We start from the raw sequence: 288,358 nt of genomic DNA, 5'->3' as shown, positions 1-288,358 counted from the left end.
GGAGGAGCCCGACTGTGTACCACCGCACCTTCAGCCGCCGCAGTGCGTTCAGTGGCCGCAGTGCGTTCAACGACCACTGTATGTTCAACGGCCGCGGTGCGTTCAACGACCACTGTATGTTCAACGGCTGCGGTGCGTTCAACGACCACTGTATGTTCAACGGCCGCGGTGCGTTCAACGACCACTGTATGTTCAACGGCCACGGTGCGTTCAATGACCACTGCACAACCTCACAGAACGGGAGCAGGTCACTGAACAAGCAGCGTTCCCTCGCTATGAGAGAATCTGACAATACGCCTCTGCCACGCTGTTTTCTATCTTTCCTGGTTTCACCGTTCAGATGCGAGGCAGTCAGAGGAAGGAGACGGCGACTGACGTCACCCTCCTGCACCGTTTGGAAATACGAACTCAGATTGAATATTGAGCCTTTTTTGCCTTTTTTGTGGCGATAAATAGCTAAAGAGGCTAAAATAACCAAGATGCTTAAAAATGGCTAAAGGGGGAAAATCCATAACAAAAATAATCATTACAAATGGCCACAAGGTAAAACTGTAATAAAATATTTCTGAGTTGTACTTGACTTTTGATGAATAAAACCTCAGTTTTTATCTGTAGACGTTGTTTTTTCTTTTCATGTCAGATAAACTCCAGACAGGTTTTATTTGGTGGAAAACGGCTGTTTTGGTCAAGAAGGTAGCAGACCTCTCGTCTTCTAGTTTCTAATGCAATGCCTCAGCAGTGGATGTGTTTACCTGAGGTGACGGAGATGGGAGTGCTGGCGGAGCTGTTGAACTGCTCTCCTGCCGCCTTCACCCAGACGCTGTACGTTGTGCCACACATCAGATGGGCCTCACAGAAGGTGTCTGTGCTTGTGCTCATGCAGGATGTGGAGTGTCCTTCCTGGTTGTTAAAGTCGGCGATGTAGCCCACAGCAAGGTAGCTGGGCTCCCAGGACACCGTGGAGGTCAGGTTCTCACACGCCATGCTGGCTTCAACATTGCCAGGCGGGCATGGTTCTGGATGAGGGGAAGACATTCAGAGACGTTGAAACTCAAGTCTTCGTCTTGGTTTTTGTGACTACTGCCTTCAGAGCGCTCACGTCTCAACCTGTCCTCCTCCACTTTGATCTCTCGACCTTTACAAATGAGCGAGACCAACCTGTCATGAGGCGGTGAGGCTCAGAGGTCCCGTGGTTGTTGCAGACTTGGTTCTGAGCCGTCACGGTCACGTTGTAGATCTGACTGCACTGCACACCGGTCAGGGTGCAGTGGGTGCTGGTGGTGTTACAGTCCACAGTCAGACCCTGATCTGTCAGCGCCTTCACAGAATATGAGCTGGCACCGTCTGCTGCCGCCCACCTCAATTGTGCAGCCGTCACATTGTAGAGGACAGAGAGGTTGGTGGGAGGACAAGGCTCTGCCGGGGAAAAGGAGGGAAACTTTCACTTGTTGCTGTTTGCTGGGAGATCTACTGGTGACACTTTACCTGACAAACACTCACGAGCACATGCAACACCGATAAACATGTTTTTAACTACAAGTCAGCATCATTGATTGCCTGATGTGCAAAACTCTTACCCGGTTGGACACATTTATAGATCTACTGTAATATACAGTATAAAGCAGTTTTCTGTTCAGTTTCAGAACAATCACTCCACATCAGTGGCACGTCTGCAGTAAACTGAGCAAATATCCACGGCCAGAGATAAACAAACATTATTTTGTTGACCTGTAAAAGAACCTGGATACAATCAATCACTAAACTGTTGAACAATCTGAGGGACGTGAATCAGAGCGGCAGCACATCATTTCTAGTTACTTACAAAGTACAAAGCAGTATGTGCAGGTAGATCAGGTGCAACCTGAATGATATCATATAAAATGTGGAGTACCTCAGGGGTCAGCCCTTGGACCAAAACTATTTATCTTATATATTCATGATTATGTTTGTATTGAAACTGTATTCTCCAGGCAGATGATACCACTGTAGTGTGTCCTGGGGAAGAGGTGTTGAATGTGGTCAAAAAGAATTAAAACAATAAAATCATGGTTATATTGTTAATAAATTATCACTGAATCTAGGAAAACAAATGTTCTGATATTTAATAACAGAAGGAAAGACACCAGGAAACACACACACACACACACACACACACACACACACACACACACACACACACACACACACACACACACACACACACACACACACACACATAAGGTTGATTGAAATAATTATAAAAGTAAGAATTACTGTATAAGAGTGATTTGCACTTTCAATACACTTAATTACCACTCACTACTCTTACTTTTTAATGGGTACTTCTGAGATTATTATTGCATCTTCATCAGTATTAGTATTTGATATTATTACGTGTTTCTGTTTTTTAAAGTAAATTACACGACAGCATTTGTTTTGTTAACAAAAAAGTAGGAATACACTGAACGGCTCCGAGAAGATCAGAAGATTTAAACAATAATCTAAATTGTTTAATTTCTAAATGAAAAGTAGTGAAACATGAGTAGAACCCAGAGCAGCGAGTGCTGGTGCGCTGGCGCTGTACCTGTGACCAGCAGTTCTGCCATTTGAGCAGTGGCGTTGCAGTGGGACCCCACCGCCTCCACCGACACCCTGTATCTCTGCCCACACTGCGGGGGGCCGGGCTCGCAGCTGCTCCTGTTGGTGGTGCAGATGGTGGAGTGGCCTGATGGCGCCGTCAGCTCAGCCACGTACCAGGAGGCTCCAGAGCCCAGCTTCCAGGACACGCTGGCAGAGCCGGCCTCACAGTCCACCAGGGCCCGGATGCTGGCGGGCCTGCAGGGTTCTGTGGGATCAGAACAGAGGACCGTTCAGCGTGCTGGCGGTCCTCCTCTGTGCTGCTCACTTCATCTTTTTGATTGTTGTCAGCCCTGAGCTTTCAGTCTGAACTCTATGTGGTCTAAGGTTTTAGCTGCCAGACTTTCATTCCAGCTTCCTGTCCTCCTCCTGCGGTTTCACTGTTTTTCTGCTGCCTGGTTGAACTGATCAACTGTGTTGGACTCTTTGGTCTTCCACTTGGAACCACCACAGCAACTAGGAAGGGAACTGATGCAATATGGGCTATTTTTTCTCAAATGCGATATTTTACATTATCAGAGCAACTTATTTTTAAAAGCATGTCATACATATATTTATATAGCAAATTATCCTAAAAAAAAACATAAAAACAACAAAAAATCCTCCGTAAATTACAAGTAGCGTTTGATGCTTTATGGTATAAACAGTATAATACTTTACTTCTTTATTTGGGCATCTGTTTTAATGTCAACATGCACAACACAAGTTGGATGATGATGACAATAAAGGCCATTCTATTCTATTCTATTCTATTCTATTCTATTCTATTCCATTCTATTCATGTGTGTACTTCAGAGCACCACCATTGTCATTCAGCACTTCATCTTCTAATCACCTGACATGAGGGAGACCAGCGAGCTGTTGGAGCTGTCGTACTGCTCTCCTAAAGCTTTCACCCAGATGCTGTACGTCGTCCCACACGTCAGTCCCAATGTGACACAACTTGTCTCTGCTTGTGTGGCATTGCAGGACAGTTGCTGTCCCTTGTGGTCGTGGACGAGGGCCACGTAACCCACCGCCAGCTCACTCTGCTGCCAGGACACGGTGGCCGCCAGCTGCCCGCACACCGGAGAGGCCTGGATGTTTGTGGGTGGGCAAGGCTCTAAAAAGAGTGAAGGCAAACAGACTCAAGTACAAATGAAATCCTTTCCCACTCACGCAGAGACATGAGATCATGTCCAGGACCAGACCTGTGAGGAAGTGGGAGGTTTCAGACGTCAGGCTGTCACAGGCCTGGTTCCTGGCCTTCACAGTCACATTGTATATCTGACCACACTGCAGATTGTTGAGGAAACAGCTGGTGCCGGTGGTGTTACAGGTGACCATCAGGCCCTCTGTCACGGCCTGAACGGAGTACGAGCTGGCTGTGTTCACCGCACTCCACAACACCCGGCCCGTGCTGGCATTGTACCTAACAGAGACGTTGGTGGGAGCACAGGGCTCTGGAGGGAGACGCAAGGTTCAGGCTTCACGTCACTCCGTCACATTTACACTCAACAGGAAGCAAAAGGTTTACCTGTGATGAACGAGGTGGGAGAACTGGCAGGACCAGGACAGCTGGTGTCCATGGCCTGCACAAGCACCCAGTACTGTTGTCCACACAGCAGGTGGCTCAGCGAGCAGGAGGAGCCCATGTCACTGCAGGAGGAGTTGTGTCCACTGGAGGAGGAGGCCTGGACGCTGTAACCCACCAGCGCAGCCGCCGGAGTCCAGCTGACCACCGCCTGCCGGGTCGCACAGTCCGGCCGAGCCCAGACGTCCGAGGGCGGACACGGCGCTGAAACATGAAGACACTGCTGAAAGGAAGGCTGCGGAGTGTCTCCTTCTCTTTCTCACTTTCTTTAATAATGCATTTTATTTGTATCGCACTTTACATTAGTAAAGTGCTAAAAACAATACGAGCTAAAGCAACAATAAATAAGACTTCAATTATCAGCAATAAAAATCAATAGAAGCAAATGTAAAACTCTTTTTGTTTCTCTCTTCCTTTCAGTTATAATAAAACAAATGTTTTTTCTTTTGCTATGAACGAAAATTTAATTTTTTTATCTGTTAAATCTTTTCTTATAATTAGTGTAAAAGTCTAAGTGGAAAATACATTTTTTTTAATACTTTAATTCTCAAATGTGAATGATCTCAAAATATATTTATAAGTGATGATAAGATAAGATAAACAAAATATACATAACATTAGTTTTTTTACTACAAATTTGCGGCTCATTAACTTGATATTTCAGTAAAGCTGGACAATGTTTTTAACTCTTTCGTAAAACTAAAAGTGTTTAATCATAAAACACAGTTGTTTATAATTGTAATGAAGCATGAAGGATCTGATGAGTAAAAAGAATAAAAGAAGCAGCCACGTTTTCTCACATTCTTGAGACGTGGCTTCCTCCAGGCCAGAGCACCTCATTATGCTTTTAACTTCAAAATGATTCATAAAGATAAGAGAAACATCTTTTAACATATGAAACTAATGCAAACATACACCAATATCGTCTAAGAGGTGGCTCAGTGTCTGGACAGTATTTTAGAGAAATAAAAATTATTTAAAAAAAAAATCCACATTTCTGATCCATTTTAGTGAGTTTAAGCTATTTAACTATCAATATTTATATGGTGTTAAATAAGGGTTTGAACCTGCGAATGAGAGTTAATTTAAGGAGTTAAAGGAATCTCAGTGACGTACCGGTCAGTTTCTCCACAGTGCTGCTCTCACTCATGCACACTTTGGTGTGTCCGGTGACAGTGAAGGTGTAGAGCTGACCACAGCTCAGGTTCAAGAAGGAGCAGCCAGCCTCGACAGAGCCACAGGTGACGTTCACACCCGAACTGGAAGAAGCTTTCACTGTGTAGTTCTGTGCTGTGCTTCCTCGGCTCCAGTTGACCGTCAGAGCGTTGGAGCTGCAGTTCTGATCTACTGTGACGTTTTCAGGTTTACAAGGAGCTGAAATAAAGAGGTACTCTGTGAGGATCACGTGATGAGACCTTCTTCATTTTCCATCACATTAGTGAGTTAGGAGCAGGAGAGCTGCACCCACCAGACTGAACCTTGTAGTCAGAGCCAGCCATGATGCTGCAGTGCATGGAGGAGGAGCTGACGGCCACCTCGTAGATCTTTCCACACTGCAGATCGTGGATGGAGCAGGAGTTGGATGTTGAGTTGCAGAAGGCTGTGTGACCGCCTGTGACGGCCCATGCAGTGTAGTCATCTGACCCCAGACGCTGAGTCCAGCTCACGTTCATGATGTTGGACTTGCACTCCAACTCTGCGATTACATCTTCAGGCAGACATGGAGCTACAGGAGAGTTTAAAGATAGATCAGAAGAACCTAATCTGCAGCATACCCAGTTATAAGAACCGCTGTAGAAACTTCCAGAATAATTAGGGTTAGGGTTGTGGCCACTTCTGCTTTATATCACATATGCACATTTTGTCTTATTGAAACATGAAAAAACATTTGAAAAATGATTAGTCAATGGTAATCTCAGGATAAACATGAACTTAAAAGCCTTCTACACTATACCATGTAAAAAGAACAGGACCAACCCCCGAGCCCTGTGGGACACCTTCTGTAATCCTTCATATTTCACAGATCCCATTTCTACACAATGATGTTTGTTATATAACTTCCAACTCTGTCGTTGAATTAATTACTTAACTCTTTAGCATTTCAGCCCTTTAATAACAGACAAAACCGGACAAAACTAAACCTAGACAGTAGAAACCACAGAAATAATTATAAAAACTGACTCAAAACTCTTTAAACCACAACAGGATTCTTTAAACAGACCCGATGTTGAAGAGTTAATTTAGAGTAATTTACTAATCTAAAAGCATGTCTTTGTCATGTCATGATCCTTTGTGGTTGTGGTGCCTGAGATATGGTGACATGTTTACTGTTATTGAAAAGTAGAAGACTAGTGAAAAGACTTAATATGATGATGTTTTTCTTGATTTATTTTATATTATTATTACTGTTATTCATTTATTTATTTATTTGAGAGGAAAACTTTGTTGTTAATTTTCTTTTCTTTTTTTCTTATTGTTTTTGTACCTTATTCGAAATAAACATTTCAATCAATCAAAAGCATGTCTTTGGACTGAGAGAAGAAATCTCAAGCAGGCACAGGGAGAACATGGAAACTCCAAACAGAAAGACTCTGATCATGATTTGACAGACAGTAGACGGAGGTGTGACGGGGACACGGTGCCTCCTCACGTCAAATATTCCTGATCAGAGCTCAGTTACTTCGTAGCTGCAGTGTACAGGTGGCTCCTTCGACCTACCAGAGTCGAAACGAATGTCAACGTGTTTGCTGCTGTTGCAGCTTTCTGTGGAGGCCACCAGTGTGGCGGAGTACGAGCGGCCACAGTGGAGCTTCACAGTGCAGGAGGAGTTGCTGGAGGAGCAGGAGGCCTCATGGCCGTGCTCTCCTGTCACCGCCACGGTGTAGAAACCTGCTCCGCTGCTTTCAGCCCAGGAGAAATCCCCTTTGTTGGTCCCACAGTCCAGATGAGCAGTTAAATTCTTGGGCTGACAGGGAGCTGAATGAAGAGGAGGATTAAACGAGTGCGTTGGTTCACAGGTCCTGGTCAAAATTAGTGAAAACTCTTACCTGTGCTGACTTGTTCTGGGGGGCTGAAGCTGCTGGGGCAGCCTCCCTCCACGGCGGCCACACGAAAAGTGTATCTGTGTCCACACAGCAGGTTGGACACCGTGTGAGAGGAGTTGGAGGTTGTGAGCTGTGTGGGGGTGGTGCTGCCCCCCATCCAGTCTGTTTGTAAAGCATAGGAGGCCCCGGACACAGGAGCCCAGCTGAGGGTCACTGCATTCGTGTCACAGTTGACCAGGCTTGTCAGGTTCACGGGAGGACAAAGAGCTGAAATGACAAGTTAAAAAGTGTCAACATCCTCACTCGTCCCTTTTTCCTCACAATTTCCAGAAAGTTTCCTTTCACCTGCTTTCAGCTGCTGTGCTGAGCTGGGTGGGCTCCTGCAGCCCCGGTCCACAGTGACAACGGTAACAGCATAGGTTTGCCCGCAGTGCAGGCGGCTGAAGCTGCAGAACTCAGAGGAGCTTGAGTTGCATGTGTCAGTGTGTCCGTCATCTGCTGTGGCCGTTGCTATGTACATATCAGCTCCTGTGACACCAGTCCAGGAGACGGTGCTGTGCTGACAGGCTGCAGCCACCGTGATGTTACTGGGAGCACAGCGACCTGAAGGGGAATCAGAGGGAGGAAGTCTAATGTGCTCTGTCTCAGCTGAGATGCTGGAAGGACCTGTGATCTCCAGTTGCTCTGTACCTGCTCTGAAGCTGTACGCTGCACTCGGGTTTCCGCTGCATGTCTCAGAATACGGAGACACTGTGACGTTGTAAGTTGCACCGCAGTGAATGTCAGAGATTTCACAGCCGGTGGAGTTGGTGTGGCAGACGTGTGTGTGTCCATTGTGGCCTGTTGCTGTGACATTGTACCCTGCAGCGCTGGGGCTGCCCACCCAGGCCACCACAGCTGTACGGGTGGAGCAGACCTCAGTGACAGTGATGTTTGACGGGGGACACGGGACTGAGGAACAACAAGAACAAAAGAATGGTTCAACTGAGAATTTGTGTAGCCTGCTTCCTCTTGGGGCCAGATGATCGTATGGTCAGCAGGTTTGATGTGCCACAGGTGGTTCTTCCCAATGGTGACCACCCCCCTGGGTTGGTAGATCAATCTACCTGGGCCATCAGTATTGGTGGAGGAATGTGACTGACCATGGAAAGCACTTTGAGATTGCTTAAAGAAACACAAATGTACCAGAAAGATACAAATTATTTCATCCATTAATCCATTAATCATCGCTGGTTCTCACGCTGAGGTAATAGGCCCAATGTGGGAGTTTGGATCAATTTCGCCAATAATCCTTTATAGGGAACTTATTGAAAAATCTGGTAATTGGAAAAATTGTACTATTGTACATTATTTAAAGACTTTAGTGACTTTTTAATGTAAGGGTAAAAACATGATTATATGCCATTCATATTTGATAAAAACTTGACTACAAACACACAGATTTCATGTCTCATATATTAAAAATGTCTCTCCATCAGAAAAAGTATTCCTGAACATCAGTAAAAGTTACATTCCTTTATTCACATTTGAGATACGACTGAGCACTGATGAGTTGACCTGAATAGGACTTTGTAAATGCATTGGGCATCCTTAAGAAATAACTCATACTGTAATTCTATATACATATCAACTAATATGGTTCTAAAAGGGCAAAATACAATGATATTTATATGAGAAGTGTGAAGCAGCAGTGTTCAAAGCATTAAAAGAAGTGTGTTTATGAGGTTCAAAAGGTTGAAAATAATGTGTTTTGCTTCAGTTTTTCACCTGTCTGGAGGTTTTCGCCCACGCTCCTGCTGCTGTTGCACTGTGGACCCTGGGCCTGAACAGTCACGTTGAATTCAACGCCACAGGGTAGATGGAGGAAGGTGCAGCTGGTGTTGGCAGTGTGGCAGCTGTCCTGATGCCCTCCTCCTGCTAACTGAGCATGAAAGCTGCTGCTCCCCATCGAGTCGGTCCAGGTGAGCACGGCTGAGCTGGAGTCGCAGGTGTACTGCTTCGATATGAGAGCTGGAGGACAGGGAGCTGAAAGGAAGCAGTTTGTTAGTTTTCAGGGGAGGAGAAATGAGACAAGCTCCTCTTGTGGAGGTACATGTGGGTGGGAGGAACCTGTGGTGATGTTGGTGCTGGATCCAGGTGCGCTGTCACACTGGCTCCCTCGTGCAGTGACTCTCACGCTGTAGGTCTCACTACAGTGGAGCTCTGTGAGAGAACACCAAGTGGAGGCCGAGCTACACCAAGCTCGGTGGCCGTTCATGGCCGTGGCATTGACTGTGTAACCTGTGGCCTCCACCACGGGCGGCCATGACACGAGAGAAGAGCTGGAGTCACAGAGGAAAGTGCTGCTGGTCACAGAGGGAGCGCAGGGCGCTGACAGGCACAGAATGAAGAGCTGGTCAAACAGTTGGCCATGTTCACTCACCACATACTCATTTTACACAGGTAATTGATCTTAGGGGATTTTGTCCAACTTTAGTACAGCTTTTTCCAGCTGGATCTGATCCCAGATGAATATGGACAAAAGTGTCACACATGTTCACACACAATTTCAGAGTTTTCAGTCACATGCTTCTTGATACAGCTGTTTACATCTCTTCAATATCTTTCAGCTAATGTTTTCATCTAAACTGACCTCTGAGAGAATCTCCTGAACTGCAGTGAAACAGACCTGCAAGCTGATAATCCCACACCTCACCTCTAATCCCACATGATTAGTTTTTAATTACACTAAATCCTTCCATCCATCACTTTTCTTAATGTTACAAAGAGCTCAACATGAATAAAACAGTCAATAGACGACATTAATCAGAAAAGGTACAATCATATAAAACACAAAGTGGAAATCTCACAGGCAATATCCTAATCATCTGTTAAAAACATATTCATTATTATAAATCTCATAATGTTAAGCTGCGTGTGTGTGTGTGCGTGCGTGCGTGCGTGCGTGCGTGCGTGCGTGCGTGTGTGTGTGTGTGTGTGTGTGTCTCACCTGTCCTCAGGACTGCCGTGGCTGCTCCAGTGCTGTTACAGGTGTCGTCCTCGGCCATCACGGTCAGGTTATAAACGCTTCCACACTGCAGCTGGCTCAGCTGGCAGGACGTCACGTTGCTCCTACATGAGGTGGAGTGGCTGGTCCAGCTCTCTTCAGCCAGCACGGTGTAGGCCAGGGCCCTGGCCGCCGCGGCCCAGGACACTGTGGCCGTGTCTGAGCCGCAGTGGAGGAGGCTGCTCACGTTGTCCGGGTCACACGGTCCTTTACAGACAGGCAGAATAAAGATGATGCTCATGCTTTCTGAGTCTTGAAACATTGATGGTGGCTGAGTGTGGATCAGAACACGAGCAGTGGGAATGACTGTCATTTGCTTTACCGGTCAGTACAGCAGCTCGGCCAGGGGAGCTGGTGCAGGAGCTGTTTGTGGACGTTACTGTGATGTTGTACTCGGTGGCGCACTGCAGGTTGGTAAATGAGCATGTAGGACTGGATGAGGAGCAGCTTTCAGAGAAGTTGTGGGGGGCCGTCACTGTGGTGGTGTAGGTGGCAGCACTGGAAGAGGAGCTCCAGGTCACCACAAGAGACTTGGAGCCACAGTCTGTATGTGCTGTCACACTGTTCGGGGGGCACGGGCCTGCAAACACCAGGGGAGTCACTCATACTATTTTACTGAAGTGATTCTGATGTTAGATTGATGAGGTGTATTACCTGTGGTAACCCTCTCCGTGGATGAATACAGTCCAGTGCAGCTGTCCGAGGAGGCCTCGACCTGCACACTGTAAGTCTGTCCACACTGGAGGCCGCTCAGTCTGCAGCCTGCACTGTTGGTGTAGCAGCTGACCGAGCTGTTTCCAGTCTCCGGCTGACCAGTGACCGAGTAGTTCAGGGCCAGAGATGAAGATATCCAGCTGACTATCAAGTCATTGGAGCCACATAACAGGTGGGCACTGAGGTTCCGTGGAGCACATGGGACTGGCAGGCACAGAGCGCAGAGGGATTAACACATCAAAACATGATATATCATCTGATGGTTTCATTTATGGTACGAGACACCAGAGGCAGGGACAATAGAAATACAAAACTATGTGTTTTCAGGTGATACATGAGACAGTAACCTGTGGGTCAACCAGAGGACAGCCAAGCTCTCCACAATAGTGGTAAGTGTGCCCAAATCCCTGGGGTAAGAAGAGGATGACTGAAATGTGTAGACGAGGGCAGATGTAGGATGGATTTCAGTCTCAGCAGGACAATGTCTCAGTTTGACCCGTTATTGTTATTTAGAGAATTGCACCCAACTTTGTTTTATTTTTCAGGGTTCCATGTTTCATTTTCATCAATGAAAGCCAAGAAAATGACGAATCATGGATGAAGTGTTGGTTTCATCTCAGTGGTCTGGTTTCATATCACAGTCTGAACTCGTGCATCTGGGGATGACTGGTTACTGGTTACTAAATGTGAGTGTGTGTGATCGTCCGTCTCCATGTGTCTGTCTTGTGTTTGTACCCTGGATAGAATTCAACAGTCTCAATGATCGTTGAAGCCCATTGTGTTTGCTCTTGTGGAATTGTTGGGTCTTTCTATATTTTATATTTGAATGTGAAGTTTTCTACATTGAAGCACTGCTGTAAGTGTAATAAAAGCAGTGGCGGTCCTCCCCTTAGTGACCTGCTGTCAGTCTCTCATACTCATATGGACAAAAGCATGATATTCAGCAGCTCCACAGACATTCTGGGCTACAGGTGTTTAGTGTAAAATAAAGGCACCTTGTGCAGCATGTGGATCCAATGGCTGCCTTACTATAGTTGTGTCAGATTAAAAGAAAACAAAACATTAGAATACATGTTGTAAGTAATTGCATATTGGCCGATTTTTTAAAATTCCCTAAAGAAATCAAAGGAAAGAATGAGAGAGAGAGAGAGATGAGTGGAAGTCACTACATACCATCCTGAATAAGATCAGATATACTTTTATTGTGCCTGTGGGGATTTTTATTTTCTAATCAGCCTGTACTGCAGAACATGTACTGGGTGTAATTTAAGCGTGTAATTGTGAAAAACAAGCTGCAGTGAATCCACTTGAAAATGGACACAGAGGAACCTGGGGGCATGTAGAACAGGAACCTGCTGCAGTTTGCTGAAAACTATTTGATCAGAATTTTTAGGAAATGTTCTGCCTGTACAGTAATATAACGTATTGCGTGATTTAAGTGTGTAATTGTAAAAAAAAAGGTTAATGTTGATGATCACGTCAATATGGGCCACAGACAGTACAGTGAACACTATTTACAGTGAGCACCCACCAAATTTACAAATGAAAAAACCCATTTGTACATATACAGTATAGGGAACACAGGTGTCCATGTTGTAACAGGACAGGAATTTCATTGCAGGATTGCATGTTTTTTCTTTTCTCTTTTCTTTTGTAAGAAAAAAGGAATTCGGTGGTGGAGCGATGGATCATGGGAGGGAGAAAGAGGGAGAAGGAGAGAGGGCAAGTGAATTACAGCAAAAATACACAGACACTGAGGGTTTTATGTCTGTTGATAAAGTGTTTGCTGATTGTGATTCTGAGGAGAGATTTTCCTCAGAGGAGGACGTTGGTCAGCTACGGAGGAAAGCAAGTCTGAGTTACGTGATGCACCTGAACGTATCACTCATTTATGATTTGCATGAAGCTCGTTTACCCCTCAAGATCCACAAAATAGCCTCATTTTTTAAGAGTGTGAAAAAAATAGCGGCTTATAGTCTGCAAAATTACGGAACCGTACCCTAGAAAAAAGTCCTGGTACCCTGAGGGGTAAAATTTAAAAGTGCCAGTACTGCATACTGGTGCATACCGGCCCACTTAAAAGCACTGAGTTGAAGTATTTCTAGACGTTCTTCTGGGGTTATTAGGCTATTTATGAAAAAATAGTTTCATATTTCATAGACTTTAGACTATGATGCTGTTGTGACCTCTATTATTACTAAAGATTAAGCTGCTGAATTAACAGACAACAATCGTTGTTACATAAAACTAAAGGCAGTTCGTATATACACGTTTAAGTTAATCAAACTTTACTTTCATTCATACTTTTCTATTTCACTAAACCTACAATATACAAATGACACTTTGACTTTTGTACGTTTGAACAATTTATAACGTGTAAAGATGTTGCGTCTGACTTTCCACTTTCAAGAGTTTTCTTTGCTCAAGTTTTTGTGCTTCTGTGAGTGTGTGTGTGTCAGAAACACTAAAAATAACATGCAAGAACATTGTAAGAGAGAGAAATGTTTAACTTTGGAGGACTTGTGATGTTTTATATGAGCTTTCATAACATGTGTGGTGAGGTTGAATAAAAGTGGCACAATGTTTCTCTGGATACCTGGAAATAGCCAGAAGGGACTGCTGGAGTTGCTCACACATGTCCCATCAGTGGCTGTCACCAGGACTTGGTATTGCTCATCACAGACCAGATGGGTCAGCGTGCAGTTTGGACCGGAGCTGCTGCACTGGAGGGTCTGTCCAGGCTTCGTGGCCACCACTGAGTAACTGGTGGCGGTCCTACTGGGGGTCCAGAAAACTACAGCGGCTTTGGCGTCACACATCAGCTGGCTGGACACATCAGAGGGAGCACACGGCTCTGCAGAGGGAAATGAAGCACGTTTAATGACCGTGGACTGTGTGGAAGCTGATCAGTGCTGATTTGCTGCAGTACCTGTGTCCAGAGACACAGTGTGGCTCAGCTGTCCTGTACAGTGGCCGTCAGCTCCTGAAACACCAACAGTGTAAGCTTGTCCACACTGCAGCCCGGACAGGCTGCAGGAGGTGGTGTTGGTGGTGCACTTATGGCTGTGACCTCCACGGCTCACAGCCACAGCAGTGTAGTATTTGGCAGAGTCACTGGCGATCCAGGACACAGGCACTGGATCCGGAGCACAGGCGTACATGGCTGTGATGTTGGTGGGAGGACAGGGAGCTGGAGGGAAAAAGAGACAATGTTTGGAGGAGGTGTTTAAGAAGCTCTCACTGGTGCACAGACACTTGATGGAGCCTGCAGGTCTCACATGTTTGCACAGTGACCTCTGGACTGGGCAGACTGTAGCACGAGCCGGTGACGGAGAAGACCACCACCATGTAAGAGCTTCCACACTGCAGCCCTCCCATGATGCACTGGGTCTGTGTGGAGTTGCAGTAGAGAGGCTGGCCCATGCCTCTGGAGATGATGGTTGTGTAGTTCTTCGACGGCATGGACATGTTCCAGGAGATGTTCAACTCACCGCTAAGGCATGATTCGCTGGCGCTCACATTCTCAGGACCACAGGGCACTGAAACAAGAAAGATCTCAGCTCTCATCATTGTTATCATTGTTCTACAAGACAAAAAATCCAAACTTTCTGCACATGTTCACAATCTGCCGAATTCCACTCATCTTTTATCTCAGCAGAGCTTTTAGTTCAATCTAAACCCTAAACCTCTCCAAGAGCCAGCACCTCCTGAAAATCTTCATAGCCTCCAACGCCAGCGAACCGCCACCAAAAGATCCAGCTGTGGCCCGCTCGACCAACCAAAGATCCAGTGGTCCCAATTGAAGAAGCAAGGAAGAGGGCATCCTTCATCAGCTCTAAAAGGACTGAGTCCTTACCTGCTGGAAGGAGACCACAACTAACCACCTCACTGCCACGTATAGTGACTCCAACAGAGGACAACTGCTGGGTCCATGCAAAGCTTATTGAACACCTCCAGTGCTCATGTCAGACTGCAACCTGAAGGGGGTGAGCCTGAGTGGGGTAGAGGAAGTGGCATGGAGAGCAAGACCAGGTGCAGCACCAGCCTCACTCAGCTCTGCACCTCCACCACATGGTCAATAGATGTCAGTGTTTCAGTGAATTCAAAGGGTTTTCTGCGGTCGCCAACGCCATCAAAACCCTCGTGCTTCCTAATATTCCTATCTCCTTTCCTACCTACTTCTCCTTAACCCCAGAAGTGTTTAAATGGCGGCCATGATAAGGAGCATTGGAATTCTCAATAAGCTAAGGAAAGGAACCACTGATGCTTCCTTTAGAACCTCCTTTAGCTTAGGAACCACTGATGCTTCCTTTAGAACCTCCATTAGCCTAGGAACCACTGATGCTTCCTTTAGAACCTCCTTTAGCCTAGGAACCACTGATGCTTCCTTTAGAACCTCCTTTAGCCTAGGAACCAGTGATGCTTCCTTTAGAACCTCCTTTAGCCTAGGAACCACTGATGCTTCCTTTAGAACCTCCTTTAGCTTAGGAACCACTGATGCTTCCTTTAGAACCTCCATTAGCCTAGGAACCACTGATGCTTCCTTTAGAACCTCCTTTAGCCTAGGAACCACTGATGCTTCCTTTAGAACCTCCTTTAGTTCCTTTAGAACCTCCTTTAGCATAGGAACCACTGATGGTTCCTTTAGAACCTCCTTTAGCATAGGAACCACTGATGCTTCCTTTAGAACCTCCTTTAGCCTAGGAACCACTGATGCTTCCTTTAGAACCTCCTTTAGCTTAGGAACCACTGATGCTTCCTTTAGAACCTCCATTAGCCTAGGAACCACTGATGCTTCCTTTAGAACCTCCTTTAGCCTAGGAACCACTGATGCTTCCTTTAGAACCTCCTTTAGTTCCTTTAGAACCTCCTTTAGCATAGGAACCACTGATGGTTCCTTTAGAACCTCCTTTAGCATAGGAACCACTGATGGTTCCTTTAGAACCTCCTTTAGCTTAGGAACCACTGATGCCTCCTAACACATTTCCTTAACTCCTTTAGGAAGCCTCCTAACACCTTTCACTAACTCCTTTAGGAAGCCTCCTAACACCTTTCACTAACTCCTTTAGGAAGCCTCCTAACACATTTCCTTAACTCCTTTAGGAAGCCTCCTAACACCTTTCCTATCTCGTTTAGGAAGCCTCCTAACACCTTTCACTAACTCCTTTAGGAAGCCTCCTAACACCTTTCATTAACTCCTTTAGGAAGCCTCCTAACACCTTTCCTATCTCCTTTAGGAAGCCTCCTAACACCTTTCACTATCTCCTTTAGGAAGCCTCCTAACTCGTTTCACTAACTCCTTTAGGAAGCCTCCTAACACCTTTCACTAACTCCTTTAGGAAGCCTCCTAACACCTTTCCTATCACCTTTAGGAAGCCTCCTAACACATTTCACTAACTCCTTTATGACGTCTCCCGTGATGTCATCCACAAGGTTAAGGAAAAGTGGATAGGAAAGGAGAAAGGCGGGACTATTCGGAAGCACCCCCTGATAGATCATAGCTGAAGTGCATGAAGGAGTTAAATCCGGCCCACCTGAGTCCAAGCTGATTGGAGTAGAGATGGACGGACAGTGTCCATCATTGTAGGAGACTGTGACGGTGTACGTCCTCCCACAGGGCAGAGCGGTGATCTTGCAGGTTCGCACTGTGCTGCTGGTGCAGTTGAGCTGAGAGCCGCTCTGGTCCTCCATGGTGGCTGTGTAGGTACCGGTGGGCTGGTGGTTCTGCCACACTATCACTGCATGGTTAGCATCACAGTCTCTGTGAGCCTCGATGTTGGTTGGAGGGCATGGTGCTGAGGAAGAGGGTGAAGAGGAGTCAGATCACATTGGTTTATCAGGGTGATGGTTTGTGATGGACCAGAGTTTCCAGCTCTGTACCTGTCATGAACGCAGCTTCCTGGCTGGTGCTGCTGTTGCACTTCAGGTTGGTCCCAATAACAGAAGCAGTGTAATTCTGCCCACATGTCAGGCCTTCAATCAAACAGCTGCTTCCCACAGAGTTACAGCTGTATGAATTCCCACTTGCATCCTGAGCGATGGCAATGTGGAAGACGGCCCCACGCCCCGACCTCCACTCCACTGAGGCTGAACTCTGACTGCACTCAGCTGACGCTGACACGTTGGTCGGTGTGCAAGGCACTGCAGAGAGGAGAAGAAAGGTTCAATCATCATACCGGGACAGAAACACCACACCAACCTTAAATCTACATATACAAGTTGGTTGGTTCATTTATTAAAGTACAACCTTTGAAACAGTCAATCACTTCATTTGAAATTTGGTTCAAAAAGGGTTCCATTAAACTGGTTATAAAAACACAAACAACAACTAGATCACTGCTTAGAGCGATGACAAGTGGTGTCCCACAAGGCTCAGCATTGGGACCCCAGTTATTTCTACAATTTTGAATGATATTTGTCCAGTATCAAATGTTTGCAGATGAGACTAGTGGATTTTGCTCAGGATGAGGGACAAAGGAGTTGATAAAGTAAAAATGTGGCTTCGCATGAGTAAAATGTCTCTAAACAAAGATATATAACAGTTTATGGCTTTCAGCAGGAATCAAAGTATTAGTGAAAGAGTCTATCTAGGTCTGGGAGGCATTATAAATTATAAACATATATATAGAGATTTTAATTTGACTGTGACAGTTTTTCACTGTTTAAATTTTTTCAGAAGAATGCATGTGAATAAAAGAAAAAAGGATAAACACTACAATAGATTATACAAAAATAAGACCTATCTGAATAAATAACACCACTACCCTTTTCCATACTACAGTATTTTCTTGAATTTACCAGTTTACTTCAGAAGAAAAAGCAAATAAAGGCACAAGATCTGAAATAGGGTCATTTATAATCTGATGTTAGAGGAAGAAAATGCTCTATAATCTGTATGTTAGAGGAGGAAGGTGCTCTATAATCTGATGTTAGAGGAAGAATATGCTCTATAATCTGTATGTTAGAGGAGGAAGGTGCTCTATAAACTGATGTTAGGGGACGGAGATGCTCTATAATCTGATGTTAGAGGAGGAAGGTGCTCTATAATCTGATGTTAGAGGAAGAATATGCTCTATAATCTGTATGTTAGAGGAGGACGATGCTCTATAGTCTGATGTTGGGTGAGGAAGATGCTCTATAATCTGATGTTAGAGGAAGAAGATGCTCTATAATCTGTATGTAAGAAGAGAAAGATGCTCTATAATCTGATGTTAGAGGAGGAAGATGCTCTATATTCCGGATGTTAGAGGATGAATATGCTCTATAATCTGATGTTAGAGGGGGGGATATGCTCTATAATCTGGATGTTTGAGGACAGCAAAGGCGCTATATTCTGGATGTTAGAAGAGGAGGATGCTCTATCATCTGGATGTTAGAGGAGGGATATGCTCTATAATCTGGACGTTGGAGGAGGAAGATAAAATGTATGTTACTGCCAAAGCAGTATTAGTTACTTTTATAATGAGTTCTTTACAAATATTTACAAATTTCCAATTCACAACGGTTCCTGACCTGTACTGCATTATAATAACTATGAGCAGGCTGTTTATTTGATGGTAGTTTTATTATTGCAGAGTAAAGTATACCCACCGGTCTCCGCCACTTCTCCCAACACCCTGGAAGTGGTGCAGTTGTCATTGGAGGCCACGATCCACACGCTCAGGTGTTCCCCACATGGCACACCTGTGACTGCGCAGCTGTTGGAGGAGGATGTGCAGTTGTAGTTCTCTCCGTTGTTTCCCTGAGCCTCCACAGTGTAGGACAGAGCTCCGGCAGCAGAGTCCCATTCAGTGATGAGCATGTCCGACTGACACTCGGCTTTGGTCCTCACCTTGGTTGGAAGACAAGGAGCTGGAGGAGGAAAATATAAAGTTTATTGAGTTGTGCTTGTTCACACATACTTTTTTATTTATTATAAAAGCATTAACGTCCTTTGAATCTCTGTGTGAGTAAAGCAAAGGGACTGACATGTGCGGACGAACTCGGGCCTGCTGACGTCACTGCTGCAGTCTGAGCTGACGGCCAGCACCTGGTACTTGTAGAACTGACCACAGCCTGCGTTGGTGAAGAAACAGCGGCTGTCCACCGTCCTGCACTCCGTCACTGCGCCGGTGTTGTCCTCAGATGTGGCAACATAGTAAAGCGTGTTGTTGGTGGGCTGCCAGCTGAAGACGATTACATTGCTGGAGCAGGTGTGGCTCACCTGAGGCTCAGCTGGAGCACAGGGCACTAGAGGCAATGCAGACAGTCACTCAAATGTTCACAAGCCACAAGTATTTCAAGCTTTTTGAACCATTTTCACGTAAATGTAAACACATTTAATCATGCTTAATACCATATCATGCTCCACATGTACAACTGAACAGAATCAAAAATATTTAATCATTTCAAGCTTAAATTGTTATTCCAATAACAGAGATTTGTCACTGAGTTTCTGTTTAATCTTGTTCCACATTCTGTTCCTCATTCACTCCCACAGTTTTAATACATTAAAGCAACATCACACATGATGAGAGAGATCCACAATACTGTGAGATCTACAAAGCAGGAATTATATGCTTGGAAAATACTTTTTAATGGTCTAGAACTGCAGTGGGCTGCATGGTGGAAAAGTGGTTAGCTCTCTCACTACACAGCGAGGAGGTCAAGGGGTCAAGTCTGTGTGGAATCGACTGTGAGAGTGTGGTTGTCTGTCTGTGTGTTTGCCCTGTGACAGACTGGTGACCTGTACCTCACCCCCAGTATGGTGGGCCCTGCTACCCTGAACGAGATAAATACATCTATCATTTATTCTGTGACTATCAGTAACTTCATATACATTATTGAATAAGTGCATAAGTTAGACCAAAGAAATATCTACAGTATTTGCAAGGAGACTGCTCTTGTATTAAAAGGCTGGTGTGTGGATTAATACTTGTGAACTCCTTGTTGGAGCAGACAAGGTGTGTAGCCTGTCCATCCCATTCCCCAGGTATTTTCTGAATGTATAGGACTATAGTTGACCTTTGAGATAACTGCCTGACTTCAATAGACTGTAAGGAGCTTGAGATGGCCTGGTGTTGGATGGCAGAGCTTCCCTGCTAATGTGAGGGTGTGTTTCTCCACCCGGCATAGAAACCAGCATAGGATACCTTGGGAAGAAGCTATACAGGCTCCCACTGGGAGGACCTTTGTACCGGGGGGCTTACAGTGTGTGTGTGTGTGTGTGTGTGTGTGTGTGTGTGTGTGTGTGTGTGTGTGTGTGTGTGTGTGTGTGTGTGTGTGTGTGTGTGTGTGTGTGATGACACTCAGACAATATGAGCATTACAAGGTGGGATGAGACACGTTTCTCTGCCTCACTTGTTTCGAAGGAGGAGGTGTTGGAGACGCTCTGACAGTCATCAGAGATGGCCGCGACGTGGACCCTGTACTTCTCACCACATGTCAGCATGGTGATCTGACAGCTGGTGGAAGCTGAGGTGCAGTTCAGGGACGAGCCGGTCCCATCCACAGCTGTGGCCCTGTACGAGGTGGCCCCAAACACAGAAACCCAGCTGACTGTCACCATGCCGCTGGAGCAGCTGTAGTCCAGAGAGACAGACGACGTCGCTTTAATGGCTGAGGGAAAAGACAAATGGGATTTAGAAAATGTCAGCTGATAAAAACATTTGTTTTCTACACATTTCAGAATAGTTTGCAGTCTTTATGTATTCAATATCAATGATTTTGGTGCAGTTAAAACAATCTGTCTTTCATAACTATGATTGTACGATATGTAACATCAACATCACTAAATGACATACTTCTACATGTTCCTGAGCTATTTGAGCAATTGAAGCATGTGACTTGTTATTTTTACAGATCTGCATACTCTACTTATAAACCCTGTCTTAGTTCACATTATGAATTCACGTGACTTTAAAGGAGCTGATTGATAATATCCCTGAACATTGGGTCATATCGTGGAGGTTTCTGCTTCTGTCCTGTTTCTAGTTACTGCAGCCGCCACAGAGGGTATAAGCAGACGTTTATTCAGAATCCTGAATAATGTGTGTCCATGTGTCCTGGTTTCTATCTGTGTTCTCCAGACAACATTTCCATGTATTTTAGAACCTCAACATAATGCTCAAACAAGCCTAAAAGCACATGGAGTTCAGATAAATCAAACCACAATCAAGATAATAGTTTGCACACTGCAAAACGTCCAAGTCTTTAGATACATGGAACTTTCTCATCTCGCTGAATATAAGACAAGGTTATGTGGCGGTGGTCTTGGATAAAGTGGTAAAGTGGTTCGTTCTCCAATCCCACCCTGTTCATGGGTCGAAGTTTCTTTTGCTTATTCACTGAACTGCACGCGTCACCTAATGTGTGCAATAAGCTCTTCTGGCATTAATTAATGTGTGTGAACGTGTACTTAGAAATAAAATGTAACAGCGCAAAACCCCCAAATAGAACATAAAACCTATTAAATCAATATAAGAAGGAAAAACTTGGTTATTGTTTCATGATTTCAATATGCAGTCTCACTGCAATTTGTGTGTGACTTTTTTTTCTTTTCTGCCTCAGAATATTCCAGAAACAAAACTTTCACTTCATTTGACATAAATAAAAGAATGTAATCATGATTGTTTTGTTCCAGGAGTCTTTGTTCACACATTTATATATAACTGCTTTGACTTAATGTGGCTTAACTCCTAACTTGACCTCAGTGTTTTGAGCGTGAGGTACTCACAAGAGGTGGTGTGTGTCACTTCACGTGGCTCTCCAGGAACCATGAAGATGTTGAGAGATGATACTCCCACTGTGTAGTTGGAGCAAGGCTCCAGATTACTGATATCCGTGCTGGTGGAGGGAGTGTCTGTGATGACGGGGGCCTTGCCGGGGTCGTCCACGTCGCTCACTGTCACCTGGTAGAGCAGCACTTTATCGACGGAGCTCCAGGTCAGGCGGGCCGTGCTCTTCCCAGTCGGTGTCAGCATCACTCCACTTGGTGGCTGCACCACTTCAAACAGGAAACGCAGGAGTTGATTTCAGAGCCGGGATTCATCTGCGCCAGAAGTGAAGAAAAGCAGTAGCATTGTGCACTTACATGTGATGATTGTCTTCACGCGACCTTTGGCACCCTTTCCAGCATGGTTGGAGGACAGAACGTAGCAGTTGTAGGTGGTGGATGGAGTCAGACCGTCCACTTGTCCAGCCAGTGTGGTAAAGGTCTGGTTGTATCTTTGGGGACCAAACAGCTCCTCCATAAATAAGATGTAGCTGTCAGCCCCGGTCACACTGGACCACTCAAACTTAATGGAGGTGCTGGATATAGCTTTGGAAAATGTGAGTTGAGATGTGGCAGGCACTGTGTGGAAGTTAAAGAAAGCCACATTATTCTTCACCTTAACCAACAGAAGAAACGGTCAGGTGGACCTCGGTGTCCTCACCTGTCATGGTGGTTTCAGTATCTGTGCATGCCACTGTATAAAAGGTGAAGACCTTCAGTGTGACCTGATAGGTGTGTCCAGGTCGTAGCCCCTGCAGCAGCCTCTGAGTGCTTTGTGAAGAAAGCAGAACCACCACCGGGGCTATCGTGGTGGAGTTCACCACCCTCAGGTCCAGGATGTATCGTGAAGCTCCTGCATAGCTGTCCCAGACCACCTTCATGGTGGATGCTGAGGGAGACGTCACTGACACAATATTACATCCTGAAAAGAACCGAAGGAGAAACGATTCTTCATCAGCCAGGAAAGTCTTCAACAGAGTTTTAATAGGAAACATGAACAACACTGTCAATAAATCAGCCACAAAGGATTTAATCAAAACAGAAGTTTACGATCAATGAAGCCGAGCCTCTGAACGAGACCTGCTGTCAGCAACAAAGTCATTCAATAAAACTGGGATTAAAAAGAAAATCACATCAAATAAGAATGTTATTTCATCCTTGGCCAGGAAGTTGCTTGAGACCAAATGATGTCTCCAGCAAGGTCCGGACAAAATGTGAGTAAGAGCTCCTCATCAATGAATATATCCACAGAAACTGTGTATCTGGTGAACTTTATCATCAGTACAGCTATTTGAATACATACATACATAGTTTTTTAATATGTATTTCTTATATTTAATTACTTGTCATAATAAAAGCACTATCCTCACCATACTTTAGTCCATCCTGATTCCACTGATTGAAGACACAAGCTCTAATTTCTTCAGAAAAATGAACAAGTTGCATGTATAACTAGGATATAATTATCTTTAATAGAAAACAACACTTACCTGTAGCCAGAACATATTGAACCTGAAATATTAAACATAAACAATTAAAACTCCTAACCAAAACAGATGACATATTCCAATAATCTTGTATAACTAGTTTAATTACCTGCATGACAGAAAATAAGGCAACTGATGAAAAAAAGGTCCACATCGTATCTGCTGTAAAAGTTGAGGTTACATCTGAAGGTGGCTCCTGAACTGAAAAACTCTTCTGAAGTCTTCTCAGGCGGAACACTGAAGATCTACTTCATGGGAGCCAATCAGGAGGTCCGAAATGAGGCCAGGTAAATGCCTGTGGGCTCCCTGCCATACTGAGAAGGAAACAGTGTTTGTGAAGGAGGGGAGATGCTTTCACCCTCCGACTCCATTACACTGAAACTCCCCTTCATCTGCATTCCACTGAGAAACCTCAAGACTCTGTGAAGCAGCTGAAGGACACAGGAGCTGAAGAACTCTAAACAGTATTTAAGTGCACATTGTTTTCCTATCAAAAGCATCGTAAAGTAATCTGATCACTTTTGTGAGAAGCACTAAGTGCCTGGAAGTCCCTCTGATATATCCTTCCTGGATTGATGTCATTTTTTCTTGGAAATACTCATTTGGCATCCTTATTCATGTGAAAACCTCCTGAAAAGAGCTTATGTGTCTCAGTCTCAGGGTTTCTGCTGAGTCGCATATCGACATCTTCACAATGGATATGATGTATCAGCAGTAAATGTGTAGTAGAAAACATCAAAGTAAAGAACAAACAAACACTGGAACATGTTACAACCACAGGAAATCAATTATTTCACACAATAAAAGACACAAAGTTGATGATGTGCTGGTTTATCAATGGACTTTTCGATCCTGTGGCTCTAGTTGAGGAAATGACTGAATAATATGTTGAGTGCTCGACCTTCAGAGGTTGAGGGCTGTGTGAGTATTTTGAGTACTGTGTGAGTAATTATTACTTCCTGGAGTTATTTGTTGTGGTTGCATCATGCTTCCTGAAACTCTTAAAAACTCTGAGTCAGAATTCGACTACTACAGTTAATTAAATACAAGTGTTAAAAAAACATATTCTATTTCATTCTGGTTCGTCATGTTGACGAGTGACAGATAAATAAAATGAATGATTCAGTGTGGGGTAAATTTATGTAAAAGCAAAATAAATGAAACTCTGGTGTTATCACGTGTAATGTTTATGAATATATTTTCAAACCAAAACAACATATCTGCCATTAAAATGTGTTATGTAACCACAGGAAAACTCTTTTTAAAATAAATTCCTTCACACTCCAACATTCATCCAACAACTGTTTCTGAATGTCTTATATAAATCACTTTTACTCGGGGGGATGAAGTCGTAACCACACGGTGGATACCCACAAGGGTTTGTTGGTTAATGTATGTTCAGTTTCCCGTTAGAAGTTCAGTGTATGTTTCTGAAGCTGTTACGTATAGTTATAGCGTATAGCTGTTATGTGATAGCCGCTGAACAAAAACAGCTCCTGACAAAAGCTGGACACCCCCTCCCTCGTCCCCGGAGTCTAATTCAGCAGCTTGTGTTAGTCTAGGAAGATAAACTCCCATTCAGATGAGCACACTGAAACCTATCTGGCTGCGTGTCGGCTGGTTCTGACACATGTATACATGTATCAGCTGTCGTTCATCAATACATCAGCCTGGTGATCGTTTCTAATGCTCCACCTCTGGGTTCTTCTTCTGTTTACAGGAAAGTACACATGTATACACTCAGTGGCATTACACACACACACACACACACACACACACACACACACACACACACACACACACACACACACACACACACGCAGATCAACATGTTAGATTAATACAAACGTCCAGATTATATCAAACATCTTTCTTCCTCTTATTAATGTTGGGAATCAACTTATGGGCAGTTTGGCTCTGAATAATGAATAATGATTAATAATTATGTTTATTATTATTATAATTTTGTTTAAATGGGAACTATATCCTGGAAGCAGCGTTGTTTGTTACGTTATACAGTAGTTTTATAGAGCAGATAAAACCACTGCACTGCCGTCCGCCATGAGGGAATATTCTGTAACTGGAAATGCTGAAGACATATAGTAGAGCGGAAGAACGGAGAAATGAAAATGGGCGGAACGGAATAAGGTTCAGTACTACGCAGGAATGTCTTACCTCATAAGGATCACGTTTGTGCCCACAGAGTATCGATAATGAATAATAATCATTAAAGACAGTTAATAATTATTTTATTGAAAATGTAATCTGATCTGTATCAGACACCCCGGAGCTCCACCTGTTTAACAGGAAATGATCGCCAGTTCACTTCTATCAGTCTCATAAAATATACTAAACAGTTAATTAGGAATTTGAATTAATAGTTACATTAATTACAATTACTAGAATTAATAGTAAAGCTTGAAGGATTTTGGAGTTCTTGACACAGACGACATTTCATTCACCTTTGTGCTCATTAATGAGCAGTGTTGTGCAAGTTACTGAAATACACTAACTAGTTGCAGTCACTAGTTACGTAATTCAAAAAGTAACTCAATTACTTTGTTGATTACTTTCACCAAAAAATATTGCAATACTGTTAATTGTAACTTTTTAGTAACTTTTTTTTTGAAGAAAATTATTTAATGCTCCTATTAATGCCCTTATAGCTCCACTTCAGTATTTTATGGAATATAATACACTCTTGATAAATGTGACAGTTTTTATGATTTTAATTCCCGCCAATAAACTCCGCTAAGTATTATGGTCTGTCGATAGAAACCCAAACCTTACTCAAACACAAAGTCATTTTTAAACTAATTTATTGAAGTCAGCCCAGCACAAATTGAAAATACCAAAAGGATTTCTCAACTAAATGACACAAAACAAATGAATTTATTATTCAGAATCAAAGAACAAAAGTAAAAGTGGCTTCAGCATCATAAAAGTTGATGTGTTTCGCCCTTAAAAATGTTACTTCACAGTTTAAGCATGAACACGAGCAATAATGTACAATGTAAACACAAAACATTCAGAAGACAATAAAAGCATTCGGAGTGATTATTCAGTCGATTTGGATGAACTTAATGCTTACTGCTCCAAAATGAACTCTATGAGCCATTTTCAACCTCCACACAAATTAGGAGTTCCATGTTGCGGCGGGTCTCTGGGCTTGTGGTCGTTCTCTGCGGTCCGTCAGGTGTCTGGACGTCGCGTCCTGTGGCCCGTGGCCTGGGGTGGTGTCGGTCTGAGGGGCTCCACTACGCCTGGAGCAGACCTCAGGACTCTTGGTAACCCCACCTGCATGGGTGAAAATCACTCCGACTCTTGACAAGACCCACGGACGAGTAGAATCCCCCCAGGACTCACAGGGCAGAGCTGGAAAGCACTGCTTCGTTATATCTGTCATCTTGGAAAAACTAAAGAATTGCATGTCAACAACTAATGGAAAATAATCTGTGTGTATTCAAAGTGCAAAATCTGTTGTTGTATATGTCAATAAAAACATATATATGAAAAGAATCACAGCATTTTTCTCAGCAATACAACACAATGCATTACATATAAAACGAGTGTTCAGAAACACAACAATTGTGTCCTTGTAGCTACAAAACCAACCAATGTCTGTGTTCAGCTGATTCATGTGTGCTTCTTTATTTCAAACAACAAAAAGTGCTTCCTAGCAAGGACCTGGATAAATGTTTGAGTTGAGTTTTATCCTTCAGACCAGTGGTTGAAAAGCATGAGAAGACAGCCTGTTCCTCCTGGAGACAGGACCAGACGTCCCAGGCTGAAATGTCTCGGCTGCTGCTCTGGATGGAGAAGCTGGAGACAATTTTCCTTTAATGTGGGAAACGGTTTGAGAATCTCCGTCACTGTTTCGCATGTTCTCAAGTAGGTCATAGCTTCAGTTTCCAGAGTGCTGAAGTTATCATCCTCCTCAAAACAGAAAAGCTCCTCCATGGCAGGAGTTTGAGTCTGGTGTAGTCGGAGACAGGGGCGTCTTGGCTGCTTGCTGCACCGGGCAGGACGAGGGCGGAGCTGCTGGTGACTCCTCCGTCAGCATTACCTTGACACAGTGGCGTCACACTAGATCGGAGCTTCGAGCCAGAAAGACACAGCTTACATTCGATTATAGTGTCTTTATGCTCAACTAAGTGAAATCATGAGCATATTTTCACTTTGAGAAACTGTCCTTGCTCTCGCCCGACTCTCCAGGACCCCAGCAGCGCTCACACTGAATAAACACACACACCCACAATGCCTCGCCGCTCTCAACAGGAAGAAGTACAGTGCAGCTTGCCTCAAATGAATTCATTTAGCAAATAACGGACAAAAGCACCATGCTGTAATGGTGACGGAGTTAACTTTATTAAAAAAGTAATGATTAGAGTATTAGTTACTGTCGAAAGTAAGGTGTGTCACGGCCCACGGCCCTGGTTCTCCAGCCCTGTTGTGTGCCTGGCTGCGAAAGTGGGGTTTGTCAGTCCCGGCAGTTGCTCCTCCCTCTCGTCCTGTGTGTATGATTTTATTTCATTGTTCTGTCTCAACCAACACAAATAGTATCACCACCAAAGCACAAATACTTTTTTTGCACTATGTCCACACTGAGATACAGTCGAGAACAGTTCTTTATACATATGTACAATCAGAGAAACACACTGGTGTTTTCAGGTTTCTGTAGTGAACAGACTTAGCTGCTGGAGTCACAGAGACATAAAAATAGTTGTGAGGTAAACGTTGCTGTTGAATATCAACACCCATAGAAAGCCTCATCCAATCAGATTCCTCAGTCAGAACGAAGTAACATCTTATTTGAGTTTAATATCCAGGTGTTTTGATGGGTGTCTATCTCTGGACTGTCCTGTTGCCCCTGTGGTGATTCCCTCGTGTAGTGAAAGGGAACTTGCTACAATACATTAGGAAGCATTTCAGTTCTTTGTTGGTGAACCTGTACTGTCAGCTCAGAGATATCTGACTCACTTATAAAAACATTTAATGTCAGTAAAAGTCAGCTCATACCTCCAGGTGAGCAGAGTTTCTCCATTTCACGTTCTGTTATCATTTCATCTGCTTCACACATGCAAGTTATAAAAGATGAAACAGTGTTGAGCAGGAAACCTTTTTTATTCTCATTTGTAAACTGGTAGTGAACAAATCCAGTGACAGCAGAGGAAACAGTGACTGCGTCTGCAGCAGTACCATGAGATGTATCATCCTCAGAGCTCACATGACTTCAGGCACATGAGACCGATACCTGCTGTCCCACTTTCACTCTGAGCTTTTTGAGAAATATCCCTCAGCAGCATTATGGAGGTCTCCGACCTGGAGAAGACATTATTTCAACGTGCTGCCTTTGAACGAGCCCTGCACCTTTTACTGTGAAGCTTCAAGTCTCTTACAGATGTCATTGCACACTGAGGATATGTCAAGTCTCAATGCTCTAGCATGAAAACACAACAAAAGGTAAAGGAATTATGTGTTGTTGGTTTTTTATAAAGTAGTGAAAATAAAAAGTGAATTAATTTTGATGAGTGAATAAATGACATACAGTATGTTCACATGGTACAATCGTTAATAAGTTTTTGTGCTTATTAATGATTTAATCAGACTCAACAAAACATTGGTGGTCTTTCTTCTGGGAGTGTTCAATGTTGACAGTTTCTTTTGGTGCCAGTGGTCCTCAGAGCAGGTCCTTCTACAGCCGGAAACAGACAGGAGAGAACACACACCTCTACTGATTCATCAGACGGAAGAAAGAAAATCTTTCTGCAAAAACTCTCTCATATCCACAGTGAACCTTTAAAAACTATAAATCAGGGATTTATAATGCCAATCCATTCGTCCTTCTCAAGAGACATTGTGCAGATAAAAGATGGAAAAGTAGAGAGAAGAGGGAAAATAGTGATATAATCATTTTACTGAAGCAGAAAACTTCATCATGTTTTAGTAGAAAATGTATATAACATCAAAATATTATAAGTGTGTTGTTACAGAAACTTATAAATATCTTTAACTTTCAAAACAGAAAATCTAACCACCCACACACACACACACACACACACACACACACACACACACACACACACACACACACACACACACACACACACACACACACACACACACACACACACACACACACACACACAGGAGAACCAGGGAAAAAGAGAAAGAGGAGAAATTAATATTTCATCAGTATTTCCTCCAGCTTTAGCAGTTTGGAGGCTCCTGGTCAGCCAACATGGCAACCTGCTGTTTCGCTGCAGAATTACTTCTGTGGTTGTTAAATTCAGCTTTACAAAGTAAAACTAATGACTTTTACTTTCTCAATCAGCCGTCAGGGAACTTTTAAAGTGAAACTTTCTGCCTTAATATTATTTCACTCGGTGTTGTACTGCTCTGTTGTCACAGTGCTGCTCCGGTAAGGGAGTAAAGAAAATAGAAATAAAAAACCCCGGAAGTAAACAAAACTGCATTAATTATGTTTTATATATATATATATATATATATATATATAGGCAGCTGCAGTAATGCAGTCACTGTACCGGACCGTTAAACGTTTATATAGTTTAGTCAGTCGTAAAGGTTCCACCTATGTTCGAGTACTAAACAGTTCATTTGTTTCTACTAATGTTTTAATAATTTGATGATTAAATTCATAGTTTTAGCATCAGCTTGTCTGTTCTTTAGCATTAATTAATAGTAATAAGAATAATAATCAAACTGGGCAAAGGCATCCCCGCGACCCCCAGATTATTCTGCCTGAAGCTCCCCCATCTACCTGTGTCACGTTCCTACAGCAGATCTCCATCTTCATCTACCTGTGTCACGTTCCTACAGCAGATCTCCATCTTCATCTACCTGTGTCACGTTCCTACAGCAGATCTCCATCTTCATCTACCTGTGTCACGTTCCTACAGCAGATCTCCATCTTCATCTACCTGTGTCACGTTCCTACAGCAGATCTCCATCTTCATCTACCTGTGTCACGTTCCTACAGCAGATCTCCATCTTCATCTACCTGTGTCACGTTCCTACAGCAGATCTCCATCTTCATCTACCTGTGTCACGTTCCTACAGCAGATCTCCATCTTCATCTACCTGTGTCACGTTCCTACAGCAGATCTCCATCTTCATCTACCTGTGTCACGTTCCTACAGCAGATCTCCATCTTCATCTACCTGTGTCACGTTCCTACAGCAGATCTCCATCTTCATCTACCTGTGTCACGTTCCTACAGCAGATCTCCATCTTCATCTACCTGTGTCACGTTCCTACAGCAGATCTCCATCTTCATCTACCTGTGTCACGTTCCCTCAGTCCTCCCTCCTACTTTTACCACAAAGGCCCCAGAGGTAATGGCAAACACAGATTTTCCTCACCTGTGCTGCTTGTATACCTGCTCCCTTTCTGATCCATAGTCACACCTTTTGTTCCACCCCTAGACCACATGTACAGCCCAGCTACTTGTGTTCTGTCACACGACACGCTTCAAACTGAGAGGACACACAATGCAAGTGTCCCTTCAAACCAGGTTTCACTTCTTCTCTTCTAATACCTTCATAGTCACAACACATGATAGAAGAAAACAAGCTGCAGTCAGGACATTACATAACATGCTCACCATGTGATAGAATAGAATAGAATAGAATAGAATAGAATAGAATAGAATAGAATAGAATAGAATAGAATAGAATGTTGGTTGAGAAAGTATGAATTTAATGCACAGCTAATTATTCAAAATATGAATTAAACTAATAAGAAACTAAAACATGCAGGCATTAATTTATGTGGTTGTGTTATTGCACATGACATTAAATGTGTGTGCGCTTGTGTACATGCATACATTTAATCTTACCATGTTTACTTCAGACTTCGTTTTCCACGAGAGATGACTTGAGAAACAGAGAGAAACAAGATTTTAATGGATTTAAGTACTGGAGCATATTGTTTCTCAATATGAAGAACCAGACAGTACATTGTCAGTACACAGACTAAACAGTCTGAGGCTATGTGGGAAATAAAATAAATGCAATAAAGAACAGCTGTTGTTACATCTCCTGCTTAGTATAAACCTCCTGAATTCTCTTTTATTAATGGTGAAATCCTGTTTGCTACCGTCTTAACGTTAGTGTAGGCTGTCAGGTTTGTGTGTGTCTTACACAAAAGATTGAATGTAAATGAGAGTTGGTTTGGCGGCAAGCTCTCACTGCTGCGTCTTGCTGCCATCACCAATTCAGTTCTCAGACTCAGTGAGTCTCAGTGTTGTGTATGATAAAACAGTGTGACGTGTCGTAGTCAGTCAGTTAAGTATTTATCGTGACTTTCATTAAAACATTGCAGTTGAAACCTTCTGTGTATTCTTTGTGCTTTGCATTGTCACCCTGTGGCTGGCTGGTTTTGGTCCACTGAGTTCTGGTCCTGGAAGGTGAGCCTGCAGAGTCCTGCCTGATGAATTTGTCAGGTCAGAACTGGGCAGAGACCCTGAAACTAAAGCCTCGCTTACACAACAATGAATATCTGCAAAACTTTCTTCACTTTTGGGGGTTTACCCGACACTGGTGGAAAGCTGGAAAGATGGAAAGATTCTTTCACGATCATGATTCCCTCCTGCAGAGACTGTTGGAGGCAACAAAGCGCTGCTACTTCTCATGTACCCCCCCCCCCCCCCCCCCCCCCCCCCCCCCCCATATCTGTTGTTTAGTAGTTGAGACTCCCCCCTGATAGCATCCGATTCCTCATCAGTCCACTACAATGTCGGCTTCTCTCCATTTTGTTCATGTTCATAGCGTTTTGTTCTCTGCACATGTCTGTGGTTTCATTACAAAAACAAGTGACAGCGCCCTCTCGTGGCCCAGCAGACTAACTACCTTATTGTCACATGAAACGTCATGTAAACGGGTCCTAAGAAACCCATTACAGTCGGGAGGTTTTTGTGTGTGTGTGTGTGTGTGTGTGTGTGTGTGTGTGTGTGTGTGTGTGTGTGTGTGTGTGTGTGTGTGTGTGTGTGTGTGTGTGTGTGTGTGTGTGTGTGTGTGTGTGTGTGTGTGTGTGTGTGTGTGTGGGTGTGTGTGGGTGTGTGTGGGTGTGGGTGTAGAACCGTGGCCTTCAGGACCTAATTCCAACAGGACCTGCTCTGATGATACTCACCAAAACCAGCATTACTTCCTGGAACTGGAAACAACATAAAAATGAAGAAGTTGTGACAAAATGTGAGACAGAGCATGGATCATGTGAGACTATTGGTCCTGAGACTCACCTGAGAAGGTCCTGGGCTGACAGAAAGTGACTTTGGCCCCATGTGGTCCCACTGGGACCACCATGGCTGTGTAGACATCCCCGCAGGTGATGTTTTGGATGTCACAGTACAGGCTGCCCGAAGCTGCCACACATGTGTAGTTAGCTTTGGTCCCGTAGAGGTCCACAATGTGTCGATGGACCTGAGGGCCCAGAGACCTCCAGCAGACCCTCAGGGTGCTGTTGGCCCGCGGATAGAGCTTGATGCCTGTGGGACAGCAGGGACCTACAACAGAGGGGAACAGGTTTGACTCTGTGGGGCTTGCATGCTCTCCCTGTCTGTACCTGGGTTTCTTTCCAAAAGTTATTTTGCATATCCATTCATCCATGCAGCTCCTTGAACATGAAAGTACAAGTCCATCCATCCATCCATCCATCCATCCATCTTCTCCCTCTTATCCGTTTCCAGGTGGTGGGGGTGTCAGTCTGAGCACCGTCACCCAGATCACATTGCACCATTAAGAACCTTCCTGCAGGTGGAGAGCCCACAGGAAGGTGGAGAGCCCACAGGAAGGTGGAGAGCCCACAGGAAGGTGGCGCCCGGCGTGGGACATGAACCCTCTACCTTGAGACTGAGAGTCTCATGCTCTACCTACTGAGCTAGTCGGGGACTGGAAGTACAAGTATACAGCTAAACCCACACACGCCAGGTAGAACATGTTAATATACATACAGAGAGGTCCTACACAGATTCATCCCCAGAACCTTTTGCTGTGTGGAAAGGCTAACCACTTCATCACTGTACCACTGTGATCTGCAACCTCTGATTTAAATGTTTTCTATTTTAAAGTTTGTTTACTATGGAACGTAAACCTGTTTTATCCATTTGACTGTTATTTATAATCCCTCGAGGGGAACAGATGATTTGTGCTGCTGATGCATCAAGAAAATATACTTTGGTCTTTGTTGTTTTTTGACAGAGCTGCAGATTGTAAATGGTAAAGGGTGAACCATCTTAGTGTTGTAATAAAAAAAAGAAATAGAGAGACCTCCCTTCAATCCAAGTGGCAGTAATGAGCCTGAAAGCTGCCATCAACTGTAATTACAGACAAGGAAGAAGCTAAGGCAGTGACAAAAACTGACAAAGAAGAAAAGTGAAGAAGGGCGTGGAGTTAGAGCCACCAAGCTGTCGACTGCGTTTAAATCAAGCATAAAGGAACTTTGACTTCTCAGTGCAACATATCGGCGTTGGCACACAAGTGGTGGACCGGACAAAGACCGTCTGCCGGCGATGTATGCAGGTGTGGCGGTATGTCACTTGAAAAACTTTCTTTCTTTTCTTCTATGTGAACAGAATGATTGAATGGTATGACAACCTCCTACTGCAGGAGTGTCAAACTGAGATCCTGGAGACCCGCAGCCCTGCATGTTTTCCATGTCTCCCTTCTTTATCCCCTGAATGTCCTGATGGTTCATCACTGAGTTCAACAGAAAGCCTGATAACGAGCTGCTCACTGCGATCAGCCTATTGAAGCACAGAACGTACACTGAACCGTGATCTCACACGAGGTACGTAATGAACCGTGTGATCATCATTGTATTGTGCGCTTCTTCACCACAATGTGATTACCTATCTACAGTATAGTTGTGTGTGTCGTGATGGTGAGGTGTGTGGAATGTGTGTGCGTTTGTGCTCACTGGATGAGAAGCCCTGATATTTGCACTCGGACTGGTGTCCTGTGCTGCTGATGGCCTCCAGGTGGACGCTGTAGTTGGTGCCACAGGTGATGCAGCCCATCACGCAGTGGGTGTCCAGCGTGTGGCATTTGGCGTGTCCTCGTGGTGACGTCAGCGTGGCGATGAAGGAGCGAGCGCCTTTACCTGGCGACCAGGTGACGCTGGTCATAGCCTGAGAGACCTGTGTGACGTTGATGGAGGCGGGGCAGCACGGACCTTAGAGAGGGAAACACAGCAGGACAAGAGCAGCAAATGGCAGTTTGTGTAGAAAAAGCTGACATTGTGGTTTTTATGTGTTTTCATCCCTTCATGTGTTCATGCCCTTCTCTGTGCTGCTCTCTGGATCTTCTTCATGGTTGTCAAGTGTTTGGTCCTTTTTAACCACTGTCAGTCTGGTCGCAGGATCCAGTGTGTCATGATCGTTTTGTGTTTCACGTCTGTTTTTGAACATGTCTTTTCCTCTCTGTTCCATCTGGGCTCCTGTTAGCATCTCTGCTTTTCTGGTTTCTGAATAAACTTTTAAAATCATCTTTGCCTCTCAGTCATGTGCTTCGATTCCCAACATTTCTTTCACTCTTTCATAAATGCTGCTTTGTTATCTTCCTGTGCTTGTTTTTCCAGTCACTCAATGTGTTTTCTCCTAAAATCTTTTGGCTTTCAAAATCAATCCATGCTGCCTCTTCCTCCTCATCTCCACCTCCACATCCTTTGAGAGTAGCCCCTAAACACTTCCTCCAACCAGGCTATCTTTTCGCTTTATTTGGGTTAAAGCTGGTTCTACTTCCTGCAGGATCTCATCATTGAACACGTGATGCCTTTCTTCTATTTCAGCTCTTCATCGAAGGAGTTTCTCTGAGCTCGATCAGGCTGAAGCAGTTAAAATGCAGACATGTTATAATGGAGTCTGATGTGAGCGGTAGAGGAGCTGGGTCAGATAATCTGCTGAGGAGATGAGTACATGTGGAACAAAGGCCGACTGATTGTAATAGTAGTTTTCGACTGTGGAGACCTTGACGTCTCTGTACAGGTGAAAAGTACCTCAGCTTGATATCAAACTGAAGTGCTGAAGTGATCCTGATGTTACCTGTTTCCAGGATTTTACTGTATGAAGGAAGACTCCTGCCCACAGTCGTGGTGGCCACTGCAGTGACCTGGAAGGTGGAGCCACAGCTCAGCCCAGTGAGCTGGCAGGAGGAGCTGTTGGAGCGGCAGCTGTGGCTGTCGAAGCGTCCAGTGGCAGTGATGGAGTAGTTTGCGTTGTGATGGTTGGGGCAGCTGATGTGGACCGTGTATGTGGAGCTGTTGGTCTGCGTGATGTTCAGGATCTCTGGAGCACATGGCGCTGCACACAGAATGGGGCACTCTTATATCTAAACATAAACACTGACTTTAATTTGTGCATTTAGTGTCAAACTCAAGGTTTGTTACATCTTACCTGCTGGATATTTCAAGTTTTCAGTGTTTTCAAATAACCTTATGGATACCTGTCTTGATGCTGTATGCTCTGCAGGTGTGGTTGCATCCTCGTAACTCGCTGCAAGGCATCACCGTCACATTGTACGCTGCGTTACACTCCAGATCTGAGAGCGCACACACTGGCGAAGTGTCGTTGCAGTGGATGACGTCTTTAGTCTGCGCTGCTGCAGTGGTCTCATACAGCTCGGCCCCTTTGACCGGAGACCACAGGATCTCCACCGTTTCTGTGGACAGCAGCTGTACGGACACGTTCTGAGGACAGCATGGGACTGCAGGGACGAGAGGGGACAGCGGCTGCTCATACAGGGACATCATGAGTGATCATCAAAACATCCTGACCAGTGGGTCCAGTACACTGCTGTTTCCTCTTTTATTTCCGTCATGCACATTTGTAAATTCAAACTAAGCTCTCCGTTCACTTTAGAATGCATTTTAAGCTCTTACTGTTAGTTCTGAAAACCAATCATGGTTGGCCCACCGTATTTATCTGAGCTTTAACTTTATGTGAAGAGAACAGGTGCTACAGTCATCAGGTCTGCTGATGCTGGCTGCTCAAGGTCCAGATATAAACTATAGAACTATAGAAATGTTATTTGGGGTCGTATTTAAACTCTAAAACATTTTTTTAAATAAGGGTTATTTGTATCAGATAAACAGTAGAACCTGTGAGAACCCGGTAAGAGTGACCCCCTGTACAGGACACATATTTACCTGTTAACACACCTTAATGAGGACAACCTGCCTGACAAGGACAACAGACAGGTTCTCCTGGGAAATTTCAAGCTGAACGACACTGAAACATTATGAAGAGGTGGATAATCAGAGACAGCATCTCAGTGTGAGCAGGTGGATGGTCACATGATCAGCGTGACCTGCTAATGACAGAAAAAAATCACAAATATGGCCGACTCTGTGAAACCAAAGGGAAATGTGCACCACACGATCCAACAGACAATCAAAAAAAACAAAAAAACATGCATAATATATAAGTTCATGTTATAAATATAAAGTCTAAGGACCTGTCTGAGAGACAACAGAACTATCATTTCAAAGAGAAAGCAATTTAGGAAAAAGGAGAGAAATCTAATTCACCATTCAAACCTGGGTACTCTGTAGCTTTCAATGTATAAATCCAAAATGACTCTCGTTGAAGGAGTGTTTTCAGTCTGTCTCCACCCCTGATTGAGTTTGCAATATGCGCTATATCTGATATCTTTAAATAATTACAACTGCCATGATTTGCATCTTTATAATGAACAGCCATGGGATATTGGAGATTGCCACTTCTTATTGCATACTTGTGCTCGGCCAATCGTGCCTTCATTTGCACTTTGTTCTCCCAATATAGAAACGACCACATGGACATGCAAGTCTGTAAACAACATGTGAGGGATCGCAATTGATAAATGAACTTATATTAAACTTACCACCAGATGTAATGTCAGTAAAGTAGTTAGCATTTATCATATTACTGCAGTGATTACAATGTCCACACTGGGTCTGTCATTATGAAGGGGGGAGATGACTTTTAACAAGTTTATCATTTAGGGTTGGAGCTTTTCTAAAGCTAAAGGAGCATCTGGGAGAGCTTCTCTGAGAGTACTATCACTTTTCAATATATCCCAATTTCTTTTGACAAGTTGTTTGATTTTATTTGCTTGATTACAACCGTATATTGTGTCACAAAGTATATTTGATCTGAATTTTGTGGATTTTTCTTTTTAGAAGCCAACAGTTCTCTCGGGAGACATTTTGCTTTATTGTAAGCTCTGGATATAGTTTTTTGTTGATATCCTCTTGTCTTAAATCTCTGGCTCATGTCCTGAGCATTTCTTGCAAAATCTTCTTCTGAGTCACATATACGTTTGAGCCTCTGGAACTGACCAAAAGGAATATTATATATTAAACTAGGTGGGTGGAAACTGTCCGCTCTGAGAATCGGATTGCGGTCAGTTGGTTTTCTAAAGATAAAGGTGCGTAGATCTCCATTGTCATCTTTAGAGATTTTCAAGTCTAGAAAGTTGATTTCAGATAGAGGAAAGTCAAGACTGAGCTTCAAATTCTTATTAGTATTATTCAAATATGCATGAAACTGAAGTAGTTCCGTTTCTGAACCTGACCACAGTAGGATAATATCGTCAATATATCTGCCCCACCATATAATTTTAGTCAAATAGATATTACAGTCAGAGTAAATAAATACTTCTTCCCATGTTCCCATAAACAGATTAGAATAACTAGATGCAAAGCAGGCTCCCATTCCTTCTGTTTGAAGAATTGACTCTGAAATAGAAACACATTGTTATGTAAAGTCCATTCAGCCAGTTTTAGAATAAAGGCAGAAGGGGGCATCTGTTCTGGATTTCTCTTTTGCAAATAATCTGATAGGGCATCTAGTCTATCCTTATGGTCAATGTTAGTATAGAGTGCTTCCACAGACTTTATATGTATAACATGAATGTATATATTGTGCTTTTTTTTTTCTTTTTTGATTGTCTGTTGGATCGTGTGGTGCAGATTTCCCTTTGGTTTCACAGAGTCGGCCATATTTGTGATTTTCTTCTGTCATTAGCAGGTCATGCTGATCATGTGACCATCCACCTGCTCACACTGAGCTGCTGTCTCTGATTATCCACCTCGTCATCAATAAGCAGAGTTGACTGACAAACATTTTGCCCTTGCCCTGAAGAAGGCTTTTCAGGCTGAAATGCGTAGGCATGTTTTTATTAGACTAGCCAAGTACCAATAAAGGCTTTTTTAATTTTCACCCTCTTGAGTGCCTCCGATTTTTCATTTTAAATTTCATAACATACACTGTGACCACAACAAAGAAAAACTTTCAAGTGTAAATTTAAAGGTTATTATAGTAATATTCTACCAGTCTGGTGTACTCAAGATGAAACTGGACTGTATGTGGTCCCTGAAGTAGATTAAATCTTATTTAATGATTATATTGTATACCTCTCAGTGGCGGGCCGTCAGGGCCTGCAAGGCTTCTCTGCAGGCCTCAGAAAAAGATCTGATTATATAAGTTGATTATATTTTGTCCATGAATACTGCTTCAATAATTCCAACCAGTCTGTCTACTTCCTCTCATAGTTTCTCCCTGACTGCTGCTTCCAGACTGAACTTCCATACTAAAGCTTTTAACCAATCACAGTCCAGCCATCACCTTTTGCCGGGTAAAGAAATCTGTCTGAGGCCTTCAGATTCAATTCTGCAGGCTTCTGCAGCTGCTGCTTCAACCAATCAGATTTTGATATTGACGACTCAGGACCTTCTGGAAGGCCGAGGGTGACGTCAGTGTGTTAAAGCCTTCTGATTGGATGGTCAGAGAGTTCACTCTCTAGCTAGCTGACTGCATCTGGAGCAGCTGCAGGAACAAAAATATAGTTGTGTTGATTTAATAGAGGTTTTTTATCAACCTACAATGACTAAAGGAGAAGATAAAGAGATTTGATTGCAGATTTATTGTCAAATCCATTTTCAAGACGGACTTTTCCAAGAGGTCTTTGAACGCACCGCAGCACTCCTGGCGCATGAGGAGGTCTGGTGCAATTTACTTGCGCTCACTCCAACTTCCTTGGCAGGATTCAGGATTATGTTATTTGGCATTATATTATTTCCAAGACCATGAAAAGCTGACGTTTGTCTCCCTCCTCAACCCCCAGAAGTTTTGGGAATAGCAGCCGCTTTTTTATGCAGCTGCAGCAGAAGGAGAGACGTGAACTCAGATTTTTTTCATTGTCATAAACAGTCTTCATCATAAACAGTCTTCGTCATAAACAGTCTTCGCCCCGGGATGGAAAACCAGTCAGGTCCCCCACTGGTCATAAAGGTATTTATTCTGGCTACACAAATATCTATCTGTAAGGCAACAGCTCTTTATACTGCATTCCTGCATGATAACTTGGTTTCTGTAGCCATAAAAAAGTTGTTGAAGGGTGGATTGACTCAGACCAGCACTAGTGAAGACGTGGGTCTGAAATGCAAGGCCCGCCACTGCATACATCTTATATACATATGTGTATATACTGTTTACATCTTATATTGGTTCAGTTTCATGAGCTTTTACAAAACCATAACATATTTAGTGTTTGGTTCCTTCAATATCAACTGGTCCTACAATTTGTCCTCGTGACCCGTCCCTCCGAAGAGAGGACACCTGTCTTCAGGGAACACTTGCCTTTGGATTTTAGTGCGTCCCTACATCAGAGGTTTTACTGTATCTGCTCTGTCTGTCTGTCTGTCTGTCTGTCTGTCTGTCTGTCTGTCTGTCTGTCTGTCTGTCTGTCTGTCTGTCTGTTATTTTGCTCTTCTAATTTCTATGTGTTTGTAGATTTTAGGAATTATTAGTAGAGGATTGCACAAGTTGTTAAAGTCTCTGTTGTGAAGTGAATTTTGCACAATATGAGACCTTTATGTCATCTGGTTCTCTGTAGCACATTGATTCTCAGTTTTAACTTGGCTTGTAAATAATCTAATCCCGTGGATGGAAAAGATTTGGATGTTTGTTGTGTGAAAACACTTTGTGAGCTTGTCCTTGAAGGTTGTGTGTGGATGAAGTGTGTGTGCGGCTCGTACTGGTGGTGTAGTTGCGGACGGGGGAGAAGAGGCTGGAGCCGGCCTGGTTGTAGGGGAACACGCTGGTGAAGTAGGTGTAGCCACACATGCAGAAAAATGAGCAGGTGGTCTCTGTGGTGTTGCACGACTTCTCCGTCCCGTCGTCCCTCTTGATGAAGGTCACGTAGTGATCCACCTGCGACACTTCATCCCAAATCACCGAGCAGTTTCCAGCTGAGGGCTCCTCCACCCAGATGTTCTCTGGAGGACAGGGGTCTGGCGGAGTGAAGGGGGGCAACATAGGGTCAACAGTTAGTCTCACATTCTTGAACCAATGACGTCCTCATTAGGAAGTCTTTGGCGCATGTGTGTGTTTTATTATTTCTTTCTTTCTTTCTTTCTTTGATCAGGACAACGCACATTAATTAACAATCATATACAAATTCTACTCAAATTGTAAATGTGCCAGATTATAGCAAAATTGATAATTTACATCTGTAGTCCCGAGGCAGGTCACACAAGAAATACAATGTATAAAGGAATACAAAACACAATATAAAAACTATACAATATACATTTATGTAAAATGAGTGCAGGCATCACAGGAGTTGTGAAGAAGAGAGCAATCAAATCCAGCATAGAGGCTGCAGAGAGAGCACCAAGGTGGATCTGGATCAAAAGGTCCGAGAAGTGGGCCAATGCTGCTGGGACACAAGTCGGGGTCTGATCAGCCCAGGCTGGGTCGCCTGAAGGAGGGTGTCTGATGTTGAGAGACCCGAAACACCCAATGATTTCCGGAAACATCACTGATGATGTATCCCAGAGCATCCACGGATGTATCTATACCTGTACAACTGTCAAATGGCTCATCCAGTGACTCCCAGGAACAGACTGGGTGACAACCAGGAAAGTACAGTGACAACTGGAAAGACAGTGGACAGCATGGAGAGACAGCAACCGGGGCAGGAAGGGTTGGCAGCCTGACCTGCATCTCTCGCAATGAAGAGCTGCAGCTCAATCGACAGAGAAACACCCCCAGGAGAGCCCGGGGGGTGGGGTGGGGGGTGATGACCCCCCGATTCGGACGGACCTAACAATGATGACCTTCAACAATGTACATTCAAACACGATGAGCAAATGCATCTGCGACAAGGTCTGCAAAAACAATCAAGGCCTTAAAGTCCATCAGGGCCGGATGAAATGCTTGGAGGAGAGGTCGGCACAACGCACAGGACCAGCGTCTGGCCAGACCCAGGAGGAACCCGGCCCGGAGGCAACCCACAGAGCCCAGCACCTCCAAGTGATCAACAATCCAACTCCCAGGAGAGTAATTCAAAACCATTGGATCAAGTGGCCTCAAGCAAATCAACACGGCCTGTGGCATCAGCTTGGTGAAGATACATCTTTTCCTTCCCCCTTGTCCTGTTCGGCAGCTTGAACAAACAATATGATGTGATCTAGAACCTTCTGGAGTCAGAACAGTTTTTGTTCTTGAACAGGAAGAGACCTGGAGTCTCCTCCTGTTGCTGCTTTATTAGAAGTTGGCATGGCTGCTGTACACGAACGGGGAGGAACGCTCAAAGAGAGAGAGAAGAGAAGAGATTTAGGGGGAGAGAGAGGGGGCATGGGGCAATGGGTCGGGGATAAACTATAATATCCTTGTTGGTGCGACATATATTATTTACAGTTATCACTGTATATAACTGTTATTAGATTAAACCAGCCTGAGCGGCTCTATCTAGACAGTCACACGATTTTCTAGATTAACCAGCCCGAGCGGCTCTATCTAGACAGTCACATGATTTTCTAGATTAACCAGCCAGAGCGGCTCTATCCAGACGGTAACACGATTTTCTAGATTAACCAGCCAGAGCGGCTCTATCTAGACGGTAACATGATTTTCTAGATTAAACCAGCCCGAGCGGCTCTATCCAGACAGTCACACGATTTTCTAGATTAAACAGCCTGAGCGGCTCTATCTAGACAGTCACACGATTTTCTAGATTAAACAGCCTGAGCGGCTCTATCTAGACAGTCACACGATTTTCTAGATTAAACAGCCTGAGCGGCTCTATCCAGACAGTAACATGATTTTCTAGATTAAACCAGCCCGAGCGGCTCTATCCAGACAGTCACACGATTTTCTAGATTAAACAGCCTGAGCGGCTCTATCTAGACAGTAACACGATTTTCTAGATTAAACCAGCCCGAGCAGCTCTATCTAGACAGTAACATGATTTTCTAGATTAAACCAGCCAGAGCAGCTCTATCTAGACAGTCACACGATTTTCTAGATTAACCAGCCCGAGCGGCTCTATCTAGACAGTCACACGATTTTCTAGATTAACCAGCCCGAGCGGCTCTATCTAGACAGTCACATGATTTTCTAGATTAACCAGCCAGAGCGGCTCTATCCAGACGGTAACACGATTTTCTAGATTAACCAGCCAGAGCGGCTCTATCTAGACGGTAACATGATTTTCTAGATTAAACCAGCCCGAGCGGCTCTATCCAGACAGTAACATGATTTTCTAGATTAACCAGTCCAAGCGGCTCTATCTAGACAGTCACATGATTTTCTAGATTAACCAGCCTGAGCAGCTCTATCTAGACAGTCCCATGATTTTCTAGATTAACCAGCCTGAGCAGCTCTATCTAGACAGTAACATGATTTTCTAGATAAACCTGCCTGAGCAGCTCTATCTAGACAGTAACATGATTTTCTAGATTAAACCAGCCCGAGCAGCTCTATCTAGACAGTAACATGATTTTCTAGATTAAACCAGCCGAAGCAGCTCTATCTAGACAGTAACATGATTTTCTAGATTAAACCAGCCCGAGCAGCTCTATCTAGACAGTAACATGATTTTCTAGATTAAACCAGCCCGAGTAGCTCTATCTAGACAGGAACATGATTTTCTAGATTAACCAGCCTGAGCAGCTCTATCTAAAAACAACAAAAGAAAAACATGATTTTGATAGTTGAACGAATGATAGCAGAAAACAAGTAACATATCTCATTGATGAGTGGAAATGTGTGTGTGTGTGTGTGTGTGTGTGTGTGTGTGTGTGTGTGTGTGTGTGTGTGTGTGTGTGTGTGTGTGTGTGTGTGTGTGTGTGTGTGTGTGTGTGTGTGTGTGTGGTTTGTTCACTGGGTGTGGTTGGAACTGTTGTGGGGAGGCCCGTAGGGGTGTGTCTTTGTGTTTTGAAGACGTGGATGCAATGTGTGTGTCTAAGGTGCGGTTTAAAATTGGGGGATAGCGGGACCCGGGCGTTCTACCGCTGCCCAGTGGCAGAACCCCAAAGGCCAGTTTTACCCCCTCAAGACCCTGCGTGACTAGGTGTGGTTAAAATTGTGGGCGGTGCAAAGTCGGCGGAATTCCCAGACCGCAGTTAAGTAGCATGGACCCCCCACCCTAAGGTAAGGGAGGGGGGTTGAGAGGGAGGGAGGTCCCCCTGTCGCTAGGACCAGCCGTAAGCATGGCCCAGCTGGACCCCCTGCGCTGCCCCACCCCACCACCGATTGGCCGGCTTAAAACACGGGAACCAACACCCACCCCGACAAGGCACCGCAAGAGCACCTTGCCAGGAAGCCCCCACCCAACCCAACGGACAGCAGAGTCGAAGACCTGCAGGGACCAGGACGAGCCCGGTTGGGGAACACCGACGGTAATTTTCTCTAAATCCACATTTTCATAGTGCAGCGAGTAGAAATTTCGAATTTACTCTATCAAAGGCTTTTTCTGCAGCTAAAGAGGTGATAATGGCCTTTTGTTTATTGTGGTGGCAGTAGTCTATAAGATTAATTAATCTACGTGTATTGTTAGTGGAGTTGTCCATAAGATTAATTAATCTTTGTGTATTGTTATTAGAGTGGTCCATAAGATTAATTAATCTTTGTGTATTGTTAGTAGAGTGGTCTATCAGATTAATTAATCTACGTGTATTGTTAGTGGAGTTGTCCATAAGATTAATTAATCTTTGGAGATTGTTAGTAGAGTGGTCTATAAGATTAATTAATCTACGTGTATTGTTAGTGGAGTGGTCCATAAGATTAATTAATCTCTGTGTATTGTTAGTAGAGTGGTCTATAAGATTAATTAATCTATGTGTATTGTTAGTGGAGTGGTCTATAAGATTAATTAATCTCTTTTTATTGTTAGTAGAGTGGTCTGTAAGATTAATTAATCTTTGGAGATTGTTAGTAGAGTGGTCTATAAGATTAATTAATCTACGTGTATTGTTAGTGGAGTTGTCCATAAGATTAATTAATCTTTGTGTATTGTTAGTAGAGTGGTCCATAAGATTAATTAATCTCTGTGTATTGTTAGTGGAGTGGTCTATAAGATTAATTAATCTACGTGTATTGTTAGTGGAGTGGTCTGTAAGATTAATTAATCTAAGTGTATTGTTAGTGGAGTAGTCCATAAGATTAATTAATCTATGTGTATTGTTAGTGGAGTTGTCCATAAGATTAATTAATCTTTGTGTATTGTTAGTAGAGTGGTCCATAAGATTAATTAATCTTTGGAGATTTTTGGTAGAGTGGTATATAAGATTAATTAATCTACGTGCATTGTTAGGGGAGTTGTCCATAAGATTAATTAATCTTTGTGTATTGTTAGTAGAGTGGTCTATAAGATTAATTAATCTATGTGTATTGTTAGTGGAGTGGTCTATAAGATTAATTAATCTCTGTGTATTGTTAGTAGAGTGGTCTGTAAGATTAATTAATCTAAGTGTATTGTTAGTAGAGTGGTCTATAAGATTAATTAATCTTTGTGTATTGTTAGTGGAGTGGTCTATAAGATTAATTAATCTCTGTGTATTGTTAGTAGAGTGGTCTGTAAGATTAATTAATCTAAGTGTATTGTTAGTGGAGTGGTCTATAAGATTAATTAATCTAAGTGTATTGTTAGTAGAGTGGTCTATAAGATTAATTAATCTATGTGTATTGTTAGTGGAATGAACCCAGTTTGATCAGGGTGTATGATGTGAGGTGTAATTCTTTCCAGTCTCAATGCTAATGTTTTACTAATTAGTGATATTGGCTGATAGCTAGATGGTAGTGTGAGATCTTTATCCGGTTTTAGAAGAAGACTGATATTTGCACAGTTCATATGTCGGGGGAGAGTTGAAGATTTTTTAATCTCTTCAATTATTCTAAAACAAAATGGTCCATAATTCTTTGTAAAATTCAGCGGGGAATCCATCAGGTCCTGGAGCCTTACCATCAGGTCCTGGAGCTTTACCATCAGGTCCTGGAGCTTTACCGTCAGGTCCTGGGGCTTTACCATCAGGTCCTGGGGCTTTACCATCAGATCCTGGAGCTTTACCATCAGGTCCTGGAGCTTTACCATCAGGTCCTGGAGCTTTACCATCAGATCCTGGAGCTTTACCATCAGGTACTGGAGCTTTACCATCAGGTCCTGGGGCTTTGCCATCAGGTCCTGGAGCTTTACCATCAGATCCTGGAGCTTTACCATCAGGTCCTGGGGCTTTACCATCAGGTTCTGGAGCTTTACCATCAGGTCCTTGAGCTTTACCATCAGGCATGTGCTAGAGAGCTTCATGCAGTTCTTCTACTGAGATGGAAGCTTCAAGGCCTTGGATCTGTTAGTCTTTTAATTTTGGGAGGTCAACTGTGCTCAGAAAGTCTATTTCAGATTGTGATGGTTTATCTGTGAAGAGTAAAGTCTTTTGTAAAATTCTCTGAAGGTATTGTTTATTTCTTGAGGGTTAAAAGTGATTTTACCATTTTGAGTTTGGACTGAGGGGACTGTACATTTTTCTTTATTTCATTTTAACTGATTGGCTCAGAGTTTGCTGGATTTATTACCATGTTCATAGTTCTCCCAGCGTAGTCTCTGCAGTTGAAATTGTGTTTTATGTTCAATTATTTCATTCAAGTCCATTTTTAATTTCCTAAACTCCATCAATAAGCGGTTGTCTTTGGAGGCAGAATTAGCCGTCTCCATGATTTTGATTTTATCGTCCAACTCTTTTTCCTTCATTTTTCCCTTTCTGATCTTGTATGATGATTAAGAAATGATTTTGTCTCCGATCACGACTCTAGATTCTCCCAGAGGACACAGGGAGAGACACCAGCCAGGTTGTTTGTTTCTAAAAATTTTGTTCTCTCGTTTTTAAAGAATGTGATGAAATCTGACTGCTTAAACAGTGATGTGTTAAATCTCCATTGTCTGATCGGAGGGTGATTGTTCTATTAGTGACAGATGCATGGTCTCTGACAGTAATGGGGTGAATCTGCATGCTGAGGTGTTCTTCATCACTGAGTTACTCACCAGAACGTAATCTAAGCGTGAATAAGACTGCTGCACATCTGAGTAGAAGGTGCACTCTTTAAGAGTGGAATGAGAGGTGCACCAAGCATCACAAAGACCAGAGTTACTCAGGTACTGCTGGACTATGTCTGTGGATTCCCAGTGACCGCTGTTTGGTGCTGTGCTAACTCTGTCTACTTGTGGATTGAGGACCTGGTTGAGGATGATGTTGAAGACCTTGTTGAGGACCTGGTTGAGGACCATGATGAAGACGTTGTTGAGGACCTGGTTGAGGACCATGTTGAGGACCATGTTGAGGACCATGTTGAAGACCTTGTTGAGGACCTGGTTGAGGACCATGTTGAGGACCTGGTTGAGGACAATGTTGAGGACCATGTTGAGGACCATGTTGAGGACCTGGTTGAGGACCATGTTGAGGACCATGTTGAGGACCATGTTGAGGACCTGTTTGAGGACCATGTTGAGGACCTGTTTGAGGACCTGGTTGAGGACCATGTTGAGGACCTGTTTGATGACCTGGTTGAGGATCATGTTGAGGACCTGGTTGAGGACCTGGTTGAGGACCTGGTTGAGGACCATGTTGAAGACCTTGTTGAGGACCATGTTGAGGACCTGGTTGAGGACCATGTTGAGGACCTGGTTGAGGACCATGTTGAGGACCTGTTTGAGGACCATGTTGAGGACCTGTTTGAGGATCATGTTGAGGACCTGGTTGAGGACCATGTTGAGGACCTGTTTGAGGACCTGGTTGAGGATCATGTTGAGGACCATGTTGAGGACCTTGTTGAGGACCATGTTGAGGACCATGTTGAGGACCTGGTTGAGGACCATGTTGAGGACCTGGTTGAGGATCATGTTGAGGACCATGTTGAGGACCTGTTTGAGGACCTGGTTGAGGTCTCCTCCCACTATCAGTGTTTGGTCAGAGTGTGTTGAGAGGCTGGTGAAGAAGTTATGATAGAAGGAGAGTCATCAACATTTGGGCCGTAGATGTTTGTGATACAAATTCTATGTTCTGAGGAGAAATGTGAACAGTGTTGTGCCTGAACTCGTTCAGTGAACGTTTGTTCATGAACTCGTTCATATTTTAGGTGAACGTGAACTGAACGTTCTGTATTTCTGCCTGATGACGTCACTGTGAGCGGCGCTCATTCTGGTTTTAGTGAATGGCGCTCTCAGTTCAACGTTGTTTTACAGAGTTGCCAGATTTCTGAGCCTTCCAGTGGAAACCCGGCTAAAGCTCACCGTCAACGGGCCTTAACATGTCAGAGGGAAAACAGCCAATCTGGCAACAGCAGACTACGTCATCAACATGTGAAGCATCACGGCAAAAACAAATAGAAGACAGCAGCTCTACCTCAGACTCTGCCTCCACCATTAATACTTCATCTTAGTATGGTGACTGTACTTTCCGGACAACAAGCCCCTACAGATTTTTTTCTTCCATGCTTTGAACCCTGCGGAGGACGACTCGGCTTTTTAAGGGTTAACAAGCTTCATGCTGCTGATACTGGGTGATGCGTTCAGGTGCATCACGTAACTCCGATATTTCTTTTTCTTATTTTCCTCTTTAAATTTGGTGGGTGCAGCTTAGATTCCGGTGCTCAATTATCCTGGTACTTAAAAGAATTTTATGAAAATGTCAGTGGTGATCCAGGTGGGACAAATCTTAGTATTTTGTATAAACTTTGCCCGCCGGGTTTCAAGAAGCAACTCAACAACATCAAACCTGAGAGGCTCATTGAACCCGGCTGGCCTTTCAAGGGATGTTCCAGGAACTAAAACATTCCTTGAGGGTTTTACTATTTTAAGCTGTAATTTGTTTGTAGAACCTGCCTGGTATATTTTCCTTTGCACCTTAAGAACTACTGTCCGTTTTGTTTTAGTTTGAATAATTCCTCATTCATAAAGTCCATTCAAGCAGCAGCTTTGTCCTCATGGTTATGAGAATATAGTGTCGGGGTGGGGGGCTGCAGCTGCTACTAGTGAGGACTGACTGGGGGGTAACAATGGAGAAATGACAGTATTCTGAATAGCTCACAGCAACATATTGAAAAAAAAGAACTATGATCTAGTTAATTTCTGGAACTATGAATTTAGAACTATGAACTGAACTAGTTCATTTTAAAATTTGTGAACTGAACTTTGAACTGGTTCATGTAGAAACTGAACTTTCCCAACACCGGATGTAAATAATTATAAATCTTCCCTCTGGGTCTGTGATTGTGTCTTTACAAGAGAATTATAGTTCATTGCTGATTAATGTAGCTCCGCCTCTCTGCTGGGAGTTCTACCAAGCTCAGTGTGTGTGAGGGAACTGTGGTGAAATCAGTTTGTGATGTCCTGTGGTCGGTGTGTGTGTCTCTTGTAATAAGACAATGTCTGCCTGTAGTTTGTTTAAGTGTTCAAAAACATTTTGTCTTTTTATTTGTGTGTCCATTCCTCGTACATCCCAGGTGAAAAACCTGAACGTGTTCCTAGTTACACTCGTCTTCTAGGTGGGTTTTCTGATGCAGTGTGTGTGTGTGTGTGTGTGTGTGTGTGTGTGTGTGTGTGTGTGTGTGTGTGTGTGTGTGTGTGTGTGTGTGTGTGTGTGTGTGTGTGTGTGTGTGTGTGTGTGTGTGTGTGTGTGTGTGTGTGTGTTTAAGATCCCTAAGTCAGACTGACTATTCAAAAAGGAGTGTGTGTCTGCCAATATATGAGTGTGTGATACGATGACAGCTGGATTGTGATGTGGAGGTTTTAATGTGGTGAAAACAGTGGAAATATTTGTTATTAAAACAAGGGAGGGGGTGTGGAAATAGGAAGTAAGAAACCAAAAACAGAAAAAAGACCATTTCAAACCCATAGGTGACATTTAGCAGTGACATTATGAGTGCTTTTTTTTTTTTTTTTACATATCCCAGCGTTTACAGTGCAAGTCCAGGATAATTATTACTATAGCAATATTACAAACATCGTGTACATTAATGATGTAGCCTAATATTAATTAGCTTCGCCTTATTATACTATTACTCATGATGTTTACTGATGTTACTGTTAAATACTTACCTGGACCTGAGTACACCTGTGATGTGTGTGTTAGAGTGGTTATACTCAGTGTGTGAGGACCATCAGTAGAGCCAGTGGGGGACGGCGGGGTCCTGGAACAACTGGCCGTTGACATACAGCCTGTCCACTGTGAGGACGGCTCGGGATCCCTCAGCGATGAGCGGCGGCGGTCCAGGATGTCCTTCAGGAACTGCTCGTTGACGCTGAAGTCCGTCCCTCGCAGTTCCCTGCAGCGACTTTTCACCTGCTCTTTCTGTTTGAAATGATCAAACATGGAGACGACGGGCCGCGGGCGCTGGTTGTCCTGTCGTCTTGCTCCCAGGAGGTGGAAGACGACGGGCTACGGGCGCTGGTTGACCTGTCGTCTTCCTCCCAGGCGGTTGACGCGGGCGAAGGTGATCTTGCTCACGGTGTTGGCGGGCAGCTTCAGCCTCACCTGCATGAAGTCCCGCAGCGATGTCTCGCCGTCCTCCTCCGCCCGCTCGGGCAGTCCCGCGAAGACGAGCTTTTCCACATGCTCTGACTCTGGAGATCAAGGATGGACTTCTTCATCTTCTTGTTCTCCTCCGACAGCCCGGTCAGTCCTTGGCTCAGTGACTTCACCTTGTCCCGTAGTCCCCTGTTCTCAACTGTGAGTTCCACCACCTGCTGTTGACTGAACTCCAGCGAGTCCCGGAGAGCCTGAAACTTGAGGTGGAGCAGCTGGGGGTCGAAGCTGGACAGCTTGGTGTTGATGCTGTCCAGGATCTTCTCGAACTGTTTGGTTGGGGATGAAGCCGCCAGTGGAGAGGGCTCTGGGCGGCTCTCTTGGAGGAAGAAGTCTGCAGAGTCTTGGACGGGACAAGACGGTCGTAGCAAGTAGATTTGAAGATCTTCTATTGTGTCCTCTTCCAGCGTTGAAAAAGAGCAACGGATGTTGGCAAAACAGTTCAGAGTCGTCGTTGGGGAGGAGAAGCCAATGATGGAAAAACTTCGACACGCCATCCAGAAGAAGCTCAAGACCCTGCGTAGAGCTGAATGGCACAGGAGATGGAGAATGGAGAGAGCCAAAAAGGGCAGTTCCTTCCTAGCCAACCCCTTTGATTTCACAAAGCGGCTGTTGGGACAGAAACACAGCGGGCGCCTTGATTGCTCCTGGGAGGAGGAGAACTCAACCAAGCTGGAGCAATTCCGAACCATCTCAATCCTCAGCGTGGAAGGAAAGATTTTCTTCAGTATTATGGCCAGAAGGATGACAAGCTTTCTACTGTACAACAAATACATCAACACATCAGTACAGATAGGTCGCATCCCTGGAGTCCCTGGCTGCCTCGAACACACCAGAGTGGTCACCCAGCTAATTATGGAGGCACCCACAAGCTGGTGGAGATTGCCCTGCAATGACACCACATACCCGGCAAGGCCAAAGACTCAATCCTGAATTACTACAGGAACTTCAGGATGAGAGTGACATCAGGGAGCACATCAGTCTGGCACCGGCTAGAGAAAGGGATCATAACTGGCTGCACAATCTCCATGAAGCTCTTGCCATGAATATGTTGGTAAAAGCAGCTGAAACAGAGTGCAGAGGCCTGGAATTAGACAGCCCCCCATTCGAGCCTTCATGGATAACCTGACCATCACCACTACATCAGTGCCTGGGTGCCGGTGGATCTTTCAGGGCCTGGAAAAGCTCATCCGTTGGGCTAGGATGAGTTTTAAACCAACACAATCCAGATCCATGGTCCTGAAGAGGGAAAGTGGTGGACAAGTTTCGCTTATGTGTGGACGGAGTGATGATACCATCTATCACAGAGAATTCAGTCAGAAGCTAAGGTAAGATATTTGACTGCAGCCTGAGAGACACCATGTCAGTCCAAGCTACCATCACGAAGCTGGAAGCGTGGTTGTCCACTGTAGCTAAATCTGGCCGACCTGGCAAGTTCAAGGCATGGTTATACCAGCATGGCATCCTACCCTGTATCCTCTGGCCACTGTTGGTATACGAGGTGACTATGTCAACTGTGGAGACACTGGAGAAAAAGGTAAATTCTTACCTCCTCACTGCAGCCTTGTATGGCAGGAGCAAAAAAATCCGGCTTCCCTTCAGCAGCCTGGAGGAGGACTTTGTATTTCCCACACAAGAGAGGCGTAAGCCTATCGAGACTCCAGTGACACCAGAGTTGCATCATCGGGCATCGTGGTGAGGACCGGCAGGTAGTTCAGAGCTCAAGAGTGTCTGGAGCTGGCCGAGTCCCAGCTAATACATAAGGCACTTTTGGGCACAGTATCTGTCGGGCGAGCAGGGTTGGGAGCCATCGCATAGCCATGGTACGACCTGGCCCAAGGCAAGGACAGAAACCATCTTGTCCTGGAGGAGGTGTGAGCAGATGTGGAAGAGGTGCGGACTAGCAGGATGGTGAGCTTGCAGCAGCAGGGTCTCTCATTGAGGTGGGAAAGAGCAATGGAGAGGAAGCTGACCTGGAATGACATCTGGTAGGCAGAGCCACAGCGGATGAAGTTCATCATCCGAGTGGTAGATTATGTGTTACCCAGTCCAGCCAACCTGCACATCTGGGGAAAGCGTGACCTTCCAACATGCTCTCTCTGTTGAGGAAGGGGCACACTGGAGCACATCCTGAGCAGCTGCCCAGCAGCCCTTGGTCAAGGCCGCTATCGCTGGCGCCATGACCAGGTGCTGAAGACAGTGGCCGAGACCATCTCCACTGCAGTGGCCAACAACAAACACATCCGCAGCCTCTGAATAATCCCTTTCCTGAAAGCTGGAGAGAAGCCCCGGCCACAACCAACATCAACAGCTGTTCTTTTCTCGTCGGCATTAGACTGGGAACTGCGAGTCGACTTGGGGAGGCAGCTCAAGTTCCCAGAGCACATGACATCAACTTCATCGAGACCAGACGTGGTGATGACCTCTGCCTCCTCTAAACAACTCCTCCTACTGGAATTAACAGGCCCCTGGGAGGACCGCATGGCAGAGGCCAATGAGCACAAATGGCTCAAATACCACTCTTATGAACAGCACAGTTTATCCAAATGTTGTTCTTCTGTGTCTCAACATCTTCTCTGAAGGAGGCTCTGGTGTTGAGACCCCTCACGGGTTTAGGTTTAATGGGGTTAGAGAGTGGGGGCAGGGCAAGACCATGAAGTGCTTTGTACACAACACAACAGTTTTGAACATTTTCAAAATTGAGCATTTTGTATTTTTCAAGAAAATATGACATATGAAAATATGTGATGATATGACCAAGGCTTTTGATCCATAATTTGTATGGACATTTTGAGACGGGTGTCTATGGGTATGCTATTTGTTTCTCCAGTCCGTGACCAGGATGTAATACAGTAATCTATGTGTGAAAATATCATGTCTTAAATGGCCTGATTTGTTTGAAGTTCTGTAAATTGAACTTGATTGTATTAGCAGTGAGTTTGATGTGTTTGTTAAAGTGTGTGTGTGTGTGTGTGTGTGTGTGTGTGTGTGTGTGTGTGTGTGTGTGTGTGTGTGTGTGTGTGTGTGTGTGTGTGTGTGTGTGTGTGTACCCACATGTTTTGTACTGTGCAGGTTGAGAAGGTCCGCTGGACCCAGCCTGGTTGTAGGCGTTGACCCTGACGGTGTGGTTCTGGCCACAATTGACAGGGTTGATGTAGCAGTAGCTGTAGTCGGTGGAACAGTTCAGGCCGTCAGAGGTGGAGGCGATGTAGTAGGAGGCCCCCTGCACAGGGAGCCAGTACACTGCCAGGCTGAGGGCCCGGCCCTGGGACACGGTCACCATGGTCAGGTCTGGAGGCTGAGGCCCTGCAAAGGAAACCTGAATCAAACAACTGCTGCAACCGAGGTGGGGTTCTCAAGGTGGACTGAACTTACTGAAGCAGAAAGGTTTTTATTGAAATGGAAATAAGTCAACATAAAAACAAATATTTCGCCCTCTGTTTTGTGTGTGTGTGTGTGTGTGTGTGTGCGTATGTGCGTGCATGTGCGCGAGAGAGAGAGAGAGAGAGAGAGAGAGAGAGAGAGAGAGAGAGAGAGAGAGAGAGAGAGAGAGAGAGAGAGAGAGAGAGAGAGAGAGAGAGAGAGAGAGAGAGAGAGAGAGAGAGAGAGAGAGAGAGAGAGAGAGAGAGAGAGAGAGAGAGAGAGAGAGAGAGAGAGAGAGAGAGAGAGAGCGAGCGATGTATGAAGACTCAACAGATTCTTTAAGAAGAGTTGTGATTTTTACTGCTTCTGGAGCGCAACAGCCATTCAACATATGGAAACTATTTGTGAATCAACCATAAATCACCACTGGAGGCAGAAGGTTGTGTATTTTTCAGTTTGCCCCACACTGCGAGTCTCTGCACTGCGATATGTGCAGGTTCGTCTTGCTTACGAGTGATCTGGCAGACAGTCAGATCATCCCCGGTGCGACCCTCCGAGTCCCACGCCGTGCCCTTGATGCAGTACGTGGTTCCTGCCTCTAGGTCATGGAAGGTCACCATGGTGCCGGTGGTGTTGAGCTTGTGCCGGGTGCTGGAGCCTTCTCGGATGATGCAGAGTGTGTAGAGGACGGCGTCCTCCACTGGTGGCCATGTCACCAAGATGGTGTTGTTGCTCGGGGAGGACGTGTTCATCTGGGGCGCCGTCACAACTGCAGGTGAGAGCCATTAGGAGCCATTCAGGAATGAAAACAGTCAGAAAAACACAAATATATCAGCTCTAACTTTCTATGTTTTTTTTTGTCTTGTGTATAATGTGTGAAAAGGGAACAATTTTCCTGTGATTAAATTACACCTGGCAAGAGAGACAACCCAGTTCTCATGGTTTCTCTTTACATCTTATAAAAAATAGTACAGTGCAGAGGGATGGATACAGTTTCAATCCATGAAGTGGAGAAGTGGTGACAAAGGACAAGTCGTTATGGCCGCCGGAGTGAGATAACAGGCCTTTCTTCCACTGGAACAACAGCACGGCTGCGTTTCACTTTTCAGTACTGAGACTACAATCTTGAGTAAACTTCTCCTTTTGTCTGATGTCTGGACAAGTGAAAGTGTGGGGGAGAGTTACTATTGTAACGTGATGTGCAAATGTACTTTGTGTAGGCGTCTTTGGAGCTGCAGAGCTGAGTCTGGGATGAGTGAGGAGAGGACCCTTACCTGTCCTGGCCTCGGTGGGGTACGAGTGCTGGCTCCGCCCCCCGGAATTGACCGACATGATGCTCAGGTGGTAGTCTGTGTAGGGACGGAGCTGCACAATGGTGGCTGGAGACGTGCTCACAGAGGTCTCCGAGAAGAAGTGGCCTGACTTCGACTCGGCTCTCAGGATGTAGCTGCTCGCTCCCAAAACCAGCGCGAACTCCACAGTGATGCTGTCACTGTTTTTTGAGTAAGCTTTGTCAATGCTGGGCACCTCTGGAGCTACAGTGCAGGAAATATGTTGAAATAAACAGAATGAAACTGCAGGAGAGCAGCAGAAACACTTTTACAAGGTGGAGAGGATCAATGAGTGTTACTAACATCCATCAACAGATATTTATTGTCAATAAATCTGCTGTTTTGAGCAAAATCTTTTACTCCACAATTACAGAAAAATCCAGGATTGCAGAGGAGAAACATTTTATCCTGGAAAGAATAAATTAGTAGATAGGCACATGTCTCACCCAGAGAGGGATATTTCCCCCTTTCAACCCTTACAGCAAAGTCCATGGTTCAGAAAAATATAATGTCATTAAAATTGACTTTAGGAACTGAGTAATTTCTCTGATTATCCATTAAAGTGCATTTTTAAGACCCGGTATCAGAGGTACAATGATAGGATGGTAGGTTGATTTACAGATAAGTAAAAGAAAGCTGATTTTATTGTGTGTGTGTGTGTGTGTGTGTGTGTGTGTGTGTGTGTGTGTGTGTGTGTGTGTGTGTGTGTGTGTGTGTGTGTACACACACCTCCTCCTCCCCCTCTTCCACCACCACCATCTCCTCATCCTCTTCCCCCTCCTCTCCGTTCCTCCTCCCCCTCCTCCTCCACCTCCTGTGTTTTCTGACCTGTAGTCTCCTCAGTCTCCGCCCTGCCGATGACATTGCTTGTGTCGCCGAAGGCCTCCAGCTGCATGGTGTACAGGGTGTTGGGGGACAGCGAGTTGACTGAGCCCATCACCGTGTTCCCGCTGAACTGGGTGGACACCGGCTGGTCCGGGGAGTTTTTGGGGGTGGCTGTGATCTTGTAAGAGCTGGCGCCGGTCTGGCCGCTCCACTGCACCGTCATGCTCTTCGATGTCACGGTGAACACTGAAAACAAGATGTCTGAGGGGGATGAAGAAAGGACACATTGAGGAAGGTGATCAGTGCTTGTTTTCTGGGTAAAAAGAGCACCAGCTTCAAGATTTCAAACACTTTTCAAGGTGATTCCTGTTTAAGATTTCATTTTCAGATAAGACCAGAGCATCTTCAGGTAAAAACAAAGAAACGTACCATTCTTAGCGGTGCACATCTGAAAATGACAAAAGACAAAAGGTTAAACACATCTTGATGAATGAAGATAAGGAAATACATTATTTTCAAAGACAAAGACATCATTCGAAGAGTAGCGTGCTCGTGGTATTTCACATTATATCCTGAGACAAATTATGCCCTGTATCATATTCTCTGAGCAAGAGGGGCAGCAGGTTGCACATTACCTTCACTCAACACAGATTTCAAGACTGGTCAGTGCAGGTATTTCTTTCAGGCCTGAATGAATTTGTCTATTGAGCTAAGGTTGGGCATGCCACACGCACTTGTTGAAAGCAGTGACACTCAAAAGAGCCTGTGTTCATACGTTCAAAAGTCAATCCTCTACACAAAAATATGCACATATTTAGAACAAGGAGCACCTCGACTGCAGAACATCGATGCTAAAATACACTTTTTATGTAATTTTTGTCAAAGATTAAACTTTGAGGAAATGACAGTTTCTTACCCCTGTGAAGGTCAATAAAAGCAGAAGTTTTGGCAACTTTAACTGTCTTGTCCCCATGTCTTCTGTGCTTTCTGCCAATGCCTGAAGGCTCAAAGTATCTTCAGGGAAATAAGCTCAGGCTTAAATTTTATGTTTCTCCTCTCTCTTACTTCCTATCTCTCTGTCTTTTCCCACTCTCACTCGGACGAAACGACAGGTGCTTTATTGTTAGAGCAAATACCAAAGACCCAAAGGCTGTAACTCCTCCCCTCGGGGCTGTTTAGGTGGCCTATCAGAGCCTCAGATGGGAGCTCAGTTTTCGTCGATGAAGATTGTGATTACCAAACTTTATTGCATGACAAGCTGTTGATGTTTTGGCACTTCTTGAATGAAGAGTCAACTTGATACAAGTGATGACCTATTTGTGTTTTTGTTCTTCTCCAACAAAACGGTTTAATACTGCTGGATATGGTTTCATTAATTCATCATATCTTATTTGATTTCTTACATGAGCTTTTGAGAGCTACAGCGAATACTTCACTTGTCTTTGATTTGGCTGCTTTTCCAAAGGAAACCAATGCCGTCAAGGTATTTCTATAGATATTGTACAGCAGAACGTCAGTACCAGGAAGGAGTTACTTATGCAACCTGTTTATGTTGACAGCAGAGTCAGCTGAGGCCGAACTTCACTGTCACCAACATACACGCTCATTTTGTAACAGAAACAGGCTTCCTGTTCCTTATAGAAAAAACCCTGATGGTTACATTTGAATTCACTCTACATGTAGTAACTTCATACTCCAACCAAAGTGAAGCTTTATATAATTACAGTTGGTGTGAGAAAGGCACAGGTTAGAATAACAGCTTTCTTCCTCCCCAGTGAGTCAGGTGAGCTTTATGAAATCAGCTGGGAGATGGAATGGACACACTCTTTTGTGTCTACAGGACAAAAGCTGATCAAATTCTGCTGCACAGAAATGACAGTAATCGCTTTAAAGGAGATTACGAAAACAGAGTCAGATTTCCTGAAATCAGTGGGTAAAATGTTTGTAGACAGTTTTTGTGAAAAGTGTTCTGTGATGATGCTTTGATGAGGCATTCTCATTCACTTCATCAACAAATAGAGCAGAGAAATAATGAATGAGGCTCCCAAGACACAAATGTGGTCATCATCACTTCCATCTTTGGTAAAGATGGATTAGATGCAGGGGTGGTGTTGCAGGTGTCACCTCCTCCTCAACAGGTCCAGGATGTGTTTGGTTCCCGTATCCTCCCAAACCCAGTCTAACTAGCATGGCACAATAAACCTGGCCTGATGGTGACAATACTGCATCAACAATCTTCTTCCTTCTGTCTCAAAATTCCCCTTACTGCATGTCTTTAAAATTGTTTCAGACGGTCTGATTTCAGAGGTTATTTTTATTCGCTCTTTTCACAAACACTGAAAACTGCTGTTATAAAACCCCAAAATACTCAATAGTTACAGACACGTTAAATCTTCCAGTCCAGGGTAAAATTGTTTTTAACAATGACATTTTTCTCCCTCGTATTGACTCGATCAATATCTTTTGGTTGTGTTTTCATCCACAGAGATGCTCTGGTGGAGGTCTTCAATGACATGAACATAGAGAGCAGGACTACCACAGTTCGGGTTTTGCTTGATCTTGAAGACACAGCACTAAACCAGTTTAAATCTTATGGTATCAACTACTTCATGTCAACTCATAATTTCAAGTCTGGGCTCAAGAAAATTACATGTGGAGTTCCTCAAGGCTCCCCTGTGGATCCACTAATGTGTGACTCCAGCGCCCCAGGGCCCTGCGCAGGATTAAGTGGTATAGAAGATGGGCGAATGTATGTATGTATATATGGATGGACGGATGGATGTATGTATATATGGATGGATGGATGAATGGATGGATGGATGGATGGATGGATGGATGGATGGATGGATGGATGGATGGATGGATGGATATTTTAGATAAAAACAAAATAGGCTATAATATCAATGTAGTTGACACATCGCCAGGACACTACAGTCCCATAAACACACAGGTATATCTGTTCTCACCTGATCATGTGTACCTGTCCTCCTCCTGTGATTGGCTCCAGCACTCCTAACCCCCTGAGCAGAATGATGTGGTATAGATGATGAGTACATGGATGGTTATGATGCAGGTCTTTCAGGAGCTTGTGAATTCATGTCAAGTGGACACGCTAAAGAAAATCTTCACCATGATCAGGTTGTGAACATACTTGTAATCTGCCTGCCTCACAGTGTTCTGGGACTTATGGGGTGTTACTGTCATTCAGTTGGGTTCTGTGGATTTTATTGAATAGATAAGAAAGATAAGCCTGTCTGGCACAAGTCCACATTAAGACTTACGAACAGTGGGGCAACTGTCCAAAACCAACAGCCCAAGTAACTAAAGTGCTTTTTGTTGTTATTGCTTATAGCTCTGCCCTCTTTATCTTCTCCACTCTGCTTCCATCCAAGACAACAGCACTGTCATCGCTCACTTCTTCCCTCAGGACAATCCAGCACAGTCCTTTCCTCCTCACCTCCTCGCTCATTGGGTCAACTCTTGCCAACTCCAACAATTTAGTTCGTCAGAAGCTGCTGCAACAACTGCAAAGAATTCTTCCAAGGAATTTAATGGGGAAGATGTCAAGCTTGATTTCCTCTTCCTTTGTCAGTTTAACATCCAGAGAGAAACATGTTAAACACAAGCAGCTTGAAAAGTGTGTTGCTCTCCAGATCCTTCCCAGCCTGTCTTTTCCTGCTCGTGGTCTCTCCTCAATGAAGCAAAGTTGAAGCAAGTCATCTGCATAGTCAATTTTCTTCCTTTGTTTTTTGGTTTATTTTTTGAGCAGCGAGAATGTTCTGGACTAGCTGGAACCAGCAGATCGCGATAGTGTAACCACACAGATGCCAACTGTCATTAAGCCCAAAAGAAGAAGAAGATGTTTTTAGTAGTGCCTTCTTCTGCCTGTCCTGTCTGTCCACTGTCTTCCCCCTCATCTAGACAGAAGTGGTTCGAGAACCCAAAACAGACTGAGGCAGATATGAAATTTTAACAGTGTTTATTTGGTATCAAGAGTCCAAAGGGCTAATCCAAGCTGAGGTTAACATCTAGAAGCAAGTCCAAAACCCAAACACAGGGGAAACAGATCCGGGCTTGGTCGGAGGAGTGGAAGGCCAGGCAGGATCCCAGGTCCCCTGTGTACCTCTTGGGAGTTGGAGCTGAGGGTTCTTGGAAGCTGCTCGCTGCTGGTAGAGCCTGGCTTCCAACAGGAGTCGAGGGGTCATGAGCCTGGGCGGCCTTCTTTCAGATGGGCCGGCAAAAGCAGCGGTTCCACCGAACTTTCTGTGCCGGGATGTTGCAGGGCGGGACGGGTTTTCGTCTGGTCCGCCTGAAATAGTTGTGGATGCTACGGAAATAAACTGCGACCACTGGCTACGATTTCCGCCACCCCTCCGTTGAGGTACCTAGCACTGAGGAACGGGTCTGTGAGGGGGTGCAACATCGCAGCCGTCTGCTGATTGGTCAGGGGTTTACATCTCTATCGACCACCCCGCCATTTTTAAATACCGTCTGAACACCACTTGGTAACGCACGCTTAACAGTTATTTTACGCACGACAATGGTTTCACTTTTTACCGTTACTCTTGAAGAAATGGCCAATGAGACTGTGCCGTGGACTATGGACGAGGTGCAGATGTTCCTCTCCATAATAGGAGAGGAAGAAATTCAGCGTGAGCTAGACGGTGCTGTCCGTAATGAGAGGACTTTCCGGCTAGTGGCGCAAAGAATGGCGGACAATGGATTTCAGAGAACGTCAGCTCAGTTAAAGATCATAGCAATCAAAGTGGGGTCCAGAGAAAACAATGGCAGTGGTTTGAAGTAATGGACGCCATCTACGGCCATAGAGCGGCGAGCCAGGGGAGAGAAGGTGGCCTGGACACGGCCACAGCCCTGCTGGACTCTCTGCTGGAGGGGAATGGTAAGTTTATGGTCCGAACTGCTTACAATGTGCTTACCACTGTGTTCATGGTACTACATACCACTGTAGCCATGCGATTACCCACTACTGTAATCGGAGAGTTTTTATAATATGTTGTCAGTGGCTCGCTATATCTGGCTAGAGCTGGGGTCGGCAACCTTCAACACTCAAAGACCCATTTGGACTCGTTTCCAACTGAACATTGTCTGGGCTTGGCGTCGTGTTAACGTGTGGTTGTGCTACATTTCAGAAGGAGGAAGCGTTTACCAACGAGTCCACTCCATCTGTCGCCTGGAGATCCAGTACCCCGGCACCCGCTACGCTAACAACGCGCCATCGCCGTCCCGCTCGACACCATCATTCTCCCGCTCGACGTCATCGACGTCCCCCTCGACACCATCACCATCCTCCTCGACGTCATCGACGTCCCCCTCGACACCATCACCATCCTCCTCGACGCCATCACCATCCTCCTCGACACCATCACCACTTCCTCCTCGACACCATCATCGCCACTTCCTCCTGAAACCCCCCCCCCCGTGCCGCCAGCCTTACCACAAGCATGTCTGTGTTCAGCGATGGTCAGCACGCAGTTGCGTTCAGGGACAGGTAAGAAATAACCTTGGCTGTACGCCAATGTTTTGTACAATTGCCAGTCCCTCCAGGATTTTGTGGGCCTTGTGATCATTGCTTGTCAAAATCCCTGATTTCACAGGTGCTTTTCCAGAAAGTAATAGTGTTTTTTCGATGATTGTTGTGATGAAATTCAATGAAACTTTATTTATATAGCACCTAACACAACACAGGGCAGTTATACCTAGCCCAAATTGAGTAGTTCACATCTAGGATGTATGAAATACTTTCACTAAAGAAGGAAAACACTGACATCCTTTATATCACCTGAACATGACAAACAACAGATTACTGGGACTAAATATGTAATAACTAGTGCTGTCAAAAATAACGTGTTAATTACATTAATTGATTCAAAATGTTTAACTCGTTAAAATGTTTTTAACATAATTAACACAGTTCCGTTTTTTTCTTTGTATTTTTTATTTTTATTTTTTTCTTTCCCTTGTCCTGTTCGGCAGCTTGGGCCAACAATATGATGTGATCTAGAACCTTCGGAGTCAGAACAGTTTTTTTCAGAAGTTGGCATGGCTGCCGTACACGACCGGGGGGAACGCACAAAGAGAGAGAGAAGAGAAGAGAGAGAAGAGAAGAGAAGAGAGGTTGGGGGAGGGGGGGGGGGGAGTGGGGGAGGGGATAACATACAATACCCTTGTTGTGCTACATATATTATTTGCAGTTATCACACTGAACCAAATACTTTAGAACTGTTATTGGATTAAACCACCTTGAGCAGCTCTATCTAGACAGTAAGATGATTTTCTAGATTAACCAGCCTGAGCAGCTCTATCTAGACAGTAACATGTTTTCTTAGATTAACCAGCCTGAGCAGGTCTATCTAGACAGTAACATGATTTCTTAGATTAACCAGCCTGAGCAGCTCTATCTAGACAGTAACATGATTTCTTAGATTAACCAGCCTGAGCAGCTCTATCTAGACAGTAACATGATTTTCTAGATCAACCAGCATGAGCAGCTCTATCTAGACAGTAACATGATTTTCTAGATTAACCAGCCTGAGCAGCTCTATCTAGACAGTAACATGATTTCTTAGATTAACCAGCCTGAGCAGCTCTATCTAGACAGTAACATGATTTTCTAGATTAACCAGCCTGAGCAGCTCTATCTAGACAGTAAGATGATTTCTTAGATTAACCAGCCTGAGCAGCTCTATCTAGACAGTAACATGATTTTCTAGATCAACCAGCCTGAGCAGCTCTATCTAGACAGTAAGATGAAGCAGGAACATGAATTAACAAAGAAGCAACAACAAAAGAGGAACATGATTTTTAACGTTTGAGCAAATGATGACAGAGAACAAGCAACTTCAACAACACATCTCATGAGGAGTGGAAATATGTGTGTGTGTGTGTGTGTGTGTGTGTGTGTGTGTGTGTGTGTGTGTGTGTGTGTGTGTGTGTGTGTGTGTGTGTGTGTGTGTGTGTGTGTGTGTGTGTGTGTGTGTGTGTGGTTTGTCCACTGGGTGTGGCCGGAACGGTTGTGGGGGGACCCGTAGCGACACCCCAGGGCCCGAGGCCATCGGGCCCGGACACCACCACCCCGGCAGACGGCAGCCCCCCCAGGCTCGGGGAGCTGCCAGCGAACCACCCCAGAGAGCCACGCCCCCGCCCAGAAAGCACCCGATGGAGAATGCAGAGAGGAATCCCCCCCAGGCAAGAGGAGCTCACAAGAGAAGGATAAAAGGCACAGGGCCCCAGGCCCCGACCTAAGCCACCAAGCCGAGAAAAGGCCGGAGCAGGGCCCCCGGGCCGAGCGGGCCGAGAGCCCCCCGAACTCCGGCGGCGAGGCCCGCCGCACCCCGGGGAGCCCCCCCCCCCCCCCCCTGTCTATGGTGCGGTTTAAAATTGGGGGGTAGCGGGGCCCGGGCGTTCTACTGCTGACAAGCGGCAGAACCCCGAAAGCGGCTTACACCCCTCAAGACCCTGCGTGACTAAGTGTGGTTGAAATTGTGGGTGGTGCAAAGTCGGGGGAGGACCCAGACCGCAGTTAAGTAGCCTGGACCCCCCACCCTAGGCACCGCCCCACTGTTCCCTATTGTGGAGTAATATAAGGTGAGGTAAGGCAGGGAGGGTTCTGAGGGAGGGGGTCCCCCCATCGCTAGGACCTTGGCCCAGCTGGACCCCCCGCGCTGCCCCACCCCACCCCCGAGCGGCCGGCCTAGGACCCGGGGAACCAACCCCGCAGGGCCCAGTGCGAGTCCGGCCGGAGGCCAGTGGTTAGGGCACCCCCCCCCTCATTCACTCACACACACGCACACAGACACACAGACACACAAACACACACACACACACACACACACACACACACACACACACACACACACACACACTAGGCTAGGAGCGTCTGTGCTGTAATATTTTTTACTCCCTTACCGGAGCAGCACTGTGACTACAGAGCAGCACAGTACCCAGTGGAATAATATTACAGAGGAAAGTTTCACTTTACAAAGTTCATTGATGGCTGATTGAGAAAGTAAAAGTCATTAGTTTTACTTTGTAAAGCTGAATTTGACGACCACAGAAGTGATTCTGCAGCAAAACAGCAGGTTGCCATGTTGGCTGACCAGGAGTCTCCAAACTGCTAAAGCTGGAGGAAATACTGATGAAATATTAATTTCTCCTCTTTCTCTCTTTCCCTGGCTCTCCTGTGTGTGTGTGTGTGTGTGTGTGTGTGTGTGTGTGTGTGTGTGTGTGTGTGTGTGTGTGTGTGTGTGTGTGTGTGTGTGTGTGTGTGTGTGTGTGTGTGTGTATATATTACAGTATATTATTGTCACTTTGTTCATGTAATAAGTTTACAACTGTGTTTCTAGAAATATTAATATTCTCAAAGTGGTGGACCTGCACTCTAACAAAACCCAGACTTATGTTAGATGTTTATTTATTTATGTTTTTATTATTTTGCTAATCTTGGAGAGAAACTGTTTCACGCAAAGCTAAAATGACGTTATAAAAATAGTCTTTGAATTTAAATATAGTGTCAGTTTGTTGAGTCGACATTAATTCTGTGGTTTTCCCTGAATAAATATCCATTATAAGTTTCAGTCTTAAGTAAAAAAAACCAATGTAAATAATCGCAATTAATTACAGAAAATTGTGCAATTAATTAATTAGACGTAGAAAATGATAGTTTCAGTGCCAGCTTTAAATCTACACTTGACTCTCTAGGTTTCTCTCAGGTAGTAGACGGGCCTACCCATAAACATCTACACACCTTAGACCTTATTCTAACTTATGGTTTGAATATAGAGCATCTGACCATCTCTCCTCACAATGATTTCCTGTCAGATCACTTCTTAATAACCTTTGACTTTGTTCTAAATAGTTATAAACCTCCGGCTAAAGCCGTGTTAACCAGGTCTCTCTCTGATAACATAGTAACTAAATTCAAGGAAAGAATTCCCTCTGCTATAGAATCAGTAGTGAATCTTCCTGACCCGTATACTGTTGCTAGCTCAGACATTGAATACCTAACAAACAGTCTGACAGATATGCTAAAAACAACGTTAGACGACATAGCTCCTCAAAAAATGAAAATGAAAAAACAGGAAAAGTCATCCCCATGGTTTAACGCATCAACCCGCGAGCTTAAACAACGCTCCCGTAGATTAGAAAGAACTTGGCGTTCAACAAAAACAGACCTAGATTATATAGCCTGGAAGGATAGCTTCAAAACTTATAAGAAAGCTCTGAGTAGAAGTAGAACTAATTACTACTCATCCTTAATAGAGGAAAACAAAAACAACCCTCGGTTTCTTTTCAGTACTGTAGCCAAACTGACCAAGAACCAAAATAGCGTCGAGCCCACCATTCCTAACAATATATGTAGTGAGGACTTCATGAAGTTCTTTCAAAATAAAATTACAACGCTTAGGGATAACATCCATCAAACCCTACCGTCCGTTAGCCCCATAACAGAGGAACTGGTTAAACCTAACAGTCATCTGGAATGCTTTCAGCAAATACAACTAGTCGAACTAAATTCCCTTATTTCTTCTGCTAAACCAACTACTAGCCTGTTGGACCCAATTCCTACTAGAATTCTGAAAGAGGCACTGCCACTAATTAATAATTCTATACTCGCAATTATTAACCAGTCTCTATCAATAGGCTATGTGCCCCAATCCTTTAAACTAGCAGTTATTAAACCTCTCATTAAGAAGCCAAACTTAAACACAAGCCTTCTCTCAAACTACAGGCCCATCTCCAACCTTCCTTTCCTGTCAAAGGTTCTGGAGAAAGTAGTCGCTAAACAACTCAATGATTATCTGCACGAGAATAATCTGTTAGAGGACCTTCAGTCCGGCTTCAGAATGAACCACAGTACAGAGACTGCACTGCTAAAAGTTACTAATGACCTTCTAACGGCCTCAGATAGAGGTCTTCTATCGGTTTTAGTTCTTCTGGACCTTAGTGCCGCATTTGATACTGTCGATCATAATATACTTTTAAGGAGATTAGAAGATGCCGTTGGCATTAAAAACTTAGCCTTAAACTGGTTTAAATCATATTTATCTGACCGGTTTCAATTTGTTCATGTAAATAACAAATCTTCAATGCATGAACGGGTCCGGTGTGGAGTACCACAAGGCTCCGTCCTCGGACCGATATTGTTTAATCTCTATATGTTGCCACTCGGAAATATAATTAGGAAACACAGCATTAACTTTCATTGTTATGCAGATGATACTCAGCTATATTTATCAATTAAAGCCAATCAGGCCGACCAACTTGTTAAACTAGAGTCCTGCCTCAGGGACGTTAAGTCCTGGATGTCTATCAACTTCTTAATGCTCAACACATCCAAGACTGAGGTTCTAATCCTAGGTCCTAAAAAGCTCAGGGATAACTTTTCAGACAGTCTGATTAGGTTAGATAATATTACCTTAACCTCTAACAGTGATATTAGGAACCGGGGTGTTATTTTTGATCAGGATCTGTCCTTTATTTCCCATGTTAAACATGTCTCCAGGACAGCCTTCTTCCATCTAAGGAATATTGCAAAAATGAGAAACTTCTTGTCCTTCAAAGATGCAGAAAAAATGCTTCCTGCCTTTGTGACTTCAAGATTAGATTATTGTAACTCCCTAATGTCAGGATGTCCAAACTCCTCTGTTAGGACCTTACAGCTAGTGCAGAACGCTGCTGCACGTTTACTAACCAGAACTGGAAGAAGAGAGCACAACTCCCCAGTCTTAGCATCCTTACACTGGCTTCCAATTAAATCTAGAATAGAATTCAAGATCCTTCTGATCACATATAAAACTCTTCATCAGAAGGCTCCGTCCTATATCGAGAAACTTCTAGAAGTTTATCACCCTCCACGAGCCCTTCGCTCTGAGGATGCAGGACTGTTGGTAATCCCTAAAGTCCATAAAAGTAAAACAGGAGGCAGGAGTTTCAGCCATATGGCTCCTTTACTCTGGAATCAACTACCAGCCTCGGTCCGAAAGGCCGACACCATTAGTTTATTTAAGAGTAGACTAAAAACATTCCTATTTGATAAAGCTTATCCTTAGGAATAAAATAGGAATAAAATAGGACCACTAAGTTGAGCTGCTATAGGCCTAGACTGCTGAGGGGATTTTTTCTCTCCCGTTAAAGGGAGGAACTCTACATTTGGAGGTTCTGTTTCTTGTCTGTCTTTCTTTCTCTCTGTGTAACAACATTACTGGAGCCACCAGACACTGCCGCCGTCTTTTTTATCCCTGACAGGAGGAGAGCAGGATCCAGGGGATCAGACCCAAGACTCACAGAGTGGAGTTACGACGGTCCTACTACCCGACCCCACCACAGCACCGGGACCCCACCGCAACGGCACGGCCCTTAAACTCCAGACTGAGATTGGCTCATCATCAGACCAACGCTCATCATAGACTTTTCTTAGTATTTGTACTTATCTGGCCTGTCTGCCACTCTCTCTCTCCCTCTTCTTTTCCTCTCTCTCCCTGTCCTATCCCATGTACTTCTCCCCCCAACCGGTCAAGGCGGATGGCCGTCCTTCCAGAGTCTAGGGTCCGCCCCACGGTTTCTTCCTGAAGAGGGAGTTCTTGAACTTCTCTCCATGCGAGGGAGTTTTTCCTGGCCACTGTTGCTTGTTCACCTGCTTGCTTTGGAAGGGTTTAGTTGGGTCCTGTTGTACTCTATCATTGTAAGAGCGCTTTGAGATGTTTGTTGATGTGATTTAGCGCTTTACAAATAAAATTGAATTGAATTGAATTAGTTAGTTTTTTTAATCGATTGACAGCACTAGTAATAACAAGGCTGACACACCTTATAAAGATTCATATATGCAGTGGTTTGGAAAAATTTACAAAAACTGCAACTTGTGTCGTATTTATGAGATTTCACTTACAACATATGATGTTAAACATTTAATTACATTTCCAACTTTTCTGTACCTTATTTTAGTAGTTTCATCATCCTTTTTCAGAATTTTTCAGACAATTTCGATAATGTATAATAGAATGAATTAGATTTGTGCACCACAATTGGTAAGAGTTGTTGAGCAGTTGCGGGGATCGGTTAAAGCTACAGGCTGCAATGAAATCCTGGGATCTATTGAATTTGCGTTTGTAGTGGCAACTGCAAAATCGTATATGCATCATTGCAAGAGTATATTCATCATCTATTCTTGAATGATTACTACCTGCTGCTGTGAATACAGCAAAAGTATGCTCTGGCAAATTGTCCTCTGAAGATATCTGGACATTACTTTTTGAATAAATACAGCGTATTATGGGTCCCAGTGCTTAACAGCTCCCTTCTGCTTTGCTGTTTCTCCAGCTGGAGGCGGGATCACAACACTGACATGCTGGGTGCCTGAGGGAGATGCAAGCCTTCGAGTACATGGCTGTGGAGAGGAGCTACGACCTGGAGCACCGCCGACTCCATATACAACACCATCACCTCGAGCTTCAACATCGTTCCCCACGGTTGATGGAGCTGGACTCCAATGCAGCAAGGCTGTACTATGAGAGACAGAATTAGGGAAGAAATTTCTGGAGGCCGTGGCTCTGCTGGTGCTGGCCCTCAGACCCCAGCGTGAGCTTGCCACTGATCCCACCCATTGAATGGCTTGTGTTGTAAATACAAACGTGTTGTACCTCGTGTGTGTATGTTCATTTAACAAAACATGCCGAACATCAGCACAGGAAAACTGTCCCAACCACAATAAGATAAGGTCGAACTCCCTTATTCCACATGGGGACATTTCAGTCAGTACAGCAGGGTAATATTTGCACAAATATTTAAAGACAATCTGGATTATTGCACCCAAAAGAAAAGACTGTACATGTAATACACAATTAAATAAATAAACAGGTACATCACAAAAAATGGAATATCTTGAAAAGGTTCAATATTTTTCATGTCATTCCAGATAGTGCAAATGTTCTTTTATATGGATTGATTACAGAGTGAAATATTTCAAGCTTTTTTTTCTTGTAATCTTGATAAAGGCTCAAAGATAATGCAAACCTGCTACGACGACCTTCATCACTTCTACAACGTAATCATCAAAGTTACAGGACAGTAAGGCTTGACATATTTAACACTGTAGTGATTCTAGATAGAGTAAAATGATTGACAGAAAATATTGAAGTTATTCACATTATTCCAATTTTTTGAGATGTGCATGTAGACACACGGGGATGCAAGGGGAAAATATAGTATTAACATTTACAGTCCTTAAAATTGTGCAAGTGCCAGGACAGTGGTATTTAAACTGTTAGTGACTCAGTTTCTGCAGAACACACAGCAGTAGGTACAAACGAGAAAATTCCAGAGGAAATCTTTTGTGCCTGCCTCCCGCCGTTGAAGGAAAAACAGTCATTAATGTGTTCATTGAATTGATGATGAAACAAGAGTGGAATTAATCACACAGTTTGACAGATAATTACCTTCAGCAGAATACATGGAATAAAACCAGATCTGGGGCTCAAGCAACAGTCTGTCCTGGAGGACCAGGCTTCAGATGGTCCAGAGCCCAGAGTCCAGGAAAACGTTGGTTGATAAGCATTTCTTTCACCCCTCCCTGCACATATGGTGTGGATATCACATGTTGTCTTTATCTAAACTGACTATATCTCGTGTTCTGTCCCGAGAAGTTTTAGACATCACCATCGTACTTTCTTCAGACCAGCAGGATGTCACCTTGACATATGTTACAAACTGGTGTGTTTGTAGTTGCATCCTCCCATATATGGTCGTGTTATTAACAGTTCTGAGCAGAGGTGAGACAAGCTGGTTATACTGGTATGTAAGCTAGTGCGTTGATAACTCATAACACCTACTGCCTCCCGCCGTCGACCAATACTGCCTACTATCTACTATAGTGGGCTTGGAGAGTGGTGGGGGTGTTTAGATAAAGCAAAGCAAGCCACTGTCAGCTGGGGTTGGTCCTGTAACCCTAACCCTCGGATGGGGTCAGAAGTGGGTGGGATCCAGCAAATTAGCGAGTGATCTGTAACCCGAGCCCCCCCTTTAGGCAACCCCCCAAATATCAGCTGAATTTAACAAACTTTGTTAGCATGCTAAATAGCATGCTCGCCTATTACCTGTTATCTACCTGAAAACCACACAGGTTACTCCCCAGGTGTCCCTGACCTGGAATCTGGTCTTATCTCATATGCTAATCTGCTAAGCTAACTAGCCTAGCATTAGCATTAAAAATTAAAAAGCATGCTACCTAGCAATACTAACGTGTGTGTGTTTGTGTATTCATGTTGTGTCTGTGCAATTTGTATGAGAGTGTAGAGCACTTCATGTTAAAGTATGGCATCACACCTTCTCCTGCTCCTTCGCTCCCCCTTCTGATGCTCCTCCTCCCCCTGCTTCCCCTGCTCTCTCTTCTCCTGCTTCTCCTGCTTCTCCTGCTTCTCCTCCTCCTCCTGCTTCACCTCCTCCTCTTCTTCCTCCTCTCGTCTCCTCCCTCCACCTCCTCCTCGCCCCTCTCTCCACCTACACCTCCTGCTCCTCCACATTCTCCTCTCCTCCCTTTAGAATATGACAGACTAGTTGAGCCGAGTAGTGTGTGTGTGTGTGTGTGTGTGTGTGTGTGTGTGTGTGTGTGTGTGTGTGTGTGTGTGTGTGTGTGTGTGTGTGTGTGTGTGTCTTCTCCCTGACCCCTCTCAGCAGGGAGCCTGCAGCAGTCTAACCCTAAGAAAGATCCGCACCTCCTGAACAAGTCATTGAGGTTTGAGAACCGTTATACTTATTTGGAAAATGTCTTCAAGGTCAGCATCAGAAGAAGTTCATGGACTCATAGTCCAATTCTCATGTCTCCACTGTGCTCTGTCTCCGACCACTGACTGGTTAGAAATGTCTCATTTTCTGGGTTTGGAGAGAAAAAGTCTCCACTATTTCTATAGGTGTCTCTGGTTACTTGCTGCGCCTTAAGACTGTTTTAGAGAGAACCATTGATTTAACAAACACAAGGAGCCCCTCATTAAAAGCACAAGACCTGTAGCTTCATTTGTATGTATGATTTGTTGACATTAAAGAGGAAATGTGGCCATGAAGACAAGTTAAAGACTTTTTTTTTTTTTGTGAAGTCGACAGCTGGTCACACTCAAAATGAATCTCCCACACTCTGGTTCACCACACACACACACCCATGTAAAACTGAAAAAACGGCTGAGACCTTTATCCAACTTAAAGGCTCACAAAATAAAATTGCTTTAAGATATGAAAAATATGTTTTCAAATCTGAATAGAGGACAGATGCAGCAATGTTTTGCAAACAAAATCAAGTCTCTGGCTGAAAGTTTGGCGACATGAGCTGGCATTGAAAAGTGAGGATTTTTATTGGTTTTTCCCTCGGCTCCCATCCGCTTTGAATAGAAAATTATTTGGAGGTTTTTGCTATTGTTTTTGGAAACGCTTAGCCGTAGCGCACCATTCCCGAATTTTCTGCACGTTTTCATGTGCTTTGTGTGTACGTGCTCCCAACGGTGCAGGACTAGTGATGCGCCAAAGTTCAGCGGCGGAAGAAGAAGAAGCAGAAAAATAAACGTAATGTTTGCGCCTCGCCTCATAGAGGCAGGCACAAGAATAACCTGTGGTAGTTCCCTTCTGGATGGTGGCTGCAGCAGTCTGATACTGAAGGCTTTGACAGGATCTTCCTCACCCATGTTCTCGATGATGTGCAGCAGAATCTAATACCATGTCACACTGTGCATGCACCAAAATACGTCAATTTGAAATGCTACTTTGCATGTTTAGCTTAAAAATTATTTTTATTTCTTGTTAATTTAAAGGGGACATATCATGCTAAATCCACTTTTTTAGCCCTTAAATGCATGTTGTTGTATATTTAGAGTGTTTAGAAGTACAGAAAAGTTCAAAGTAGTCTCTTCAGGTGCTCCGTTGATATCTTTATATTCTGTTTTGGTCATATTTTGCGATCCGTTTCGATTTTTCTATTCTCTATTACGTTTTTTGAACTATTACGTCACAGTATTCCCGGCGGAACTGCCAAATTAGGACATCGACACTTCGAGCAATCCGCCATTTTGGTTTCTCGCTGCGATTTTGTAGTCCAACCGAAGTTACGAGAGGATAAGTGGAAATGTTCGGTTGTTGGATGTAGTAACCCACAAGCTTCGTTACACCGTCTCCCAGCATCAGAACCTTTTCGAAGTGCCTGGTTGAGTTTTATTTTTCACAGAAATGTACCCACATCTGTGGGTAAGGTCATTTTTGTGTGCGCGAATCACTTCAAGAATGGCTGCTTCAGCAACCTCCGCCAGTATAAAGAAGGATTTGCCGAAAGACTTGGTCTGATTGAGCGGTCAGTTCCTTCTATCTATGGAGACGACGAACAGAGCACTTCGGTAAGCTGTATATAACGCTACAAGTGTGATAAGACGTCCCTGTCATTGTTTTCTTAGCATTAGCAGTTGCACCGTCTTCATATGTTAGCGCTGTGTGCTCGTTTTAGATTATAATGTAACTTCTGTGTTAAATAGTCGTTGTAATACAGGCAGTATTGTAGTAGTGGGCATGGATGGAGAAGTTAGTGTAAATATAGTAACACACCATTGCGTTACATCCATATGAAGACGTTGTTCTTCAGGTGCATCATCGTCATTTTCATCTCGCTCCGCCGGGTCCGACTCTGGCTCCAACATGTATGGCTGGATGGACAAATCTTCCGTTGTTGACATTTTGTAAATAATGAGTGAATATAAAGTTTCTGCGCCGCTAGATAATTGTATCTGTTCTATCAAACTACAAAGATGGCCGAACAGGGTGGCGTTGAACCGAGTGTCACCTCTGCAACCTGGAGAGGAGGCGGGGTATGAAGAGACCGCCCCAAAACGAGTTGCTCTCAGAAGCACATCAGAAAAGGGGCAGAAAAGGGGCCTGTGGAGCTCTAATAATGAGGAATTCAGACCCAAGCATTGCAGTTCCGCTTTGTATAGACCACAACTGTATGATTTATATGTAAAAAGGAAGGATTTAAAAGCATGATATGTCTCCTTTAATACTGCAGTTGGTGAAGAGACATAAGTGATGTGTCTTTATAGCAAGTGGGACTTGTGTTTTCACAAGCATAACGAGTTTTAATTCAGAAGGCCAATGAGGAGCCAAAAGTCTTGGTTGAACATTTATTTGAGTGTGAATATTAGAACATTTTTAAATGAACAGCACAAACAAACATTTATGTACCGAACCTCTGTTTGTTTGAGAAAAGCAAGAGACCCTCCCTCACATCTCTGCCTTCTTCGTCTGCACCTTGTGCCAGTGAACCACTGGTTCTGCTTCTGATGGCGTCTCCCATTGATCTCTCTACTTCCCCCCCATGAATCTCACAGAGATTGTGCAGAGCACAACAGGTCACCACCATGGACTTAACGAGGCTGAGGCCACTGTTGTGGTCCTTCAGTCAGGAACCCATTGTCTGCTCATGCTTCCCGGCATGCCTGCGTATACACTCCAGAACAGTTCCTTTCCATCCACGACTCCTTGGAGCAGGGATGTCAAAGTCAAATACACCGAGGGCCAAAGAAACTAATTTGCTACAAGCCGAGTGCCGGACTGGTTCAATGTTTATTAAAACATATTGAAATGATTGCCTATTGAACCAAGACCTAACACAGCGTATATTATTTAATGATTAAATGAATAAAGCAATATTTTCTTATGGATCTGTCAGAAATTTCAAGTGAAACTATTTTTCAACAGGCAAACAGACAAAAACGAACTTCCTTCAAAGAAAAATCTCATGTCCTGTACATTAAATGAATAAAGCAATATTTTGTTATGGCTCTGTCAGTAACTTCAAGGGAAACATTTTCAACAGGCAAACAGCAAAAAAGTAAATGTCCTTTAAAAACAAAATATGTTTTTTAATATTAAGATAAATGCATAAATAAAAGTGCATGCATTATAAACTGAAAATGCATTATTGTGCTATGATCCTACTGATCACTGCTTTCAAATAGTAAAATGAGAAAATAAAAAAATTAATCAAATCAGTTGTATTCTTCCTCATGGCTCTTATCTGCAATTTTCCCTGAGTCCATTCAACTGGAAAATAAATATAAATAAATAAAATACAATAAAATAAAATACAAAAATCTATGGCACACAGACAAAACAATACTTCCTTCAAAGAAAAAACACGTCTTGCAGAAACAAATGAAAAAATTTAACTGCATTAAAAAGTGAAAATACGTGACTGCTCTGTGATGCTCACTTGTCTGAGGCTGAGCCTGATACTTGGTGGTGTCTCATCTTTTGTACAAGTTCATCAATGTTGGGGGTTCGGCTCTGAGCTGAGGAAATCCTCAGGATTGAGTGGAGATGATTATCAGTCAGACGGCTCCTGTGTGATGTTTTGTTGAGCTTCATCAGAGAGAGCAGTTGTTCACACAGGTATGTGCTGCCAAACATAGAGAGCGTCCGAGCAGCTTGGATGCGCAACTGTGGCATTGTGTCGGGGATGAAACGTGCAAACTCCTCAGCACCCACTCTCTCATATTTTGCCTTCAGTGTGTCATTGCACTGGAGCTCAATCAACTCCATTTGCAGATTTGGTGGTGCGCTTTCTAAATCCACAGCAAAAGGATTGCTGAGCAGTTCAAACCTGCTTTTTTGGGCTTCAAAGTCAGCAAATCGGCGTCTTAAGTCGGCGGCAAGTATGCTGATTTTATCAGCAAACTGTGCACTCGGGAACACAGCAGTAGAGAGCTTCTCTTTCATGGTCTGGCAAGTGGAAAAGTTTTCTTTCCGCATCTGCGTCTCCCACAAACTCAGCTTGGTTCTAAAGGCCTTCACTGTACTGTACATATCAGAGATGACACGTCCCCGTCCCTGCAGCTGCAGATCCATCACATTCAGATGGCTCGTGATGTCACAGAGAAACGCCATTTCACACAGGAAAGTTTCATCTCGGAGCTCTGTTGTGTCTTTCCCCTTGCTTTCCATGAACAGACAGATCTCCTCACGCAGCTCCAAACATCTTTGCAGCACCTTTCCCTGGCTTAGCCACCACACCTCTGTGTGATACGGCAAGTCACCATACTCTGGATCTAACTCGCCCAGAAATGCCTTGAACTGGCGGTGATTTAAACCTTTGGCTCTGATGAAGTTAACTGCTCGCGTTATGGTGCTCATTACATGTTCCATTTTCAAGGCTTTGCCACACGACTCCTGGTGTATGATGCAGTGATAAGCTGTCAACTCATCTGTGACGTTTTCCTCCAGCATCCTCTCACGCATCCTTGCCACCATTTCAATCCTGTGCCCACACATTGCGGGTGCTCCGTCTGTGGTTAATCCCACAAGTTTTTCCCAAGGCAGCCCCATCTCATTTACACATCTGGATACCTCTTCATACAGATCTTGTCCTGTAGTTGTGCCATGCATAGGACGTAATGCCAAAAACTCTTCTGTTATGCTCAGGGTGGAGTCTACTCCACGGACGAAAATTGACAGCTGGGCAATGTCAGATGTGTCCGTGCTCTCATCCACAGCAAGAGAATATGCGATGAAATCTTTTCCCTTTCTCACAAGCTGTTCTTTTATGTTAGTGGAAAGCTGGTCTACACGTTCAGCAACGGTGTTTCTGCTCAGGCTCACGTTTGAGAAGAGTTGTCTTTTGTCTGGGCACACTGCGTCACGAACTTCAAGCATACAGTTTTTGATAAACTCTCCTTCTGTAAAGGGCCGGGCTGATTTTGCGACCTCTTTTTCCACAATAAAGCTAGCCTTGACAGCAGCCTCGCTTTGTGATTTGGCATATGTGAACATAGCCTGCCTGGACTCAAGGCCTCGCATTAATTCTTCCACCTTCTGTAGCCTTTGTTCCGTGTCCATATTCTTGTCTTTCCTTGTCTTGTGATCATATTCTTTCATTACAGCCAAACGTTCTCCACACAGAAGACACACAGGTTTGCCTTTTACCTCCGTGAACATGTACTCTGCCTCCCACCTGGCTTGAAACCCCCTGTTCTCAGCGTCCACCTTATGTTTGGCCATTTTTGAGGAGGGGGTAGCTGAAAGTTGATCTCTGCTCTGACTGCTGATGATTAATGAAGCCGCTTGTGCGCGCTGCAGCGACTTCGCGGGCTACCGTTGCATTGTGGGGAATGTAGTGTTGGTGCGTGCAAAACACTTGCGGGCGGCTGTGGCCTGCGGGCCGGTTCTAATAGTAATTAAATATCATCCAAGGGGCCATAGATAATTAATTCGCGGGCCGGATCTGGCCCGCGGGCCTTGACTTTGACATATGTGCCTTGGAGGATGAGGGAATGCCAGCCTTTGGTGGCTAAAGTAGTCGCAGTGGAACTCCTGCCACCCATCAATAGCACCGACACACTGCGGAAACCCCCACCTGTTCTGGAAAAAAGCTGCCATTTGTTTCAGCTTCGCCTGGTCCGGAAACTGAATATGTGCAGGAACCAACGATTGGCAAGCGGCATCGCAAAATTCCCGTACACATGGCCGCACAGTTGTTTTGCGGACACCACAGAGACGGCCGATGATTCTGTCATCAGCATTGGTTGCAAGCTTCCACAAAGCCATGGTGACTTTTCTTCAGAGGGACACACACACGGAAGTTTGTGTCCTGCCGCTCCATCGCTGGACGAACTGTGTCACAGATGTAATTAAACGTCTCAGCGAACAATCTGAAGTTTTCCACCCATTGTGCGTTGGTAAACCCAGGAACAATCATGTCCCACCACTCGCTGCTTCGGCTGAAACTCCACACGATAGGTCTGCCACGGCGATTTCAGAGACACAGCAGAATGAGCTGAAAAACATTCGGAGGACATATTTACATAAATAACCAGTGGGAAATTACCCAAATTTCGGGGTTTGATGTTTCTTTTGTTCCTACTTGATGCTCTCTATACCATCCTGAGGAAAGCAGAGACTTGTGTCTCCCTCGATGGTCAGATTGAGAAGCAGAGAGAGTTGGTAGGAATAGAGTCTCACCAAGTTGAGTTTTGGACCCCTGTGGTGTTTGGGTCGGGTTCGAACATCCTCATTGGCCACTTCCGGGGTCTGGCTCGCTTCCCTGCTGTTTTATGGCCTGTTCATTGTTGCTGGTGATTCTCCTTTGGGGGAGAATGCTTTGAGGAGTTCAATGGAATCTTCAGCCCTACAACGGAGTTGGGCTGAATATTCCATTGAACTCCTCCAAGCATTTTCTGTGACTGAGGAGAAACACCAGGACAATGAACAGGACATAAAACAGCAGGGAAGATTCCAAAGACCCCAGGAAGTTTCCAACCCCACAGGTTGGCAACCAATGGTAATGGTCAAACCCGACCCGAACACCACAGGGGTCCGAAATTCAAGCTTGGTGAAGCTTTTCCAACCAACTCTCTCTGCTTTTCAATCCGACCACCGAGAGAGACACACGTCTCTGCTACCTCGGGATGATAAAGAGAGCACCAAGTAGGTCCAAGGTACAGAAACAAACTCCAGCCCGTTGGACGAGCAGGACCCAGTTTGGACTACTTCCTCGCTTTCCTTTTTCTTTTTTGTGGGGGGATTCTGGAGACGAAGGCTTGCGTCTCCTCAACCCCACACTTTCAGCTGCACTGCTGCAGCTGAAGCCAGGCCTCTGAATTCAGGATGCTGAATCCAGACCCGGTAACAACCAGTTACCGCAGCCTCACAGAACCGCACAGCACCACGGATGGTGCTGTCCAGCACAGCAGAACCGGACGGTGAGAGAGCTTTTGTCTGGGCAGATATTGTTAGATTAGCGTGAAACTAACATGCAATGTGTTTCAATGTGCCGCTCATGAAGCCCTAGTGGCTCATATGTTTGTGTATGCGCGTTCACGCGCACCAACCAAGTCCGGGACTCGGGTTTTCCATCTCAGAACCAGAGGTCCAAGTGAGCTCTAGGCCCACTGGGAGCTCTGTGTGGAAGAACCAGGGTTCAGAACCGAGCCTCGCCAATATTCTCTGACTCCCCCCTCTCTCATTCCCCCCCTTTTTCACTAACCCGGGTCTGCTTCCCCTGCGCTCCTGTTATCTGATCAGATAAGCTCACAGACAAACAAAGCTACATGTAGCAACCAACTATTATTTGTTGCTGCAAGACCACATCTGCCTCGATCACCAGAGTTCTAACTGCAGGTCCCGACATACACTTAGAACTCTGGCACTCAGAACCGGGTCAACGGAACCGCCCGTTCGTTACGCCCTCGGTAGACTGCCTCGCTCCGAGACCGCCCTCACGCACGCGCGCTCGATGGACGTCTTGTTTATCTGGCCGCTAAGCAACCGCCAGAAAGAGCAAGTCAAACGCCTCTGGTGGTCACGTGGGTCACCGCAATCCCTCTTGACGTCCACCTGGTGGACGCATCAAGTCATTGCGTTCTCCCTCTGCGCGCCGCCACACGCCCCTAATGGTCGCCACGGTCGCCACACTGCCTCGTCAACGTCTGCCTCCACCTGGTGGACGTTCGAGGTCATCACACCCACTCACATTGACCCGCCAAAGTCTGCCTCCACCTGGTGGGCGTTCAGGGTTATTACGCCCATCACCCTCATCACTACAGACCCCCCCCCCACACACACACACACACACACACAACACATACACATCACCCTCATGTGTGTCTGGGGTCTGGAGTGATGAGGGTGATGGGCGTAACATACAGTGTTGGACTGATGTTGCATCAACTGTCTTCATGTAAAATAAGCAGAATATCTCAGAAATTATGAAACCCAGAAATGTCCTCCTGATGAAAAGATGTCGGAGGTACAAACAGTTTCAGAAAACCCACTTTGATCCACACCACAACAATGTGAGGGAAGTGTTCGATCTAACAAAACAAAGGTGCCATTAAAAGCTGGTTTCTGTACATAGTGTTGCTGTTTAATAGATTAGATCTCCGTGTTAGATGTCGTTTGCTATTTGAATGTGTTGATTTATGGAATGATTTCAGAATTATTTATGAATTAATACATTTTTGTTAATAAACGCCCGTTAACTGAATTGAACGCTTCTTGGTGATTATTGTGTATTTATTGTTGACAATTCACTGGTTTGTAACAGTCTGTGCTCGGATCTCACACCTTCCCTTTTATTTAAGATTGTTATATTTTACGCAGAAATATTAACTAACTTAAATAAACATTTTAGAAACGAGACTGATATTTTGGTATTAGCTATTTTCAGTTTATCTGGTGGTGCCCCCCCCCCCCTTTGTATTATTAATACGTAAATAACAAATTTATTAAAATTAATAATTTTTCATTAATAAATAATTTTTGATAGTTTATTAACTTTTAAGTAATTACTCAATTACTTTAGGAGTTGTTCATGAGTAAATGACCATTTACTCCCATTAATAATTACAATTTTTCATAATAAATTACTTCCAGTGATTTATTACTTTCAGTAATCTATTACCTACAGTAATTTAATGCTAATTACCAACCATAAATCCCAACAACGGTGCGACGCATCCTCCGCTCCCGGCGCCGTGGGCGGGGCCTCCAGTATCTGATTGACTGGGAGGGGTACGGTCCGGAAGAGAGGTCATGGGTCCCTGCCAGGTTCTTCCTCGATCCCCCCCCCATTGCTGACTTCCATCGACGGCACCCGGATCAACCCGCTAGGGGCCCTCGCTATGATGCCTCTGCCGATCCCGTGCCTCCTACTCCAGTGATGGGGAATCCCTCCTCCAGACCCCCCCCCCCGTTCAAGGCATGGACTTGTCTGGCTCCAAGGAATTCTAGGGGCCTCTCTGGGCCTTCCCTTCTGCCGGTTGTGGTGGCGTTGTGGCTGTGATTTTTTGTTAGGACATCAGGAGCCGTCCCTTAGGGGGCGGTTCTGTCACAGTTCAGCTACTCTGCTCACTCCACTTTGACTGCCAGCCACACACACCTCTGCTCCACTCTGCCAGCCAGCCTTCTCATCAACGCAACTCCCCTCACCTGCTTTCAATCAGACTGGTTCAGTATAAAGACTCCTGCTCTCCACTCACCCACTGCCAGATAGTTTTCTCCTGCTCGCACGCAAGACCTTCAAGCAATATTTTCTCAGACTGAAAGCCTGTTGCCAACTCTGCCTGCCTTTGACCAGCCAACCTTGCCTGAACCCTGCTTGTTATCTCAGCCTTCTGTCCCTGACCACGAGTATCCGGTAATACCCTTTTGAATAAGAGGCTCTTGCTTTTGCCAGACTGGTGGCTGCCCTGTCTGGACCTTTGCCTGCCGGACAATCCGTTTGTAATCGCCTTCAACTTCATTAAAGCCTTCGCCAACGTTATATGTGTCCGCTGTGGTGCTATTGGGTCGCAAGCACACCCGTTGCAATTGTATGGCAGAAGTGATACAACTGCTCTAGAAATGTAACTGCATAACCAAATTCATAATCCATTTGAGGACCTCTACCTGTTGCCAGCCGTGGCCCTGCATGTGTGATAGCTCACTCTTCACCAAAGAAATGGTAAACGGACTTAACTCATATAGCATGTTTCAACTGCATGAGCAGTCCCAAAGCGCTTCACATCATTATTCACATTCACACACACATTAAGGCACCAATGGAGGCTGCTGCCATGCCAGGCACTGTCCATCCATTTGGAGCAATTTGTGGTCCAGTGTCTTGGTCTAGAGCACTTGGGCATGTGAACAGGTGGAGACCTACAACCTTCCGATTATACCAACCGAGCCCCATGAAATGAGTCTGCAAGTCCTGTAGAAAACGACCCAGATATCTGTCTATCTGCTATGTCTCTAGGATTTTAGTTTTCTATGGTTTTATACATGCAAACATTTTATTTCTCCATTTCAGAAACACAATATCAACATAGTAAGTAATGCAAAAATTATAAATATGATAAAGATTGTATCTTTGACTGTGTACATGCATGTACACTCAAACATATACAGTATATGCAATGTTCGTGAATATTATTTCTTTGGCTGTTTTGTCAATCATTCATAAAGGACTGAGTCGTATTATGTTTTCTGGAAGGTGATTGAAATAATGCGTTGCATTTGACAATATGTCTGAAGTATTGTAAATACTGTTTTTAACTGAATATAATGATTAAACACATTAATAACTGTCTTGTTAACAAAGATAGGATGAAGCACAAGATAATCCACTGTAAGCGTGTTTACTTTATTACAGGAAGTCTCTTGCATTCAACCAGGTCCCTGTGGAAACAATCCCGCTCAGCTATTTTATTTCTTACAGAACAATAACAGTTTAATCAGCTGTTTTCTTCAGACATAAAGAATCAACAATATTTCTGAAAACACAGAAAAGACATGAGGATTTTTTAGTCTGACATCCTGAAATAATTAGCGTTGTTTTCTTTTTTTAAATAAAATCATAAGTTTTAACACGTGATCAGTGTCTCTGCTTTGGCTGAAGCCTCCACTTTCCTTCACTGGGACTCTTTTGCCCTTTTCATGGACTTCTGATGAAGGAAAAATTTTGCCTGCTCAAAAAACGAGGGGGGGGAGAACGTCGAGGAATGTTGTTTGGACATTTCTCCTGACTTGATACTGTTCCTTTGAACAAGACAGAAACTCAATACCCACAAACAATAGACAGGGCATGGCCTGGCACCGGCAGGCGCTGGCAGCCACAAAGGCATCCGACAGAAATTGTAAGTAGAGCTGGTGTCAGTAGCAGCCACAGGCCAGCAGGCCGACCGTCACAGGCGTCGGAAGAGCACATCAGCCAGAAGGACAGAAGCTGATATGCAGTCAAACCAAAAACTCGGGGGATTTTCCTGGAATGTAAAACCATCAATGTGACCCCGATGGAAACGATTTAATGGGCCTCTGGCCTGTGGCTGCTTGTGTGACTCAGACAACGAACAGTTAGGAAGCAGGTGGAAAAGTCAGGTGAAAACATAAAACTGAGTTGTTTGAAACTTTTGAGTGGGTTCTGCTGACCTTCCATACCTCACACCTTCTGTCCCCTCCACCCAGCCAGGACGGCAGAAAGTCTCCCCCTCTGAGTCGGGGGCCCAGTCCACACAAGCCACAACGACCCTTTTTCAGGCTCTAAAACGCCGCTCTGTGTGGATGATGAAACCAAAACGATGAGGTTACATTAAACGGCGTTGTCATGTGGACAGGCTCTGGTTCTGCAGGGTTCTCCCTGTTAAAAGGTAGTTTTTACTTTCCATCATCTCCTCTCCTTGCTCATTGTTAGTTTTTCTTTGTAAAGGCGTCTTGAAATGACTGAGTTGTATTTGGTGCGAAACAAAAATAATTGAACTGAATTATTCTGACAAATGCATTTTAGACAAATGCAATGATGACCCCACAACAAAACTATTTTACCCATAATGCATCTGGACTGGAAACAACAATACATGTTGACTCATAACTTTAAACATTTTAAATGAGCCACAAACATGAAAATCAACAACCTGTTTGCGCAAAGCAAAGCTATGTTTGAATTGTATTGATTTTAACAGTAAATTAGCAGTAACTGAAACAATGAATACAGTAACACACAGGAGCAGCTCAGAAAACTGTTTTCAGTTATTCTTTTAATCCGAGCATATTAATTAAAAAGCATCAAGCATTTCTCAAGTGTATCATGATAATTAGGAAAAAAACAATGCCTTGTCAGAATCAGAATGACTGTCTTAATCCATAGGGGAAATTCTTTGACACACACTACCGTTCAGAAGTTCGGGGTCACCCAGACAATTTTGTGTTTTCCATGAAAAGTCACACTTTTATTTACCACACCAGCTGTAAAATGAATAGAAACTATAATCCAGACATTAACAAGGTTAGAAATAATGAGAATTATTTTGAAATAATTTTTTCCTTCAAACTTTGCTTTGGCCAAAGAATCCTCCGTCTGCAGTAATCCCAGCATTGCAGTACTTTGGCATTCTAGCTGTTAATTTGTTGAGGTAATCTGGAGAAATGTCAGCCGACACTTCTAGAAGCTCCTCCCACAAGTTGGACTGGCTGGATGGACACTTCCTGCGTCCCATACAGTCAAGCTGCTCCCACAGCAGCTCAATGGGGTTTAGATGTGGTGACGGTGCTGGCCACTCCATTACATATAGAATACCAGCTGCCTGCTTCTCCTCTAAATACTTCTCCACCCTCTGGAGGTGCTTTGGCTCATTGTCCTGCTGGAGGATGAAACTGGCTCCAACCAAGCGCTGTCCTCAGTGCGTCTCACTAATGTGTGATCCAAACACCTCAAACTCCCATTCATCCGTCCAAAACACTTCTTTCCAGTCCTCCTCTGTCCAATGTCTCTGTTCTTTGTCCATATTAATCTTTTCTTTTATTATCCAGTCTCAGATTTGGCTTTTTCTTTGCCACTATGCCCTGAAGGCCGGCATCCCGGAGTGTCCTCTTCACTGGAGAAGTTGACTCTGGCGTTTAGCGGGTACTATTTAAACAAGCTGCCAGTTGAGGACCTGTGAGGCGTCTATTTCTCAAACTGGAGACTCTAATGTACTTCTCTTCTTGCTCCCACTTCTCTTCCTGCTCTGGTTAGAGCCTGTTTGTGCTGTTCTCTGAAGGGAGTAGGACACACCGCTGGAGGAAATCTTCACTTTCCTGGTGATGGAATAGCCTTCATTTCTAAGAACCAGAGCAGACTGTCGAGTTTCACATGAAAGTTCTTTTTCTGGCCATTTGGAGCCTGAATCCACCCCACACATGTGATGCTCCAGATCCTCCAGCTGCTCAAAGGAAGCTCAGTTTTATAGCTTCTCTAAGCAGCTAAACTGTTTTCAGCTGTGCTGACATGATTGCTCAAGGGTTTTCTAATCATCCATCAGCCTTTTGCAGCTAGAATAGTCATTTACTACATTAACAATGTATAGAGTGTATTTCTGATTAGTTTAAAGTATCTTCATTGAAAGAATCTGTGCTTTTCTTTCAAAAATAAGGACATTTCTAAGTGACCCCAAACTTTTGAACGGTAGTGTAGCTCCACCAAAAAAGAAACAGGTAGCTTAAGTAAGATAAATAAGTATGTCTTGTGAAATCAAAAGGTTTTGGGATAATACAGTCATTAAAATAAGACAAAAGAGGCTTCAAATATTTCAGTTTATGTGCACTGAACCTTACAGTTTAACTGTTTGAATGAATTTGTGAGAACAATCTACTTTTCATTTGTTTTCTAATATTTTCACACGAAGCTGCTCCATGAGTCCAAACCGCTGTCAGAAAACCAAATCACATCTCATGTTCAATAATAATGTTATCAGTGATCACTAATCACATTATTGATTAGTATTTACCCTCCTGAAAGTCTGCTACTGATTGTTAATCTGTGGAGTTTTCTGTGTTCTCAGTCATTCATAATGGAAAGTTTGCTGCAGTTTTCAAAGGCCTGCTGGCTGCTGCCCTCTAGTGTCTGTGCTGTGCAGCCTCCTGTGGGACTGAGCTCTGGCCAGGTCAGCAGACAGTCTGCGGGCCATCCGGTCAGTGGTCCTCTTCATGCTGCGGGCCACCTCGATAGCCCGGTCCAGAGTCCGGTTCATATCTTCCTCCTGTAATAAAACACAGGAGACGTTCCAGTCTGGATGAAGCTTGGAGGACTGATGACGGGCTCTGTGCAGGTCTGACCTGGCTCCCTCTGCGTCTGCCGGTCCTGCTCTGGTTCCTGGAGGCTTTAGACAGAGGAGCCCACGTCCGCTGGAAGTACACGTTACTGGGCAGGAGAGCTGTGTCTGACTGGGTGGAGCATTTCCTGCGGTGGGGCACCGACTGCAGGGGCGCCTGCAGCTTGTAGCTGGAGTAAAAACACATCATTTAAAAAACAAATCGGACCCAAACATTAGAGAGGCAAAGTGCAGTATACAGTCCAAAACATACATTTATAACAATATTTTGGAAAAACCTGCTATCAGTGACTCAGATAAAGAAATTGGGCGGTAGAAATAAAGGACGTCACTGTGGGCTTTCCTTCAAACTGTAGAGAAGACTATATACTGTACATCATTACGCTGTATCCACAGTGTGGTTAAAATATGTTATATACATATTACAGATAATAAACACGATGCAACATGAGCTCAGGCTAAACTAGGTGACATTCATGAAAATATACAGTATATTGGAATAATGACTCATTATGTCATGGTATGACATTGGTGTGTGAATAGTTGAATGTGACAGAAAGGTTGTGGAAGAAAATATCTAAAATCCATCATATAAATGCAGTCCTTAAACAACTGCTAAATTATTTATGATGAGACAAATCAGATCGTAATCTGATTTGTTAGCAGAGAGGAAAAATGTGTTGCTACTTTAAAAAGTCAAATCATTCCTCAGGATTCACGTTGCTGATGTTCCAGAGCTTCTGTTGTGTCCAGGTGGAGTGAGTTTACCTGGCCGGCAGACTGCAGGAGGAGCCGTAGGTCACCTGCAAGAGGGGCTTCTGTCGGGGAGGGGCAGAGATGAGGGACCACCTGTCCTCACAGACAAAACTCCTCATGATGGCTGCTGACATGAAAAGAGTCATTACTGTAGTCAAGAAGTATTTTCCTCTTTTATATCTACTCTAAAGTGTAAATGTCCTGGAGACCTGCTGCAGACCATCGAGGAGCTGGATGAGAGGAGGATCCTGGCAAAGCTGGAATCCATCGTGGAAAACACCTCTAATCCCTTCCACGACACAGAGGAAGCATTAACCAGCTCTACTGTAGTAGCATTAACCAGCTCTACTATAGGAGCATTAACCAGCTCCACTTAGGAGCATTAACCAGCTGTACTGTAAAAGCATTAACCAGCTCTACTATAGGAGCATTAACCAGCTCTACTGTAGGAGTATTAACCAACTCCACTGTAGGAGCATTAACCAGCTCTACTGTAGGAGTGTTAACCAGCTCTACTATAGGAGCATTAACCAGCTCTACTTAGTACCATTAACCAGCTTCACTTAGGAGCATTAACAAGCTCCACTGTAGGACCATTAATCAGATCTACTGTAGGAGCATTAACCAGCTCCACTTAGGAGCATTAACCTGCTCTACTGTAGGAGCATTAACCAGCACTACTGTAGGAGCATTAACCAGTTCTAATGTAGGACCATTAACCAGCTCTACTGTAGGAGTATTAAGCAACTCCACTGTAGGACTATTAACCAGCTCTACTGTAGGAGTATTAACCTGCTCTACTGTAGGAGTATTAACCAACTCCACTGAAGGACCATTATCCAGCTCTACTGTAGGAGTATTAACCAGCTCTACTGTAGGAGTATTAACCAGCTGTACTGTAGGAGTATTAACCAGCTCTACTGTAGGAGCATTAACCAGCTCCACTTAGGAGCATTAACCAGACTACTGTAGGAGCATTAACCAGCTCAACTTAGGAGCATTAACCAGCACTACTGTAGGAGCATTAACCAGCTCAACTTAGGAGCATTAACCTGCTCTACTATAGGACCATTAACCAGCTCTACTGTAGGAGCATTAACCTGCTCTACTATAGGAGCATTAACCAGCTCTACTGTAGGACCATTAACCAGCTCTACTATAGGACCATTAACCAGCTCTACTATAGGAGCATTAACCAGCTCCACTTAGGAGCATTAACCTGCTCTACTATAGGACCATTAACCAGCTCCACTGTAGGAGCGTTAACTAGCTCTACTGTAGGAGCATTAACCTGCTCCACTTAGGAGCATTAACCTGCTCTACTGTAGGAGCATTAACCAGCACTACTGTAGGAGCATTAACCAGCTCTACTGTAGGACCATTAACCAGCTCTACTGTAGGACCATTAACCAGCTCTACTGTAGGAGCATTAACCAGCTCCACTTAGGACCATTAACCAGCTCTACTGTAGGAGCATTAACCTGCTCTACTGTAGGAGCATTAACCAGCTCTACTGTAGGAGCATTAACCAGCTCCACTTAGGACCATTAACCAGCTCTACTGAAGGACCATTAACCAGCTCTACTGTAGGAGCATTAACCAGCTCTACTATAGGAGCATTAACCAGCTCTACTGAAGGACCATTAACCAGCTCTACTATAGGAGCATTAACAAGCTCTACTGTAGGAGCGTTAACTAGCTCTACTGAAGGACCATTAACCAGCTCTACTATAGGAGCATTAACCAGCTCTACTGTAGGAGCGTTAACTAGCTCTACTATAGGAGCATTAACCAGCTCTACTGTAGGAGTGTTAACTAGCTCTACTGTAGGAGCATTAACCTGCTCCACTTAGGAGCATTTACCTGCTCTACTATAGGAGCATTAACCAGCTCTACTGTAGGAGCATTAACCAGGTCTACTATAGGAGCATTAACCAGCTCTACTGTAGGACCATTAACCAGCTCTACTATAGGAGCATTAACCAGCTCTACTGTAGGAGCATTAACCAGCTCTACTATAGGAGCATTAACCAGCTCTACTGTAGGAGCATTAAGCAGCTCTACTGTAGGAGCATTAACTAGTATTTGTACAATGTGGAGCTTCTGTCATGACTGGATTTCCCCATGTGGGAATAATAAAGTCTCATCTCATCTCAACTTAATCCTCAGATGGTCTATTGTTGCTCTAAGAAATTTGTTTTTAAAATGAATTTTACATTTATATACGATACTGTAATAGTAATTAATACTTTATAATCCTTCATAAACAGAAATGTATCTCATACATTCATTGGGGATTTTTAACTACAGTACTTCAGCATGTAATTTACTTAAAGTATAAATATTAATGGTGCTCTAATTCAACTCCACAGAAATCTATTCAACTAAAACTGTAAAGGTGAAAAGTTAAAAAAGAAAAAAGAAACTGAAATGATTAAATGTTCACTAAACCAAAAAACTTTGACATTTAAAGCTTTATATCTTCATTTGTTTGTAAATTAAACTGTTTTGTAAAATTTGTATGGAATTTAAGACTCATAAAGACTCAAGAGGATTTAAACAGGTGAATTGAATCGGTTGATTTTTGTTGAGTATTTACGTACAGTTAAAAAGTATATAATACATTAACTACTGTTTGAGTACATGCAGCAACAAGTCAGTAGTAAAACTCTTCTTACTTCTGTTGTGACTCGTGCCTACTCTGCACACGCACCGCTGACACTCCGCTTTCATTCACCGCGTGCCTGTATGGACTCTACCATGGCTGCTCGTAAAAACTTCCAACGTGAGAAGAAATCCGGACATATTCTGAAGAGTTTTGTATGTTTTTCTGTGCATCTGTTTATTAATGGTTACACAATGACACAATGGTCATGGTGATTATGGGACCAGTATAACTTGAAGCAATACCTTTATTGTCGGATTCTTTCAAATCCCATTGACCCATACGATCGACCGCCGGGTGGATACAAGCATTTGGAGTCGGTCGTAAATGCAGATGCAAACATCTATTCTATTAATCAGCGATTTGTTCAAACTTGGAGGGAATCCAATCGACCTTTTGACCCTACAAGCATCTGAGTCTCACCAAACAATGGTGGTTGTATACGACCGCGTTGGAGTACCTTGTAAAAACACACCAAAACATCTATTCCATTCATTAATGGCCCCTCCGACTCTTATCAATAACTCTACTGTTGAGACAAGTGATTCTTTCTGATACTAGTGAGGATGGTTTGCAATGTAGAAGGTCAACGGCTCTGACCTCTGGTGGACTGAAGTTCATCGTAAAGTTCAGCCCTGCTGGATCTTCTGCCCCCTACAGGTGAGCTGTGGAGCTGCTCAGAGCAGCTGGTGTCGCTTCCCTCTGTCCCTGCAGGAATATAGAGGAGACAAATGACAAGAGATTTTGCTCAGTGATTCAAACGTGTTCATGGACGTAGGAGCCGATCCCCTGGGTGCTGTGGGGCTCGAGCACCCACTGAAAGGTTGGGTACCCACTGAAGGAGCCCATAAAAAAAAGGAAAATAAAAATTATTTAAATAAATTTTTGGAAAAACGGTTTTATTGAGAAGGAATCCCAGTGTCTCAAATGGAAGGTGACAATTCTACCACTGAACTACAGAGGTACTACAAAGCACCTCCCTCTGACCCAGACCAAATACACCAACACCCTCTCGGTGTCCCGAGTGCCTAATATTATTTGGGAACCCACGGGCAAACTATTGATCGTCGCCTATGTTGGTGGGTTACCTGTGTTTCTGCTGGGGTCCATGTCTGTAGAGATCCAGTCCTCGATCCTTATCTTACAAGATCTGAGGTTACTGGTTGACTTCCCAATACTATGGAGGGAATACACAAAACATTTCAAGAACAAGTTTTCACTTGAAGGTTTGAGATGTATAAAGACATGAATGCTCGCCTGTCTGGAGCAGGTTCTTGATGCAACCTGGTTTTGGACCTGCGCCCGTTTCGTTCCTGTCTGTACTTTGAAGTGAGATAATCCATCTTCTGTGCCAGGTGAGGTAGCTGCACCAAGCCCTCCTCCAGGTCCTTCTTCAGCCGGGTCACCTCGGACTGCAGGGCCAGGATGTCTTCCCTGGACACAGACCACACCACCCCATTACTGAGAGGAGGGGAGGATGAGCTCCTCCTCTAACCACACGCCTCATTTCATGCTGGGGAATAATCCAGCGTCACCCCCATATTGGTTGGGGCGTCTCACTGTCCGGTAGCACCAGAGTCAACCAGAGGCAACACAGAGCAAGCAACTACGCCCATAGCTCTGTCGAACCTCCATCCTTTAACTCAGAGCAGTAATGACTTTGTAAACTTCTTTAATGACAAAATTCTAACTATCAGGGATAAAATCAAAGACTCACTGCCCAAAGCTGCTGCAGATCGATCAAGCACATCTTCAGATTCGTCAGTGGAGCCTGATCTCCAGTTACCCAGCTTCCATCCTAGAGAGTCTCTGAGTTCTCCTCAACCGCGGCTTCATCTAAAGCAACAACTGGGCTGCTGGAGCCAATCCCACCAAACTGTTTAAAGATATTCCCCCTGATGAGTACATCAATACTGGAGGATTTATCACTGGCCACTAGGGGGCAATGTAGGATATTGCTATGACCGGCTCAGTGAGGAACCGGCCATATTTGTTGATATGCACATGTTCATGTCAAGGTGGTTTGATTGTGCTGTTCAGCCTAATTCATGTAAGTAATGTTTAATGTTTTATAACTAAATGAATACAACAACTGCATAATATGAGTAATGCTGTAACATGTGATGATTCATGTTATGATGTATGTTCACATTTAGGAGTTATTACTATTTGCTTATACTGCAATTGTTTGTATCATTGTAGGACTCCTTCATCTCTGTCATTAAAGAAATAATTCGACATTGAGGAGTGTTTCTTCATGAAGGAGCCATGGTTGTCGTTGAATGCTCTGTCCCCGGATGCACTTTTGTGACCGAAGATGTGTCTGAAGCCCTCGCCATAGCCCTGCTAACAAATCATGGACTTGCCCATCAAAACCCGCCGGCCACAGCCATGCCAGCCCAAGCCCCAACACCTCGAGGCCCAAAACTTGATCGTCCTAAAGTTGACATCAGTGTATCAATAGAGGAATGGAACGTGTTTACCCGGCGTTGGGATGTCTTTCGCACTGGCTCGGGCATAGGCGACACGCAGGCTACTTTCCAACTGTTTCAGTGTGCTGGGCCCGAACTCGGAGACAGCCTGTTGAAAGCGAATCCACATGCCACCGCTGGGTCATTGGCAGATTTGATGGCCGCCATGCGCTCGCTAGCAGTCATTCCAGTAGCCACATGTGTCCTGCGCACTGAACTGCTTCAGCTGCATCAGGAGCGGGATGAAGCATTCCGGGCCTTCACTGCCAGAGTACGAGGGAAGGCGGAGACGTGCGACTACAGTGCTGTATGTGCATGTGGCCAGAACGTGGACTATACTGACCACATCATACGTGACGTCCTACTTAATGGAATTTATGATTCAGATATACGCCGTGAAACACTAGGCACACCTGATATCCTGTGGAAACCTGTGAACGAGGTGATTGCACTTGTTGAAAACAAAGAAATGGCTCGCAATGCTCTCCAGTCACCCACTCTATCAGCCATGTCCTCATTCCGGCGCTTGAAGAAGGACCCACCGATGAGCCCCGCACAGGCTACAGCCCCAGTGGACAAGGCCAGACAGGCCTCTTGCCCAGACTGTAACAGCGCCTTTAAAGTCTTCACAGAGGGATCTCGGGGATGGAATTCTAGGCCTCACCAGGTCTGTATTGACTGTTACAAAGCCTGTCGGCGAAGGAGGCGGCCCCCACCATCATCTGAAGGCCAGCAGGCTGCCATGGCCTCAGAGCAAATCTCCCAGCTCTCACGTCCATGCTGAGCAAGGAAGCCCCCCCGGCACTAGGAGCCTGAGACTGGCCATTGGATAGAACTCTGAGTCCGTTAACCTATCCCATAGCTTTCCGGACTGGGGGGGATGGAGGATTTATCACTGGCCACTAGGGGGCAATGTAGGATATTGCTATGACCGGCTCAGTGAGGAACCGGCCATATTTGTTGATATGCACATGTTCATGTCAAGGTGGTTTGATTGTGCTGTTCAGCCTAATTCATGTAAGTAATGTTTAATGTTTTATAACTAAATGAATACAACAACTGCATAATATGAGTAATGCTGTAACATGTGATGATTCATGTTATGATGTATGTTCACATTTAGGAGTTATTACTATTTGCTTATACTGCAATTGTTTGTATCATTGTAGGACTCCTTCATCTCTGTCATTAAAGAAATAATTCGACATTGAGGAGTGTTTCTTCAAATACTAGATCAGATCAACCTGATGAGTACATCAATACTAGACCAGATCAACCTGATGAGTACATCAATACTAGACCAGATCAACCTGATGAGTACATCAATACTAGATCAGATCAGCTTCTCTTTAATAATAGGTTATGTACCACAATCCTTTAAGGTTGCTGGTGGTAAACCTCTTCTTCAAACCAACCTTAACCAGGTGTTTTAACGAGTTACAGGCTGATGTTCAACCTTCCTTTATTTCTGAAATCCTAGAAAAAGCAGTTGCCAGTCGCACTGTGATCATTTATACAAACACGACCTATTGAGCGGTCCAGTCAGGGGCGGTTGGCAGAGCGGTCGTCTCCCAATCGGAAGGTTGCAGGTTAGATTCCTATCTCCAGGATTCCTGCTCCTGAACTCTGATAAAACTAAAATGATTATATTTGGCCCTAAACATGTGAGAGAGAAATGATCTAAAGATCTAGTACCACTAGATGGTATTACTTTGTCCTCCTCTTAACAACCAGGCTCCATCATATCTTAAAGAACTGCTCGTCCCATATCTCTGAAACAGTCTCTACTTTTAAGACCAGACTCAAGACTTTTCTATTTACTAAAGCTTACAGTTAGGGCTGTTTCAAAACACTGCCATGCCCCCCCCCCCCCCCCCACCCCCATGTGGTGCTATATAAAAAAAGTTGAATTGAATTTTGAAGACAAAAACGTGAAGGAAAGCTGAAGAGAGTCGAGGAGCGGACCTTTCTCAGCATTTCCCTGAAAATGAATCTGAGCCCAATGATGAGTGTTTGTATTTGATTTGAGCATCAGGAGTCTGCTCTGATTAAAACCTCTCCTTTGTTTCTGCAATGCTTGTCACACATCATCACCTATACACTTTTTACATGTTAGAAATAATAATTTGATTATTTAATCAATTGATAAATGAAATTTAATTAAACACACATGAACTCATACACAGCCCCTTTCACTGACTGTTTCAGGCCAGGTTATTGTGGAATCTTTGTCATCCTGAAGCCTGTGAACAATTTGCATTTATAGATGTTAGGTCACAAGTTGTGTGTGTTTGAAAGCAGCAATGGACAGTGGGCCGACACACTGTTGGTCAAAAAGATAAAAACCTTCCTTGTTTCTGTTTGCTTTGGGGAAGTTTTATTCCAAGACCACTGTGTGTGTGTGTGTGTGTGTGTGTGTGTGTGTGTGTGTGTGTGTGTGTGTGTGTGTGTGTGTGTGTGTGTGTGTGTGTGTGTGTGTGTGTGTGTGTGTGTGTGTGTGTGTGTGTGTGTGTGTGTGTGTGTGTGTGTGTGTGTGTGGGTGTGTTATCTTGTGGCCACCAGTTAATTTATCTCGCTCTCTTGCGTTTTGAACTTGAGGTAACAACTTATTATCTCCTTCTCGGGGATTATCTTTTGTTTGACTAATGTCACCTCCACCCCTCTTACTTGCCGTTACATCCACTTTGAGATGATGTAGACCACATTAGAGGTTGGTGTCTTCTAACTAAACCACGTGAATTTCGTACATGTAGAACTCCTCCTGCTTCAAAAAAAACGGTGATATAAATCTCGGCAGCTCCAAGACCTCCCCCTCTGAAGAATGCATCCCCCTCTTTACTAGAAATTAATGAGCTTGAGTCTTTCTTTTCAATACTTCTGAATTACTTTGTGAATTGTGAACCTGCTCCTCTTACTTTGTTTCTAGATGTGCCAGAATCAAATGCTTCAACATATATTGTCAGAATAAAATGAGATTATGTATGACCTTATGTATGAACTCTAGGCGACACATTTCTTGCCACCTATAAGGAGCAGTCCCCTCAACCCAAAAATCTACCTTCTATCATTTGTTTTCCCATGAGTGGTCCTAACACTCTTCCATAGTGAGCTGGTGCTTCGACCCAGAGCCAATGAAAAGCAGACCTCCTCCTGGGCTAATTAGACGTCTTAAATTTTACTACCTGATAAATCTGTTGCTGTTACACTTGTGCTCTTGTAAGAAAGCTTCCTATTGTCCCCCAGAGGAAGCACTGCCCTTCAACAACCACTCATTTAGTTCTTCATGTCTGTTGATGCTGCTGTATGTTTGGTTTGAGTGGGTGGGCTGCCTTTGAGTGTTCTAGACCTGTTACAGGGGCAGGAGTGCAGTGTTCTGTCTCGTTCTTCAGTCTCCATGGTGGAGCCATGTACAGGTGGAGAGATGAGGGGGTGAGAAGAAGCCTTCAGCTGCAGCTCAGATCCTGTTGGGCACAGAGGAGAGTTCAGGGACCGGCCATGATGAGGTAAAGAGAGATGGTGAAGAACAGCTTGCTCACCTCGCCGCCTGACTGAGGACTCCATGGTGGTGCTCTCCACCCAGCGTTCCACTGCAGACACTGCGCCGCGGTGTGATGTCGGGGCAGCTGGCTGGATTTCAGTCTGAAGGTCGGAGGCGTCGCTGTCAGAGCTGACCTGTAACTCGTCTCTGCAGAAGAACACGTTTGAATTGTTTACATGTCATATCCAACTGTCATAAATGTTCATACCGTTCTCTGAGCAGATGAGGGTGAAACAGGCCAGAGGACGACTGATTCAAATAGGAGCTCCCAAATCCACTGTCTGTTTCTGGACTCACGATCCTCTGCTCCTCAAAAAACACAACATCAGAAAAGAAAGGTCAGAAATGATCCTTCAAAAGGTTGTGGAATGCATGGTCAAACTTTTCCATCCATCTATTCTGACAGGTCAGGAAAAAGATACAACACAGTTTATAAAAAGTTTTATTTTCATATTATAATATTCTACTTGAGCATATCAGGTTCTCACTGCACAGTATTCAAATTCAAATAGTTTGACAGTTGAATACTTTCTCGTTAAGGACTGATGGTGTGAGTAAAGCCAGATGACTTGATAAAAAATCCTCCAATTCATGTGAATTGTGATTAAAATGATAACTCCAGCCTTTCTATGTAGAGTTTGCATGTTCTCCTGTGCATGAGGTTCATGGGTGACTGTAAATGGAACCTGAGTGTGACTGAGTGTTCATTAGTCAGCTCCGACAGCTCCAAGCCCAAAGTCACTCTGAAGGGATGTTACATGGAGAATGGACAGACGGTGAGAGAAAGATGGAAGACCACATTACGAGCCGTCACAGATGTGCAGCTGACCTGAGAGACACAGGAGGTGTTGAGAGGAGGTGCAGACACACTGTGGTGGTCCAAGGAGAAGGCAACCTCACAGGCACCCAGATCACATCCAGCTCCAAGATTCAAGACTCCATCTGTGCTGTGACAACTGGAGCAGCAAGGTCAACGGACATGTTTTATACGAAGAAAGCAACAAAATGCCTCTATGAGTGTGTGAGGTGTGACATGAACTCCTCCCCACTTCCCTCAGAGCATGTTTAGTTCCATCACTCACCTGTTGGCCGTCCTCCGCTGCTCTGTGGAGCAGTTTGCACTCAGGTACGCTATAATGTCACTGTGATCGATGGCCTCGGTCCAAACGGAGCTCCGCTCCTCTTCATCGTTGTCCTCATCCTCAGCTGACTGGACCCCTTGACTCTCCAGAACACTGTGTGACCACCTGATACAGGACCGAGAACAACAAGCTGACCACCGCACCGAGTCCCTCCACACAGTGAAACCAACACCGAGCAGGTCCTGAAAGATGAGCTGAGCCTGACAACACACACACACACACACACACACACACACACACACACACACACACACACACACACACACACACACACACACACACACACACACACACACACCACTCTCTTTGCCAGCAGGGTTAGAGAAGGGTTAACGTTCAAGAGGAAAATACTAAAACTTAATAGAAGCTGAGTGATGCAGCTGGGCTAAAAATGTATGGAAATCTACAGTGGAACCATGAGAACCATCAGTGGAACCATCAGAACCATCAGTGGAACCATCAGACATCCTCAGAAAATGTTGAGCTGAAGCAGCTTTAGAAGCAAGAATTGTTCAAACCTTCCAAAGCTCTGATGTGCAGCTTGTTTGAAATCATTACTGGCAAAGTAGGACCAGTTATCATATCCAACGGTTCAGTGACAGTTTGAAATGGATCTATGCTTAACTTTTATGGGACAAGTAACCAAACACAGTCACTTCCAGCTTTTCCTCATCCCTTTAAATCAAACCCCTATAAGTTAGAAGAACACTTCACTTTGCTGATAAAAACACACTTGTTGCACCATGTGGTGATTGAGACGAGACAACATGATGATGGACCCATTCTTTTCTCAGGAGAGGCTGAAGAGCTGCAGGATGCAGCCTCCCTGTCAATGCGCATCATCAGTACCATGAGTAGCAGCGGGTCAGTCCAGGAGCTTTGGGTGGAGCATCAGCACACACGATTTCAGTGCTTTGGTTAGATTCACCATCTTCTTGGTCCCTCAGATCCTGCTCTTCTTCCTCCCTCTGTGAAGCAATGGAAAACTGTGAAACTGAGCCCTGAAACATAAAACCCAGTCAGGTCTGCATCAGGAGCACAAACTAAACTTCTCCACAAGGGGGAGACTTTTTAAAACCTTTAGTACCACTACTGCAGAGAACTAAATCAAGAAATCACAATTAAAGAGCCGATCTTTGTGTATCTGAGCTCTTCAGGTTTCCTGGGAGAATTTAGTCTGTTACTATCTTTTGTATAAGGTTGAAAAGTCCACATTTTACATCATAAAACGTACACTAGTTCTTCAAGACCTGTGTAATATAAGTGAACTTTGTAATAATTTAATCTATCCTAAAATATTGTGATATCTATTTTATTTTATTATGAGCTCATGATATTTTATAAATGTGACGGTTTAACCTCTCCAACAAGCAGTTTGGGGTTCAGTGTCTTGTTCAATGTGTGTCAAAACCTGTACACTCTGTGTGTGTGTGTGCGTGCGTGCGTGCGTGCGTGCGTGTGTGCGTTCGTGCGTGCGTGCGTGTGTGCGTGTGTCTGTGTGTGTGTGTGTGTGTGTGTGTGTGTGTGTGTGTGTGTGTGTGTGTGTGTGTGTGTGTGTGTGTGTGTGTGTGTGTGTGTGTGTGTGTGTGTGTGTGTGTGTGTGTGTGTGTGTGTGTGTGTGTGTGTCATGTACCATTCTCATATTTAACCTCACAGCATGTAACGTGGTTTCAATTGTCACGGTGTATTTTAAGATACTTTATATGTTTTTATAAACATAAATTGAATCAAATGTAGTTCAAAAGTACTTTTTGTACGTTTCATTTTGACTGAGAGTAATTGGAGTTATATGACAGTAGTTGTAGTACCTGGCAGAGGGGTGGAGCAGGTGAGGTTGTTTCCAGGCAGAGGGGGCTGCACTCTCCCTGAGGTGTCACAGCTTGTAGGGTGGAGGATGAGTGACGGAGAGAAATCTGCTCACAGACGTTTCCATCGATCCTCTCTTTTATCTCATCAAGGTGCATCCCGATTCTGAAGATGTCTCCCTCCACCAGCCTGCACACGAGACAACAATACATCTTTAGATTTTCTTTCCAGCGCAGAAGCTTCATCATAAGACTGAAACACTGATGTCTGCTTACAAACCTGTTGGGGTCGAAGGTGCCAGTGTTCCTGCACAGACCCATGTGTCTCTGCATCTCTAAAGCTCGGTGCTCCTCCTTCCTGCTGATGTAGTTTCTCTCCAGCTGGTCCTGAGCCTCCATCATGCTCCTTAGGATCTGCAACAGAAAAGGGATAAATATATATACATATGCAGAAAAAAGGAAAGGTGAATAAATGGTAGAAATCATCTATTTTGCAAAGGATATAAACATTTCTTACCATTTGTTGATCTGTAGTGTTTATTGTCATGTCACTGACACTACATTGGAAGTTTTCCACCTGAATAGAAGACGGATTCTAAATGATTCAGTGTTTTGCATTTAGTGATGGATGCGTAGCCTTCAAACTTACCTTCTGCATGAACTGCCTGACTATGTCTCTCAGGTCAGAGGTCATTTGTTCACCATCACTGGGATGATTGTCGTCACCGTCATGGCTGCAGCGAGATGTGGCCTCCGTTTTACTGCTGGGAGCGGCGGGGGTTTCTCTGTGGAAGAAGTTTTCTGAAAGAGCCGAGGCCGGGTCATTTCCATGAAATGTTCTGAATGAACTTACAGTTTACATTATAACAGGTTTCCAAACCTTCTTCAGCCATTATAGCAAACATATCCAGCCTTTGTGTGTGTACAGTATCTAATGGGAATAGACTGCATGTATCTAATTAATCCAGATTGTACACCTGGAGTGAGATTTTCCTGAAAGTGAAAACAGTTTGTGCCAGAATTTCATTGTACACATTAAAAAAGAAAAGTTCAGAAAAGTCATAATATCTTCTTCAAGATTTAAAATGGCAGAATTCACTTTCTTACAATCCACAAAAAATAAAACTTTCACTAGCATTTCATCTTGTTTACATGAGGACGTAAAGTACAACCATCTTCTATCCATTTCATGGGGGTGTCAGTCTGAGCACCGTCACCCAGATCACATTGAACCATTAAGAACCTTCCTGCAGGTGGAGAGCCCACAGGAAGGTGGAGAGCCCACAGGAAGGTGGAGAGCCCACAGGAAGGTGGAGAGCCCACAGGAAGGTGGCGCCCGGTGTGGGACGAGAACCCTCTACCTTGAGATTGAGAGTCTCATGCTCTACCTACTGAGCTGGACGGGGGACATGAACCCTCTACCTTGAGAGTGAGAGTCTCATGCTCTACCTACTGAGCTGGACGGGGGACATGAACCCTCTACCTTGAGAGTGAGAGTCTCATGCTCTACCTACTGAGCTGGACGGGGGACATGAACCCTCTACCTGGAGACTGAGAGTCTCATGCTCTACCTACTGAGCTGGACGGGGGACATGAACCCTCTACCTTGAGAGTGAGAGTCTCATGCTCTACCTACTGAGCTGGACGGGGGACATGAACCCTCTACCTTGAGAGTGAGAGTCTCATGCTCTACCTACTGAGCTGGACGGGGGACATGAACCCTCTACCTGGAGACTGAGAGTCTCATGCTCTACCTACTGAGCTGGTCGGGGGACATGAACCCTCTACCTTGAGAGTGAGAGTCTCATGCTCTACCTACTGAGCTGGACGGGGGACATGAACCCTCTACCTTGAGACTGAGAGTCTCATGCTCTACCTACTGAGCTGGACGGGGGACATGAACCCTCTACCTGGAGACTGAGAGTCTCATGCTCTACCTACTGAGCTGGACGGGGGACATGAACCCTCTACCTTGAGACTGAGAGTCTCATGCTCTACCTACTGAGCTGGACGGGGGACATGAACCCTCTACCTGGAGACTGAGAGTCTCATGCTCTACCTGAGCTCGCCGGGGCTACAACCATCTTGCCTTTACAAAATGAAACATAAGTTCTTATCGCAGTCATTTTTATTTGATTTTAATCAGTAATTGCAGCGACAGTAAGTCAGTTTTCTGTTTATTTCTCTGCTCTCCATCTGTAAAACCGGCTCATTAAACTCAGATTTAAAATCCACAGTTTAGTGCAGCTCTCCAGTTAAGTGAATATGAGCTATTATGGGATGATACATTTTTTTTAAATATCTGTCTGCTGTTGCTTTATGTTTGCTTTATGTTTGAATCCTACTTTGTTTGACCGTTGTTTTAATCTGGACTGTTGAATAGCTCTGTGCAATATAAATAAAGTTCCTGAGCAGTGACAGAAGAAGTCTTTTGTGCAGATCAGTGCCATCCGAGCCTTTTTCTCTCCATGGCAGCCCGTGGTATTGGTTACATCAGCCGCAGGTAGTGAAGCAGCATTGTGTCATAACGCCGGACTCAGAGGTGTACCTGATGGAGCAGGACGTCTGAGACGACTCTCCTGGACCAGCTCTGCCCCTTGGGCACCATCGTGCTCCAAACCAGAGAGGGGAAGCGCCTGTGGAAGCAGAAAAGAGACCCTGAATGTATTCACGTACATTACAATATGTATGGAACCCATTCTGGTTCATCACATGATGAAATATATCCAAGATATTACTTACATTGGATTCTATTCTCATTTGGTCTATGATGTTCTCTGCTTCTGCATACCTTGTTAGTAACTTATCATATTCAGCCTAAAATGATTAAAACAAACTCATTAGTTTCTGATAGTATGAGGAAAAGCATGCCAACGTGAGTTGGAAGGGAACTGGGGGAGTTTTCTACCTGCAGGTGTTGCACCAGTGCTGGAGGAGTCTGACTGTCGTTATCTTTGAAGACATAAGGCTTCTCAGGCGGCTCTGACGAGTCCTCCAGGACTCTGTTGATCACCTCCAACATGCCGGGGGAAGACTGGGCTCGGAGGATGAAGCTCTGAGGAGCAGGTCTGACCGGCCCACTTGGAGCTCTTGGGATTTTAACTTTAGATTGAACCTTGGAGAAGTCAGGGAGCGGATAATGAACTCGACCCTGGCCGTATTTTATCTCGCTGAAGGATGCGGTCCGAAGCAGAGGAGCTCTCGGAAGCTGCTTCACCTCTTCTGCACGGGTCTCCTCCCGGCTCTGGACTGAGTCTGGACCTGCAGGGCTGGATGTCCTGCAGGTCTGGATGTCTTCCTCTGATCCTGCATTGGAAGCAGCTGTGCAGCTCGCGTCACTGCAGTGTGTTTTTGCTGAGCTCAGCACTGTCTCGTCCACACTGTCCAGCAGGGACACCTCGGGCAGGGTCTCTGTCTCAATCAGCCAGCCTGACCTCAGTAACTCCTCCTGGGACAAGTGTCTCAGCAGCACCTGGTGAATATCTGCAGGGCTCCGTGGAGCAGCCTCAGCTGGTTTAGAAGTTTCAGCAGCAGCATCCTTCTCAGCATTCACTTTCTTTTGCATGAAGTCCTGCACAGTGGGAGGTTTGGGACTTCCTTGGAGGGTGCATCTTCCCTCAGCGCTCACAGTGTCCTCAGAGCTGGCAGTCTGGTTGAAGGAGGAGCTTCCAGGAGTCCCATCGTAAGGTAGCTCCTCCTGATCCTCCTCACTGGTGTTCCCTCCTCCGTCCTCAGTGGTGAGGTCCTGCATGCTGTTGGGTCTTTGTGCAGACACATGAAACACGCTGCTGTTGGCCTTGTTTACTTGGTGGTTCTCACTTCTCCTGCTGACGCTGCTGCTCTCTGAGGAATCCTCCAAGGCTGACAGCTCTGCACTGCCTGAAATGAACAGAAACAACGGAAGGATCTGGATCTGCACATATAGAAGTTTGACCTTGTTCTATCTAATCTTATCCATGAGTACTCTTGTACAATGTATTGGAATGCAGTATCATTGCTTTTTCATGTGCCTCTTCATGTGTTGCCAGTGAACTAATTCAATGTACAGAATCTTTGTTCTGAATCACATTATTTATTATGGTATCATTTGGCCTTTGTTATACATTGTTTCCTATTGTATTACATATTTATAATTCTAAAGTTTCGTTTAGTATTTGTTTGTGTTTTTTCCCCCGAAAGTATAGTATGAAATAATATCAAATCATTGTATATTGTATTGCATCTGTTTTAGATTGATAATTGTGTCTTATATGATTTTCCTTTGTGTCATATTGTTTTGTTCAGTCTCATTCATAGCAGTTATTTGTTTTATCATATCACATCAAATCACTTCATTGTTGTTTTCTATCTTATCTAAAAAACTAAAACCTTTTGAAACATTTTGGTATCATATTTCATGTGATCAAAAGTAAAGAGACAAAACAGATTCCACACATCAACCGGGTTTGCAGCATTATTGTAAGTGGTTAAGGAGGGGAAGGAGCAGCAGGGACTGTCTGGGTGAAGGAACAAAAGAAGACAGGCTCACCACTGAGGTGGACGCTGCGGACAGACACCGGGGACTCTGCTCGGGACAGACGCAGAGATACACAACTCTCCAGATCGCTGAAGTGGAGACTCTCATCGTCACTCAGGTCAACAACGATGCTTTGCTGGATGCGTGTTTCCCACAGCAGAGTGAGCCTGTCGTCCTCTGGCTCCGCCTCCATGAGAAGAACACCTGAGTCCGAGCCCTCTTCACCTGTGTGCAGAGACAGAGAAAGAAAGGAGGATCTCCGCTTCCTCTCTTAGCAACGCCTCTGCCAACTGACAACACTGGATCAAAATGTGCTGAGCCGTCAATTATTCAACACTTGCACCACGTGCGTGGCAGTGGAAGGTGTGCGTGTAAATGTGTATTTCACTGACTTCAGTGTGATTGCGACAGTAAAATTAGAATAGAAACAGAATAGATTTGATCCAAAATTGCATTTCAGATAAAAAACCTTGGTCCAGCTCCGCCCTTCAGGATTGAGATTAAGATTAAGGCGTTTCATTTGTATTCCTGAACGATTCCATTTGAATACAGCATTTTACATATTGTAAGAATATACATACTTTTCTTATCCACAACACCATTTTTTTTAGATGAAGAAGTGTTTTTGTTTGTTTGTGTGTGTGTGTGTGTGTGTGTGTGTGTGTGTGTGTGTGTGTGTGTGTGTGTGTGTGTGTGTGTGTGTGTGTGTGTGTGTGTGTGTGTGTGTGTGTGTGTGTGTGTGTGTGTGTTTGTTTGTTTTTGGGAGATGTTGGAAATATAGAGATTATGACATATTGATTATACAAATAACTTTTAGCATTTTTGGTCCTTCCCTCCTCCGTTATGGTCAAATTCACCATCATAAAAATAAGGATGTTTGAACTTTGAAAGTTCACATAAATAAATGTAACTTTAGAAATGACAAAGGCAACATAGAGCTGGTCTGAAAACAAAAATAGATAAAACTGGATTTCATATGCAAATATGGATTATATCCATCCATCCATCCATCCATCCTTCCATCCATCCATCCATCCATCCATCCATCCATCCATCCATCCATCCATCCTTCCATCCATCCATCCACCCATCCATCCATCCATCCATCCATCCATCCATCCATCCATCCATCCATCCATCCATCCTTCCATCCATCCATCCATCCATCCATCCATCCATCCATCCATCCATCCAAAGGTCCATCCATCATGATGGATGGACCTTTAAAGAATTTCCCTGTTTGGTTAATATTCTCTATTCTATTGATAACACGTAAGATAATACCTGAATGTCTCTGGTATTGAGGAGGATTCCATTCAGGGATCAGTTCATGATGAAATGTGCTCTGAAGTGGTTGTGATATGGATCTGATAGTTCTGGAGGAGGAGCTGTTGGTACTCACGGTGTTCCTCAGCAGATGAAGTCTGTCCGGTCAGTCCGATTGTCTCGCTCCTCACTGGTTCACAATTTCTCCTTCCCTTCTTGACATCTGGTTTCTGAGACAGCTTTAGTTTCTGTGGCATCATGAATAATGTAAGAGTGCAGGGTGACGCGATCGCCTGGAGCTGGGCTGGAGGTGGCCTGGAGGTGGGCTGGAGGTGGGCTGGAGGTGGCCTGGAGGTGGCCTGGAGGTGGGCTGGAGGTGGGCTGGAGGTGGCCTGGAGGTGGCCTGGAGGTGGGCTGGAGGTGGGCTGGAGCTGGGCTGGAGGTGGCCTGGAGGTGGCCTGGAGGTGGCCTGGAGGTGGGCTGGAGGTGGGCTGGAGCTGGGCTGGAGCTGGGCTGGAGGTGGCCTGGAGGTGGGCTGGAGGTGGGCTGGAGGTGGCCTGGAGGTGGCCTGGAGGTGGGCTGGAGGTGGGCTGGAGCTGGGCTGGAGGTGGCCTGGAGGTGGCCTGGAGGTGGCCTGGAGGTGGCCTGGAGGTGGGCTGGAGGTGGGCTGGAGCTGGGCTGGAGGTGGCCTGGAGGTGAGCTGGAGTTGGCCTGGAGGTGGCCTGGAGGTGGCCTGAAGGTGAACTGGAGGTGAGCTGGAGGTGGGGTGAGGCGTTTGAGACTTCCAGGTTAACAGAGAACGTTTCTTTTAATGCACATGCTGAAGTTTGTTCCTTGAGGGTCTCCGTCCTTCTTTCTGTCTTAGTTGATATTTGAACTTTCTATTATGTTCCACTCTATTTGAAGCAACACTGTAAAACAATTTCCCTCTGGGATTAATAAAGTATTTCTATTCTATTCTATTCTATTCTATTCTATTCTATTCTATTCTATTCTATTCTATTCAGACCAGCAGGCATTTTGTTCTGGTGCTTGTCTGTGCGACAAGCATAACTTGGAATAAATCAGCTTGTATGTATGTATGTATGTATGTATGTATGTATGTATGTATGTATGTATGTATGTATGTATGTATGTATGTATGTATGTCTGTATGTATGTATGTGAACCTATCTATACAGGCAGACCTCACTATTACATCTTATTAAGTCCTGCAGCTCCATTAATTGTCAGTAAAACGCCTCATTGAGCATATTGATCTAGTCCCTGACCGGAAGCTGAAAACAGCTGTTTTATTAACGACGTCATCTCTTTTCTATTCAAAACGATTGGTCCTATGGCTGTGGAGAGGGCGTGACCAGTCTTTGAATGCTGGCCTCTGATTGGCTGCAGGTCGAAAACACAGCAGCGACCAGACGTTTTTCTTCTTTCATACGAGTCAATTTAAAGTTTTCTAAAGTTTGAAGATCATGGCTCACTAGGTTCATTAACTTCAGTTCGACTCTCAATCCTACCCGTCCACGTCTGTCCAGCGGGCCTGGAGTTTTTACGGCTGTGGGTAAATAAAATAGGAAGAAACGGGACTTTTGTTCGAACTGGATCGTCTCACGTAAGTTTAGTAGCTAACGATGCTAACGGCTAGCTGGCGTTCCGCCCGGATTAAAGGTTTTAATATTAGATCAAAGTTACTGAAAGGAACGAAGCTCAAACTATAGCTCCTCTTATAAACGTACCATCTTTACGTCTGAAGAGTCTCGGTCAGTCCGGTTTGTGGGGATGTGTTGAGGAGAGATTAAACGCTCGTGGTGGATTTTAATCTGTTAGTTTTCTACTTTCAACACGAACAGATTAAGATTTATTAGTAATGAACGAAGATTTCCAGGTTGGATAAATCGTTCTTTGTTTGATCAGTGTGTTTATATTTACTGAGTTTTCACACAGATTTCACGTATAAAATCATGTTTCGAATCTGTTGTTGTTAATATTTTGGCTCTTTAGTAAAATATCTGCGCTCAATAGTGGTGCTTCAAACTTAATTTTCATTAATTGGTCCAGCATGTTGCAGCTCAACCAGTCAGTTTTATCACCGAGTAGTTTAGTGTACAAGATGTAAAGTTTCTCCGTGGTTCTGTTCATCTCATCCTGTGAAGAATTCTGTCCAATTCTTCTTTTTAGTTTCATGACTGATAAGTTACAAAACATAACTTTCAAATGTTTAATGTAAAATACTTTATAACTCTAGTTTGAAAAGGCCTATACAAATAAAGTTATTTTAAAGTCTTGAAGTATATTCTTTAGTGTAAGAAATCTTCAAATGAGGAAATAAGGACGTTTCTGTCTCTGGATTAAAGTCTGGGATTTCCTCTGAAGTCTAACATTGTTCAGTTTGTTCAGTTTCTCTCTTTCATCAACTAAAATATAAATGAACTGATCGACTGTGACGGCTCCTTATTGATATACACACAAGGTCCCAGAGATGATTTTACATTATTTCCAACTGTAGATGTTTATAAAATAACTTGTGTCCATTAAATGTCCGATAAAATGATGTTGAACCTTTTCCTGTGGATGCGTCTGTATTGCTGTATGCACATTATCTTTAACGTCTCAACACATTGCTGTATTGTGCACGTGATAAAAACACATCCAGGTACCAGTTTATTATTTTAGTATTTAGACTGAGATAACTTTGGAAGAATCTGCATCCTGAAGCTGTTTTAGAAATGCTCCACACTTTGTGTCAAGTCTTTAGCATGATTTAGTCTAATCTGCTTTCCAACGTGCTCCACTGTAAATAACCAAGTCCTGCCACACATGTTTGTTTAATGTCCCACATTGTTTCTTCCAGGCTTCTCAGATTCCCTGTTCCTGTGTGGAAGAGTTACCGGTCAGTAAACCTTCTTCTCTTGTGTTCTTTTGTTTTGTTGTGGGCTTTCTGCTGCCTCATGCTGGTGTTTCCACTTTTAGATGATGCAGACACACACAGCATCAAAGCACAGAGAAAATAGATCCCGTCTCCTGATGGACATGGACTCATGTGCTGTTTTTAGCAGTGACTGATAACCACCCAGGAAGCTGCTCATTAAAACAAAACACTATTTCCATAGTGGCGCATCATTTCTTCCTGTTCCACACTCGTTGGTGTTGAGTGTAGCTTTGTGTTCAGAAACGCCCCCGGCTGGCAGACGGAGGTGGAAAAGGCAAACAACAGTGTGAGGATCGTAACGTTCAGGGACACGAACTGGAAGACTGTCAAAACGTTCAGGAAGCAGAAACCAGCTTTTAATGGCACCTTTGTTTTGTTAGATCGAACACTTCCCTCACATTGTTGTGGTGTGGATCAAAGTGGGTTTTCTGAAACTGTTTGTACCTCCGACATCTTTTCATCAGGAGGACATTTCTGGGTTTCATAGTCCAACACTGTCTCTCTCTCTCTCTCTCTGTGTGTGTGTGTGTGTGTGTGTGTGTGTGTGTGTGTGTGTGTGTGTGTGTGTGTGTGTGTGTGTGTGTGTGTGTGTGTGTGTGTGTGTGTGTGTGTGTGTGTGTGTGTGTGTGTGTGTGTGTGTGTGTGTGTGTGTGTGTGTGTGTGTGTGTGTGTGTGTGTGTGTGTGTGTGTGTGTGTGTGTGTGTGTGTGTGTGTGTGTGTGTGTGTGTGTGTGTGTGTCCCCGTCCGTCATGATTTCACAGAGAAATGAAGTACTGGCTCGTCTCCTCCTCAATAATTTGGGGTTTTCTTTTAGTTTTTTAGGTGGAAGTCACTTCATTGAATTCTTTTTGGGAGAAATCAGCAGCTTCCCATTTTACTTTACATTTCCACCGTCTGTAGAGAACATTGCTTCCCTTCACCTCTGCTTGCTCAGGTTCCGTCTGCAGGCTTTGGTCGGTTGCTCTCCTCGTTGCATCTTCAGAGCACATGCAGCTCTGCGGCTGATCAGTTGAGTCACCGTCTTAGACGGACAGCTTGCCTGTATGCGTTCATTCCCAGCCTGCTCTCTCCCTCACTTCCTGCCTTCCCTGCTGGTCTCGCTGTTTGGTTGGTGTTGCCATGGCGCTCCGTAGCCAGAAAGAGGCTTCACATGCAGCATCTTGTGTTCTCTTCACAGAGGCCCGCTAACAAGAGGTTGAGGGGCAGTGACGCAAAACACACACTATCTGAAAGCAGCTGTAACGCTCTGGACCGAGCAGCCCTGAAGCTCATGGCTTTACCTTCCCCTGTCGACACTCAGCATAGGGACAAGTGGACAGTTCGCCACTTTGGGTGACTTTTTATTGGCTCTGCCTCGTCCAGCCAAACATCCCCCAGAGAGATTTTTTTTTTATTTCTTCTGGACTCTTGTTTTCAAACGCAGCCATTCTTTCGGGAACGAAACTGGGATTTTTCCTCATATTATGCACTTCAATGGATACCGGCGGCTCAGTGGTTAGCATGCGAGCTGAGGAGCCGTCCTTTCATGTCCGCTACAGGTAGGAACCTCCTGTCTCCCGTCTCAAGTGTGTCCCTGTGCAACAGCTGTGGACCACATGCTTTCTTCTTCACATCGTCACTAACGATCATTTAGGCGAATCGACTGCGCTTTGGGAGAATGTTTTGTAAAATGCAGACCAATATTTTCTTCTCTTATTTGAAGCTATGATGCTATGTGTCCTATACAACTCTGTTGTGAAGCTAAAATGTGAAGTTGTAGATTGATTTCTTGATGCGTTCTGGCATTGCTGCCTAAAAGTAGGTGAGCATCCAAGAAATAAGGAAAGACATTGGCCAGGTGTCCTTTCATAGCAGGGAGGCACCTGCTCCAGCTCGCTTCAATATTTAAACAAGCTCTGAAAAATTCATCACTGCCGGCTGTTCTTTATCCTGACGTGTGTGTTCCCGGGTTGTTTGGGCAATACGGGCATTTGATTGGCAAGTGAAAGGCTGATTTAATTTCCCAGACGGGACCGTTAACGTCAGTGGCTTCAGGGGGTACTACACATTGCGATTGTGTCTGATAAAGCTGCTTAGCTCTCAGAGTCCTTAATCTGTAGTGGGCTGTGCACACCCTGCAGCCGTAATCTCAGCTGACCAGGTCACCAGAAGAGCAGGCTTGTAGGAAAGACAAGCAGATTATCTAAGAAAACGCTGAAGGAGCAGTTTACTTGCTGCCATGCATTGGAAGTTAATTCTGAGGCGGCATCACACGTCTATTTCCAAGTTTTCCAACGCATGATGTCTAAATATCCCCATGGCGTCAAGTGACCTATGGCTTCGATTTCACAGAAGAGGAACACAAGAGGAGAATTGTCTCTCCATGCTGCTGCCGGACAGTTATTTCCTCTAGAACCCTCAGTAGATGCCTCTCAGATGTTCCATGTGCTGCTGTTGTTGTAAAAGACGAAATGCCAGCAGGTAGGATAGCTTTTGCCACAGTTGTAGTGGTAAGTGGGGGAGTTTCTGGCTGCTGAGCTGAGCTTTATGGACTATCCAGGACACCGTGTTTTCCGGCTGAGAGCAGCTGCTCGGTTTGCTGTTTCTACCTGGTTTTGCTGGTACACAATAGACTGTAAGCTGTTTCTTCATGTGAAGACTCTGAGCTAGATTGGATCTTTGAGTTTTTGTTTTTGAATGGTTGGGGCGTATGATAGAGGGAGTGAGTAGATTCTTCCCAACAATCCCGTTTCCTGAATAACATCAGCTGTCAGTCCAGAGTTTGGGCTTTCTTTCAACATGCTGCCTAACCTTCCACTGACCGATAAGCCAGCAGTCATTGTCTGAGACCCCTTTGAAAATCTCGGCTCAGAAACTGTGAGGAACTGGAGTTTGTGAGGTCTTGTATGACAAACTTGCTTGTGAGCCATTCAGGGTTCAGAGAAAGGTCCAAGGTGGTAACAACATGTAGTGTAAAGACCATCAGTCGGTGTGATTGTAGTCGCTCATTGGATTGATGATCATTGGAGGGCTTTGCCTCACCACCAGGAGTCTGCTTCACTTTCTGGGCCTATGGAAGGATGTGAGCCCCACCATAATAAACAATTGTTCTCTGGGGGTGGAAGGAAGTAGCTCAGCATCGTTTCCTGCTGAAAGCTTTTGCCTTGAAAGCGTTTGGCTTTTCATTTGTTGGTAGATTGCAGTGAGAGCAGCCTCCTCTCAGGATCTTTAGCTTTAGGATGTGAGAGCCTGCAGAGCTTCCTGAGCAGGCGGCAGTCTGACTGTGTCTCTGTGCTGTAGGATGGAGGTGTCCTGTCTCGAGCTGGCCTTGGAGGGCGAGCGGCTCTGTAAGGTGGGTGACTACCGAGCGGGCGTTTCCTTCTTTGAAACTGCCATCCAGGTGGGCACGGAGGACCTCCAGGTGCTCAGCGCCATCTACAGCCAGCTTGGAAATGCCTACTTCCACCTGCACGAGTACGCCAAGGCCCTGGAGTTCCACCGACATGATCTGACTCTGACCAGGTGAGACACACACGAAAGCCAAACCCTGCTGAGCATCTCTTCCATGGGTCCTGACCGCAGACGTGTTTTCTAGAACCATCGGTGACCTGCTGGGGGAAGCCAAAGCCAGCGGCAACCTAACACCTTAAAGGTGCTGGGGCGATTCGATGAGGCGGTGGTTTGCTGTCAGAGACATTTGGACATTGCCAGAGACATCGACGACAAGGTGAAGCTTCAGAATATACATCTACCATAAAGTCACTGACAAGAGCTGAGAAGTTGTGTAAATTAACAATAAAACACATTAAATCCAGTCCAGAACTCCACAGAACACCGGACAGTGTTTTACCTGAAGCTTCAGCTTTCTTTATTTTTCTCCTTCATTCTGCTGCTGGTTCCTCATTAGTAAAGTCCACTGAGGCTGTTGATCAGGTGAGGCTGAGGTATGTGATGGTGGTGGTCAGTGAGGCTAAGAGGAACCAACCGCTAAGAATGTTTGGGGGGCGACTCCCACGTTGGGAATAAACAATTGAGATAACCGATCTATCGGCCAATTAAATTTTTACATTTTTCAATTTAGAAAAGATCCAATACTTGTTTGTTATGGCTTGAATATAGTTCCAAATACTAATGACAAAGATATAAACTGCAGGGAAAATTGCATAATAAAATGCATTTTACTATTTTCAGATACTTTTATCTGAAATTGTGTGGAAGAAGCAACATGAACAATTAAAACATAAAACAAATCAAAAATATGTGCATAAAGGAAGTAAACCTCTGGGAAATAAAATAATCTGCAAATTCCATATGAACGAAAACATTTGAAATGGCATTAAAAATGAGATGTTTAAAGCAACGGCGTCAAACTCATTAAATTGAGGGAGCTGGAGGCGGTCAGACCAGGAAATGACAGCATGACGATGTACAAACACCCACAAATCCAAATGTTTAAGTGGAAATAATGTAATACACGCATGAAAATGTAATATCTTCAAAATAAGTACAGTAAACATCATGTCAGTTGCCAAAAACAACAATGTATCCTGGTGCAAACTTCTGTGAAATATTTCTTCCAACGCTGCTGCAAATGAAAATACAACTCAACTCTGCGTCGGCCCGACCGGACCTCTGCTTTCCGGAGTTCTCCCACTGGCCGTATGTTTGACTCATATTCAGGCTCATCTGACACGACCTCAAACATTCTGTGTTTAAAACATATACACCTCAAACATTCTGTGTTTAAAACATATACACCTCAAACATTCTGTGTTTAAAACATATACACCTCAAACATTCTGTGTTTAAAACATATACACCTCAAACATTCTGTGTTTAAAACATATACACCTGAAACATTCTGTGTATTTAAAACATATACACCTGAAACATTCTGTGTTTAAAACATATACACCTGAAACATTCTGTGTATTTAAAACATATACACCTGAAACATTCTGTGTATTTAAAGGTCACGACCTCACTCAGTTGGATTAACCTTTATGTGTGTCATGAAAATCAGTATGAGATTCTACATTAATGTGGGGGAATTTACTCTTATTAATTAATATGTAATTAAAACACACCCTGCGTTTAATTTTCACCCGTGTGTGTTCATGTGTCTCACTGATCATTCAGTGTTTTTGGGAGGCAGAGCCGACGCTCGCTCCGGCGGCTCCGGCCAAGGAGCTGGACTCAAGTTGTCGTTTTCTAACCGATGGGTGAATTCACCAGTTTCTCCATTTCAACTTTTACATCGTCTTTGTTGGTCGCTGCTTTGTGTCTGTCTGCAAACTAGCAGCATGAGAGCGGGAGGGGCGGAGCCACGAGCGCTCCTTGCCGCAGCTCCAGATCACGTCAGTGTCAATAGGCCAATTTTTGGCAGATTACCAAGTATTCTCTATTGGCTGAAATCAGACGGCTGATTAATCGGTCGAGTCCTAATTGCTAATGATATGAAAACAACTTTTTCTCTGTTAGTTGGGTGAGACCAGCGGTTCTCAGTCTTGATAGCTGAAGGACAATTTTGGAACCCAACATTGGACTGACGGCCACTAAAGAAGAAAAAAGACCAAAATCCCATTTGTAACAATTGTAATGAGCAGGTTACATCTCTGGTTTACATGTACTGGTCTGCGTTCAGTAATGAGCAGGAAACACATTTTAACTAATAAATGAGGCGAAACCTGAGAAAACCTTGAGAAGCATTGTACAGCACACAATCCAAAAGGGGGTTTTCTGCCCTCTACAGTCAGATTAGGGACATAACAGTCCTGTGTGCAGTCCATTTCAGAATACAGTAAAACCTGTGATGTAGGGACGCCCTAAAATCTAAGGACAAGTGTCCCCTGAAGACGGGTGTCCTCTCTTCAGAGGGACGGGTCATGAGGACAAATTGTAGGACCAGTTGATACTGAAGGAATCAAACACCAAATATATTATAGTTATTTAAAAGCACATAACTGATCCAATACAATACAAGATGTATACAATATAAATATGTATGTATTGGTGTTGTCACGATACCAACATTTTCCAAATAAACAGATTTAAAATCCCCGTGTGTGTGTGTGTGTGTGTGTGTGTGTGTGTGTGTGTGTGTGTGTGTGTGTGTGTGTGTGTGTGTGTGTGTGTGTGTGTGTGTGTGTGTGTGTGTGTGTGTGTGTGTGTGTGTGTGTGTGTGTGTGTGTGTGTGTGTGTGTGTGTGTGTGTGTGTGTGTGTGTGTGTGTGTGTGTGTGTGTGTGTGTGTGTGTGTGTGTGTGTGTGTGTGTGTGTGTGTGTGTGTGTGTGTGTGTGTGTGTGTGTGTGTGTGTGTGTGTGTGTTTTCGCTCGCTCTTATTGTGAAGACAGCAGGTCAGATGTGACAAGGTGTTGAATGTTTTTCTTCTCTGGGTCTCCGGCAGGTTGGGCAGGCGCGAGCGCTCTATAACTTTGGGAATGTGTACCACGCCAAAGGCAAAAGTATCTGTTGGAGCGGAGCGGAGCCCGGAGACTTCCCAGAAGAGGTCATGGCGGCGCTGAAGAAGGCAGCAGAATATTACGAGTAAGTCACACGAGTCATCTATGTTTCATTCTGCAGACTCCGTTGCAGTTCTACTGTCATCTTACAGTTTAAAGTTGCTGTGGATGTAATTCAGGCAAAACCTGGAGATTGTGAAGAAGCTTGGTGATCGAGCTGCTCAGGGTCGGACCTACGGTAACCTGGGAAACACGCATTACCTGCTGGGCAACTTCCGCAAGGCCGTGGCTTCTCATGAACAGGTGTGGACCCTGAAATCCTGAAAATCACAAGCTCTTGTGCTGATTTACAAGAATCTGTGTTTGTGCTCCAGCGGTTGCTCATAGCCAAGGAGTTTGGTGACCGCTCGGCCGAGAGACGAGCGTACTGTAACCTTGGCAACGCCTACATCTTCCTGGGGGAGTTTGAGGTGGCAGCTGAGCACTACAAGTAAGACACACGAAAAAAACCCAAGTCCCAGGTTTTTTTTACATCAATATTTTACCTCCAGTTTGTTCAATAAGGACACGTCCACCCTGACAGGAGCTCAACAAAATGGAGCCTTTGCTTTGTTTCCATCACTAACCTCTTTGAGCCGCCCTGATGCCACAGCAGTGTGAATATCTGAAGCTCTTCCCTCATGTTTGACATGGCGCGTTGTTCCCACACTGAGCCCTCTGATATTGAAAGTAGACGTGGAACGTCTGCAGCCGGCGAACTGAGCCTGTGTGTGTCTGATCAGGAGGACGCTGCAGCTGGCGAGGCAGCTGAAGGACCGAGCAGTGGAGGCTCAGGCCTGCTACAGCCTGGGAAACACCTACACTCTTCTCCAGGACTACGAGAGAGCCATAGACTACCACCTCAAACACCTCATCATCGCTCAGGACCTCAATGACCGGTACACACACTCCGTCTGCTACTCGCACTCCTCACTCTGGTTTTCTTTATCTAATTGACGCTTTGCAACCACAAGTGTTTGTTTTCACCAAATTCTCAACAGGAAGTGAGAGCTCAGTGAACATTACACGCTACAATCATGTTATCTCACACACACACACAGAGTTGTCATTAGAACACTACCTGTGAATGGACATCAGTCCTCATTGGTAGGTCCTCAAGTTTTTTAAATAAAATCTCAAAATTGTTAAATTTAACATTTCTTTCTCAAAATATAAACTTTTAACAAATATATCAAAACAACATCCAACTGCTTGTATTGCAACGTCACAGTATATTCAAGAAATGTCTTCAACCCCTGAAGTACAACTATGGCGTTGTTTCATAATAAAGCACAAATTAAAACCAGCTCCAGCTTCCTGCTGCTCCGTTCCGCTCTGGAAACATGGTGTGATGACGCTCTATGGGTACAAATAAGTTTAAAAAGTGGATCCATACTTTGAGCACATTCTCTCCACCTCTCTGCAGGATCGGGGAGGGCCGTGCATGCTGGAGTCTGGGGAACGCCTACACCGCCCTCGGGAACCATGACCAGGCGATGCACTTCGCTGAGAAACACCTGGAGATCTGCAGAGAGGTATCCTCCTGTCCAACATCGGTCTAACTTCAGCAGGACAAACACATCGACTTTTTTAATCATCCCACAGTAAAGTGAGAGTGCGATCCATCATATGGATAGAAAACTTATCTGAGTGTGGCGCTTCTGTTTTGACATTCAAACATTGGTTTGAATTCTAGTCACACAGAACCAAAGGGACTGCTTCTGTTCACTTCAACATGGAGACACAGTAAAACCAGATTTCTGTGTTGGTTTCAGACTGGAGACCGAAGCGGGGAGCTGACGGCTCGAATGAACGTCTCCGACCTTCAGATGGTTCTCGGTCTGAGCTACAGCACCAACAACTCCACTCTGTCAGAAAACAGGGAAATAGACTACAACCAGCACGGTACGAGCAGCGGCTTCCTGACTGGACAGTCTGAGCTGAAACTGTGGACAGTCTGAGCTGAAACTGTGGACAGTCTGAGCTGAAACTGTGGACAGTCTGAGCTGAAACTGTGGACATGGTGGTTTGTCTTCAGGAGCGAGGCCCCGGATGAACAGACGACACAGCATGGAGAACCTGGAGCTGGTCAAACTCACTCCGGACAAAATAAATGTAAGCTCTGCTCACCTCGGTCCTCTCTCACTCCACCTTCCACTTGAATCTTTTCTGTGGCTCTTTTGCTGTTTGCACTGTGGTGATCAGTCCTTTCTGTGTTCCACAGGGTCAGAAGTGGAACAGTGACATCCTGACTAAACAGTCCAAACCCTCCCTGACCAAAACCTCCTCCAAGCTGTTCTTTGTCAACCGTCTGCGTGGGAAGAAGTACAAGTGTGGAGGCTCCAGTAAAGTCCTGCAGGACACCAGCAACACCCTGGACGCTGGCCCGACTGCTGCACAGGCTCCTCAGAAGGTACGCATGTCCGAGCATGTTTCACACTGGCCGTGGATTGAAAGTTCCTGTTGTGAGAGGATGAGAAGGAGCAGAGCTCCTGGTTCTGCTCGAAGCTCAAGGAGCTGTGGTCACAGAATAAACCCTCCCAGAGCTTTAGCACTAGAACGCAGGTGAAGCTTGGTGTCATGTGACCTTCCTGCTCAGAATGTTTGTTCGTGGTGGACCTCCGGATCTGCTTTTCAAGCTCGTCTCTCCTCCTCAGCGGCTCAGTCCCGACATGCTTGGAGACGAGGGCTTCTTCGACCTGTTGAGCCGTTTCCAGAGCAACCGTATGGACGACCAACGCTGTTCCATCCAGGGCCGCGGCAGCAGGTTGTCGGTGAACAGCGGTCCCGACTCGCCTCCCAGATCCATCAGGAAATGTGAGTCCAACACTCCCACAGTGCACACAAAGCCAGCAGCTTCATTCTGAACTTGTCCTCTGCTTTGGTCCTGCAGCCGTGTCCGAGTCTGCCAACATGTCCAGTGCTCAGGGGGGGAGGTTAGAGGAGTCCCCAGCAGCAGGGGGGAGTCTGCCAGGGCTTCGGCTCAACCAGAACAGCAACCAGGCTGTGCTCAGCCACCTGATGGCCAACGCCGACAACGCCGAGCCCGACGACGACTTCTTCGACATGCTGGTCAAGTGCCAGGTACTCGAGTACTTCTCAGGTTACATCAGTCGCCCAGTTCACTTCTCAAGCTGTGTGACTGGGAGGTGGCTGAGTCCAGCTCCTCGGGCTAATGGTCTCACCTTCTCGTCCTCTCAGGGGTCCCGTTTGGATGACCAGCGCTGCGCTCCGCCCCCTCCCCCGGTCCGGGGGCCCACTGTACCAGATGAGGACTTCTTCAGCCTCATCATGCGTTCGCAGGCCAAACGAATGGACGAGCAGCGCGTCACCCTGCCCTCTGCAGCCGCCGCCCGGCCCGACTCCACCTAACTGCTGTGTGGTCTGACTCTCCTGCAGATTAGTGAACGGCTGCTAACTGTTGTGGCACGTGGAGTTCACACCCTGCACACCAGCAAACTCTGAGTAGCATCAGGGACCAAGTGTTGATTTTTTGTGGCACATTTCAATTCGCCACAAGTGTATTTTTGAATACAGCTGCAGTTGTTTGTATTGACTTTGTGTGGGTCGTCCAGCCACTGCACAGGGACCAGGGAGTGTGTGGACAATATGACAGAATGCATTCTGGTTTTCTTCATTTACTGAGGTCAGTATAAAGAACAAATTTAACCCATGTACAGTTTTCTCTCGTATTAAAATGAGATCTGAGGAATAAAACTTTTCTGTAGGGTGTCTTTAATGTTGACGGGCTGAGGCATGGAGCTGCAGTGGTTCTCATCACTATTATCAAAGGTCTGTCAAAGTGTAAAAACTGCTTCCTAAAAGAGAGATAGTCTCTCATTCTATTTAATATACTGTATTATTTAAAACTAAAATCTGTTTGACACCCTCGGTTAATGGTTTTCTGCCTTTTTCCCACCTCACTTGTTGGAAAACCAGATTAAAAGTCAAAACCGAGTAACGTCACTTCAAAGGTCTTAAAACTGAAGCGACACATGAAGTTGGTGGAGAACAAGATGTTCCCATCATTATTTTAATTTAAAGCTCCTAAAGGCCACATGAGGCCTCAAGTGTGACACACGTGGTCTCAAAGTGGCGTGTGAACGTCTGTGACCCACATCACGCTCTTCCTTCGCAAACAGACTTGCTCTACGCATCAAATATATAATTTTTACATGAGCGAAGGAAGCGCCACACTGCATCAACTCAGATTAATCAATCATCATTTGCAAGGCACAAATGTCTAATTGTCAGAGATCCTGGTTGTGGTGTAACATTAACATTCAACAAACCCAATTTGCTTCCAAATACAAATCAAAGCCGAGCCGTTGATGTGAAGAATAAAGCTGCAGCTCTTTTAGTCAAATTAAATAGTCCAGCTGTAACCTGGAGCAGGGTTGTTGGCACAGGGCCAGTAGGCTCAGGCTCGAGGTTCTCTGATGATCAGGCCCCGTCGTCCAGCGGTGGCCATGACCCAGCGATCCCACTTCTGACACCAAGTCATCCAGGTCTTTCTGGAGGTTATGACAAAGTGAGGAGAACTGATGGCGCTTGGGTTGAGCAGTTTGATGTCCTCTAACTGCTCTGAAGGATCCATCAGGTCTGAGGTTCTTCACACCTGCAGTGGGAAACAGTTCTGATAGTCTCAGTGGAATCTCACACACACACACACACACACACACACACACACACACACACACACACACACACTTAAATCAAGTCCAATCACAAAAATCCACTATATAATCCATCAACTATAATACTTAATAATCCACGTGAGTTAACGAAGCAGAGCCCAGTTTGTGTAAAAGACACTTTATTGAATGTACCAGAAATCAAAGTTGAGTTAGCTTGAACTAATTTTAAGTCACTTTTAAAACCAAGAATTAAAAAGGCCTAACACCAGAGCCACTAGGATTTCAGAAACAACACCTGTACATACATGAACACAACTTAAATAAATACATCCATTAGTTTGGCTTTATTTGTTAAAACAATATATATTATACATTACCAATAAAAACTTAAATATGCATCTGTCAGTAAATTAATATTAACAACAATGTTAAGGACAAAGTGTGCCTAGAGGAGTAAAGAAAACACTTGTTCAAAATAAATAATTAGACACCCGCTCTTCCTTTCAGACTTCATTGTGCATCAGGCTGCACTCTCTTGAGGGGTTAAAAGACTGCCCCCTCCTGGACACATGTGAGCACAGCAGCAGAGAAACCAGAAAACCACAGCCGGTGGATGGAAGGTGCCCAAATAAAAACATGACTCATTCCCTTTATAAAACTCCTCTGCCACAAGCAAACACACTGATCCCAGATGGAAGGAAAGCGAATGCACAGCTCGACTGACATGTCTGAGTGGAGTAATGCAGCGTCACAGTAATATTAGATATTATCCCACAGGAAGCCACAGCTGAGAGAGAAGAGCAGCTTTTCCACCGACTCAGCGTCCTGGAGGGAAAAGCTCACTACAGATACACTGAGAGAGAACACTTTACACCAATGTCAGATCTCCTTCACAATAGCAGCGTTACACCAGCGGGTCGAGGATGATATGCAAAAAAACCTGGAATGTTAAATTTAACTAAACTTGATCTGAACAAAGTTTTGTTTTTGTTCTTTTTACTTTTTTTTGTACTTGGAAATGAAATCTAAAGGAAGGCACCCTCATGAACAAAGCACTCCTCAATCAACAGCTCCTGCTTGCACAGGACATGCAGCAACTCACCTGTCTGTGTGTGTGTGTGTGTGTGTGTGTGTGTGTGTGTGTGTGTGTGTGTGTGTGTGTGTGTGTGTGTGTGTGTGTGTGTGTGTGTGTGTGTGTGTGTGTGTGTGTGTGTGTGTGTGTGTGTGTGTGTGTGTGTGGTATAAATATTGAAGGATCTTGAAGCTTCACATCTCGGAATGAGAAATGAGGAGGGGACTTGCAACACGTGTGCTTCTAATGACTCCATGCGTGTGTGTGTGTGTGTGTGTGTGTGTGTGTGTGTGTGTGTGTGTGTGTGTGTGTTAGGGGTTGTGTGTCCACAGTGTTACAGTGCGGTCGGCGGAGGATGAGAGGAAGGACAGGTCGTGTGTGTGCCACCGACACTGGATCACTTTGTCGCCGTGCTCCCCCACCACTGTCTGAGGCAACTGCTTAGTCAGATCACCTGCAGAGATGCGCACACACACACACACACACACACACACACACACACACACACACACACACACACACACACACACACACACACACACAGAAGAGCCATAACATTAGGACCAGTATGTGGTTCAGCTTCAAGGTGCCGTATTGAAAAGATCCTCAGACATTAATGTCCCTCTGGTTGGAGCCCAGGACAAACCAAAGAGGCTCCATGAGGCTCCATGAGGCTCATTACATCCAGAATCAAGCAGGTTGCACTGCAGGTACAGTTTCATCAAGAGGGGAACTCGGAGTTGGGGTTCAGGGACTTTAGTAGAAGCAGCATGAAGCCTCTGAAAACACCTCGGCGTCCGGGTGATGCTTATTCTTTTTCATTTTTGAGAAAAGTAAGGAGAGCTTTTTAGTTAAATGTACACATTTAATCACTGGATTCTCAATAAATGTTATTTTAAGCAAAGTGTAACTGTGACTAAAGTGTCAAACTAATACAAAGACTTACAAGATGTATGAAACTGAAAATGTATTTTATTGTTTATGGACCCACAACTGTTGGCGATATCTTATGATGTGAAAAAAACAAGAGGAAATCTCATCTTCATGATGATCATGAGGTTTTCTTTGTTTCAAAGTTTCTTACTGAACTGGTGAAATACTGCAGAGTCAGATCACTGTTCCTCATTCCGATACTGAAGCTTCCATTTATTTCCACTGACCTCAGAAAGGTCTGACATGGCTTGACACCTCCTCCCACCTCCCCTCACCCTCCCTCACACCTCCCCACACTCCCTCACACCTCGTCACACTCCCTTGCACTCCCTCATGCTTCCCCACACCCTCTCACCCCCTCACACCTCGTCACACTCCCTTGCACTCCCTCATGCTTCCCCACACCCTCTCACCCCCTCACACCTCGTCACACTCCCTTGCACTCCCTCATGCTTCCCCACACCCTCTCACCCCCTCACACCTCCCTCACACGTCTTCACCCCGCTAAACTGCCTCACATTCCTCCACACCCCCTCACGCCTCCTCACACCTCGTCACACCCCCTTGCACTCCTTCATGCCTCCTCACTCCCTCACACCTCTCCACACCCCCTCACGCCTCTCCACACCCCCTCACGCCTCGTCACACTCCCTCACACCTCTCCACACCCCCTCACGCCTCGTCACACTCCCTCACACCTCGTCACACTCCCTCACACCTCTCCACACCCCCTCACACCTCGTCACACTCCCTCACACCTCTCCACACCCCCTCACGCCTCGTCACACTCCCTCACACCTCGTCACACCCCCTCGCACCCCCTCACACTCCCTCCCACCTCTCCACACCCCCCCACACCTCGCCACACCCCCTCACACCTCTCCACACCCCCTCACACCTCCTCATACCTCTCCACACCCCCTCACACCTCTCCACACCGCCTCACACCTCTCCACCCCCCCACCCACACCTCCTCACACACCTCCTCACACACCTCTCCACACCCCCTCACACCTCCTCATAGCTCCCCACACCTCCTCACCCCCCCCACCTCTCCACACCCCCTCACACCTCCTCCTCACACCCCCCCACACCTCTCCACACCCCCTCACACCTCTCCACACCCCCCACACCTCCTCATACCTCTCCACACCCCCTCACACCTCCTCACACCCCCCACACCTCCTCATACCTCTACACACCCCCTCACACCTCTCCATACCTCTCCACACCCCCCCACACCTCTCCACACCCCCCCCCCACACCTCTCCACACCCCCGCCCCCCACACCTCCTCACACCCCCCCACACCTCTCCACCCCCCCCCCACACCTCCTCACACCTCTCCACACCCCCCCACACCTCCCCACACCTCCTCACACCCCCCACACCTCCCCACTCCTCCTCACACCTCTCCACAGCACAGCCTGGTACCTTGGAGGTTGCTGACCATGACCTTGGTGTCGTAGGAGCCGGTGAGCAGGTAGTGCGCTCCAGGTGAGAATCTGACACTGCGGACGTCGCTGCTGTGTGGCCGGTACACCTGAACAATCCTCCCGCCTCGGATGTCGTACAGCATGCACGCGCTGTCTTCCTGTCCTGTTGCTAGGAGACGGGCGCTCGGATCGACTGCCACCGACGCCACAGGACTGCCTGTGTGAGGAATGTGTGGAGTTCAGCTGGGGCAGAATCCTGGTCGTCATCAATACTATCGATCTCTTAACAGCAGGCAGCACAGCTCCATAGAATCACAGCATGAGAGTCAAACATGAGGTCCATGGGCCAGAACTAGCCGCCAGAGGGAGGATTACTATATTCATCAGGGAGGGGAAACTAACCTGTCACTAACATTGGGAGGCCATCATGCACAATAAAGGACTGTACAGCAGATTTCAGCAGTGCTTGTAGCATTGAAACCACAACACAAGAGTGAGTGTTTGAAAACTAAAAGTTGCAGAAATTCAGCCACAGTTGAAAAAAAAATTTTTTCTGAAGAAATGCCAGGTTGTTCTCAATAGATTTTGCCAAAAGAGCTTTAAATGTGAACGCTTTCAGGATTTCTTTGGTCTAAACCGACTAACAATCCCTTGGTTTTTTCAGTGTTTGGAGCTGGCTCCAGTCCAGTGGAGGTCAAGGCGGCCGTGTGGCTTCTGAACTCAACATGAAGGGACAGGTGAGTCGTACCTGAGCCGTGGAAAGCAGTTCCCACCACCCGCACACAGCTGGGCACTCGGAGGTCCCAGAAACGCACCGTCTTGTCTTGAGAACCAGATGCAATCATCCAGCCGCCCCAGGTGTACAGAGACAGAATATGACCTGGACAGAGAACAGGGCTGTGGTTCTGCTGGTTCTGCTCCCATTTCTGGTCCCAGCTGCAGACGTACCTGTGTGCCCACTGAGGGCGTGCAGACCCTGCCCTCTCTGGCAGTCTGTGGTGTAGATGTTACAGTCTCCAGCTCCAGCGCTGATCAGGATGGCCCCTCCACTTTCTGGACCCTCCATGAAGGCCAGGTCTCTGATGGTTCCGTCGTGCATGCTGAACTCCAGGTCAGGGCCTTGAAGGCAGAGGAACCGGAATGAGGAGCCGGCAGCAGTAAAGCAGACTGATATGGTGTCTTCAGGACGACTGTCTCACCTGTGGCGTTGCACGTCTCTGCGCTGAACGGGAGCACTTTGACGTACTTGTCGTTGGAACCTGTGGCCAGCAGCTGTCCACAGTGGCTCCACGCCACGCAGTAGATGGAGCCTTTGTGGTGCTTGTTCCTCTTGAAGCGAACAACTGGCTGCTTCAGTGGACTTAAACTGCTGAAGTGAGAAGGAACAGATCAGAAGCTGATCGCTGTATGTACCACAAGGAAAGAACAGTCTTTGGTCCATGACACAAGTTTTCTGGAATAACCTTAAGAAGTATGACAACAAAGAGAATTATCATTGGCAGACAAATGATTCTGTTAATTATCTTGTTCAAAGATCCAAAGTGAACTTTCCTTCTCGTCTGAGGAGTTTATGAGTCTGTGATCAGTCAACAACCACACGGCACACTTCCCACTTGAAACATGAAGCTCAAAAAGTAGATGACTAAGAGTGTTTTCCACTTTCTGAGCTGAGGAGAACCTGTCGCTTCCATGATATTTGTGGAATAAATGGAGTCAGTGATTTGCCATCTTTGTTCTTAAAAGCACAAATCAAAAGACCTAATTTTGGAAAATCAGCACAGATGATTCCAGGTTTCAGGCGACAGAACATTCAAACATTGGTATGAGGATTAAAATCATCCTGCAAACCAACCGAGCAGGACATTTTAGAGTAAAAGAAACAAAACTCATTAGAAATTCACTATTAGAACGCAGTATCCCATATAAGCAGGCAGATTAACATGATTTAATTATATTACATGAAATAGCAGGTTTCAGCAACTATTTCATATGAGCAGATGCAATATTAAAGGTGAATAAAAAGAGGTTGATGTGTCCTTCATACAGAGGGAAGAGCAAGTGTGTGACACAACATAATCACTGTAATTCACCTGTTTACTAAACATTAAACATTAAACATCAATGATAATTCTGGTGGAAGCACTGACTGCAGGAGCCACACGAATAAATCCTCCCAGTTTGATTTTAGACGAGTGAAAATATGAAGTCTTGGAGATTCTGTTAGAATCTTATAAGCTCAACTACCGACAGCAGGTCTCCATAGATGGGATATGTCACTGCACAGGTGCTCCTTGTGAACAGCACAGCCTGAAGTTTGAGTGGTTCATACAACAGTTTCTCTTCACCACAGCTCGATCTCAAAAAGTTAAAAGTTCCCCTTCAGGACTACGACCTCCTGACAATCAGCTTTTCTTCTGACTTTAGTTCACTTGTTTTGTTCACCAGCAAAGGCTCAGTCAGACCTTAACTGGTGGCAAAAAAAGATTGACATCTTTTTTTGGATAAAATATCAATGCCTATTTCTTAACTGAAGTAAAGAAGAGAAGTGAAGCCTTTAAATGTGAAATGACAAGATGGGATCCATCTTGTGTCGGCAGGAAGGGAATTTAAATTCCTTATATGTGAATCTGAACAGACTAATTAGAAATGGAATCTATTGGTTTGAATGTGAATCATGATAAAATCCAGACTGTACTTCATTCAATAGAAACATTCAGCTCCCTAATTCATTCTCACTTTTCAGTTTGAAGGGTATAACCATATATACACTTAAACTTAAACATTTCACAGTACATGCGGTCACTTCTCTTTATTCAGATTCACTTTTTCAATTGAATGTTTTGTCCCAAACTTCTGGGACCTGGTGTCAGGCAAAACTAGTGGAACTCAGATGGAAGAAGTCTATTGTACGACAGCAACATGCTTCGCCTTCTTTACCCGTGGTAAACACCTCCCATACTAATATGTAATGGAAATGCAACGTGTCCAGTGGTGTACCGGCCGGCCGCTGGGCCGAGGCCGTCACTCCAGATCCCCGGTCCTTTAATTACTAATCGACTGGAAGATCACCAACAATCAATAATCCTGAATTAGAGGAGCGACTCGGTTTCTTTTCGAACATCTTGCTGTATTTCTATATGTTTGACAGGGAGACAATTCAGAGGTTGTCAGGTCAGCAAGACACTTGTTAAATCTATTGGGAAGCATTCCCCCTCCCTCAGGACCTGCTGAGCCCTGTGTCCAAACTGCCACGACACTTCCAGGTCCAGGTGGAAACACAATTAATATTAAAGCACACAGTGCCGTTTCAGTTCACAAGCATTTCTGACACCTGCTAGTTTCTGCTCGCAGGCCTCAACCTGCAGTGACGCCGCGGGGTTTCCCTCCATGTCCCTGGGCTGTGGTTGGTCCTCGATCAATGGGTAGCGCGAGTTTGTTTTTATCTTTGAGTTTCCAAATTGGTTGCTAACATGCCTTTGTTGGGACGCGCTGGTTTTGATTACTGGCCAATGTTCTCACCATGTGCTGGAGGCTTGCAGGTTGCAGTTTCTTGTGGTGCTTTTCCACTAGTTCCTCCTCAGCCTTACTCGACTTGACTCGACTTGCTTTTGACGCTTTTCCACTACGTGCTAGTCCCACTACCAGGTACTTTCATGGTTCCTCATTGACCCAGGTTCCTGGTGAGCTGAGGCCAGTAGACAACGTGACGTCAGCAGACATCATCCGCTGATTGGCCAACGCATCACGACACAGATGAGTCAGAGGATGCCTCGTTCACCCGCCATTTTTTAAACCCGATCACAACAAAATCTATCACAAACAGAGAGAGACGCTCAGGAATCAACCCTGTGAAGCAGCGACAACAATGTGCAGACGTTTCTACGTCTGGTGGCGACCAGAGGATTCAGGAGCTTGACGGAGAGCCCCACTATCATCATCAAGAGGTCTCTGAGCCACGATACCACTGGTGTTTCGGATTAACCGGTTTCCCTGTTAACTGATGACCGGCTTCCTCCAGCTTCCCCTTTTCACAGCAGATGTTAAAACCCCGACCAAAATCTGTAGCTGTCCTGGCAAATGCTGTTTAACCGCATTTCCATTAAAGTTTAAATTATCATAGCGTTTGTTTGTCTTATTTTAACATTTGCTGCTGCAGCTGGTGGCAGAAGTCACCAGTTACCAGGGGCACCTGTGAAACTGAAACACTGGACTGCAAAGCACCATCGTAACGAACCACATTTTGTCATATTATTAATCAATATATAAAAATATAAACTATTTAATTTATTATTTGAGCTGATATCCAATGGATGTTCACACTGCATCATAACGGGGGAATCACTTGTGCACGACGGGGAAAAACTCAGATGACTCCGCCCACACGGTGGTCGTACTATATTGGAGTGGAAAATGACCGAGGCTGAGTCGAGTAGAGGCGAGTCATCACCTATTTTTTGAGAGGTTCACCCAAAACAGCCTACATCACCCCCATTTTTATCAAATCTTCATTGGCTCCCAGTCAAATTTCGAATCGACTTCATAATTTTGATTCTAACGTTCCGAGCACTTCACGGTAAGGCCCCCAGTACCTTGTGGACTTGCTGTGTCCCTACACCTCCGGGTCACCCTCCGATCAGAAACACGTGATGAGCTTCTTTGTCTGAAGCCACGAGCTTAGGTCCCAACAACTTTCAGGTTCAAACTGTTTCTATTCCATTAGAATAGTGAATTGTTTTTGATATCATGAGAAAACTTTTATCATGTTGTCTGCTTCTGGGGATGGTGGAGAATAAATCCGGAAGTGCATACCTAGAGGTGGACTTGGTGAGACTCAAAACATCTTTCTCGGAGTGTGTTAATGTTCATGACCTTTGCCTTGTCGGGTCTGAGGTGGGATCACACTCTCAATGAGGGAACCTGATCACTCGCCTGCTCTGAATCAACAGCTCCTGACGGAGGAAACTTTTTCATCCATCCATCACCATCATGTCTTTCTGTGTGATATCCTGGCTGGAGGGTGGAGTGTTACCTGGGGTCGAGGGCTTCTGGATATGCACAGACACGCAGGGTTTTGGAGTTGGAACCCACGGCGTACAGACTTCCAGACGGGTGAAAGGCCACAGCTCGAATAGCCTGAGTGTCCTCCAGAGAGTGCACAGGGACAAACAGGCTTTTTGCTTTATCACCCTGAAACACACATCGACACACAGATGGAATGTAATTAGCACTGTAATATCCTGTGCTGTGATGTGAACACCATCATAATGTGTCTATAAGCAGATTATCACATACAGACAACCATAACCTCGGGGTGTGGGAGGAAACCCACGCACACAGGGGGAGAACATCCAAACAGGCCGTATTTGAACCCGCAACCTTCTCACTATGAGGCAAGAGAGTCCGTTTTCTTTTTTAAACTTTCTACATGCTTTAGCTTTTCCTTTTTTTTATGCTTTTTTGTCATTACAGACGTTTCCAGTTTCAAATTGGACAAACAATGTTTCTTTAATGGAAGATTCAAATATTTTAATAAACTTTAGCATTTTCTTTTCATGAGTTACGAGCTATGATTACAAAATATATAACAAAGATGGCCTGATGTGCAGAGGTTTATATGTATTGAATTGAAAATACATGAATGTTTCACTGCTTGAATAGACTTTGCACCTGTCCAGAAAATACCCATCACCACATACTAATCTGCATATATCATCAATAGAATATTCTTGTAAACATTTTCATCAATATTTGAATATCATTATATAATTGTTAATCTTCCAGTGTATTCTGAGGTAAGGCGTTGGACTGGATCAGTGTAAAACATCCTACAACTCCTTTTAATGCGACAACAAATCATTTGTCTGTAGCCTTTTCCCTGTTCTAAACAATGAACTATATAGTTATATATATATATATATATATACACACACATACACACACAGCGGGTACGGAAAGTATTCAGACCCCTATAAATTGTTCACTCTTTGGTTCATTGCAGCCATCTGCTAAAATCAAAAAAGTAGTATCTTTTCTCATTAATGTCCACTCAGCACCCCATCTTGACCGAAAAACAACAGAAATGTAGAACTTTTTGCAAATCCATTAAAAAAGAAAAACTGAAATATCACATGGTCAGAAGTATTCAGAGCCTTTGCTGTGACACTCATTTAACTCACATGCTGTCCATTTCTTCTGATTCTCCTTAAGATGGTTCTATGCCTTCATTGGAGTCCAGCTGTGTTAAATTAAACTGATTGGACCTGATTAGGAAAGGCACACACTTGTCTATATAAGACCTTACCGCTCACAGTACATGTCGAGGTCGAAGGAACTGCCCAAGGAGCTCACAGACAGAATTGTGGCAAGGCACAGATCTGAACAAGGTTACAAAAAAGATTCTGCAGCACTCAAGGTTCCTCAGAGCACAGTGGGCTCCATAATCCTTAAATGGAAGAAGTTTGGGACGACCAGAACTCTTCCTAGACCTAGCCATCCAGCCGAACTGAGCAATGGTGGGAGAAGAGCCTTGGTGAGAGAGGTGAAGAAGAACCCAAAAGATCACTGTGGCTGAGCTCCAGAGATGCAGTAGGGAGATGGGAGAAAGTTCCACAAAGTCAACTATCACTGCAGCCCCCCACCAGTCGGGGCTTTATGGCAGAGTGGCCCGACGGAAGCCTCTCCTCAGTGCAAGACATATGAAAACCTGCAGAGTTTATCAAAGAACACATGAAGGACTCACAGACTATGAGAAATAAGATTCTCTGGTCTGATGAGACCAAGATTGAACTTTTTGGCGTTAATTCTCAACGGTATGTTTGGAGAAAACCAGGCACTGCTCATCACCTGCCCAATACAATCCCAACAGTGAAACATGGTGGTGGCAGCATCATGCTATGGGGTGTTTTTCAGCTGCAGGGACAGAACCACTGGTTGCAAATGAAGGAAAGAGGAATGTGGCCAAGTACAGAGATATCCTGGAAGAAAACCTCTTCCAGAGTGCTCAGAACCTCAGACTGGGCTGAAAGTTCACCTTCCAACAAGACAATGGCCCTCAGCACACAGCTAAATAACAAAGGAGTGGCTGCGGAACAACTCTCTCACGCTTCTTGACGGGCCCAGCCAGAACCCTGACCTAAACCCAGTCGAGCATCTCTGCTGACACCAGAAAATGACTGTCCACCAAGAGTGGACATTATTGAGAAATATAATGAACTTTTTTGATTTTAGCAAATGACTGCAATGAAACAAAGAGTGAAAAATTTAAAGGGGTCTGAATACTTCCCGTACCCACTGTGTGTGTGTGTGTATATATATATATATATATGTAAATATTTGCTGTTGTGTCTTGCCCAGACTGTGTTACAGACAGGAATGAAGTTCCAGGATGAAGTTGGTGGTGGTGAAGGTGTTTTGTGCTGCTCTACCTCTTTACTCCGTGTTAGTGAGCCTGGAGAGTCGCCTGGTGGACTTCCTTTTGGTTTCTGTCCACTGTGAACAACCAGAACACAGTCACACTCTGGATCACTGGGTTCAGGTTGGGCGAGGTGGAACAGCAGCGGGAAGCAGCGTTACCTCAGTGAAACCACGGGGGACTCGTTTGGAGGCGGAACTGCGCGGCCCCCCACGCTGCGCTGCGGCGTGCTGCAGACCACCCCTCCCCCCTGGGTGCGGTTCTGCTCCGGGGTCACAGGCGGGGGGTTATTGTTGTCCTCGGAGGCGGGTGGGTTCCCGTTATACTGCTGAGTCAGAGACTTCACCTCCTCTCCTATGTTCTCGTTCCCCACGTTGAGCTCCTCCAGTTTCTGAATGGACCTGGAAATAAAGACGAGCTGTTACGTCTTATCACCAAGGAGGTTTAAAACAGAAATAATCGAAAATAAAGACTTAATTTAATGGTGGAGTTAGGTTAAGTTTTTGTTTTAGATCATTTCTGTTTTAAGTTCTTCATCAATCATTTAACTTTTTCAGGTTGAATCTCCTTCAAATCCTCAAAAAAGGACAAAAGAAAGCAGCAGTGACGATGTCCTCATGCACAGCTCTTTGTGAATAATGTAGATCGGGCTGGGGGGGCTGGGGGGGCTGGGGGGGCTGCCTCTTTGTCCTGTTCACTGAGCATCAACTCTTTCTCCTCCTCATATCTATTCAGGCCTTGTGCTGCTGCTGAGTGTCGCCGGTAGATGCGTCGCTCTCCGGGTCCCTATGATCCGATGATCAGAACAGATGGTGTGGATGTGGACGGGGGGGGGGGGATCACATATGGGACAGCTGCTGCTCCATTGTTTGAGAATAATACATGTTTAAATGAGCAGGTTTAATTTAAGCAGACTTCTTTCTGACCAGGTTTCTTCAGAAAGATTTCTGGTGCTCTGAGTCGAGGATTTCATTCTTCAGTTTGTCTGAAGACCAGAACCTGCCTGAGATATTCTCTTTTGTCTTTGTTGAACATGACTGTTGACTTCTGTCTTGTCCACACGGTGTAACACTTCCTGTGTGGACTCTGCATGGTCTTCCTGTGGGACCAACAACATGTCACCTGTCCAGGTGAACCTGCCGTCTCTGTTAGAGGCATCAGATCAAGACCTTGACACGAGCTGGATAAAGACAATCGATGGACACGTTTATATGTTTTCACACTGTAATGAGATTGTTATTTTGTGGATATTAACAGTTATCCACTGTTACTATCTGGTAGTATCTGTAATAACTGTTGATTTATTAACAGGCATCCACTGAAGAAATTAAACAATGCAGCAGTTTGATTTGGATTAACTAGTGAGCTTTCACTAAAATTTAATGGTAACATTTAAATCCATCCACCAAATGTCACTTTAACTTCATCCAATTCCACTATTCTCTCTATTCCTGTAACACTGAGACCACCCAACTGAACTCGACATGGGATCAAACCAGCAGAAAGTGAATATGAATTCTTTAACTCTGAATTTGATCGGTCTAATTTGAAATTTAATCTACTGGTTTGAATGTGAATCACAACAAAATCGAAATTGTATTTCAACATTCAGCTCCCTAATTCATTCTCAGAGCAGCTCCAGTGGCTTGTAAAAGCATTGATCTCCCTTGTACTTTTCTATATTTTGTCACAACACAACCACAAATAAATATAATTAATTGGATTTTATGCGATAGACCAACACAATGTGAAGTGGAAGGATGATTCATGTTTTAAATTCTTTTCAGTGTTTTGTTTTGGTTTTTTTACATTTGTGGTTGTGACGCAATGTGCCACGTTATTTGATGAGAGGCAGTGATGGCCTAGAGGTTAGAGAGGCAGATTCGGGACTGATGGGTTGCAGGTTCGAGTCCCAGGTTTCTGCTGTCACCTCGTAGATTGTGTTTGGTAATGTTAACGAGGAGCAAGAGTAATTCAATGCGATCTATAAAGCCATATATTGTATATCATATTTATGGCCAACAGATTAATCCTCAGAGCATCTTTGTTCGAGTAACAATAGATAACACACATTTCTACCATTGTGATTTGAATTTACAGTCCACGTTAGTAAAAACATCCTGACATATTACATAACACCTCCTGCATGTGTGTACCTGTTGAGGAACTTTTCGGTGAGGCTGTGCTGCATGTCGTTGGGCGGGGGCTCCTGCTGGACGCCCCCCTCCAGCAGCATCTGCTGGTACATCTGCCGCTGCTGCTGCTTCTGCTCCAGGTGCTGCTGCACACGCAGCCGCTGGCGGTAAAACTCCTCGTACTTCTCCGTGGAGTCATGAAGCTGCACATCCAACAGGGAGGGAGGGAGGGGGAGGGGGGGGGGCGGGGGAGACAGATAGACAACAGTTGATGCAGAGAGAACACAATATCAAGGCTGCATCTCCCAGAGAGAACGTCTACACTCCAGGTCCTTTTCGTCTGGAGTTTGCATGTTCTAAAAGTGCAGTTTCCTTGAATTCACTAGTTTTACCGTCTCAGTCCAAGATTAGTTAGATGAGTAGAGACGTCTCTCTGCTCTGTGGTGTGTCTGATCCTGGTGACCATTCTTGAATCACCTTGATCATCACATTCTCTGATGAGTGACAGTAGTTAATCGTGAGATTAAAACCTGGAAATACTTGAAGCCAATAGCAAACATGTTTATATACAGGATCATCAGGACAGGAAAAGCTCCAGACTGCTTTGTTGTAGATGTGAAGTTTAGGTACGAGTGGAGGAAGGAGTTGAGGACCGGTCACCTCCCTCCTCTGCTTCCTATTAATCTCATGTAACAGACCCCAGTGAGCACTGTGCCTGCATGGAGAAAAGGGATGAGGAGGAGTGAGGACAGCTTCAGTTTCTTCTGTCTGTGACCTCTTTACCCGTCTCCATGGTGACGGGGAAGCTCCATATTCACCGCAAGAAGCACATGGGGCGCAATATAAAAAGGTGACATACAGACTCTGTTAATGCCGTTTACAGGCAACAGGAGGGCAGAGAGAACTCATTCTGGAGCTTTGAGCCACACATCCCAACCACCTGAGACAGTTCGTGTCTGTGTATGAAAACAAGGATTACTGGGTGAGCCTGACTCTAAGTGTCTCTATGTGTTCAGATATGACTAGGTCACATTTTTACAGTGCATCTTTATTAAAAGGTCTCATCACACTTAAAATAAGACCACAAATAAATTCTCACTGAGGGAGGAAGATTTTACATCTGAAAAGTATTGTGTTGGAAACATTTTATTTCCAATTAAGTAATAATTGTTTAATGTAGTAAAATAATTAATGTCTCAATAACGTTATAAAATGGTTAAAATACATATATAGTGTAGAGAGAGAGAGCTGCATGGTATGGATCCTCAATCAATGATTATGATGCACAAAAACTGATCACTTTTACTCCAAGAACTGCAACGTTCTTATTCAACATTCTTTTCATCTGATTTCTATCATGTGATAACAATAAGGTCAACAATGTTTACAGTAATGGAAAGATTTTATTTTTGGGGCAGCATGGCTCGGTTGGTAGAGCGGTCGTCTCCCAATCGGAATGTTGCAGGTTTGATTCCCATCTCTGCTTGCCTACATGCCTAAGTGTCCTTGGGCAAGACAATGAACCCCAAACTACCTGTGTGAATGTAGTGAGAGAGTGAGTGGTTGGTGGTGGTCATAGGGTGAATGTAGTGAGAGAGTGAGTGGTTGGTGGTGGTCAGAGGGTGAATGTAGTGCGAGAGTGAGTGGTTGGTGGTGGTCAGAGGGTGAATGTAGTGAGAGAGTGAGTGGTTGGTGGTGGTCAGAGGGTGAATGTAGTGCGAGAGTGAGTGGTTGGTGGTGGTCAGAGGGTGAATGTAGTGAGAGAGTGAGTGGTTGGTGGTGGTCAGAGGGTGAATGTAGTGCGAGAGTGAGTGGTTGGTGGTGGTCAGAGGGTGAATGTAGTGAGAGAGTGAGTGGTTGGTGGTGGTCAGAGGGTGAATGTAGTGCGAGAGTGAGTGGTTGGTGGTGGTCAGAGAGTGAATGTAGTGAGAGAGTGAGTGGTTGGTGGTGGTCAGAGGGTGAATGTAGTGAGAGAGTCAGAGGGTCGATGGTCCAGATTAGCAGCCTCTCCTCCGTCAGTCTGCCCCAGAGCAGCTGTGGCTACATACGTAGTTTACCACCATCCAGTATGGAGGGAATGAATAATGCAATGGAAAGTGCATAAATATTTCAAGTATTAAGTTCTTCTGGTTACAAATTCAAAAATAACAATTTGAGGTGAAAGCTATTTTATTAATTGTTTTGTGCAAATTCTAGAACAGTTTGAATCTGTGTCGACCACAATGTGTTGGCACAGAGGAATTAAACTGAGCTGAGTAGGAGAAGGATGAAGAGGAGAAGGAGCAGGAGGAGGAGGAGGAGGAGGAGGAGCAGGAAGAAGGAGAAGAGGAAGCGAAAGGGGAGGAAGAAGAGAAGGAGTTGAAGGAGTAAATGGGGAGGAGCAGGAGTAGGAAGAGGGGGACAAAGAGGAGCAGAGGAGGAGGAGTAAGAGGACGATCATCCTTCAAGTGCTCATTCAGAACTCAGAAATCGAACCCTCTGATGAAGGAAACAATACTCGGCAAGTTGAGTCAATGAGACGTCTGACCAGTGTAACGAGTTAAAAAGTGATGGTTGAGGATGTTCACCTCGTTCCTGTTGGTGGAACCGGCTGACGGAGCATCTTCTCCCGGTGCAGAAGCCGGCCGCATGTTCTGAGCTCCAGCCGAGCTCAGCATCTTCTCCACAGGAGTGTCCGTCCTCGACCTGCAGAGGAGACGCATCACAGCTCCATCAGAACCACCACAGGACGAGAACACACACCACCGTCCACTCATTCTGGCTTTACCACAAACAAGTGAGGCTGTTCACTCGTGTTCGCATCGGTTGAAGAGGACCTGCTGCACTGAAGTAAACAACTGAGGATTTTTCTGGCCAAAGCTTGAACACAGCGACTGTAAATACACAGTAGTCTTTCCGTTTTTGGTAATTACCATGAGAACATATCGCCACCGTTTTCTCCTTTACACATTTTACAAGTGGTTAAATTTGTTCATAGATGCTAAACAACCAGCAGAATTCTCTAACCCCCACTATGTTGCACTATTGTAGAAGCCAGGTTAGAGTATATCCACATCACAGAATACATTCTTTAGCTCCACCCGTCTTTCTCTAAAATACACAAGGTGGGGATTAAACCTTGCTCTTTATCAGACCACAGCATCGTCTCAGCACAGCTTACTTATCTTGGGGCATCACGTTGGCTTTTCAATCCCTCTTTTCTCAAAACAAAGCTTTCTGTGAATTCTTTAATAAAGTGTTACCAGCCTTTATAGAACTCAATGCAGGATCCGTGCCTGACCCCAGAATCTTATTGGATGCCATTAAGGGTTCAATAAAAGATTCATCATATCTTTTTCTTCTCACCTTAAAAATAAATGAACTGGAGGATACTTTGACACAACCTGAGGCCAAGTGGCAGGCCACAGAAACAGATTTAAGAATATTTATTAGCCAAAATAACTGCAATTTGAACTTGAGCTGAAGTCCTTTGAGGTAAAGAGCAGAGTTCCTGATGCATAGAACCGGGAGAAAACATTGTATTAACAGATCCTACACCAAGTCACTTATTGGCTTTAGGACTGAGACAAAATGAGAAATATTCTCACATTTCTAATATAAAAACACTCTTCCACACTTTAACTGAACTGGGTGAAATTAATTTGGCATTCAAAACATCCTATACTACCCTAAGTTAGTGTGAAGTAATGCTAGACCCAGACACTTTTTTTCTCTCCATGATTTGGATTCTCTATCTGAGCACGTATTAGACAGACTACACACTCCAACTTCCATTGAAGAGTTGAGAAAAGCTCTTGTCAGTATGAAGAGAGAGAAATCACTAGGCCAGGGCGGTATTCCACCAGAGGTATCCCTGGCTTTTTGGGAAATAGCTGGTCTGCCACTCTTGGACATGATTAAAAAAGTGAATGATAAAGGTGCATTTAGCTCAAGTGCCAACGTTGCTGTAACCACAAAACTTTCCAAGCCTAACAAAGACCTGACTCAATGCAGTAATTATAGACCCCTATTCCTTTAAATACGAATGTCAAACTCTGTGCTAAGGTGTCTCATATATAAACGCGCCATATAAAACTAAATTAATGCCTAATGATCAAACTGGATTTATAACTTCATTAGCATCTGACAATGTGTGCCACCTCTTGCCTATACTTTGTGCTGCAAGTACAATTGATTTTCTCTAGAATATCATTATATGCTGACAATATTCTTCTTTATGTTGGATATGCAGGTCCTCAATAGCACATTTACCTTCCATTTTTGTTTTATTCAGCTTTAAGCAGCCTTGCAAGCCTAAATATCGATTGTAAAAATGGACCTACTTCCCCGCATACATTTTCATTCTTCCATGGTCCACCTTGCAACCCACAGAGCATTAAGGAGAAATTGCATTCACTCACATCTAAATTCATATGGAACGAGCGAAGACCACGTTTCAAATTGAAAACCCTTTAGTGTGACAGAACATACTGAGGATTAGCCCTACCTAACTTTAAGATGTACTTTTGGTCTTCTGTTCTTCGACACTTTTTTTGAGTTTTCACTATCTGTAAGCCATAATCATCAACATTTCAAGAAATAAAGGCTTAAATATTTCACTCTATGTATCATGAGCCTATATCAAATATGAGTTTGATTTTCTGAAATGTGTATGTTTACATGAACGCGGCGATTGCGATATCCCCCCGTGAGTCGGCGTGTGTTCCTGTGGGGAAGCCTGAACTTCTCCTTCAACACTTCCAGGGGACTATCCATAATGTTTTAATGTAAATGGGTTAATCCGGTCTCCTAATCAGAAAGAACTTCATCAGACATTGATCATAAAACTCAGCGTCAAAACAAACTAAACCAGAGTGCAGATTTCTCTCTTTAGCTGAAACAGTGAGTGTGAACCTTCCCCTCCTCCTTCTCATCTCAGCTCTTACGTTTCAGGAGATTCCTCGAAGATGCTGTGGCAGTCGGAGCTCTCCATCATGAGACTCCTGCTCAGGTTCTGACCGCCCTGGCCGGGGTAATGGAAGTTGGCAAACGAGTGGGACATGGGTGAGACCCCTTTCCCTGGGGCCGCCTCCCCACCGCTCGCCCTCGTCTCCTGGCCAGACAGCCCGTACGACAGCCCGTCCAGCGCCGGGTTCAAGGAGCGTGACATGTAGGTGTCTGCGGACTGGGGGCGTCGCAGTGGGGAGGAGGGGTAGGGCGACAGCTTGCTGATGAGCGGAGTGAGCAGGTCGGAGTAGCCGGCCTTGGCAGGCTTCACCAAGCGGTCCACGTGGATGTTGAGCTGCTTCTGTTCGAACGCGCAGGAGAATACGCTGTGGCTGAGGTTCTGCATCCAGGAGAGCAGCGACAGGTCCAGGTCGTCGCAGCCGTTCCCGCACAGCATGTCCACCCCCAGGAGGACCTCACCCTCTGTGATCTCCTCACCTGTCGCTTTGCTCTGCGCACAACCAAGGGAATATACCATTAAACCCTCTCACACCAGCAGGTCAAAGTGTCGAGCTTCAGTTGATCCCACCTGGCAGAACTCCACGCAGCACTCGTACAGGACGCCTTTGAGCAGCAGCTGGAAGAGTCGATCCCCGCTGGCCTTGAATCCAGCCTCACTCAGCTTCCTGTCTGCAGGGATAAACTCTGCCACCATGGTGCAGGCCTCCTCGAAACACTGCACCCGGGCGGTGCTCGGGTTCCAGTCCTGAGGGACACCAACAGAAACACCAACCAGCAACACGCCAAGGTCAAAACATTGAGCTGAAGCTGGGAAATCACCATGTTAACTTGGGGATCATAATTCATCCAACAGTTTTCTGATTCTCTTGCCTTGAACTCGGCGTGGTTTGTCAGGCGAGGCAGTGTGAGGAGCAGACACAGTTTGCTGTAGTCGTCTTTAGAGGAGCAGAACTCCTCCAGGGCATGAAGACACTTCACCGCTTCCTGCATTGTGAACTCCAGCTGAAACACAAACAGTTCCTTGATGAGAGGGAACAGGACAGTGTGTTATTAGCAAGTTTGGATGCCAAAAAAGCATTTGTTCGTGCAAATTGGCAGTTTTTATTTAAAGTAATGGAAAAATTAGTTTTTTCAAAAGAGTCCATTAGTATATTTAGAGCATATTACCATTTGCTTACTGCCCAGGTTAGAGTGAACGGATGTCTGACAGAGCAAATAACTTAGGAAAGTGGAGTAAAGTTCCTCTCCCCCAGCCGCTTTGCAATTTATATTGAATATATGTATATCGCACAGACAATTAGGCAAAATCAATATATAGAAGGTGCCAATATAAAGGGTGTGGAACACAAAAATTCGTCATACAAAGGTGACATATTAATATATCTAAGAAATCCAAATGTCTGCCTACTACTCGCCCTTGATCTTCTGGAATACTTCGGTCGATATTGCGGATAAACATTCAGAAGACCCAGGTTTTATGTTTCAGCTTTACCCCGACCTCTCAGGTCACACGAAGCCTCTCTCTTAATTGGAATCTTAGAGCAATTAGGCATTTGAGACTCTGACTGACACAGAAATTTGAAGACACGTATGAAAGAAATGGCTACCCTATTAAGACCAAAATAAAAGACGATTTGGGACATTGGTCTCTCCTCCCCTTGGACATGAGTAACAGGATTGAAACTATGAAGCTCAATGTTCTACCAAGGTTGTTAATCTCTTCATGTCTTTACCAATAAAAATTCCTCCTAAACAATTCAACCAATGGGACAAGCAAATATCCCGGTTCATTTGGAACGGAAGAAAACCAAGAATTAAATATTGAACTCTCCAACAAAGTAAAGACGGGCGGTATGTCCGTACCGAAGCTTAGAGATTATTATTATCACGCTGCACAGCTTAAACTGCTTGTCTCCTGATGTGATGACAAAATAGAAGCCCAATGGAAAGACATGGAGCTCAATAACCAAGAAACATGCAAACCTTGTTGGGAAATGTAAAACTGGCCAAGTCTAAAATTAATCAGTTTGACTCAATTATAGCCATCGCCATACAGAATTGGCTCCCTATCATTAAACAGCTAAAATTAGAGGAACAAGCTAAACTAAAATGGAGAACACTGGACACAGCATTTGCTGGATCAAAGATTTGAACTTTGGTCTGACGGGTGTGACTGCTTATTGAAAAATAATGAAGCATAATAAGCTGCTGAGTTATGAAACTCTGAAGAGCAGATATGACCTCCAGAAGCCAGACATGTTCAGGTACTTCCAAGTACCAGAGTATTTTCACACAGACAAACCGTGAACCAGACACAAATGCAAATCAACTAGAGCGACATTTTGTACAGGCATACGGAGAGGGGGCAAAGAATACTGTGTCTAAACTATATCAAAGTATTAATGGTTCTAGAAAACACACAACAGACTACATCAAAGAAAGATGGGAAAAAGAAATGAAAGCTACAATCTCAGCTGAGCTATGGACCAATATAGGTAAAATACAACCCTCTACCACAAACTTCAATACCTGGCGTGAATTCAGCTGAAAAAACATGACACGGTTTTTTATTACACAAAAGCTTAAAACAATGCAGCGAGGAATACCGCAGACGTGCTGGAGGAACTGTGATGAAAATGAAGCACATCATTACCACGTTTGCTGGAGCTGCTCTGGAATCCAGTAGTTTTAGAACCATGTATGGGGAAAATACTGGAGATTTTGAAGCTGAAAATACAAAATTCCTGCCTTGTGCTATACCTAGGAGATTTCCCAGATGAAGTGAAAGGAAGTGACAAATATTTATTGAATATTCATCATTTCATTTTGTTCTGAAAATATATAAACTATAAATAAAAAAAAAAAAAGAAATAGTCCCTTGACTCTTAGGGATGAGCCTGTTGAGATTATTTCAGAGAAACCTGGTCTTTAACATTAAGGACTAAAGGCATTGTGCTCTTGTGATGATTGTAAAACAGGGAGGTCCTGCATCGTGGTCCTTAAATTGTATCCTGCATCATTATACACAAATCCGCCCAGCCAGTGAGCATGCACACTAAAAACATGGAGCACAGAGGTCCAAAGAAGCAGAGCAAATCCAGGTAATCATTTGAAGAGTGGAAAGACATGAACGTAGTACGAATACAGGCCCCTGCATACTCCCTTTTTGAAGCCATAAGAACAAGAAAATTCGGCATCGACGTCAGCTGTCGAACTCGCAGGCCACGCCCCCTCACAGCATGCCACGCCCCCTCACAGCATGCCACGCTCCCTCACAGCAGCCACACGTCTGTGATGCGGCGTTTTAACTTTTCAACTACACAGTTTATTTCTGTCCTCCAGAGCTTTCAGAAATAAATTTCTCTGAACCGTTTCAATAATAAAAGAAAGTTTTTGTCAGAGCGCCATGTTGGTCTAATTTGAACTCCAGGAGCTGACAGTTTTTCGTGATGCGTTCAGGTGCATCATGTAAGCCTGCACTCCGACATGTTAACGAGCTGCGGCGCACATACAGTAGCGAGGTTACAAGCTAACTATGATTAAAATATGATAGTCATCAGGGAGCTGGAACATGCATGAGCAGCACACGGCAGAGCAGAAGTTTCAGCAGAGCAGCTCCTACACAGTTCGGCCAGGGCGGTTGGAACGGCTGAAACTAATTTGTTTGGCCAGAGGGAGCCGGACGAAGGAAATTACGTCATTTTGTTCAGCAGGACTCTGGGGTACTGAACTTTCTTCTTGTTCTTATGGAGGAGGAATCGGCCTTAAAACTTTGCGTATTTAAAACTACCTGATGCTTTTCTAATTTTGAAGGTTAAGGGTTTTGGACATTCTTGACAGTGGGCATATGCGCTTTACGGTCAGGTTTTACTATGTGGGGGTCCACAGCCCAAAGCTGAGAAAAGACAAATCTCCGTGCAGTACTGATTATTACTGTTCACACCATAATTTTTTTCCCCAAGATGAGTGGGCTCATCACACCAGCTTTGTCTGCATTGCTCAATTTTTAAGAGGGTTTTCTTTGGTTCTTTTTCACCAACAATTTTTCCATCTCATTTCCTGGGACTACTTTTCACGATCTGTAGTTACAGAAGTGGAAGTAGTCAGGTTAATTAGGGTCTGAGTAGGGATGTGTGATATGCCAATATTAGATGGTGAAGGAGTAGAACGTGTTGACAATCTGACAAAGCAGCAAGATCGTAGAATTGTCTGTATAACACGTTCTATATGTTGCGGTTCTATGCTGACACACAGACGCATCAGAAGTTTTACGTGCTCCTGACCAACCAAACATAGCGAATTACGAGCATGTCTGTTTTGGTTGTGTAGTAGTGTTGTCAACATACCAACATTTTGGTATCGATACCGATACCGCCATGTAGTTCGATACTTTTCCAAATAAAAAGAGAACACAAAAAATGTCATTAGATCCAGCCTGTCTTCAGTAGGACCAATGTCTTTCAATAGTATGTTACTATGCAGGAATCTTTATAACATTAAAGGGCTAAAATAAAATATTTTCATGCTATATTCTTTTATATTATTTATTATATTGTATTTATAATACAAATTTTTATAACAGCTTACATTTTTTTCCAGAGCTACTTTTTCATGGGTATCTAAGTTATTAGCAGTGGTTCTTTTGAACTCCTTCTGCAGGTCTGGGTATTTGTCCTTCAGGTGTTTAGCAGGTTAGTAGGTTAGTAGTGTAGCAGGTTAGTAGTGTTTCCACTCTTGACCAGACGTGTTCTCAAACACTGTTTACACAGTGGAGCTTCAGTGTTGATGGAGACACCGTGCTCTTTTGTTTTGAAGCCAAAATACTTCATATAGCACTTCTACCACCTGTTTTTTCTACAAGTTGTGGCCTTGTGGATGGAGCAGCAGCCATTGTTTCTCTCTCTCTCTCTCTATCGCTCTCTCTCTTTATCGCTCTCTCTCTTTTATTCCTCTCTCTCTCCAGACTCTTGTTCTTTGCTGCTCCGTTAGTGATGCCCTCTATTTCTTTTTACAGAGTTTCCACGGGTCGTTTGAGTCAGTTACGCATGCTCACTCTCACATGGACGCAAACGCCATGTCATTTACTCATGCGCATCCGGTATTCTTTTCAAAGTACAAGCTCGGTTGGGAGAAGACTGTTTTGAAAATTCGTTGTTTTGACTTTTATTTTGAAGTTGTGTATGTCAAGTATGAAGCGCTTATTCAGTTGCGGATCTCGGGTCGGCGCGGTCAGAGTTCCCCCCCCCCAAAAAAATAAAATAAAATAAAATAAAATAAATCGGAGCACTTTTTTCCGCTCTTTCGATTGTCTAAAACATTCAAAACAAGTCAGAAAGCGGAGCAGCCCGCCGACGCTTCCCCCACAGAGAGACTGACGACTCTCCTCGGTGCAAATTACAACAGTGATGCTCCGCGGCGACGTAAAAAAAAATAAAAATACCAGTACCAGCCGGGCCCAGTATAGTATTGTTTTAAAGGCGTCAGTACCGCGATGCCAATACAGTACCGGTTTACCGAACAACCCTATTGTGTACTGAGTAGGTGTGGCTGAAGGTGAAACAAAGACTTGGTTTCGAAAAGAATCACATGGAAATGGTTTGACTTTTCCCACAACGGCAATATGCAGAGCAGCAGCAGGGAAACACTTGAGGAGTCATTTCAGCAACAGTAAAGCACAGACGAGGCTTCGTGGATCAGAAACCTCCGCAGGTTGGATATGAAATTTCTGCTCTGTGAATTACGTTGGTAATCGGATCGGCAACATGAAATGTGTGAAAGACAATCCTCCTAAGAGGAAAGTCCCAAAGACATGAAACCTGGCGAGTAAATACGATTGCAGGACAACTCGTCCACAAAACTGCGACCCTGGACAACCCTGTCCACGGACAGCACCCTCAGAGGACAACTTTTCCACAGACAGCACCCTCACGGATGAGGTTTCAGAATTTCTGGGAGAAAATAAATTCTGTACAATGTACTTTTACATATTATTTCTAATTGATATTTTATATATCTAGTATATGTCCATATATATTTAGTATGGTATCATATGGGGTTTTTTTTCTAGCAAAGAATGGTCTTCTTTGAGAGTTACAGTCTAGATATAGTCGGGCTCACCTCCACCCACAGCTTGGACTCTGGAACCCAGCTCCTTGACAGGGGCTGGACACTCCACTTTTCTGGAGTTGCCCGCGATGAGAGGCGGCGGGCTGGCGTGGGCTTGCTTATTGCCCCACAGGTCAGCCGCCATGTGTTGGAGTTCACCCCGGTGAACGAGAGGGTCGCGTCCCTATGCCTTCGGGTAGGGACAGGTCTCTGACTGTTGTCTCGGCCTACGGACCGAACATCAGCACGGAGTACCCGACCTTCTTGGAGTCCCTGGGAGGGGTGCTTGATAGTGCTCCAACTGGGGACTCCATTGTTCTACTGGGGATCTTCAACGCCCACGTGGGCAACAACAGTGAGACTTAGTAGCTGGGAGGAATGGCCTCCCCGATCTGAACTCGAGCGGTGTTCTATTATTGGACTTCTGTGCTAGTCACAGTTTTGCCATAACGAACACCATGTTCGAGCACAGGGGTGTCCATAAGTGCACGTGGTACCAGGACACCCTAGGCTGGAGGTCGTTGATAGACTTTGTGGTTGTGTCATCTGATCTCAACTGAGCTGTCAAGTGATCACCACCTGGTGGTGAGTCGGATGCGCTGGACGGGGAGGAGGCTGGACAGACTCGGCAGGCCTAAACGTGTCATGAGGGTCTGTTAGGAACGCCTGGCCGTTCAGACAGAGGGCTGCGCCTGCCTTCAACTCCCACCTCCGGGAGAGCTTCTCACGAAGCCCGGGGGGAGGTTGGAGACATTGATTCCGAGTGGACTATGTTTTCCACCTCCATTGACGAAGCTGCTCGGAGCTGTGGTCGCAGGGTCTCTGGTGTCTGTCGTGGCGGCAACCCCAGAACCCGGTGGTGGAAACCGGAAGTAAGGGATGCCGTCAAGCTGAAGAAGGAGTCCCATCGGGCATTGTTAGCCCATGGACTCCCGAAGCAGCTGACAGGTACCGGCAGGCCAAGTGTGCCGCAGCCCGGGCCGTGGTGGAGGCAAAAACTCGGGTCTGGGAGGAGTTCGGGGAGGCCATGGAATAGGACTACTGGTCGGCCCCGAGGAAAGTCTGTCAAACCGCCCGGCGTCTCAGGAGGGGGAAGCAGTTTTTTACCAACACCGTTTACAGTGGAGGAGGGGGGCTGCTGATCTCAACTGGAGGTCTCGTCAGGCGGTGGAAGTAATACTTCGAGGACCTCCTCAATCCCACCATCACGTCTTCCGCTGAGGAAGCAGAGGCTGGGTTCTCAGGTAGACTCGTCCATTACCCAAGCTGAACTCATCGAGGTAGTTGCTAAGCTCCTCGGTGGCAAGGCACCGGGAGTGGATGAGATTCGCCCTGAGTTCCTTAAGTCTCTGGATGTACAGGGACTGTCGTGGCTGACACTTCTCTGCAACATTGCGTGGCGGTCGGGGACAGTGCCTCCGGAGTGGTAGACCTTTTTAAAAATGGGGATCAGAGGGTGTGTTCCAACTACAGGGGGATCACACTCCTCAGCCTCCCCGGGAAAGTCTACTCCAGGGTACTGGAGAGGAGGATCCGGCCGTTAGTCGAACCTCAGATCCAAGAGGAACAATGCGGTTTTCATCCTGGTCGCGGAACACTGGACCAGCTCTATACTCTCCACCGGGTGCTCGAGGGTTCATGGGAGTTTGCTCAACCAGTCCACCTGTGATTTGTGGACCTGGAGAAGGCGTTCGACCGTGTCCCTTGGGACGTCCTGTGGGGGGTGGTCTGGGAGTATGGAGTCCAGGGCCCTTTGGGGGGAGGTCTGGTTTGGGGACCAGAGGATTTCGTCTCTGCTCTTTGCAGACGATGTGGTTCTGGTGGCTTCATCAAACCTGGACCTTCAGCGTGCACTACTGCGGTTTGCAGCCGAGTGTGAAGCAACTGGGATGAGGACCAGCACCTCTAAATCCGAGGCCATGGTTGTCGACCGGAAAAAGGTGGCTTGCCCCCTTCAGGTCGGTGGAGAGCCCTTGTCCCATGTGGAGGAGTTCAAGTGTCTCGGGGTCTTGTTCACGAGTGGAGGGAAGATGGAGCGTGAGATCGACAGGCGGATCGGCGCAGCGTCTGCAGTTATGCAGTCGCTGTATCGGTCAGTTGTGGTGAAGAAGGAGCGAAGCCAAAAGACGAGGCTCTGGAGTTACCGGTCAATGTTCGTTCCTATATGGACATATACTAGATATATGAAACATATATAAAATATCAATTACAAATAATATGTAAAAGTACATTGTACAGGATTTATTTTCTCCCAAAAATTTTGAAATCTCATCCGTGGACGAGTTGTCATCTGAGGGTGCTGTCTGTGGACGAGTTGTCCTAGAATCATTCCAAACACATAAATGCCACAGTGCTGAGGCATACATGTGTATGTTTCAGGAGACATGAACGCGATTGCGCAAAATAGTCCTAAAATGGTGCATTCTAATGCATTCTGGACTACTAAATAATACATTGTGACATGAGATAAATTGTGGGACCAGTTTATATCCGTTCAGTTATGTGCTTTTATATATGTATGTTTCTTCCATAACATTTGTCGTTTGGTTCATTCAATATCAACTGGTAATATTTATACAATATATATACATATGTAAGCCTACCGGTGTCATGTAAATGGACTCCTCCTTTCGCCTGATGAAGACTTTGAGGACGATCCTCCTGAAACATCTCAGACCCCTGGTGAACTCGACGATGGACCCCCTGCAGTTCACCTACAGAGCAGGGACTGGTGTAGAAGATGCTGTCATCTACCTGCTGCACCGGTCCCTGTCTCACCTGGAGATCTCAGGATGCGCTGTGAGGGTCATCTTGACTTCTCCAGCGTGCTCAACTCCATCCAGCCGATGATACGGCCATTGTTGGCTGTGTGTCGGGGGAACAATCTGGAGTATAAGGAGGTCCTCACCAACTTGGTGGACTGGTGTGGACAGAACCATCTCCTGATAAACACCAGTAAGATGAAGGAGATGGTGATAACATTTCTGCAGGAATGCACCGACACGCAATCCTTTCAACATCCAGGGTTTTGACATAGAGACAGTGGACTCCTACAAATACCTGGGTGTTCACCTCAACAGTAAACTCACCTGGACCACCAACACAGACGCCCTGGACAAGAAGGGCCAGAGAGCTGTACCTGCTGAGGAGGCTTTGGGCCTTCGGAGTCTGCAGGACTCTGTTAAAGACATTTTAAGACACTGTGGTAGCATCAGCTATCTTCTATGGCAGTGGTCCCCAAAAGGCGGCCCGCGGGCTGGAGCCAAATGTCTGGCCCGCACCGACCTATTAATAAAACAAAGTGCAATTTGTGAAGAAGAAAAAAAGCGCTGCTCTATTCTGTTTTGACCTCATCCCACACAATAGACACAAACGAAGCCGGACGCGAAGCGTGCCTGACGTAATTACGTCAATAGGTGCTTTACTCGGACGTCCACGGATTTCCATTTTACGACCTGCGAAACCACCTGTCATCAACCAGAAAGTCAGTAAGTCTCAAAAATAAACAAAAACAGACATGGCATGCAGCATGAAAAAGCGCAAAGTCGGCCTGGAAAACCGTCAGTTCAAATCTGACTCGACTGAACAGTTTTGTTTTATATTGCCGGACCATAAGAATGCCAAACCAACGTACTTGATATGCACGCTGACCATAGCCGTGAGCAAAGTGCATAATCTCAAGCGTCACTTCAACACTCTGCAGGCCACCAGCTTTATGCCAACTTCCCTCCAAAATCCGACAGCCGCAAAAGAAAATTTTTAAATATGATGACATTGTACAAGCACTTTGTGTCTACGATATGTCATTCAACATCCGCCCAAGAGAGCGCAACAGCGCCATCATTACTTGTATCTTGGAACTTTGCCAAGCTAAAAAACCATTTGCTGATATGGAATTGGTTAAGTAGTGTGCTACTGATATGGTTGGTGTTTTAAATCACAACGAGAAAAACAAGAAAACAGTAGTGGAGTTGTTAAAGCAGGTGCCGCTGTCGGAAAATGAGGCGACAAGAAGAGTGGAGGTTTTAGCAGAGGAGTGTTCTTCAACTCTCATCACTGATTTAAAGAAAGCAGAATCCATATCACTGGCCATCGACACGTTCTGTGGCCAAACTGATATGGAACAACTGTCCGTGTTTGCAAGATTTTTTGATGGGAAGATGTTTTGAGACGGGCTGCTCTCTTTGCTTCCTCTCTTCGGGCGCACCACCGGGGAAATCGTTTTTAACGAGTTGTCAGAGTTCTTCGAGAAGACCGGCTTAGAGGCTGCTGCAGAGTTGTATGAGGCAGTGGAAGCTTTCCAGTTAAAGATTAACCTTCTGGAGCAAGACATACTCGGGAGAAAGTTGCACTTTCCTCATCTACGGGAGCATTGTGAGAAGAACAAAACGCAGAAAGATCCAGTTCTGAAAGATTTTGTGGCAAGCTTGGCACAAAACTTCAAAGAACAATTTCAACAGTTTCCTAAGCTTTCAAGCAATATCCTCCTCTTCCTGAGACCGCCAATCTGATTCAGCTGATGGCCAGTGGACTGCAGAGGCCAAAAGGCTGGCACCTTCCATAGCAGCTCTCCAGATGGAGGTCCTGGAGATATGAACATCTGATGTGCTCAAAGCACAAGGACGTTGGAGTGAGTGACTTTTGGATCATCGTTGGTCTCCAAGCTTGATTGAAAAACACAAGAGCGATTGCAATGCTCCTCACAATGTTCCCCTCCACATACAACTGCGAGTCATCATTTTCGACAATGAACTCCATCAAGACCCAGGATAGAAACAGACTTTCTGATGCTCATCTTGGCCACTGCCTCTGGTTTGAGACGACAGGATACAGGCCCGACATCAGAGGGATTGACTCATCCCATCGCTGTCACTTTTCTCAGTGACTGGTGAGTGAATACCTTCATTTTTGTTTATTAGGCAATCTGACTGTGTGTATAAGAAAAAATACAACAATAGTACTAATAAACTTAATTTATAAAGCGTTTTTTATCCTTCAAATGCAACAGACAACAGTTAAAAAGAATAAATGGATGAAATATGAGAACAGAAACAAATACAGCACTAAAACAGCAGCAATGGTGTTATTATGAAATTTAAAAAGTAACAAAGTGAAAATATATGGCTGTACTTCTGTCTCTGTCTCTCATTGTGTGTGTGACTAATTAAATAGTTGGTTTTGCACTTACTTTTTTCAAGACGGCTTTTTTATGTGATCCTCAACACGAGCTTTGAAAATCCCAGGCTTAAATTATTACTACAACCACTCATAATAATAATAATAAAAATAATAATAGTAATAATAATAATAGTAAGATCAGCCAAAACATATACAATTAAAACAACTTTTACTGACATAGTAGGAAAAAAACCTGGATGTTCTGGCCCTCGGCCTGGCATGCTTGACATAATTTGGCCCTTGGGGAAAACCAATTGGGGAACCCTTTAATAAGCAGTGGTCAGCTGGCATTTCTCTGCTACAGTTGGGGACAGGATCAGACTAGACTGGTTAGGAGGGCAGGTTCTGTCCTGGAGACCTGCTGCAGACCATCGAGGACGCGGGTGAGAGGAAGATCCTGCCAAAGCTGGAATCCACATCTACTCTACTCTACTGTGGGAGCATTAACCTGCCCTACTCTACTGTGGGAGCATTAATCTGCTCTACTGTGGGAGCATTAACCTGCTCTACTGTGGGAGCATTAACCTGCTCTACTGTGGGAGTATTAACCTGCCCTACTCTACTGTGGGAGCATTAACCTGCTCTACTGTGGGAGCATTAACATGCTCTACTGTGGGAGCATTAACCTACTGTACTGTGGGAGCGTTAACCTGACCTACTCTACTGTGGGAGCATTAACCTGCCCTACTCTACTGTGGGAGCATTAACCTGCTCTACTGAGGGAGCATTAACCTGCTCTACTCTACTGTGGGAGCATTAACCTGCTCTACTGTAGGAGCATTAACCTGCCCTACTCTACTGTGGGAGCATTAACCTGCTCTGCTCTACTGAGGGAGCATTAACCTGCTCTACTGTGGGAGCATTAACGTGCTCTACTGTGGGAGCATTAACCTGCTCTGCTCTACTGAGGGAGCATTAACCTGCTCTACTGAAGGAGCATTAACGTGCTCTACTGTGGGAGCATTAACGTGCTCTACTGTGGGAGCATTAACCTGCTCTACTAAAGGAGCATTAACCTGCTCTACTGAGGGAGCATTAACTGCTCTACTGTGGGAGCTACTATAAGTGTGCATGAATCTCTGAGTCAGCGAGAAAAAGAGCAGCTCGTGTTTGTGGGGCAACGTCACCTGTGAACATGTATTTCTTGAAGTGATGTGTCCACAACAACAATCAATCCCACGGCGTCAAAAGGACGCATAAAGTGCTTAATCCAGATAAGTCCTTCTTTACTGCAATGCGGCCAACAGTCACGCCAGGAACTACAGCTAAACACTTACAAACGCAAAGCACCATTTAGATCACTTTCAGGTATGAAGAGAATTTATTTCCCTCCGGATTCATAAAGTATCTATCTATCTATGTAGCTTATTATTTTTTACTTTTAGAGTTTTTCCTGAGATGAAAAGCAGTAACAGAAATCATAGAAGATACTGTTTCCTCTCACCTGCTGGGGCTCGTCCTCTGCAGACATGGCATTATTTACACACAACGCTTCCAGAAACTTCTGTTTGAGGACGATGTAACGAAACCTGAAGACATAAAAATCAGCTGTAAAGAAGCTGCAAACATTCCTTTGACTGATCAATGTGCAAAAACCCCATGACAATAAAAACACACCTTTTTCTGTCAAACTTGTCCATGCACTCTAAAGGCTGAATAAACTGCAGAACCTCGTCCCACTGCCCATCGAGGACCAGCTGTCTGCAACAAGAAGGACAGCAACACATTTAAATGTTGAGACTCACTGTTCAAGAGTAACTATTCAAATATTCAAAATCTATTTGGAAAGGTCTTTCCTAAAAAATGCTTCTTTTGGCTGATTTTTAAAGTGGCACACACTCCCTGTGGTGTAGGAGTGTAGACACACAGTGGGATCAGTGTACCTTACCTCAGGAACAGCATGTCGTCAGAATAGAGTCCATTGATTACGCCGCTCTCTTTTTCCAGAGCCAGCATGCTTATGTGCAACTTCCTGGAGTTGAGAAAGTCCAGGATCACCTTGATGATCTCCACCTCCTTCACATTGATGGTTTCTTCTGCAGTCATGATGACGATGGACTGTCGACAACAACATCAATCAAGTTTAACACAAAAAGACAAAAAGTTAACATATCACCGAGGCAAGATCAAGACTCCATCAACAAATCATATATTCAAACCACAGGCAAACCAAATCATACCAATCACATCCATGGGGAACTGGTAAATAGGAAATTGTGGTCAAACTGTGGCTCCGAGGTCACTCAACATGGTAGTAGTTTGGTTAAAGCTTAATGGTTTTGTTAAAATACCAATGTTAGGTGCTTTGGGCCTGCTCGCACAGTTCAAAATAGGACTGAACGATTAATTGCATTTGCGAGAATATCGCGATATGATAAAACGTGATTTTCTAATCACAAGGGCTGCGATTTGACCGCTCACGTGATCTGGTCACTTGATGACTTGTGCGTCCTGCGCGTGTCATCAGCCCACCTTGCACCAACGGGCTCGTGGTTTTTAGGGATAGAGCCGATCCGATCCGGGATCGGGTTCTGATACCATCGTAATTCACGGATTGGAAATTTCCGCTCCAACCTGCAGAGATTCCTGATCCATGATCCTGGTCTGCTTCATGGTACTGAAATGATCCACAGTGTTTCCCTGCTGTTGCTCTGCTCGCTGGCTGCAAACTGTGGACTGGATTTCCTGAAGGGAGGTGGGTCTCAATGAGACCAGGAGGAATGAGTCAGGAAATCCATTCCACAGTTTGCAGCCAGCGAGCAGGCTAGGGAAGTAGCACTGTGCTAGCCAACTTTTCATGGCAACATGTTGCTGTTTGGATGGATTTTAGGCTCAAAACACCACAAAGCAACACAGCAACGTGGATGTTAGCAAAGCAACACAGCAACGTGGATGTTAGCAAAGCTATGCAGCAACTTGGATGTTAGCAAAGCAACGCAGCAATGTGGATGTTAGCATAGCAACACAGCAACATGGATGTTAGCAAAGCTATGCAGCAACTTGGATGTTAGCAAAGCAACACAGCAACGTGGATGTTAGCAAAGCTACGCAGCAACGTGGATGTTAGCAAAGCAACAAAGCAACGCAGCAACTTGAATGTTAGCAAAGCAATGCAGCAACGTGGATGTTAGCAAAGCAGCAAAGCAACAAAGCAACGCAGCAACGTGGATGTTAACAAAGCAACGTGGATGGTAGCAAATCAACGCAGCAACGTGGATGTTAGCCAAGCAACGCAGCAATGTGGATGTTAGCAAAGCAACAATGCAACGCAGCAATGTGGATGTTAGCAAAGCAACAATGCAACGCAGCAACGTGGATGTTAGCAAAGCAACACAGCAATGTGGATGTTAGCAAAGCAACAAAGCAACACAGCAACGTGCATGTTAGCAAAGCAACGCAGCAACGTGCATGTTAGCAAAGCAACACAGCAACGTGGATGTTAGCAAAGCAACAAAGCAACGCAGCAACGTGGATGTTAGCAAAGCAACACAGCAACGTGGATGTTAGCAAAGCAACAAAGCAACACAGCAACGTGGATGTTAGCAAAGCAACAAAGCAATGCAGCAATGTGCATGTTAGCAAAGCAACGCAGCAACGTGGATGTTAGCAAAGCAACAACGTGGATGTTGGCAAAGCTACGCAGCAACGTGGATGTTAGCAAAGCAACACAGCAACGTGGATGTTAGCAAAGCAACAACGTGGATGTTGGCAAAGCTACGCAGCAACGTGGATGTTAGCAAAGCAACAACGTGGATGTTGGCAAATCAACACAGCAATGTGGATGTTAGCAAAGCAACACAGCAACATGGATGTTAGCAAAGCAACACAGCAACGTGGATGTTAGCAAAGCCGTAGTCCAGCAGGGCGGCGCTCTGCAGCCAGACCTCAGCGTTTTCAAACTCCAGCTCTCGGAGGAGAACAGCTCTGACATCAAAACAATGACCAGCAGCTCCTCCAGGCTGTCAGCAGGCGATTCACACCTCCGTGAAGCTGCGTCCTACTCCACACTAAACTCCCTGGAAATAGTCCCAATGGTTGGAGCTGCGTTAGAGCTGGAAACATTGTGTTGCTGCTGCCTTGCTCAAGAGTTTCCCCAGGGATTAATAAAGTCATTCTGAGCTTTTAAAGATAGAATTAGTTTATTATGAGATGATGACGTCACGCAGACCCCCACATTGTCCACATGGAACAAAAATACTTTGTACTGCTTCCTTTTCTGTCCTGATACTAACCTCAAGTTGTCTTTAGAGAGAATACATGTATACATTAGTACATTTCATACTTTACTGTAGAGAGGAGTTTATTACAGCCTCATATAAAATCAACAATAATAATAATATTAAAGCAAACAGAGCTCTGCTATCAGAATAGTATCAGCAGATATACAAATTAAAGTATCAGGATCAGATCAGAAGTGAAACAACGTGGCTCGGTGCTTCCCTACTGCAGTATAGATGAGCAAACCGCTCTAAACCCTTAATGTCCAGCGCAGCATTAGTATAGTGACCCAGCCTGGTTTAGGGCTTTGAGAAGCACAATGGACAAGAGGTTGGCTTGTTGTGGAGAACGCTTACAATACTGCAAGTCACAGTATTTAGTTTATTTATCTTCTACTTCAATCACAGTTGTAAACTTACTGTCTTTCATATTAATACATGCTTCATTTGACTTTATCTTAACATAAGCCTCGCCTATAAGAAAGAACAATTTATGTAAAATAAATCTGATATTGTTTATTATAATACATTGATTTATTGCTTGTTTGTTGAAAAATACATGAGAAGAGAACCTTGAAAAAATAATCCCATATTAAATCGCAATATTGAGGAAAAAAAATCGCAATTCGATTATTTTCCAAAATCGTTCAGCCCTAGTTGAAAAGCGCTATATAAGTGAAGTCCATTTACTATTTAAAGTTAAAGTGTGTGGCTTGTGAAGTGGGATCTGGGAACCAGCCAAATTCCCAGTTTGCAAAGATAATTACGTCTCTGTAGTTTAAAATAAGATCCATGCCAAAATAAAAGCGGTAAAATAGAGCCAGGTCATACATTTTGTCATTGATATTGCAATAGGGAGCGGTCATTGATCACAGACTGTTGAAGGAGACAACAAAGAAATGATCGCAAAGACATAAAACAACCTAAAAAGACACCAAATCGCAACTAAAGGAACAAAAGACGAGTGAAACAAGTGAAAAAGCCAAACAATGGTGTCAAAACGTAGAATCATCACAAATACACAAAAACTACTTCAGAGATAAAACTACAAACTCACATGAAATGGAAACACCAAAAAGGCTGAAATAAAATCATTAAAGTCAGCATAAATGCCAAACAGCTGCACAGTGACACAAAACCTCATCAGAGCTACAATAAGCTGTACTGTGACCACACAGCAACACACAACTTCATCACAAAACACTAGTTCTACAAAGCATCAAAAAAGGCATCAAATACAAAGCAAATGCACAAATAACAGGTTTAAAGAATTCATTAAAGGAATGTACCTATGGTTTTTATATAGTTTGTTCTCATTCTAACCAAGACTTGAAAGGACAAGAAACAAATAAAATGACAACAATATACATAAAAGAAAATAAAGAACAACCGGAGGCAGAATCACAAAGTAAAACACAATTAATTCAGAAAGATAACCAGCACAAAGTCAAAGTGTCCTGAGGAGGACTGGGGGCCCGAGGGACTCTGGCACGACCGGATCAATTTAATATAAGAGTCCAAGTGAGATCAGTTTAATCTGGTTTGACTCCAACTGTAGTAAAACGGCAATAATCTGAGAGGAAACATGTGGATGAGATTATAATCCTCCTCATGTTTACAGAGATCAGATGAGAGGTGACAGCCTGTAATCTCACCTGTTCGCCGCTCATCTCCCTCTTTGTTCCGAGATAAACTATAAAACCGTTGTTGTGAGATGAACTAATGAAACTGTGACTGTTGTTTGAGATGAACTAATTAATAAAACTGGAAATGTTGTGCCAGGACCACGAGAAGAGCAGCCCTGCGCCGTGCTAAGCTAACAAGCTACCTAATAACGGAGCTTGATAAGCGGCTTAAACTGCTGGCTCGCTCCGCTCCGTGCGGGGCTCCGAGGAGGCTCTGGATTCCAGAACCCTCCAGAAACCTGCAGAAACCATCAGAACCCTCCCACTAGCCGGAGCTCACACTACAGCGGATCCTTTAAGCGGAAAAGGAGCTAGCAGGGCCGGGGAGGAGAGCCGCCAGCCTCCGAGTCACAGGGCGGGGTGAGCGCCTCCTCCGCCCGGCCAGCGGGTCCAGTCCGCCCCGCAGTCTCACCTGGTCCTCGAACACATGGGCTGGAGGAACCGCGGTCCCCGGCTGTCTCCGGTAGCTTCACACCGACTGTCACGACACTGCTGCTCAGTGTTGTGAGCGCCGCTTGTCCCGCTGCCTGGATGTCCCTCCTCGCTGGATGTTTGTGTGCTGCTGCGGTCTGCAGGGGCAACGCCTCCACCCAGCCTGCATTCAACCTCCACCCAGCCTCTAGAAAGCCTCTACCCAGTCTCCAGAGATCCTCCACCCAGTCCCTAGACTCCCTCCACCCAGCATCGAGAAAGCCTCTTTCCAGTCTCCAGAGAGCCTCCACCCAGCCTGCTGGCAATCTCCACCCAGCACCCAGTCACCCTCCACCCAGCCTCCAGAAAGCCTCTCCCCAGCCTCCACACAACCTCCACCCAGCCTCCAGAGAATCTCCACCCATCTCCACTCAGCCTGCACACAACCTCTACCCAGCCTCCAGAGAGCCTCCACCCATCTCCACCCAGCCTGCAACAGTCTGCTGGAAACCTCCACCCAGCCTCCAGAGAGTCTCCACCCATCTCCACTCAGCCTGCACACAACCTCTACCCAGCCTCCAGAGAGCCTCCACCCATCTCCACCCAGCCTGCAACAGTCTGCTGGAAACCTCCACCCAGCCTCCGGAGAGCCTCCACCCAGCCTACTGTGTATTTTGGGAGGAACAAGAGAAATAAACAATCTTTGAGACACAAATGCAGCAGGAAAGACATCATCATGTCCAACCAGCCTGCAACAGTCTGCTGGAAACCTCCACCCAGCATCGAGAAAGCCTCTTTCCAGTCTCCAGAGAGCCTCCACCCAGCCTGCTGGCAATCTCCACCCAGCACCCAGTCACCCTCCACCCAGCCTCCAGAAAGCCTCTCCCCAGCCTCCACACAACCTCCACCCAGCCTCCAGAGAATCTCCACCCATCTCCACTCAGCCTGCACACAACCTCTACCCAGCCTCCAGAGAGCCTCCACCCATCTCCACCCAGCCTGCAACAGTCTGCTGGAAACCTCCACCCAGCCTCCAGAGAGTCTCCACCCATCTCCACTCAGCCTGCACACAACCTCTACCCAGCCTCCAGAGAGCCTCCACCCATCTCCACCCAGCCTGCAACAGTCTGCTGGAAACCTCCACCCAGCCTCCGGAGAGCCTCCACCCAGCCTACTGTGTATTTTGGGAGGAACAAGAGAAATAAACAATCTTTGAGACACAAATGCAGCAGGAAAGACATCATCATGTCCAACCAGCCTGCAACAGTCTGCTGGAAACCTCCACCCAGCATCGAGAAAGCCTCTTTCCAGTCTCCAGAGAGCCTCCACCCAGCCTGCTGGCAATCTCCACCCAGCACCCAGTCACCCTCCACCCAGCCTCCAGAAAGCCTCTCCCCAGCCTCCACACAACCTCCACCCAGCCTCCAGAGAATCTCCACCCATCTCCACTCAGCCTGCACACAACCTCTACCCAGCCTCCAGAGAGCCTCCACCCATCTCCACCCAGCCTGCAACAGTCTGCTGGAAACCTCCACCCAGCCTCCAGAGAGTCTCCACCCATCTCCACTCAGCCTGCACACAACCTCTACCCAGCCTCCAGAGAGCCTCCACCCATCTCCACCCAGCCTGCAACAGTCTGCTGGAAACCTCCACCCAGCCTCCGGAGAGCCTCCACCCAGCCTACTGTGTATTTTGGGAGGAACAAGAGAAATAAACAATCTTTGAGACACAAATGCAGCAGGAAAGACATCATCATGTCCAACCAGCCTGCAACAGTCTGCTGGAAACCTCCACCCAGCATCGAGAAAGCCTCTTTCCAGTCTCCAGAGAGCCTCCACCCAGCCTGCTGGCAATCTCCACCCAGCACCCAGTCACCCTCCACCCAGCCTCCAGAAAGCCTCTCCCCAGCCTCCACACAACCTCCACCCAGCCTCCAGAGAATCTCCACCCATCTCCACTCAGCCTGCACACAACCTCTACCCAGCCTCCAGAGAGCCTCCACCCATCTCCACCCAGCCTGCAACAGTCTGCTGGAAACCTCCACCCAGCCTCCAGAGAGTCTCCACCCATCTCCACTCAGCCTGCACACAACCTCTACCCAGCCTCCAGAGAGCCTCCACCCATCTCCACCCAGCCTGCAACAGTCTGCTGGAAACCTCCACCCAGCCTCCGGAGAGCCTCCACCCAGCCTACTGTGTATTTTGGGAGGAACAAGAGAAATAAACAATCTTTGAGACACAAATGCAGCAGGAAAGACATCATCATGTCCAACCAGCCTGCAACAGTCTGCTGGAAACCTCCACCCAGCATCGAGAAAGCCTCTTTCCAGTCTCCAGAGAGCCTCCACCCAGCCTGCTGGCAATCTCCACCCAGCACCCAGTCACCCTCCACCCAGCCTCCAGAAAGCCTCTCCCCAGCCTCCACACAACCTCCACCCAGCCTCCAGAGAATCTCCACCCATCTCCACTCAGCCTGCACACAACCTCTACCCAGCCTCCAGAGAGCCTCCACCCATCTCCACCCAGCCTGCAACAGTCTGCTGGAAACCTCCACCCAGCCTCCAGAGAGTCTCCACCCATCTCCACTCAGCCTGCACACAACCTCTACCCAGCCTCCAGAGAGCCTCCACCCATCTCCACCCAGCCTGCAACAGTCTGCTGGAAACCTCCACCCAGCCTCCGGAGAGCCTCCACCCATCTCCAACCAGCCTGCAACAGTCTGCTGGAAACCTCCACCCAGCCTCCAGAGAGCCTCCACCCAGCCTACTGTGTATTTTGGGAGGAACAAGAGAAATAAACAATCTTTGAGACACAAATGCAGCAGGAAAGACATCATCAGGGCGGAGCTGCAGGGGGGCAGCGTCTCCCCAGGTGATTGACGGGTGTGTTTCAGAATCACATTTAAAGGTGCACCATTAAAAGAAATCACAATAATCATAATTCATACACATAAACCATTAAAAGAGACTCAGCATACCTTATCCCACCCCCAGCATCCATGTGACAACAGGTTTTATAATAGCATGGGTGGTGTAAGAAGATGGAAAATCAATGAAGAATTGAATGTTATATGTGAAATGTGTGAAGCACAATCCTCAGAGGCATTAAGCCCTCAAGACTTGAAATCTGGTTAGTTTATACAACATTCCTTCCTGATGAAAATGTTTGAAACTTTATAAAAACTCAAAGGGCGTGGCCATGGCGCTTCTATAACTATCTGATGGTTCGCCATGAAACAGGAAGTGATATGTAACTCTGCTCTACATGCTGCGATCTGCCTGAACACATCCATATGCTAAAGAGGAGGTTTATTGTGTTATATTTTCACATTCCATGGCCTTAAACTTTGGGATATCATCCTTGAGATTGGTAGAGATATGAAGCATATCAGGACGTCGCCATTTGGCGTGAAGTGAGAAATGTCTGTGAGATCAAACCTCCCGGAGCTGTGGGCATTTGACCTTCTTCCCACAATCCAGAGACATACGTAACTGTTCAGTTAATTAACAACTCAAAATGTCCCTCTGGTGTACATGCAAGAGATTTACTTACAATGATTTACTTACAACCTCTGAATGAGGAGAAGTGGCTAATTTGATTCTACTTTTGGCCATGGCCTCCAGCATGATCTACTGCACATTTTGGAGGTCATATCACATCCTTGTAAAGAGGTTTGTGGCGGTGTGGAGTCGTGTTCTTGTGTTTAACTTGAATTTGTGCTTTTCTTGGAGGATTTCTATCCATCTAAAGCACTACATACCATATACTCTTCATTAATACTTCCATATTTCAATTACTGTGTAGAAGTTTGGGGAAACACCTACAAATCCTCACTCCGACCTCCGGGCACACTCCAGGAAAGACTCATCAGACCGGTTCATAAGGTTTCCAGGACCATCAGACCGGTTCATAAGGCTTCCAGGACCATCAGACTGGTTCATAAGGTTTCCAGGACCATCAGACTGGTTCATAAGGTTTCCAGGACCATCAGACCGGTTCATAAGGCTTCCAGGACCATCAGACCAGTTCATAAGGCTTCCAGGACCATCAGACCGGTTCATAAGGTTTCCAGGACCATCAGACCGGTTCATAAGGTTTCCAGGACCATCAGACTGGTTCATAAGGTTTCCAGGACCATCAGACCGGTTCATACGGTTTCCAGGACCATCAGACCAGTTCATAAGGCTTCCAGGACCATCAGACCGGTTCATATGGTTTCCAGGACCATCAGACTGGTTCATAAAGTTTCCAGGACCATCAGACCGGTTCATGGGGCTTCCAGGACCATCAGACTGGTTCATGAGGCTTCCAGGACCATCTGACTGGTTCATAAAGTTTCCAGGAACATCAGACCGGTTCATGAGGCTTCCAGGACCATCAGACTGGTTCATAAGGTTTCCAGGACCATCAGACTGATTCATACGGTTTCCAAGACCATCAGACTGGTTCATAAGGTTTCCAGGACCATCAGACCGGTTCATACGGTTTCCAGGACCATCAGACCAGTTCATAAGGCTTCCAGGACCATCAGACCGGTTCATATGGTTTCCAGGACCATCAGACTGGTTCATAAAGTTTCCAGGACCATCAGACCGGTTCATGGGGCTTCCAGGACCATCAGACTGGTTCATGAGGCTTCCAGGACCATCAGACAGGTTCATAAGCCTTCCAGGACCATCAGACTGGTTCATAAAGTTTCCAGGAACATCAGACCGGTTCATGAGGCTTCCAGGACCATCAGACTGGTTCATAAGGTTTCCAGGACCATCAGACTGATTCATAAGGTTTCCAAGACCATCAGACTGGTTCATAAGGTTTCCAGGACCATCAGACAGGTTCATACTGTTTCCAGGACCATCAGACCGGTTCATGGGGCTTCCAGGACCATCAGACTGGTTCATAAGCTTTCCAGGACCATCAGACTGGTTCGTGAGGCTTCCAGGACCATCAGACCGGTTCATAAGGCTTCCAGGACCATCTGAATGGTTCATGAGGTTTCCAGGACCATCAGACTGGTTCATAAAGTTTCCAGGACCATCAGACCGATTCATTGGGCTTCCAGGACCATCAGACTGGTTCATGAGGCTTCCAGGACTATCAGACTGGTTCATGAGGTTTCCAGGACCATCAGACTGGTTCATAAAGTTTCCAGGACCATCAGACCGGTTCATGAGGCTTCCAGGACCATCAGACTGGTTCATAAGGTTTCCAGGACCATCAGACTGATTCATAAGGTTTCCAAGACCATCAGACTGGTTCATAAGGTTTCCAGGACCATCAGACTGGTTCATAAGGTTTCCAGGACCATCAAACAGGTTCATGGGGCTTCCAGGACCATCAGACTGGTTCCTGAGGCTTCCAGGACCATCAGACTGGTTCATAAGCTTTCCAGGACCATCGGACTGGTTCATGAGGCTTCCAGGACCATCAGACCGGTTCATAAGGCTTCCAGGACCATCTGACTGGTTCATGAGCTTTCCAGGACCATCAGACTGGTTCATAAGCTTTCCAGGACCATCAGACTGGTTAATGAGGCTTCCAGGACCATCAGACTGGTTCAGGGTTCGGTGGGTCCGGTCCTGGCAGTTTTGTGTTCTGTCTGTTTTGGTGGGTGTGGTCTTTCTGTTCTGTGTGCAGTGTTCCTTCCTCCCCCTCGCATGAGTGTGAGAGGATAACTCGTTTGACCTGTGGCTCATCAGCGGCTCCGCCCTTGAAAGCCTGGAGCTGCCAGTGGTCGTCGCCAGTCCGTACTCCTGTGAGGGTAGTGGTTTGTGCCAGCGCTCTCTTCAGAGTTTTGTCCCCTGGTGATGATCTCTGAGCTCGCAACAGTTCCTGTTTTCCTGCGGACTCCCGGTCCTCACCATCCTCTCCCATCCTGCACCATGGAGAAGCTCCTCTGCACTGGTTGTCTGGGAGCTGAAGGATCCCCCAATAATCTTTTGAGTTTTTCACTTTCAAATCTGTCCAACGTTGTCTCGTGTGTTCTGCATCTTGGGTCTGCCCCCCCCCCGGAATCATGACAGAACGGACTGGCCAGAATGCAGACACCGCCGGAACACACGCAGAGGTCGCCCAGCTCTGTCATGCCGTTTCTCAGCAGGGAGCCAGTCTGGGTCAAGTGGACCAGGAACTTCAAGCCATGATGACTCAGATACAAATCCAATTCCACCGTTTGGAGCAGCAACTGGATCACCTGTCGGCTGCTTCCTCAGACGCTCCGGCTTCATCCGTCCAGAACCCCTCCGCACCGGTAAGGCCACCCGAATGCCTTCAATCACGGATTCCTATGCCAGATTGTTTTTCCGGGGATCTGAACCATTGCCGGGGATTTTTGCTTCAGTGTGAGCAGGTGTTTTCACTCCAGCCAGCCGTGTTTGGCACCGACGCAGCAAGGATTCAGTTCATTTTAGGACTACTGCGGGACTGCGCCCTTACATGGGCGGAGGCTAATAGTTCTCCCACGCCACTAACCCACTTAAGTTATAATGAGTTTCTAGAGGATTTTAAGTTGGATTTTGATCATCCGACTCGCGGCGGGGACGCAGCGCGCCGGCTACACGAGCTCCACCAGGGATCCCGGTCTGTGGTGGAGTATGTGGTGAGTTTTGGACATTAGTCCCAGACGTCACTTGGAATGACTCCGCCCGCAGGGATGCCTTCCTACGAGGCTTAAATGACATTGCAACAGACAGTTTAACCCTTGTTGAGTCACCAACAGAATTAAAAACCTTGGTCCGCCTGGCTATCAGGGTGGACAACCGGATCCAGGAGCAACGGGCAGGACGGAGCCGCCCCTCCACCCCAGCTTCTAACCAGCGGCCACCGAGCTCGGAGTCAGGCAGGACGGAGCCGCCCATCCACCCCAGCTTCCAACCAGCAGCCACCGAGCTTGGAGTCAGGCAGGACAGAGCCACCCCTCCACACCAGGGGCCGCCGAGCTCGGAGTCCCAGCGGGCCTTTCCCAGCCCTACCTCTCGCAGTGAGGCCGCCCGAGCCGCCGGAGATTCAGAGGAGCCCATGCAACTTGGTCGCTCCCGCCTCACCCCAGCCGAGCGGAACAGATGCTTAAAGAAAGGTGACTGCCTCTACTGTGGTAAGCCAGGCCACTTCATCTCCAACTGTCCAGCCACGTTAAGACTAGACTCGTCCGGCCGTGTGGGGGTCTGGATGAGTCATAACTTAGACCCTGCCCAGGTAAAACGCTTGTTGCTCCCTGCAAGACTACAAATTAGCCCAGCAGCCCTCAATTTGACAGTATTCATAGATAGCGGAGCGGAGGACAACTTCCTGGACTATGAGTTTGCCCGTCAAGCCAACATAACCTTGTTCCCACTGAAAAAAGGCCTTGGTAGCTACCAACCTTAATGGCCAGCCATTCGCCCAGGTGACCCATACTTCAGCTCCATTAGTGTTATCTGTCTCTGGCAATCATAATGAGACCCTCAAATTCAAAGTCATCAGCTCCCCGATTAATCCTATTGTTCTTGGTTACCCCTGGCTCCTGCTCCACAACCCTCAATTAGACTGGCAGGCCGGCAGGGTGCTCAATTGGAGCCTTCATTGTCATGCTCACTGTTTAAGCGCAGCATCCCATTCACCTCCGGGAAAACTTCTAGAGTTTTCCCGTCCAGACATAGCATTGGTCCCGGCAGAATACCACGACCTGGGGGAGGTATTTCGCAAGGATCTGGCTCTCTCCTTAATTCCCCACAGGCCTTATGACTGCGCCATTGATCTGCTTCCTGGCGCTCCACTTCCTGGCAGTAAGCTTTACAGCCTGTCACATTCAGAGGCGGCGGCCATGGAAACATACATCTCGGAGTCGCTTGCAGCTGGCATCATCCGACCTTCTTCCTCTCCCGTGGGAGCAGGGTTTTTCTTCGTGGAGAAGAAGGACGGATCCCTCCGACCCGGCACGGCCCTTAAACTCCAGACTGAGATTGGTTCATCATCAGACCAACGCTCATCATAGACTTTTCTTAGTATTTGTACTTATCTCGCCTGTCTGCCAGTCTCTCTCTCCCTCTTCTATTCCTCTCTCTCCCTGTCCTATCCCATGTACTTCTCCCCCCAACCGGTCAAGGCGGATGGCCGCCCTTCCAGAGTCTAGGGTCCGCTCCATGCTTTCTTCCTGAAGAGGGAGTTCTTTTGAACTTCTCTCCATGCGAGGGAGTTTTTCCTGGTTTCCAGTGTTGCTTGTTACATCTGCTACTTTGGAAGGTTTAGTTGGGTTCTGTTCTCTATCATTGTAAGAGGCTCTGAGATGTTTGTTGATGTGATTTAGCGCTTTACAAATAAAATTGAATTGAATTGCATTGACTATCGAGGTTTGAACAACATTACTGTCAAGAACAAGTATTCCCTGCCGCTGCACTCTTCCTCTTTTGAAGCCCTCCAAGGTTCGGTGATCTTCACCAAGCTGGATCTTCGCAACGCATACCATCTGGTGCGAATACGAGAGGGCGACGAATGGAAGACTGGATTCAACACCCCTCTGGGCTGCTTCGAATATCAGGTTATGCCTTTTGGACTCACTAATGCTCCTGCAGTATTCCAGGCTTTGGTGAATGATGTTCTTCGTGACTTCCTCAACCGTTTCGTGTTTGTGTATCTGGACAATATTCTGATATTCTCCAAGTCCGTCCAGGAACTCACCTGTGGCTCATCAGCGGCTCCGCCCTTAAAAGCCTGGAGCTGCCAGTGGTCGTCGCCAGTCCGTACTCCTGTGAGGGTAGTCGTTTGTGCCAGCGCTCTCTTCAGAGTTTCCCCCCTGGTGATGATCCCTGAGATCGCAACAGTTCCTGTTTCCCTGCGGACTCCCGATCCTCGCCATCCTCTCCCCTCCTGCACCGTGGAGAAGCTTTTCAGCGGTGGTAGTCTGGGAGCTGAAGGATCCCCCTATAAACGTTTGAGTTTTTTCACTTTCAAATCTGTCCAACATTGTCTCGTGTGTTCTGCATCCTGGGTGAGTGCTGGAGTGAAGACCAGGCTTTTATAGGCAGGATGATGAGCTGAGTAGAGTCAGGCGTGCCTCGCCTGCTGCTGGAGAAACCAACCACGCCCCCAACCACAGAGAGCAGAGAGGGGAGGGGGGACAAGAAAATGGAAGAAAAAGGCAAACGAAAAACCCCGACAAAAAACCAGAATCATCACACTAAAGCCTTATTTATTAATTCCAGCCGACTAAAACTCCCTGATGTAGTAGAATTCGAAGCAGCGAAATTAATGCGGATGGCCGCCCTTCCAGAGTCTAGGGTCCGCCCCACGGTTTCTTCCTGAAGAGGGAGTTCTTATGAACTTCTCTCCATGCGAGGGAGTTTTTCCTGGCCACTGTTGCTTGTTCCATCTGCTGCTCTGGAAGGTTTAGTTGGGTTCTGTTGTACTCTATCATTGTAAGAGGCTCTGAGATGTTTGTTGATGTGATTTAGCGCTTTACAAATAAAACTGAATTGAATTGAATTGAATGCAAAAGCTAGAAATAAGCAATTACAAGACAACGTACAGAAACTTTTTACTGATAGAGAGGAGGTTATAACTACATTTCACTGATAGAAAGGGAGGTTATAACTACATTTTACTGATGGAGAGGAGGGTAATAACTACATTTTACTGATAAAGAGGAGGGTTATAACTACATTTTACTGATAGAGAAGAGGGGTTATAACTATATTTTACTGATAGAGAGGAGGGTTATAACTTCATTTTACTGATAGAGAGGAGGTTATAACTACATTTTACTGATAGATGGCTGCATCCCTCTCCCTAAATCTCTGCAGATTTGGCCACTGTGGCTGTAGCTGTCCAGAAGAGATGGGAACTGGGGTCCTGATTCTCCTCCCCATCACGAGCTGTGCTGGGGAACTCCCTTGTGTGAGGGTCGTCGCTCTGTAAGCCAGCAAAGCCTTGTGAAAGTCTGCCTCTTTGGTGAGAAGTAACTTAATAGTCTTGTCTCAGTTGCAAACTGAGCAAACTCATGGCTGGAGAACTGTGGGCCGTTATCTGAGATTAGAACTTCTGGGCACCCAAACCTTACAAAGACAGCTTTGCACCTGTCAATCACTTGTTTGGCTTATGTGCTACAGGTCAAGTTGCATAGCTCTATATATCTGGAAAAGCGTCACTCAGGCACCTTGAGATGAAGACAACTGGCCTCCGAGAGCCATCCAGTTGTTTTTGTGTGAGTACCTCCCGCAACCCCTAGGAGGAAGCATCTGCAGACACCATTGTCTCCCGTGCTGGGCTATACTGAGCCAACACAGTGTCCGAGCTGAGTTCTTTATTTACGTCCATGAAAGCTTTTCTTTGAGGCTCCTCCCATGTCGAATGGGTGTCGCTCTTTTCCAGATCCCGGAGTGGTTTTGTCAGATCAGGCAGGCGTGAGGAAAATTTCCCCACATTGTTGACCATGCCCACAAAGCGGCAAATATCGGCTACATTCTTTGGTTCTGGCATTTCCCGGATTGCTTTAATTTTATCAGGATTTGCCCTGATGCCTTGTGCATTGACAACGTGTCTGAGGAACTTGATTTCTGTCATGGCAAACTTGCCCTTGTCATTCAGAGTCAGCCCCGCCTCTCTGTATTTTGTCAGCACCTTGAGCAGCCTGTCGTCGTGTTCAATACGGTCTTTTCCTGTTACTAGGATGTCATCAGTGTGGCAGAGGACTCCATCAATGCCTTCAATGAGCTGGGAGATTCTCTTTTGAAAATGTTCAGGGGCTGATGAGATCCCAAAAGGCAGCCTTTTGAAGAAATACTGTACCTGCCCTCTGGAGAGTTACAGTTTGTGAGCCGTTGTGAGTCTTTGTGTAGCGGCACCTGCCAAAACCGTGACATGGCATCAAGTTTTGTAAAGACTGTGGCTCCTTCCAGTCTTGCCAGTGTCTTGTCTCATCCAGGCAGGATGAGCCATTCCCTTTCCACACTGTCATTGAGATGCGTCATATCCACACAGATACGCAGTTTTCCTGTTGGCTTCACACGGGGGACCATATCTGCACACCACTGGGTAGGTTCTTCTACACGGGCTATGACCCCCATTTCGTCCATTCGATCAATCTCCTCTTTGACGTTGCTCCTGAGAGGCAGCGCCACTCGTCGAGGGACAGAGAACGCAAAGGGCTGTGTCGACTCCTTCAGTTTTATTTTGTATTCTCCTTTTAGTTGTCCCAATCCCGAAAACACCTCCTGGTAGGCTGAGTGGAAATGTGTCTCTCCATCTTCAATGCTGTTCAGCTGGGGAATCATGTTTAGTCTCACGATTGCTGGGTAGCCGAGCAGGGGTGTGGCTCGGTCCCTAACGACAAAAACTGTCTCCTCAATTTTCCTGCCTCCCCTCTCTATAACAGAATCCACCTGTCCTATGGTGTCCAGTGGCGTATTATTAGGGCCATACAAGGGTCTGCTTGGAGGTGACGGTGGGTCATATCTATCTTGTGTGTATATAAGTGCAGGCACCGCAGTGACATCTGCTCCTGTATCTACTTTGAAAGACACAGGCTCCCCATTTATTATCAAATTTTCTGTCCATCTTGGCCTTTTCTGTGGACTCCGTACAGCCACTGTGCCCAAATATGCTGCATCTGACCCTGCTTCTACAGAATGGAGGGTCTGAGCTGACCTGCACACAACTGCAAAATGTCCCTTCTTATGGCATTTTCTGCATTTAACATCCTTTGCTGGGCACTCACTCCATGAATGATTTGTGGTTTTTCCCCATTTGCCACAGGGTTTGACTTGCGTAGAGGTAAACTGGTGTGCTGCTTGGGCGTGATGTTGCTGTGTTTTCTGTCTTTTCTTTCTTAGTTATTTCTCTTGTATTTATTATGTACTACTGCATCCATGTGGGCGGGGAACCAGCTTACAGTAAAACTGTTTGCTGCTTTCTCCCCTCTTCATGCTGTCTCACTTGTGCGATTGCTGTGGCATTTAATTGCAATCTCTCTGACAGCATCGCATATCCCCACAACAATCCTATCACGGATAATTTCCTCACGGAAGTCCCCATAGTTGCAGTGTTCTGCCATCTTATGGACATCTGTAATAAAGTGTTCCGCACTCTCCCCACCTTCCTGGCTTCTTTTGTTAAATTTTGCCTGCTCATATGTGACAATGTGTACTCCAACAAAGTGGTTATCAAAAGCCCTCTTAACAGCTGCATAGTCTTTTACCTGCTCCTGGGCCAGTGTTAGAGACCCCAAGATATCATCAGCCTTGTCACACATTAAGTAGATCAAGGAATTTACCTGACAATCCCCCTCTTTACTTGCCTGGCCTGAAGCTGTCCTGAAGCGTTCAAACTGTCTGATCCATGTTTTCCACAATCTGGGTTCAAAATCAAAGGCTTCAGGCGGGGAAAAAGTCCCTAGTTGCTCCATATCGGCAGGGCAGAGTTGACGGCGGGTGAGCTTAGCTCGTCCGCTAACACTGTCCGGCAGGGGATTAGCCTCTTGTTTTTAGCCTTTTTTAGCATTACAGCGCCAATAATAGGTAGTAGCGGTTGATGTGGCGTCTATTCTTTATAATGTCTATGGTTTCCCCCGACAAGGACTGGTATAATCAGTAAACTGCTTTTCTGAGATAAAGCAGCTGCGGCAAGATTTAGCTATCAAAACACTCGGGTGCATGTTTCTAGTAATTGCTCATTTCAAATTGCAGCTCCATGAAACAGACGTCTTCCTTTTGTGATGAAAAACTGTAAGAAATGGTCACATAACGAATCCAAGGTCATTTGTTTTTGTTTTTATGTAGATATTTTTGATCACTAACTGATTAAAAACCCAGTAGTTATTTTAGGAGCTGAAGACTTGGTGTATTTAAGTCCTACTCAACATGTCCTCTTATCCATAAAACAACGTTATTGTGATTAATTCTTTATTCAATTCGAATTCCTAACTTTGTAGTACTAAACTAGAAATAAATAATTCATTATTAATGACGTAACAATTTGAAATAGAATATAAATAAATATTGTTCAACATTATTGTAATTTCTTTTAAGCAAAGAAGAAACACTACAGTCAGTATTGTGCTATTTAGTCTTTCACGTATTGAGATACACATAAGTGTTATATCACTCCCAATTAGCTAATGTTGTGAGTGGGTGAATGTGATTAGTAGTGCTCAAGAGGTGGGAAATTGCTATTTAAGTGAAATCCATTTAGCATTTACATCAATGTAAGAGCAAACAAACCATCAAAAGCACAACATGTAAGAAAAACTGGGAGATGAGGTTTTGCACATTTTTTATTCACAATCACAATGGTAGAAGAAAAAGTCATTAACTGACAATAATCAATCCTTGTCCAGAGCAGAAGGCAGTGGGCCTGTTTACACAACAACAAAAACGAGTGTAACCGCAAAACTTTGGTAGCTTCGGGGACCTGCTGGACGATCGCCACTGCAAATGTCACTTTTTCATACCGCTCCCTGGTGGACACCTGGTGCCTTATACATAAAACCTTGCGTAGGATTCTTACTAAAAATCTACACGTGCCCAAAACCTGAAAATGGTGTGCGCCCAAAAACATTTGGATCAGTAAAACCATGCGTATGGACATCTGCACATCATAAATACCATAAATAGTCAATGCAAAGTATCTCAAGAATATTTGTGAGTGCAGACCATGGTGTCAGAGAGGGAAGGAGACATTTTGGTGGAGACACAGCAGAGACAGATAAAGTTCAGTTTTATCTGTTTATTAAATGTATAAATTCAATATTTCAACAGGGACTGTGAAAAGGCTCAGTGGACTTTGTCTTGTGTCCTCAGTCAGTGTAGAGTTGGAAGCAATGACGAGGAGGTCGTCTGTCTCCAGCACCAGTCCGTCCAGAGCGCATGGCGGTCCTAGAGCATCTATAGAGCAGCATTACACATGACTGTCACCACGCTATTCATATACTGTCTCAGAAATGAGACAGATTTTTACACACTTTCTCACAATTAATAATCAATCAGTTCTATCCGCCCTGTATAATTTCTTTTCTTCTTTTTTTTCTTTTTCTTCTCTTCCCTTGTCCTGTTCGGCAGCTTGGACAAACAATATGATGTGATCTAGAACCTTCTGGACTCAGAACAGTTTTTGCTCTTGAACAGGAAGAGACCTGGAGTCTCCTCCTGTTGCTGCTTTATTAGGAGTTGGTATGGCTGCTGTACACGACCGGGGGGGGACGCTCAAAGAGAGAGAGAAGAGAGAATATTGAGGGGGGGGTGACAACATACAATACCTTTGTTAGTGCTACAAAAAAATTGATTTACAGTAATCATACTGATCCAAATACTTTCCAACTATTATTATATTAACCAGCCTGAGCAGCTCTATCTAGACAGTAACATGATTTTCAAGCAGGAACATAAATTAACAAAGAAGCAACAACAAAAGAAAAACATGATTTTGAGAGTTGAACGAATGATGACAGAAAACAAGTGACCTCAGTAACACATCTCATTGATGAGGAGTGGAAATGTGTGTGTGTGTGTGGGGGGGGGGGGGGGGGGGGGGGGATGAGTATATTGGGATGGGAGGGGGTGAGCGTGCCAGGATGGAGAGGTCAACAACACAGGGGTGAGAACCACCATTCGGTTCCCACACCTGTGGGTGAGAAACCTTTCTTGTTTTCACCGTCTTGGTGCAGTAAAGCAAAAGGAAAACGTGTTTGCTGACCATAGAAAAGGTTATAAGACTGGAAAAACACAGACAAACATAAAAAAAACATTTTAGCAGGATACAGAGAAGAACATAATCCTTCAGTAGCATTAGAATCCATCCATCCATCCACCCGTTCCCGGGTGGTGGGGGTGTCAGTCTGAGCACCGTCACCCAGATCACATTGACCCATTAAGCACCTTCCTGCAGGTGGAGAGCCCACAGGAAGGTGGCGCCCAGCGTGGGACATGAACCCTCTACCTTGAGAGTCTCATGCTCTACCAGCTGAGCTAGCCAGGGGTAGCATTATATTAATAATTGCATATAATAATTTTTCCATAACAACCTGAAACCTTTGTGCATTCTTGAATATACTGATCACGGTGTCATTAATGATAAAAAATAATGTATGAAAATAATGTTTTCTCCATTAAGCAAGCTAAATCATCATTTGAATAATAAAGGAAACAAACTGTTTACCTTGTCAATAATATTGATATTGATTAATCCATTATCTCCATGCTAATTATTCTCTAAAATGATTGAAACCAATTACCGCTATTGATCAAAACCAATATGTAAATAGATAAAACTAAAAACTTCTCTACACAAAGTAGTGATAATACCACAAGGAAAAGTAACAACAGCACAGCGTCTCTGTGCCTGTTCTTCCTCCTCCAGTGGCTCCTGGGTCTTCTGGGTCGGTCATGTTTTATCAGTGTAGATGTTTGTGTGCAAAGAGTTCTTAGTCACATGTGGCGACAGTATGCTTCTCTGAGCAGCACTGGCGTACACCCTGGAAGTGTTCATGACGTGTGCATGTATTACTGCTTCTTCTCGTCCTTGTCTACTACGTCGGGTGGTGTCCAGGCTCGGATTCCTTTATAATCGTCCAGGTTGGGAAGAAACGTTGATCCTCCTTATATGGACCACTGCTAAGCACCAGAGTGCTCGCTGCTCCTTTGTGGTGGATGTTCATCCACTCTTCTGTGGTGTATTTCCCTCCACTCCAATTGGACAGGTCAGCTGACCTGCCTGGTTCTCCGCCTCCACTCTCTCCTGCCTCCACATAGAGAGTTGGATCTCCTTGGACCACCATGGTTTGGATCCATTCCGCTTTTCCTTCCACCTGCAGGGCTGTTCTTGTCATGACCAGCACCTGGTATGGACCTTTCTGTCTAGGAAACAAAGACTGAGGCCCTGTTTACACAACAACGTTTCACGTGACACCACCTAATCCGTTAAAATAAAGGAGTGTGTTTCCACTGCAGCAGCGGACACAGAGACAACGATGTATTTAGTCTGCCAGGCCACTGGAGGGTGCTGCTTGATTTTGTTATGAAACTACACAGACGTGTGCAGAGAACAGAACACTATAAAGGTGAAGAAAATGGAGAGAACCTGACATCCGTATGGACTGATGACACATCGGATGATATCAGGGAGAGTCTCAACTATTAAACTACTGATCTGGACCATAAAACTAGAATATGGACCGCAGGTCGTACCACTACGGGTCCTACCACTACGGGTCGTACCACTACGGGTCGTACCACTACGGGCCGTACCACTACGGGCTCTGGAGCCTTCATCAGTCTCTGCAGGAGGGAACAGAGACCGTGGAAGAATCTTTCCACTTTGGGAGCCGGATTAAAAACTTCATGGATACAGTGCATCCTCAAACTGGTGTCGTGTAAACGGACCTCCCAAAAGAGAAGAAAGTTTTGCGGATACACTCGAATTCGTTGTCGTGTAAACGGGGAATAAGACAGAGACTTGATTAATACATAATCATCCACACCAAAAGGAAGAAATGGTTCATCTCCAGGCTTCGGCAGTGTCCTGGACACCTGAAGACGAAAGTCTCTCAAAATGTCGGAAAAAAATTGAGTATCTCAGTAGCATTCACTATGCGTTAAGTATTCACTATGTGCAAGACTACATGTGGCATGTGAACTACACAATCATGTGCAAGTACAATAGGTGACGATTTATCAACCATAGTAGCAACAGTGTCCACCAATCTCAGCGTCTAGACACACCAAGGACTATCGAGGAGAGACACAAGCAGTAATACGCCACAGGACGGCAACGCTTTCCATGTTTCTGCATCAGTATCCCTGTAGCAACACCCTCCTTTTCATACACATGTAGATGAGACGGATGATGTTAGTCCAGCAAGCCAGCGCTGGAGCTGAAATCAACGCTTGTTTGAGTTCCTGAAAATCATTTTGCATCTCTGCCGTCCACTCCACCTCTCTCGGAGCAGCTTCAAGGGCCGGACCTCTCAACACAGAATCCACAGCTGCATACTCAATAATCCAGTGGTGACAGTAGTTTGCCATCCCAAGGAACAATAACATGTCCTTCTTGGTTGCTGGTGGTGACACATTGGTGAGCAGTTTCACTCTCTCGGGAGACGGGAGTCGTTTGTCAATCCCTTAGCAACTGTCCCAAATATGTAACTTGAGGCAAACAAAACTGAAGCTTGGCCAACGATACTCTGACCGCACTGAGCCAGTCTTTTCAGAAGCAAAATGGAATCAGTTCTACAGTCCGCAGGTGTGGGTGAAGTGTTTTTCCCCCCGGGAGGCGCAGATCTTCGAGATCGCGTTTCACCGCTGCTGCATACACCCCCGGACTCTCCCCAACCCCTGGACCAGCCTAGTCCATGTGCACTGCTTACCCTTGTAAGTAAATGCAAACACATATAGTGCAGCAGACAACCAAAACAATCGTGCATTTTGTGGTACAACCATGAAATTTGCCACTTATAGCCAAAGGCAGTCCAAAAAGATTTGGATATGGAGCCATCATAAATTTTCAACATGGCACTCATGGCAGCCATTTTTTTTAAATGGCTGCCGGCAACAACTGATTTCTTATGACTGATGGATATAATATGTTTCAGGCTTATTTACAATACAGAGTACTACGGTAAATGTCTTTAGGATAATAATAATAATTTTTTATTTTATTTTTTTCTCCCTTGTCCTGTTCGGCAGCTTGGGCCAACAATATGATGTGATTGAGAGCCTTCGGAGTCAGAACAGTTTTTTGTCTTGCAACAGGGAGAGACCTGGAGTCTCCTCCTGTTGCCTTCTCTGTCAGAAGTTGGCATGGCTGCTGTACACGACCGGGGGGGAACGCTCAAAGAGAGAGAGAAGAGAAAAGAGAGAAGAAAGTTTGAGGGGGGAGGGGGGAGGGGGGGGGGGGGGGGGATAACATACAATACCCTTGTTGTGTTACATAAATTATTTGCAGTTATCACACTGATCCAAATACTTTACAACTGTTATATATGTCATATAGTTACCCGGATGGTGTACAGATCACACAGGAATTAAATGGTACTGGATGAACAATCGGGCTCGGTGTAGGGCAATTTTCTTATCCGAACTGAGTTGTGTCCCATACTTGTATGTGTTTCCTTGTAGTAAAGGTGGTTAAAGGATAACCCCTCAGCCTTTACTGCAAACAAAGTTTCTTTTTCTTGTCTGAAAAAATGTTTAAGAAATTCCAACTTGTAAATTTTGATGGTCAAGGACCATCAATCTTTTGCACAGACCAGACCGACTGGAAGCTCTGCATTATATGCCAAGAACACATGGCAGAGGCATTGAGATGTCCTTTGCAGTCCAAGCGAGCAGACAAGAGTAGTGGATACACTTCACTTGCAGAGCATTTAACCCAGTTTAATGAACTTGGCCAGCTCCCCTCAACATTGCCAATTGGAAGACTGGATGAGGGTCATGGTATAGAAGCATCCATGGTTGCGAACAAAGCTCAATATCATCAAACATGCAGGCTTAAGTACAATGAAACCAAGTTGAAAAGAGCAAGAAAGCGAGCATGCAGTGAAAGTCCTGATCAACAGTCAGTAGGCAAAGTCAGAAGGTCTCAACCAAGTCGGACTCCTGAAATGAGACAGGACATCTGTTTCTTCTGCAGACAGGCTGCTGGCAATGAAGGCCTTCGTGAGGCTGCAACATTTAAATTGGACCATCGGCTATGCGCTGCTACAAGCCTGCTTCAAGACACAGAATTACTTGGACGACTTAGTGCTGGGGACACTTTGACCATTGAAGTCAAGTATCACGCCAGATGCCTACTAGGTCTCTATCGTGGCGCCAGAAGGGCTATCTTAGAAGGTCTTGAAGATAATGGCCATGGACATGCAGCATCAACCTCTGGTGTTGTGTTTACTGAGTTGGTGCTTCATAGAGAAGAGACCAGACAATGTGATGAGTCAGCACCTGTATTCAAACTAGCTGAGCTTTCCCAGTTCTACAAGTCACGAATGGAATAGCGAGGAGTAGAGGTTGATAACAAGAGTTCACTCTACAAGGCTGAAAGACAGACTTCTTGCCGAGTTCCCTGACATGTGAGCTTATACAAAGGGAAGAGATGTCCTGATGGCCTTTGAAGATGATATCGGCAGTGCCCTTGCCAAAGCCTGTGAGCAAGATAACAACGAAGACGTTATGCACATTGCACATGCTTGCACAGATTGTCCGCCGACACATTTTTGGTGAGGCCAAACCATTTAATGGTTTTCCTGAACATTGCCAAGAGGACTCTGTGCCACAGCTGTTGCTTCCCCTTGTGAACATGATCTTAGAGGGACCCAGCATCAAAGACCAGATGGAAGAAGCAATATCCACTGCAGCACTTACAATTGCTCAGTTGCTGAAATTCAACACTGTTAAGCAGAAGCAAGGCACAGCAGCTTTCGTCAGACACAGTACTGCACAGGAGACACCAGTTTCATTATACATAGGACTGATGCTGCACGCACACACACACACGTAAAAGGGAACTTGTAGATAAAATGGCCCTTCTGGGCTTGAGGCGTATCCTATGATCGTGTTTTTCAGCTCTCAACTCGGATGGGGAACCACGTCTGCCAGCAGTTTCATAGAGAACAAGTGGTATGCCCTCCACAGTTGCACAGTCATGTGTTTACCATTTTTCTATAGCACATACTTAACATCCAGAGCAAGGATGCCACTGCACCAACACCTCTTCACTGGTCCAACTGGCCTTAGGTTTGGTCAATCTCCCCCGGACAGTCTGGGGTAAAGCCCCCTGTGGTTCTCCTGGCCAGGAGGACGATAGGATGCCTCATCAAAACTTCCCATTCAAGCAGCTGAAAAAATGTTGAAACACAAAACGTGACATTAATTCTATAACAATTCTACGTTAATTGTCAAATTGATGTAATAATAATATATGTTCTTGTGAATACTGCTGTTTTTCAGGCATTAGTTTCCTCTAACTAATCCACCTCTAACGCTCAAAAAGACCATTTTACCTGCACACATCTTATAGCAACTTTTTATCAGCTTAACTAAAGATGTTTCTGTCAATAAAAGTATTTCTTTGAAAGGCTCTCTTGAATGTAAAAATAAGGAAAAACTAAAAGAGCAGGAATGAAAAGCAAAAGCAAAGCTGAACGCCAAGAGGAGTAGCTAAGCCTGAAGCATCTGTTCCACAGAACACACACATAAATGTTGATAGCTGGCATTTTTAATAAAGCTCAAATGAATAAAAACAAAAACATAAATCAATAAACAGTTGATCAGATTCTTTTAAGTGAAAAGAAGTTAAATTCAAAGTTGGAGAAAAATGCTAAAGTTATCTCAGGATACTTCCAACTGAAGCCTCAATAGTACTGCAAGAAGTTCACTTCCTCTACACACTCCTTCAACACTGCTCAGCTTCATCAGTACACATGTTCAATGGGTATATGTTGTTACAAAAAATACTTCTATAAGCCAAAATATATCTGTACAGTGTCAATGCATACTGAATTAATACATGGAGAGAAAAAAAGGCGACAGTTGTGTAAAAGTAAGAAGCATGGCGGTCCTGAAGAGGGAACAGCTCCGATCAGACGACAGTGGGCGGGATCATAGGTGAACAGTCACTCTGAGGGTCATCAAGATCCCAGAGTTCAGACAACATCCATGTTAAAGTGACTTTTTGTGTTTGTTAGTTCTAATGGTGATTACTTCACTTCCGATGACTGATGGCACAGTGTGGGATTATTTCCAACTGGTCAAACACTTATGATAGTCTTTATCAGTGATTCTGTCAAGCGATCACACTTTTTGCATCTGTAGCACAATAAAAGGCCCCAAAGGACAAAACACTGACAAGATAAATTATAAAAGCAACTCAAAAGCTACCACAAGCAGACATGTTTGTTTCGACTGGAACTGCCATTATACACAAACACATTTAACTTATACACGTGTAGTATATTATGTTTCTCTGAATAAAATCTCAGACGCTCTTTAAAATACTTGCAATGCATTATAAAAAGGAAATAAATTAAGAGTGGATTGCAGGTGCGATGTCCCATCATTTCCACCTTCTGGAAAGTAATCGCAATCACCAACTGAGGTATTCCCCCACTCTTATTGGCACTTCACTGTACACACATATACAAATCATGACCTTTAAGTGTTTCAGTCATGTGTAAAAACAACAGAAACACATGCCTGAATAGCAGCGAAACGATCATCAATAACTGCTCATCTCATCACAGAAAGCCCCTTTTAAAATGCCCACAGAGGGCAGGTAATCAGACCCCACTCACCTGACCTCACCTGTGTCAGCACAGACAGGACAAACACTCACTGCACATCCATATGACACAAAACAAGCATAAGGCCACACATGATCAACTCAGAGAAAGCAAAGTGCCTCAGAGGCGTGACATTCAGTGCTTCAGTGGTTCAACTAGGTAAGGCAAAGCTCCGCCTTTTGTTTTCTGCTCTTTTTTTGGCACATGAGAACATGAACACACATGCTGACGATGGTCCAGCACTGGGAGCAACATCCGTGAGGCTCGTCTGTGTTCTACACTGCAGTTGTGACTGTGAACTGATGGATATTAAGGAAAAAGCAAATCCACAAAGTCTTCAGCGTCTCCTCCGATGAAGCAGGTTCACACGCTGTCCACAGGTCCGGCTGGTCCTACTTGGGGTGTTTTTTGGGCGTGCCCTGCTTCTTGGCTTGCCACAGATGGCTCGCGATGGTGATGGCGTCCACGCTGGCAGACATGGTTTTGGCTGGGATCTGGCTGAACTGCTTCCTGTCCGAGTTGTACTTGTACAGGGCTTCGACCATCTTGGCTGTAACACTCTTCGGGCCAATACCCGCCAGCTTGGTGATCTCCTCCGTTTCGGGGCAGTAGGTGTAAACGGACCTGAACTGGCATCCAGCATCACGGAACAGCACCAGGAAGTTATTGGCTTCAGACTTCTCCATTTCCTGCAACACATCAGAGCACCTCAGTCACTGCAGCATACTCGCTTCACACAGACATGTGTGCAGGCAGATATGGAATTGAACTGAATTGAAAGCTTTTATCGTCACTGTTACAAAAACAATGAAAAGCAGTTTGGCACTCTGTATCAGAAGCATTTAAGGATAAATTACATAAAGCCATATCAAACATGGATTTAAAAATGTACATAAAGTAATAAACACAGAGCAAAAATATGCAACAAAGTTATGAACATTAATAACAAATATAGCAATTGAGCAAAGAATATGGCATTTGTCCATGAATGTTACACTTGTATGCACGTGACATTATCATTCATCCATTCAGGAGGGAGAAGATCTTAAGACCGCTTGGGGATAAAAGCTGTTTTTGAGTCTGTTGTTTTTGGCTCCCAGTGTCCTAGAACGTCTACATACATCAAGTATCTTGTTTTTCTGCCCTTCATTGACCTTCCCAGCCAGGCAGCAGTGCGCCAGGGCGTTCTGGATGATGTGCTTGTTGGATTTGGCGCTGGGCTCCTTATAGAGTTTAGGTCCTGAAGGAAAGAAGCAAAAGCTTGAGTCTGCAAGAATAAATCAGTGGTTATGTGCAGAATCATTCTGCAAAGCAGTATTTAAAGTTCGGAAGGTGACTAATATCTAACTGATTGTATTTCTCTGGCGTTTTACTTTTGTAGCTAAGCTAATAGGCTAACTGTGTTAAGTTACTCATGCAATGAATTTTCTGTATCAAATTTGAGCGAGTTTATAATATTCACCTTTACATGTTCTGACTTTTATCCTATTTAGTTCAAAGGCCTGCTGCACATCCCGCATGTTTACCTGTGTACTCTGTGTTTGAGGGAGTGGAGGAGGTGGTCGACTCGTTCTCCCAGTCCTTCTCTCCATTACGACTACAAGCCGAAGGACAAGAGGAAAACCCTTCTGCTGAATCGGGCCTGCAGACCATGACACAACAAATGACAAACCACGTCGAGACAACGGGGATGAAACCAACACACACACACACACACAGACACACACACACACACACAGACACACACACACACACACACACACACACACACACACACACACACACACACACACACACACACACACACACACACACACACACACACACACACACACACACACACACACACACACACACACACACACACAGGGTCAGACATGGTGACACACTTCTCCAAAGCCTGCCTGGTGTTTCCCTACACCTCAGACCGTGACGGTCGGGTGACGGCCGGATGACGGCCAGGTGAGACCGTGACGGCCGGGTGACGGCCAGGTGACGGCCGGGTGACGGCCGGGTGATGGCCGGGTGAGACCGTGACGGCCGGGTGACGGCCGGGTGACGGCCGGGTGACGGCCGGGTGACGGCCGGGTGAGACCGTGAAGGTCGGGTGAGACTGTGACGGCCAGGTGAGACCGTGAAGATCGGGTGAGACTGTGACTGCCGGGTGAGACCGTGAAGGTCGGGTGAGATTGTGACGGCCGGGTGAGACCGTGACGGCCGGGTGAGACCGTGACGGCCAGGTGACGGCCGGGTGAGACTGTGACGGTCGGGTGAGACCGTGACGGTCGGGTGAGACCGTGACGGTCGGGTGAGATTGTGACGGCCGGGTGACGGTCGGGTGAGACTGTGACGGTCAGGTGACGGTCAGGTGAGACTGTGAAGGTCGGGTGAGACCGTGAAGGTCGGGTGAGACCGTGATGGTCGGGTGAGACCGTGACGGTCGGGTGAGACTGTGAAGGTCAGGTGAGACTGTGAAGGTCAGGTGAGACTGTGCGATGAGGCTCAGAAAAGGCATGTTCAGCCAAGCAGAGCAAAGCAGCATCCTGGTGGACACTGAGACGAGCTGGAGGAGCAGACACAGAGAAGCAGCACAGAGAGCGAATAACAGGCTGAGAGCAATACTGAAGACAGGAGGAGGAAAAGAGCTCAGCCACATGTCCAACAAATGAAAAACTATCTGACTTGAGCACATTCACCTGAATCTAATGATATGAAGGCTGAAACTACATGAAGTTACCACATATTCACACAGCTACAGCAGTCCGTCTGATGAAGGAGCTTCTTCTGCAGTGCTACTAACCTTCCCTTTCTTTCTTTGGAAGAGTTTAAATAAAATGGGATATTGGCAGAAGCTAGTTTGTTGCCTCTGAGGGAAGCAGGCAAAGTAAGAGGGAGAAGAAGAGAGGGATAAAAGAAGGTCAAGCAGTAAACCTCAGGGACTATCAGGCTTCTCATCAAAGACAAGGGCCAGAACATTAAACACAAGTCACCAGTTTGTGTGTGGCTCTTACCTGTAGTTCTTCCTATTATCTGACTGATCTCTGTCATTGTCAGCCAGACTGAGAGACGCCAGAGACACGCTGGACACAGAGAAGCCTCGAGGACGGACCCCTGCACCACAAACAGCAGAGGGCGGGGACAGTGTGGGTTCACAGTGTGAACTTTACACACTAAGACCTTCATGTTGGTGTGTCGCTCACCTGTTGCTCTCACAGGAGGCGTGGATGAGTCCACCACGTCCCTGTGGATGGACTTGGGCCTCGGCTTCTTCTTGAGACTTCCCGATCGGGGTTTGATAACCTCGTCCATGTCCTCCATCAGCTTAAGCTGCTTCCTCCTCATATACTCGTTCTTGATGTAATCCCTTCTTGCTTTCTCGTCATCCTTCTTCTGCTGCTCCTCCTCTGCTTTCAGCCTGGAGACGCACGTAGAGATCAGATAAGCTGTGTCAGTGTCGTTATCACATCACATCAGTCAGAGGGAGGAAGATGCTCTTCATGCTCTATGAGAACAGTTTTAAAAAAAAAGGTTAGGATTAGTTAGTAACTAATTACAAAAACAAAAAGCTAAGATGACATGCATGTACCAACCTGCAGATGCCGGCAGAAACTTAGGATACACAATAAATCATGCTCACAACCTAATGTTAGTGAGATTTTCTCTGCTGCCAGGAGGACGGGAGGGGTTCACCAGTAAACACTTTGGAGAAAAGGAACCGTAAAAGCATCATGTAATGCCAATTTGCTTTAACTTGCATGGTACATATTTTTAACCTTACTGTCCGAGCTGTGGAGATTTAACTGACTTCTGGTGCTGCACATTTTCAGATAAAAGAAGACTATTTATGAACAATAATATTTATTTGAAAGCTCCTTTCTCAGCAGTCGAGGACTGCCAACAAGCCAACATTTACATATATATAGAGTACACACTAAAAACAGTAAAAACAATCAAATTAGCATCAGCTGGAATATGCATTTTGAACAGATAAGTTTTTAATTGTGATTTGAAATGAGGGGATGAATCCATGTTTCTCATTTGGGTGGTAATGACTCCCAGAGACGGTGGTGGTGAGATGGACAGAGAGGTGAATGGAGGAAGAGGGTCTGAGGGAAGGGGAGGGAGTGGAAACATGGAGGATAAAGGAGACATTAGTCACACTTCAGTTTAAAGGTCGTTTATTGTTGTTTATTATTTTTGACCACCAGGGGGAGTATCACACTGCTGTCTCACAAGAACGTTTGTTTTTGGGCTTGAGATTAAAGGTGATGGTGTCACAGGTGAATGAGTGTGGAAGGTGGAAGAAACATAGTTGTTATTGTAGCCGTACTCGCCACCAACACACACAGAGGATTGCTGTTTCGTAGATGGAAGTAGGAAGACCAGGTGACGTCACTGACATGAGACTGAAAGACTGAAAAGGCAGGATGACACCCAGTGTTTTAAGTGTAATAAAAGCAGTGGCGGTCCTCCCCTTAGTGACCTGCTGTCAGTCTCTCATACTCATATGGACAAAAGCATGATATTCTGCAGCTCCACAGACATTCTGGGCTACAGGTGTTTAGTGTAAAATAAAGGCACCTTGTGCAGCATGTGGATCCAATGGCTGCCTTACTATAGTTGTGTCAGATTAAAAGAAAACAAAACATTAGAATACATGTTGTAAGTAATTGCATATTGACCGATTTTTTAAAATTCCCTAAAGAAATCAAAAGAAAGAATGAGAGAGAGAGAGAGATGAGTGGAAGTCACTACATACCATCCTGAATAAGATCAGATATACTTTTATTGTGCCTGTGGGGATTTTTATTTTCTAATCAGCCTGTACTGCAGAACATGTACTGGGTGTAATTTAAGCGTGTAATTGTGAAAAACAAGCTGCAGTGAATCCACTTGAAAATGGACACAGAGGAACCTGGGGGCATGTAGAACAGGAACCTGCTGCAGTTTGCTGAAAACTATTTGATCAGAATTTTTAGGAAATGTTCTGCCTGTACAGTAATATAACGTATTGCGTGATTTAAGTGTGTAATTGTAAAAAAAACACTCTGGTGTCACAAAGCCAGTTGGTGCTGGTGTTGCTCCACTGGATGTGACAACCGCAACTTCTGCATTGGGGCAGAGATTATGGACACCATGCAAGGACAGACACCGGCGCTCGGAGCAGCTCCGGTGTACCGGCACACCGTGTCACTGTGACGTGGGGACACTCAGTGTCACTGTGACGTGGGGACACTCACCGAGCCGCCTCCCTCTTCTGCTCCTGGTCCTGCTCCTGCTGCTGCTTCCTCTCCTGCGCCTCCTTCTCCCTCTGCAGCCTCTTCTCCAGCAGAGCCGCCTTCTTGGCTGCCATGTCCTCCTCGGCCTTCACGTCGTCCTAAAAGCATCAGGTGAGAGGCGAAAGGGAACCAGCAAAACCCAATCAACAGGAGCACATTAGGATTTAAACAGGTTTTTGCTGCTGATTCTGATACGTTTCAGCCTTGAGTGCCGATCGCTGCCCATCACTGATACTAATCACATGGATTGGCAGTAAAGTTTTTGATTTACTCTTCAGCACGGAATGAGGCATCTACATATATTATGTCTGAGCTACTCTGCGCACAGGGCCGCTGCAGCTGCAAAGCACTATGAGCTGTGGCAATGAGTGACACATATTTAGTGATCGTGTCCGATTGACTGGAGCACCACTCTACACATTTGTCCTAAATGTCATATATTGTGAATGTTTCAACCTTTGATTCAGATAAAACCGTGGGACAATAACAACGTTATTGTGCGTGGTTTGAGCACAAAAACATGTTTTCTGGCCACATCCCTTTGTTTTTAGCTCATCATACAGTTTTCAGGTTCAGTCCAGGCATCTGCAGCCTTTAGGACTAAAAACTGGTTTCTCTCATTTCTCACCAAATACAATTAATCTGGAGCTGCAGAATCTGTTTAACCTTTAAGGTAAGTACACATAACACATTTATATAGTTCATTGATAACTATTAATTAAAACAACAGGACTTTTATCAAATTCTAGCAGGTTTATCCATTTTAGTAGCCATTTTGAATCTTTCAATATTTTGGCTGCTTTTCTTATTTCTTCTCCGTCCCGCCGAGATTCTTAAAAATCAATTCATTATAAAATTTGAAAAAATAGACCTTAAATGGAGCTTTCTAATGCATTTTGGATGAATAAATACTACATTGTGTACTACTAAATACTACACTGTGACATGTGATAAATTGTAGGACCAGTTAATATTGAACGAACCAAACATCAAATATGTTATGGAAGAAATATACGTATTTAAAAGTACATAACTGAACCAATATAAAGATGCACATAATATAAATACATATATACACGTATATAATGTATACAAGGATGTACACAAAATAAATACTAAATAAAATTTGACTTCAGAGGTCACATACAGTTCAGTTTCATTTTGATTGGCTAGACTGGTAAAATACTGCTATAATAACCTTCGAATTTACACTTGAAAGTATTTCTTTGTTGTGGCGCAGAGTGTACGTGAGGAAACAGGGGGGTAAGGAGTGGAGGGGAGCTCATCAGTGCCTCTGTTATTGATCATATCGTTTGCATACGCGCAAACAGCTGTTAAATACAGAAAATGCCGACTTTAAATAATTGTTCTTCCATCGATTTGGCGCCCCCTGTAGCACGGCGTGCCTATGTGCCGCATATAGTGCATACCCCTTTTAGCTCCATGGCTGACAGCTACTTTCTCCATGTTTAACTGTTTGAGTCAGCTTCGCCTGTTGGACCTTTCAAGCCATTTCTTGTGGTTTTATCAGTTCATGGGCCTCATTTATAAAACCTTGCGTTGGATTTCTACTAAAAATGGCGTGCGCCCCAAAAAATTGGGATCTATAAAACCATGCATCCGCACATCTGCACACACTTTTCTTTTATGGATCTCAATCCACCTGAAAGGTGACAGTTCAGGCTCCGCCCCCAACACGCCCACTTTCTACCATAAATGCTCAATGCAAAGGACCTCGTCAATATTATAGCATCTCATTCAGCCTGTTGATCGCTGGCATTTGACGGTAAATCCTGACAGAAAAGACGAAGAAAAGGAATTTTACAGAGAGAGAACTAGTGATGGAGGAGGTGGAGGTCAGGAGATGATCTTATCTGGTGTCACAGTAGTGGAATCACTAATAGAAGAAAAACAAGCGATCAGCAGCTCGTTGTCACTGCTGGAAATAGTGAGAGAGTCTGAGAGATCAGTGACTGTAGAGGTGGAGGAGAATAATCTGATGTGAAGGTGGAGGCTAGAGGAGAGTGACATCATGGAGGAGAGTGACATCATAGGGGAGAATGACATCATGGAGGAGAGTGACATGGAGGAGAGTGACATCACGGGGGATAGTGACATCATGGAGGAGAGTGACATCATGGGGGAGAGTGACATCATGGAGGAGAGTGACATCATGGAGAAGAGTGACATCATGGAGGAGAGTGACATCATGGAGGCCAGAGGAGAGTGACATCATGGGGAGAGTGACATCATGGAGGAGAGTGACATCATGGAGAGTGATATCATGGGGGAGAATGACATCATGGAGGAGAGTGACATCATGGAGGAGAGTGACATCATGGGGATAGTGACATCATGGAGGAGAGTGACATCATGGAGAGTGACATCATGGAGTGCAGCACCAGAGCTCACTGCTGGACACTAAAACAACCCCCATGGTTGTGAAGCCACCGTGTGTGTCTGAGTGTCAGAGGTTGAAGGAGACATTTTGGTGGAGACACAGCAGAGCGATAAAGTTCAGTTTTATCTGTTTATTAAATGTATAAATTAGATATTTGAACAGGGACGGTGAAAAGGCTCAGTGGACTTTGTGTTTTATTCTCAGTCACTCCAGAGGTGGAGGTGGAGGGTGGAGGAGGTCGCCTGTCTCCAGCAGCAGTGCTTTCTGAGCACATGACCATCCACGCCAGCGGCATTTATCAGGATTTACAACCATAACATAAAAATACACTAAACTGTATTACGTATCACGTATGTATGATAATAAAATCAACAATATAAAATCTATCATTTCTTTATTTTACTTGTAACCCATTGGTAAATCATCTCAACTTCTTTTTTTTTTTTTGCATGAGACTTTCCCAGAGACTCACTTTAGTTGTTACCATGTACATTCAGTTTAGTATATTTGTACCTTATAGCTGTAAATCCTAATAAAACAGGACAGACGTCCCCAGTGACTGGCGACAACACCAGCAGCTTTACTCACTGTGCTATTTATGTGTTTACTCTGAAATGAGACTGATTGTTACTCACTTTGTCACAACTGATAATCAGTTCTATCCACTCTGGATCATTTGAAGATGAAACAGTGACATATGAACATGGTGCTGCTGATTCAGCAGTAATGTTCCACTAAGGAAACACATCTAGACCACTGCAGCTTGGCTGTTTATGATAATGTGGATCTGTAAGTTTGATATCTGAAGATAATAAATGTATGAGATGAATCTGGCTTCAATTCTCCACCTCACAATCAGCGCCGCAGGTTCCCCGTCTCCAAAACGTGCTGCTCAAGGTCCAAAGCTTGCATAGTGGTACGCACATTCTCCCGCAAAGTTTATTTTTTTAGATCACAAACTTTGCGTGGGAAGTGGCGTACGCATCTTTCAGGACCTGTTTTGTGCTTCAGCAGCCTTTATAGATGAGGCCCTGATCGTCATCATATCTCATCAGTAGTTTGTGTGCTCATCTCAAAGCTCCAGATAAGACAGATTGGTGAAAGTAAATGATTCAAAACCTCCATATGAAGTAAAGTCACTGAGGAAAATAGAGGTTTTGAATCATTTACTTTCCAAAGAGACAGCTGCATTATAAAGGACTCCTCAACTCTGAACTGGATAATGTGGTATAGAAGATGGATTGATGAAAACCTTCCCCTCCCTTCAACTTGATCCAATATCTTGTTATTCTTGGTCAAACTCTTGAACTTACTGCTCGAGCTACACAGTTTTGTTCTTCATGATTGTAAATTCAGTGCTGATTTTGAAATCCAATCTGAATCACTAAATCCAACTCCCATCAAGCCGCCCTGCTGGAGAATCAAAGAATTAATGACGCACAGTTTAATAGCTCCTCATTAGTAGAAGACTGGGATTGTGTTGGAGCGTCATACAGCCAGAGTCCCTGCAGAGCAGAGCCTGAACACAGCCAGAGTCACTGCAGAGCAGAGCCTGAACACAGCCAGAGTCACTGCAGAGCAGAGCCTGAACACAGCCAGAGTCCCTGCAGAGCAGAGCCTGAACACAGCCAGAGTCCCTGCAGAGCAGAGCCTGAACACAGCCAGAGTCACTGCAGAGCAGAGCCTGAACACAGCCAGAACACCACCTTACAGTCTGATTACAACCAATGGTGCTGACCAACATCCCTGCAGGATCAGGGTGGAGCAGGACATTCCCTCTTCCTGTTAAAAGCTCACCCCAGTGGAGTTGTTGGGTTTCTCTCTATAAAAGTGACTTTAGATGACTTTTTTGGTCACTACATAAATTTACATTGTTTTTGTCTCCTAATTTGAGTTTTACATTCACACCATAAAATATTCACACACAATAAAAAGTCTGGTGCCTGTAAATGAAAGTGTTGTTCTGTTTATCCAGCTACTCTGCTAATGATATTGAGATCATTTGGGATTTTCACCTTAAAGAAGAATCCGCAGCACATCTTCTGATCCTGTCCATCGTTCTGGCCTCCTGCTTCGGCCTCTGTGCTGTGGAGATCTGCAGGCTTCAGCCCGGACAGAGGCTCCTCCAGCGGGTCTGTCCTGTCCCGGGAGTCTCCTTTCACCCGGCTGCTCGCGGCTCCCTGGACGTCAGGCAGCGGCTGACACAACACTTCAAACGTCCTCTTGGAGTTCCTCTCCTCCTCCTCTTTGCTCAGAGGCTGAGCAATGCCAGCACTCATCTGCTCGTCTGGGTTTTCTTGGTTGCCGTTACTGTCTGGAATCTTGACTTCTTCATCCTGGCCCAGGTAAGCAAAGGAGCTGCTTTGGGTTTGGCTCAGGGTGAAGCGCCTCAGTCTGGGTAGGCTGTCCACTGAAGTGGGAGTGTTGAGCATTCGGCTGAAGGGAGTGACCTGCAGGTCATTGGGCCGTGGCGTTCGAGGCGTTCTGGCATGGAAGGAGGCCGGTCGCCGCTTGATGCCGGCAGAGGAACGGTTAGGAGCGCGAGGAGAGCCAGAAGACGACAGGATGGGTGACAGAGATCCCACTGAGCCTCGGCCGGACCCCCGGCCTGTGACACTGCTACTGCGTAGCTCCCGGAGCTGCCTGTGGGCGGAGGGTTAACAGAAGAGCATGCAGATGTTCACAAAGAGCTCAGATTCCTCCACTGGTCTTTGCAGTAACTGGAACAAAAAGGCACCTGTGTGGAGACGGAGCGGGAGGGGGTATGACCCAGGCCTGCTGCTGCTGCTCTCTCATGGCCATGATCTTCTCCTGCTGCTGAGCCAAACGCTGCATCTCCACCTGCAGGAAGCCCAGTGACGTGTTGAGCCTCTCGATGGAGCGAGTGTACTCTGTGAGGTCCACATCTCCTGGTGCCGCGCCTGCATCACCTCAAACACACACACGAGGCTACTCAGACTCATTCACCCTGGCCTGAACAGTGGTGTAGTGGCCAGCAATACCCTGGGTCGAGTCCCTCTTTTGGGGCAGAGAGAGAGAGAGAGAGAGAGAGAGAGAGAGAGAGAGAGAGAGAGAGAGACCTACAGCGGACATACAACCTCACTTGGTCTTTGTTGGGTCGGCCAGACATTTGTTCTCTCTGAAGGTGCATGAAGATGAACCTCCTGAACATGAAGATCAATTTTCAAAATAAAGCTGCCATAAGGCCTAATCTGAATTGGGAATATAAACCATCCATCCGGAGGCCGATCACAGCTCACTATGGGGTCAAGACAGCATAGGCCCAGATTCAAAACATCTTTTTTCATTTTGTTTTGATTCCGTTTTTTCTCCATCGTCATTAAACTGATAATTCCTTGCGATTTACATGACAATAAACAATTCCATTAAAACATCAATGTGCAAAAAGAGCATGAAAATAATTAAAATTTTAAGTAAAATGCTATTTTGTTGTACTTCCTGAACTGTGAATTGGCTCTCAAATGAGATGACAATGTCAGCAGTGACCCTCAGAGTCATTTGATTAACAACTGTTTAATCAAACTGGACTTTATTTGTCACACTCCCATCAATAAACCTCAGAGTGATCATTTAAAGAGCTCATAGCATACAAACTTCCCTCCCTAAAGGTTCTCCAGCAGTACTAATCGTCTCCATACCTGGACTGACGTCCCAGAAGTGAAGACAGTCTGTCCTCTCTCTCCCTGGCTTGTTTCAGGTTTAAAAAGTGTGTTGCTCCAACCAGCCAATCAGGAATCAAACCCTATATAGTGTCATCGGGGGTTTAGCCAATCACAATCAAGGTAGGCCCTCCCTTTGACTCCTCCCACAATTAGGCAGCTCAGCTCTGGCACATGGCACCACGAGAAGAAGTACTGCCTCCTCTTCCCAAGATGGGCATGTGTGGGCGGAGCCAGTCCAGCTCACACAGACACAGCAGATTCTGAATGCAGCTCCTATGATCCAATATTCAAATGAGGAAAATCAAGGAGGAGCTAGAAACTTAGAATACTGAAGGTTTCTGGACCGACCAGACCAGGAGGAGGAGGAGAACAGGAGGAGGAGAACAGGAGGAACAGGAGGAGGAGGTGAACAGGAGGAGGAGGTGGAGAACAGGAGGAGGAGGAGGAGAACAGGAGGAGGAGGAGAACAGGAGGAGGAGGAGAACAGGAGGAGGAGAACAGGAGGAGGAGGTGGAGAACAGGAGGAGGAGGTGGAGAACAGGAGGAGGAGGAGGAGAACAGGAGGAGGAGGTGGAGAACAGGAGGAGGAGGTGGAGAACAGGAGGAGGAGGAGAACAGGAGGAGGAGAACAGGAGGAGGAGGAGAACAGGAGGAGGAGAACAGGAGGAGGAGGTGGAGAACAGGAGGAGGAGGTGGAGAACAGGATGAGGAGGAGGAGAACAGGAGGAGGAGGAGAACAGGAGGAGGAGGTGAACAGGAGGAGGAGGAGAACAGGAGGAGGAGGAGAAAAACTGGATAATAAGGGTTCTTTAATTGCAGGTGAACTGAGTTGCAGCCTGCTGAGGTTACCCACCTCCTCCTTCTTCACAGGGGGATTTGGGAGCTGCTCCATCCGGCTTGCACCGCTCTGCTTGCTCCATGGTTGCCTGCCTGCTTTCCTTGGAGGCGAGAGGCTCTGCTGAAGGAGTTTCTGCGCCTCCTGAGCTGGAGCTGACGGGGACTTTTACTCCTTTTCTCCTCACCACATTCAAAAACGCTGTTTTGCCCATTTTCTGGCGATGGCGAGTGAAAGCTGCCTCCACCTGTGAAACATTAGAAGAGAAACATCCTGTTTACACCCGTAGTTTAAACTGCAGCAGTGGGAAACCTTTAGTGTAGTTTCTGTTGACCTTCTTCTTCTGGGCTTCAATGGCTCTGCGTTTCTCTTCCAGCTTCATCCTCAGCTGAATCATTTCGGAGGCGATGAGGTGGGACGGGTCCCGGGATGAAGAAGTGACAGGAGAGGGTGAAGTGATTGGCAGAGGACGTGTGGAGAGCTGGAAAAACAGTGTGAAAACACAGCACATGTACACTGACAAATCCTTTAGACAGAAAAAGGCTTCTTCCTTCTTGAGGCCAAAGCAGATTGTTTTATTGTGAAAGTACGCTCTTCACGGATAAAAGCTGCTCAGCTTCTTGGATAAACCAGCAATTGTTTATAATCTAGTTTTGTCACAGTCAAATAATTTTTTTCAAGGAATTTCAAAGTCCTTTCCTGCCAGACTCAAAGACATCCAAAACACAGCAACTGCCCCCTTTGCCCCACGCCAGTAATTGCCCTTTTTGTCAAGGTGTTTTTTTTAATATATATATATATATATATATATATCTTAATTATTTTTTGATTTTCTTTGCCCCGCATATGCAATAAACAATATGATAAAATATATTTTGAAATAAATACACACAGCAGAGCTCCGGTCGCATTTGTCCTCTAATTCAACAGCGTTAATGTTGTTGTGGGTAGTTAGTTGAAGACCTGCTAAATAAGTTACTTTACTTACCAGATAGACAGCTTTGTACAATGATGTGCAGTGAACAGTGCATGACGACGACAGGGGCTTCATGGTGTGTTCAAGACACCTCAGTTCCATTTTATTAATATTCATTTGTTGAAATACATACAACTGTCCTTACTGTCTTGTCGTTTTACTACATAATATTGTTCTACATGCCTCCAGGTATCTCTGTGGCAATTATCAAGTGGATTCACTACAGCATTTATTCACAATTATACAATACATAGTGTATGCTATGAGTGGGCTTCAAATGTGTAATTGTGAAAAAATGCTACAGTTGATCTACTTAAAAAATATAAAAGATACCTGGAGGCCAGTAGAACAAGAAGCTGGTGGTGTTTGCTGACAATTATTAGATTTCTTTCTGAAATTCTTAAGCTCTGCCTGTCCAGCAATATACTGTATGTATTGGGTGTGATTTTAATGTGTCATTTTGAGAAAACAACATGCTACAGTCAATCTACTTACACTGAGTCAGAGGTACTGGAGAAGCAGAATATGGTTCAGTTTACTGAAAACAATTAGATTTTTTATGGATTAAAAACTGCCTGGAGCCATGTAGAACAATAATATGTAGTAAAAGATAGTAAGAGACAGTAATGACAATTGTGTGTATGTCAACAAATGAATATAAGAACAAGAAAAGGAACTGAGGGGCCTTGAACGCACCATGAAGCCTTGGTCAGTTTTACTGTGCTAAGCAATGAGATGGTGAATCGTGATAAAGATGTATTTGGACAGAATATTTATCCACAAGAGAATTTGCTTAACATTTCTTAACAATTGTTGTGATAATACAACAAAGAAATAACCATTGTCACACATTAGTCTTTAAATTAATTTGCATTGAGCAAAGTCAGTTTGTGCCTTCAGGGAGAGATTTGGACTATAAAAATTGTGATGATCTTGCCTCTGTATTAAAAATATGATTACGATGATTGTTTGGTTTTAGTCAGTCAGTGAAAACTTGTGTGTTTGTTCCACATGCTCGATGTTTGTATTTACAATATTTCCGTGATCCTTGCTGAAGGACCTTCTCATCCAAAGAGCAGCTCTCAATTCCTATTGAATTAAAACATTTTGTTTAAAATATGTGCTGAAGATGGTTTGTTTCATATATTTTCCTAAATTGAAATGGCTTTCACTTACAATACCTACCACTTTTCTTATATATATATATATATATATATATATTAATACACCTGGTAGTACGTGCCCTTTTGTTAAACTGGGGCCCCTTCAAAGGTCTCTGCACGTTCCTGCATGTGAGTGTCTGAGGTTACAAGACAAAGTAGAAAAAAAAACATAACAAGACAGGGGCAAGAGAAGGAGCGCTGTTCGCTGGATTAACAAATCTCAAATCACAAACACTTTTACAATAAAGACTTACATTCTTGTATTTATCGTCACGTCGAATACCGAGTCGCCCTGATCTGCTCACACAGAAAAACCCTACTAAAATCAGTTGTTGATGCGGTTTTCCAACTGTACAACTAAATGTGAATCATTTCAGAGCCTCTGCTTCGTAACTTGTAAAACTGGAACGTGCTGTAAGTGAAACATGAATCTCCACAAACCGTTCTTGCTGGGTGTGTGTGGAGCACGTTGAGGTCTGAGCTCTCTGGGCTGGTTCCTCCGCTGCTCCGTCCCTCCAACTTCCTGAACTTCTGCTCTGCAAAGCTGGTCATGCGCACCACGCCCCCCCCGGACCCCCTGCAGGATGAGACGGGGCTCACCGTGTGCGATCTGGGGACGGTGGGTGCTGAACTAGGACAGGGGCTGCTATTCCCGCCTCCATCCCCCCTCTGAGCCTCCGGGTCGGTGCTGCCGACCCCGCTGCACGCCCCCTCCCCGCTCCTGTCACTGCCAGGCAGGGGGCACGAGCGAGTCATGGCCTCACAGTCTGGGTCTATATCTGAATAGTCTCTGAGCGAGGACGAGTCCTCGTCGATGCTCTGAATGTCCTCAGTCCGCACGTGGATGCCGGTGTCCACCTCCTCTGTGGATATGGAGTTGGCGTCGTGGTCATTGAACCACACCTTTGCCGAGTCCTTGCTGTCCCCCGGACCCTGAGCGCCAGGGGAGTTCGAAGGCTCTGCGCCGTGGAGAAAGAAGCCATTGTCTCCGGCCCCAACCCCAAGGCTGGCATGGGGCCGCTCTGTGTCGTGGATTATCTTCAGGGCCTCTTCGATGGTTGGAGGTGTGGATGGGCTGATATGACCGCTGTGGTTTTCATGGTGATTGGAGGAGTTTCTGCTCTCTGGAAGGACTCCATTGGAGTACCTGCAGACACATAACACACAAATAAATCAGTTCATCTTCTCAAAAGCTGCAATCTGATTTCACAGATTAATCATGTGTGACAAAAGTACCTTAAAATAATGGACACATCCAGAAACAGCTAAAGCCTGTGCAGACATTTAAATCTAAGAGACATTCATATTTTCTCTCCTTTATAATAATAAAGACCTTGTGGAGAATTTCAGCTCTAAAGTTAGAACCATCATTGATCCCACAGCGCCAGTCAGAGCTAAAGTAGTGTGTGATAGGAGGACAGCTCAATGGAGGAAGAAGACACTGGTTAAGGCCCAGAAAAGACAATCTCAGCTCCACCTTCATTAGGACATGTCCAAAGAAAGGCTTGGCATGTAGAAGCTAGAATTAAAAAGGGCCAGACAATGGTTCTTCTCTGAGGTTCTCAGCAAACACAGTACTAATGCTGGTACTTGGTTTAGTGTGGTGGACAGACTGAGACAGACAGTCCCTCGCCATCAGGACCTCCTGAACTCTTCTCAGATGCATCTTGGAATGATGTCCCTCCTATTTCACCATCAAATGAGGCCGATCAGACAGAGTCAGTGGGTGGAGCTCAGGCATTACGACTGGAACCCCTGAGCCTCCACCCAAAGATGTTCTGTCTAATCTGGCAGATGTTCTCCTGTTAGACTGAGCAGCACTAACCCACATTGTTCTCCAGCTCAGACCCACAACATGCAGCCTCCACCCTCTGCACACAGAGTTTTTTAAACAAATATTTCTATTCGAATTTCTTCAACTAGAAGCGTATAGCGAGTCCGTCACCTGGAATAGCGTGACGTGGGACCTCTGACAACAAATACCTTTTGGGCAAAATATAGAGTAAGTTGATCCTAAGGATCTACGTGGTCCCAAAGTGACCGTACGGTCAGTGGTCGTGGTAAAGACTCTGTAAAATAATTAAAAATCTGCAGATTAAGATTAAGATTCTTCACTGCTTGCTTTAATGTATGTATTTTATTTCTTTGTAAAGCACTGTGAATTGCCTTGTTTTTGAATATAAATTAATAAATTTGCCTTGCCTTGAACCAGTCACTATTTTTTAATGCCGCGGGATACATTATTAGTTATTACCATATCAGCACCTAACCCAGAGTGAGGAGGTTACCCTCAACCACAAGAGGTGGTCTCCTGGGGCAGAACAGGCTTTGAAACTATGCAGTGGAATGTAGTGCAGGGGTCCCACGGCGAGGACTTGTAGGCGGCTGCTCACTGTACAGACTACATCAACTTCTGCAGGGACACTGGTTCCAGTTAGAACTGTGCGCCGCTTTGCCAACAAGCCCTGGATCAAAAGCGACAACAAGAGCCCTCTGAACCAGAAGAAGGCCTTTAAAGACGGTGATGAGCAGGAGCGTAGTCCAGAAGGAGCTCGGGGAGGTGAAGGAACAATACAGAAGGAAGCTGGTGCAGAAGTTTCAGAATAACAGCATAAAAGAGGTGTGGGGCGGGATGAAAACCATCACCGGCTGCAGCTCAAGAGAGGAGAGAGCAACCTGCTGAACAACTTCTTTAACAACCCCCACCCCTGCCTGCACAGAGAATGCTCCCCCACCCCCGATCACAGCAGCCCGGTGTGAGGAGAGCTGAGGAGGCAGTAGGTCCAGACGGAGGATCTCCACGACTGCTGAAGGTGAGATGGAGCTGGAAGACCCTCAAATGTACATGTTCTACCTGAGCCTGGAGCAGGGGAGGGGCCTGGAGCGGGGGAGGGGCCTGGAGCAGGGGAGGAGTCTGGAGCGGGGGAGGAGTCTGGAGCAGGGGAGGGGCCTGGAGCAGTGGAGGAGTCTGGAGCAGGGGAGGGGCCTGGAGCAGTGGAGGAGTCTGGAGTGGGGGAGGAGTCTGGAGCGGGGGAGGGGCCTAGAGCGGGGGAGGAGTCTGGAATGTGGGAGGAGTCTGGAGTAGGGGAGGAGTCTGGAGCAGGGGAGGGGCCTGGAGCGGGGGGAGGGGTCTGGAGCGGGGGAGAAGTCTGGAGCGGGGGAGGAGTCTGGAGCGTGGGAAATTGGGAAAGTGGGACTACATGATTCTCTGTTTGGACCAAGGTGAGTTTAACACGTCTGTATTTCACATGCTTTAGTTAGAAAACACCAAGATCTAATGTTGTCCGCATTATTTGGTCTCAAAGCTCCAGAACAGCAAATATGACAGGATGGAGGCGACGTTGGTGAAAAAATATAATACAAGGGAACGAGATAGTAACTCGGTGTCTTCAGTTATTAGTTTGAGGTTACTACTTATTATCTAATTTCCACGTGTTATATATATATTTTTTTTTATTTTCTCTATGTCCACTCCGGGGCTCAATAGAGGCGTAACTCTTCATTCCAGTATCGACTCTATCAAAGTTCAGTCCACGGTCCACCCTGTCCTTCCTTTGTTCAACTGCTATCATGAACACCATGGTGAGAGTTAACCACTGTTTAACGTCAAGATAACCCCTAGTTAAAGTTAACCAAGTTTTGAACAACAAGATAACAGTGCTGTTTAAGTTAACGGTTGGTTAAATGTATTTAACGGCTGGTTAAACGATAACTGGGTTTTGAACAAGCGGGCCCTGGAGTAGAGTTGGATGACAGACTGGACTGGACTGGACTGACAACACAGATGCTCTGTGCAGGAAAGTACAGGGTCGGCTGTACTTCCTCAGAAGACTGAACAAAGCTCCTACAGATCTTCCATCACTCTGCAGTGACAGGATGCTGGAACTGTCAGAGATGTTCTGGTATCTGACCCTCTCGTTGATCTTTGTACCTGCTTTGGTTCTTGAGTGAAAACGTGTTGTTCCTCCCGAAAGGTTTGTGGTTGGCGAGGTGCTCCTCCTCCTCCGGGATGTGTTGGCCCTGGCTGTTGATGCTGGTGGGCGTGAGGGAGGCGTGGCGCTTCAGGCCTCCTCGAGATGCATAGTGAACTTTGAACCCCAGGCTGTCGCTACTGGCTGAGCGGGTCATCCCACGGAGGGCGGGGGCCTCGCAGGGCAGCAGGGTGGGGTCTCCATCCAGAGGGATCTCAAAGGATATTCCTCGAGAGGATGAGCTGCAGGAGGAAGGAAAAGTTTTGTTCAATGGAAAGAAACAAACCACTGAAAGCTAAAAGTGTGTTAATGAGGGTGTTTTCTGAACTGACTTCTCTTTGGGCCATGTCCCAGCGCAGCCGTCCACGTACGACATGGAGGTCGATCTCCTCATCACACCTGTTCAAAAGACACACTTCAGTTTCAAATATTCTGAGCAAATATTCCACTGAGGTCTGAGAGCCGACACCTGTACACACTACCTTTTTATAAATGTATCAATTCTTATTATACTATGCTTCAAATATAGACACTCATTGAACTGATTTTTTATACTATTTTGAGTGTGTATTCGTCTCTACACATAACATAATACATACAGTTATAAGTAGGATTTGAAATTTCATGGCTGGTCTACATGTTATTGTTTGCAGAATTAGTTTATCTCAGCAGGATAAGAATGTGCTACTTCACCAACAAGCCAAGGGGGGCGCTGTTGAGCAATGGAGGAGTAACACGCGTTTTTGGTAGCTCCGGTAACTATACCACTATTAATACACTAAACGTGTGTATATCCTTTTCAAACTCGTCTGGACCGCATAAGTAAGTGTTTTTAAGATGTTTTATCTGTTTTTATTTGTTTTTACTGTGAAGCACTTTGTGACTCTTTGTCTGCGAAAAGCGCTATAGAAATAAAACTGATCAAACCAGAACCTCTCCTAATCATTCTCTGGACATCTGAAACCTTTGGAAAACTAAATGTGGCACAGTGGCTCTTTCTTTCCTATGGCTTTATAACGGCAAAGAAATGAATTCTCACACTTTGGAGTGCAGCTGTCCTCACCTCCAAAATGTGGCTGAACATTTGACTACTGCACTTCATCTTGAAAGGATAAGAGTCATCTTGAAAGACAGGCTTCCACAATTTGATAAGATTTGGAAACCCTTCATATTGTACCTTACAGATACAAACTCAAAATACCTCTGGCACACTCTAAAAAAAGAAAGAATGATGACTGGTGAGTGAGAGTCTCTGTGGGATCGATCGGGGAATAAGATGTCCTAATTGATGGTTTTTGTTTTCTCTTTAGCGCCCTCCCTCCTTGTTGATTTGTGCATAAGCAACATTTATACATGAGGCCCCTGGTCCGTGCACATTGCTGTTCAGTTCCCCATTTTCTTCAGCAAGGAATATCTGTTAAATCTACTCATGAACACTCATATTTTGTCATTGCTAAATATCAGTTACTGTAGTCTGTAAATCCTCCACAAGGGGGCATCGACATTCCAAACAGCTTCAGCATTCACACAGGGCGCTTATAGTAGGGCGCTATGATGTACATTTTCTTTTGACTGGAACCACAGACAACAAAAGAATTGAAATTTGAAAGTAAAAAAAAAAATAAAAGGTAAAATGTAAGATGTATAAAAGTGTAATATCTGGTACACTCCCCTTCCCTCTGCTGCTCACTAATGTCGTGTCATCCTGTTCACGCTCATTCACGTGGCTGCTACTTTTCTTTTCAGTTTCTGTTTGGTTGTACACTTTTAGCTGCTTTCTGTTCTTACATGAAATGAATTGATAAATATTCAGCGATGGGAGAATAGTCCGAAAACAATAGAAATTTTAGATTTAAGTGGTTTGAATGAGTTACAACTGAAACTCATTACAACTGTGGCTGATCGTTGAAGAGTGAGTCATCGGGAAAAGGACCAAGCATCTCATCTGAAACAGATATTTACCTTCAGCTGGGACGTTCTCTTTAATTGAAGGTCTGTTTGCATAGTTTTGTTTGACTGGACTGGACACTGGAGCCATATTTTGAAGGGATGCAGGTTCACAGGCTGCAAAAGAAAACAGGAGGTTAAATTGTAATATTAAAGTATTAGTAAGACAGAGAGCCTGCTTAACATGCTGGGACAAAAGATGCTGATGCTCATAATAGTTGTACAGTACCGTTTGGGTCGAAGACTCTGGGCTGCACAAACGAGGGTTTAACCACTTCAAACCACCAGAAAAGTTCAGCCATAAACACCAGGTAGTTACTCTGCAGAAGCACACACATCCTTCAGGTTCTCACCATCGTCGTTAAAACAGCCTCATCACACTATTGTGGAAGTATTGTGTGCATCTTTTTTACAGACCTGGAGAGAAGTCGTGTGTGTGTGTGTGTGTGTGTGTGTGTGTGTGTGTGTGTGTGTGTGTGTGTGTGTGTGTGTGTGTGTGTGTGTGTGTGTGTGTGTGTGTGTGTGTGTGTGTGTGTGTGTGTGTGTGTGTGTGTGTGTGTGTGTGTGTGTGTGTGTGTGTGTGCCTCCCAGCCCTCTGACTCTCAACACACACACTTCCTCTCACACCAAGCAGGGAGAGTTTCTAATGTTTCCATTAGAATTCAAAGATGAAAAAAAGTCTCTTTGTGTGAGTCAGATGCTTTTAATTTAAAATCTGTCGGGTTCCACTGCGCAGAAGCACTTTTGATCGTTCTTATTTGTCTTGACCGAATTTATAATAGGTTCAAGTCCTGAAAATGTGTGTTTTAAAGAGATAATACTTTTATAAAGCACTTTTCTGTATTTATCATGGTTTCAAAAAATGATACTTTTATTTGGCATTCATCAAAATATTTGGGGAATTCAAACCCGAGAGAGAACTGCTTTCAGACAATTGAAACTTAAAATATAATCTTTGTATGAATATATCGTTACAATAATCTGCCAGAATACATTGCACACGTTTCTCCATTTCTGAGTTAAAATGTCATTATCTCAGACTCTCTGTGAAAGATTGTATAACACTACCAAGTCCTACTATCCTACAATACAATCAGCTTTTTGCAGCAAATGTACTCTAATATCTGGCATATCACTGCTTGTACATGAAGCAAGGCAGAAGTCACTAAACGTGCATGAAGGATCTTCCCTGACCCCAAGAGGGGAACCTAGAGGAACCGAGAGACTCGGGATGGGACGTCTCAGAAGATGAATTTATCTTCAGAAAAGATTCAAAGTGATTTTACGGGAGCTTTTCTCTGTATGTCCTGATGGCTGAACCAACACACACTGCTGGAGGCAGTCAGTCAGTCAGTCAGTCAGTCAGTCAGTCAGTCAGTCTGTCAGTCAGTCAGTCAGTCGGTTGGACCACTGCAGTTCATACACAGATGCACTGTAAACACTGTAATACATGAAAAATTAGTGAAAGAGTGAAAACTCAGAGCAAAGTGTGTGAAGAGTTTGTGCTGAGCTTCTGCGAAGAATGGAAAGTCCTAGTCTGCCAGGCCAAGTGAGTTGAATGTGAATGTTTGTGCCCACGCTCTCCGCATACGATTTACCACCACAGCTTCAGGTTGTTATGTCTGGATGGCTCAGATGGACACTGAAACCCATACCATCCATCTTTAAACCTTCACATGCAAATATGCATGAGTATCGAGGACATATCTGCCAGAGGACTGAGGGAACTTTGTGGATTTTGTTTCAGTTTCTTAAAAAAGAAGAGCAGAGATGAGGAGTGGCAGGCAGCGACGCCGCAGGACTCTGAATCTGCCCTCTGTCTTGGGGCGGGCACTAACACAGTAGTATCTATACATAGTCTGGCAGCTAAATGATGGTCTTTAAAACAAGCACAAGCATCCATATATGACAGTCTTAAAGGGCCAACACACTTTTTGCATGAAGCTTTTCCTTGCATGACTCATTTTTGCCACTTTCTCATTTCCCACCCCGACTCTCCTGCGTTCCCTTAAACAAACCCAAAACCTGAATCATAAGAACACTTTTCCACTGTCATGCAGCAGGACGTCCTACCTTCACAGATGCGTGTGCGTAGAGCATGTCCTCCAGGCTGAAGTGGCAGCAGTGGTTGAGGTTGTTCCTGCAGAACTGCTGCACCAGCTGCAGGTTGTACAGACTGTCGGCCAGAGACATGATCTCCTTCAGACAGATGTCTGCTGAGCCAGGGGAGGGGTCACACACACACACACACACACACACACACACACACACACACACACACACACACACACACACACACACACACACACACACACACACACACACACACACACACACACACACACACACACACACACACACACACACACACACACACACACACACACACACACACACACACAGGAAGAGATAAGGCTCAGTTTATTTAGTTTGAAAGAAGAATAGCTTCCTGACTTTTCCCGCTTTTTTACTTTTGCCATCCACAGATGCCAAAACTCCCAGAAAGAAAAACACGTCACAACGTTCAAACCTTCCTGGGCTCCTTCCAGATGACTCATGAGCATTTCTGAACCCTGACGTTACTGTGGGACGGCACACAGGGCAGGAGCAGAGTGCCACATACTGTGTGTGTGTGTGTGTGTGTGTGTGTGTGTGTGTGTGTGTGTGTGTGTGTGTGTGTGTGTGTGTGTGTGTGTGTGTGTGTGTGTGTGTGTGTGTGTGTGTGTGTGTGTGTGTGTGTGTGTGTGTGTGTGTGTGTGTGTGTGTGTGTTTGAGCTCACAGTGAACTGGATATTCAAACTCCAGACCATCCCAGTTGTTTTTCTTTGAAACAGCGGTTCTCCCTCCCAGACGCCTCATGACCAATCACATCCCCCATCCCAGAGTAGGCGAGCTGCAGGGAAACAAGTCTTTCTTTCTCCACGTCTGTCCTGAATCCTCTCTGCTCCTCAGTTCTGTTACGCCCCACAAAGCCTTTGGTTTGTTCTTGTCTGTACTTTTATTCTCACGTAACTGAAGCTGCTGGGGGCCGACGCGCTCCACCTCTGGCTGGTGTTGATGGATGTTTCTACAGTTCAAGAGTTCCTTGTGTAAGCTAACTGGTATATTTTGCTATATTGTATTTCATATTAAGTATTTCATTAGATATTATCAATTGCAGAGTTACTAAACAGTACAGGACCAATGGATTTTTTCATGTGTTGCTCAGAGTCGACTGTACAAAAAGGTCATAAAAAATTACAAGGACAGATCAAAGGAATACAAATACACAGAGATGGAAAGAGTCTTAAGTACTCTACTCAAGTAAAAGTACAATTACTTTGATCAAGATCACTTCAAGAAATGGCTACCCTATTAAGACCAAAATAAAAGACGATTTGGGACATTGGTCTCTCCTCCCCTTGGACATGAGTAACAGGATTGAAACTATGAAGCTCAATGTTCTACCAAGGTTGTTAATCTCTTCATGTCTTTAACAACAAAAACTCAAATAAAAGTACTGAGTTTAAAAACAACTTAAAAAAGTACAAGTACACAGGAAAACTACTCAATTACAGTTATGCGAGTCAATGCAATTTGTTACTTTGCAACACTGTAAATGCACAGAAGGAAATGCGCTTGAAATATTCACTCTGAGTATATATCCCAATGTACAAAAAAACATAAGATGTCAAAATATAAAATGCATCTTAAGTGTCCACTATGCTGAGACTCCTGTAAAATACTGTGTTCATAATAAACCCTCACATGACCACAGAACTGAGAGGGGCTGCACAGTGGGCGTCGCCTCAGCAGTGGGCGTCGCCTCAGCAGTGTTGTTTAACAGCCACAGTTCCATTCCAGGGGGTCTTTCTGTGTGAAGTTTGCATGTTCTCCCTCTGCAAGCTCAGCTTTACTCTAGTTTCTTCCACAAGCCACTGTGTGTGAGGTGAACTGGTGCTACCATAGTGAGTGTTTTCCCTGGGGTGAGCTGTCCAGGGTGGAATAATGACCAGACCCCCTGTTGGTCAAGATGAAACAGAACTCAGGCAGTGAAATCAGAGCAAAAGATGTGATTATTGAGTGTTGATGAAGAGAACTTCAGGAGTCACAAACCCAGTTTCATTGTTTGATGTGGTATTGGTTCACTTTGCTAGAAAGAAGTTCAATGAAAACTGAAACAACTATTGTATACATCTTATATTCCTTGTTATTTGCAGGTGCCTTTATGTGATTTCATCAAGTGTTTATTTCTTGAAAAGAAAAATGACTTCAGATTTAAGCCAGTAGCGTATCGAGAAAGTTCTAGTTTGCAGCAGAATGGATGTTAAAAACTCTGTTTGTACTGTGGTCATACAGCAGCATCGGCGGGACGGTCCGTTGTGCAGGAAGAGTCACTGAATGGGACAGTCGAGGCCTTTTTTATTTCTCAAGAGAGTAACTGAACTGACTGTGGTCTCATGTGTTTACCCTTTAGACAAAATCCATTCACAGTCACGACAGCGGTACAGTGAACCCCACCTTCTAGTCTGACGGCCTGCGGGCAGTAGAAGTGCAGCAGGCCGGTCAGAGCGCAGCCATCTGTGTTGTCCTTCAGCAGGTTGTCCACCAGGGGAGAGATGGTGCACTCCTTTGATGATCCTCCCTCCTGTACCTAGCCTGTAACCATGGCAACGACACAAACACATCACTGATAAGTCTCTCTCTCTCTCTCTCTCTCTCTCTCTCTCTCTCTCTCTCTCTCTCTCTCTCTCTCTCTCTCTCTCTCTCTCTCTCTCTCTCTCTCTCTCTCTCTCTCTCTCTCTCTCTCTCTCTCTCTCTCTCTCTCTCTCTCTCTCTCTCTCTCTCTCTCTCTCTCTCTCTCTCTCTCTCTCTCTCTCTCTCTCTCTCTCTCTCTCTCTCTCTCTCTCAGCATGAAGCATCGTTCCTCAATTCAATTTTTTATTTGTAAAGCGCTAAATCACATCAACAAACATCTCAAAGCGCTCTTACAATGATAAGAGTACAACAGGACCCAACTAAACCCTTCCAAAGCAAGCAGGTGAACAAGCAACAGTGGCCAGGAAAAACTCCCTCGCATGGAGAGAAGTTCAAGAACTCCCTCTTCAGGAAGAAACCGTGGGGCGGACCCTAGACTCTGGAAGGACGGCCATCCGCCTTGACCGGTTGGGGGGAGAAGTACATGGGATAGGACAGGGAGAGAGAGGAAAGAAGAGGGAGAGAGAGAGTGGCAGACAGGCCAGATAAGTACAAATACCTCCAAACGAGGTGAGGACCAGCACTCTCGTGCCATATTGGTCATACACGCCGCCACTATTGTTGCGTAATGACGTTACATCCCTGCGTCGTTAACAACCCGCCTACATTTGACTGCACTCTCTGTAATGGGACCGCGCGACACAGATGGTCTGGGTGCGCTTTGCCTTACCGTACCATACCGTTCACCACCGCGCTCAGTGATGTCCTGCAGTGGGACTGAGGCTCAAGGAGCCGCGGGTTCCCCACCCTGTTCAAGACATTGAGGGTCTCAACTGCTTCTTTTCTCAAGACAAATGTGGCTCAGATATGTGAGAAGAAAAGCTGCCAAGTCTCTGGCAGCAAGGAGGAGGCAAGAGAACCATGTTCAGGAGAACCGTTCATGAGCTTCATTCAATGTTCAGGACTAACATGTTCAGAAGAAATCATTAAAACTGTTAATGAAGTTTGAAGATTTTTTGTACCAATGTTTTGGTGGAATCCCCCAGCCTCACCCTGACTCTGCCTCCAGCGGCCCCCGGTACATTGAGCTTGAGACCCCTGGTCTACGACATTCCTACAGACCGTGGTGGCCATTTTAGTGCTTGAAGGTGGCACTGGAGAGCACATTTTGGATCTCTGGGGGTTATTTATTTATTTATTTTTCACCTGTCTTGATGAGCGTGCCAAATTTGTTCAACATTTGAGCATGTTTACTGGGTTAAATTTGGGCTCAATGAGGCATCAGGAGTCAAAAAAGAAAGAAACACTACAAAAACAATCGGGTCCTGGTCTTTTGGGCTCCGTCCCTAATAAGCAATTTTCCACTGCATAGCGAAAACTTGTTCCCTAATTTTGTCCTTCACCGTGTGTGTGTGTGTGTGTGTGTGTGTGTGTGTGTGTGTGTGTGTGTGTGTGTGTGTGTGTGTGTGTGTGTGTGTGTGTGTGTGTGTGTGTGTGTGTGTGTGTAATCTTACCTTTTGAGTTGTGGAGTTTGAATCGTGGACTGAAACTGCTCTTAACTTCTGCTCTTCCACCAGGATGTTCTTCAGATGTTCATTCACCTTCAGAAGATGGAAAAAAAAAAAAAACTTCATTCAGATGTTTTGCACACGCACACGCACACGCACACACACACACACACACACACACACACACACACACACACACACACACACACACACACACACACACACACACACACACACACACACACACACACCTGACAGTTAATTTCTTATTTTACTGCTTTTCTGCCTTTACCAACCAAAGAAAAGTCTTTTTGCTGGACTGGATCACCGGACGTCAGTAAACATGAATCACTGGTGACTCTTCTGGAGTTTGAAACAAGGATCTAAACACACACGTTTGGTCCGAACACATTTAAAGAGGAGGAAGATAATGTTTTAATTTAGCATTATGTAAAATATCCATCAGTCATAAATACTGTTCATCTATTAAGAAAATAAAAAGATTTCACTTCGAAAGAAGCACAATAACAAAAGTTGGGAGAAGGTTATGTTTATATCAGCATGTATTTATTTTTTTATTGATTGTTTGTATGTATGTATTTTAGCAACTTTTTGCAAAAACTATTAACCCGGATTGCATGAAATTGATGATTTGTCTTTTATGTGAAAGTGAGAGGTTTGTGGTCAACAAAAGCAGTAAACTCCTGACAGAGTTCTCTGTCAAACATGCTGTATTTCCCATCACTGTCACACAGTTGTTTGCTGAAGAATACAAGTGGCTGCCAAGCTCCAGCTCACCACTGCTCACATACTGTCCCCACTGTGTAATCCCAGGCATCGGTGGTGAGCGCCAATGGCGCTGCTGGGGACGGATGCGCCAGCGTAGCAGTGTTGGAGAGCACAACCTCGGCCAGGATCCTTTCTGGGGACCAGTCCATGTCCTGATGGTGGCAAGAACTGTTTCCCAGAAACTCAATTTCTGAGAGTCCAAATCGACACTAAGCTGCGATCACTATCAGCCCAGCTCATTAAGTCTCTCAAAGAGGTGCCACAGGTGTAACAGGTGCTCCTCACCTGAGGCGCTGGCCACCAGGATGTCACCCAGGTAAAGACAGACGAACACTGAGTTCATCAACTGTTGGAAAGTCTACACTGGGCCTTTAAGACCAAACAAAATTCTCAGAAACTATTCCAAACAATGTGATTGGACCAGTACCCGGTGGTAGCCTCTCACCAAATCCACCTTGGAAAAAACGACGTTCCCCGCTAGGTGAGCAGAGAAATCCTGGATGTGTGGAAGTGGGTACCGGTTATGAGTGGTGATATTGTTAAGGCACCGAAAATCACTGCAAGGCCTCCAGCCTCCACTGGACTTGGGAACCTTATGTAAAGGCGAAGCCCAAGGGCTGTCAGAGCGCCGCACAATGCCCAGTCTCTCCTTAGTCGCTATTTCCTCCTTAAGCAACCGCCAGCTCAGCAACATCCAGTTGGTGAGGACGCACAAGAACCGGTGGGCCAGCTGCAGTGATATAATGTTCCACTCCTTGTTTAGCGATGGAGGCGGTGAAGGTCGGGACTGTCAGCTCAGAGAATTCTGCTAGGAGCCGCTGGTATACATCCCTCGCAGTTAAAGTATTGCCGAGGGATGATGTGGTGCCCTGTCCTATGGACAGAAGAAAGAGGAGAGAGAGATTGCGTCCACCAGGTAGGGGTTTGCAATGTCTAGTAAAAGTCTGTGAGCGCAGAGAAAATCTGCTCCCAGGATGGGCAGGACAGGGCAGCCGTCACAAAATCCCAAGTGAACTGACGGCCATTGAAACCCACAGACACGAACCTGGTACTGAAGGCCTGGATAGGAGTCCTCTTAGCAGCACCCAGTGGTGGCTCCTGCCCGACCCCCCATGATGTAGGTGAAAGAAGCTGGTGTGATGCAACATTGGGCGCCGGCATCCACGAGGAAATGTCTTTAATGAACAGCAGCTTATCCGTGTTCCCTGGGGTCACAGCCGCTACCAAGCACCGGGTCTGGTGTCTTCCTGAAGGGCGAGGGAATGAGTGGTGCGGCGTGTGTCTCCCAACATGTTCTCCATCAGTTCCGAGGGTTTACAGTCTCTTAAGCCGTTGTGTGACAGCAGATGTTCAGACCGCTCCGTGTTGGAAAGCTGGAGGACTTGAGCTTTGAGAGCGGTGAGTTTGCGCTGCGCCAGCGGGTCCTGCAACAATCCCATCATTCTGCAGGCAGTGGATGAATCCAGCACCGCAACCACATGAGGGTGCTTTGTGTCGTCCACCATAACCCCTCGGAGATGGAACTGGGCTTTAATATGATGGAACCATGGTTCTGGATCGTGCTGCCAATATTTCGGCCACTTGACAGCAGCGGCATAGACCCTGGGAACTGTGGCTCAACTCGCCCCTCCCAACATGTTCAGACATCACGTCAGGGTCACCAGCGTAGAAGTCGTGAAGGATGAGATGGACGTAGGAATCCAGTCGGCTTCTTTATTACTTCCACCACTTTGACAGCTGACATGTCAAATATTTCAAGCATACAGCAACCCCCGATGCTCTCTGTCACTTCCTCATTCATCCCCAGCACATAACCTAACACCACACCCAAAGGTCTCACAACACCACCCCTTTCCTCTATTCTAATGTGAGCCTCTTCTTTAACAGTGCACACCACAATTCTGTATAAAAAGTATCTCAACAAACACTAACAGCTTATAACAAGAAGAAATTTCAATGTCAAAAACATTAAAAGATCATTATTAACAATACGTACTAATTGGTGTGAGACACTACGGCTCTAACAATCTAAAGAGCGGCATGTCAGTATTTTTTATTGTAATTGCGTGACATTTTCCAGGCGGATTGATCTGGTCTCAAAAGTGAAAGTGAACGAAAACCAAATGAAGGTGTGCAAATTGTCGCCAAAAGGTCTTTCACATTACAAAGACCTTTTAATTCATGTCTGTTTCAAAGCTCAAATATTGCATGTGGTCAAAAGCAGTGAAATTAACTTTTGAAAAATAAACACTGAGAAATAGTCCAAAATGCAGCCACAGATCAAACTCTGTCTTGTTTCAACACGATAGACGAGTAACTTATCTGCTGGTAATCCCTGTGACTTTAGTATACATGGTCACTGTCTTTCATGTTTTAGCTTTTTATCTGTGTGCTTTAACCCACCAGAAGAGGAGCTGACACACTCTCTTCATTCTGCTTAACTCAAACAGAGACACAGATGGATGTGCTGTGTGCGTGTTCTATGTACCTTGTTGATCCAGGTGGTGATGGCGTCCTCGGTGTCGTACGGCAGCTGCTGAGCGTTTGAGTGTGAAGGTTCTGCTGAGGAGTACCTGTTGATGCAGGACATCACTCGCTCCACGCTCACCATCTCCACCGTGTACGCCATCATCAGCGTGTCAATGAGCGCCAGATGAGAACTCTGCACAGGACACACAGCACGGCGTCCACAGGTCAGGTCAACTTCATTTAAAACATTTATTTAATGAGAGAAGTGTGTGTGTGTGTGTGTGTGTGTGTGTGTGTGTGTGTGTGTGTGTGTGTGTGTGTGTGTGTGTGTGTGTGTGTGTTCAGCATGGATCACCAGAATCTATGGAAACTATTTTAAAATCTAGAGAAAAGTAGGGGATTTGTTGTGGCTAATGATATTTTAGAAAATGATTTGGTAAAGATCAGAAGATGATGCATCAACCAAAAGACCAAAAAGACAACTAACAAGGGTGATGTAGTTTATATATATAGATATACAGAATATAGAATAAAAAAGAATAGAGCCATGAAAAAGTAAAGGAGAAATTCGGACAAGGGGAACATGATCACTTTCGATACTTGCAAATAAGAGAATACTGTGGAGGCTGGAGAAGATGAGACGGACGAAGGAGTCCAGTCGGCTTCTTTATTGTCTCCAGCAACTTGACAGTTCACCTGTCAAGCATTTCTCTTGTGCGTCACCACACCCCCCCCACACTTCACCAACACGTCACCAACACCCCCCCACACGTCACCAACACCCCTCCACACATCACCAACATCCCCCCAGACATCACCAACACGTCACCACCCCCCCCCCCACACATCACCACCCCCCCCCCACACATCACCAACACCCCCCAGACATCACCAACACCCCTCCACACGTCACCAACACCCCCCCCCACGTCACCAACACCCCTCCACACGTCACCAACACCCCCCCCACACGTCACCAACACCCCTCCACACGTCACCAACACCCCCCCCACACGTCACCAACACACACACCCACACGTCACCAACACACACACCCATGTCACCAACCCACCAAGCATATTCTTCTGTTATATTGTATTTTTACCTGCTTTTTTGTGCAATACATCCACCCCCATACTCTGTACATGTCCACACTTATAGGCACCGTGTGCATATTCTTTTGTTATATTGTATTTTTATCTGCTTTTTTAGTTCCTGCTATGCGTGCTTCTTTCTCTGTACTATCCTGCTGTACCAATGCAAATTTCTCCACATGCGAGATAAATAAAGGGATATCTTATCTTATCTTATCTTAACCCCCCCCCCACCCATCACCAACAACCCTCCACACGTCACCAACACACACACCCATGTCACCAACACCCCTCCCCCACACACACGTCACCAACAACCCTCCACACGTCACCAACACACACACTCATGTCACCAACACCCCCCCCACACACGCGTCACCAACAACCCTCCACACGTCACCAACACACACACACCCATGTCACCAACACCCCCCCCACACACACGTCACCAACAACCCTCCACACGTCACCAACACACACACACCCATGTCACCAACACCCCCCCCACACACACGTCAACAACAACCCTCCACACGTCACCAACACACACACACACCCATGTCACCAACACCCCCCCCACACACACGTCACCAACAACCCTCCACACGTCACCAACACACACACACCCATGTCACCAACACCCCCCCCCCACACAAGTCACCAACAACCCTCCACACGTCACCAACACACACACTCATGTCACCAACACCCCCCCCACACACGCGTCACCAACAACCCTCCACACGTCACCAACACACACACACCCATGTCACCAACACCCCCCCCACACACACGTCACCAACAACCCTCCACACGTCACCAACACACACACACCCATGTCACCAACACCCCCCCCACACACACGTCAACAACAACCCTCCACACGTCACCAACACACACACACCCATGTCACCAACACCCCCCCCACACACACGTCACCAACAACCCTCCACACGTCACCAACACACACACACCCATGTCACCAACACCCCCCCCCACACAAGTCACCAACAACCCTCCACACGTCACCAACACACACACACACCCATGTCACCAACCCCCCCACACACATCACCAACACCCCCCCCCACACACACACGTCACCAACAACCCTCCACACGTCACCAACACACACACTCATGTCACCAACACCCCCCCCCACACACACACGTCACCAACAACCCTCCACACGTCACCAACACACACACTCATGTCACCAACACCCCCCCCACACACACGTCACCAACAACCCTCCACACGTCACCAACACACACACACACGTCACCAACAACCCTCCACACGTCACCAACACACACACTCATGTCACCAACACCCCCCCCACACACACGTCACCAACAACCCTCCACACATCACCAACACCCACACACCCATGTCACCAACACCCCCCCCCACACAAGTCACCAACAACCCTCCACACGTCACCAACACACACACACACCCATGTCACCAACCCCCCCACACACATCACCAACACCCCCCCCACACACACACGTCACCAACAACCCTCCACACGTCACCAACACACACCCATGTCACCAACACCCCCCCCCCCACACACACACACACACGTCACCAACACACCCCCACACGTCGTAACCAACACACCCACTCCATTCTGCTTGAGAGAACCTCCCTCCAGGGGCACACCACAATACTTTGAACAGAAGATAAAAACTGACACAACAAATGAAATCATAGGGACATTTCAGAAAACATACAAGGGGAAGAAATTGCCAATGACACCACATCGCATGTTAATTTAATACATTTTCCCTCAAAAAATAACAGTCAAAGGTGTAGTTGCCTTCATTGGATGCCCCCTGGAATTTACACTTTACCGAATTTTGTACTGTTGACAAGCGCAGCCTCTGCCGGAGGTCGGAGACTGGAGAGGAATGCGGAAGTGATGTAGCAGGAGGAAGGCGTTCTCTCGGTCCGCAGGAAATGCTGTGTTTTCTTATTGTGTTGGTGTACAACTGGCCGCTGGACTGGTTTGGTTATCAACCTTAAAATCCCTCCAGATGCTGACATTTTATCCTCTCAATGGCTTCAGGCTGCTGACCTCAGTTTACGGCAGGTCGCACACGGGGCTCGCTTTACGGAAGCTGACATGGAAAAGTTTTGTTTTTTTTGTTATACTTTCTGAGTTTGTTTCTGACATTTCATTCAGAGTGTGTGTACACAAGGGTGTGAGTTTGAGATAAAGGAGACAGATAAATATCCAGAGTCCACAGCTGACATATCTACAGACAATCCGCAGAGCTGTTTACACTACAGCGTGGATTTAAAAGCCACGGGCAGACAGTCGTCACAAAGACCGCAGTGAGCGTGTGAAAGACCAGTCTGAAGCGGTCATCGTGACAGACACGCCTGTATACAATGGACCTGCAGTGAACTGATGCTCAGCGTCCAACAAGACCGCCAGGATTAATTCTCTACAGTTGTGTGTGTGTGTGTGTGTGTGTGTGTGTGTGTGTGTGTGTGTGTGTGTGTGTGTGTGTGTGTGTGTGTGTGCGTGTGCGTGTGCGTGTGCGTGTGTGTGTGCGTGTGCGTGTGCGTGTGTGTCCTTGATCAAAGGCATCTATAGGTTAGGGCCACACAGCCGAGCAAACAGATAATCAAGGTAGTTTCTTTGTCCACCAGAGTCCCACAAGTGTGTGTTCAGTGCAGGTACACACTCAAATAACACCACACAAGAGCGTTTAACTGCAGAAGTTCACACCTCCGTGTCTGGCTCCGTTCAGATCCTCCAAAAAGAGCACTAAAAATAATGACTGCCCCACTATCCTTCTTTCTCAGACACATTCAGAAAGTCTGCCAGACCTTTCAGAGTTAATCCCCAGAGAGCGTTCAGATGAAGGGAGCTCCCGATCCACTCACTGTGCTGCCGCTTCTCCTCTCAGGGTTTTAAAGCTCCAAGGACGCCGCAAAAGCACGTGAGACATGCACAAGAAGATCAGGAGGATTTTTTTAATTTATCGTAAGAAAAAGGACGTCAGTGGAGGTGTGACAGGACGTGCTTCCACTCCCTCCCTCCCTCCCTCCCTCTTCCTTTGCTGTCCTTCAAACCTCCCTTTCCTCCCAACATACTGAACTCCTCTCCTTCCCTTCATCTGCTCTTTCCATATTTAACAGCGGGCCTTCTCTGGCTCACACCACCTCTTCTTTGCATCTTTCTTTCCACTGTCTCCCGTGTTTTTTCCATTTGTCTCCTGGCAGCTTTCACATTCTCCCTCTGCTCTTCTCTCTTGCTCTACTTTTCTGCTTCTTTGTGGATCAGAGCTAAGAGGCAGCTCCTAAACTCCACCTCTCCCTGTTTTACTCCTCCTCCTCTCTCCCTCCATTTGGAAAACCATGAGCTCGTCATTTTCTCTGCAGATATACCATAAGCAAAAAAATGAAAAGCCTCAAGTTGAGCATGACTGAAATCATTCTGCTGATTCCACTAAAACACAGCCAGCTCTTGAGCTTCACGGGGCAGCGAGTGACAGCGAGAGCAGAGTGATGAACAGCCACGAGTGAAGGTCAGTGTATGAAGGAGTCAATGCGCTTCATTTGTTGTCCTACCGACTTCATCGTGTCACTAAAACAGTCAGTAAATCTCCTGAACCAGTCCGACACACACAGAGCTGTGCAGACACACAATGAGCTCCACAAGCATTTCTCCAGCCATGGAAGGAGTAGAGAGGATTTAGACTCACACCTTCATGCATCAACCCTCTGTAGCAGGAGATGAGCTTTAGCAGGAGGGAGGCAGGAGAGAAGCAGGCCTAATGAAGCATACATGGTGGAGAGGAGCTGATCACAATGTTCTACCTTCATTTAAACACAGAGAAGAGACAGAGTAATGCAGCCTGAAACAGTGTGAAGGGAGAAAAGAGTGAGGCAGAGAGAGGGAGGGAGGAAACTGCAATGCAGACGCCTTGTAGCATCAGCACAAGTCCAGCTGCTGGCTGAGTGTCTACATCCACTCGTCCTCCGTCAGAAACCGCCAGTGAATCCAACAATCAGCCACTTTCTCAGGTAACGAAGCAAAACAAATGGGAACAATCAGAATGGTAAACACAGACTCACTGCTTCCAGTGTCTCAGGATGAAGCTCGTCTTTCTTTACATCCACTCAATATTTAAAGGTTTTCTGGGCCCCTGGTCCAACAAACAAATCTGAAAACTATTATTTTGAAAATAACACAAGAAATTCCTGAATGAACCTAAAAGTGCTTGTGTGTCTGACACTCGTGCCTCACAGTCTGCATGTTTCCCCTGTGTCTGCAGGAACTTTCCCCTGGTACTTCAGGTTCTTCACATTGCCCAAAAGTGTGTCACTTGGGTGGATTGGGGATATTTGTCTGTGTTTGTTCTGTGAAGGAATGCTTCCACTCTTATGATGGGCTCCAACACTCCTGCAACACCGACTGCATACAAACTGAATGATTGGCTGCATGATGCATAACATCATGAAGAAATAAGCCTAAAAATCACCATCCAGGATCATCCTGAAAGTAACTGAAAACCACCTGATGATGCCTCTCTTTGCAGTGTAGGAAACATAGGATGTGAATACTGTTTGGGCAGTTATTGACATGCCTTACTTAGAAATCTAAAAAATATCACACAAGCAGCATTGTAGTGCAGGTCAGTCAAGCAGTTTTGACAAAGTTGCATAATAACAGGCGACTTATAGACACCGCTGTGGCAAGAATCAACTGTTTTTCATGCAATAAAGTAAATCTAAGTAGACTTTTACTATCGCCACTGTCATAGAGAAAATAAGCTTTAGGAGAATTTAAGCAATAACGGACATTTTTAATGATTGAATAGATTAGAGATAAGTTATTAATCCCACAGGGAAATAACCCTAATACAAGTAATCAGATTAATCAATAGAGTAAATAGAGGTAGTGTTGGATGTATTGTGACCTCTGGTGTGTGAGCTCAGGCCTGTTGGCCCTGTGCTGGGTGACAACACCATGTGTCATGTGTTGCTACAAGAAAGCACTACAGTGTTTTTCTCTTGGAGAACTCGCCGTCATTAACCTGGATTATTTCCCACGAGGACCACCCACAAGGATCGGAATTCTGAAACAATTAAACCGTCCAATCAATGGAAGCTGTTCACTAACAATCTGCTCATTGATGTACCGAGTAAAAGGCTTGTATATAGATACGTATATATATATATATATATATATATATATATATATGTTTCCAGTGGTGATTTAGCCCTTCAAAGACTTCTAGCACAGAATACTTTACACATAGACATGATATAAGGAGACGCCTCATAGACTGACGCTGACTATTGGAGCTGATTTATCATGCAGCCACCATCTTGGATGGGTCCCACAAGCACCCCCAGTGTATTCATTTCTGCTGAGGAAGGTGTTTACTCCTTGTGTTTACACTTCAAAAATACATGCTCTCATGCTGAAATCTTTGTATTTATGCTCTTTAACGCACGTGTAAATGGTAAATGGACTAACTTATTGCACCTTTTAGCTGACAGCAGCCCCAAAGCGCTTTACATAGCTCATCACATTCACCCATTCACACACACTTGGAGGTGGCAGCCGTGCAAGGGGCTGTCACTCCAATGGGGGCAGTTTGGGGTTCAAAGTGCCCAAGGACACTTCGGCATGTAGGCAGGCAGAGATGGCAGGGATGGAAATCGAACCTGCAGCCTTCCAATTGGGAGACGACCGCTCTACCAACCGAGCTATGCCACCCGTGTGTGTGTGTGTGTGTGTGTGTGTGTGTGTGTGTGTGTTTATTGGGTAACTCTTGATGTAGTTCTCTGTGCTACATCAGAGTATAAAAAGTGCTCTATGAATAAAACGTCATTAGATTTTATTGTGAGCATTGTTGTTGTGTAAATAGACCCAGAAAACGTGTTTTCACTTAAAAATGTTGTCAAGGCCTAAACTTGGTACTGACTGCAGAAGATTGGGAACAGTTGTACAGAATTCAATGGAAAACGTCAAATTCAAGACCATGGAGAGAGTTTTGCTGGAAAAGCCTCATTAGATTTTTTTATAACACCGGAGCAAAAAAAACATTACGCCAACTCATCTGCATGTTGGAGACAGTCCGGAGCCAAGAGGCAAATCATTTCCACATATTCTGGTCCTGGACAGTATTGGTGCCTTTTTGGAAGGAGGTTTATAAAATCATTCAGAGCATGTTTTTTTTGTTTTTTTCAATATTTTATTTTCATTTTACATTTTTTTTCAAGACAATACAGTACAAAACAACATGGCTCAGATGCATAAATTGTTACCAAATGAGTATACACAAGAATATAACAGAAGGGATGCAGAGAAAAAGAAAAGGAGTCCAGTCAGCAGCTACTGTATTTTGATCTTTTCAAAATGAGAAAGAAATGGATTCCAAAAGTGGGCAAAAGTGTTCATGGAGCCATGACGAAGTCTTTCCATTTGTATTAGATACAACATGTCAGTGACCCACAGCTGGAACGAAGGAGCAATGGGGGACTTCCATTCTTTCAGTATTATTTTTTTTGCAACAATTAGACCCAGTTCCAGTGGTTGTTGCATTACAGCAGGGATAGTCCTAATAGTTTGAGTGCAGCCAAAGAGAACAAGTCCAGCTTCAGGTTGAATGGGCGTCTTATATGCTTTGGAATAGAAGTCAAATATTTTTGACCAAAAGCCTGTTAGTGAAGGGCAGGACCAAAAAGCGTGAGACAAAGTACTTTCTGACACGTTGCACCTGTCACACATTGGGGAAACCGAGGGATAGATTTTGTGTAATCTGGCTTTAGAATAATGCAAGCGGTGGACAATTTTAAATTGGATCAATTGATGTCTGCTGTTCACAGAACAAGAATGAATTTTAGATAAGCATTTGGTCCACATGGATTCAGATAATTCAATACCCAATTCTTCTCTCCAAGTATCCCTCGCTTTCACAGTACTAGCGGTAATACAATCATTCAATAGGCATACCACTTTTGAAACAAGATGCTTGGAATCGGGAGGGCTTTTGAGAATTTGATAAATTTCATGTTCAACTGGAAGATTTGGAAAATGTCCAATTTTCGATTGAATATAATGCCTGACCTGTAAATATCGAAAGAAGTGTGACTGGGGCAAATTGTATTTTTCCCTTAATTGATTGAATGATGCAAATTAACCATCAACATATAAGTCATTGATTGACATCAAGCCCTTCCTTCTCCAGTCATTGTAAGACTTGTCATGCCAGGGAGGTGCAAAACAATGATTGAGGCATATAAGCGTTTGTACTGATGTGTTTGGTAAAGACAAAAAGTTTCTTATTTGGTTTAAAATCCTAACAGACTGCTTTAACGTATAGCACAGGTTCTTAAAGGACTCTGGTTTCTCAAATTTGGAAAATAGCATTGCTGGTAAAGAGGAGTTGTTGGTAGAGTTGGCCTCCATTTTAAGCCACAGTGGGGTTGTTCTGTCCTTAATATATGTGCTGTATATATCTTGACAGGCAGCTAAACTATTTTCTAACTCCAAGACTCTGAAGACGTTGTCCGCTTGTCCACAGGTTTATTGAGGTTGCAGAAAAGTGTGAAACTAAAACACACAAAAAACATAATCAGCCTTATGCTGTGTTTACATGTCCATATACAAAATGTAAATATACACATTCACATGAAATAAATCCGTTTTTATCCTTACTGTATTTATTGTATTTTAACCTCTAATTAACTGTTTTTTAACCTTATCAATGAGCTAAAGTATATATTTGTATTTAAGCCTGTGCACTTCTGAAAGATTGCTACATTACTAGGCTGAACACATCTCCATCAATCACACAATTAAAGCTCACAAAATGAAACTTTCATTCTAAAAGAGAATCATCTAAGAATAAACATACGAACTACACAATCAATACATACCCACGATGCTATCAAAGGTTTGAGACATATTGCAGATGCCACTGATTGAACCACGTTACACTTCAACACCATGCTGCCTTTTTCTGCGAATACAAGTCACATGACACCACTAGGGAACACTCCCTTCCTGTTCTTTCTTAAAGGGACCATAGCACAATAAGAGAAACACTTCCTAATAGACTTATTAACAGAAATACACTTTAAACAAATGAACTGTGTAACAGCACAGGGGTAGAGGGTGTCTGATTGTCCAGAGTGCCTTGTTGCCAAAACATTAACGCCCTAACATTGGCAGGCCAATAAAAATGTTTGAAAACTGGCAGGCCCAATCCTCCCTCCGTTTTAGACTTCTGTAAGTGTATCTTTGAGATTCTGGCATGCTTGCCATTCCAAATATAGGAAAGGATCATGGAGTCCAAGTCTTTAAAAAAAGCGGATGTAAGATAAATTGGGAGATTTTGACATAAATACAGAAATCTAGGGAGACAAACCATTTTAATCGAGTTTATGCGTCCAATCATTGATAGAGGTAAAAGCTTCCAACCTTCAATATTCTGCTTTAATCCTGATATAAATCCTGCAAAATTCAATTTGAAAATACATTTTGGATCTTTGGGTATAGTCAAACCAAGATAAGTGAAATGGTCATTAACCACCCTAAATGGAACACTTTCCAAAAAGCCTGGTGAGTAAATTTTGGTGAGAGGCATAAACTCACTCTTTGACCAGTTTATGGTGTATCCTGACATTTTTCCAAACGATGTAATCAGGCTGAGAAGATGAGGAACCGACTCCTCAGCATCCTGCAGATACAATATTACATCGTCAGCAAATAAACTGATGATCGTCTCCACACCACCAACCTGAAGCCCATGTAAGTGTGGATGCGCTCTAATTGCTGCAGCAAGAGGCTCCAGTACTATAGCAAAAAGTGCCGGTGATAAGGGACAACCCTGCTGAACTGAGCGTTGCAGGAGAAATGAAGTTGACCGATCACCATTTGTCAAAACAGGACAGCGGACTTGCGTATATTAATTTCACCCAAGATATAAAAGCTTCACCAAATCCAAACCTACGCAATAACTCAAACACGTAAGGCCACTAAACCTGATCAAAAGCTTTATGTGCATCAAGAGACAAAATAGAAGCTGCTTTGGTGTGACTATAATCAGTGTAGATAGTATTGAGCAGTCGTCTAACATTGGAAAAAGACAGTCGACCAGGGATGAATCCCGTCTGGTCAGGGTGAATAATAGATGTTAGATGCTTATTCAATCTTGTAGCCAGGATTTTAGCTATTATCTTCCGATCAACATTTTGAAGTGCGATTGGCCTAAAACTAGCGGGATCTGTTTCCTCTTTGCCCTTTTTTAAAATAAGAGAAATGTTGGCTTCATAGAGTGTTCACTTCTCACCACTTTTGGAGTCACGAATCATTCTGAGTAAAAGGGGCGCAAGGATATCACAGAACTTCTTGTAAAATTCTGAGCTAAAGCCATCAGGCCCGGCTGCCTTATTCGGTGAAAATGACTTTATGGCAGTAATGAGTTCCTGTAGGGTGATGTCGGAGTCAAGGTGTTTCCTGGCAGTATCCCTCAATTTGGGTAATAAAAGAGTATCGAAGAAATTATTAAAATCGGACTGTGAAAGCTGTGTGTTTAGACGAGTAAAGTTCACGGTAGAACTCACAGAACCGATTGTTTATATCAGCAGGATTGGTTATGAGCGCACCAGTCTTAGATTTAGTCCTATAAATTGCTCTCGAACTCTGGGCACCCTTAAGCTGTCATGCTAACAGTTTGCCTGGTTTATCCCCAAGTTCAAATTTTTTTTGCCTTAATTTCAAAAGTAAGTTATTAATTTGATCATTCATGATACCGTTATATTCATATTTAAGCTTCATTATCTCTTTATATTGATCAGGTGATTTTGAAATTTGATATGTTCTTTCTAACGTAGGAAGTAAGTGGTTAATTTCAAGCAGTCGCTTTTCTCTTTTTCTCTTAAAGGAGACATATCATGCTTTTAAATCCTTCCTTTTTTACATATAAATCATACAGTTGTGGTCTATATAAAGCGGAACTGCAATGCTTGGGTCTGAATTCCTCATTATTAGAGCTCCACAGGCCCCTTTTCTGCCCCTTTTCTGATGTGCTTCTGAGAGCAACTCGTTTTGGGGCGGTCTCTTCATACCCCGCCTCCTCTCCAGGTTGCAGAGGTGACACTCGGTTCAACGCCACCCTGTTCGGCCATCTTTGTAGTTTGATAGAACGGATACAATTATCTAGCGGCGCAGAAACTTTATATTCACTCATTATTTACAAAATGTCAACAACGGAAGATTTGTCCATCCAGCCATACATGTTGGAGCCAGAGTCGGACCCGGCGGAGCGAGATGAAAATGACGATGATGCACCTACAGAACAACGTCTTCATATGGATGTAACGCAATGGTGTGTTACTATATTTACACTAACTTCTCCATCCATGCCCACTACTACAATACTGCCTGTATTACAACTATTACGACTATTTAACACAGAAGTTACATTATAATCTAAAACGAGCACACAGCGCTAACATATGAAGACGGTGCAACTGCTAATGCTAACAAAACAATGACAGGGACGTCTTATCATCACACTTTGTAGCGTTATATACAGCTTACCGAAGTGCTCTGTTCGTCGTCTCCATAGATAGAAGGAACTGACCGCTCAATCAGACCAAGTCTTTCGGCAAATCCTTCTTTATACTGGCGGAGGTTGCTGAAGCAGTCATTCTTGAAGTGATTCGCGCACACAAAAATGACCTTACCCACAGATGTGGGTACATTTCTGTGAAAAATAAAACTCAACCAGGCACTTCGAAAAGGTTCTGATGCTGGGAGACGGTGTAACGAAGCTTGTGGGTTACTACATCCAACAACCGAACATTTCGACTTATCCTCTCGTAACTTCGGCATCCTTGAGGTTGGACTACAAAATCGCAGCGAGAAACAAAAATGGCGGATTGCTCGAAGTGTTGGGCCCGGAGTCGATGTCCTAATTTGGCAGTTCCGCTGCGAATACTGTGACGTCATTGTTCAAAAAACGTAATAGAGAATAGAAAAATCGAAACAGATTGCAAAATATGACCAAAACAGAATATAAAGATATCAACGGAGCACCTGAAGAGACTACTTTGAACTTTTCTGTACTTCTAAACACTCTAAATATACAACAACATGCATTTAAGGGCTAAAAAAGTGGATTTAGCATGATATGTCCCCTTTAAGGGCTGATGTATAAGAGATTATGTTACCTCGCAAAACTACTTTTAATGCTTCCCATAAGGTGGAATCAGACACTTCACCGTTGTCATTTAAATCTATGAAGTCTTTCAATTTAGAGGAAATGTTATTAATAAAATTGTCATCGCCAAGAAGATTTGGATTAAAACGCCAAGAATATGCCTGTTTTGCAAGAGAAATATTTACTGATATTGTTAAGGGGCTATGATCTGAAATCAGTATATTATGATATTTGGAATTAGTGATCCGTGAAATTAGGTTTGAGCTGACCAAGAAATAATCAATCCTACTGTAAGACTTGTGCACGTGAGAATAAAAGGAGTAGTCTCTGCTTGTAGGGTGCTGGATCCTCCAAATATCAACCAGGCCTCTAGTTTTTAGAAGATTGTTTAGAAGCCGTACGGATGCAATATCTGGTGGTGGCCGTGTAGATAATCTATCTAGGAAAGGATCTAGGTAACAGTTGAAATCCCCAGCAATCACTATATTTGAGTTATTGTCATCTGGAAGCAAGTCAAATACTTTAGAAAAAAAATTAGGCTCATCCGTATTCGGGCCATATACGTTAAGAAAGGTTAACGGAAATGAGTTTATGCTACCAGAGACCATAACAAATCTCCCAAGAGGGTCATTGATTACAGAGGATATCTGAAATGGGACAGTCTTTCTGAATAATATTGCTGCACCACGGGTGTGGGAGGTGAATGGCGATTGATAAATTTGAGATATCCAATTACACTTTAATCTGTGATGCATTGTAGCTTTAATGTGGGTCTCTTGTAGGAAAATTATATCTGCAGATAAGGATTTGAGATGTTTAAAGACTTTCCCTCTTTTGACTGCACTACCGAGCCCTTTCACATTCCATGAAACTAACTGTAAATCTCTGCCTCCGACTTGTAAACTCCCCTGTGTGTTAATCATTTAAGAACAAAAACAAAAAAGGGGAGAGAAATACAACAGTGTACATATACACACTCCATCTGGTTTGCAGACATTTTTAAAATACAATGAAATAGAACCTTGCATCTGAGCCAAAGAACAAGAACAAATACAAACATCACAAACTCCCCCCACCCCCCCTTTTGCGTCCACTGAACCTGACGCAACACTTCCCCGTTTTACCTGAGTTGGAGCTACCGGACAGACGGTAGACTCAACGTAAGTCACGGCGCCCCCACCACAAAACTCAACATAATGACTTCAAAATATATTTAAAACACCACTGGAAAAAATGAGTGCGAGAGAAAAATAAAATACAAAATAAATACAAACAAAAATTAACTAAATAAATAAACAATAAACAAATGCACCTTCATTAAGTATAATTCACTGGTAGTTGGACAGTCAGTACTTTGTAGAATAATAATGAACAGATCCAGAAACAGTCCAAATTGTGGTGCATTTGGCTTAAGTAGATGAAAAAAAAATATATAATAATAATAATAAAATAATAATAATAATAATAATAATAATAATAATAATAATAAAAATAAAAAATAAAAAATAAAAAATAAAAATAAAAATAAATAAAGATAAAATTAAATAAAATGAAAAATAATCACTCTCACCTCGAATGTGCGATAGGAGTTATTGTATTGCTCAACTTTAGACCGTCCTACTCATTCACCAGAGCGTCACGTTTCCTCTGCAACAGAGCTCCCTTTGCTGCCGCTGGATCTTTGAATGTCTCCGGTGCTTCCTCGTCACGCCAGTGTACACACAGTCGGGCCGGGTAGCGCAGATAGTGCTTGATTCCTTCATCTCTCAGGGTTTGCATCACGTCACGGAAGGCACGGCGCTCAGTCATCACTTCGTTGGTGTAATCCGGGAAAATCAGGACCTTGTTTCCTTTGTACTCCATTGGTCGTGACCGGCTGAGGCGTATAATCAGCTCCCTCACCTGAAAATGGTGAATGCGAGCCATGATGGTGCGTGGTTTGCTTCCAGCTGCCGGCTTGGGCTGCAGAGAGCGGTGTGCTCGATCGACTTTCACTGGATTCGGAAAGTGTTGTTTGCCCAGCAGCTCTGGAATAAGTCTGGAAACAAAATCAGTAGGTCTTCCTCCCTCCGCATCCTCCTTTATACCAACAATCTTAATGTTTTGTCGGCGTGAGCAACCCTCCAAATCAAGCACTTTGTTTTGAAGCTGACTGGCGTGCTTGGATGAATCCTGGTATTTGGCTCCGAGGGCATCGATGCGCTCCTCCAGAGCACTGATCGTTTGCTCTTGACTGACCATGCGGTTCTGTAAATCAGTTTGTACGGAGAGTACTGACTGAAACTTAGTATCAAAAGCATCAAAACGCTCGTCAAGCTTTCCCAAAATCGACTCGGATATCTCCTTGCACATTTCCTTACATATTTCGTAAGTCTGGGTTCTGTCATCCGGAGGGTTAGCTGGTGCTTTAGCAGAGGGCTCCGTGGGACGGACATTGTTAGCAGGCCCGTTAGCATTAGCCCCGCCGATGTATCCGTCAATGGTCTTATTCTTATTTGAGGCGCTTGTCTTCGGAGGCATGGTTCAGGAATGTAGTACTGGATGTAAAAGGCAGATGTGTGAGCAAAAAATAACTCCTGGGGAGACTTATCGTGGTGTAAAGCAGTTCTGTTGAAGCTGTGGTGGAGAGCACAAGCCGAACACGTCTACATCCTACGCCTGTGCACTAGCGCCCCCCTTTCAGAGCATGTTTTTGACAGACATTCCATTTGAGTTTGCGTCTCTGTGTCTCGGGGCCCTGCCACCTGATAACTTCTCCTCTAACCATCAATATCTCTTTCAGATACTTGGTGCAGCCGGCAGGAAGCCCATTACAAGAAAGTGGTTGCAACTAGAAAAACCAACAGTGGACGAGTGGATGGATATTATATCTTATGTTTTTAAGATGGAAAGAATCTCATTTGCCATAAGACTGCAACAAAATGTGTTTTTGAAAAGATGGGAAAGACAGATCAAGTATATTAAACCAGTGAAGCCATCTTTTGTATAATGTTAAAGGGTATGGTTCCTTTTTCATGCTCTGGCAAGGTTCACTTCATGATCAAAGTTTATTAACTTTTTTTTTTTTAAATAACATCAAGGTGCACCCATGTTTTCCTGTTCTAGGGAGTGTAGTTATTTAGTGGCAAGATTTTTTGTTAGAGTGTGTATTATAAGATGGTGGAAGGACCAATCATTCATCTATGTACTATTGATACAGGTTTGGATGTTTTGTGGAGATTTAACTGTAATGTACAGATGAATGCCAAAGGCAAAATGTTATGTGGAGAATTTTGTGAACCATGAAAATACGAATAAAAAAAAAATTGAAGTCAAGGCCTAAATCGTCTCCCACTGCTAACACGTTGTCACTCTCACAACAACATGAACCAATAGTGGGGAGGGCGAGGGATGTTGGGAGGTTCTTTCTTGTGTGAAACCTCGTATAAATGAGGTCTGACTGATGGTTCAGGGGTTGGCATTCAGCACGTTAGATGGGATTACAGGCTTCAAGTTTTAGAAGATAAATGACAGAAGATTTTTGGCCCAATGCTCCAGCCTGCTCTGTGTGGGTTTGTCTCCACTCACCATGTGTATGGGCGTGCTGGTCAGATCTCTCTCCGTGACCAGGCGGTCCTGGTCGGTGACGTACAGGCCTTTCTGTGCCAGGGCCTGAATGACGGCGTTGTGTCCCACTAAAGGTTTGACGGCGTCACTGCGGAGGATCAGGCTTCCTGCTCGACAGTACAGCTCAGCAGACTGGAGCAGACAGGCCACCGGAGGCTTCAGGTGCTCCTGGTTGTACTGGTCCCTGTAGAAAGGCTCGGCCAGCTCCTCTGGTACTGCGTCTGAGGGCCAAAACACAACAGGAGCTCAGCTTCAATCCACCTGATCCATGGGAGGACACGTTCTGCACAGACAGATGCATCTATTCTCTGGGAGTTCATTTGTTTGGCTTCCCATCACTTTTTATTTATGCAGTGGGTATTTTTGCTGTGTTTCAAAGGTAACATCCATCCATCCATCCATCCATCCATCCATCCATCTTCCAGTCTGTCGGGGGTCACGGCGGCCGTACATAGAGCAACAATGATAAAGTTCAATCCAAAACCACAGAAAAAACAATAAAATAGCTCATATCAGATGGACAAGTTGTGATTATTTCCTCCTCTGAGGACAACGCCTTCTGATTAAGCACATCTACCACAGAGTTTTTGAGAATCATAGCTGTGGATTATAAGAGCTGTCAATTTAATGAAAAGGACTAATTGTATGTCTTTATTTTTAACCATTCATCCAAGCCTCAGTTTTTCAAAACCATCAATGAAGATTTATTGAACATCAACTTGAAAAATAAGTTGTGTGACAGATTAAAATCTCTGCAACTTGTGTTTGAGTTTTGTAAATAGTGAGAAAATATATAACAGCCATTTTAAATTTCTTATACATTCCCATAAAAATGTATTTGCCCCATTTGGTAAATTCCATCTTAGTCCCTGTTAGTGTATCTAATTGATTTGAATGTGATCAAAGACCTGTGACGCCACATTGAGTCATAATGATAATATGCAGATTGTGGGCGAGTTCAACCTTTGTTGTGAGTAACTGCTCACATTGTTAGACTGAGTTAGAATCTATACACTATTACACAAACCCAGTGAGAAAACTTTTCCATTTAGACAAATATTTATGCTGTAATTCAGAGACGATATGCAGTTTTAAACTTTTTCCACAGAATCTTTGATCAGTAAATGGCACAATGGTATTTTTTAGCTGCTTTTGTAACTTTAAAAAGTGAGGCATAGAATTATATAATTTGAAATACAGTTCATTTTTCACACCATAAAACTTGTCCAAACACTTCACAGGAAAATATTTTTTAACGCAAGTATCACATTGGTAAAGTATTGACATCTGCAGATATTCAATACCAAAACAAAATGTAACATTGTTGTTAAATTTTCAGTTGTTAAAAAAAACAAAGAAACTGCAGGACTGAGGCTGGATAGCTATGGAGGTATTATTAGTGAAAAAGTGTTGAGCACTTGTAAAAGTGGGATTTGTAGTTGTGTACCTGTAGAATTTTTTCTCTCCACAAATACAACACCACACTCACACATTCTTCATTACAGGTGCAAAAATGGTTTTTTTTACAAGTTACAGATTAAACAATTTACAAGCTCACATTTTTCCAACAATTGTTTCAGTAAATTTGGTGACAAATATATTTGTACACCTGTATCAATGAGAAGTTCTTCTCCACAAATCATAGATTGTTTACTTCATCTACAAATCAAACGTCGCGGCTCTCGGCTGAGGAGAGAGGATTTTGTCTGCGTTGAGACACGATAAAGGTTCTCCCCACGATAAAAGTTCTCCCCACGATAAAGGTTCTCCCCACGATAAAGGTTCTCCCCACGTGGAATCAACAGATTCATTGAATCAACAGCAGCAGAGAGGTGTTGTCTTTTTAGTCACATTCATAAATGAACTCCGTCATGAAGCTGAAAATACTTCATGTCCCGTCGCTTCTTTCCTCTGTTTCTGCATCAAAACAGAGAAAAGCTCCTCTCTTCTGATTGGCTGTGGGACAACATTGTCTCTCCTGATTGGCTGTGAAATCCGTCAATCTCACATGAGCACCGCCTTTTTCTCCATCGACTGGAAGCACAGCGAGTTTTTCACCAGATATCTCAGCTGAGAGCCGCCATGTTTGATGTCTAGTTGAAGGAAACAAAATCTGTGACTGGTGGGGAAGAACTTCACATAGACACAGGTACACAAATACCTGCATATTTTTCACCAAATTTACTGCAACAATTGGAGGAAAAATATCAGCGTGTCAGTTTTTTAATCTGTGACTCATAAAACAGGATTTGTGCTCCTGTAATGAAGAATGTGTGAATGTGAGAGTGTGGTTTTATTTGTGGAGAAAAAAAATATATACAGGTACACAACTCACAGTACACTACTACAAATTCCACTTTTACATGTGCTCAATCATTTTTCACCAGTAATACCTCCATAGATAACTCATCAACAATATCTTTTATTGTGTAAATACAGGCCACTCGGCGTTAAGGCCAGGATCACGTCTCAGCCGTGTGCAGTCAGTGTTTCCTGGAATGAAAGTGTCTCACAACCAGCCTGGTTTACAATCCAGTGTGAAACATGCAGGCTGTGTGTGTGTGTGTGTGTGTGTGTGTGTGTGTGTGTGTGTGTGTGTGTGTGTGTGTGTGTGTGTGTGTGTGTGTGTGTGTGTGTGTGTGTGTGTGTGTGTGTGTGTGTGTGTGTGTGTGTGTGTGTGTGTGTGTGTATTCCTACGTGGTGGGTCATTTCCTCTCTGAATCACAATGAGGAAAACAAAGGCTGGTAAATCTTAAAGGCACAGCATTTCTCTTGAGAAATGAAAGACAAAAACTAAACAACACATGAGGCTAAAGTCACAGTCGTTAACCTCCCCATGGCCCGACACGTTAGGAGAAAAGAGATATTTAAAGCAACAGGCAGATGGTAAACCACTTGATAACAAGCCGCCCTGCATCCAGCCACCACTTTTAACTCCTTACAGCAGGGGTCTCCAACCTCCGTCCTCCAGAGCCGCCACCCTGCAAGGGTTTATCGCTCTCCCAGTTGCAACACACCTGATTGCAATGAGGGGCTTGCTATTGGGCTTTTTCACAACCTTGGTGATGACATCATCACTAGATTCAGGTCTGCTGAAGCAGAGAGAACTTAACCATGCAGGACGGGGGTCCTCCAGGACCGGGGTTGGACACCTCTGCCTTACAGCTTGCATGAGAACTGCAATTAACCTCAATATGAATGTTTCAGCCCTCAAACACCCAAACTGGCTCATTTTAAGTTACTGCTAAAAAACAAGCAGAGATCAGATGCACTGTAAACCTGAAGATCATTAAAATGTTAAAACTCGCTGCCGCCAGGTTTTGTAAAAATCTGCCTCGTCAAGAGAAACTTGCTCTCCTTTGTGTCAAGGAAGCAGGAAGTGCCTGCCAGACAGGAAGTCCAGACTGCCCCCTCGGAGACCCCGAGGACAACATCTCAGCACCACTGTTGCCCCAGTTACCTTGAAACGGTAATGTGATTACTGATTACTAGTTGCTCAATTAAAAAGAAACATAAATAAAGTGTTAAGTCAAGATACTTTTTAACTGTCAGCCGTGTGTGTGTGTGTGTGTGTGTGTGTGTGTGTGTGTGTGTCTGATTGGAGGAGAATGAATGAGGGAGCAGCTTGGTTAATCTCTGCTTGCTCAGTGGGACTTGATAGTGTCTCCGGGGTTCTGGACGACAGTAACAGTAATTCTGTTCAGTAATAAAGTAGATTTACAGACAAGAAACTCTGTCCCACTATCCTGCATGACTCTACAATAGTAATGCACAATGACTTTGATAAGTAACTTCAATCCGATTACTGGTTTGGGAACAGTAACGTGTTAAATTTCTCATTACTGTAAAAAGTGGTCATATTAGAGTAACTACTAAGCCTTACCAAGTAGTGCCACGTATGGCCTTACTATGTTACCAAGGTCCTGTTTACACAACCGCTTTTCATGTGACAACACCTAATCCATTAAAAAAAATGAGTGCGTTTCCACTGCAGCAGCGGACACAATGACAACGATGTAGTTAGTATGCCGGGCCACTGGAGGGCGCTGTTGCTTGATTTTGTAATGAAACTGCACAGACATGTCCGTATGGACCGATGATGCATCGGATGCTATCAGGGAGAGTCTCAACTATAAAACTACTGATATAGACAGGGCCTAAATAACATGTTACTACGTACTTCATAACTAAGTAACGTGTTACTCAATAACACGTTACCGTCATCCCTGCTCAGCACAAACAAACCGAATCCTCTGCTACTCACTGAAAATATATAAAACACCTGGTTAGATCTGGAGTAGTAATGAACTGTTTCATCAGCCTCCCCAGAACTGATTCACTCTCTGTGTTGATGCAGAACATTTTCACATGAATCACAACTTGTGAAAAAATATTTCCATTCGCAAATTTAACAGCCTCCATTACAAAGTCCCATATTATGCAAAATTCCCTTTATAATGGTTTTCCAACATTGATATATGTCCTGATATATATATCTGTGTATGAGGCCCTGGAAATGAAGAAGGTCTGCCGTCTCCCTCACTTGTTGCTCCACTTTTTAGCGAATGTGTTTATACCGGCAAATCAGATCATTTTCCCTCCATGACACCAACCGGGGAAATAACTCTGGCAGTGGATACTCACTTTGACCCACTCATGGAGAGATGAGCTCTGCCCTCTAAAATTACAAGGACTCTCCAGGGACTTTAAGACGAGCTGACATTCAGGACCAAGGCTGGGTTTGCTTCAATACACTTTGAATCCAATGTTGTTGGAACCTCTGACTTAGGGGTGGGCGATATAAACGGTATACGGTAGAAACTATACGTATCTTGCCCATGGTAGAGAATTCAACTATACCGGCCTACCCCAAGTTGATGATGTCATCAAGAAGCGCGTGTTTTGGTTGAAAGCATGGCAGCGACTAAAGCAGCTTACACAGGAGGAAGAAAATACTGCTCTTGAAAATACTGAGCGAAACTACAGATAACTATCCCGAAAACAGCGGACATCCTGTACCGAGCGAACGATTCGGCATGCACGGACAGCCTTAAACCTTTAACACACCTTATTGAGCAGACAACAGACAAATTTCAAGCTGAGTGGACATTGAAGGGGCCAAAATACTCTGAATATTTGTTTGTTGTTGTGGCATCCAGATATTACTTTTGAGATCCCCGCCTGTTGACAAAAAGAAAGATCATATTTTACATTTGTATGTGTTATTATTAAATACTTGACCGTATAAAGCTCCAAAGTGGTGTTGTGATTGTAAAGTATGCTGATGTTGACTCACTGTGATAATTTCGACTTGTTGTCAAAGGGTGTGTCCGTGGCGGTCCTCTGAACTTTAATGTGTCGGGTCTGACTGACATTCAGGTCCTGCAGTGAGCTGCAGACCCACAGTGGTGCCCCGCTGAGGAATCTGACACCAGGTCATTTACATAGATCAGGGGTGTCCAAACTCGGTCCTGGAGGACCCCTGTCCTGCATGTCTAAGTTCTCCGTGCTTCATCATACCTGAATCTAATGATGATGTCACCACCAAGGTTGTGAAAAAGCCCAATAACGAGCCCCTCATTGCAATGAGGTGTGCTGCAACTGGGAGGAGCTAAACCCTGCAGGACGCCGGCCCTCCAGGACCGGGCCTGGACACCCCTGACATAGACACCGTGGGTACGTCCAAATTGTCCCTCCTATCTCCTTAACTATCCACTTTTCCTTCATCCCGGAAGTGTTTTGTGTGGCGGCCATGATAAGGACTGTCTCAAGGAATTCTCAATAAGCAAAGGAAAGGAGGCTTGATGCTAAATAGTGCAGAAAGTCAGATAAATAAAAGGTGATATATCTCACAATATTGTCTAAATCAAATAATGTCAGATGTGTAAAGCAGCTCTAGCACGGGCTGCGTAAACTGCCGTCTGACTGTTGCTGCTCCGGATGTCTTCCTTTCTTTCTCTGCCGTGAGCAGACCTGGCGTCATGAGGGGGCGTTTTGGGGCGGAGCCCCGTCAGATCCACAGCTGGATTTATTCAGGTTTCTTTCCAAAAGGGACATTTTACAAGATCACACTGAACTTATCATAAGAGCATCCTAATTTACTTTTGCCCAACACACGAGTTTAACTTCAGCTCGCCGTAAACTCCTGAAGGACGCTGTGAGGAGACGCTCCGACAGCGTCTTCTACCCCTCCTCCCCCACCGTCACTGTCCCATCACAACACCACCCTGCCGGGTGATCTCCTCATCCATCACCTTCTCTTTGTCCTTTCTTCTCTCAAACTACATTAATGGTTGGAGATTCCATCATAAGAAACTTCTTCAATGCTCTCACTCGCTGCTTTCCACGAGCCATGGTCCCGGACATCCTGGGTAAGCTCCCGGAGAAATTACCAGCCTCCGTCTTCCGCGTTGTAGTTCATGTGGGTTCTAATGATACGGACCGTCGGCAGTCGGAGGCGACCAAGATGAATTTTAACGAGCTTCTCAACTTCTTAAGTGACTGTGGAAAATCAGTTTTTATATGTGGTCCCATCCCCACACTCGGCCGAGGTGCGGTGCATTTCAGCATAATTCTAAGTCTGAACACTTTCCTTAGGTCTGCCTCTAGATCCCACACTCTAGGTTTTACTGAGGATTTGAACCGTCTCTCCTTCTTTCACCCTGACGGACTGGGTAGCCATGTGCTGGCGTTCAACCTGCAACATACTGTTCGGTCCTCATGTGACTGACTGTTTACTAGGGTTGAGCCGGATACTCGTTTCAGACAAGTATCTGGTACGGACAAAGCATTTTTGACGAGTACAAGCATGATACGAGTAAATCTCATCAAAACTCATATCCGTGCTCGTGCTGAAGATAAATCCTCATTTGGTAACTGACTGTCTTCCCGCTCTGTGATTGGCCGGTCACACACAGTGCCCGCCCCCACACAGACACCTCTGCAGCCAGAGCTGTGCCCCACTCTCTTACAGACAGTGGCTGATCTGTCTGTGCTTGGCTTGACTCTCGCTCACGTTGCTCTCTTCAGGACTCCTTAGCTGTTCTTCAGCTCGCCTCTATTTCGGTTTGTATGAGATTTAAAGTTACCAGGTGAACATTTGACAAGACAGAGCTGAAAACGGCTCGTGTCGCGTCGGTCACTGCCTCAACTCCGGTTGGGTTGTTTTTGTTTTGTTTTACCGTCTGCTTGCTCTGAGTTTGGCTGGTGATGTAAAGTCAGTTGGGAAACTTTGCTGGTAATGAACACGGTGCTTTTCAGAAGAATACAGTGAACAAGGCTGACATTATTTCCCTGTTTGCCATCACTGGATATTTACATGAATCACCAAGTTCACACAGATCATTAAAAAATAAACTGTCTTTTACACCACTTACACACATACACACATATAGCTGAACACACAAAGTAGCCTATATTAGTATTTGTATTGTATATGGCTGTTCATAAAAATAAATATAAAAATTACAAATTAAGCTTTATATACTGTATATAGTCTTTTAATAGGCTTTGAATACAGCCGATATTTTAACTGTTACATAGCACACTCACATTTTCTCTCTCACTCTCTCTGTCTCTTATACGATGAGTGATACAGAGGGTACTTCAGCTGACACTGAACCAGGCAATGTCACTCGCAATAAAATACATAAAAAGAAAGTTGTGTTGAGTATGACAACTCTTATTCATGCATACTTCCTTGTTCATAATTTCCTACTGCATGCATTGTATTCATTCATGCAATTAATAATATTCAAGTTCTGAGTTTATAAAAAAACTTGTAAATAGTTCCTTTACTGTTGTGATTAAAAACATTGAATCTCAATTCTGAGGCTGTTCTGTAAATAAACAATAAATAAAGCAACTTCTGACCAATCCATATCAATTTGAATTAAAATAATGTACAGATTTAAGCCCCACCCAATTCAACTTGAACCACGCCCACATCCAGTTTAGGTCCCGCCCACTCCGAGTACAGATACGGATACAGATACTTTAGATGGTTGAACAGATACAGATAGTGATGTACTCGCTCATCCCTACTGTTTACATCCCACAGACCCCGACCGTCCTTCTTGCTGAATGAGTCTCCTCTCCAAATCACTGCTGCTTTGTCCAGCGCCCCCTACTGCCCCTACCCGTCATTAGCATCCCACCACCGAGACCTCCCAAACAGATCTCTGGTCCTGGGATACATTCTTATATACCGATCATCAGTCCCCATGGCAGACCAACTGCTTCACGTCCACCGGCCCCAACCATAACAATCTCATCCATGTCCCACTGAACCATACTTTACCACCTATCCTGAACTGCCTCCCTGTCACCTTTGGTCTTTTAAATATTAGGTCTCTCAACAACAAGTCCTTTTTATGTCATGATTTTATTTCTCTAAATAATCTCAACTCAGAGACATGGCTTTCACCGGGAGACTGTAGCGCCCTAATTGAAGCGACCCCACCAAATTTTACTCATCTACATCAACCCCCATTGTTGGGCAGTGGAGGGGGGGGTCGCTGTTATCTACAAAAAAGATTTTAAATGTACTCCCATCTCACATAACAGTTTTACATCCTTTGAATACCTTGGTTTTACAATTCTAACTAAAGTACCCTCTCTGATTTTGATTATCTATAGACCATCAAGCCTAACAGTGTTTTTATCCAGGAATTCTCAGAGTTTTTAGCCTTCTTCATGTCCAAATTTAACAAAGTCCTTTTTCTTGGTGATTTTAACATTCATGTCTGCTGCCCTTCTCAATCTCTGGCAAGTGATTTTATGGAAAAAATAGACTCTTAACATCTCTCAAGCTTTACATGTCCCAGCCCATTCTAAAGGCCACACCCTCGACCTGGTTTGACACAGCGCTCTCAGCCCCTACAACCTTGACACCAAGGATATCTGTGTGTCTGATCATAAACTTGTTTTATTTAGTGTGGTTTTATCTCTTTTACCAGCCTGTCACAGCACACCAGTCCATCGGCATGTTTTTAATCCCATGTCCGCTGACACATTTGCTGAGCGCTTTGCTGCTGCCTCCTTAACTACTTTTAATCTTAATCTTAACACAGATGAGCTGGTCTCCATTTTTAATCAGAACTGCTATTCCACCCTAGACCTTGTGGCACCATTCAAATCCAAAGTGTCCACTCGTCGCCCACTGCCCTGGCTTAATGATTCCACACTGCGACTGAAGCAAGACTGTAGAACAAAGGAAAGAAAGTGGAAGAAAGTTCTTAACCATTTTAGTCATTTTAACCCAATTTCACTGCCTGATCTCTGTGACCTGATAATGAAAATGAAATCAACCACGTGCAGTCTTGATGCAAATCGCCAAAGATGTTTTTAACTCGGCTGAGCCCAGTATTTTACTAATCATCAACAGCTCACTCTGCACCGGTCACTTTCGCTCTACTTTTAAACATGCCGTGGTCAAACCACTTTTAAAGAAACCCAATCTTAAGCCCTCTAATCTGAACAACTTCAGACCAATTTCCAAACTTTCAGTTTTATCTAAAGTTTTAGAAAAAGTAGATTCAAATCAGCTTTAAGCTTTTATGTACCAACATAACTTCTTTGAGAAACACCAGTCTGGTTTTAGAGCTCTACATTTAGAGCTCTACATTGAGAGCTCTACATAGCACAGAAACTGCCCTCCTCCTGGCCGCCGATAGAGGTGAGGGTGCTATTTGAATTCTTTTAGATTTGAGTGCAGCCTTTGACACTGTAGAGCACACAGTTTTAATGGAACACCTGAAGACCTGGTTGGTATCAGGGACACTGCACTTGATTGGTTTTACTCTTATCGAACTTTCTCTGTCACCATAGGTAACCATTCTTCTTCTTCAGCTCCCGTTACCTGTGGTGTACCGCAAGGCTCCATTTTAGGTCCAATTTTATTTTCCATTTATTTTCTTCTACTCAGTCCTTTAATTCAACAACATAAAGTATCTTATTTTTATGCAGATGACACACAGCTATACCTTCCTCTGAGATCTGCTGATGCGGGAGGCCGAGCTGCTGTTTTTAAATGTCTTATTGACGTTAACCATTGGATGGCTCAAAACCTTCTCCAACTCAATCAGTCAAAATTCTAAATAATTCTGTTCAACCCCCCAAACCCACACAATAGTCTGTTTGTCAACAACCTTGGTCCATGATCCTCCAATGTGAAGCCAGTTGCCAGAAATCTTGGCGTGCTATTCCATCCTGGCCTCAGTTTTGCCCCCAACATCAAAAAGGTTGTCCAGTCCTGTTTCCTCCAAATCCACTGATCTCCAAATTGAAGCCAATGCTTTCTCGCCCAGATTTAGAAAAACTCATTCATTCTCTCATCTTCACCCTCGACTACTGCAGCTCCCTTTTATCTGGTCTCCCTTCAAAGCTCCTCCATCGCCTCCACCTTATCCAAAATGCAGCAGCCAGGCTTCTTACTGGTTTTAAGAGGTGACAACACATCACACCTGTCCTGGCTTCCCGCCACCGGTTCCCTGTCCGGTTCAGAATTGAGTTTAAGATTTTGCTAATTACTTTTAAAGCTCTTCATGGTCTGGCGCCCAGTTATATTACTGACCTGCTGACCCAATACAAGCCTGCTGGCAGTCTTAGATCCTCGGGTGGATCCATTCTGGTCATCCTAAAGTCAAAACTTAAATCTAAGGGTGACCGTGCTTCTCCACCAGGGCGGCGCCCTTTGACTTTGGAATGACCTGCCAGAGGAAATAAGGCTTGCAGAATCAGTGACTTCTTTTAAATCTCTTTTAAAAACCCACTTTTATAGACTGTTCTGAAAGTGCTATATAAATAAAGTTATTATTCTTATCATTATTCTTTTGGCTTTTACTGTATTTTCCAGACTATTGAGCACATCGGAATATAAAACACACCCGCAAAATTTAAAAAGAAAAAAAAAAAGTACAGATACAGGCCACACTTGACTATAAGACGCAGGTGTCCACATTGTAACAGGGCAGGAATTTCACTGCGGGAATACGGGGATTGCAAATCGGTCTTTCATAGTGCTAGAACTTCCTGTGTGTGTGTGTGTGTGTGTGTGTGTGTGTGTGTGTGTGTGTGTGTGTGTGTGTGTGTGTGTGTGTGTGTGTCGCCCGCCTGCTGTGGAGAAGCCAGCAGAGAGACAGAGAGAGAGAGAGAGAGAGAGAGAGAGAGAGAGAGAGAGAGAGAGAGAGAGACCAGGCTCAGAGGAGGAGAACCTGCAGAACCAGGCTCAGAGGAGGAGGTACCTGCAGAACCAGAAAGAGAGGAGGAGAAACCTGCAGAACCAGGCTCAGAGGAGGAGACTGTCTGCTGGTCTGGTTGCAGTGAGAGGATAGAGGAGAGACGAGATAGAGAGCCAGTCGGTGCAGGTGGATCAGAGCGGGAAGCTTCAGAACAACAACTTCCTGTTCTACTGTCATAGAGAGAGAGAGAGAGAGAGAGAGAGAGAGAGAGAGAGAGACACAAAGAGAGAGAGAGACAGACAGACAGAGACAGAGAGAGAGACAGAGACAGAGACAGAGAATCACAGGGTTTTATCTCTGTTGATAAAGTATTTCATTGGTTATTTGCTGATTGTGATTCTGAGGAGGAAGTCCAGCAGCTGACGGTGAGTGATTCGTTCAGGTGGATCACGTAAAGCCGCCCTGCTACTTCCGGACACGGAAAGCAGCACAAGACGAGGTCGCCAAGAGCAGAAATATCCCTTTTTTGGCAAGTTCTGGTGAAGCGGACGCTGAAAACAGCATGTATCTACATGCAGAAGTAGAATCTGGCAGCATGCAACCCGTTAACCAGTAAAAGTCTATAAATTAGCTGCATCATTGTATGAAAAAAGTTGCGGCTTATAGTCCAGAAATTACGGGATTACTATATTGAAAAGGAGTAAAACATTGGTGTTCAATTAAAAAAAGAAATAAATCTATGCATCCTAAAAGGTCTCTTTCTGGTTGCAAGCAACAGCCCACAACCAGAAAATATCAAACTCTTTAACATGAGGAACAGAAACAACAAGAAAGACTGCTCATTTGTACATGTGGAGGTTCTCTGCTTTCCTGTAAATCCAAAGATGTGCGTGGTCATATTGTGGCAGCAGGCATGAACACAGCTGCTCAGTTTACTGATTCCATGACACAGAAATAAATCTATTCTCGAAACAGAGAAAACTAAATTTAATGTAAATAAAACCACAAAGCAAGTCATTTCTAAACCCACATTTTAATCCAAATATGACAAAACAGATGTGTGAACACATCATGGGCATCATGGGCTCATTTTGAACTTGGAGGCAGCAACACATGTAAAAAGACAATAAGTCACCGTGCTATGTCGCTCTCCTTTCAGCCGCTGTCAAACGTTTGGTGAGTTTTATTAGCAGCACACTCCCTTATATGAAGCAGGATTCTTGCTGTCCTGGACCGGGTTTTTGGTTTCTGCTCAGCAGTCGGACTGTTCCTGCAGCAAGGCAGTGTGGCTACACGTTGGCTTGTTGGAACATATCAACGTCCTGATGGGAGCAGATGTTGTTTTAAAACTATAATTTGTCAGCATTGATGGAGCATTTCCAGATGTGTAAGCTTCCCCGCCATCTCCATTGAGAAGTGCTGCATGAATACAGATTGCAGTAGGAGGAACTTCTGTGAAGCTCAGACTGTGAGCTGGTGGGAACATTGTTTTTTCTCTTTTTTAACGGGAGCATCACCAGATTGAGAGTGGCTCATCGGCCTTATCTAGGCCAGACCGGGCTCGGAGGACTGGTTATGAATCGGGCTACAGTTCTCTGTGGTGCTGGGAGCTGAAACTGTGTCACCGGAGGGACCAGGAAAAAAAAAAAAAAGAAGAAAGAAACAAGGCGGCTCAGAGCCGCAAGTCCTGCACAGCTCACATGCTGCTTTACTGCTTGATGATGAAAAAAAAGCTGCTCGGCTCAGAGTTGTTCACCCGGTCTGATCAGTGGGCGCGAGTCAGGCTTTTCTCTTCTCTTTCTAGGTTTGTCTGTCTGTGCGGTGGGAGGCGGGGGGAACTGTACATGGAGGCACAGCTGTTGGAGTCTTTCATTAAGAGCTGGAGTACACCTCTGAGCACAGACGAGGCTGGAGTTCCTCTGTCTTTACATCCACAGCACGCAGCCAGAGCACTCAGAACGACCCTCAGAACTTTCACCTTGAATCCAAAAGTGACACACTGGATGTGAAGCTTTGTGCAGCAGTCAGAGAGAATTACTGCACTGGATTAAACAAATATCTGATGGGCAGAAAGAGACTTTCAACCAAATGAAACTGCCTATTTTTTCGGTTTTCTGCTCAGAAAATATCTATTTCAGCAACTTTCAATAATCACTTTTGATTTTTAAACTTTTCTGCTACCTTCTTTCATAATCATAGTTTTTAATTTACAGATTTTGTGTATAAATGTGCCTATTTGTGTGTGCTGTGCTGGCTCCATGAAAAACAAACAAAGCAGTGTTCCCCATTAATGACCGAGAAGGAGGCTGGCCACCGTGGTCTAATCTGTCCTCCTGCAGCATTTCTCTGCATAAAGTCTTTGGTACTTCACCAAATGAAACAAAACCCATGCATGTTGGGTTCTTTTGCTTCAACAAAGCACACAAAATAAGTTAAAATTGCAGAACACACTTTCAATATCATTGTGACTTTCCTGATTACACACATCCATGTTTTCCCGGTTACCACATTTATACGCTCTCTCTGTGTCACTGTGATGGCCTGTCCACTGTGATGGCCTGTCCACTGTGATGGCCTGTCCACTGGACGCCTTGTCCGGGACCCAAACAAGGATTATTACCTGCAATTTTCAAACTAAGTAATTGCGACTGCTGGTCCACTGGAGGACAAGAGACATCCTGCAGACCCAGAACTTTACTGTAGGAGTCAGAAATACTCGTAGTCATACAACTACGTATGCTAGTAAAATAGCATTAGAATGGAAGCTTTTCTATGAGGCTGCAGAAAGTTCTCTGGTTAGAACGTTCCACGTTACCACGTTCCAACTGCCAACAGAACTCTGTTATCATTCTGTCTGTTGGGGAGCAACCATTAAAGGTGGAGCTGGTCGAGACGTGCCGTCAGGAGGAGTAACGACCACCTGCTGAGCGAGATGTTCGCAGTGACAAAAGATTTGGGACCAATCTCGTGTCAGCAGGAAGTGAATTTGAATTCTTTAAATTTGAAATGAAATCTTTTGGTTTGAAAGTGAATCACAATAAAATCCAAACTGCATTTCACTCAATAGAAATAGAATAGAAACATTCATCTTCCTAATTCATTCTCACTTTTCAGTTTCACTTCTCTCCATTGGGATTCAGTCTTTTGATTCAATGTTTTGTGCCACACATCTGGGACCTGGTGTCAGACTAAACTAGTCGAACTCAGATGGAGCAAGTCTAATGTACAACAGCAATGTGCTTTACATTCTTTACCTGGCGGAAACACCTTTCATACTAATATTTATTGGGAATACTTCCGCAGATTGGCGTCTTTGACCAGCCACATCTCAAAGCCGAGACGGTGTTTTAGAATTTCCCCACTTTGGAACCCATGTTATTTAAAACCAAAGAAAACATTTGGGGCTGCTAAAACACAGCGCTGTGTGAATGATTGGACAAAGTGTTCTGGCGTGGACAGGCCCTGACATTGCCAGTTTGTTCTAAATAAGTTTTTACAAATATTCTGAAATGGACTGCACACAGGACTGTTATGTCCCTAATCTGACTGTAGAGGGCAGAAAACCCCCTTTTGGATTGTGTGCTGTACAATGCTTCTCAAGGTTTTCTCAGGTTTCGCCTCATTTATTAGTTAAAATGTGTTTCCTGCTCATTACTGAACGCAGACCAGTACATGTAAACCAGAGATGTAACCTGCTCATTACAATTGTTACAAATGGGATTTTTTTGTCTGTTTTGTTTTTCTCCATGTTTTTTCTTCAGCGGCCGTCAGTCCAATGTGGGGTTCCTAAAGTGGCCTGGCTTCAGCTATCAAGACTTTGAGAACCGCTGGCTTAGCGCCTGTCACTGCTGTAGTAACAGCAGCTGCCAAAATAAGACTCACAAAAGGTAGAGTACTGCGAAACTAAACATTGTTCACCGGGACTTCAGTGGATTTCTGTTGGGTTTTCAACATCTCCCCTTATTGGACGCAACAACGGACGCTGAAGGTCAGCAGTTAACAGGGAAACCAGTTGTTCCGTAACACTGGTCTCCTGTATGGTGCCAAGCTCTCCTAGTGACAATCATTGTGTCAGAAATGCTTGTGAACTGAAACGGCACTGTGTGCTTTAATATTAATTGTGTTTCCACCTGGACCTGGAAGTGTCGTGGCAGTTTGGACACGGGGCTCAGCAGGTCCTGAGGGAGGGGGAATGCTTCCCAATAGATTTAACAAGTGTCTTGCTGACCTGACAACCTCTGAATTGTCTCCCTGTCAAACATATAGAAATACAGCAAGATGTTCGAAAAGAAACCGAGTCGCTCCTCTAATTCAGGATTATTGATTGTTGGTGATCTGCCAGTCGATTAGTAATTAAAGGACCGGGGATCTGGAGTGACGGCCTCGGCCCAGCGGCCGGCCGGTACACCACTGGACACGTTGCATTTCCATTACATATTAGTATGGGAGGTGTTTACCACGGGTAAAGAAGGCGAAGCATGTTGCTGTCGTACAATAGACTTCTTCCATCTGAGTTCCACTAGTTTTGCCTGACACCAGGTCCCAGAAGTTTGGGACAAAACATTCAATTGAAAAAGTGAATCTGAATAAAGAGAAGTGACCGCATGTACTGTGAAATGTTTAAGTTTAAGTGTATATATGGTTATACCCTTCAAACTGAAAAGTGAGAATGAATTAGGGAGCTGAATGTTTCTATTGAATGAAGTACAGTCTGGATTTTATCATGATTCACATTCAAACCAATAGATTCCATTTCTAATTAGTCTGTTCAGATTCACATATAAGGAATTTAAATTCCCTTCCTGCCGACACAAGATGGATCCCATAAAAAGACTAACTCGACTGACATACTGAGCTTCACGTGTGACGCCCACACAGAGGAAAACAACCTCTTGGAAGCAAAAATAACATTATTTCCTTTCAGGATGAACCTGAGACCAGCCACATCATAGAGCAAACACACTGCTGCTCCTGGACTGTGGGAGGAAACCTCCACAGGGAGAACATGCAAACCCAGCAGTGCTCCTCCACCCTGCACATAACGGCCATGTGTTTGAATAATGAGGAGAAGAAGTGTAAGTGGGGCTGTGTGTCACAGTGAGCGCCTGGTTACAGGATAGATCTGTCTCCCAAACAGTGTCAACACAACAGCAGGCCACTGTGTGTCACATGTCACATCATTAGCTTCATGTTCTCCACTCATCTCCCCAGAATGGAAGGAGGCGCCACCTACCAGAGCCGAAAGCCTTGGCCACCAGCCAGGTCAGGCTGCAGGAGATCTTGGCCCTGGTGAAGTCGTAGTGGTCGAAGCTCCTGATGGCGGGGACGATGAAGGTGGGTCTCACCCCCCTGTCCTCTGCCGCATCCCCCATGCTGAGTGTGGCCCTGTGCTGAGGAGGCGGATCAGTCAGCCGGAGCAGCTCCTCCTGGCTGCGGGTGACATCCCAAACACACGAAGTCAATGCAGCCAAATCCACTCTTTCCCTAAAAACAGATCGCTTAGAACCGGACCTGACGTTGGAGAGCGCGACGATCTGGAAAAGCAGGAGGAGACGCTCCTCAGTCACATGAACACATCCACAGATAAGCTCAAGATTGACTTTAAACTCTGTCTATCGGCGCAGTTTGGATTCAGCCTTTCTCAACATTTCTTCCATTCCGACATGATCCTGCTCAGGCTGTTCGACCCGACACACTGGAGCCGCTGAGAAGTCCCGGACTAAGTGTCCATGTTGTTCTGGTTTTCCCTCACACACAGTTTCCTTCTGCTCCTTCTCCGACTCACGTCTCTCCTCTGCGCCTTTCCTGCCGCAGCTCGGAGGATGGAGCGCAGTGCGCATGTCCGATCCACCCACCCACGTCTCAGCTCCACCAGCCCCGAGCCAGGACGCAAAGGAGGACGCACAGAGGGACGCACAGAGCGCACAAGAGGACGCATGGAGCGCAACAACACCACCAAATCCCTCATGTTGGATTCATCCAGGCATTAAAGTCCAAAAGAAAGTGATTTTGAGTTTGATTTTCTGAACGTGCTCAAGGATCAATGTTCATGCAGTTCACACTGTTTGACCCTCATCGTGGCTTATTAATGGTTAAGGTTTATTAATCACATCTGAACTGAACAACAGCTTGTGAATCTGAAGGCAACATGGAAATGATCAGATGTGTGACTTTTGATTCTGTTTGGTTCATTTACAGCCGTTCAGTGAGCCGTTTACATTCTCAAATATTATCATATAATTTCTTACAGTTTGGCACTTTAGGGTTTGCAGTTCCTGGATTAAACCTTTTGATGATCCTGAAAACAAGAGAAATCTTTCTTTGAATCATACTTTCTTGTACTTGTAAACCAGAGACAAAATTTAGCTGCTTATCTTCATAGTTTATTATTTTTGTTTCTATGGAAGACATGTCTTTAAATATTCTGATTAGCTTTGGGTAAAAACCCCTTTGGCACAGGTCATACCCACACATAATCTCACTTGTGTGCTGATTTCACCTGTGGCCTATTAAGTCTTAGGGGACGTTTACACGTACCTAGGTTTTTACAAAAACGGATTTCCCCTTTCTGCCTTTAAAAAGAAAAAATCTTAATTTACACTGACCGCATATACAGCTGCTTCAGAGCTGCAATGAGCAGCCAAGCCTGTAGGAGGCAGTGTAGGGAGAAGCATGAAGCCATGAGAGCCAATCAGAATCCTGGAAAAAAAACACCATGGGTACGTCCGAATTGTCCCTCCTATCTCCTTCTCTGTCCACTTTTCCTTCACCCCGGAAGGGTTTAGTGTGGCGGCCATGATGAGGACTGTCTGAATCCTCAATAAGCAAAGGAAAGGAGGCTTGTTGCTTCCTTTAGAACCTTCCTTTAGTTTAGGAACCACTGATGCTTCCTTTAGAACCTCCTTTAGTTTAGGAACCACTGATGCTTCCTTTAGAACCTCCTTTAGCTTAGGAACCACTGATGCTTCCTTTAGAACCCCCTTTAGCCTAGGAACCACTGATGCTTCCTTTAGAACCTCCTTTAGCCTAGGAACCACTGATGCTTCCTTTAGAACCTCCTTTAGTTTAGGAACCACTGATGCTTCCTTTAGAACCTCCTTTAGTTTAGGAACCACTGATGCTTCCTTTAGAACCTCCTTTAGCCTAGGAACCACTGATGCTTCCTTTAGAACCTCCTTTAGCCTAGGAACCACTGATGCTTCCTTTAGAACCTCCTTCAGCCTAGAAAACACTGATGCTTCCTTTAGAACCTCCTTTAGCCTAGGAACCACTGATGCTTCCTTTAGAACCTCCTTCAGCCTAGAAAACACTGATGCTTCCTTTAGAACCTCCTTTAGCCTAGAAAACACTGATGCTTCCTTTAGAACCTCCTTTAGCCTAGAAAACACTGATGCTTCCTTTAGAACCTCCTTTAGCCTAGAAAACACTGATGCTTCCTTTAGAACCTCCTTTAGCCTAGAAAACACTGATGCTTCCTTTAGAACCTCCTTTAGCCTACGGTTCTTTCAATACTATCCACAACTTTTATCAGTGGGGATGCATGAAAACAAGCCCCCCCCCCCCCCCCCCCCGTCTCGTCCCGCGGTGGGACTGCGGCTAAAAGTTTCCATTTGGAAAGCTGGTAAGAAAAAGTCAAGGTTGCAGTGGATCTGAGCACTGCTGTCGTGTAAGCAGACCCCCCCAAAAGTGAAAAAAGTTCTGCAGTTACACTCATTTTCACGGTCACGTAAACGAGGCCTCACAGACAAGGTGTTGTCACTTGGAACGCTGTTGTGTAAACAGGGCCCCAGATCCTCATCTCTTTAGCTGCGGTGCCACCGGTGGGTACCTGGATGGGATGACTTCATCTGTCCCCACTGACAAAACTTGGATGCTACCAAAAGAACTGTACCTAATGGTTAAGATTTTTCGAAACCCCTCCGTTGGAGTACTAAAGGAAGAAACAGGTGTTATGAGTTATCAACGCACTAGCGTGCATACCAGTATAATCTGCTCAGAACTGTTAATAACATGACCATATATGGGAGGATGCTCCGGTACAGGCACACCAGCTGCAACGAAGGCCGAGCTGACAGCCTGCTTATCTGAAGGATGTACGATTGTGATATCTAAAACTTCTCGGGGCAGAACACAAGGTGAAGGCAGTTTTAGTAAAAACAACACGTGATATCCACACCATATGTGCAAGGAATGGTGAAAAGAAATGCTTATAAACCAACGTATTTGTGTGCTCGGGGCTCTTCACCATTGAAGCCTGATCCTCCTGGACGGACTGGTGCTTGAGCCCGAGCTCTCGCTCCATGTATTCTGTCTGAAGGTAAATAATCAATAAAACTGTGTGATTAATTCCACTCTTGTTTCCTCATCAACTTAAAGAACACAATATTAACTGTTTTCCTTCAATTTGGTGACCCCGACGTGATTGGTGTCGGAGACAACGTGTGGACCTTCGGACCGGACTGGTGTCATGGCGCGCCTTTAATACACTGGTAAGGTTGAATTTTAATTTATGATCCAGTCTGGTCCGTCATCCCACGATTAAAATTGTGATAAGGATAAATGTTACGGTTTTCAGAACTGGACCCAAATGCACGACACGGAAACGGAGCAAGTAGTCTTTAGTGGAGATTTAATATAACACGGGGAGGTGACACTAGTGACAAAGGTGAGCGAGAGTCCAAGCCCATACGTGAGCGGTGAAACAACAATCCAGGTGACGATCCCAAAAACCCTTTTCCAGCACGTGTGAGGTGAATCCAGAGAGGAACCATGGACGAGGAGCCGACAGGACACAGGAGCACAGGTAGTCTTGATGAGGCGCGACTAGGGAAAGACAATAATCTGGCGCCGACTGACTGGAGAGAGCCGGCTTAAGTAGTGGAGCTGATGATGATCATCCACACATGTGAAGGAACCTGCAACCAATCCAGCACAGGGGGGAAGGGAGAACACAGGAGGAGCAGACAGACAGGGAAAACAGACAACGAAACACACGTGGAAAGCACCAAAACCACAGATCATGACAGTACCCCCCCCCCTCAACGACCGCCTCCTGGCGGTCCACCCGGTTTGCCTGGGTTGGCCCGATAAAAGTCTCGAATCACAGAGTGATCCAAAATCAGAGCCCTCGACAGCCAGCTGCGCTCGTCAGGACCGTACCCCACCCAGTCCACCAAAAACTGTAACCCGCGCCCCCTGCGCCGAACGTCCATCACCTTGTTCACGGTGAAGGCCGGATGGCCATCGATGAGTCGGGGGGGCGGAGGGGCGCCGGCAGGAGGGCTCAACACACTGGTGTTGACCGGCTTCAGTTGGGGAAACGTGGAATGTCGGATGGATCCTTTAGAGCAGGGGGAAGTCTCAGACGCACAGCAGAAGGGTTAACAATTTCTAACACTTCGTACGGGCCAATAAACCGGGGGGCCAACTTCCTCGAGGAGACGCTGAGCGGAATGTCTTTTGAGTTGAGCCAAACCTTTTGACCAGGAGTATAGGTAGGCGCCGGAACCCTGTAACAGTCCGCCAACCTCTGGTGTCCTCAATAGGGCAGCTCGCGCCTCCCTCCAAGTCCTGCGTATCCGCCGCAGGTGGCTTTGGACGGAGGGAACGGCAATGTCTTGTTCCTGGCTAGGAAATAGGTAACCCGGTGATGAAGTCCAAAGCTATGTGAGACCACGGCAGGCATCCAGGCACAGGAAGCGGATGAAGGAGACCCGCCGGTGGACGATGAGAGGCTTTGCTCTGGGCACAGACGGGACAAGCTAAAACAAATTCCTTAATGTCTTTGTTCATGGACGGCCACCAGAAGTGCCTCCTGATGAGGTCAGTAGTCCGAGAAACACCAGGATGACAGGCGATCTTTGATGAATGTCCCCACTGAAGAACCTGTGAACGCACTAGGTCAGGAACAAACAAGCAGTTATTCGGACCCCCTCCAGGATCGGAGTGAGACCTCTGAGCATTCCAGGCCACCGACTCGATTTCCCACGTCGCAGAGGCCACCAGGCATGATGAGGGTAAAATCGTGTCAGGTGAGCTCGGAGTCTCTTTGTCCTCGGAAAACTGTCTAGACAGAGCATCCGGTTTAATGTTTTTGCTCCCAAGTCTGTAAGTTACCGTGAAATGAAACCTCATAAAGAACAGTGCCCAACGGGCTTGACGGCAGTTAAGTCTCTTAGCAGTCTGAATGTAAGATAAGTTCTTATGGTCCGACCAGACAACAAACGGTGTCTCTGCCCCTTCCAGCCAATGCCGCAACTCTTCCAGTGCTAGCTTGACCGCTAACAGCTCCCGGTTGCCGACGTCATAGTTCCTTTCCGCGAGTGACAGCTTGCGTGAAAAGAAGGCACACGGGTGAAGTTTTTGTTCGCCAGAAGACCTTTGTGACAGCACGGCCTCCACACCAATGTCTGAAGCATCCACCTCCACGACGAACTGTCTCTTAATATCCGGGTGCATAAGAATAGGTGCGGACGAAAACCTTGTCTTGAGGTCCAAAAACGCCCTCTCCGCTGCAGGAGACCAAAAAAAAGGCACAGTGAGAGAAGCGAGTTGGGTTAGGGGTGCTACAACCTGACTGTAGTTGCGGATGAATCGTCGGTAGAAGTTGGCGAAGCCCAGGAATCTCTGTAGTTTTTTGCGAGATATAGGTGTGTCCCACTCCATCACCGCCTTGATTTTTGCAGGATCAGGTCTCACCTGCCCGCTCTCCAGGATATATCCAAGAAAGAGACCGAAGCTGTGTGAAATTCACATTTCTCAGCTTTCACAAAAAGTCTGTTCATCAGTAGTCTCTGCAGAACCTTCTGCACATGCACGACGTGTTCAAGCGTGCGAGAAAAAATTAAAATGTCATCCAAGTAAACAAACACTGAGTGATTCAGGAAGTCTCTGAGAATGTCATTGATTAATGCCTGAAAAACGGCGGGGGCATTGGTAAATCCAAACGGCATAACCCGGTACTCGAAGTGTCCCAAAGGAGAGTTAAACGCCGTCTTCCAGTCATCCCCCTCCTTGATGCGGACGAGATGGTAGGCGTTGCGAAGGTCGAGCTTTGTGAAGATGGTGGCGCCCTGCAGGGGTTCGAACGTGAACTGATAAGAGGTAATGGGTACTTGTTCTTGACTGTGATGTTATTGAGGCCTCTGTAATCAATGCACGGCCGGAGGGTTTTGTCTTGTCGATGAAAAAGAAGCCTGCACCGAGTGGAGAGGACGAGGGGCGAATAAAACCTGAATTGAGGGACTCCGTGATGTAACCCTCCATGGCCTCTCTCTCGGGAGCTGACAGGTTGTAAAGACAGCTGGTAGGAAACGGGGCCCCTGGGATCAGGTCGATGGCACAATCATAAGGTCTGTGAGGGGGGCGTGAGAGAGCCTTCTCTTTACTAAAAACCTCACCGAGATGGTGATAAACCGAGGGGACTGAGGACAAGTCAGGAGGCACCGAGGAATTAGAACCATTAAGAGACTTATACGAGGGAGATGCTGAAGTGAGGCACTTTTTGTGACAGAAGTCACTCCAGCTAGTAATCTTCCCTGCTGCCCAGTCAATTTGGGGATGATGAAGCTGAAGCCACGGGAGACCTAGGACGATGGGGGCATGAGCAGAGGGCCTTATATGAAAAGCCAATTGTTCATGGTGATTACCGGCTAGTTGAAGTGATAACGGAGGGGTCTCGTTCTCAATCCGGGCAAATGGTTGGCCATTTAACGCGTCGACCTTAAGAACTTGGGGGATGGGAAGAACAGAAATACCGGATTGTCGAACCAATTCACAATCAATGAAATTTGAGTCTGCACCAGAATCGACAAGAGCTAACATGGTTAAAGGCTTGCCATCTATCATAATGCTCGCCTCCAAATTGAGACGTTTACGGGGAGAATCAAGTACGGCGGCTCTACTCACCAGAACCCCAGTTGCCACTGGTGAGTGTGCTACTTTAACCGACTCGGACAGTTAGTCAAACGATGTCCCTCCTCGCCACAGTAGAAACATAGTTTGAGCTGAAAACGTCCATTTCTCTCAGCAGGTGTTAGCCGACTACGTCCCAACTGCATGGGGACATCCGGTTGGTCTTCAGAACGAGGAATGTCTCTTCGAACCAAACTAGAGGACGAAGAACCAACCTGTTTTAGTGGTGTTTCATGAGGTCCTTCACGTCCCCTCTCCCGAATGCGGTTGTCAATGTTAATAGCAAGCGTGATAAGCTCCTGTAAATTGACCATCTCCGGACAACCCACCAGGCTATCCTTAACCACCCTGTTTAACCCTTTAACGAAAATCTTTTGTAAGACCTGATCGCCCCAATCAAGCGCCGCTGCTAGTGTGCGAAAGTCAATGGAGTACTTGGCCACGCTACAGGAACCTTGACTAAGACTGAGTAGCTGATTGCCTGTATCTTCGCTGGCCACCGGGTGATCAAACACGGAGATCATGTCCTCAGAAAAACGTTTGTACTCTCCGTGGTTGGTAAGAGGATTGTGCCAAAAGGCTGTCCCCCACGCTCTCGCTCTGCCAGAAAGTAACCCCATAACATAAGCAATTTTAGAGTGGTCACTAGCCTAACGTTAGCGGTTGTGTCCCGAACACGAGTGAGCATTGGAATAAAAAGGATCTACAATCACCTAGTTTGCCGTTGTATCTCTCCGGGGCCGGAACAAACGGTTCACGAGGTTGGACTGGACTAGAGGAGGGGACAACAGGGTTAGCCAGGAAGGTAGAGACAGACTGAACGGGTTGTAGCTGAGCCTCCACCCGATTGAGGCTTGCTGAAATCATTTGAAATGAAGCGACTAGACCGCGGAGGGTCTGATCATGCTGCCCGAGCAGGATTCCCTGGGAGGAGATAGCATAACGCAGGGAGTTAACGTTAGCATCTGATTCCTGGTCGGCTGGGTCCATTGTGGAGAACACAGGAGGAGCAGACAGACAGGAAAAACAGACAACGAAACACACGTGGAAAGCACCAAAACCACAGATCATGACAATAAATACTTTATGACGGAATACATGTAAAGAAAAAAAAAAAAAACTTCTGTTGACTGCTGTGTTGCTTTGAGGAATACTTTGGTTGGTGTTATAGGAGCAACATAATAGCTGTGAGTCAACTGGTGCATTAAAAAGCAGGATCTTAAAGTAGAAAGGCCAAAAGAGGCATTTTAGCAAGATAAAGGATCCATGGTTTGTTGTGTGATGTTGTTATATGTGTTTGTCTAAAATTAAAGGTTAAGAGCTCATAAATTAGGCCTCTATGGATACCGCTGTCCCTGTCAGCCAGATACGGCTAAGGTGCTGTGTTTGAGTGAGTCAGGATCAGGTCTGAACGGGTAGAGGTGCCAAGGTTCTTCCCAAGGAGGGAACAGATGCGCGCTGCAATTCTATGGCTACCACTGGGGGTTCGTTAATCAACTGCAACTGAAGTGCTGTGTTTGAGTGACTTAAAGGTAGGTCTGAACGGGTAGAAATTGCCATAGATTCTTCCCGAGGTGGGAAAAGTGTACAAGGTCCTAGGACAGGACCCAGGCAGAAAGGATCTGTCCCGCAAAAAAGAGGAAAACTCTATAGAGAGTAAGAGAAAGGCTGCTGAGAGTGAGTGCCTGGGCCTATGGGAGTGATTTGTGAGGGCTTCAGAGCGAGCCTGGGTGTACACGCTCCCAGAAAACAAACAGGTCTGTGTCAAGAGGAGTCATACAGACGCAAAATTGGCCAAATGTATATAGCATAAATAATCGCATGAATTCACAGAAGTGTGATAATAAGAAACTAGTGTCCGTCCATCCCTCCATCCATCTTCTCCCTCTTATCCGTTTCTGGGTGGTGGTGGTGGTGTCAGTCTGAGCACCGTCACCCAGATCACATTGCACCATTAAGAACCTTCCTGCAGGTGGAGAGCCCACGGGAAGGTGGAGAGCCCACGGGAAGGTGGAGAGCCCACGGGAAGGTGGCGCCCAGCGTGGGACATGAACCCTCTACCTTGAGACTGAGAGTCTCATGCTCTACCTACTGAGCGAGCCGGGGGTAGAAACTAGTGTAACTAGAATAATACTGTATATACAGTGTAAATAAATGTTTGAAGTAACCGAAGTGTAGCAATAAAAAATTTGTATAAATAGATCAAGGAAAAACGGTTGCGATTGAGTTACAAAGGTGGATGACCTACAGCAGATACGTGACCAAACAGAGCAGTCATATAATTCTAGGAGCTGCAGCTTGAGCAGCATTACTGTTCTTGTAACAGGACTGATTTGGATTATATTTATATTTTGATATTTTTAGTGCAATATTGTTAATGTGCAATTAACCTCTCTGACCTGTGCAATATTACAAATCTGTTTGCTTTTAAGATTATTTTATTTAAGTAACTTGATTATTTATTCTCTCTCCTGCCTTTTATGTAACGCTCTTTGCCCACCTAATTGCCCCTCTCGGATAAATAATGTTTTTTTTCTGATTCTGATTATATATGTAATTCTATAATTACAGAAAAAGTTGTATTTGAGACAGGGGGTAAAATATTTGATCAAATTTAGATTTATTTTGACAAGCAGACCTGAGTGAGTCTGAAGGAGTAAACAGTGCAAAGTAATTACGTGTTAAGCAAAATTGATAAATACGTCAGAATAAAGAACATACCCTCACTGAGTGTTAAAAAAGAATAGTGGGACAATTAATTCTATAGATAGAATTTTTAAATAGAAACATCGAAGCAATTTACGGCGAGCCAGAACCTAAAAGAGTTGTTTATGAGAGAAAATGACGGTGGTGATGAATGCCTGCTGCCTAAACAAATTGAAGAAATAGGAGACGTAGAAATTTTACAACCAATTTTTGGAGTGAACGTATTTATAAAAACAGGTGGTGTTGAGCTGTGGCAAATGGCGCAGGATATTAATTAAAACTGTGGCATCTAACTGAGATTGTCCATCTAAACAAAGCACAGGAGGAATTTCCGGGCATACCATAGGATGGGTGATCAGAAGCTGCTGGAGGGAAAAACTGTTTGATGAAGACAAAACTATTTCTTGTATCTTTTCAGAGAAACCATGGCTGACTGAACATAGTACTACTGCAGCAGCATACTACAAACCATCACGCCACAGAATTTGGATGATCAACCCCAGGACCAAGGAGCACCATGGCCCATGGCATCAGGGAGCAACATTCAACAGGATGACGATGCTGGCTACGCCCATCTGAGCCAGATGACCGTTCCCTGGCGCATGCAGATAGGAGAACATCAACCAGGACCCAGCAGGACCCAGCAGGAGCCATTCATCGCAGATGATCCATGACTCCATGTGGTGGGCTCCACATCTACAGAGCTACCAGCAAACCATTGTCTACTCTCATCCTGGAATGTCAGTGGAACCGACAGTGCAACCGGAAAGTTCTCAGATGTCACCAGTGCCAGTGAGATGAACCTCGCGTCGACAAGCGTGGATGAGTAACAAGAGCCACAGGACGACAATGCCTCTACATCCTCACCTGAAGCTAATGCTTGGCATTTGCAAGTACACTGGCAGACGCTCTGCAGGAGAGGTTTCAGCACCACAGACGCTCTGCAGGATTGGTTTCAGGACTACAGACGCTCTGCAGGATTGGTTTCAGCACCACAGACGCTCTGCAGGATTGGTTTCAGCACCACAGACGCTCTGCAGGATTGGTTTCAGCACCACAGACGCTCTGCCGTCAGTTGTTTTCATTTTCTCTGTTTCCGTGTTTCCAACATAAACAACGGATGCTCTGCCACGTCATGAGATATATCGTGTAGGGAGAGTCTGGAGACTGCTATTGAATCATTGTTTAAGTTTCTTTAATGGAGTTTTACCATGTTGATTTTGTTAGATTAACACTCGCCAGCCGAAACATATTGTAGCGTTTATGCATTATGGGAGTGGGTTAGCGGTGATTCAAATGTTTTTATTTGAGGTTATATTAGGCTTGTTAGTGTTGGTAATGATCGTGTTGTGTTGTGTTTTTGTTGCTTTGTAGTTAGTTAGTTGATCTAGTTTAGTTTACTTTAATGTTTGGAAGTTGGCAACCAGGAGTGAAGAGGGTTTTGTGTGTTATTTCGTTCTGCCATGGTGTTCGTGTTTGGTGTGTCAAAATAAAAGCAACTGCTGTATACAGTTGATATGAAGGGAATAAAATATATACACAAAATATATATATACCAGCTGTAAATTTTATGTGTTGCAACTGTCAGTGTAAAGCATGGCACTTTTAACATAATCCACGACATACTTGAGGTGAGAGCAAACCACTGCTCCACAGCATGTCAATGCCATTCAGAACTTTGCCAGCAAATGACATACAACCAGTGGCGGGCTGTCAGGGCCTGCAAGGCTTCTCTGCAGGCCTAAGAAAAATATCAGAATCACAGACTGATGTTGATCATATTTTGTCCATGAATACTGCTTCAATAATTCCAACCAGTCTGTCTGCTTCCTCTCATAGTTTCTCCCTGACTGCTGCTTCCAGACTGAACTTCCATACTAAAGCTTTTAACCAATCACAGTCCAGCCATCACCTTTTGCCGGGTAAAGAAATCTGTCTGAGGCCTTCAGATTCAATTCTGCAGGCTTCTGCAGCTGCTGCTTCAACCAATCAGATTTTGATATTGACGACTCAGGACCTTCTGGAAGGCCGAGGGTGACGTCAGTGTGTTAAAGCCTTCTGATTGGATGGTCAGAGAGTTCACTCTCTAGCTAGCTGACTGCATCTGGAGCAGCTGCAGGAACAAAAATATAGTTGTGTTGATTTAATAGAGGTTTTTTATCAACCTACAATGACTAAAGGAGAAGATAAAGAGATTTGATTGCAGATTTATTGTCAAATCCATTTTCAAGACGGACTTTTCCAAGAGGTCTTTGAACGCACCGCAGCACTCCTGGCGCATGAGGAGGTCTGGTGCAATTTACTTGCGCTCACTCCAACTTCCTTGGCAGGATTCAGGATTATGTTATTTGGCATTATATTATTTCCAAGACCATGAAAAGCTGACGTTTGTCTCCCTCCTCAACCCCCAGAAGTTTTGGGAATAGCAGCCGCTTTTTTATGCAGCTGCAGCAGAAGGAGAGATGTGAACTCAGATTTTTTTCATTGTCATAAACAGTCATCATAAACAGTCTTCGTCATAAACAGTCTTCGCCCCGGGACGGAAAACCAGTCAGGTCCCCCACTGGTCATAAAGGTATTTATTCTGGCTACACAAATATCTATCTGTAAGGCAACAGCTCTTTATACTGCATTCCTGCATGATAACTTGGTTTCTGTAGCCATAAAAAAGTTGTTGTTGTGAGTTGATTTGAAACATTTAATTCGTTATTTTTTTCTAATGTAATTAACTCAGTTTTGTTTTCTTCCATTTTTTTTGTTTTGTTTTTTTGTCTCCCTTACTGGAGCTGCATGTGCAGCGTCTCTGGATGCAGTACCATAACAACAGAGCAACATAGTACCGAGTAGAATAATATTAAGGCAGAGAAAGAGAAAGTCATAGCTTTACTTTAAAAAGCTGACTTTACCGACCACAGAAGTAATTCTGCAGCAAAACAGCAGGTTGCCATGTTGGCTGACATGAAACCACCAAACTGCTAAAACTGGAGGAAATACTGGTAAAATATTAATTTCTCCTCTTTCTCTCTTTCCCTGGCTCTCCTGTACACTGTGTGTGTGTGTGTGTGTGTGTGTGTATATATTACAGTATATTATTGCGACTTTGTTCACATAATAAGTTTACAACTAGGAATATTAATATTCTCAAAGTGGTGGACCTGCACTCTAACAAAACCCAGACTTCTTAGATGTTTATTAATTTATGTTTATATTATTTTGCTAATCTTGGAGAGAAACTGTTTCATGCAAAGCTAAAAGGAGGTTATAAAAATAGTCTTTGAATTTAAATATAGTTTGTGTGTTGAGTCAACATTAATTCTGTGGTTTTCCCTGAATAAATATCCATTATAAGTTTCAGTCTTCAGTAGAAAAACAATGTGATTAATCACAATTTAATTACAGAAAACCGTGCAATCAATTAGTTCCTTCTTTTAATCGATTGACAGCACTAATATATTTTTTAAAAATCGATTATGCAATAAAAAAAACTTAGGCAAGGCTCCATGGCTTAGTTATGTCACAAAAATGTGCAAGTATATTTTTGCCATCAGAGTTTGGATTTGAATTTCTATCTCTGACTTTGAATTTTCTCCTGTGCTACTCTACTGAACATGTGCAGATTTCTGTGTTGGTTCAAAAATTACAAGTCTACCTTTACTTGATGAACCTAGTTTTAAAACTGAGTAAAAATTACTACATACTCACAGTTCATTGGTTAACTGTTGAATAATTATTCTGATATCTCTGTGTGAATTATGCATGCCAACTGAGTTAAAACAATGTATTAAACTCTTAAATGTTTTTTAAAATTGGAATGCAGCATTGGGCTATCCTAACTGTGTCCACTGTAAATCACACAAGACCAAAAAAAAAAAAGGGATGATGCCAATAGCTTCAAGCCCTAAGAGGCCTCACATAAATCACCCAAGATCCAAAAGGAGATGCTTCCTTCGTTGCCTAGAAACGAAGGCACTAGTAGGGTCTAAAAAAAATGACATGATCATATTTACTCAAACGATGATTTGACGAGCAAAAAAAGGGGTCGCACCTTATGCGGGAAGGTGGACCTTAGTCACTGCATATAAGGAGGGAGTCTGAACGACTCAGTGTGTTTTCCGATCGGACCTAGCAATGGTGTCTGTTCGTCGTGTCCGCTGGGATCTAATCGGTGCACCGGGTTTTGGAAATAAAACTCTGTTTTTTGCATCCAGCTCCACTCTCTCAGTCTTTTTTGCACCATTGGAATAACTGAGTACCAGGATAGCTACAACAAGTAGAGTTAAATGTTTGTACGGTCTTTGTCGACGCATCTGGCCCAGGACAACTTCCTACAACAAAGACCACGACATAACTGAATAGGATAGTGAGAAAACAGTGAAGTTCACCAATGTCATTTAAGCAAGCAAATAAAGAAAATGATCAATGTAAATCAAAATGATTCTCCCCTGAAGGTCTGGATTTGGAATCCTATCAAAATAAAAGTGGAGAATCACATTGCAGGCTGATCAGACGTCATGAGGCCTGGCATTGTCCTGCATCAGAAGGAACCCAGGAACCACTGCACCAGCATCTGGTCTCACAATGGGTCTGAGGATCTCATCCTGGTACCTGATGGCAGTCAGGGTACCTCTGGCTGGAACATGGAGGGCTGTGGGCCATCCAAAGAAATGCCTCCCCACACCTTTACTGACCCATCGCCAAACCGCTCATGCTGGAGGATGTTGCTGCAGCAGAACGTTCTCCACGTTCTCCAGACTCTGTCAGGTCTGTCACATGTGCTCAGTGTGAAGCGGCTCTCATCTGTGAAGAGCGCAGTGTGCCAATGGCCAATGGTGTTCTCTGGCTAATGCCAATGGTCCTGCAGGGTGTTGGGCTGTAAGAACAGCCCCCCCCCCCCCCCCCCCCCTTGTGGACGTGGGCCCTCATAGCACCCTGGTGAAGTCTGTGTCTGACAGTTTGAGCAGAACCATCACATTAGTGGCCTGATGGAGGTCATGTTGCAGAGCTCCTGCAGTGCTCCTCCTGTTCCTTCTTGCTCAAAGGAGGAGGTAGAGGTCCTGCTGCTGGCTTGTTGCCCTCCTACACCCCCTCCACATCTCCTGGTGTCCTGGCCTGTCTCCTGGTGTCTCCTCCATGCTCTGGACACTGTGCTGGGAGACACAGCAGACCTTCTTGCCACAGCTCACATTGATGTACCATCTTGAGCTGCTCAACCTGAGCAACTTGTGTTAGTTGTAGACTCACCCCCTGCTGCCTCCAGGACTGAGAACACTAACAACATTCACAAGTGAGCAGAACATCAGCCAGGAACCAGGAGAACAGTGTCATGGTTTGTGGTCACCACCTGCAGAACCTCCTTTATAGGAGTTGTCTTGATAATCGCCTCTCATTTCCTCATGTTGTCAGTTTCATTTGCACAACAGGTGAAATTGATTCACAATTAGTGTTGCGTCCTACCTGGACAGGTTGATTTCACACCAGTGTGACATACTTGGAGGTACATTGTGTTGTTTAGGTCTCCCTTTAGTCTTTTGAGCAGGGTATTTATATCCCACTCATGATTGAAGCTACAGATAAATATCTGATTGAAATAATGTTGGCAGCCACAAAAAAAAAAGTATAACAAGGAGATGGATAACTAAAGAATACAGACGAAGGAGGAATGGATCAGAACTGTGACAGAAATACAAGCATGGAGGAGCCAATGTTCTTACTGAACTTAGTACAGACAAGTTCACGCAACACTGGTATAAATAGATAATTTATTTTGATGTACCGACCAACTAAAAAAATTTAAAAACGGTAAATGATAACGTATAACTACATGGATAGACGCTATATTAACTCACTATTAAATATATCTATATCTATATCTATATCTATATCTATATCTATCGATCAATAGATAGACAGGGATTTCTTACCTCATAAAGATCACGTGGTACCATTTATGTAGCGTTTTGGCAGTTTGGCTATCGATAATGATTAATAATTATCAAAGATATTTATTATTTATGTTATTGAAAATTTAATCTGAAATGTATCAGACACCTCTGGAGCACCACCTGTGTAACAGGAAATAATAGCCAATTCAGCTCTATCGGTCTCATAAGATATACTAAACAGTTGATTAGGAATTTGAATAAATAGATTAATTCATTACAATTACTAGAATTAACAGAACAGCTTGAAGGATTTTGGAGTTCTTGACACAGAAGAGTCGACATTTCATTCACCTTTGTGCTCATTAATAAGACAGCAAGTATGATTCCAAAAATTATATTTATTTACAATGAAAACAAACAAAACACAGATTCTAACTACCTATATACAGGTTGGTGTGTATGTGTGTGTGTGTGGAGGGAGTGTGTGTGTGACAGGTGATAGAACTACAAAACAAGATGGCGGCTCACCAGAAACTCCATTCCAAATGGAGGTTACCAGAGAGCAGGAAGGCTGTCCTCGGTCTCCACCAGGTAATGGAGAACAATCAGCTCCATTCAGAATGGAGGTTACCATGAGCAGGAAAGCTGTCCTCGGTCTCCACCAGGTGATGGAGAGCAATCAGCTCCATTCAGAATGGAGGTTACCAGAGAGCAGGAAGACTGTCCTCGGTCTCCACCAGGTGATGGAGAGCAATCAGCTCCATTCAGAATGGAGGTTACCAGAGAGCAGGAAGGCTGTCCTCGGTCTCCACCAGGTGATGGAGAACAATCAGCTCCATTCAGAGCGGAGGTTACCAGAGAGCAGGAAGGCTGTCCTCGGTCTCCACCAGGTGATGGAGAACAATCAGCTCCATTCAGAATGGAGGTTACCAGAGAGTAGGAAGGCTGTCCTCGGTCTCCACCAGGTGATGGAGAACAATCAGCTCCATTCAGAATGGAGGTTACCAGAGAGCAGGAAGGCTGTCCTCGGTCTCCACCAGGTGATGGAGAACATTAGAACATAGAAGCTCGTCTTTAGCATCTACTTCCTGTATCTCTGTTAAAGGAACATTTCTAACATGAGTTGATGTGAAAATGATTTGCCGTAAAACATCTGGAGGGTCAGACGGTGTTCAGTTACTGTGTGATGTTGTCTGTGATGTGAAATGTGTAGGTTGGTAGTTAACTAGTTAGTAAAGCAAAGATTAGCATGCAGACCCTGTGTGTGTGTGTGTGTGGCAGAGCTAACAAGGTTGGTTTAAAGGTTGTTAACTACTAATATCATTATCAACAGAACTCAATCAATGTAATAGAATCTAATATCATTATCAATAGAAGTCAATCACAAGTAATTGAATTAACACATCTTCATAAAGGTAAACAGTTCTGTGCAGAGCAGCATATTAAACTAATCTCAGGTATTTGCCCAGTTGGTTGTTACCACTTCCTTCATATCTTTGAAGAAGGAGTTTGGTTGTTGTCCACAGAGACATAATAAAGAGGAGACGCCTCATCATCTGGGGAGGGAGACGTCAACAGTGCCGCCATCTTGGACCGGTGGTGGTGGAGGCAGGGGTGAATGAACATCAACGATGGAAAGAGGTACTCCTCAATCTCTAAGTAGAATTATAAGTTGAATTTTGAACTGATTTCCAAACGGTTTCATTTTTTAAAAACGTCATACATGTAGCTACTTTGTTTAGTGTGTTAATGTGCAGTATACACTTTGTTTGTGTGTTAATGTGCAGTATACACTTCTTTTAGTGTGTTAATGTGCAGTACACACTTTGTTTAGTGTGTTAATGTGCAGTACACACTTTGTTTAGTGTGTTAATGTGCAGTATACACTTTGTTTGTGTGTTAATGTGCAGTACACACTTTGTTTGTGTGTTAATGTGCAGTATACACTTTGTTTAGTGTGTTAATGTGCAGTACACACTTTGTTTGTGTGTTAATGTGCAGTACACACTTTGTCTGTGTGTTAATGTGCAGTACACACTTTGTTTAGTGTGTTAATGTGCAGTATACGCTTTGTTTTACTGTGTGTTAATATGCAGTACACACTTTGTTTGTGTGTTAATGTGCAATATACACTTTGTTTAGTGTGTTAATGTGCAGTACACACTTTGTTTGTGTGTTAATGTGCAGTATACACTTTGTATAGTGTGTTAATGTGCAGTACACACTTTGTTTAGTGTGTTAATGTGCAGTATACACTTTGTTTGTGTGTTAATGTGCAGTGCACACTTTGCTTGTGTGTTAATGTGCAGTATACACTTTGTTTGTGTGTTAATGTGCAGTACACACTTTGTTTGTGTGTTAATGTGCAGTATACACTTTGTTTAGTGTGTTAATGTGCAGTATACACTTTGTTTGTGTGTTAATGTGCAGTATACACTTTGTTTAGTGTGTTAATGTGCAGTATACACTTTGTTTGTGTGTTAATGTGCAGTACACACTTTGTTTAGTGTGTTAATGTGCAGTACACAGTTTGTGTGTTAATGTGCAATATACACTTTGTTTAGTGTGTTAATGTGCAGTATACACTTTGTGTGTTAATGTGCAGTACACACTTTGTTTGTGTGTTAATGTGCAGTATACACTTTGTTTAGTGTGTTAATGTGCAGTACACACTTTGTTTGTGTGTTAATGTGCAGTACACACTTTGTTTAGTGTGTTAATGTGCAGTATACACTTTGTTTGTGTGTTAATGTGCAGTACACACTTTGTTTAGTGTGTTAATGTGCAGTACACACTTTGTTTAGTGTGTTAATGTGCAGTATACACTTTGTTTGTGTGTTAATGTGCAGTACACACTTTGTTTGTGTGTTAATGTGCAGTATACACTTTGTTTAGTGTGTTAATGTGCAGTATACACTTTGTTTGTGTGTTAATGTGCAGTACACACTTTGTTTGTGTGTTAATGTGCAGTACACACTTTGTTTAGTGTGTTAATGTGCAGTACACACTTTGTTTAGTGTGTTAATGTGCAGTACACACTTAGTTTGTGTGTTAATGTGCAGTATACACTTTGTTTAGTGTGTTAATGTGCAGTATACACTTTGTTTGTGTGTTAATGTGCAGTACACACTTTGTTTAGTGTGTTAATGTGCAGTACACACTTTGTTTAGTGTGTTAATGTGCAGTACACACTTTGTTTGTATACACTTTGTTTGTGTGTTAATGTGCAGTACACACTTTTTTTAGTGTGTTAATGTGCAGTACACACTTTGTTTGTGTGTTAATGTGCAGTACACACTTTGTTTGTGTGTTAATGTGCAGTACACACTTTGTTTAGTGTGTTAATGTGCAGTATACGCTTTGTTTTACTGTGTGTTAATATGCAGTACACACTTTGTTTGTGTGTTAATGTGCAGTATACACTTTGTTTAGTGTGTTAATGTGCAGTACACACTTTGTTTGTGTGTTAATGTGCAGTACACACTTTGTTTAGTGTGTTAATGTGCAGTATACGCTTTGTTTTACTGTGTGTTAATATGCAGTACACACTTTGTTTGTGTGTTAATGTGCAGTATACACTTTGTTTAGTGTGTTAATGTGCAGTACACACTTTGTTTGTGTGTTAATGTGCAGTATACACTTTGTATAGTGTGTTAATGTGCAGTACACACTTTGTTTAGTGTGTTAATGTGCAGTATACACTTTCATTGTGTGTTAATGTGCAGTACACACTTTGCTTGTGTGTTAATGTGCAGTATACACTTTGTTTGTGTGTTAATGTGCAGTACACACTTTGTTTGTGTGTTAATGTGCAGTATACACTTTGTTTAGTGTGTTAATGTGCAGTATACACTTTGTTTGTGTGTTAATGTGCAGTACACACTTTGTTTGTGTGTTAATGTGCAGTATACACTTTGTTTAGTGTGTTAATGTGCAGTATACACTTTGTTTGTGTGTTAATGTGCAGTACACACTTTGTTTAGTGTGTTAATGTGCAGTATACACTTTGTTTGTGTGTTAATGTGCAGTACACACTTTGTTTGTGTGTTAATGTGCAGTATACACTTTGTTTAGTGTGTTAATGTGCAGTGTACACTTTGTTTAGTGTGTTAATGTGCAGTACACACTTTGTTTGTGTGTTAATGTGCAGTACACACTTTGTTTAGTGTGTTAATGTGCAGTATACACTTTGTTTGTGTGTTAATGTACAGTATACACTTTGTTTGTGTGTTAATGTGCAGTACACACTTTGTTTGTGTGTTAATGTGCAGTATACACTTTGTTTGTGTGTTAATGTGCAGTACACACTTTGTGTGTTAATGTGCAGTACACACTTTGTTTGTGTGTTAATGTGCAGTATACACTTTGTTTAGTGTGTTAATGTGCAGTACACACTTTGTTTAGTGTGTTAATGTGCAGTACACACTTTGTTTAGTGTGTTAATGTGCAGTATACACTTTGTTTGTGTGTTAATGTGCAGTACACACTTTGTTTGTGTGTTAATGTGCAGTATACACTTTGTTTAGTGTGTTAATGTGCAGTGTACACTTTGTTTAGTGTGTTAATGTGCAGTACACACTTTGTTTGTGTGTTAATGTGCAGTATACACTTTGTTTAGTGTGTTAATGTGCAGTATACACTTTGTTTGTGTGTTAATGTGCAGTACACACTTTGTTTAGTGTGTTAATGTGCAGTACACAGTTTGTGTGTTAATGTGCAGTATACACTTTATTTAGTGTGTTAATGTGCAGTATACACTTTGTTTAGTGTTTTAATGTGCAGTATACGCTTTGTTTTACTCTATGTTAATGTGCAGTATACACTTTATTTAGTGTGTTAATGTGCAGTATACACTTTATTTAGTGTGTTAATGTGCAGTATATGCTTTGTTTAGTGTGTTAATGTGCAGTATACACTTTGTTTAGTGTGTTAATGTGCAGTACACACTTTGTTTAGTGTGTTAATGTGCAGTACACACTTTGTTTAGTGTGTTAATTTGCAGTATACGCTTTGTTTTACTGTGTGTTAATGTGCAGTATACACTTTGTTTAGTGTGCTAATGTGCAGTATATGCTTTGTTTTACTGTGTGTTAATGTGCAGTATACACTTTGTTTAGTGTGTTAATGTGCAGTATACACTTTGTTTTACTGTGTGTTAATGTGCAGTATACACTTTATTTAGTGTGTTAATGTGCAGTATACGCTTTGTTTAGTGTGTTAATGTGCAGTATACACTTTGTTTTACTGTGTGTTAATGTGCAGTACACACTTTGTTTAGTGTGTTAATGTGCAGTGTACACTTTGTTTAGTGTGTTAATGTGCAGTATACACTTTGTTTAGTGTGTTAATGTGCAGTACACACTTTGTTTGTGTGTTAATGTGCAGTACACACTTTGTTTAGTGTGTTAATGTGCAGTACACACTTTGTTTGTATACACTTTGTTTGTGTGTTAATGTGCAGTACACACTTTGTTTAGTGTGTTAATGTGCAGTACACACTTTGTTTAGTGTGTTAATGTGCAGTACACACTTTGTTTGTGTGTTAATGTGCAGTACACACTTTGTTTAGTGTGTTAATGTGCAGTATACGCTTTGTTTTACTGTGTGTTAATATGCAGTACACACTTTGTTTGTGTGTTAATGTGCAGTATACACTTTGTTTAGTGTGTTAATGTGCAGTACACACTTTGTTTGTGTGTTAATGTGCAGTACACACTTTGTTTGTGTGTTAATTTGCAGTACACACTTTGTTTAGTGTGTTAATGTGCAGTATACGCTTTGTTTTACTGTGTGTTAATATGCAGTACACACTTTGTTTGTGTGTTAATGTGCAGTATACACTTTGTTTAGTGTGTTAATGTGCAGTATACACTTTGTTTGTGTGTTAATGTGCAGTATACGCTTTGTATAGTGTGTTAATGTGCAGTACACACTTTGTTTAGTGTGTTAATGTGCAGTATACACTTTGTTTGTGTGTTAATGTGCAGTACACACTTTGCTTGTGTGTTAATGTGCAGTATACACTTTGTTTGTGTGTTAATGTGCAGTACACACTTTGTTTGTGTGTTAATGTGCAGTATACACTTTGTTTAGTGTGTTAATGTGCAGTATACACTTTGTTTGTGTGTTAATGTGCAGTACACACTTTGTTTGTGTGTTAATGTGCAGTACACACTTTGTTTGTGTGTTAATGTGCAGTATACACTTTGTTTAGTGTGTTAATGTGCAGTATACACTTTGTTTGTGTGTTAATGTGCAGTACACACTTTGTTTAGTGTGTTAATGTGCAGTACACACTTTGTTTAGTGTGTTAATGTGCAGTATACACTTTGTTTGTGTGTTAATGTGCAGTACACACTTTGTTTGTGTGTTAATGTGCAGTATACACTTTGTTTAGTGTGTTAATGTGCAGTGTACACTTTGTTTAGTGTGTTAATGTGCAGTACACACTTTGTTTGTGTGTTAATGTGCAGTACACACTTTGTTTAGTGTGTTAATGTGCAGTATACACTTTGTTTGTGTGTTAATGTACAGTATACACTTTGTTTGTGTGTTAATGTGCAGTACACACTTTGTTTGTGTGTTAATGTGCAGTACACACTTTGTTTAGTGTGTTAATGTGCAGTACACACTTTGTGTGTTAATGTGCAGTATACACTTTGTTTAGTGTGTTAATGTGCAGTATACACTTTGTTTGTGTGTTAATGTGCAGTACACACTTTGTTTAGTGTGTTAATGTGCAGTACACACTTTGTTTAGTGTGTTAATGTGCAGTACACACTTTGTTTGTATACACTTTGTTTGTGTGTTAATGTGCAGTACACACTTTGTTTAGTGTGTTAATGTGCAGTACACACTTTGTTTAGTGTGTTAATGTGCAGTACACACTTTGTTTAGTGTGTTAATGTGCAGTACACACTTTGTTTGTATACACTTTGTTTGTGTGTTAATGTGCAGTATACACTTTGTTTAGTGTGTTAATGTGCAGTGTACACTTTGTTTAGTGTGTTAATGTGCAGTACACACTTTGTTTGTGTGTTAATGTGCAGTACACACTTTGTTTAGTGTGTTAATGTGCAGTATACACTTTGTTTGTGTGTTAATGTACAGTATACACTTTGTTTGTGTGTTAATGTGCAGTACACACTTTGTTTGTGTGTTAATGTGCAGTACACACTTTGTTTAGTGTGTTAATGTGCAGTACACACTTTGTGTGTTAATGTGCAGTATACACTTTGTTTAGTGTGTTAATGTGCAGTATACACTTTGTTTGTGTGTTAATGTGCAGTACACACTTTGTTTAGTGTGTTAATGTGCAGTACACACTTTGTTTGTGTGTTAATGTGCAGTATACACTTTGTTTAGTGTGTTAATGTGCAGTATACACTTTGTTTTACTGTGTGTTAATGTGCAGTATACACTTTATTTAGTGTGTTAATGTGCAGTATACGCTTTGTTTAGTGTGTTAATGTGCAGTATACACTTTGTTTTACTGTGTGTTAATGTGCAGTACACACTTTGTTTAGTGTGTTAATGTGCAGTGTACACTTTGTTTAGTGTGTTAATGTGCAGTATACACTTTGTTTAGTGTGTTAATGTGCAGTACGCACTTTGTTTGTGTGTTAATGTGCAGTACACACTTTGTTTAGTGTGTTAATGTGCAGTATACGCTTTGTTTTACTCTGTGTTAATGTGCAGTATACACTTTATTTAGTGTGTTAATGTGCAGTATACACTTTATTTAGTGTGTTAATGTGCAGTATATGCTTTGTTTAGTGTGTTAATGTGCAGTACACACTTTGTTTAGTGTGTTAATGTGCAGTATACGCTTTGTTTTACTGTGTGTGTTAATGTGCAGTACACACTTTGTTTAGTGTGTTAATGTGCAGTATACGCTTTGTTTAGTGTGCTAATGTGCAGTATACACTTTGTTTTACTGTGTGTTAATGTGCAGTATACACTTTATTTAGTGTGTTAATGTGCAGTATACGCTTTGTTTAGTGTGTTAATGTGCAGTATACACTTTGTTTTACTGTGTGTTAATGTGCAGTACACACTTTGTTTAGTGTGTTAACTTGCAGTGTACACTTTGTTTAGTGTGTTAATGTGCAGTACACACTTTGTTTGTGTGTTAATGTGCAGTATACACTTTGTTTAGTGTGTTAATGTGCAGTATACGCTTTGTTTTACTGAGTGTGTTAATGTGCAGTACACACTTTGTTTAGTGTGTTAATGTGCAGTATACGCTTTGTTTAGTGTGCTAATGTGCAGTATACACTTTGTTTTACTGTGTGTTAATGTGCAGTATACACTTTATTTAGTGTGTTAATGTGCAGTATACGCTTTGTTTAGTGTGTTAATGTGCAGTATACACTTTGTTTTACTGTGTGTTAATGTGCAGTACACACTTTGTTTAGTGTGTTAACTTGCAGTGTACACTTTGTTTAGTGTGTTAATGTGCAGTACACACTTTGTTTGTGTGTTAATGTGCAGTATACACTTTGTTTAGTGTGTTAATGTGCAGTATACACTTTGTTTTACTGTGTTAATGTGCAGTACACACTTTATTTAGTGTGTTAATGTGCAGTATACGCTTTGTTTAGTGTGTTAATGTGCAGTATACACTTTGTTTTACTGTGTGTTAATGTGCAGTATACACTTTATTTAGTGTGTTAATGTGCAGTATACGCTTTGTTTAGTGTGTTAATGTGCAGTACACACTTTGTTTGTGTGTTAATGTGCAGTATACACTTTGTTTAGTGTGTTAATGTGCAGTATACACTTTGTTTGTGTGTTAATGTGCAGTATACACTTTGTTTGTGTGTTAATGTGCAGTACACACTTTGTTTGTGTGTTAATGTGCAGTACACACTTTGTTTAGTGTGTTAATGTGCAGTATACACTTTGTTTGTGTGTTAATGTGCAGTACACACTTTGTTTAGTGTGTTAATGTGCAGTACACACTTTGTTTAGTGTGTTAATGTGCAGTATACACTTTGTTTGTGTGTTAATGTGCAGTACACACTTTGTTTGTGTGTTAATGTGCAGTATACACTTTGTTTAGTGTGTTAATGTGCAGTGTACACTTTGTTTAGTGTGTTAATGTGCAGTACACACTTTGTTTGTGTGTTAATGTGCAGTACACACTTTGTTTAGTGTGTTAATGTGCAGTATACACTTTGTTTGTGTGTTAATGTACAGTATACACTTTGTTTGTGTGTTAATGTGCAGTACACACTTTGTTTGTGTGTTAATGTGCAGTACACACTTTGTTTAGTGTGTTAATGTGCAGTATACGCTTTGTTTAGTGTGTTAATGTGCAGTACACACTTTGTTTAGTGTGTTAATGTGCAGTATACACTTTATTTAGTGTGTTAATGTGCAGTATACACTTTGTTTAGTGTTTTAATGTGCAGTATACGCTTTGTTTTACTCTATGTTAATGTGCAGTATACACTTTATTTAGTGTGTTAATGTGCAGTATACACTTTATTTAGTGTGTTAATGTGCAGTATATGCTTTGTTTAGTGTGTTAATGTGCAGTATACACTTTGTTTAGTGTGTTAATGTGCAGTACACACTTTGTTTAGTGTGTTAATGTGCAGTACACACTTTGTTTAGTGTGTTAATTTGCAGTATACGCTTTGTTTTACTGTGTGTTAATGTGCAGTATACACTTTGTTTAGTGTGCTAATGTGCAGTATATGCTTTGTTTTACTGTGTGTTAATGTGCAGTATACACTTTGTTTAGTGTGTTAATGTGCAGTATACACTTTGTTTTACTGTGTGTTAATGTGCAGTATACACTTTATTTAGTGTGTTAATGTGCAGTATACGCTTTGTTTAGTGTGTTAATGTGCAGTATACACTTTGTTTTACTGTGTGTTAATGTGCAGTACACACTTTGTTTAGTGTGTTAATGTGCAGTGTACACTTTGTTTAGTGTGTTAATGTGCAGTATACACTTTGTTTAGTGTGTTAATGTGCAGTACACACTTTGTTTGTGTGTTAATGTGCAGTACACACGTTGTTTAGTGTGTTAATGTGCAGTACACACTTTGTTTGTATACACTTTGTTTGTGTGTTAATGTGCAGTACACACTTTGTTTAGTGTGTTAATGTGCAGTACACACTTTGTTTAGTGTGTTAATGTGCAGTACACACTTTGTTTGTGTGTTAATGTGCAGTACACACTTTGTTTAGTGTGTTAATGTGCAGTATACGCTTTGTTTTACTGTGTGTTAATATGCAGTACACACTTTGTTTGTGTGTTAATGTGCAGTATACACTTTGTTTAGTGTGTTAATGTGCAGTACACACTTTGTTTGTGTGTTAATGTGCAGTACACACTTTGTTTGTGTGTTAATTTGCAGTACACACTTTGTTTAGTGTGTTAATGTGCAGTATACGCTTTGTTTTACTGTGTGTTAATATGCAGTACACACTTTGTTTGTGTGTTAATGTGCAGTATACACTTTGTTTAGTGTGTTAATGTGCAGTATACACTTTGTTTGTGTGTTAATGTGCAGTATACGCTTTGTATAGTGTGTTAATGTGCAGTACACACTTTGTTTAGTGTGTTAATGTGCAGTATACACTTTGTTTGTGTGTTAATGTGCAGTACACACTTTGCTTGTGTGTTAATGTGCAGTATACACTTTGTTTGTGTGTTAATGTGCAGTACACACTTTGTTTGTGTGTTAATGTGCAGTATACACTTTGTTTAGTGTGTTAATGTGCAGTATACACTTTGTTTGTGTGTTAATGTGCAGTACACACTTTGTTTGTGTGTTAATGTGCAGTACACACTTTGTTTGTGTGTTAATGTGCAGTATACACTTTGTTTAGTGTGTTAATGTGCAGTATACACTTTGTTTGTGTGTTAATGTGCAGTACACACTTTGTTTAGTGTGTTAATGTGCAGTACACACTTTGTTTAGTGTGTTAATGTGCAGTATACACTTTGTTTGTGTGTTAATGTGCAGTACACACTTTGTTTGTGTGTTAATGTGCAGTATACACTTTGTTTAGTGTGTTAATGTGCAGTGTACACTTTGTTTAGTGTGTTAATGTGCAGTACACACTTTGTTTGTGTGTTAATGTGCAGTACACACTTTGTTTAGTGTGTTAATGTGCAGTATACACTTTGTTTGTGTGTTAATGTACAGTATACACTTTGTTTGTGTGTTAATGTGCAGTACACACTTTGTTTGTGTGTTAATGTGCAGTACACACTTTGTTTAGTGTGTTAATGTGCAGTACACACTTTGTGTGTTAATGTGCAGTATACACTTTGTTTAGTGTGTTAATGTGCAGTATACACTTTGTTTGTGTGTTAATGTGCAGTACACACTTTGTTTAGTGTGTTAATGTGCAGTACACACTTTGTTTAGTGTGTTAATGTGCAGTACACACTTTGTTTGTATACACTTTGTTTGTGTGTTAATGTGCAGTACACACTTTGTTTAGTGTGTTAATGTGCAGTACACACTTTGTTTAGTGTGTTAATGTGCAGTACACACTTTGTTTAGTGTGTTAATGTGCAGTACACACTTTGTTTGTATACACTTTGTTTGTGTGTTAATGTGCAGTATACACTTTGTTTAGTGTGTTAATGTGCAGTGTACACTTTGTTTAGTGTGTTAATGTGCAGTACACACTTTGTTTGTGTGTTAATGTGCAGTACACACTTTGTTTAGTGTGTTAATGTGCAGTATACACTTTGTTTGTGTGTTAATGTACAGTATACACTTTGTTTGTGTGTTAATGTGCAGTACACACTTTGTTTGTGTGTTAATGTGCAGTACACACTTTGTTTAGTGTGTTAATGTGCAGTACACACTTTGTGTGTTAATGTGCAGTATACACTTTGTTTAGTGTGTTAATGTGCAGTATACACTTTGTTTGTGTGTTAATGTGCAGTACACACTTTGTTTAGTGTGTTAATGTGCAGTACACACTTTGTTTGTGTGTTAATGTGCAGTATACACTTTGTTTAGTGTGTTAATGTGCAGTATACACTTTGTTTTACTGTGTGTTAATGTGCAGTATACACTTTATTTAGTGTGTTAATGTGCAGTATACGCTTTGTTTAGTGTGTTAATGTGCAGTATACACTTTGTTTTACTGTGTGTTAATGTGCAGTACACACTTTGTTTAGTGTGTTAATGTGCAGTATACACTTTGTTTAGTGTGTTAATGTGCAGTACGCACTTTGTTTGTGTGTTAATGTGCAGTACACACTTTGTTTAGTGTGTTAATGTGCAGTACACACTTTGTTTAGTGTGTTAATGTGCAGTATACGCTTTGTTTTACTCTGTGTTAATGTGCAGTATACACTTTATTTAGTGTGTTAATGTGCAGTATACACTTTATTTAGTGTGTTAATGTGCAGTATATGCTTTGTTTAGTGTGTTAATGTGCAGTACACACTTTGTTTAGTGTGTTAATGTGCAGTATACGCTTTGTTTTACTGTGTGTGTTAATGTGCAGTACACACTTTGTTTAGTGTGTTAATGTGCAGTATACGCTTTGTTTAGTGTGCTAATGTGCAGTATACACTTTGTTTTACTGTGTGTTAATGTGCAGTATACACTTTATTTAGTGTGTTAATGTGCAGTATACGCTTTGTTTAGTGTGTTAATGTGCAGTATACACTTTGTTTTACTGTGTGTTAATGTGCAGTACACACTTTGTTTAGTGTGTTAACTTGCAGTGTACACTTTGTTTAGTGTGTTAATGTGCAGTACACACTTTGTTTGTGTGTTAATGTGCAGTATACACTTTGTTTAGTGTGTTAATGTGCAGTATACGCTTTGTTTTACTGAGTGTGTTAATGTGCAGTACACACTTTGTTTAGTGTGTTAATGTGCAGTATACGCTTTGTTTAGTGTGCTAATGTGCAGTATACACTTTGTTTTACTGTGTGTTAATGTGCAGTATACACTTTATTTAGTGTGTTAATGTGCAGTATACGCTTTGTTTAGTGTGTTAATGTGCAGTATACACTTTGTTTTACTGTGTGTTAATGTGCAGTACACACTTTGTTTAGTGTGTTAACTTGCAGTGTACACTTTGTTTAGTGTGTTAATGTGCAGTACACACTTTGTTTGTGTGTTAATGTGCAGTATACACTTTGTTTAGTGTGTTAATGTGCAGTATACACTTTGTTTTACTGTGTTAATGTGCAGTACACACTTTATTTAGTGTGTTAATGTGCAGTATACGCTTTGTTTAGTGTGTTAATGTGCAGTATACACTTTGTTTTACTGTGTGTTAATGTGCAGTATACACTTTATTTAGTGTGTTAATGTGCAGTATACGCTTTGTTTAGTGTGTTAATGTGCAGTACACACTTTGTTTGTGTGTTAATGTGCAGTATACACTTTGTTTAGTGTGTTAATGTGCAGTATACACTTTGTTTGTGTGTTAATGTGCAGTATACACTTTGTTTGTGTGTTAATGTGCAGTACACACTTTGTTTGTGTGTTAATGTGCAGTACACACTTTGTTTAGTGTGTTAATGTGCAGTATACACTTTGTTTGTGTGTTAATGTGCAGTACACACTTTGTTTAGTGTGTTAATGTGCAGTACACACTTTGTTTAGTGTGTTAATGTGCAGTATACACTTTGTTTGTGTGTTAATGTGCAGTACACACTTTGTTTGTGTGTTAATGTGCAGTATACACTTTGTTTAGTGTGTTAATGTGCAGTGTACACTTTGTTTAGTGTGTTAATGTGCAGTACACACTTTGTTTGTGTGTTAATGTGCAGTACACACTTTGTTTAGTGTGTTAATGTGCAGTATACACTTTGTTTGTGTGTTAATGTACAGTATACACTTTGTTTGTGTGTTAATGTGCAGTACACACTTTGTTTGTGTGTTAATGTGCAGTACACACTTTGTTTAGTGTGTTAATGTGCAGTATACGCTTTGTTTAGTGTGCTAATGTGCAGTATACACTTTGTTTTACTGTGTGTTAATGTGCAGTATACACTTTATTTAGTGTGTTAATGTGCAGTATACGCTTTGTTTAGTGTGTTAATGTGCAGTATACACTTTGTTTTACTGTGTGTTAATGTGCAGTACACACTTTGTTTAGTGTGTTAACTTGCAGTGTACACTTTGTTTAGTGTGTTAATGTGCAGTACACACTTTGTTTGTGTGTTAATGTGCAGTATACACTTTGTTTAGTGTGTTAATGTGCAGTATACGCTTTGTTTTACTGAGTGTGTTAATGTGCAGTACACACTTTGTTTAGTGTGTTAATGTGCAGTATACGCTTTGTTTAGTGTGCTAATGTGCAGTATACACTTTGTTTTACTGTGTGTTAATGTGCAGTATACACTTTATTTAGTGTGTTAATGTGCAGTATACGCTTTGTTTAGTGTGTTAATGTGCAGTATACACTTTGTTTTACTGTGTGTTAATGTGCAGTACACACTTTGTTTAGTGTGTTAACTTGCAGTGTACACTTTGTTTAGTGTGTTAATGTGCAGTACACACTTTGTTTGTGTGTTAATGTGCAGTATACACTTTGTTTAGTGTGTTAATGTGCAGTATACACTTTGTTTTACTGTGTTAATGTGCAGTATACACTTTATTTAGTGTGTTAATGTGCAGTATACGCTTTGTTTAGTGTGTTAATGTGCAGTATACACTTTGTTTTACTGTGTGTTAATGTGCAGTATACACTTTATTTAGTGTGTTAATGTGCAGTATACGCTTTGTTTAGTGTGTTAATGTGCAGTACACACTTTGTTTGTGTGTTAATGTGCAGTATACACTTTGTTTAGTGTGTTAATGTGCAGTATACACTTTGTTTGTGTGTTAATGTGCAGTACACACTTTTTTTGTGTGTTAATGTGCAGTACACACTTTGTTTGTGTGTTAATGTGCAGTATACACTTTGTTTAGTGTGTTAATGTGCAGTATACACTTTGTTTGTGTGTTAATGTGCAGTACACACTTTGTTTAGTGTGTTAATGTGCAGTACACACTTTGTTTAGTGTGTTAATGTGCAGTATACACTTTGTTTGTGTGTTAATGTGCAGTACACACTTTGTTTGTGTGTTAATGTGCAGTATACACTTTGTTTAGTGTGTTAATGTGCAGTGTACACTTTGTTTAGTGTGTTAATGTGCAGTACACACTTTGTTTGTGTGTTAATGTGCAGTACACACTTTGTTTAGTGTGTTAATGTGCAGTATACACTTTGTTTGTGTGTTAATGTACAGTATACACTTTGTTTGTGTGTTAATGTGCAGTACACACTTTGTTTGTGTGTTAATGTGCAGTACACACTTTGTTTAGTGTGTTAATGTGCAGTATACGCTTTGTTTAGTGTGCTAATGTGCAGTATACACTTTGTTTTACTGTGTGTTAATGTGCAGTATACACTTTATTTAGTGTGTTAATGTGCAGTATACGCTTTGTTTAGTGTGTTAATGTGCAGTATACACTTTGTTTTACTGTGTGTTAATGTGCAGTACACACTTTGTTTAGTGTGTTAACTTGCAGTGTACACTTTGTTTAGTGTGTTAATGTGCAGTACACACTTTGTTTTACTGTGTGTTAATGTGCAGTATACACTTTGTTTAGTGTGTTAATGTGCAGTATACGCTTTGTTTTACTGAGTGTGTTAATGTGCAGTACACACTTTGTTTAGTGTGTTAATGTGCAGTACACACTTTGTTTGTATACACTTTGTTTGTGTGTTAATGTGCAGTACACACTTTGTTTAGTGTGTTAATGTGCAGTACACACTTTGTTTAGTGTGTTAATGTGCAGTACACACTTTGTTTAGTGTGTTAATGTGCAGTACACACTTTGTTTGTATACACTTTGTTTGTGTGTTAATGTGCAGTATACACTTTGTTTAGTGTGTTAATGTGCAGTGTACACTTTGTTTAGTGTGTTAATGTGCAGTACACACTTTGTTTGTGTGTTAATGTGCAGTACACACTTTGTTTAGTGTGTTAATGTGCAGTATACACTTTGTTTGTGTGTTAATGTACAGTATACACTTTGTTTGTGTGTTAATGTGCAGTACACACTTTGTTTGTGTGTTAATGTGCAGTACACACTTTGTTTAGTGTGTTAATGTGCAGTACACACTTTGTGTGTTAATGTGCAGTATACACTTTGTTTAGTGTGTTAATGTGCAGTATACACTTTGTTTGTGTGTTAATGTGCAGTACACACTTTGTTTAGTGTGTTAATGTGCAGTACACACTTTGTTTAGTGTGTTAATGTGCAGTACACACTTTGTTTAGTGTGTTAATGTGCAGTATACGCTTTGTTTTACTCTGTGTTAATGTGCAGTATACACTTTATTTAGTGTGTTAATGTGCAGTATATGGTTTGTTTAGTGTGTTAATGTGCAGTACACACTTTGTTTAGTGTGTTAATGTGCAGTATACGCTTTGTTTTACTGTGTGTGTTAATGTGCAGTACACACTTTGTTTAGTGTGTTAATGTGCAGTATACGCTTTGTTTAGTGTGCTAATGTGCAGTATACACTTTGTTTTACTGCGTGTTAATGTGCAGTATACACTTTATTTAGTGTGTTAATGTGCAGTATACGCTTTGTTTAGTGTGTTAATGTGCAGTATACACTTTGTTTAGTGTGTTAATGTGCAGTATACACTTTGTTTTACTGTGTGTTAATGTGCAGTATACACTTTATTTAGTGTGTTAATGTGCAGTATACGCTTTGTTTAGTGTGTTAATGTGCAGTATACACTTTGTTTTACTGTGTGTTAATGTGCAGTACACACTTTGTTTAGTGTGTTAATGTGCAGTGTACACTTTGTTTAGTGTGTTAATGTGCAGTATACACTTTGTTTAGTGTGTTAATGTGCAGTATACACTTTGTTTTACTGTGTGTTAATGTGCAGTATACACTTTGTTTTACTGTGTGTTAATGTGCAGTACACACTTTGTTTAGTGTGTTAATGTGCAGTGTACACTTTGTTTAGTGTGTTAATGTGCAGTATACACTTTGTTTAGTGTGTTAATGTGCAGTATACACTTTGTTTTACTGTGTGTTAATGTGCAGTATACACTTTATTTAGTGTGTTAATGTGCAGTATACGCTTTGTTTAGTGTGTTAATGTGCAGTATACACTTTGTTTTACTGTGTGTTAATGTGCAGTACACACTTTGTTTAGTGTGTTAATGTGCAGTGTACACTTTGTTTAGTGTGTTAATGTGCAGTATACACTTTGTTTAGTGTGTTAATGTGCAGTACACACTTTGTTTGTGTGTTAATGTGCAGTACACACTTTGTTTAGTGTGTTAATGTGCAGTACACACTTTGTTTAGTGTGTTAATGTGCAGTATACGCTTTGTTTTACTCTGTGTTAATGTGCAGTATACACTTTATTTAGTGTGTTAATGTGCAGTATACACTTTATTTAGTGTGTTAATGTGCAGTATATGCTTTGTTTAGTGTGTTAATGTGCAGTACACACTTTGTTTAGTGTGTTAATGTGCAGTATACGCTTTGTTTTACTGTGTGTGTTAATGTGCAGTACACACTTTGTTTAGTGTGTTAATGTGCAGTATACGCTTTGTTTAGTGTGCTAATGTGCAGTATACACTTTGTTTTACTGTGTGTTAATGTGCAGTATACACTTTATTTAGTGTGTTAATGTGCAGTATACGCTTTGTTTAGTGTGTTAATGTGCAGTATACACTTTATTTTACTGTGTGTTAATGTGCAGTACACACTTTGGTTAGTGTGTTAACTTGCAGTGTACACTTTGTTTAGTGTGTTAATGTGCAGTACACACTTTGTTTGTGTGTTAATGTGCAGTATACACTTTGTTTAGTGTGTTAATGTGCAGTATACACTTTGTTTTACTGTGTGTTAATGTGCAGTATACACTTTATTTAGTGTGTTAATGTGCAGTATACGCTTTGTTTAGTGTGTTAATGTGCAGTATACACTTTGTTTTACTGTGTGTTAATGTGCAGTACACACTTTGTTTAGTGTGTTAATGTGCAGTGTACACTTTGTTTAGTGTGTTAATGTGCAGTATACACTTTGTTTAGTGTGTTAATGTGCAGTACACACTTTGTTTGTGTGTTAATGTGCAGTACACACTTTGTTTAGTGTGTTAATGTGCAGTACACACTTTGTTTAGTGTGTTAATGTGCAGTATACGCTTTGTTTTACTCTGTGTTAATGTGCAGTATACACTTTATTTAGTGTGTTAATGTGCAGTATACACTTTATTTAGTGTGTTAATGTGCAGTATATGCTATGTTTAGTGTGTTAATGTGCAGTACACACTTTGTTTAGTGTGTTAATGTGCAGTATACGCTTTGTTTTACTGTGTGTGTTAATGTGCAGTACACACTTTGTTTAGTGTGTTAATGTGCAGTATACGCTTTGTTTAGTGTGCTAATGTGCAGTATACACTTTGTTTTACTGTTTGTTAATGTGCAGTATACACTTTATTTAGTGTGTTAATGTGCAGTATACGCTTTGTTTAGTGTGTTAATGTGCAGTATACACTTTGTTTTACTGTGTGTTAATGTGCAGTACACACTTTGTTTAGTGTGTTAACTTGCAGTGTACACTTTGTTTAGTGTGTTAATGTGCAGTACACACTTTGTTTGTGTGTTAATGTGCAGTATACACTTTGTTTAGTGTGTTAATGTGCAGTATACGCTTTGTTTTACTGAGTGTGTTAATGTGCAGTACACACTTTGTTTAGTGTGTTAATGTGCAGTATACGCTTTGTTTAGTGTGCTAATGTGCAGTATACACTTTGTTTTACTGTGTGTTAATGTGCAGTATACACTTTATTTAGTGTGTTAATGTGCAGTATACGCTTTGTTTTACTGTGTGTTAATGTGCAGTACACACTTTGTTTAGTGTGTTAACTTGCAGTGTACACTTTGTTTAGTGTGTTAATGTGCAGTACACACTTTGTTTGTGTGTTAATGTGCAGTATACACTTTGTTTAGTGTGTTAATGTGCAGTATACACTTTGTTTTACTGTGTTAATGTGCAGTATACACTTTATTTAGTGTGTTAATGTGCAGTATACGCTTTGTTTAGTGTGTTAATGTGCAGTATACACTTTGTTTTACTGTGTGTTAATGTGCAGTACACACTTTGTTTAGTGTGTTAACTTGCAGTGTACACTTTGTTTAGTGTGTTAATGTGCAGTACACACTTTGTTTGTGTGTTAATGTGCAGTATACACTTTGTTTAGTGTGTTAATGTGCAGTATACACTTTGTTTTACTGTGTTAATGTGCAGTATACACTTTATTTAGTGTGTTAATGTGCAGTACACACTTTGTTTAGTGTGTTAATGTGCAGTATACGCTTTGTTTTACTCTGTGTTAATGTGCAGTATACACTTTATTTAGTGTGTTAATGTGCAGTATATGCTTTGTTTAGTGTGTTAATGTGCAGTACACACTTTGTTTAGTGTGTTAATGTGCAGTATACGCTTTGTTTAGTGTGTTAATGTGCAGTATACACTTTGTTTTACTGTGTGTTAATGTGCAGTACACACTTTGTTTAGTGTGTTAATGTGCAGTGTACACTTTGTTTAGTGTGTTAATGTGCAGTATACACTTTGTTTAGTGTGTTAATGTGCAGTACACACTTTGTTTGTGTGTTAATGTGCAGTACACACTTTGTTTAGTGTGTTAATGTGCAGTATACGCTTTGTTTTACTCTGTGTTAATGTGCAGTATACACTTTATTTAGTGTGTTAATGTGCAGTATATGCTTTGTTTAGTGTGTTAATGTGCAGTACACACTTTGTTTAGTGTGTTAATGTGCAGTATACGCTTTGTTTTACTGTGTGTGTTAATGTGCAGTACACACTTTGTTTAGTGTGTTAATGTGCAGTATACGCTTTGTTTAGTGTGCTAATGTGCAGTATACACTTTGTTTTACTGTGTGTTAATGTGCAGTATACACTTTATTTAGTGTGTTAATGTGCAGTATACGCTTTGTTTAGTGTGTTAATGTGCAGTATACACTTTGTTTTACTGTGTGTTAATGTGCAGTACACACTTTGTTTAGTGTGTTAACTTGCAGTGTACACTTTGTTTAGTGTGTTAATGTGCAGTACACACTTTGTTTGTGTGTTAATGTGCAGTATACACTTTGTTTAGTGTGTTAATGTGCAGTATACGCTTTGTTTTACTGAGTGTGTTAATGTGCAGTACACACTTTGTTTAGTGTGTTAATGTGCAGTATACGCTTTGTTTAGTGTGCTAATGTGCAGTATACACTTTGTTTTACTGTGTGTTAATGTGCAGTATACACTTTATTTAGTGTGTTAATGTGCAGTATACGCTTTGTTTAGTGTGTTAATGTGCAGTATACACTTTGTTTTACTGTGTGTTAATGTGCAGTACACACTTTGTTTAGTGTGTTAACTTGCAGTGTACACTTTGTTTAGTGTGTTAATGTGCAGTACACACTTTGTTTGTGTGTTAATGTGCAGTATACACTTTGTTTAGTGTGTTAATGTGCAGTATACGCTTTGTTTTACTGAGTGTTAATGTGCAATATACACTTTGTTTAGTGTGCTAATGTGCAGTACACACTTTGTTTAGTGTGTTAATGTGCAGTAAACACTTTGTTTAGTGTGTTAATGTGCAGTATACACTTTGTTTAGTGTGTTAATGTGCAGTATACGCTTTGTTTTACTGTGTGTTAATGTGCATTATACACTTTATTTAGTGTGTTAATGTGCAGTATACACTTTATTTAGTGTGTTAATGTGCAGTATACACTTTGTTTAGTGTTTTAATGTGCAGTATACGCTTTGTTTTACTCTATGTTAATGTGCAGTATACACTTTATTTAGTGTGTTAATGTGCAGTATACACTTTATTTAGTGTGTTAATGTGCAGTATATGCTTTGTTTAGTGTGTTAATGTGCAGTATACACTTTGTTTAGTGTGTTAATGTGCAGTACACACTTTGTTTAGTGTGTTAATTTGCAGTATACGCTTTGTTTTACTGTGTGTTAATGTGCAGTATACACTTTGTTTAGTGTGCTAATGTGCAGTATATGCTTTGTTTTACTGTGTGTTAATGTGCAGTATACACTTTGTTTAGTGTGTTAATGTGCAGTATACACTTTGTTTTACTGTGTGTTAATGTGCAGTATACACTTTATTTAGTGTGTTAATGTGCAGTATACGCTTTGTTTAGTGTGTTAATGTGCAGTATACACTTTGTTTTACTGTGTGTTAATGTGCAGTACACACTTTGTTTAGTGTGTTAATGTGCAGTGTACACTTTGTTTAGTGTGTTAATGTGCAGTATACACTTTGTTTAGTGTGTTAATGTGCAGTACACACTTTGTTTGTGTGTTAATGTGCAGTACACACTTTGTTTAGTGTGTTAATGTGCAGTACACACTTTGTTTAGTGTGTTAATGTGCAGTATACGCTTTGTTTTACTCTGTGTTAATGTGCAGTATACACTTTATTTAGTGTGTTAATGTGCAGTATACACTTTATTTAGTGTGTTAATGTGCAGTATATGCTTTGTTTAGTGTGTTAATGTGCAGTACACACTTTGTTTAGTGTGTTAATGTGCAGTATACGCTTTGTTTTACTGTGTGTGTTAATGTGCAGTACACACTTTGTTTAGTGTGTTAATGTGCAGTATACGCTTTGTTTAGTGTGCTAATGTGCAGTATACACTTTGTTTTACTGTGTGTTAATGTGCAGTATACACTTTATTTAGTGTGTTAATGTGCGGTATACGCTTTGTTTAGTGTGTTAATGTGCAGTATACACTTTATTTTACTGTGTGTTAATGTGCAGTACACACTTTGGTTAGTGTGTTAACTTGCAGTGTACACTTTGTTTAGTGTGTTAATGTGCAGTACACACTTTGTTTGTGTGTTAATGTGCAGTATACACTTTGTTTAGTGTGTTAATGTGCAGTATACACTTTGTTTTACTGTGTGTTAATGTGCAGTATACACTTTATTTAGTGTGTTAATGTGCAGTATACGCTTTGTTTAGTGTGTTAATGTGCAGTATACACTTTGTTTTACTGTGTGTTAATGTGCAGTACACACTTTGTTTAGTGTGTTAATGTGCAGTGTACACTTTGTTTAGTGTGTTAATGTGCAGTATACACTTTGTTTAGTGTGTTAATGTGCAGTACACACTTTGTTTGTGTGTTAATGTGCAGTACACACTTTGTTTAGTGTGTTAATGTGCAGTACACACTTTGTTTAGTGTGTTAATGTGCAGTATACGCTTTGTTTTACTCTGTGTTAATGTGCAGTATACACTTTATTTAGTGTGTTAATGTGCAGTATACACTTTATTTAGTGTGTTAATGTGCAGTATATGCTATGTTTAGTGTGTTAATGTGCAGTACACACTTTGTTTAGTGTGTTAATGTGCAGTATACGCTTTGTTTTACTGTGTGTGTTAATGTGCAGTACACACTTTGTTTAGTGTGTTAATGTGCAGTATACGCTTTGTTTAGTGTGCTAATGTGCAGTATACACTTTGTTTTACTGTTTGTTAATGTGCAGTATACACTTTATTTAGTGTGTTAATGTGCAGTATACGCTTTGTTTAGTGTGTTAATGTGCAGTATACACTTTGTTTTACTGTGTGTTAATGTGCAGTACACACTTTGTTTAGTGTGTTAACTTGCAGTGTACACTTTGTTTAGTGTGTTAATGTGCAGTACACACTTTGTTTGTGTGTTAATGTGCAGTATACACTTTGTTTAGTGTGTTAATGTGCAGTATACGCTTTGTTTTACTGAGTGTGTTAATGTGCAGTACACACTTTGTTTAGTGTGTTAATGTGCAGTATACGCTTTGTTTAGTGTGCTAATGTGCAGTATACACTTTGTTTTACTGTGTGTTAATGTGCAGTATACACTTTATTTAGTGTGTTAATGTGCAGTATACGCTTTGTTTTACTGTGTGTTAATGTGCAGTACACACTTTGTTTAGTGTGTTAACTTGCAGTGTACACTTTGTTTAGTGTGTTAATGTGCAGTACACACTTTGTTTGTGTGTTAATGTGCAGTATACACTTTGTTTAGTGTGTTAATGTGCAGTATACACTTTGTTTTACTGTGTTAATGTGCAGTATACACTTTATTTAGTGTGTTAATGTGCAGTATACGCTTTGTTTAGTGTGTTAATGTGCAGTATACACTTTGTTTTACTGTGTGTTAATGTGCAGTACACACTTTGTTTAGTGTGTTAACTTGCAGTGTACACTTTGTTTAGTGTGTTAATGTGCAGTACACACTTTGTTTGTGTGTTAATGTGCAGTATACACTTTGTTTAGTGTGTTAATGTGCAGTATACACTTTGTTTTACTGTGTTAATGTGCAGTATACACTTTATTTAGTGTGTTAATGTGCAGTATACGCTTTGTTTAGTGTGTTAATGTGCAGTATACACTTTGTTTTACTGTGTGTTAATGTGCAGTACACACTTTGTTTAGTGTGTTAATGTGCAGTGTACACTTTGTTTAGTGTGTTAATGTGCAGTATACACTTTGTTTAGTGTGTTAATGTGCAGTACACACTTTGTTTGTGTGTTAATGTGCAGTACACACTTTGTTTAGTGTGTTAATGTGCAGTATACGCTTTGTTTTACTCTGTGTTAATGTGCAGTATACACTTTATTTAGTGTGTTAATGTGCAGTATATGCTTTGTTTAGTGTGTTAATGTGCAGTACACACTTTGTTTAGTGTGTTAATGTGCAGTATACGCTTTGTTTTACTGTGTGTGTTAATGTGCAGTACACACTTTGTTTAGTGTGTTAATGTGCAGTATACGCTTTGTTTAGTGTGCTAATGTGCAGTATACACTTTGTTTTACTGTGTGTTAATGTGCAGTATACACTTTATTTAGTGTGTTAATGTGCAGTATACGCTTTGTTTAGTGTGTTAATGTGCAGTATACACTTTGTTTTACTGTGTGTTAATGTGCAGTACACACTTTGTTTAGTGTGTTAACTTGCAGTGTACACTTTGTTTAGTGTGTTAATGTGCAGTACACACTTTGTTTGTGTGTTAATGTGCAGTATACACTTTGTTTAGTGTGTTAATGTGCAGTATACGCTTTGTTTTACTGAGTGTTAATGTGCAGTATACACTTTATTTAGTGTGTTAATGTGCAGTACACACTTTGTTTAGTGTGCTAATGTGCAGAATATGCTTTGTTTTACTGTGTGTTAATGTGCAATATACACTTTGTTTAGTGTGCTAATGTGCAGTACACACTTTGTTTAGTGTGTTAATGTGCAGTATACACTTTATTTAGTGTGTGTTAATGTGCAGTATACACTTTGTTTAGTGTGTTAATGTGCAGAATACATTTTGTTTAGTGTGTTAATGTGCAGTACACACTTTGTTTAGTGTGTTAATGTGCAGTACACACTTTGTTTAGTGTGTTAATGTGCAGTATACACTTTGTTTAGTGTGTTAATGTGCAGTATACGCTTTGTTTTACTGTGTGTTAATGTGCAGTATACGCTTTGTTTTACTGTGTGTTAATGTGCAGTATACGCTTTATTTAGTGTGTTAATGTGCAGTATATGCTTTGTTTAGTGTTTTAATGTGCAGTATACGCTTTGTTTTACTCTGTGTTAATGTTTTTTACTGGGCTGTCCTTCATGTGAATTGATTGACAATGCTTTGTAATTCCTATGAAATCGGTTCAGTCAATAAATTGTGAGTTTCTTCAGATAGACAGATATCGTAATATATCGAGGACTAAACTTCCAGCGATAAACTGAGCAGAATCACTGTATTGTGATAATACTGTTATCGTGGGCAAACAGGTTACTGGCTATACTCAGCTGTAGTAATGGTTATAATAATAATATCAATAATAATATAAGAATCCAGTAACTATAATACAATAATATAAACTATAATAATAATAATAATAATAATAATAATAATAATAATAATAATAATAATAATAAGCAGCATTAGATAATTATAATAAGGTAATATAATATAGCAACAATGATAGTACAATGAGAAGGCCAGTAACTATAAAATAAAATAATATGAGAATATAATATTTATAAGAATAGCAATAACAAAAATACTGTAGTACTACAATTATACAATAATAATGTGTGTATAGCCATAGTCCTAAGCAATATTGTCAATAGAACCCTGATCACATCTGAACGTTTTCTGGGTTTCTTTTGTTCTATTTACATCTCTCTCTCTCTCTCTCTCTCTCTCTCTCTCTCTCTCTCTCTCTCTCTCTCTCTCTCTCTCTCTGTCTCCCTCTCTCCATCTCTCTCTCTCTCCATCTCTGTCTCTCTCTCTCTCTCTCCATCTCTCTCTCTCTCTTTCTCTCTCTGTCTCTGTCTCTCTCTCTCCATCTCTGTCTCTCTCTGTCTCTGTCTCTCTCTCTCTCCATCTCTGTCTCTCTCTCTCTCTTTCTCTCTCTCTCATCTCTGTCTCTCTCTCTCCATCTCTGTCTCTCTCTCTCTCTCTCTCTCTATCCATCTCTGTCTCTCTCTGTCTCTGTCTCTCTCTCTCTCCATCTCTGTCTCTCTCTCTGTATCTCTCTCTCTCTCTGTCTGTCTCTCTCTCTGTCTCTCTCTCTCTCTCTCTCTGTCTCTCTCTCTCTGTCTCTCTCTCTCTGTCTCTCTCTCTCTGTCTGTCTCTCTCTCTCTCTCTCTATATATATATCGCTCTACATATATATCATGTCTGACTCTTGTTGTGATTTATGACGTCAGTAATAGTGAACTCAGGTCATTCCTCGATAGATGAAAAGCACTGCAGCGATTGCCACCCGTCCAAGATGGCCGCCCTGTAAACGCACTGCTCTGGTGGTCCTAATGACTAGTTAAATGATACAATGTACTCAGTTACAGATTAAAACCATGAAGAGGAAACATATGACAAAGGAAAGATTCACACTCGACCCCCCCTCCCTGGAAAATGTAAATAACAAACTCTATTGTCCTAGTTTTTTGTTTATGTGTACGTGTATTTCTTTTTGTCTACCATAGAAGCACAAAAAACTACTAATAAAAATGGTTTAAAAAGTCCGATTTTTAGCGAGTGTGAAGCAGAAGGCCTCAGAGTGCGTCTTCTCCCTGCAGCGTGCCGACTCCCTACAGCGCGTCTTCTCCCTGCAGCACGCCGTCTCTCTGCAGCGCACCGTCTCCCTGCAGAGCGTCTTCTCCCTGCAGCGCGTCTTCTTCCTGCAGAGCGCCAACTCCCTATAGCGCGTCTTCTCCCTGCAGCGCGCCGACTCCCTACAGAGCGTCTTCTCCCTGCTGCGCGTCTTCTCCCTGCAGCGCGTCTTCTTCCTGCAGCGCACCGACTCCCTATAGTGCGTCTTCTCCCTGCAGCGCGCCGACTCCCTACAGGGCGTCTTCTCCCTGCTGCGCGTCTTCTCCCTGCAGCGCGTCTTCTCCCTGCAGCGGGCCGACTCACTGCAGTGCCCTTCTCCCTGCAGCGCGCCGACTCCTTGCAGCGCGCCGACTCCCTACAGCGGGTCTTCTCCCTGCAGCGTGCCGACTCCCTGCAGCGCGTCTTCTCCCTGCAGGACGCTGACTCCCTGCAGCGCGTCTTCTCCCTGCAGAGCGCCGACTCCCTGCAGAGCGTCTTCTCCCTGCAGCGTGTCTTCTCCCTGCAGCGCGCCAACTCCCTATAGCGCGTCTTCTCCCTGCAGCGCGCCGACTCCCTACAGAGCGTCTTCTCCCTGCTGCGCGTCTTCTCCCTGCAGCGCGTCTTCTCCCTGCAGCGCGCCGACTCCCTGCAGCGCGTCTTCTCCCTACAGGGCGTCTTCTCCCTGCTGCGCGTCTTCTCCCTGCAGCGGGCCGACTCCCTGCAGTGCCCTTCTCCCTGCAGCGCGCCGACTCCTTGCAGCGTGCCGACTCCCTACAGCGTGTCTTCTCCCTGCAGCGTGCCGACTCCTTGCAGCGCGCCGACTCCCTACAGCGTGTCTTCTCCCTGCAGCGTGCCGACTCCCTGCAGCGCGTCTTCTCCCTGCAGGACGCTGACTCCCTGCAGCGCGTCTTCTCCCTGCAGAGCGCCGACTCCCTGCAGAGCGCCGACTCCCTGCAGTATGCCGACTCCCTGCAGAGCGCCGACTCCCTGCAGAGCGCGCCGACTCCCTGCAGCGCGCCGACTCCCTGCAGCGCGTCTTCTCCCTGCAGCGCGCCGACTCCCTGCAGCGCGTCTTCTCCCTGCAGCGCGCCGACTCCCAGCAGAACGCCGACTCCCTGCAGTATATTTGCTTGTTTCATTTTGGTTGTTGTCTTGGAACATTTCTTTTTAATTTGCAGTATACTTGTTCAAAAACAATAAAAACACAAGTCCTCTGCACAAGGAGGTTTTTTTTTTACATTTTCAAAAAACTTTAAAACTGAAAATCTTCCACAGGAAGAGTTCTGAGCAAAATACAAGAGAAACAATAGAGACAGAATAATGAACAGAAACTAGTCAGTACCCCACAGCTTATTTATTAACTTTATTCATATTAGAAAAAGAATAAATGGTTTTCAAAGTTTCCTGGATCAGTTGAATTTCTACAGAAGTGAAGCAGAAGCTGACTTTTTAATAACAATAATAATGGCTTGGATTTGTATCGCACTTTTTTTTCAAGGTGACTCAACGTGCATACAGAAACCAGTCCCACCGGTGGTGGTAACACAGCTGCCCCGGGGCATTCTGAGGCCCTTTGGTGGTAACCACAGGTAACCACAGATGAAGATAATTGAGGTAAAACATGTAGATATAAAGCACACATGGTGGCAAACATGATTTAATGATGACAAACAATCTCTAATAAATTCATGTGTTTACTCTTAAGAGCTGCCAATTCGACTCGTGGTGGAGGGGATGAGAAGGTGAAACATCAATACGTTGAAAATGTAGGATTTACTTAGAGTGTGAACTGAAAGTTGTAATAAAACTGTAAATGTTATTGAACCTCCACACCGTAAAAGCCTTCTTTTAATCAGAGTAATCTGAGTATTGGTAACTCGTTATTTCCTACACTTTTATTTCATGTCAGTTAATTCTGAAAATCAAGTCCAACTGATTGATTCTGACTTCATTTCAAGTCTCATTAATGCTACGATAAAGCTGTTTTTAATGTAAACACCCATACATATTAAGCCCGAGCCAGAATTAAGATAGAAGCTGTCATGTGAGTCTCCAGTGGTTCATTCAAACAGAAAAAGGTCTGAGGTCTTTTAAGATGCAGAAGAAGAAGTCCTGATATACTTGACTAAACATCACTCAGACAATAACACCTGCGCTCGCTCTCAGAGCCACTAGTTACAGGTAAAAAGGTAGAAAAGGGTTTACAATCTTTATTCGCTTTTAAAAGGCCTCGTGGTGCCTTTGAAGAGCGCTGTCGCCCCCTGGTGGTCAGCGGGTGCTAACGCGCCTGCAGAGGTCAGGCATTAGATGGCAGTGCTTCACTGTTTCTGCACCACAAAGCTCACGACCCTTCCATTCACTTCAGTTTATTTACACAACAGCATTAAACCACAGCATTTTACAATTTAAGAAATAGAGGAATCAAATTCCAAAAAATGTACAAGAGCAACAAAAGGTTTTCAATAAGAATAAACTTCCAGAGGCGGGACGTCACATACAGTCTGGTTTTAAAAAGACAGCGGTGTGCTAAAGCAATAACCAATGTTGCTTTTGTTTCCGTGGGAAGAAGGAGACGTCTGAACATGTTCACATTTAATCAAATATCAAAACCTTGCGTACAACCTGAAACGTTGTTATTTACCACAAAGTGTGATTTTCAGTTTTTTCATGTTTATGCAATTTTACGGTTGTTTTGTTCACAATACTAGAACAATTAGTGACAGTAATTATGTGTAAATGGATATTATTACTAGTATTCATATGTTTGATCCACCAGCTGTAGATGCTTATTACTTCTATATTTCAAAGTAAAATTAGCACCATTTAACAAGTGTTAAACTATTTCAGATAAAATCGGTGTTCTTTTAAATATCCAGGATTCAACTAAGATGTAGTACTTGGTGTTAGTTTAGATGTGTGAGAGGCGGCAGTGCTGCTTTATTGTCTTGTTAAAAGACATTAGTTTGGTGTTTCTTTGCTCCAGTCTGCATGTGAAGCAGCTTTGAGGTGGAGTTTGTTGCTCTTATGACAGTTTTTACTCTCCACTCTTTGGATGGTTAAAACACCTTGGTATCTTTTGATCCGGGTCTGCATGTGAGAACAATATATGGTGGAATGCAAAAAGTTCCACTCTGGCTTCAGAAATAACTTTTTTTTATTCCAAAAGCTTAAGCTTGAAATATTTTAGTGTTCAGCAGACATGAGAAGATGGGGAAACGGGTCCATTATTTCCTTCAGTAAACGGTGTAAAGTTTGAATTTAAATGTGCTGCTCCTCCTTTGTTCAAACTGCATCCTCATTATCTGCCCTTTCACCTACACCCACAGTCATCTGAGAATCGTTCCCGATCATGATGTATTTGGCATTTTGGATGCAGATGCTTGCAGGATGAGACCAGCGCTCTGGGACCAGCAGTTTCTGCTCTATTGACAGTCCCAGGTTTTCAGTGTGTGCATGCTGAGAGACCTTGAGCTTCTCCTGCTTCTGAAGCATCTGCTCCTCAAGCCACTTTCTCCTCTGCTTTTCAATCTTTGCTGGAGCCAATGACCTTAGGATTTTCTTCTCGAAGCGGCGGCCCTCCTCCAGCGGCACGATTGTCTGCAGCACCAGCGGAATGCTGTCTCTGGGCATGCAGTTCTCCCGGGGAAGCAGCGGGATAACGGTGTTATACTTGTGCTCCTTGTTGATGGAGTTCATGAGGGCCGTGTTGGTCTTCACGTCCAGCATGCGGGTGTTGAAGTTGCGAGTGAGCAGCAAGATGGTGAAAGCCGAATTGTTGATGGCGTCTTCCACGCACTTCAAAGTGCTCCTTCCAGGGATGGCAAAGTCCCCGGAGAAAGTGGCACCGTCATTACCGAGGACTCCTTCCAGTTTCTCCTTCATGCTCTCAGCCATGTCCGTGTCCTCCGGCGCATGCAGGATAACGAAAGCATAAAACATCTCCTCCTCCTCCTCTGTACTTTCATTTCTTTCTCTTGGGGTGGGCATCTTGGGTATCAAGCAGTTAGTCCCGGCAGGTTGTGCACTCTCTGGTTGGATCTTTGTCTGGTGGGGAATCGGGTCTGAGTTGCAGCTCATTGCTGTTGATGTTTTATCAATGATTGAGTCTTTCTTTGCTGCACACTGAAGAGATTCAGCTGATTTCGGTTCAAACTCAAACGATTCAGACTGTTGAGGAGTATTTTTGGCCTCTATTGTATTTGTGAGGAGGGAGGAAAGACTTAACTTGTGATTTCCTGATGGTTGTGAGGTCAGTTTGTCTCCTCGGAATGAGACTGTTGGAGGAATACTCACCTCTAGATGTGTTGGAAATGAGGGCAAAGAGGAGCCGGCCTGCAGAGAAGTGGGCAGACATTGGGTGCTGGCCGCCTGCGCCTGACTCTCACAGAGTGTCAACATTGCATTTCCTCCATCCAAAGGTCTGTGAGAGGTGGAGTAAGAGCCAGACTCCATGGAGGAGCACATCCACTCCACAACCTGAGGCCCACACACATCCTTGGCTTCCTCTCTGAACTGATCATAATGCAAATCATCATACGTGCTTGTTTTTTGACAGTTGCTGGAAATCGCTCTCTTGTATGCCAGATTTCTCTGCAGCTGATCGCACAACTGCAGCTCTGTCAAAACTCTGAAGATCCGAGCCAAAGCTGCCAAAGTTTCCCCTGTTAGTGCTCTGAAACCACTGCAGTGATCTCCAAAGGCTTCCAGGTGAAAAGGTCCAGTCTGCCACTGTTCCACCAGGTGACAGGCGAGGGAGTGGTCCTCCAGCATCTGCAGGGTGTGGAGGGCCTGTGTCGGCCTTTGCAGGAGGACCAGACACAGGGCGTGGATGATCTTCTCTTCTGGAGACTCACCCAGCTGGATTATCAGGCTGTGCAGTCGCTCTGACGCCGCCTTCCGCAGAATGTCGAACACATCCCGGAGTCCGGTCCCTGGACTCTGACATCCTTGGTGACTCATGGTGGTGGGGAGGCTCAGCTGTGGCTCTCCAGTACGATCTCCTTCAGGTTCTGACAGACCCGCACAGTTTCCTCCACATTCTTGGTCCTTTAAGCAGATACAAACACACAGACATGTCAGAACTTGTGTCAAGGACACACGGAGCACTTCTTTTACTTTCACTTTGTCATTCGTAAACAAGCTGCTTCCTTCAACGTATCAGAATAAATTTGGTATCGAGTCTGAGTTTGTACATTCCTCAGATAAACGGTGAGCTGAGCTGCAGACGCTGAAGCCGGCTCAGTGGAGCCAACACACTGAAGTTAGCATGCAAACCAGGAAGTCATTCAGAATGTCTTTTAAAGCCACAGGAAACTGCTTATCCTTTACAGGAAACTCTTGGTGGCTTCATGAAGTGGACCTCCTGAAGCTGTGCACAGAGAAGCAGAAAACCGTCCCATCTGGCCGAGCTGTGACCTTACCTGCTGGACTGTAGTGACCGACTGTACCTGCTGATTGTAGGCCTCTCAGCACCAAGCACTTTGCCCTGCACTGTGCTGACGTCGCAGGTGGAGGCATAGTACCGAGGCTCAGGAAGGACAAAAGACAAGAGCAGGAAGCAGCAAGCAGCAGCTGAGCAGAGCAGTGTGGATTTCATCAGGACATTCAGGCCACAGTAGAAAGGTAGAGGGGGAAATTCTGTTTGTAAAAACCCAGGTATGTGTAATCGTACTCCACACTAAACTGGTCTGCAGGACTGCTTCCTTTCTCCAGCGTAATATTATTAAAACCAGGACCAGGTTGACTCAGACCGACTGAGAAATGGATCCATCATGAGTTTACTCCAGAGTAACTAATGTAACTCACTACTATCAGGCGATATCACTATCATATGTGTAGTGCCGCATTATGTAATAATGGTGCAACATTAACTGCTTCAGAAGTCTTCAACTGATGTAAAATGCTGCAGCGAGTCTTGACCTGAAGTCCTGACAGGAACCAGGAGAGATCCCATCCCTCCAGTATGAACTTCCTGTTCAAGCTACAATGTTTAAAATCCTCCTGCACAAGCAGCTCCATCGTCTGTTAGAGACTGTTAGTCCATCTGATCCAGACCTCTTGGTGCTGCCCCCTGGAGGTTCTTAGGTTTTCTACAGAACTCTTGGTTCTCACTGCTGCCCCCTGGAGGTTCCTAGGTTTTCTACAGAACTCTTGGTTCTCACTGCTGCCCCCTGGAGGTTCCTAGGTTTTCTATAGAACTCTTGGTTCTCACTGCTGCCCCCTGGAGGTTCCTAGGTTTTCTACCAGTAGAATTGAGGCGAAGCTTCCAGCTCTCAGGCTCCTCCCATGAGGTCCACGTTCAGTAGGGAGGCTGACTCAGGGTTCGGTCACATTCCCCTGTTTGATGCGGACCAGAGTTCTCTTCCGGGACTTTCTGGGAAAGTCTGCTTCGTTTGGGCAAATATGAACGCACCCTGAACTTGGTTCCAGATTTTTCATGTGGAATCTGGTCCCCTTCAAAACACCGGTTTCAGCCCTCTTCAAACGGACTTTTGAGCGGGCGGGGTGAGGGTTGAGAGGACGTGACGTAGAGCGTAATCCATTTTGGGTGAGTGAATCTGAAAAAGATGCGTAAAAGAAAGCGGGAGTCCTGTAACATTTGTTTTCTCCTGCAAAATGGCTCGTGCACAGACGAGTGGTTCCTTTACAAGCCATCGTTCTGGCGGGAGGGGTGAGAGGATGGGGGAGGACGTGATGTGCAATGCATTCTGGGTAGTAAACAAATAGCCAACCCTGCCAATCAGAAGAAGCAGATGTAGAAAGAAAAAGTTAGAAAATATCTCGCGGGCAGACGTGGAGTAGTGAGGAAGGTGCTTATTGATATCTGGTCTGAAGACTAAACATCGCGGCTGTTTGTGGCTACCCATGGCTAACTAGCCTAGCCACCACAGCCTAAAGCGGCAGGACTTCCGGTTTCGGGCCGGACCAATCAATGAGCCGTGTTTCTTCTTTACTTCCTCTCTGGTCAGTGTTCGTGTCAGGCGACAGCGCCCCCTAACCAGCAGCTGGTGTAATTGCGTAACATTTTACAGATGGATTGGTCCAGTCTCAAAACTGAATGTGAACTACACCCGAACCAAATGAAGGGGTGAAAATTCTCAGCTCCTCCCCTCACAAGTGAACCGAATCCCGGACTATCCAATGTGAATAGGTTTAGTCTGATGGAGGTTAATAATGGAGGTTAAAGATGGAGGTTTAGATTGATGGAGGTTAATGATGGAGGTTAATCATGGAGGTTTAGACTGATGGAGGTTAAAGATGGAGGTTTACTGGTGGAGGTTTAGACTGATGGAGGTTTATTGATGGAAGTTTACACTGATGGATGTTTACTGATGGAGGTTTACTGATGGAGGTTAGTGATTGAGGTTTAGACTGATGGAGGTTTACTGATGGAAGTTTAGACTGATGGAGGTTTACTGATGGAGGTTTAGACTGATGGTTTATTGATGGAGGTTTAGACTGATGGAGGTTAATGATGGAGGTTTACTGATGGAGGTTAATACTGATTGAAGTTTACTGATGGAGGTTTACACTGGTGGAGGTTTACTGATGGAGGTTTAGACTGATGGAGGTTAATGATGGAGTTTAACACTGATGGAGGTTTACTGAGGGAGGTTTAGACTGATGGAGTGTTAATGATCGAGGCTTAGACTGATGGAGGTTTACTGATGGAGGTTTAGACTGATTGAAGTTTACTGATGGAGGTTTACACTGATGGAGGTTAATGATGGAGGTTTAGACTGATGGAGATTAATGATGATTTTTCGGCAGGAGAGTTCATATTCCATGGAGAAGCTGTCGAACTCGTAGGCCACGCCCCTCACGACAGGCCACGCCTCCTCACGGCAGCCACACATCTGTGAAGCGGCGTTTTAACTTTTCAACTGCACAGCTTATTTCTCACTTCCATTGTTTTCAGAAACACATTTCTCTGAACTGTTTCAGTAATAAAGGAAAAGTTTGTGTCTGAGCCGCCATGTTGGTCTGGTTTTAACTACAGGAGCTGAGTGATGCGTTCAAGTGCATCACGTAAGCCCACCTGCCGACATGTTAACGAGCTGCGGGGCTCATACCATAGCAAGGTTACAAGCTAAATATGATTAAAATATGGATAGTCATCAGGGAGCTGGAACATGCATGAGCAGCACACGGCAGAGCAGACGTTTCAGCAGAGCAGCTCCTACACAGTTCGGCCAAGACGGTTGGAACGGCTGAAACTAGTTTGTTCGGCCAGAGGGAGCCGGACGAAGGAAATGACGTCATTTTGTCTGGCTAGACCCCGGAGTGCCGAACTTTCTTCTTGTTCTTATGGAGCATTAATCGGCTTTTAGTCTAACATAGGCGCTTTTCAGATTTCATTTTATTTTATAGTGGGACCAATGTATGGAACTAGGTTTTTTTTTTTTTTACTGTGTCAGCTAAACTGACATCGAGTCAATGCCTAATTTTCCTTAATCTGGGTTGTTCACAGAAACGTACATCAGTTTTTTTTTAAGTAAGAAAAAATAGTAGTATTAAAATAGTAATAGTTATAGTATTAAAACCCTAATCCATAATTCTCTTGATAGTCTGTCAATAATTCCAGTATAGGCCAGGAAACAGTGACGTTTATAGCGGCCAATGAGAAAGGAGGGGGGATTACGAGGCCATCTATGCAATGCCCGCACACAAAGTGCCAAAACTCAACATCATCGCGCGCAGAGACAGCGAGCGCAGAAAGTGGTCTAACTGTGCACAATTACAGTTTTTGTGCACTTGTGCTTTTGCAAAATATATTTATTGGGAAATATATCAATTGACAATATTACAGTTTTCCAGTTTAGTTTTTTTTTTTACTTTTTTAAACACACAAGAAAAAACAACAACAACAACAACAACAACAACAACAAACAATAATTAACCACAGATTAAACCCAACAACATCCACCCGTCCCACCCTGGCTCAAATGGAGATCACATATACTATGCTTCACAAAATAGCACTCAGTCTGGGAGGACCTGGAATTCCTTGAAGTATGAATTAAAAGGTTGCCATTTAGAAAAGAACCTATCAATACACCCTCTCATCGTGTATTTAATCTTCTCAAGTTTGAGGAAGAACATGATATCAGTAATCCACTGTGATACAGAGGGGAGGTTGGGGGATTTCCACTGAAGGAGGAGGCGGCGTTGGACAATTAAAGAAGTAAAATTCATAAATTCTCTTTGAGCCCGATTTAGTTGTGTTGGCTTAAACGGAGTGCCAAAGAGAGCAATACATGGGCAGGGTTGTAAATCAATTCCCATTATGATGGACATTATATGAAAATAACTGGACCGATAGCTCTGCAGGCGTGGGCAAAAGAAAAACATGTGACTCAAATGACACTGTGAGTTTGAGCAACGGTCGCATTTGTCCTCTCCCTTCGGGATGATTTTAGACAACTTTCATTTGCAAAACGTAATCCTGCGTACCACTTTAAACTGGGTAAGTGCCAGCTGTGGACAAGATGAGACCTGACCGACTCACCACCCCATCCCACCAATCTTCATCAATTTTAAGACCCATCTCCTCCTCCCATGCAGGCCTCGTTCTTGAGTTGGAGTGATCCCTGAGGTTCAGTATGGGGTTATACATTACTGAGATAACCCCTCGGATTGGCGTCTTAAATGGGAGTAGATCTTCCCATAACTGACGAGGGGGTAAAGCGGGAAAAACAGGAAAAGATTTAGAAATAAAAAGTCTGACTTGGAAATACCTAAACAGATGGTTTGCAGGCAAATAATAAAGTGATGACAAATTAGAGACTTCAGACTTTAGACTTTGCTTTATTCATCCCTTGGGATGACTCCGTCAGGGAAATTGAAGTTCCAGCAGCTTAATAGAAGAGGAGCAGCACACGGAGGACAACAAAGATAAGTTACAGAAAAAGGTACAAAGTATAACATAAACTCTTAACTAACCTTAACTTAACTAAATATAGAAGTGGCAAATTGGCAAAACTATTGAAAGTACTATCTGAATACATATCAAGGAAACAATGTATACCTTTGTTACGCCATGCTGAGAAAGTGGTAGTGTTGTCACGATACCAACATTTTGGTATCGGTACCGATACCGCCATGTAGTTCGATACTTTTCCAAATAAATAGAGAACACAACAAAATGTCATTAGATCCAGCCTGTCTTCAGTAGGACCAATGTCTTTCAATAGTATGTTACTATGCAGTAATCTTTATAACATTAAAGGGCTAAAATAAAATATTTTCATGCTATATTCTTTTATATTATTTATTATATTGTATTTATAATACTAATATTTATAACAGATACCCATGAAAAAGTAGCTCTGGAAAAAAATGTAAGCTAAGTTATTAGCAGTGGTTCTTTTGAACTCCTTCTGCAGGTCTGGGTATTTGTCCTTCAGGTGTTTAGCAGGTTAGTAGTGTAGCAGGTTAGCAGGTTAGTAGTGTTTCCACTCTTGACCAGACGTGTTCTCAAACACTGTTTACACAGTGGAGCTTCAGTGTTGATGGAGACACCGTGCTCTTTGTTTTGAAGCCAAAATACTTCATATAGCACTTCTACCACCTGTTTTTTGTACAAGTTGTGGCCTTGTGGATGGAGCAGCAGCCATTGTCTCTCTCTCTCTCTCTCTCTCTCTCTCTCTCAGGGTCGTTTGAGTCAGTTACACATGCTCACTCTCACATGGACGCAAACGCCATGTCATTTACTCATGCGCATCCGGTATTCTTTTCAAAGTACAAGCTCGGTTGGGAGAAGATTGTTTTGAAAATACGTTGTTTTGACTTTTATTTTGAAGTTGTGTCCAGGAAGGTTGTTGGTAAATAAGGTCGAGTATGAAGCGCTTATTCAGTTGCGGATGTCGGGTCGGAGCGCTGGATCGCGTCTCGCAGAAACTGGAGGGCAAAAAATAAATTTTTAATAAAAAAAGAAACCGGAGTGCTGTTTTCCACACTTTCGATTGTCCAAAACATTGAGCACAACAGGGCTTTTAACATACTTTGAGACCTTGACTGGAAAGGAGAAGTATATAAGAGCAGGCAGAGAAGATGCATTAGAACAAGATTGACTTTCCAGTTTGCACCAAATTAAATGAGGACAATCGATCCAAAAACATATTTTATGAATGTGTGTTGCCCAATAATAATATTCAAAGTTGAGTATGGCAAGTCCACCACTGAACTTGCATCTTTGCAATAACGATCTCCAGACCCTTGGAGACCCCGCACCTCAAATAAAAGAACCAAACATTTTATCTAAAGTGTCAAAGAAATGTTTAGGTAAAAATAAAAGGATTGATTGGAACAGATAGAGAAATTTTGGTAGGATGTTCATTATAAGAACAATAATCCTTCCCATTAAGGAGAGAGGCAGACTATTCCATTTCTGAAAATCAGATTTTAGCAAAAGTAGCAGAAAAAAGATCAGAAAGTCACACGAATCCCAAGATACTTGAAATCAGAGAGAGTGATCTTAAAAAGCAAGTCAACTTGTTGGAGTAGTGAAGCAGCTACATTGATGGGGAAACATCTACTTTTATCCAGATTTAGCTTGTATCCTGAACGTTACCTGGAAGACACCTGGAAGACAGGATACAGGAGCCCTTACATACAGCAACAGATCGTCAGCGTACAAAGATAAACGGTATCCAACACCATAGCGAATAACACCTCTTAGCGAAGTGGAGGACCTTGATGAGATGGCCAATGGTTCGATCGCTAAAGCAAAGAGCGATGGAGATAGAGGACAGCCCTGGCGTGTCCCGCGGTCC

The 288,358-nt window shown here is 44.0% G+C and overlaps 6 protein-coding genes across 6 annotated transcripts; 1 reads left to right on the top strand and 5 right to left on the bottom strand.

The window, feature by feature from the left end:
* Window positions 1-14,486: 14,486 nt before the first annotated feature.
* LOC308108760 (fibronectin type III domain-containing protein 7-like) lies at window positions 14,487-22,627 on the bottom strand (the record flags this gene model as incomplete). The annotated part of the gene is made up of 9 exons (XM_080461966.1): window positions 14,487-14,515; window positions 16,528-16,788; window positions 16,874-17,134; window positions 18,584-18,844; window positions 18,962-19,207; window positions 20,333-20,590; window positions 21,732-21,977; window positions 22,065-22,325; window positions 22,408-22,627. The coding sequence occupies 9 exons, from the start codon at window positions 22,625-22,627 to the stop codon at window positions 14,487-14,489; spliced, it is 2,043 nt and encodes a 680-aa protein (XP_080318092.1).
* A 5,713-nt stretch (window positions 22,628-28,340) lies between these two features.
* Window positions 28,341-56,738, bottom strand: fndc7a (fibronectin type III domain containing 7a). The gene is made up of 14 exons (XM_080487651.1): window positions 56,525-56,738; window positions 56,038-56,056; window positions 55,612-55,869; window positions 54,727-54,987; window positions 53,964-54,221; window positions 53,144-53,395; window positions 40,268-40,522; window positions 35,692-35,952; window positions 35,292-35,549; window positions 34,169-34,423; window positions 32,493-32,756; window positions 32,384-32,407; window positions 31,092-31,128; window positions 28,341-28,928 (listed from the first exon to the last, which is right to left on the bottom strand). The coding sequence occupies exons 1-13, from the start codon at window positions 56,579-56,581 to the stop codon at window positions 31,097-31,099; spliced, it is 2,454 nt and encodes an 817-aa protein (XP_080343777.1). The 5' UTR covers window positions 56,582-56,738; the 3' UTR covers window positions 28,341-28,928; window positions 31,092-31,096.
* Window positions 56,739-106,605: 49,867 nt separating this feature from the next.
* LOC308114107 (G-protein-signaling modulator 2-like) lies at window positions 106,606-115,482 on the top strand. Its single transcript, XM_080470761.1, is given in 15 exon segments — window positions 106,606-106,832; window positions 108,574-108,795; window positions 108,869-108,909; window positions 108,912-109,000; window positions 111,679-111,818; window positions 111,913-112,036; window positions 112,108-112,223; window positions 112,516-112,671; window positions 113,199-113,307; window positions 113,548-113,677; window positions 113,811-113,887; window positions 113,997-114,185; window positions 114,430-114,589; window positions 114,666-114,856; window positions 114,974-115,482. Coding segments are annotated over 15 exon segments (1,980 nt in total). The 5' UTR covers window positions 106,606-106,767; the 3' UTR covers window positions 115,145-115,482.
* Window positions 115,483-116,574: 1,092 nt separating this feature from the next.
* Window positions 116,575-152,068, bottom strand: wdr47a (WD repeat domain 47a). Its single transcript, XM_080486798.1, has 17 exons — window positions 151,940-152,068; window positions 147,514-147,683; window positions 147,243-147,326; window positions 147,070-147,154; window positions 135,213-135,344; window positions 134,911-135,087; window positions 134,321-134,832; window positions 131,963-132,080; window positions 129,417-129,598; window positions 127,422-127,661; window positions 127,274-127,337; window positions 124,879-125,036; window positions 121,049-121,218; window positions 120,798-120,968; window positions 120,598-120,729; window positions 119,848-120,066; window positions 116,575-117,935 (listed from the first exon to the last, which is right to left on the bottom strand). Exons 2-17 carry the CDS (start codon window positions 147,669-147,671, stop codon window positions 117,793-117,795), a joined length of 2,745 nt encoding a protein of 914 aa, XP_080342924.1. The 5' UTR covers window positions 147,672-147,683; window positions 151,940-152,068; the 3' UTR covers window positions 116,575-117,792.
* Window positions 152,069-172,091: 20,023 nt separating this feature from the next.
* Window positions 172,092-235,446, bottom strand: camsap2b (calmodulin regulated spectrin-associated protein family, member 2b). The gene is given in 22 exon segments (XM_080466730.1): window positions 172,092-173,861; window positions 174,294-174,412; window positions 174,699-174,814; window positions 176,184-176,283; window positions 176,373-176,587; window positions 178,413-178,549; window positions 182,868-183,495; window positions 183,590-183,773; window positions 185,389-185,617; window positions 185,705-185,851; window positions 187,951-188,656; window positions 191,441-191,722; window positions 191,813-191,879; window positions 193,443-193,544; window positions 193,657-193,747; window positions 195,501-195,640; window positions 197,928-198,023; window positions 198,026-198,065; window positions 199,619-199,705; window positions 202,890-203,063; window positions 218,733-218,992; window positions 235,185-235,446. Coding segments are annotated over 22 exon segments (4,356 nt in total). The 5' UTR covers window positions 235,324-235,446; the 3' UTR covers window positions 172,092-173,564.
* A 42,477-nt stretch (window positions 235,447-277,923) lies between these two features.
* Window positions 277,924-282,083, bottom strand: ticam1 (TIR domain containing adaptor molecule 1). The gene is made up of 2 exons (XM_080471586.1): window positions 282,005-282,083; window positions 277,924-281,630 (listed from the first exon to the last, which is right to left on the bottom strand). The coding sequence occupies exon 2, from the start codon at window positions 281,541-281,543 to the stop codon at window positions 279,867-279,869; it is 1,677 nt and encodes a 558-aa protein (XP_080327712.1). The 5' UTR covers window positions 281,544-281,630; window positions 282,005-282,083; the 3' UTR covers window positions 277,924-279,866.
* Between the last annotated feature and the right edge of the window lie 6,275 nt (window positions 282,084-288,358).

This window comes from Lipophrys pholis, assembly GCF_963383615.2.
Source record: "Lipophrys pholis genome assembly, chromosome: 1".
NCBI lineage: Eukaryota > Metazoa > Chordata > Actinopteri > Blenniiformes > Blenniidae > Lipophrys > Lipophrys pholis.
This window is presented reverse-complemented; position numbering and strand designations above follow the sequence as displayed.

Bases quoted from the DNA above. Each gene is read 5' to 3' on its own strand.
- fndc7a (XM_080487651.1), bottom strand. From the start codon at position 56,581: ATGGGGACAAGACAGTTAAAGTTGCCAAAACTTCTGCTTTTATTGACC. The intron at 35,550-35,691 runs GTATCCATAAGG...TTCTGTGTGCAG, and splicing joins AGCATACAGCATCAAGACAG to CGCCATGTGCTCCAGAGATC. The intron at 32,408-32,492 runs GTGAGTCTCAGG...TGTTGTTTCCAG, and splicing joins TCAGCCCAGGACCTTCTCAG to TTCCAGGAAGTAATGCTGGT.
- wdr47a (XM_080486798.1), bottom strand. From the start codon at position 147,671: ATGACTGCAGAAGAAACCATCAATGTGAAGGAGGTGGAGATCATCAAG. The intron at 147,155-147,242 runs GTGTGTTTTTAT...TTATGTCTTCAG, and splicing joins GACAAGTTTGACAGAAAAAG to GTTTCGTTACATCGTCCTCA. The intron at 120,730-120,797 runs GTACGTCTGCAG...TTCTCTGTCCAG, and splicing joins CGCCCTCAGTGGGCACACAG to GTCATATTCTGTCTCTGTAC.
- ticam1 (XM_080471586.1), bottom strand. From the start codon at position 281,543: ATGAGTCACCAAGGATGTCAGAGTCCAGGGACCGGACTCCGGGATGTG.